The sequence below is a fragment of the Lepidochelys olivacea genome (genome assembly GCF_965140295.1).
Source record: "Lepidochelys olivacea isolate rLepOli2 genome assembly, chromosome: 7".
In the NCBI taxonomy this organism is placed as follows: Eukaryota; Metazoa; Chordata; order Testudines; family Cheloniidae; genus Lepidochelys; species Lepidochelys olivacea.
Window position 1 is genome coordinate 65,399,464 of NC_140417.1, and position 288,358 is coordinate 65,687,821.

The 288,358-nt window shown below is 41.2% G+C and overlaps 3 protein-coding genes across 6 annotated transcripts; 1 reads left to right on the plus strand and 2 right to left on the minus strand.

Annotated features, from left to right (window-relative positions):
• Positions 1-853: 853 nt before the first annotated feature.
• Positions 854-180,577, minus strand: DLG5 (discs large MAGUK scaffold protein 5). 3 transcript variants are annotated; one of them, XM_084633105.1, is made up of 33 exons: positions 179,621-180,577; positions 107,820-107,888; positions 83,168-83,333; positions 70,667-70,810; positions 66,797-66,980; positions 59,893-60,152; positions 54,413-54,725; positions 49,455-49,685; positions 45,960-46,144; positions 45,242-45,367; positions 44,031-44,163; positions 43,227-43,354; positions 41,583-41,758; positions 41,017-41,120; positions 39,927-40,019; positions 37,914-38,933; positions 34,097-34,235; positions 31,621-31,765; positions 30,096-30,217; positions 28,833-28,922; positions 27,228-27,396; positions 23,299-23,461; positions 22,255-22,388; positions 20,602-20,766; positions 20,063-20,246; positions 17,217-17,365; positions 16,647-16,817; positions 15,202-15,398; positions 14,712-14,855; positions 14,350-14,477; positions 13,298-13,407; positions 4,451-4,560; positions 854-1,629 (listed from the first exon to the last, which is right to left on the minus strand). In XM_084633105.1, the coding sequence occupies exons 1-33, from the start codon at positions 179,934-179,936 to the stop codon at positions 1,526-1,528; spliced, it is 6,072 nt and encodes a 2,023-aa protein (XP_084489231.1). In that variant the 5' UTR covers positions 179,937-180,577; the 3' UTR covers positions 854-1,525. The 3 variants fall into 3 exon arrangements, with proteins under 3 accessions (XP_084489231.1, XP_084489232.1, XP_084489233.1); XM_084633106.1 differs by having other exon boundaries at positions 180,274-180,572; XM_084633107.1 differs by lacking the exons at positions 107,820-107,888; positions 179,621-180,577 and adding an exon at positions 94,273-94,290.
• A 37,748-nt stretch (positions 180,578-218,325) lies between these two features.
• Positions 218,326-268,360, minus strand: POLR3A (RNA polymerase III subunit A). Its single transcript, XM_084633400.1, has 31 exons — positions 268,201-268,360; positions 266,623-266,758; positions 265,558-265,695; positions 260,662-260,833; positions 258,017-258,171; positions 256,542-256,781; positions 254,881-255,043; positions 254,500-254,636; positions 251,851-251,954; positions 251,031-251,172; positions 250,317-250,457; positions 248,558-248,627; positions 247,811-247,938; positions 245,764-245,902; positions 243,062-243,226; positions 242,593-242,765; positions 241,088-241,199; positions 239,807-239,925; positions 238,156-238,293; positions 235,212-235,382; positions 234,434-234,547; positions 229,687-229,773; positions 229,510-229,592; positions 227,263-227,433; positions 226,511-226,604; positions 226,285-226,377; positions 224,406-224,570; positions 223,504-223,668; positions 222,985-223,116; positions 221,413-221,545; positions 218,326-218,863 (listed from the first exon to the last, which is right to left on the minus strand). The coding sequence occupies exons 1-31, from the start codon at positions 268,242-268,244 to the stop codon at positions 218,718-218,720; spliced, it is 4,170 nt and encodes a 1,389-aa protein (XP_084489526.1). The 5' UTR covers positions 268,245-268,360; the 3' UTR covers positions 218,326-218,717.
• Positions 268,361-269,777: 1,417 nt separating this feature from the next.
• Positions 269,778-280,212, plus strand: RPS24 (ribosomal protein S24). 2 transcript variants are annotated; one of them, XM_084633584.1, is made up of 7 exons: positions 269,778-269,892; positions 271,343-271,408; positions 272,077-272,286; positions 272,818-272,928; positions 274,183-274,200; positions 279,062-279,085; positions 280,127-280,212. In XM_084633584.1, the coding sequence occupies exons 1-5, from the start codon at positions 269,890-269,892 to the stop codon at positions 274,186-274,188; spliced, it is 396 nt and encodes a 131-aa protein (XP_084489710.1). In that variant the 5' UTR covers positions 269,778-269,889; the 3' UTR covers positions 274,189-274,200; positions 279,062-279,085; positions 280,127-280,212. The 2 variants fall into 2 exon arrangements, with proteins under 2 accessions (XP_084489710.1, XP_084489711.1); XM_084633585.1 differs by lacking the exon at positions 274,183-274,200.
• The last annotated feature ends 8,146 nt before the right edge of the window (positions 280,213-288,358 follow it).

Sequence of the window (288,358 nt, forward strand, 5' to 3'; positions counted from 1 at the left end):
CTTTTTTTATACAAATTGACATTTTTATTTTTAGTACAGAAAATCCAAGTCAGAACTGTACCTGTGTCTCAACTGTACCATTGGAGTCCAACTCTGACCTCAACTTAAAAAAAATATAATTGCTGTCCCACAACATGTAAAATATTTTTACCAGTAATTCATCAATACATTTCCTATATTTTTTTAAGTATTTTGAACGATAAAACAGTATCTGGAAAACAGAAGTTAAAATTTAGGACCAAATTTTTCTTTAAAGAGCTGTACAAGAAGAATCCCTTTTTTAATTAAAAAAACTGCAAATAAAAGCAAAACTACACACTGTTGGGTAAAACTAAAAAATACTTCTTGCTACATAATGAAATGTTAGGAACAGTCACCGAGAAACAGTTCTTCTTCAAAAGAACAACTGAAGTACAGTATCTACAAACATGACATACAGTTAGAGAGAGACAAAAACAAACTTGTTAGGAACACAGACTCAGAAGTGCAAAAACAAAAAAGGAATTGATGCAATGGAGTTTGGTACAATGGGTACATAAGTCTTGAACCAAAACTAAATGATTGCTTATTTGTTGACAGTGACAACACTAGCAATTATAGTACCTCCCTACAGGCTTTTAATCAAAGCCCTAAAACTGTGACTGTTCTTATATTAAATAAAAATCTATGTGAATGCTACACACTGAAGTACAATGCTTAAGAATTACCCTGCAAAATTGCACCAACATAAGCTTTCAATATTTACAGTCTCTAAAAGTGACAAACACAGCATGCTAGGCCTAGCTATGGACTCTCCCCATCTCTACTTAATCTAGGCCCAACAACCAAAAATTATTTCTCAACACACACTAAGTTCAGATTGATCAGATATATTATGATGTTTAAATATTTGCTCCATGCATAAAAACAAAAAACAGTATCTTTGACAGACAAGCATTTGTATTTTATCAACAGTGGTCTGCCCTGTAGAGGAGTGCACTTCCTTCTGAGCTCACTCCCAAAATGTACCGTTCACAAAACCCATGTGATTACCCGGTAGTCATGTCAACAGCGTGCTCGGAAATGGTTAGAATTGCAAGGTAGAATCACACTGCCCACAACCATTCATTCATATGTAAAAACATCACTCCATTTTGGAGATATGCCTCATTTGGGGAAAGGAAAAACTTAAAAAAAGACATTCAAGTAAACAACAACCAAATACTTGGAAAAGGATTTTGTAAACTTGTCATTCTAAAGGGTTTTTGTTTCGCAGCATCACTAAATTAATCTCCTATGAAAAAGTACACCTACGTTATATCCCATCCTGTTTTGTATAAAAGCACACCATAAAATACAAGTTTTTCTGATAAAGTGATCTCTCTCTTCCAGCCCACCTTGTGGATGTTTTTTTATTCAGTGTATCCATCCCCTTCATGAAAATCAATCTTTACATCTCTAGAGAGATATAATGGACAGTGTCCATTGGACAAAAAGAAAAGCCCACTGTTTAGTTACAGCCGCAGAAGAGTTTCACAGCAAGTATCTATAGCGGGCCAGCTGGAATCCACAGGACTTTATTTTGTTCTTGATCAACAGTTGTCATAATCTGAGTGCAAATGCTTGAAAGGGCTCCTCCCTGGACAATACCTACAAAAATAAAAACAAACACCACAATCACACACATCAGGCACCAGGAAAAGCAATTCATAGCCAGGTATTTTCCTACATAGTATTTATCAACAGACCATGAATAAATTAACCACTTGGATATCTGGCAGATACAAGAATGTGAGTAAAACAATAACAAGGATAAATAGAGCAGAGAGGTTAAGTATTTAATATCAGACTCTCCTGCGAACCCTTAAAATGACAAAAGAAGGCAGTCAGAGCCCTGGCTATAATCAACTAAGACAACTGTTTTGTTACTGAGTCCTTTGCTTGCTATTTTCAGAAGCATGTGGCAGAATTTGTTCATTACCCCTAAAAATGGCCAGAACCCCAGAATATCATAATAAACCCACACTGTTGAGCAAGGGGTGTTCAAGGTTTAATATTTATATAGTAATACACACAGACTATAGCTGTAGCAACTAGGTGCTGTTTACAAATATTTAAAACTAATTGTATAGGGATGAGCTAAATAAAACCACCATTGCTGTTACCACAAATTTATTGAGACAACTATGTTGGGGAGGGGTGGGGGGGGGAAGAGAAGCAAATAGCCATACATACACCTTGCATAGTGTTCGTAGGCATGCCAAACTCAGATGACGGTGGAATGCCAAGCAGAACAAGTTCAAAAGGCAAGGGCCTTTTGTTGAGAAATCCCTGATATATCTGTCCTGGAGTGCTCAGTTTGAAGAATTAACAGCGAGAGTTTTGCATCACGGTGTTACCCACTAAAATAAACTTTGCCCAGGACCCTCAAGCCATTCAAAATAACTAGTGCAGGCAGTTAGGAACAGGTAATGGGACTTAACCAAAATAATAATAATCATCCCCAAAGCTTGGGCCTTGCCTGTACTGACACTTCTTAATGTCTGCCTGCTATTCCTTGCTCTAGCAGTTGTTCAGCTGCAACAGCACTCATGTAGGAAAAAAAATCCGTGTAGACAAGGGAGAGCAGACCATAGGAGCTTTAAAACATAAGAGTGCCTTGCATATCTTAACAGCCGTGCCTGAAAGAGCCTGTGACCACAGCTAACAATTCTCTCGAGTAATAGGAAAAAATAGCAAGAGGCAGACTTTTCCTCGTCTGAACCGAGACACTTGAATACCACTTCAACAGAAAGGTATTCTAATGCACACAGCGCCGCACCAACACCATGAGAATTTGGAAGCAGAATGCACGGACTCAAAAAAGGACAAAAAGGGGCATTTAAAAGGCAATACAGATCAAACGAAGTGTGCAGTCTCTGAACTGAAGATGGCCTAAATGGGCTATTAGCCAAAAAAGGTTGGTTACTGAAGCAGCCCCAGGGTTCAGATCTGTAGGTCTGCTGCACACCAGGGAGAAAAAGCTATTGCGTGCAAGATTACATATCACTCTATGCTTAAACTACACACTTTTTTCTCAGAATCCTGCTATGTCAGTTAAGCACTGAATCTTAGCTTGGAATTTTTAGTATGTCAAAAGTATAATTCAGTTTCAACACAGCTGTTTTGGTTCTGTCTGTCTCAGTAGCATCCAGGAGCATCAAATTGGGGCCTGCAAACTGCTAGGCACCGTACAGACAGTCCATGCCTCAAAGAACTTACACTTTAAGGCCCCTCATCATGCAATGAGTCTCTGGTCACACATGGTTTGTTGCAGGATTGGCCTCAATTAAGACAACATGCAACAAAGGGGTGCAACATCCATACACAAGAAGCAGAGGATAGCATGTGGTTATATAAAAACTAGTTATGTGCACATTTACAAGGTTCATGGTCACTTCTTTGAAAATGGAGTACTTCTCTTATTTAAGCTGGAAAACTGCCATTGTTAATGATTTGTGACTTTTCTCAACATGTAATAGTAATACCTTCTTATGGAGAGACAGACCTGTCCCTAAAGATAGAGAGAGAGAGAGAGAGAGAGAGAGAGTGTGTGTGTGTGTAAAACCACTTCTGTAAAAATCACAGCAGAATTTCTTCTAAATTAAAAGCAACGTTAAGGACTATAGCTCTATATAAGGGCTAGGAATTATTAATATTGTTATAAGGACTTCATGCTGTGTTCCTAGGCACCGTTTGTGTAATGTTGGGGCCATTTGCTTCTATAGTACAGAGATTTCAGCCTGAATGTTATGAGCTTATGCAGAAGAGTTTGGTGCTGAAATGAACTGAAGTATCCTTTAAGTACTGCAGCACTGTCTCGGGTAAAATATGTTCAAAAACATTCCTCAAACGTTCAGTGGCTCATATTATGAACTATGCCATCAAAACAGACCTCTGATATGATTATGTATAATGGTTCCATTCCAATAGCTGTGTACTCGCCTTCTTAAAAACCCCTATAACATGTCATATCAATATGTATTATTCCAAATCCATTAAATCCCAGTATAGCTTTCTTACATTAGAACTCCGAAATACACCACACTCTAGAGGAATAATAATAATAAAAAAATCAATGCATGTTGTAATGTTATGACAACAGTCACATCAATAACACTTACACTTTATATAGTTTCATCATAATGCTCCCAATACTGGGTCATTTGTGCCAAGCCATTTTGAGAGGTGTCATTATACTATATATAGAAGATACTCTAAATACTAAAACTAAAACTCCATGTTATAGATTAAGCAGTTGTGACTTTTTTTTTAAAAGATTATATTCTCTTTAAGAGCACAAACATGACCAGAACCAAAGGAGAGAAAAAACACAAAAAAACCTGCTATGTACGAAAGGCTCTTTTGAAACATAGTTTAGGTGGAACAACCTGAAACTGTGTTCTTACTGAAATGATTATTAAATACTAACCTGTGAAGTACTTGCTATATTCCTGTTCTATTTTTTGAGCTGTCTCAAATTGTTCTTTGGAATGTTTTTGTGTAACTTTGTCCCTCAGAAAGATTGGGTCTTTTTGCTCTCTGTAAGAAAAGAAATAAAATGTCTGCTTAGCAGTTATTCTTTCAACAGACTGTAGATGAACTACATACAGTTATGGTAATGTCCAAGCCTCTGATTAATATTCAGGCACACAGAGAGCGCCGTCTGGTGATTCAGTGTAATATTACCAGTAATATCAGGTTTAAGTGATAGCCAAGGCATATGAATTGCTGTAATAGGAAACACAGCAGAACATTAGCAGAAATTCACTCAGTGAAAGCAAAGAAAAAAACCTCCAACTTCTCCAGTTTTAAAGTTCAGTTCAGAAGTCTCAGATCATCCTACACTTTGAAAAAAAACACTTCTTTATCAAAACAACACTAAAGAAACTGCTCTATCAAAGGACTTAAAATGTAAATGCATTTATTAAACTTTACAAATAAACAGAGAATCTTATGATATAAATTGGGGTGGAGGGGCAGCTAGGGACAAGCTGTAAAGTCCTCCTCCAGATCAACATTTCTCCAGCACTCAGAAGCATTTAGATCCATGGATTTGGTTCAAGCCCATCTCTACAAAATACTCTCATAAGTATGAAACCAAGATCCGATGTTTAGCTATCACACTTTGGATACCGTAGCAATTGGGCGAGGTAGGTACAGAGCCCTAACGTAAACAGAGGCTCTCCTAGGGGTTAGTGAGTAAAGGCAAGTTTCTGTCTGAAAGGGTGAAAAGCAGATAGCCTGCCTTTGCAATGCTGAGCTAATACATCAAGCTGGGCCAGTGTTGGTGTTATTGTAGATACTGTCCTAGTATTAAGGTGGTTTTCAAAAGCATCTAATTGACCTAGGAGCACAGATCCCTCTGAAAATTAATGACACCTGTGCTAAATTACTTAGGTGCTTTTGAAAATCCTACTATTAAACTTTTGATGTCCAGGACAGGTATTCCCAATGCTAATATGCTAATACACCTAATTTTGATGACAGGTTTCAGAGTGGTAGCTGTGTTAGTCTGTATCAGCAAAAAGAACGAGGAGTACTTGTTGCACCGTAGAGACTAACAAATTTATTTGGGCATAAACTTTCGTAGGCTAAAACCCACTTCAGTGGATGTATGCGGTGGAAAATACAGTAGGAAGACAGACAGACACATACATACAGAGAACGTGAAAAAATGGGTGTTGCCGTACCAACTCTAACTAGACTAATCAATTAAGGTGGGCTATTATCAGCAGGAGAAAAAAAACTTTTGTAGTGATAATTAAACTTTGAAATGGGCCATCCTGATTATCACTACAAAAGTTTTTTTTCTCCTGCTGATAATAGCCCACCTTAATTGATTAGTCTCATTAAAGTTGGTATGGCAACACCCATTTTTTCCATGTTCTCTGTATATCTATATATCTTCCTACTGCATTTTCCACTGCATGCATCTGATGAAGTGAGTTTCAGCCCACGAAAGCTTATGCCCAAATAAATTTGTTAGTCTCTAAAGTGCCACAAGTACTCCTCCTAATTTTGATGAGCACTGAGAAATCAGGACTTGTGTCAACAGTTCAATCTTTCACAATATTATATTTAAGTTGGTTTTCAAAAACAGTAGCTGTAAGAGTGCTCAACAGCAGCAGTTGCTTTATATTTTGAAAATCTAGCCAATAGCTAGTACAGCTTTACAGAGAATATGAAGCATACAGTGCTCACTTTGTTTATTTTTAATTACAAATATTTGCATTGTAAACAATGAAAAATAGTTTTTCAATTCATCTCATACAAGTAGTGAAAGTTATCATGAAAGTTGAACTTAGAAATGTAGAATTATGTAAAAAAAACTGCATTCAAAAATAAAACAATGTAAAACTTTAGAGCCTAGAAAGTCCGCTCAGTCCTACTTCTTGTACAGCCAATTGCTCAGACAAACAAGTTTGTTTACATTTGCAGGAGATAATGCTGCCCTCTTCTTGTTTACAAAGTCATCTGAAAGTGAGAACAGGCATTCGTATGGCATTGTTATAGCCGGCGTTGCAAGATATTTATGCGCTAAATACGCTAAAGATTAGTATGTCCTGACGCACGTTCATTTCCATCATTTGAGTCAGATGCCACCAGCAGAAGGCTGATTTTCCTTTTTGGTGGTTTGGGTTCTGTAATTTCTGCATTAGAGTGTTGTGCTTTTAAGACTTCTGAAATGCATGCTCCACAGATTTTGGAAAGCACTTCAGATTCTTAAACCTTGGGATGAGTGCTGGAGCTATCTTTAGAAATTTCATATTAGTACCTTCTTTGCATTTTGTCAAAGCTGCAGTGAAAGTGTTCTTAAAATGAACATATGCTGAGTCATCATCGGAGACTGCTATAACATGAAATATATGGCAGAATGCAGGTAAAACGCTAAGAAATATACAATTCTCCCCCCAAGGAGTTTAGCCATAAATTTAATTAATGCATTATTTTTTTAACGAGAGTCATCAGCGTAAAAGCATGTCCTCTGGACTGGTGGCCGAAGCATGAAGGGGCATACAAATAGTTAGCATATCTGGCATGTAAATGCCTTGCAATGCCAGCGACAAAAGTGCCGTGCAAAAGCCTGTTCTCACTTTCAGGCCTTGTCTACACTACGAAATTAGGTCGAATTTATAGAAGTCGGTTTTGTAGAAAGCGTTTTTATACAGTCGATTGTGTGTGTCCCCACACAAATGCTCTAAGTGCATGTAGTCAGCGGAGTGTGTCCACAGTACTGAGGCAACTGTCGACTTCTGGAGTGTTTCACTGTGGGTAGCTATCCCACAGTTCCCGGAGTCTCTGCCGCCCACTGGAATTCTGGGTAGAAATCCAAGTGCCTGATGGGGCTAAAACATTGTCGCAGGTGGTTCTGGGTACATATCATCAGGCTCCCCCTTCCCTCCCTCCCTCCAGGGACAGACTATTGTTTTGCGCCTTTTTTCTTCAGTTACCTGTGCAGACGCCATACCACGGCAAGCATGGAGCCCACTCAGCTAACCGTCACCGTATGTCTCCTGAGTGCTGGCAGACGTGGTACTGCATTGCTACACTGCAGCAGTTTATTGCCTTTTGGCAGCGGACAGTACAGTATGACTGGTAGCCATCGTCGACGTAGTCCAAGGTGCTCTTTTAACTGACCTCGATGAGGTCAGGGGCGCCTGGGCAAACAAGGGAGTGACTCAGCCAGGTCATTTCCCTTTTAAGTTTCGTCTCATGGCGATTCAGTCCTACCGGCAGTGCACTGTCTTTTAATCTGCAGCCAACAGAAGACGATGGCCAGCAGTCATACTGCACGTCTTCTGCCGAGCACCCAGGAGATGACGATGGCTAGTGGTCGTACTGCAGTGTCTGCTGCCACCAGGATGTATGAAGATAGATGAAGTGAATCAAAACAAGAAATAGATCAGATTTGTTTTGTATTCATTTTCTCCTCCCCCCCTCCGTGAAATCAACGGCCTGCTAAACCCAGTTTTGAGTTCTATCCTTGAAGGGGCCATTCCGTTTCTTGCAAAGCCACCCCCTTTGTTGATTTTAATTCCCTGTAAGCCAACCCTGTAAACCATGTTGTCAGTCGCCCCTCCCTCCGCCAGAGCAACGGCAAACAATCGTTTCACGCCCTTTTCCCTGGATTGCCCGAGCAGGAGCAGATGCCATAGCACAGCAAGCACGGAGCCCGTTTAGCTCACCATAGCAGTTATGACCATTGTAAACACCTCACGCATTATCGTGCAGTGTATGCAGAACCAGCACCTGAAAAACCAGGTGAGGAATACATGAACACAGATTTCTCTAAAACTGCGTTCTCCCACAATTTGGAGATCATGGTGTTAATGGGGCAGGCTCATGCCATGGAACGCCGATTCTGGGCCCGGGAAACAAGCACAGCGTGGTGGGACCGCATAGTGTTGTGGGTCTGGGATGATTCCCAGTGGCTCCGAAACTTTTGCACGTGTAAGGGCACTTTCATGGAACTTTGTGACTTGCTTTCCCCTGCCCTGAAGCGCAAGAATACCAAGATTAGAGCAGCCCTCACAGTTCACAAGCGAGTGGCAATAGCCCTGTGGAAGCTTGCAACGCCAGACAGCTACCGGTCAGTCGGTAATCAATTTGGAGTGGGAAAATCTACTGTGGGGGTTGCTGTGATGCAAGTAGCCAGCACAATAATTGAGCTGCTGCTATCAAAGGTAGTGACTCTGGGAAATGTGCAAGTCATACTAGATGGCTTTGCTGCAATGGGATTCCCTAACTATGGTGGGGCTATAGACGGAACGCATATCTCTATCTTGGGACCGGACCACCAGGGCAGCCAGTATATAAACTGCAAGGGGTACTTTTCAATGGTGCTGCAAGCACTGGTGGATCACAAGGGACATTTCATCAACATCAGTGTGGGATGGCCGGGAAAGGTACATGATGCTCGCACCTTCAGGAACTCTGGTCTGTTTCAACAGCTGCAGCAAGGAACTTACTTTCCAGACCAGAAAATAATCGTTGGGGATGTTGAAATGCCTATAGTTATCCTTGGAGACTCAGCCTACCCCTTAATGCCATGGCTCATGAAGGCGTACACCGGCACCCTGGACAGTAGTCAGGAGCTGTTCAGCTACTGACTGAGCAAGTGCAGAATGGTGGTAGAATGTGCATTTGGACATTTAAAGGGTCACTGGCGCAGTTTACTGACTCGCTCAGACCTCAGCGAAATCAATATTCCCATTGTTATTGCTGCTTGCTGTGTGCTCCACAATCTCTGAGTGAGTAAGGGGGAGACTTTTATGATGGGGTGGGAAGTTGATGCAAATCACCTGGCCGCTGAATACGAGCAGCCAGACACCGGGGCAGTTAGAAGAGCACAGAAGGAAGCGGTGAGCATCAGAGAAGCTTTGAAAACCAGTTTCATGACTGGCCAGGGTACTGTGTGACACTTCTGTTTGTTCTCCTTGATGAAAACCTGCCCCCTTGGTTAACTCTAATTCCCTGTAAGCCACCCGCCCTCCCGCCTTCGATCACAGCTTGCTTGCAAAGGAAAAAGTCACTGTCATTTAAAAAACATGTATCTTTATTAATTGATTATAAAAATAGGGAGAAAGAAAAGGAGTACTTGTGGCACCTTAGAGACTAACAAATTTATTTGAGCATCAGCTTTCGTGAGTTACAGCTTATGCTCAAATAAATTTGTTAGTCTCTAAGGTGCCACAAGTACTCCTTTTCTTTTTTGAGGATACAGACGAACACGGCTGCTACTCTGAAAAATAGAGAGATAACTCAAAAGGTAGCCTGGGTGCGGTGTGGGAGGAGGGTAGGAGGGAAGGAAAAGGCCACTTTAAAACTTGTTGAATGCCAGCCTTCTCTTGCTTGGGCTGTCCACTGGGGTGGAGTGGTTGGGTGCCCAGAGCCTCCCCCTCCGCGTTCTTGGGCATCTGGGTGAGGAGGCTATGGAACTTGGGGAGGAGGGAGGGCGGTTAAGCAGGGGCTGCAGCGGCAGTCTGTGATCCTGCTGCCGTTCATGGACCTCCACCAGACGCCGGAGCATGTCCGTTTGCTCCTGCAGTAGGCCCAGTGTTTCCTCATGCCTCCTCTGATCTTCCTGACGCCACCTCTCCTCACGTTCATCGGCCACCATCCTGTACTCTGCTATTGTGTCCCGCTGCACAGCTCTGTCAGTGCCAGACGACTGCATGAACTCTGAGAACATTTCCTCGCGCATGCGTTTTTTTCGCCGCCTTATCTGAGATAGGCTTTGGGACAGAGGAGGGAGGCTTGAAACATTTGCAGCTGCTGGAGGAAAAAAGGGAGTGAAGTATTAAAAAAAAGATACATTTTACAGAACAATGGCTATACTCTTTCACAGCGAACAACACTATTCACATTACATAGCATAGCACATGTGATTTTGGTACAAGGTCGCATTTTGCATCTTATATTGAGTGCCTGCGGCTTTGGTGTTAGAGATCACACATGCAGGGCCGGGCAACAGAATTGGGCTTGCAGGCAGCCATGGTAAGCCATAGTCTTTTGGCTTCTGCAACCTTCATAACAGCAGCCCCCTCCTTCCCCATACCAAGCAAAGCCCATTGAGTTGGCCATTTAGTGTTGCGGTTTTCCTGTTAACGTGCAGCAGCAGAAACCAAACAAACCCCCTCGCCCCATCCAGTTCTCTGGGATGATCGCTCTCCCTCTCCCCCAACCGCCTGGCTGGTATCAGGGAAGATCCCTGCTAGCCTAATGTGAACAGCTCAGCATCAATGACCCTCCCCCGGGTGGCTAACTGTGGGGAGGATTTCTTTTCAGCCACAGGCAAACAGCCCAGCGGGAGTGGCCATCTCTGAATGCCCCCTTAATTAAATTCCCCTATTTCAACCAGGTTACCATGAACGATATTACTCTCCTGAGGATAACACAGAGAGATAAAGAACAGATGTTGCTTGAATGCCAGCGAACACCAGGACCATACGCCGCCAGGCTTTGTCATGCAATGATACCAGATTACTTGCTACTAGCATGGTGTAGTAAAGTGTCCTACCATGGAGGACGGAATAAGGCTGCTCTCCCCAGGAACCTTCGGCAAAGGCTTTTAGAGTACCTCCAGGAGAGCGCCATGGAGATGACCCTGGAGGATTTCCGCTCCATCCCCAGACACGTTAACAGACTTTTCCAGTAGCTGTACTGGCCACAAATGCATCCCAAGTCCTCAGGGCTACTTAATCATTAAAAAACGCTTCCTTTTATAACATGTATTATATTTAAAAAGGTACACTCACCAGAGGTCCCTTTTCTAGCTTTGTTGGGTTGGGAGGGTATTTCAGGCAAAGTGATAAAGATCCTGGCTGTCGGGGAGAACCGTGTGCTGTGTGCTCTCCTTAAGCTCGTCCTCCTCATCTTCCCCATCTGCAAAATCCTCAGCCATGGCGGAGAGTACCCCATCATCAGAGTCCATGGACAGGGGTGGGGTAGTGGTGGCGGCCCCCCCCAGAATCGCATGCAGCTCAGCGAAGAAGCGGCATCTCTGGGGCTCTGTCCCATAGCATCCGTTTGATTCTTTGGTTTTCTAGTACGCTTGTCTGAGCTCCTTAAGTTTCACGCAGCACTGTGTTGAGCCCCTGCTGTAGCCTCTGTCCTGCATGGCCTCAGAGATTTTTTCAAATGTTTTGGCATTTTGTCTTTTGGAACGTAGTTCTGATAGCACGGATTCCTCTACCCACACAGCAATCAGATCCAGTACCTCCCGTTCGGTCCATGCTGGAGCTCTTTTTCGATTCTGGGACTGCATGGTCACCTGTGCTGATGAGCTCGCCTGGCCAAACAGGAAATGAGATTCAAAAGTCCCCGGGGCTTTTCCTGTACACCTGGCCAGTGCATCTGAGTTCAGAGTGCTGTCCAGAGCAGTCACAATGGTGCACTGTGGGATAGCTTCCGGAGGCCAATACCTTCGAATTGCGTCCACACTAACCCTAATTCGAAATGGCGATGTCTATTTCAACGCTAATCCCCTCGTTGGGGAGGAGTACAGATATCAGTTTTCAGAGTCCTTTATGTCGAAAAAATGGCTTCGTTGTGTGGACGGGTGCAGGGTTAATTCGGATTTAATGCTGCTAAATCAGACAAACTTGTAGTGTAGACCAGGCCTTAGGTGATGTAAATAAGAAGTGGGCAGCATTATCTCCCGTAAATGTAAACAAACTTATTTCTCTTATATCAGAGGGGTAGCCGTGTTAGTCTGGATCTGTAAAAGTGTCCTGTGGCACCTTATAGACTAACAGATGTATTGGAGCAAAAAAACTTCAGGACCAGACTTCAAAGAGAAATTGCTGAGCTTCAGTTCATTTGCAAATTTGACACCATCAGCTCAGGATTAAACAAAGACTGTGAACGGCTAGCCAACTACAAAAACAGTTTCTCCTCCCTTGGTGATCACATCTCAACTGCTGAAGAGGGCCTCATCCTCCCTGATGGAACTAACCTCGTTATCCCTAGCCTGATTCTTACTTGTATATTTATACCTGCCTCTGGAAATTTCTACTACATGCATCTGACAAAGTGGGTATTGACCCACGAAAGCTTATGCTCCAATACGTCTGTTAGTCTATAAGGTGCCACAGGACTCTTTGCCGCTTTTATTTCTCTTAGCGATTGGCAGAACAAGAAGTCGGACTGAGTAGACTTGTAGGCTCTAAAGTTTTACATTGTTTTTTAATGCAGTTGTGTAACAAAAAAGAAATCTACATTTGTAAGTTACAATTTTGCGCTAAAGAGATCGCACTACGGTACTTGTATGTGGTGAACAGAAAAATACTATTTCTTTTGTTTACAAATATTTGCAGTGTAAAATGATAATAAAAATAATATAAAGTGAGCACAGTACACTTCGTATTCTGTGTTGTAATTGAAATCAATATATTTGAAAACATAGAAAAACCATCCAGAAATATTTTAATAAATGGAAATTGGTATTCTATTGTTTAACAGTGTGATTAAAACTGCAATTAATCACAATTAATTTTCAAAACTGCAATTAATTTTTGAGTTAATCACATGAGTTAACTGCGATTAATAAACAGCACTACTTAATATACTTCCTATCAAAACATGGTAAGTTACAGACGTCCCTTCATTTTATCCCTCTGTTGCATGGTGATAAGTCTTCCTACCACACAAGAGAGTTGCAAGGCTTAATTGATTCACATTTAAAAAGGTTTTCTGAGATACTACAATGAAACTGGCTATACAAACTATTATTGTATAACAAAACAAGTGGCTGTAAGCTATATTTCTCACTTACTTGATTTGCTTAGCATTTTTGTACCGAATAAAGATGACAATAGGGTAGATATGAACACTGTGAAGCCGTTCAATGGCATGAGGAGCAATGTCCAACAGACAATGACAGTCCTAAAAACAAACATTGGGGTAGAAAGCATAAGCAAAGTTACAAAGCCCCTATTAATTCCCCAGTGAAACCCCAGTAACTCAACAGAATTTCTGTTTTACATTTATATAACAGGCCATTAAGCATATTTTCAACACCTTTTACACATAAAATATGTTGTGGCAGTAACTACAACGTGCATTGTATGTAAAGGATTTATCAATCCTCAGGATGACAAAAATACCTGAAACAATAAACCCCATTTAGAGTACAAAAAAATCTATTAATAAAAAAGACACTTATTTGAGGATATTGATATTAAATTGAAAATTTAGCTTAAAACAGATGGAATCAACTAATCTCAAACCTATTGCAAAAAAGGATTTAGGTATTCATTTATTTTCATCTTTAAGAACAGATTAATAGTCTTTCATATCTCCTAATGAGACCAAATATGCAGCTCTACTCCTTTAGCGGTAAGAGTATATATCCGGTTTGACAGAACACATTTTAATTCTGTTAATGTCAGTTTAGAGGTTTCTTTCTTGCAGTGTTTATGCACTGGCAAATTTCATGCTCTGAGCAATGTCAAGAAACAAAGTACTTAACTTTTTATTTTTCAAAATATTTTTAATTCAAACTATGCAATGCACAGAATTTCTATTTTTAACTAATATTAAGATGACTTAAAAAAGAACCACTAACACAACCAATTTCTCTACATCTAGGATTATAAGAGAGTCTTTAAATAGTGACATGATAAAACAAGGTAACAGCATTTATATTAAATTACCTTGTTTTTCTCAATAAGAAAATGCCCTGGGAACAATTCTTTGGTAATCTTTTGAAACAGAACAATATCAGTACTAGTACAATTTTTTTCAGGAAACACAGTATATAATAATTATCTGTAAATTTTACAGTGAACTGGAGAGCTGGAGAAGATACCATAGAGAGACAATCACCTTCTCTGTTATCTCCTTTATTGAAGCTACTGTTGTCACATCAAAATGTCCACTCCTTCGTTTGTAATCTATAAACAAACAGTCTTTCACTCCCCGTTCGATGGCTTGTTGGGAAGCTTTCATCACTTCTATTTCAAAGAACAAAAATTGATACTTCGTTCATTTATATTTCTTAACCACAGAACAAGATTTACAGGATATTATATAGAATTTCACGGTCCTGCTTTTTCCTACCCCTTCCAGAATCTTTGTGCTACCCTTTAATCCAGTTGTTAGGTCAGATGATTGTGTTATTTCTACAAGTACAAATAAACATGACATGGCAAAACACACAAAGTTGCTCTCAATCCTTGTACACTTACCAAGGGGACATCTACAAAATTTTCCAGGAGATTCTTTGACTAGCATGTCCTTCACAGCATCAGGTAATGGTCCTAGAATGAGTACGGGCCTGGGAGAGGTACAATCCACCTTCTGTACACGCTGATAAGCCAGACTCACAGAATCTAAAAAGAGAAACAAAAAAGTCACTTATGCACAATTTAAAATGTTTTTGCAGTATCGTTCAGATAATTAAAGGGGCGGGGGGTGAGGGAGGCAACCCTGCTCAAAAGGTTAAATTTTACTATTCATACATCGGGAAATGGACTTTTTAAGTTAATAAATTACAAGCACTAATTTGAGATGATGATCTGGTTTGTTATTTAATGCCTATGTTGGTGCCTGAGGACAATGAGTGTCACAGTACACAGATGATTCTCCAGTGTTTATATGCAGACCAACCAGAAAACCACACTTCTCTCAGGTGTTTTTCATAGCCTTAAGAAAACTAAAACTAACAAAGGCACTTGCCATCCAAGAAAGGAATGGAGTCTGTACTGATTGTATCGAGAGCCAGTAAATCTTTTCCATCTTTGGAACCACTACGCTTGTGTTTATGCTTTCTTCTAAAGAATGATCTTCGAGCTGCTGCTGACAAAGTCTTAGTGGAGCTGTTTTCATCTTTAGTCTCAGACATACTGTGTCTCCTATAGAACTCCTGGTCCATCCTAGAGTGAAATGGATTGAGTAATTGTATTCAGGTTAGTACCAACACATAGGGATTTTAAGAGCCATTCTTCACAAAAGAAAAGAAAAAAATCTAACATCACTAAGGAAAACTTGTATAGGACAATTGCCAAATGATCTCAAGCAGCATCAACAGAATATCCATAACCTGAAAAGATAGCTGAAACTACTATTGATCAACATTGGAAGAATATATCCCATGTATTATATCTCTTAAGTCTGACTTTCTGGGCCTTTCTTCAGGAACACTAGAATGTGGGTAAACATAATAGCACTGGAAAGAGCTTGACAAGTTCTGGCTGAGAATTTTGGGGAAGATTTTTAAAGGTAATTAGGCCCCTAATTCCCAATGAAAGCCCACCTCCCCCTACATAGACATATAGCCACACTTTTGGTTATAAGATGCTGCACGTTGTATTGCCATTATTGTTTCTGCAAACTAGGTGATTAGTTTTGTTTAACAGTCTAACACAAAATTACTATCATGCAGTTGTATTAAAAATGGAAGCAAACTTACTGTACACATAGCAGGTATCTTTATGTCTGCAAAATAGGGTCAGTTCCTTCTTACTTAGCTCACAGGAACAGTGTGAGGATAATTATGTCTATACTGTGTTTTCAAAATGTTATGTAACAGCTAGCCTACGTATTAGCATAGCTTCTATGGTCAAGAATTGCTTACAAGTTCTTATGAGGAAAGGAGAGAACGGAAGTGCAGAAATAGCAGTGGTCTTAAAAAGGTGAGACTATTTGCCTACTGAATGATACTGAATGCGACTTCACTAAACAGCTAAAAATGTAATGGCTGAATAAAGGTTATATTCTGCCCTTGATCTTGGTGAATATTTCCCTTTGGTAATAGGGGATTGTTTTGGGTACACAGTCCTCAATCTACACATATCATAATTCAAAAGGGAATGGCTGTCTAAAAATGGGTCTTACACCCCCAATTTAAATGATATTTCTGGTTACTGTCTGAATCTTCTTTCACAGCACAGCACTGTGTGTCATTTCTACTTTTAGGAGGTTACTATTAGCAGCACTAAAATGACTTGACAGAACGTCTTATTTAATTAGATGTTATTAAAACATGCCACCCCTAAAACACTTCTAGGAAACTAATACCTCACGGGAATCACACAGCTTTGAAGACTGAAACCCGATTCTTTTTTGTTTATAGCTCATCATTCAGGAACTTTAAGAAACAATTTTTCACTAAGGTCACTTACATATATTTGCTGGGAATCTGTCCTCTCTCTAGCTTTTGAGCATTCTCATCCAGCTGCCAAGCCATCCAGCAACCAAAGTTCCCCTGTGGTAGAGTATCATCAACATACAAAATGTCATCCTTCTTAAAGTTTAAATCCTGCTCCACCTCTGCCAGCCGATCATAAAGTGCTCTGCAAAGAGAGACATAAATAGACTCTATAACTGAAGCTCCACCATCTCAAGTGAAGCAAGTGGTGTAGATATTTAGGAAAATAAATGACACTCCGCTGGAGTTGGTCTCTAACATTCCAAATGCCCATGTACTCACAGTACAGTATGCAGTTAAACTTGGGATACAGGTTGCACACTTCCAGCAATTGCAAAGAATCAAGGGCTAACTGAGATACGGCATTGTGCTTTGAATTTCCAAAATACGCCAAAAGACTGATTTGCTGCCTCTCTGATCCCTTGCATACAATGGTCAGCATACTATTCTAGCAGCCTTGTATGGTCCTTTACCTTGAAACTATTTGCAACTACATGTGATTCTTACTGGAAAAATCTAAGCTATATAATGGACATGTGAATACCTGATATAGAATCCATCTCCAGGTAACTCTTTAATCTTGTTGAATTCTTCTATTCTGTACTGAGCCTTCACTCTGATATTTTCTCCTGGCTTCAGCATTTCAAGGTAGGCTTCCTCAGCTGTTTTATTTCGCATATCAACAGATCCATACTGTAAAATACAGAAAAACCCAAAACTCATGAGGTCTCAGAGCTGACGCTGTGTCTTAATACATTGTAGGATTAGAGTGGAGCCTGAGGAAGCATTTGAAGTGGGAGTTTGGTTCTCCCAAAGGCAGGTACGTGTGTAAAAGGAAAACTCACCACAGCATGATACAACATTAGTGTAGGCACCAGTTAAAATGTCCAGCACTGAGAGAGAGAGGAGGATTTAAAAAAAATCCCTAAAGAAAATGCAGTGGATATACACAAGAAGAGAAAAAGCCACCATATTCCCTTAGCTATTCTGGACACAAAAGCAGGAAATCACAAGATTCCAAGGAGAACTTATTTAGGATTCCTAGAGAGAAAAAGTGGGTGAGGGGTTAGGTGCACCTTACATCGACCTAGCTATGGAAACATCTTCGCTTAAATTTGGCTCCCGCTGACACCAGTGCATCTCTACGCTGATTGTAACACCTCCTCGAACAGCATAGAGTCATGGTTGATGTAATTAGGTCGACGCAGTGTCAGTGTAGACAGTGTGTTCCTTATGTCGACTGTTATCGCTTTCAGGAGCCATCCCACAATGCGCTGGCTGATTGTGTACAGGTTGACATAATCTTGTAGACAAGGCAGTAATCTCTTTTATTGCACCAACTTTGGTTGGTGAGAGAGACAAGCTTTCGAACCACACAGAGCTCTTCAGGTCTGGGAAAGGTACTCCCAGAGTCACAGCAAAATGCAGGGTGGAACAGATTGTTAGCGTAAGTACAGGTTTCAGAGTGGCAGCCGTGTTAGTCTGTATCCGCAAAAAGAAAAGGAGGACTTGTGGCACCTTAGAGACTAACAAATTTATTTGAGCATATGTTTTCGTGAGCTATAGCTCACTGCATCGGATGCATGCATTTCTTTTAGCACATATTGTAAGGTACTATTCAAGGTTGAGTGGCCTGTTAACACCTCTGCAGTCAGAGGACAAAAAGAGGGGGTTAATGGGGTACAGATTGTTGTAATAAACCACAAATTCAGTGTCTCTGTTCAGTCCATGATTTTTATTTTAGGATTCATAGGCAGATCAAGTGGTCTGAATCAAGGCGTAAACTTAAAAACAAACCCTGCACATCTCCTACGTGTGGACCAGTATCAAGGAGTAAGCAGGTACAATGGGAACATCTACCAAAGTACTCACCTGCACTCCATCACATTAGTATCTAGGCATCTCACAAACAATGTATTTATCCTCCCAATACCCCTGTCAAGTAGGGAAATATCCCCATTTCACAGATGGAAAAACAAGGCACAGAAAGATTAAGGGGTTGCCCAAGGTCACCAGGGAAATCTGTGATACAAGACCAAACTTCTCTGTAACATGGAACCTCCCTTCTTCTTGCTTCCACCACACGGGGAGAGGGCTTGCGGTCCATAGGGGCTATTGTATCCTATCTACAGAGTCAGGGCTCAAGGTTTCTCATCTAGAGCCTACTACCCTCTAGAGCACTAATTCTCAACTCCTAGTACATGTACACCAACACTGGTACTTCAAGCTTGTGTGTAGTTTGTACTCTAAACTCCCTGTCTTTAGCAAAGATAAGCCTCCGTGTAGTGTCAGTTATTGTCAACTATTTAACTGTGAGAGTTAAAACCAAGGCCCTGAGTCCCCAGTGGTATATTAGGCCCAACCTATGGGGCAGGGACTCCAGAATCATGGCGTACTCCCTCCCCTCCTCAACAGTCTGTTCCAATCAGCACAGAGTTCTTTGTGCAATTTAGGGTTTTCATACTAATCCAATTTTTCGTATGCTGCTGCAGTTGTTACTCTTGCAGCGTGCTGCAGATTTTTGTACTGACAAGGAGTAAGTGCAGAGTAGGTCATGGGACAGTTTTCGTTCTGGGAAGTGGATGACTCTCCTCAGAGCAGTCTAAGGTCTTCTCTGCACTGAGAGTTTGTCCTAATTACAGCCATCTGTGTGGCTGAACCACTGCAAACCCCTACTGCAGACAGATGAAACTGTGCTAACTGTGGCTCATAGCAGTTTACCACGTCTACACTAGGAATTATACATATGGCTGACAAAGAGATTAATTTCTGATAATGGTAATTTCACATTTCCCAGCAAGTAGTTGCCCCACGACACCTGTCCCAGTTGCCACTCCAGCCAACAATGAAAAATAGGCACATTTCTGCTAAAACGATCACCTGTGAAATAGTTCCTGTTGGCATTTAAACACTTAAGAGACTTGCAACGTAACACACCATCGAAATGATGGGGACAGTTCACAGATCTCAGAGCTCTTGTTTCAGACAGACTCAGAGTTCTCATAGCATCACTTAGACATTTTTCACACTTGGAAGGGCCATCAGTCTGCACTAGGTTTTCCAGGGTTACTAACACTGGTGAAAATGAACTGGTCTTAGTGGGGGGGGGGGGTGACTTTTGCTGAGTGCCCCTAGTGTAAGCAAGGCCTAACATGAAGCAGAGAAAAGAATGCTTCAGAACAGAAACATAAAAGCGAACAACGTAGTTCCTACGGGCAACTGCATGTAGCTGTCAAACCTGCCAGAAAGTGCCCTGCTGTAAGGAATCTAGTAGCAACAACTAATTTGTTGGACTACCATCAGGCATGCTCTCAAGCTACATGCTTTTTTTTAAAATTTGAAAGGTTAGAAGGGAATATGTCTTCTATATTTTGTATCTTCACAGTTTACCTCAAGTATTATGTCTCCTGTTACTAGTCCATCAGGTCCTTTTGCTGGGCTGTCCTCTTCTATATCAGACACAAATATTCCATGCAGGTTTCCACCACATATCTGGATTCCAAGCTCCACTTGGGATTTTTTAATGACAACATTTCTTGGTTCAGGGGTCCTCTTGTTTGTGTCCACAGGGACCCTTTTGATAGCAATTTGAAAAAAGTGTATTAGCTGCTCTCATTTACAATTCAAGTGCAACAAGAAGAAAAGCAGTCTATTTCCCTCCTTATTACATCTCTAGAGCATAAGCATCCCATTTTTAACTTCAACTTCATGCTTCCTATATGGTTCTTAATTAAACTAATCTTGTTGCTCCATTTGTATTTGAAGTGCTTCTCAAATAGGTCTGCAAGAAACAAGGAAATTGTTTTATTTCAAGCCATGTGCTCCTGTCTATTGAAACATGTCAGTGCACTTCAAGAAGCACGTTTCATTTCATGTCTTGTCCTCCGCCAATTTTGGAAAACAGAAAATGACATGGTCAGACTACTTACCTCATGGAATTCCGGGGACTAGTTGTCGGTGTGGTTTGTTTGGATGGAGGTGTCATTGTTCCTTCATCCTGTTCACTCACAGTATCAATTATGGAATGATTGTCGGGGGTTGCAGCTCCACTGCCTTGAGGAGTGGAATGATTGCTCACTGGTTCTAAACGAGAACTAAACAGAGAGCGAGAGAGGGTGTAAAATACACTGATAAATGTTAACAGTCCAACAAATACCAAACTAACTTCAGATATCAAGGAACATTCATAATTCAGATACTGGTTTTCCCTGGAATCTCAATCTGGGCTAAAATCAAGTTGAAATCAGATGAGAAATCTCAAAATAGTGCAACAGTATAAGCCTTCTAAATTTCTTTCTAGGCAACTTTGCACTACCGTTATAGCTAATGTCTTTGGGTTCTGTTTTGCAAGACTTCTCTGTGCAGATCTCCCAGTTAGGTCCTTGGTTTCTGTAGGGAACTATACGCCTCACTAGTATATTTTTGCTTTTTATTGCTATTTCTGAATAAATGCCGTATATACTTGTTCATTAGCCCGTTTGTTTATAAGCCGGCCCCCCAAGATAGATAGATAAAAACTGTATGACCCTTTCATAAGCTGACCCTATATTTCAGGGGTTGGCAAACTTTGGCTCCCGGCTTGTCAGGGTAAGCTGCTGGCAGGTTGGGATGTTTTATTTACCTGCAGTGTCTGCAGGCATGGAGTTACCTAGCTAGCATTTATACTGAGGTTTGTCTACACTTACCAGGGAATCGATGTGTGGCAATCGATGCATTGGTGGTCGGTCAATTTAGCGGGTCTAGTGAAGAGTGTAGTGTGGACCCCACAGTAAGTAGATCTAAGCTACATCGATTTGAGTTACGCTATTCATGTAACACAAATTGCACGGCTTAGATCGACTTTTCCCTGTAGCGTAGACAAGGCCTGAGCTTATCACAGTATGAGCCTACTACAAGCAGAGGACATCAGTAACAACTAAAGCTGACCAAGGAATGTGGCTGCTTAAATATTGATGGTGTCATTAACTTGTTTTTTTCCCTCTTAAGAGCACTACAGTTCACCTTTGTGAATGTCCAGGTAGTCTCTCCGGAGCATAGATTTTTTTGCTTGAACCAGCCTGTTTCTAAAGATCCAAGTGGATTCTTACAGAAACAGTCCCTTATTTTTTGATATGTAGTCAGGTATATTTTAGATAAAAGTCCCCTCTTGAAAGGCCAGTAGGCTCTTCTTTCACCCCCCCCCCAACTCTGAGAAAATTCCTAAAAAAGCCTATATATAATTGCACAGACTTTGCAAAAACAAAAAAAAAACCAAAACCAACTTCAGTACTCTTTTGACAAAGTGTCACTGCTACTAGCGCTCCTAAAGCAAACCAATGTGTGATTACTGTGGTAGAAAAGAACACATTTTTTGTTTTTAGTTTCATGTTTCTGAAAAGTAACTTTTTCCTTGTTTAGTCTTAAACAAAATAAAACAAATGCCTTGGTTTTAAAATGGATGCTATTCACCTTGTTTTGTTTTTTCTAAGCACTCATATTTTTTAATCAAAACATCTTTAATAGTGTCAGTTTAGAATGTTTTTAATATCTTGATAAATGACACAGACCAGACAATAGCATTTTCAAGGTCTAGCTACTTTTACCTCGATCGTGAGTGATTGCCAAGTTGATACATATGTGGGTTGTACTGAGCCAGAATAGTTATGGTGTCACATTGCTGTCCAATGATCAGTCGAGCCTGCTGCTCTGTAGCATTTCTCAGATTTATTCCATTAAACTAGAATGAATAAATAAAACATCAGACATCCAATTTTCAAAGGAAAACCAGCAAAATCATTATAAGACTTGCAGCATCCTGATTTGTGGATGCTGTTTTTTGAAACACGAGTCTCTCAATCTGTGGGATTGCTGCGAGACGGTTGTCTGAAGAAGGGGAAGAAAGAACAGCTATAGAATTATTGATTTTTCTTTTATTATTTAATTACTCCTTTGGAGGAATCAATACAACTTTAAAATTTGACAACTTGATGACAATCCTGAAATGCTTTTCTTTTTGGATGACAGATAGCATTCTACTGAAGTACTGCAAAGATTGCGAAATAGCACCTAAAGTTGTTTTTTGTTTGAATATTTGCTAGTTCACATTACACCATGATAAATCGGGTTGCCAACCCACCAGAATTGGCCTGGAGTCTCCAGGAATTAAAGATTAATATTTAATTAAGATTATGTCATGTGATGACATCTCCAGGAATATATCCAACCAAAATTGGCAACCCTAATGAGAAATGATTTTAAGTACAGATGGGTTCAAGACACAAACTTTGGATCCAGCTACAAATTTCAAACACCAGGTTTATGGTTGTTTGGCTCCATGGTTTTGCTTCAGGTACTCTATCTTCCACTAACACTGCAGCAGAAGACTTGTCCGTTCTACACAGCCACCTTCAAAGCAGCATTATCCTTTATACAAAACACACTTAGTAAAGTAAAAACTGATGAATAATGTGTGATGAAACTTCATATAGAATTAAAAAATTGTAATTATGATCTGGAATATCCCTGTTATTGTATCATTTATATTTTGAGAGACAGATTCTCATTCACAAGATATTTCATATTATTTTTATATTCACACAACTGCATTAGTTTACTAAGTAGTAGAAATGTTAAGCAAACAAAATTACCTCCAGTAACTGATCACCATATTCAAGGCCAGCTTGATGGGCAATGCTCCCACCAGTTACTTTAGACACAAATATCCCACCATTTTCTCCGCTCACAATGGAAATCCCTAGTGGCTCAGAACCCTTTTGCACTTTAACATGGCGTGGTTCTTCCATGTACGGCCTTTAAGAGGAAATTATCAAAAATTGATTTGGACAAAATGGCACTTGAAGCATAATATTGAAAAGCGACATGCACTATGTATCTGAAGTGGAATATTAAGACTGGTTTAAAAAGCTACTAAAAATACTGTAAACGGCCTATGCATTCCTTAAACACCATGCAATGTATAGTGGTGGAACTAAATGTATATCAGACACACAATTCTAGATACATGACTGCGCAAAAAAAGTTATGGAAAACGTGAATTATAAATACTAAGATGGTGAAATAGGTAGGAAATAAACCTGCACATTCATATTATATAAAAGTAAACCACTATATATAATATGCAATTTACAAACCATATTCCAGAAAGGTGCCTTACAGTTTATAAATGCTAGAAATCTTAATATCCAGTAAAAATAAACATTGTAAATAATAAGGTGGTGAATCAAGAGAAGCCAATACACAATATCAGTTTTATACTTGTACACAGGGAAACGCAAATTAGTAATGAAAATTAAGCAGTTGCAAACTCAAGCTTGAAGACAGCAGTTTGCATGGTAGCATTACAATTACCATGCAAATTCTCCTTGAGGGAAATTATCCAAACATGTAAAATAGCACAAGGTGCGCAATGCTGCTTGAGAAGGACAACCTTATATCAGGCCAACCTCAAACTCCTTAGTGATGAGAACCTAGGCCTAGGAGCCAGAGGGATTCTCAGAAAAGACCTATTACGGAACAGATATCTGAAAGATGCAGAAGATTTGAGAAGAAAAGAAGACTTAGACACACAATAGTAACAGACACTAATACGTATAATGAGAGAATAGTCTATACACATTATTTTAGAAGGAAAGCCTGGTGAAGTTTTCTCCCCATCATTTCCTCCATTTACAGTACTGTTATCTGATTTATATGTCTGTTTCTTGTTGAATAGCGGTGTTATAAAATGTTAGGTAAGGTAAGTCTGTGAGTTTCCTAGCAGAAGGTGCAATTTCTACTCCTTGCTCCAAAAGGCAGAACAAATCACAACTGCCTGGGACCTATAATTTTTAATGTGGTGCCCAATTCTAACCCCTTCAAAATGGCAGATCAAGACACACTCTCCTGTACCACTGGGGGCTTTCAAGGTACATGCAAATAGAAACATTAACCTTCTAGAGCAGCGGTTCTCAACCTGCGGCCTGCTTACAGCCCAATCAGCAGTGTGTGGATGCGGCCCCCATAACACAGAGAGCTGCATTTGTGGTCCACAGTGGTAAATAGGTTGAGAACCACTGTGCTAGAGGGTGGTTATAAAATGGTGCTGCCAGCTCCCTGGGTAAAATTTCCAAAAGCACCCAAGTGACTGACAGATACCTTTGGAAAGGGGGAGGTGGGAGAACAAGGTGGACCTCTTTCCCCTTTATTACTGTAAAAACAACATTTATGGTTGTATTCTCTCTTTCAACATGTATTACTACAAGCACACTTAATCTACTTTAAACCAAAAACTAAATGTTCTTTTATATGCTGTTATAGTAATTGAGATGTGCTAAGTGCCAGAAACCTGAAAATTGTTCAAAGACAGCATTTAAATGTCCACTTCTTTAGGACACTTAATCCATTCTGTAGACAGATGCAGCTTATCTCATATCACATTCTTAGGAATAGGATGCAATCACATATAATACGGCAATGCAAAATTTAGTAAATTGGATTCTCCCCCTAAAGCTCCAGTCATATCTTTGGCACCTTTGTTTACTACCCCTTAACCTGTTCTCTAACCTGTTACTGCATGTCTATTTGAATTTCTCCATTGTGTGGGGGAAGGAGTGTTGCTGAAAACATATGGTTTTGCCCAAATTCCATGTTTTAAAATATATTTGGAGTGCATTTTCTTGGAAATCAAATCTAAACACCTCTATTCCTGCATACTATTTTCAAACAGATAGAACTAGCATTATCTTGGGATTCTACTAAAAGCAGATGGAAATTAATTAGTAATGCACAGCTAGCAGAGCATCTATAATAATAATGGAAAAATTATAATGTTTAAAAGGTATCTAACTTGATTAGTAATGTTATTAATCAAATGTAACACTTATTTCTGCTGTAACGTTCACTTTATGAGGTTAAAAGAATGTTTTAAACTGATCCCTTCTTTTTGGTCTGCTTTTAGAAGTTAAATTGTTTTTCGTTAACATCATCGTAAATAATGTTGATATTTTTGATTCGTATTATCTCACCTTGAAAAAGTTACAGCGAGTTAAAATTTTTGGGAGATTGGGGGGATGACTAAGTCTTCTAAAGCACATAAAACTTTTAGAAAAGTCCCATTTATTCAGGACATCAGCTGTCCTCAGTAGGGATGCTTTCATGAACTGGGATCATACTGTGAAAAGTAAAAACTGCACCTTCTTACTCAGCAGATCCTTACCCTATGTGTCTGCTTTTTCCACACAAGCCCAGCAAAGTCAAAATGGCTAAAAGCGAGCAGGATTTTACTTTTGCTTGTACATCAACAGAATTCTTTAAATTCCAAGCACTTGTACCTGTGTAGCCCCATTAACAGGAATATGAGATCACACAGGTGTCACTGAACACATCATTTGTGCTGCCAAACCACTCTCTCCATTAGTTATGTGCAAGAAGGGGAAAAACCCAGCTTGATCTTCAGCCCTACAGGCTTACCATTGAATCTGACCATTAGCAGAAAGCATCTTTTTACTTGAAAACTGAATACAGTTGCGCTAATCAGCGTGAATTAATAAATAAAGCTCCACAATGTGCTTTTTACAGTCACTTTCAAAACAGCAATGTACAGTACAATATATACATAGTGGAATAAAAATAGCTGAAATATCTTCAGTTACCCCGTGATGAAACCTGATAAAATTTTGTGCAAGATTTAAGCATTATTTTAGTATTTTATGTAGAATGCCCCTGTTATTGGATTATTTACATTTTGAGCGCCAGGTTGCTATTTATACAGTCAGGGGTCTTAAAGTGCATACAAATGTAATTTACTCCCACATCAAGGTTTCTTTATTCTGCCAAAAATGGTGTAAAGAGGACTCAGTATAAATAAAAATCTGGCCCTTAGAGTCAACGGTTTTTTGTTTGATATTTTGAGTTGATGTAAACTCTGACAAATGCAGAGGTAGCAACTTTTACAATAAAAGTAAAACCGGAAGTCCAAATTTAATTAACACAAGCTGAATGTGCATTATAAGATACAGGGATGTGACATCAAAGAAAACCTATATAATATTAAAAACCCAACATCACACTTAGGCTCCAAACCTGCAAACACTCAGCAGCACTTAATCTTACTACTGTGAATAATCCCATTAAAATCACTGGAACTACTCATGGTAGTAAAGTTAAGTGTGTACAAACATGTTTGCAGGATCAGGGCCAGCGTCCTGAATTTTAACCTTGTTGAAGAGATCTGCTTGGATTGAATCCTGCCAAATCACAGCAAATACAAATGAGAGTTAGGCCTGGTGGCCAGTCACATTAAAAAGTTTACTATTAACCACAAACTTCTTTTAGGGTCTTCATTTTGTTTCTGGAAGCTGTACCGCTACCCTAAAACTTCTGAAGGAAGAGTATGTTACACAAGCTTTTCACAACACATACATAATAATAATAAAAAAAAGTAACAGTACTTAAAGTACACCTCAACACGTATAATATACTCCTGATTTTTGCACAGCCAATTGTTTACATTTCTTCACTCTATCAAACAAGATGATCTCAGGTATATTTGTATGAAAGATGACAACTATCACCTTACCTATCTTTTCTACGCTCTCCAGTTGATACTGGGCTAACAGAAATCCTAGGTAACGTAGAAAGGGAGTTCTGTGACTGGCTGCTGGCAAAAGATGATGTTTCCAGGTTCAGTGGTGACTGTGGAGGGGTTATCAGGCTAGGACTGCTACATTCAGAATGTGACAGTGAACCTGTAATAATACAAGAAAGGGATTCACTTTTTGTATGTAGTGCTTATTGTAAACGTCTTGCAATGGAGGAATCTGAAGAGACATTAAAAGACATACACACCCACAATACAAATGTGATACATAGTTTACATAAACATGAGAAGATATTTACACATGCAATATCCTTTCAAATGTGAGTTGATTTTCCTGCTCTAGAACTTGAGAGCACTGGCTTGAAACTATAACAGTGAGAACCTGTCACAGGCAAGCTCCTTCAACTGAATATATAAATGCACTTGAGTAATGGAAAGTCCTGACATCATAATGAAATAAAGAAAATCGAGGTAAAAATGAAATAAAGATCTGAATGTTAGGGATAGTCTCAAAGGATCTTTATCCACTCTCCTGGGTTCTGGCTACAGAATGCCTTATGAAACGTTTCAAAACAACAACAGAGCGTAAGCAGCACAAGTCCATGCACATAACCTACAGGTCAAATAGTGAAAAAAATTATTTGTGAACATCTACAGTTTTAAATAAAATTTGCTTTGACTATTTTTTCTCCCCAGGAATATTTGACTGAACAAGCTGACCAGCAGGAAAGTTCAAATCAATCGTTTGCTGCACCATGGAATGTTGCAGAAAGTAAATTTGAAGTTAGTAATCACAAAAGAAACTTGTTTATAAGACTTATGTTCCTTCAGTCAGGGTACAGTAACATAACACATGACCTATATATGTCCAATTAAAGCATCTTTAATATTTAATTATAGATACAAAATACTCAAAGCAATAATGGCAGTCAAGAACTTTCAAGCAATTTACAGGCTGAGTTCTACTTGTGTAAAATATTCTCTGAAGAATTAAAATCTGTTCTGCTGTACAGTTCATTAACAGAAAAAAAGGGCTAAATGAAAAGAATAAATTGTTTCCTGAAAATAATTTGAACAGTTCTATATATTTCTAATAATTCAATAAATTTGTAAAATGTTTAAGTCCTCTGATGAAGAATGCTTTATGTAAGCAAAATATTAATATGTAAAATCCTTTAAATTGTAAATTCATGTCTCGTTTAGAAAGACTTCAATTTGCCAAAGAATACAGTGTTTTAGAGCGAACAAAATTATGCATACACCTTTTATGGAGTCATTTCACCGCTATTATAAAATTAGGAAATGACTTCATATGGGACTAGAACTCTTACAGAGTGCTGTGTTGACACACACTATTTTATCAGGAGACTTGTGATAATTGATGTTTTCCAAGAAGCTCCAGCTCCTGGAATCAAGTGCTTTCATTTGGAAAAGTTAAAAGGAACTTTCTACTCCTTGTAGTTATGAGAAAATCCTTGAAAAAATAATTTTAAAATCCGATAATTTTTAAAACTCTCTTTTGGGGACCTGTCTCATGAATTTTGGGTTGGCAACAAATAAAAAGTTAAGAATAGAAGACTTTACCCCTGTCAGAGCCCAGGATGGATCTCGGATACCTTGGGGTTAAAGGGATCTTAATTCTTTCCGTCCTGTACTGCAAGTTGCTGGAAGAACCTATTTTATAACAAGAAAATGTCACAATTTATGACATATGTAAATGCAAACGGATAAAACATATTTAGGTTCTCATTCTTCAAAGACAAGCTAAATGGTCTCTATGTAGGGGCAAGAGTCCAGTTCTCCTATCAGAATCAAGGCATTACCAAAAAAAAAAAAAAACCCTTTATAATACCATTTTCATGGCTGGCAAACTTCCTAGTTCAAACAGCTAGTACAGCTATGGCATTGCTTAAAATGCACCATTACTGGGTACTACAAAATGACTGACCTATCTAATACTTATTTGGGCACCAAAGAACTCTTTAAAATATTTTTTGGCCAATTTACATGACTGAGATGTAAGACAGGTCCTGATCATCTGTGGTCATTGAACTTCCACTGGCACATTTTGAAAGAATTCAGGTGTATTCCAATTACCTACACTAGTTTCAATGGATAAGAGATTTCACTTCCTGTCCTAAACGGACATGTAGTTTTTTGTTGTACTGCTAAACAGCTGCCATGTTCTGCCAGAGAAGTAGTTGTATTTCAGTGATGGATCATGAGATTCTTGTTTATACAGTTTAAAATATTTCAGAATTAAAAGGTCTATGTAATGTTAAAGACTATTGCCATGAAGTATGCATATATTTTATTTTTGCTGGAATAGATACAGACACAAATGTAAATATCAGAACTGTCTAAGGTGGACATAAAACAATTTAATACACTCTGTTGTCTTTCCACAATGTAATACTTTGTTAGGTAAGCCCTACACAAGTATTTGATCAGTGGTAATATCTATGCCTTCCTTCTGGAGCTACCTCCTTTCTCTCTTCCCATCTCACCTCCGAATCTCAAAATTATATTTGTGAAATCCTTCTAGCTGCTGACAACAGTCACCACACAATTGCCTTCCATACAGCAACAGCTGAAAGAAGTGTCTTGCACCACTGTGACATACTGAGGAGAGGCAGACAGGTTGTAAAAGGAGTTTCACTGAAATCTTCTCAGTGAGGAGAATGGAAGCTTAAATTGTAAGAGCTAGAAACTTGAAACAAGGAAAAACAATGGACCCTTAAGGTTCTGACAGCTATGACGGACGCTTTGAGTGGGGTGGAATTTTCTCTGCTTTGTCTTAGATGTAAACAGAGTACTTTGCATGAACAAATTTGAAATGCTAATTACCAAGTCTTGCACTGGATGGTAATGAATTTGAACCATGTGATGCTCTCGTCCGTGAGTTTTCAGAATAATCACTGGAGTGTTTGTGACTTAGGTCCAAACTCAGGCGACCTTGGTGCTGAGCACTGCATCAAAAACAAAGTAGGTTATAGTGTCTTCAAAAAACACACCCTTCAAAACGAACATTACCCCAGCCAACCAGAGGAACAGGAAGAAACCCAACCCCGCCGAGCAGTGAAAGACTACCTGAAAAGTGTATCTACAGCCGTACATTGTAGCTCAGTGCCATTGCTACTTTGCTTTAATTCTCTCATACTTATTTGGACAGCAATTTAATCCATTAACTTCACTGCAATACATCCTTAAAATCGCTGAGTCATAGACAGCTATATTCTACAAAGTATTCCATAAGAAGCATATTGAAGCACAATAAAGATACTTTATTATTCAGTCCCAGAGAAAACATTTTGTTTTGAGAAGACATTTGTACAAGCCAGTCCCAGACAATACATACCTAGGACTTCCTGACATAACACTGAATAAATGTTTGCCAATGTGAGTATCAGCTACCTAGCATATTACTGTACACCACATAGACTGCAATCTCCAAAAATTGTTCTTGAGACTGAGTTATGTATATTATGAGAAACATATCTCCTCTTCATGAAATATGCTAATAGATTATTACTGAGTTGAAAGTCAGAGTTCAGTGTTCATATATCAGATTCTTATACAGACAGTGCACTGACTCTCAGTTCAACAGAAGTAATTTCTGTGGGCTTTAATTCAGCTCCCTATGCTTTCTACAGAATATGTACTTCATGATAAATTCACTCTTCTTCTAGTAAGCTTAAGGGTACAATTTTAAATATTTGCAAAATATATACTAATATAACCTAACCATGAATAAGGTGTTGGTTTAATAATTAAAGTAGAGAAACAGGAATTGGGTTTGATCTCTGACTTTGCCAACGAGAGCAGAGTTGGGCCCAAAAAATCCACAATAACGGTTAATAACTTTGCTCAATTATAATTTGTTGTCTTCAAACATAGGTAGGGTTCAAATTTACAAAGCCATTTAACTATGGAAATTCCAAATGGATCAAAGAGTTGAGCCAGTGGGAGACAACAAAACATCAGTAAACGTTTCTGATCAGGGTAAGTTTTTAATTACCTTTAACTTGAAGAGCCAGCTGAATTTTCTACAGTCTTTGCAGTCACTTCCTCCTTTACTTTCAAAGTAAATCATTTTCAGGCAAAAATGTTCAAGCCAAAGTTGCAGGGCTCTCTCAGGGAAGCCCATAGTAACATTACATAGGAAGAAGTCACTGCCTTTACATAATGTTTGTAAAGTGCTTTGAGATTTTCAGATAAAAGGTGCAACAGAACTATTATTTTACATTATGCTGCACTAGTATAGTGTTCTCCTCTGTGGGGACCAAAGTGCACAGCAGGAAGCAGCTTTCTCTGATTGATTTTATTTATAAATAAATTAAAGATCTAAGGTTGTGAAGTTCTGAATATATACCTGGGATGCAGGTGCTGATGGCAGATTTGGCTGGCAACAGATGGGCAATTGTTGGTGTGAACTCTGTGGCTCCAAGCAGTATAAACTGGATTTCTCAGGACAGCAGTTACTGCAGGACATGGTGCTAAACTTCTTGGTACAGTACCTATTTTAAAGTGGACAAAAATATATGGTATGAGTTTTTCCTAGTTAAATTCACAAAAATATTCTAGGCATACTCAAGATGCTGGGATAAAGTCATTTGCCTGTAACATTTATGCAAATCCGTAGTAAAGTGGGAAGCTGAATACCTAGCTCCAAGGCTCAAACCATTATTCAGACTGTTTTATTGAACAAAATCTACTTGCCCACTAAAAAGATGTCCTCTCCCTTCTCAAAGTCATGATAGTGTCAAACATGTAACTGAAATAATTCTATACTTTTAGCTGAATAATAATTAGCTAGAGGTCCAATTTTAGTGTGGCACACAAAAAATTGATCGCAGCTACAATTGTTCTTTTTCCTCTTCGGTCGGCTTGTGCACTTCCAACTTCTATAGTGTCCTATGACCTTAGACGATAACAATTCACAACTCTGTGAAACTGATATTTATATGTGAATCTCAATATTTAGGATTTTTATTGAAAGTAAACTCATACTTTACTATCAGACAAAATGTTGTTCAACAGAAGTTTTGGTATCGTATTTCACAGTTGCAGAAACATTTTGCAAGACAAAGAATGAATATTTACCGTCAGATATACTTTGATGAGCTTTGTTATAAAATTAAGGGCACTATTATATAAAAATAAGGAAAGGGCTTTTTTAGTGAAAATACTTTCCAATAAAGTCACAGTTATTAATTAATAATAGTTTTATCATTACATTTTATAATACTTTGCATGAGAGATGCAATAGGGATAAAGAACTCTGTTTTACTAATATTGATTAAATAATATCCTCATTTACAGGTGGGTAACTTGAGGCACAGAGATTGAATGAGTTTTCTGCTATCAGCCAGTAATTCAGTGACCATCAGGATGATAACCAAAGAGGCACTAACAAGAACTGTAAACAATATTCAAATTAAACTTCACACCTATTTGAGCTGGACCTTGGCTTTGAGAATTGCTGAATGGACATACCTCAGACCCTGGCTCACTAAACTCAGGCAAATACATATTGATACATTTTTTTCTCAGAGATCCTCTATGCCAGTTCAAATGCAAACCATACTAAACCAGTATTTTGAAAGACACTGGGGAGATATTTCTAACTACCAATGGCCAGCGAGATGCTCCTGCTGGTCACCACATCAGCCAGTACCTCTACATCAATTCTACAGTGTGGTTTTTGTTATTGTTGTTTGTTAAAAAGGTAGGCAATGAAACTCAAATAGCTGCTTTCTAACATTTCCTGCAAGAAAACGCTCATTTTTGCCATTGATTTCACACAGTCATCTCACACTGCTTTTTTCGTAATTAAAGTAAACCTCTCGGATGAGCAGTTTCCATCTGATTGGAGAAGGCAGACAGTATTTATATTAAAATTGCACCCAGAGGCCCCCATGGGCTAGGCAAATAAGAGCCTTGAAGACCTTACAGTATAATTTGTCAGAACAAAGGGTGGGAGGTGAAAGGGGCACAGAAAGTGACTTGCTCAAAGCTATACAGCAAGTTAGTGGCAGTGACAGGATTAGAATCCAGTTCTATTAAATGCCCACTCCAGCGCCGTATCCATGAGACTACGCTGCCTCTCCACTTAGCATGAAGACCTTTTCCGAGATCCTTGTGAAGCATGAATAACCTTTCTGAGTCTCTAAATTCATGAGTTCTCTTAAAATAAACCCCCAGGTCTCTGGTTAGGTCTGAACAGTGCAACTTGAATCTTTTGTGATATTTGGTGTATAGCACCCACCACAATGAAGTGCAGCTTAACGGAATGGCAAGACAGACAGGAATGCCCAAGAGATTGTCTGTGACTCCATGGTAAGACTGTTATAGTGCTTTAGGCGTTCACATTTGTTACTGGACTGGTGAAATCTAATTAAAGAACATACCACTAATTTAGACACCAAAGTGTCTAACCTGCTTTTTAGGCCCTCACTGATTGAGCTAACCTCGTTATCCCTAACGTGATTCTTGCTCGCATATTTATACCTGCCTCTGGAAATTTCCACTGCATGCATCCGACGAAGTGGGTATTCACCCACGAAAGTTTATGCTCCAATATGTCTGTTAGTCTATAAGGTGCCACAGGACTCTTTGCCGCTTTAACCTGCTTTTCGACAGTCTGCCCTGAGGTTGGCACTCATGGTCATGAACCACTCCAGACAGCGTGACAATCATAATGGTCACTTTTGGCCTTCACATCTACAAACAGAATTCTGCTTTGAGCACAAAACAAGTACGTCTAGCTTGTTGTCAGAACATTAAAAATGAGGAAAAATTATCACCATGACATTACCGACATTACCATCCAGGTCATCATCACTAACCTGCCGACATGGCTCCAGTGTACAAGGAGGAAGACACAAAACCATCGCTGTGCCTAGTGGAACGTTTTGGTGAATATGGGGCCCACTCCTGGAGCTCCGGAGAGAGATGCTCTTCACTGGCTGGAGTGTATTTCTGTACCTGTAAGCAAAGTGCAGAATTCAATCTGCAACTAATCCAGAAAGCTTTGTATAAACTAGTACAAAAATAACTTGCTGGTTGATTATTATGCTTTGATCCCACCACTTCGCTGATATCACCCCCCTCCTTCATTATTCTTCACTGTTCTTTCATGTTGTCTTCATCTTCAAGCTCCTCTCTGCCTACATCTCAGCTCTCATTCTCTCCCATAGGACTCTCCCAATCCATTACCTATGGCCCTCCAGTCCCTCTTGTGGACTCTCTGTCCTCCTCATGCCTTCTTCCCCCTTTACGGCCCTGATTCAGCAAGGTATTTCGGCATGTGTGTAACTCCGAGCATGTCAACAGGCCCAGTGACTTCAAGGGGCTTGCTCAGACGCTTAAAAGTTATGCACCTGGCAAATTACCTTGCTTAATCGAGGCCTACATTGGAACTCACTCCCTCTTCAGGCGTGCAAAACATCTGCCCCCCTATTCAAATTCTTTCTTAAAATCTGTTGGTCCCACACGGTTTCAACAATAAACCCCTCCAAAAACAGATGTTTAAAAACAAATTCTACACTTGTTTCTTTTCCCCAGCCATCAGAGCACATGGCTGCCTAAAGCAAGACTGGCTGCTGGGCCTGAAGGTGTAGCGCTCAGTCTCAGCTTTCCGGTGCAGATGGAGCAACTTCTTTCCTGGCTGCTTTAACAGGCCAGCTGAAAGAGCCGGTTTGGGCTGTAGATACACATTTCTACATTGTCTGCTTTAACAAAGAGTGAACAGGCGTGGGTGAGTGAGGAAATCGGATGTGCACTGAGATTTCATTAGCCAAGAATGCCAGTAACTTTAGACAGCTGCAAGCCCTCACAATACTATTTTCAAGATAAAAAACAGTACAGCATAAAAGCCACCACATTAAAAACATAAGATACAGAATATGAATCACTAAAGGCTACTCATATTTCTTCATGTGACAGGAAAGTTGTGTTACATAGTGAGAGAGATGTAACCACACACACAGGCACACATTCCTACTGCCATGCCCTCCTTGCTGCATCAGCAGCAGACATGATTGTTACCCAACCATGAGAAAAGCCATTTGTTCATCTCTCTCTCTCTTTTTTTTTTCTTCTCTGTCTTATTAAATTCTCTGTTACACTCAATCACCTTGATACCTGGGCACATTCCACAATAAAAAGCATGACAAATAAATATACCCATAAACTGTGCCACATTGCACACCCTGTATATTTTTTACACAAATTTAACATTAATAGATTCACATTTACATGTAGGGCAAGACTCTGTCTTTCAACCAGAGTAAGGGGTAGTTCATAGCCTGCACCAGCCTCAACCTAAGAGTAGCTCCAGAAGACATTGTTCTTGGTGGCACTCCTTTGCTCACAATGCCTCCCTTGCTCCTTGGCGTTTACCAGCTGATGGGTTCCAAGGCTCTGCCCACTTGTGGGGAGGTAGCAGGCACACAGCATCTGCACAGCTACCTAGTTCAATTTCCAATCTAGCCATCAGAACAGAAAAACATCCTCTACAATACCGCTATTATTAGCATTACTATGAAAACCAGAACATTTTCATTTCTTATGTTAAGTGTATAAATTTGTAACTTCAATGTAATTTTTTGTATTTTAAATATCTTCATTTTCCACCACTAACCCTCCTCAAACAGCCCAATTTTAGCTTAAGTACAGCCCCTGCAATTATTTTAGCTATGACAGTGCATAAAAGGCACTGGTGTGAATGCCATTCTTTTTAAAAGACACTACACAAACCCTATTTTAAACCCTGCTCTGAACCTCACAGCTCAATTTACAAAACATTCCAGAGAGAAATGTGTGCACTCTTGCATCTCCAAGCCTGAAACTCTCTGACATGGGCATTACTCATTCAACATGTTCTTTAAGGTTGCAAATGAGTAAGTTGCAAAATTATGCGGTGTTTTCATTATCTGAAAAATATTTGTTGGGGGTGCAGAAACTATAGATCTATATCTATATTGTAACTCCAAGACCCATTGGAAAGTATTAATGACCAACCCTGACATATCCTGATAAGGTTCACCTGTTCCTATCTTAATTGGTAACAAAGATATTGGCTTTCTATCCAGAAAATGCCCATGTCACAAATGAGAGCCCTTCAAATTTCTTGTATTAGCATAAAGATGACAGGCAACATTTGTCTAGACGTTAAGGACAATATAAATGTGCTGCGCTTATGGTGACTGATGACTACCGTTCAAAGAATAAGCATACGAGTAACAGTGCACATGGATCAACTTGACATTCTATTCAAAGCAAATTCTTTGCACTCAAATGTGGAATGGTTTGCTTATATTTTGTTGGGTATGTGCCAAAAGGCAGCAGGAGCCTATATATTAGTCTCTTACACTGCAATTCTGTTTTGAAAATGGCACATTCTTATAGGCCACATATGCTTCCTGTGCTTATTCAGTAATGATCTGCTGACTTCAGTTACAACAGTAAGCTGTTATTACTTTTTTAATGCTGTCAGCACTGCAGAGTTAGCTGGATTCTATTCTGGTTCAGATAGAATGTTTAATTAAAGGCCCAATACCGAACTCCCACTGAAGTCAAAGTAGGAGCAGAGGGAAGCAAAACTGGCAGAAATTGCTAAATTTTCATTGAGAAAAATTTTAATGAAAGTTTTCCCACCAGCTCTCATACCGATCACCTTGCAGAATCAGGCCCCAAATCCTGTTCTCACTTATACCTTCTACTCCATTGCCTGCTCTCAGTTACATCTTTGCAAACCCACTGAAGACAGTGGGGCTGTTCATATGTAACGGAGGGAAAATGTGACCCACTGATATGTAGGCCTTGGGAACACTAACTCTGCAGCCATTTTTACTTTATCTCCCAGTTAACATTCTATCGACCTTAATCAACCACCTGCAATCCTTCTTTTGTCTACTTTGGTAACAAATTTCCCAGTATCTCCATGGAGGGATTTTTCATTCATGCCTTCTGCCACAGCAAAACCAAGTGTTTTCAGGTCCATATCCTCCTAATAAATACTGTCAACATTTACAGAGTACAACTGCACTTTAACCACTATCAACTTCAGACCATGTTTACAAAGGTATTTGGGCACCTAAAGATGTAGATAGGCACCTAGTGAGATTCACAAAACACCAACGTAATTCAAGAGCCCAACTCACATTGACTTTCAATTGCTTTTGTGAATCCCACTAGTCGCTTATCTGCATCTTTGGTCACCTAAATACCTTTATAAACTTGACCTTCATCATAATTCAATTTTTCAGTCAACATACACTAGAAAACCTAGAATTATTACTGAGAACATCTGGCACTAAAGAGCGTAAACACCACGCAACGTTCATCAAGCGAGACACCGTTATCCCTCTTCGTAACCATCAGTGCCTTTTTGATACTGTAACTCTGAGAATTACTTTTGTAATTCAAGACACAAAAGAATTTTAATGAAGGTGTCAGGGGCCGATATTTTCATTACTATCAATTTTGGGCACCCAATCTGAGACACCCTGAAGGGCCCTGATTTTCAGAATGTGCTGAGTATCCATCCTCTGAAAATCATGCCCCTCTGAAGTTAGTCAAGTTGGGCACCCAAACTTGAGTCACTTCTGAAAATAATGGCCAGCATCCCTGCTTTGGTGCTTCCGTATATTTAATTTCTACCTGAAGTGAAGGATTAGGAATGGGCACAGGGGTCAGTTTATGTCTCAAAGCAGGTGCTGATTTTGGTCTTGGTCTTTTTATCTCTGGCTCTTCAACTCTTTGAAAGCCAATGTCATCTTCACAAGATTTTCTTGAAGATAGATGAGTGCAGTCGATCCCCTCCTCCCTGTAATAATGCCCAGCGTTCCTGCTGCGCCCCTTGTGAGTATCTGAGTCCTGCTTAAGTGCTAAGGACACTGGGGGCTGGGCAGTAGCTGGGCTGGTAGGCGGGGATCCAGTCATTACAGTAGAGTCTGATGCAGAACTCGTCTGCTGTTTATGTTTAAATTTAATAGAGTCACTTCTCTTGGGAGGGGTTGGAGGAGTTGAAGCCACTTCAGCTTTTGAGGGCTGAGGTGAATGCGCTGACAACTGATTAGGGGAGAGATAGTCCATTTTGGGAGGAGTCTGTGGTCTTTTGAAAGTGTCAGGGTCGAAGATGGACTTCCTTTGTTTTGGCTTTTTGTACACAGAGAACTTCTCAGTTTCTGCTGTTGAAATATTGACCATCACTTTAGGCCACGTACCACCACTATGCTTAGCTCCATGACCTTTGTCTAGCGTGGTCTCAACCATGATGCAGTCGGCTACCGTGGGCTCAAACGGCAGCCTCCTGCGGTCCAAGTCAAGCAGTCCATAGCCTCGTTCCCCATATGTGTCTGGACTGAAGGAGCTAAGACTGTGTTCTGAATTACTGTGGTAGCTGTGCACAGCATTCCTGCGAGAGTCTGCCCGTAAAGCACGGCTGGAAAGGGGCTTGTGATCACAGAACGAACCACTCCCCTGGTCGCTCTGGTCCTTCTTGCCATCCAGGATGTCTGGACTGAAAATGTCTGTCTGTGTTGAACTGTTGTGTTTCAAGTTTCTTTTATTCTGAACTTGTATCTCTGATGTATGAACCCTGCAGTTCGATATTTTCTCTGAATCCTTCAGGTTTTCAAATATGTTCTGACCACTCCATGATGAGCTCTGAGGAAAAACCTAGGAGGAGAAAAATATTTAATCAACTCAAGACTGTGGCAAACTTGGGTTTTGCACATGACAGCCTCACCTCCCTCTCCTCCCCCCCAAGCTCCCAATTTACACAGAGACTGTAACATGAAGATGAACATAAAGGAATAAGCCCATATTCTGGGGAAAACGACGGACAGCATGTGGGTGGGTGGGGAGACCATGGGGCAGTTTAACAAAATTTCACAGATTGCTGGTACAGAAAATCAGATTGAATGACGATCGATAAAACAAACCTTCTCATTCTTTTAAAAATACTTTCACAGAGGCAGCATGGTGTAGTGGATAAGTCCAGAGATCTGGATTCTGGTTCTGATTCTACCACCATGCTGAATGACACCAGGCAAGTCACCTTTATTGTCTCTGTTTTCCCCTCCCACCTTTTGTCTGTCCTGTCTATTTAGCCTGTCAGCTCTCTGGGGCAGGGACTCTTACAGTGTGTATGTGGCACACCTAGCATAATCGGCCCCTAACCTCATTTGGGGTTTCTAGGAACAACCACAGTATGAAATATAAATGTTTCTCTACTGACAGCCCTTCAGAATGAAGGCTTCTGTTTATTCATTATCAGGGGCAGAGTCTGCTTTCCCACCAGTGACCCTCAGTCCTGACCCAGAGGGGACCCTTTCTGGGGGCAAGAGGACAGTTCAGTTTCCATGTGCATGCAAACTTCCTGCAGCTGATGCTAATGCGGGGGCTATATTACCAGTTCGGTTGATAGGTTTATTTTTTTTTATGTGAACAGCAATCTGCTGGGAACTGAACTGAGAGCAACCACTGAATTTCACAGGGACCAACCACTACTACCTAGGGCAAAGTCATTTCATTTAGCTGAGTTTCCACATTACAGTATTCATTTTATGAATGTGCTCTTCTGCCCTTTACAATTACAAAAATATGTATCAACTGAAAAAAAACTCGCAGCTTTTTCTTCACTTCCTCCTTTCCTGTCCCCACACTCACCTTCATCAATGAGAGGGTAAGGGAATCCCTACAGTTTCGTAGCAAAGCTTCACATTCAGTCAGTGATTTATTATCTAGTGCAATGCCATTAATCTGCATAAAAACAAGGGGAAATTAGCAAAACAAACCTAGCAGCATTCAATTGTCTTAGTTTACCTTCTATGAGACAGGCGAATGGTGGTTACACCAACAAAAAAAACAAAAAAACTGAAGCAGAAAGGAAAATGTCAGTATCCTGGTAAATTGGATTATTTTTTGCATATCAGGGGAATGTGTCTTTTTCAGACACGAGAGATTTGCTCTAACCAGAACTATAATTACAGACTTCCTAATTCACTAGAGCTGACATTTAATGTACGATTTCTCCACTGCATACACCTCTATTTATCTTTATATATTTGCATGAATCTACCCTCCCTGAGATCTGTTCCTCTGAATAAAATAGGTAACTATTTTTAAAGATATTATTCAGCAGATCACAGACCGCCAGCAGTTCCCAGAAGAGATAAGTAGCATCCTGGAGGAGACAAGAATCTAACCAGTTTCTTTAACTTGGTTCTGGAAGAGCAGGTATATCAGAGGGAGAGTCTTCTTAAGTTCAGAGGAAGTCTGAAGGTAAAGACAGGCCTTCATGGGATTTTGCAAATTGCAGGAGCACTTGTAGTTTAATCAACACATCCAGAAATGGAATGGAGACATAGGTCCACTTTTAAAGGAAGAATAGGCATAAGGTCATCCCAGATCATTTCTATTTCTAAACTCTAATGGAGGTCTAAAGAAGATTCCTTGAACTGCAGTCCTTGTATTAAGTCGTCTTACCTATCGTTTACTGTGAAAAGGGAAGGCAGTGAGATTGTCCACAATAGGTCTGAAGGATGAGTTACTGCAACCATACTTTCAAAACTTCACCAATGAAACTACTAAACGTGGACCGTATTTTCTATTACTCACCCAACCTACAAACACCAACATGTTTATTCATTAGATCATTAAATTTAAAACAGAGGAAAACGTGGTAAAATGAGTCAAATAAAAAGGTTTTAAAGAAAAGGAAATTTATTTTTTCATACTATTTGTTCTTTAGACTTACGGCAATTATTCTATCTCCCACAGCAAGGGACCCATCTTTGGCAGCAGGGCTACCGGGCACAACAGCAGCAGCAAATACTCCATTCTCTAAACTAATTCCACTATCTGAAATCCATAAAGATAAAACAAGTTCATTCCTGCAGTTCAAATAATTTAGCACGTATCTGACTTACCTGCATGAAAAAGAAGCACATGTAATAAAAATGCAGTTGGAAATAAATTAGCTTAACTTGTAATAACGTTTAAAAAAAACACACACAAATACAATGGGAAAAGGGTTACAGATAACCCAAAATTTAATATAGACTTACAAGCACTTTCTAGTGGAGAAAAAGATTGTAGGGATTTGCAAGCTTATTCAGCTGAACTCCTATAAACTTCCTTATAGAGGACAAACTAGAGGTGAGAAATGATACATTAGCAGTATTCATGCAAGAAATCTATCCTTAAGTCACTACTACTTGTTCAGTTAAAAAACAGCTAATGAGAACCCTTATCTAGGAAGTCATAACAATTCAAGCGAGTGGACTAATAGCTTGCCCTGAGCATTCAAATGTAAATAATTACCTTTATGCCCAGCAAGATTGATGTGCAGAGGTGTTATCACTTTCCCGCCTAAGGACTTCCTTCTTCGAACCACCATATTAATAACTCCTCCTCCATTAAGTACAGCTTTTATAACTTGCTTCTTATCCTTATTAGCGAGATCCACATCATTTATTTTCAGCAACCAATCATTCACTCTGGCAGTTAAAACAAAGGCAAGGAAGTCCATGTTATAACAATACTTTGCTGCACATTGCAAATATGCAATAATTAATTAAAAGGACCATAATACCACTAGCACAACCTTGATATGTCACCCTCAATTGTCTAACAGTCTCAAATTCTGAAAAAGGATGATGTTTCCCAGCATCTCTTACTGACATTGAGTAAGACCCAGGTCTTCCTGTTCCACCGCCATTGCTTACTCCACTAGCCCTCAGCGTCTCCTAGTCAAGTTACTGATCCTTGGACACCTCGTATCTAAAAATGTGCTGAGTGGAACTGCTGCGCAGGTACATTAAGCATTATTAGCTCCATGTTAGAGCTGGCCTAACTAAACACAGATATTTCAAGCAATATTCATAAGAGGTAGGTACTCTTGTAAAGTGAGTAACTCATGGTTATTATCTCAATAGTCAGGGCTCTACCACAGATTTTGGCAAGCCACTTAAATTTGCCTTTCCTCTGTTACCGCAAATATTTCATTGTTCTTGAAAACTGTCTTGTGCATGAGCCAATCTCAAAATCTACCTATCTTTCAAGTATTCTGATGTAATTTTGTTGGGCAGACATAGCATTTCATTAGACACTTGCAAAAAATTTCAAATGGGAGCCCTTTAATATCAGAGAGTATTCCCTTAAGTTAAACAAAAACGTCACAGTACGTTCCAGCTTTTATTGAGACCTCAACTATAAAAATCTGAAAACATGAGTTACAAGGCAGGTGAAACCAGCCTTATAATAGGTCTGGTGCTGCAACTTTAACTATGGAGAGGCTTCTTTCCATAATAAACCCTACACACATCTGCAGAGCCTGGACAATAGCTCTGGTTCTACTGCTTCAAAACACAAGCCTCTACCACTTATGCAAAAGGAAGGTCTCTTCTAGCTTTGTGTTACAGACAACACAATTTTCCGTGAGCTTAACCAACCAAGAGAGAGCCAGATGCTTGCATAATCCATGATTCTACTTCCACTTAAGTAAGAGGCAAAAAACTTGAATTGACACTTTGGCATCAGGACTGGGTCACAAACTATCCATAATCTTTCCCCCCCTCCCCAACTATAGCTTACCCACAAATTCTCAAGAAGATCTAAGTATATGGAAAGTTTGAAGCGACAGAAACAGGTTAAGTGTTGGAGGCAGACAAAGCAGCAACAGACAAATGTCAACATTGCAAATTGGGATTTTTTTTTTAAATGACCTGTAAATCAAGAATAGCTAGATTTCCATAATGCTTTGCAGACACCTTATGGCAATTTTCAGATCAAACCAAATTTTCCAAGCCTAAGTTATTAGGGAGCTAAAACAGAACCCATTTAAAGTATGAAGAGGTGACCAACCATCCATAATATTTTGATTTTTTTTCCCTTTTATAACCAAAGCAAATTAAAATAAAAGTGTTTCCACATGGCATGCAAATGATTTACCAGTTAACACTGTACCTTAATCGACCATCTGCAATACTTCCTTTGTCTACTTTGGTGACAAAAATCCCACAGTCTCCAGGGAGGTATGGTTCATTCACACCTTCTGCCACATCAAAACCAAGTGCTTTCAAGTCCATGTCCTCCTAATAAACATTGTTAATGATACAAGTGATTCAACTGGAATTCAAACTAATTTGCATTTGTACGTACATAGAAATTGTAAACTGAGTGCTTTTACTATGCCCTTATTTTATATCTTTGATGCTTTAATATCTCAGATGTATAAATTAATATACACAGATTTCAGTTCCTCCCCCAGGTATTAAATGTATTAATACAACCTTGTTCATGGTCTTATTTACCATTAGTGTTAGGAATTAATCTCCTTGTTTTAAAAAATATTACATATATTTTTTGTTTATTTATTTAGATATTTACAAGCAAACACACACCCACACCCCCCATTTTTATATAAAGGTTATTTTTATATAACAGTTGTGTGGTTTACAACATAAGATGGCAAAGTTATCTATGGTTTGTACTCCACAAGAGGGATAGATTTCCTGGAACAATGGTCTATTTTGATAATGGTCTATCGTGCCTTAAATGTGTTAGCTTTTCATATCTGACTGGTATGATATTTGTTGTAGATACTGCACTTTATGGTATGTAACCACGATTAAAATTAATAAGGTTTAAAAATACATATTCAACAAACAGCATTATTTTTATAACCCATTGTACAAGGGATGTAATGATGAAACATGAAGCAATTCATTCATATAAAACACTAAAGTCTTCAATCTATCTTGGGCTTACTCTGTCTTTTTCAAACTCCACCACTTCTGTTTCCCATTCCAGAGAATCAGTGTCTATGGCTGAATCATGAGAACTGTGGGCTATCAACTGCCGAAACCTGGCTTCCTTTTCCAACTGGTTCTCCATCTTCTCTCTATGGAATGAAAGACATGTGTTTATAGGTGATTCAGCAGCTCTCTTGTAAAGAAATGAATGAATGAGATTATGTTCTTCACAGTTCCTTCTCTAATTTATCAATGCAATCTCTACTCAGTAAGTAGAAACCTGAACTCAGTTTTAAAAACTTCATTTCCTTCATATTGTAATTATCTTCTCTTACATTAACTGAAGGAAACTTACAAACAAGTTCCATACATGAACATATAGAAAATGCCTCTCAAGAAATATAGCAGTAGATTTCTCCCCCCAGATAAGCTGCTCCTAATACCAGGGGAGAAGTGGATGTGATTTCGTACTGAAGATAAGATCTCCTACACCACTCTGAAAAATGTGATGCATGTTTTCTCCTCTCATTTATAATTCAGTGAGAATCTGGATGTAATGAACGAAGCTTCTGTGAAAGCCTGACTGCAGTGAAAGAGTCGCTTCAGTGAATTTCAACAGACACATTTAGTATGTAGACATGCTCAGAACATATTACACTTCTGACTGAACAGTCTAATCAGAATGGAGATTTTCTATTTTCTTATTTCCTGGAGGGTAACATGACGAACCAACCAGCTCCTTTTGCCCTTTGTCAATCTATAAATTCATCTACACATGAATCCTGTTGTGTACAATAGGTGTTTAAGATCCATTTTAATCTTAACGGAAATGATGGGTATATTGCAGGCAAAGGGTTATGATAAGGGGGGGCACATAGTAATAATTTTGAAATCTATCTCACCAGTAGATGTTCACTTGAAATTTTCTCTTTTTCTAACTGAATAGCTTTTTTAAAAGCATTAGAACTAATATAGTTTCTTAAACCTCAAACTGCAATAGAGCTTTTGATTACGGTTTAAGCTGAGTAAGTTACCGAAGTTAGCTGAACCAGAACGAGCCCTGTTTTGTGTTGGGGCAGTGCATCTACACTAAGGGGTTTGTGTACTAGTGTTATCTTAGTAACACGGATGCAGACTTCGCTTAAGTAGACAGGCCTGAAGAGTCTGTTAATTAAAGGTTTCTAGTATAAAAAGCATTCTATGCAATGAAATCATTTTATAACATACTTTAGTTCCTTCAGTTCACGCACAGCATCATTTTTTTGCTTTCTCATGTCATCGAGATTGCGAAGAGCCTCTGCCAAGTCACTCACAGCTCTGTCTCGCTCTCTCCTCAAGTTGTCACACAAAGTCCTTTGAAAATAACAGATGTTCACGTAAAACTTTAAAGCTGCAATTTACATTTACTAACTTAAAGAACCCTGAATCCTTATACCCAGTCTTGTCCTTTAACCACTACAAAATCCTTCCGTTAGAAATTCCACTTTTGTACTTCGTGTTTATCTAGAACAAAAGAGGTATTAGGTGTTTTAAAGACAGTAAGACGATGACTAGATCCTCTGAAATCAGGCTTCAGGTCCCTTGCTTTTTTAGACCATGGGTACTACAGAGTTGGCTACTATGTGTGGAGAAAGAGGTATCTTGTTACCACTCCAACTGCTGTGCTGATGGGCTCTGGAGGGAGGTTTACCAGAGAGAAGTTAGTATGGTGATGAAGGGGTAGGTAGTTAAGAGGGATGTCTTGGAAGACCCTACCAAGTTAAAACGGGGTATCCCTCCTATTACTTAAGTACACTGTGATAAAATCATGCATTGCCTCAAATAAGTTAAGATGTGCTATTAAAAACCGTCAAACTCTGAAAGAGTCAGCTGCACAACAAGAACACCATTGCCATTTAGCCATTGAGATTATGAAGAGCACTAGCATGTCATCTAACATATTTACCGTATGCTCTCTCTTTCCGCAACTATCTTGTCCCGTTCTTGAAAGGCCCAATCTCTCCGACATTTGGCTACTTCTGCTTCCTGGACGGATTCCTTTAGCTCCTGTGACATGGCCTCATATTGCTTCCGAAGCATTTCAATTTCTTTGTTAGCTCTTTCTATGTCCAATGTAGCAGAATCTTGTATCTATGAGTTCAAATATATAGAAATATTTATTTTATGTACAATTCATAGAATAAGTATGCACACTAGGTTTTGTAACCCGAACTGCAGGTTTGTTATATGAAGGGCTCGGTCCTGAAATCCTTCCACAAACTAAACTAGCATTCAGTGGGAATCCCAAAATCTGTGGGAACTTTGCCTGTGTAAAGGGTTCAGGGTTGGCTCCAAGTATTTTAGTCAATAGGAACAGAGACCAGTCAAAAACTCATAGGACTGTGATCTATGGTAGAAGATTCTTCATCTTAGAGCAAAATCAATATACACTTCATATTTCAGTGACACCTTGCTGATTCATTGACCTGTTTTAGCACACAGACGGAAGATATCTAAGGACAGCTAGAAACAAGATAAACACAGTGAACAATCATGGCACAGACTGGCTGTTTTAGTGTCTACGACTGATCCTGTGACAGGCAGTAAAAACATCAGTCGTACTGATTTACAGTACACCTACCCTTATGATTCACAATCCCCAATCTCCAAAGGAGAATAATGGATCGCCAAGCAGTTTTTGTTTTAATTCAACATTTCAGAAAAGATTTTATTTCTCCTTTAAAAAAAAAAAATCCGCACCTCTCCACTATTGCAGAACACCGAAGAAAATAATGACAAAGACAATGCTGACTTTGAGAGAACACTTCCATGTGTGCACAGAAGAGAAACAAGCTTATTTTAACACAACCACATTCAAGCCCTAATCTTGCAGATAGTTACAAGTGAGCTTAACTTGACATATGTGAGTAGTCCTGATGAACTCAAAGGGACCACTCTCTTGAGTAAAGTTAAGCAACTGTGTGTTTGCAGGAACAGGGTCTAAATACATGTAGAGGGGTCCTACCAATGCTAGGAGAGTCAATATACCCAGGACACCATACTTTTAGGGTTGTATGCCTCCCCAAATGGTTTTAATTGTAGCCATTCATGCTTAAAACCCCCAGCCACATTCCAACCCACCACTCCAAAAAGTGTAATACTAATTCATGACAACTAACAGAAGCCACAAAAATTCACATCTTTCCTTTCATTGTGCTGTCCCACACATTGTCATTGTGCTGTCCTTTCCCGCTCTTCTACCCCACCCCCCACCTCATCCCTCAAAACCCTCAAATCAACCCACAACAAGTGAGATTTGACCCTATGTACCATGTATCCATCAGTGATTATATCACAGAGATCTCCACTCTGCTTGTTCAGGATCCTCCACTCCCCTTCATAAAACAAAGGTAGATCCTAAGAAGTCACATTTCACTACTCTTGAGGATCTTGTGTTGGAGCCCTACAGTTCCTTCTCTGTGTCCTGGTATACACTTGGAGGGTGGGGGGGGAATCAATCTACATTGACTTCAGCTATGTGAATACCGTAGCTAAAGTCAACGTACTTAGATCGACTTACCGTGGTGTCTTCACTGCGGTGAGTCAACTGCTGCTGCTCCCCCATCGACTCTGCCTGCGCCTCTCACAGCGCTGGAGTACAGGAGTTGACGGGAGAGCACTCAGGGGTCGATTTATTGTGTCTAGACTAGATGCGATAAACCAGTTCATGCTGGATCGATCACTGCCCGCCGATCTGGCGGGTAGTGAAGACATACCCTAAAACTCCCCTGCTGTACAGATTCTTAAAATCCGTTGTCACAGCCATCTCTCATTCAGCAGAGGATTTTGTAGGGCTCCTCCTTTGGAGTCCATCAAATGCATCTCTTTACCTATCTGGGACGTGGGGGCACAGTGCTGAGTGACGGGTACTGCAGGTCCTGCCTACATGAGGTACTCCCAAACTCATGCTGATTCTTTGAAGAAGGCTGCAAGTCAAACCAAGGTCTCCCCATATCAGTGGCTTTTGATGTGGGGAGATGGAGGAAAGCTTTCTGCACAACCAGAGTTGGAGATATGATAGCCAAATGAAAATAAAATGGTTCTGCACAGTCCAGTTGAATTCCGAGTTTTATTGCTCACTCGGATGCTACTTCAAGATTGACAAATATACATGGCATAGAAAGCTGAAGATGGGGGAGTTTTTGTGGTGAAAAAAAAAGTCTGTTATGATCAAGGATTGATACTATAATGAAATTAGATAAATGAAAATATGCCTCTCTCACACACAGAAAAACCCTTCTGAAGGATCTTCTCTAATATAAATATTACTGTAAATCCTATAGCTCTTTCTCAAGAATGAGAAGCAGGGATAATGTAGGATTTTACATATTACTACATTACAGTATAATTATGTATGTAATATATTACATACAATAGATCTACAAACATGCAACACTGCAAGAATATTTTAGCTCTTCTGTATAATCATTACTAACAGCCACAGCTTGATGTGCTCCATCTATCCCCTTTAATGATATGTATATCTTAGTGTGATTGAATGTAAAGAATTTATGCAGAACAATCTTTTTCGTCACACTTCATATTGTTTCATTTATAAATTGCTTTATAAAGGTTTAAATTGTTGGCACACATAATAAGCATGTTACAGACATAAGGTAGCTATGTAACTGATATATACGAGCACGCCAGCAGAAGGTATTACAGATTGTTTTAAGTGACTGAGATGATCCATATCAGCAAAGAAGGGGTTAAGGAGTGCCTTTGGATCCACCTAGCCCTACCCTGCTACAGACAATGCCAAGACAGGAGGGAGAATAAAAGACGACCACCTGGCTCAGTTCAGGGCTGACAGGCAAACAGCCAGACCCCAAGGAGTGAACAACACTCAAATAAGACACTAGTGGAGGAACCAAGCCCAAAGGAAAGGGCAGGGATGCGCCTCTCTACCCCTCTTCCCACCAGAAGATTGTGGGACAGCCTAGTGTTTGGGGACTTTTTTTTTTTTTTTTTGTTATTGAACATTTTGGGGTTTGAGCCGCTCAATCCTACCCAGAAATGGAATAAGACTGATGGGAAAACTAGCTGATGGAGCCTGCCTCAAATGGTGTCCTGGAACATCCACAAGGGGGCGATGTTCCAGCCACACTACTACTGTAACCTGCTGAAATATTGGGCTATAACAATCTGTTAACCATATATTAAAACCATCTATTAACCCTTTATAAATGAAAACTTAAACACTGTGACTGATTGATTTATTTTAAAGAAGTAGCTAGTCACTCCCCCTCTTAAGGAGTGCATGCACGCATGCATATGAAGCATTCTTCATTGAAATTAAAAAAAAATAATAACTTTATACCACGTCTTTTACAAGCATGCCGAATGGCATTTACGCTCTTTGACCTAAAAAGAAAAAGCCATCTACAAAGACAGCCAGTACCTGACGAGCTTGGTAATATTCCCTTAGCAGATGGTCTCTCTGGATGATAGCTTCTGTTCTCTCTTTCCTGGCAACATCTCTTTCTTCCTTCACTGTCTCTATATCCTTGCAAGCTTGATCAAGTTCCTTCTGGGCCTCAGCCTTGTCCTTCACTTCATGACAGTACTTTTCCAGCAACTCATTCCTCTCACAAATTGCTCGATCTCTTTCCACTAGAGCTGAGTTTAGCTCCTACAACGAGACCCATTGTTTGCAAGGTGTTAGGTACAGAGCAATATTTCTTCTTTCCAGTTGAATACACATTGACACCTTAAAAACTGGGGGTATATAACGAACATTCTGCAAAATGGAGAATTGTACAGCTCTGTCCCCATATTAAATACAGAGAAAGAATAGCTAACAACATTCAGCAAAGTGTTAAAACTGCCATGCCACCACCTTTAAACACCCTGCTGTCTGAATAATGAAACACATAATCTAAGAACACTCATGGCTCTGAGAAACCTGGAGAGAGTACATTTGTTGCAAGTCCTCAGGAGTCCTGGACAGCCACTCAGATTTAACACAAAACAATCATATTACATATTTTAAACATATTTTTTCAATGTTGTAATTACATAGTACTATACAGCTCTCCTTTGCACAATGTGAGCACAAACCTTTCCCTTTCGTGTTATTTCAAAGCAATTTCCTTCATTATTGCATGGCTGAGAGAATATTTTCCAACCTAAGTGAATGAGTGCCCTGAAGCTTCACAGACGTTTTAAAGGGACTTGAGAATCTTACAGCGTGAGGCACCAATTGTGTGTACATGTGAAATGTTACAATTGTAAGATAAGAATATGACGCGCCATAATACTGTGAACAATACATTATGTCGAGTGTAGCATACCAGTCACCTGCGAGGTGTGAACATACTATTTCATGGGCCTGTGCAACACCATGAAGACAAAGTTATTCTTAGGAGACTTTAAATAGAACTGTTAAGGTCTTAAAAACAATTCTGCTGTTATATTATACCAGAGATTTCTGTCTTGTAGTTGGAGCAGGAGACTTGCACAGGGCTCCTGGGTTCTATTCCCAGCACTCATGCAGTCTGTGTGACCCCGAACAAACCACTTGTCCTGATTTTCTGAGGAGCTGACTTCAGTGGGAGCTGGGGTTGTTTAGAACCTCGGGGAAAAAAATCAGGCCCACCACATCAGTTTGTCGCCTGGCTTGAATAATTCCTCTGCAGAAAGTGTTTTGAGATCCTTGGATAAAGGTGATATAGAAGTAATAAAGCTTCATCGGTGTTCAGCAGAGCCAAAAGGCCAACAAAGCACTGTGGCAGAGGAATAATTCCTGACAAGGCTTTTAAATATTAGAAAATCATACTTTAAAAACCTTTGGAAAAATTAGGCATTGCCATAGTTTTCTCAGAGGTGCTCAAGCGGACATAAAATAAAGCAACTGGCTGATTTAGAACAGACATCTCCTCTCTCTAACCAAGAGTACGGCCTTCTCTCCGCTTTATTTGTTTTATGTGGTTTAGATGGAACAGCAACCTGACAGTACAAGACCAAATATCATCTGATGCCCATCAAAACAATTCCCGATAGAAAATGCAGCACTCTGGTCTGAAGAATCATTCTGCATGGCACCAGCATGATGGCTGAATACGGTGGAAGTGTTAAATTCCACACAATGCTGGGAAAGCAAGACTTCTGGATATAAGTAGGTGAAAACAGAGACTACAGTGTGGCAGGGAAGATTGCTAACATGGATCACCAGAGAATTCTCTTCTCTTTAGCAAACAGAAATGGATGCTGTAAATACCAAAAAAAAAAAAAAAAAAAAACTGTGGGACTTCAGTCCCAAATCCCAGCTGAAGAGTTTATACTATTCTCTTGGTAAACAAGAACTGCCATATTGCAGCTATTATTTACAAAAGGTACTGCTACAACTTTTAGCGTGGGACAGTGCTAATAATGATTAGGCAAGTATTGCTCTTTCTTGCTCAATTTGCTTCTGCCTACAGGTATGTAAAACTCAAATTACACTGTTTCATTGTTATATATCAGATGGAGAATGTAGATAGTTCCCAGGCAGAAAGTGAACTGCTCTTTGCATCTGTGATAAAAATTCTCTCTGTTGTAGGAAGTTTTCAAATGTGAATACATTTGTGATGAAGAGCCCTGTAAGATACAAGAGTGAATACAACTTGTTCGCCAAAGGAAAGAGCCAACTGAATTGCTGAGATAAAATATTATATACCCAGGTAGTTGCTTGTGCACCCCCATCCTAAAAGTAAAATGGTATGGCAGGCTACCTGAGCCTGCAATAACAGACAAAAATCCCTTATCGAAAGCTCTGTGTATAGCTTAAATCATTGGACTCTTGCCTGAAATTGTCCGCAGTAAGAAAGCTTAATTCCATTTTCCTACTTTTGATTTGTTCTATCACCTGTGTGCGCCATAGATTTCAGAAGTGTCTGGATATGGTTTAATCCATTTGTGTTTGAGCAAGCAGGACCCCATGAAGATTTAGAAACTAGGGAGTAGCACTAGGTCTGAGAGTTCATGGCTCATTAATCTTTAAAAGCTAAAATTATTTAAAAAAACCCTAGCTTTGATAGCTTTTACATTTTAGAATAGCACAAAAACTGCATCACTATACACAGATGTACTAGGATGAACATTTAAAACAGCTTAAATTGATGCAGTGCTGTTTTAGACAAATAGCTATGACCATAATAACATGACCGTCATAACAGCAACATATCACTAGGTGGAGCTACACACAATAGGAAGCAATTATAGTACGAGATATAGTCAAACTCGTTGAAAGGATAATCCCGTTTACGTGGGATTCTCATGCATGGTACTCCAAGCGGAAGTGTCACTTGATCAATAAACCACCTGTATATCCCTCTCAAATTCCTGCCTAGGTACTAGATCCAGTCAGAACTAGATAAATACAAGTTCAGATGGTCAGCATTACATAACAAAGGAACACCCTGCTCAGAGGCAGAATATCCCCATAATTATAAAGAAAAACTGAAGTGCCAGCACAGTAATGTTAATTTATATTAGTGGTTCTGAAACTTTTTTTTTACTGGTGACTCCTTTCACATAGCAAGACTCTGAGTGCAATCCCCCTCCCCCATATATAAAAAATAGTTTTTAATTTATTTAACATTATAATAAATGCTGGAGACAAAGCGGGGTTTGGGGTGGAGGTTGACAGCTCACGGCCTCCCATGTAATATCCTCGTGACCCCGAGGGGTCCAGACCCCCAGTTTGAGAACCCCTGATTTATATAATTAAAAGAGTTGTTCAAGCAAAAGCTACGGCAGCAGCCTCACTATACAGACACAGGAATTCTATCTGACCTTAAAAAAAAATTCATAACATTTTATTTTAAAAAAATATGTCAGCAACTAGCATCTTGTTCATCAGGATTATGTCCTTCTTCCTGTCCCTATTCAACTACTCATCCAAGTGCTTTCAAGATTGTGAGCTAACTCTCCGGGAATGCTTATTTGTTTTATTTTTTAATCTTATGCTTAATAAGCACCCATGCAAATTGCTGTAGGAACTGTGTGGATTGTTAAAACAAATTATGAGTGTTCAGTCAACTTTGGGTGAGATTTACAGAAGTTACCTTTACCCTGCTATCACTGAAGTTAATGGTAAAACTACGATTGTCTTCAATGGGATCGGAGTTAGGCCAACACTGAGAGCTTCTGAAAACCCCACCTTTTAGCTATGTCTATGGCGCTGCAGCTCTGCCTCTGTAGAGCCATAATACGGACCCTTCCCATATCAATGGAAGGGGTTTTTCTATCAATGTAGTTAATCCACCTCTCTGAGTGGCAGTGGTCAACGGAAGAATCCTTCTATTTACCTCACCATATCCACACTGGGGTTAGGTTGACCTAACTATGGTGCTCAGGGTGCAAACATTTTCATAGCTGAGTGACATAGCTAGGTCAATTATTTATTTTATTTGTTTTTAAGTGTAGACCAGGCCTTATTGATTTAGGTTCCAGACAGCTAGCACCTACCAAGTTCAACTGTTAGGCCAAAGTTTTTTTAACTTGGTTGTTTGAGTGTTGGCTACATAGCCTAACCCATATTTATGTACCTAAATAAGAGAGATCTGGTATTCAGAACTGCAGTTGGATAATTTTATGTAAAGGATTATTTGTGATCAATGACAAGCATGTGAAAGAAAAGCCAAAAAAAAAAAAAAAAGGATTTATGGGCACTAGAAAAGTATTTGGTCATATGTGAATCACCTAAGCAAAATATTTGAAAATTGAATGACCAACTGAATACTATTTTACTATTTAGCACCACGCTGCATTTGTAAATCCTACTAACAGCACTCGTGTTTTAAACATTAAGAATATATTGCTGAAGTAATACTGCTTTGGGATTAATATGATTTATAAAGCAGTGCCTGCATTTTTGTAAATCACAGTGCCAAATATCTCCTATTTTGAGAGGCTAAACGGCAAAGAACAGGGGGGCATAATTGTAGTCTTTGAGTAGATGTTAAAATGAGGCTGAGAGTCTATTTTATAATGCTAGGCCTTTTTTCTTAATAGATAATGCCCAGATGTGTGTCTCTTAGCTACAAGTTAAAAATGAAAGAAAAAAATTATATATCTGAGTTCTATCTATTGTTATACAGTGCATCATTTGCTGGATACAAAAGGTTGGCTTGTTAAAATGAGGAATTTGAAGTGAACTGAACAGAACAAGTCAAGTGCATAGCAGATTGCAGCCGACAGGTACTCGACTGTATTCAATAAAGAGTGCCGCCAGGAGAACATCAGCCAGGACTTTCCTTTTCACAATGAAGCCATGTTTCCCATCTATCGGGCACACATTTTTTTTTGCACAGCTGCAAGAAGGCACTGGTAAAACCGCTTTATCCTCCCACCCACAACAAAATGGTCCCTTGGTACCTGTCTTAAAGCTTCCATCTCTTCACTAGCCACTCTTTTCTCTGAGGAAGTGTTTTTCAGTTTGGACTCTGCAAGCTCTAGCTCAGTTTGAAGCTTATCCACCTCTTTGATCACTTGGTCTCTCTCACTCATTATGAGGCGATACTCATTGAAAACAGAGTCTCTCTCTTCCTTGTACTTCTCTGCATCCTTCACTGCCTTCAGCTGCATTGTTTTGAACCGCGTCACTTCTGACTGTAACCGCTCCATCTCTCTCTGCAACTCCTTGTTCTGCGCAGTTGCTTTGCTTAGCTCTTGCTGAATTGACTCAAACCTAAACAAAAAAAAAGAAACAAAGACGCTTCCATCATTCTGCATTTTCCTTTTATAGAGCTGGTGAAATGTAGGGCTGGAAGGGACTCAATCAAGTCCAGCTCCTGGCACTGAGGCAGGGCCAAGTAAACCTAGATCATCCTTGACAGGTGTTTGTTCAACCTGTTCTTAAAAACTTCCAATGATGGGGACTCCACAACCTCCCTCGAAAGGTTATTCCAGAGTTTAACTACCTTATCATTAAAAAGCTTTTTCTAATGTCTAGCTTACATCTCTCTTGCTGCAGATTAAACCTATTACTTCTTGTCCCACTTTTAGCAGACATGGGGAACAATTAATTATTATCCGCTTTGTAATAGCCCTTAACTTATGTGAAAACTTACCAGCTTCTCTCTCTCAGGACTAAACATGCCCTTTTTTTTTTTTTTTAAACCTTTCTTCATAGGTCAGGTTTTCTAAACCTTTTATCATTTTTGCTTCTCTCCTCCGGATAATCTTATTGTAGTGCACATCTATACAACTAAATGCTTCCTACATGTTCAAGAGTATCCATTAAACAGCAAAACTTTGCAGAACACCTTTTTTTAAAGGGCATCCATCCACACTACAAACTTACAGCGGTATAACTACATTACTCAGGGTGTGAGAAATCCACACCCATGAGTGACAGAGTTATATCAATCTCACCCTGGCGTAAACTGCGAACATTGAAGGGAGAGCTTCTCCCATCAGCCTAGCCACTGCCTCTCATGGAGATAGATTAACTGCGCCAATGAGAGAAGCTCTCCCGTCAGCATAGTAGCATCTTCACTAAAGTGCTATAGCAGTGCTGTACGTGCAGACAAGCCCTTAGTGTACGAGTGCAGTCCTTTTCAACCATTTCTGTCCCAGAAGCCCCCCCACCCCCATCTCCAGAACTCCTGCCCCACCTGGCCAGAACCCATTTAGAGATATGAGAAGGCTGGGTGGTTGCAACTGAAGATTTGTAATTAAAATAGGAAAAACATGCACTTGATGCACAGAAGCAGTAAAAATAAAGCAAATAATTTTTTTATAATGTATATAAAATGTGATCAATAATAATTCTGAAAATACACCATTACAGAAATTGATGATCTGTTTTTGCCTGAAATAATGTGTTCTGTTCTGGGCACTCCATCCTGGAAAGGATATAGCAAAGGCGGGGGTGGGGGGAGAAATGGGCATCGGAAATTACCAGTGCCATTGTTTAGAAAGGAGATAAATTAGAGGTGTGGAAAATGTGGGGGATAAGGACAGTAAATTGGATGCTCCCATTTGCCTTATTCTGATAAGAGAACAAAGGGTCATCAGCTAACTTAAGGGCAACAAATTTAATTTTGATTTAAAAAAGTATTTCTTTTTAACACAACATGTAGTTAATATGTGAAGTTTATTGCCACAAGGTGTAAGAGGCCAAGAGCTTAGTGAGATTCAGAAAAGACTTAGATATCCATATGAATAATAAGAGCATCCACAGTTATGTTGATAGAATTTAAAAAATAATGAAGGATATAAATCCTCATGCTTCAGAGCATAAGCCAACCACTAACTGATGGGAGTTCGGAAGAAACTTCTCCTAGGAGCATATTCTTCCATAATTTTACACAAAGGGATTTCTTTGCACCTTTTTTCCTGAAGCATCTGGTTATTACCAATGGCAGAAACAGTGTACCTGCCTTAACAGATCTAGTCTGATTCAGCATGGCAATTCCTATAGGCCTCTAGCATATTTTGTGTTCTCACACAAACACTTAGCATGATCGAGACATGGTTCTTGTGCAAGCCAGTATATGATGCTTTGACCCTGGAAACCAGAGCTGTAAGCCTGATTGTCAGGCTGTGCCAGGCTCTGGGCCTATCAGGTAAGCAGGGAACGCTACCTAAGATATTTAGTTGAGGGCACCTGCAAATTTAAAGCATCTCCATGCCATTAGACATCTGTCAGTAATTTGCAAGTGTCTCCTCTGCCATTAGTGCAGATTAAAGAATCTCCTTACAGATCCCCAGTCTGTAGACAACAGAAAAATCTACTGTTAAGTACTTTATTTTATTTTTCTTTTGGAGTTGTGGGCAAACCTGAGGATGAGACTGCACCTTACCGGGCATAGATAACACATTAAAAGCCTGTGAGAGACACATACGTGATATATAACCTTGTGGCCGTGTGCATTCCAAGCATCATTATGGTCACAGAGAAGGGAATGGGGGGAAAAAATTAAATCAGTATCTGCCGAACGGAAACGGGGCATCAGCTATAAAGAGGCTACATGATATAAAGATTGTTTTTTTAAGCAGAAGAAAAAACACTTAAGCCATCAGGGAGTATTTAAATGGGGGAGGAAAATCATATCTTCTGTAGAGGATTCTTCTATCTGTTAAACTATCATAATACGGATAGCTGAGTAGATATACAATGAAGTTTTACGTGGAAAACCTGGCTTCAGAACTGACCTTGAGCCGACTGCTCTCTGCCTCCAAGGAGGAAAGAGCAAGAGACAGCTGGCATCACACTTTCACAGCTCAGAGGCTTCCTATTCTATCCACAGGGTCAGTACTACCAAGCCATGTTTTGTTAAACAAAAACAAAATGCAATTTAGACTCTGCTTAAATATGTTTTTAAACCAAATTGCAGTTAAAAAGTGCTGAAGTTTTCAAGTTTTGTAGCGAGTTAGTCCTTAACCTAAACTGCAGATTTGGTATATTTGATACTCTGAAAAATGAATTTTGAAAAGAGCAATATTTCATGCTTAAAAACAATATACTGACCATGCACAAGGATTATTTTCAAGCTGTTTTTAATTATAAATTTACCATTCAGTTAAATATATTTTTGATTGAATGGTTATGAAGAGGGAAAAAGAAGTCACAAGCAAAGAGCTAACAGGTTAAAACCCCATAACTATGCACTCACAAAAAAAACAAAAATACCACCCAACAACAACAAACCACCCATACAAAATGAATAAAACTCAATGAAATAAGTTCCTCAGTTCAATTAACTTGATTTCTCATATGCTACTGAGAAACAGGACTGCAGTTCCTCAAATTCCCCAGACTTCACATTCCAGTGCTACACTATTATACCACACAACACAATAGATTTTCTAACAGACTTCGTTTCTTCATGAGGACTCTTTCAGTGACTATACAGTACTAACCTTGAGCGGAGTATTCCATATACCTCGTTAAGAGCCAGTATATTATGCAAATCCCCAAGCAAGTAGATTCTAGAATTTAAATAGAAGTCTGCGTATAAAATTTACTTCCTCTCTATAGAACAGGACTATAACATTGGTCACCAAGGCTTTGTCAATATAGCCAGAGTTCCCGCACTGCTCACGACCGCACATTAAGCTTTTGCACATGTCCAGAAGTCAACAAAGCAGGTACAAAACGTTGCCAGTTTAACCTTCTGATGCATCACAGATACATAAATGGCAATGCAAATGTGTCCATGCTGCAGCCCTCATCCCAGCTAACAGAGTTCTGTGTTCACGGGATGATGGGAGGAAACCAGAAAACAGTGAGAGAGAATTTTAGACTTTCAGCTCTGACCCTCATAAGGTTATCCCTAACTTATGGCAGAAAAAACCCATGGCACCCCCAGTGGCGGATTTAGAGTTAGTGTGGCCCTGTGCTCAGCTTCATTTTTGGGGCCCCTCCTTGGGACTCAGCCAAGAAAAAGAACATTCTCTCTTATCTCCCTTCCACCCCTGTTTTTCATTCTTTTTTTCTTCATCCTCCTCCTATAAGTAATAGGAAGTAAATGAAAATAAAGTGAGGTACCTTGATTGTTTTTGTAGTCTAACTTATTTTTCCACAGACCACTTGAAAATCACTGACGGTCTCGGCAAACCACTTAATGATCTTTCCAAATACTGTTTGTACCATTAGCTAACTATTGTAACGGGGGGAGAAATATGTGCCGTGGAGGTGCAGGAGCCCCGCCTTTGCTCTGCCCTGCCCCAATTCTACCCCCTTCCCCAAGGCCCCGCCCCCGCCTCTTCTCTGCCTCCTCCCCTGAGCGCTTTGCAGCCCCGCTCCTCCCCTTCCCTCCAGGAGCGACCTGAGCGCTAGCAAACAGCTGTTTGGCAGCAGGGAAAGTGTTGGGAGGGGCGGGAACATGGCACGCTCCGTGGGTGCCGGTGGGGGTGGAGCCTGCAGCAGGAGCCCCAGAAGCTGGCAGGACCAAGCTTCTGCCCTCACTGAGTCGGGCCCCGTGCCAGGGCACCCTGTGTTTCACTGTAAATCCACCTCTGGGCACCCCCAACCCACCTACACACATCCTTTTCAGGTCTTCTCTACACTTGTACTTTTCTTACCCCCTTTTAAGCAGTGGTGTAAGCCATTCAAGATCTAGCGTAAGCCACGTGCAGGGTCGAGTTAGATGACATGATGCTAAAAATGCCTGTGCCCACTCTGTGCCGGCATTTACCCAGCTGGTAGCCCTGCTAAAGAACAGGTCAGAAGTTTCCTAGTGAAGACACACCCTCACTGACTTCTGTTCAGCAGACTCTAACCCATGATGCCGTCAGGCTGCAGCATCACTGGAGATCAGCACACAGTCTGAGATACCATTACAGCACCATGAAGGTTTTCTCTAGGCCTGGGGCCCTCTTCATTAGCTAAAACTCCACTCCAGGAACAAGAACTCTACCTGGCAGCCTATGTTTATGCTACAATGGATTCATCATCTATTGAGTCGAGTTCATTAAACCTGGCAAACAAAGCCCCAAACCTTTCAGGTTTGACAACAACTAATGTACCCCTGAATGGACATTTGACTCCCCTTAGATAGGAGTCAAGTACAGCTGAGAAGAAAGAATAAACCCCTATGAACCACAAGTTTTCTTAGATGAACTGAAGGACAGTTTTTACAGGATTTTACATACATAAAAACATAATCCTGGGAAAGGTTGGGCAGGACAATAATTTCCTCTCAATGATTTTTAGTCCCTGAAGTTGGGGGGGGGGGGTGGAGTTCTTTTTGTTTTTTTTACATACTGACTAAGGTGCCTTCCACTGTAGATACACAAATGTTTAGAAAAATACTGGTTTATGTTACCATCTCTTTAAAATGCCACTCAGCAGCAGAATTGGTATCGCCTACACAATGTACATGCAAGTCACCAAAAGCTGCCTATACCTTCTAAGAGAGGAGGAATACTGCTGCTGGACATGTATTGCTGTGTCCCTCTGTTTCATTAACATGTCAATCTGCTTCTGAAGACGCCTGTTCTCCTCCTCAGTCTGTTCTAGCCGACTAAGGTCTGTATTGTGGCTTGCTATCTTCTCATTGTACCGTTTCCTTAACGCATCATAATCCTTTTTCACACCTTCTAGCTTGTCCATTGCTGTATCATAGAGTTTATTTAGTATCTCTGAGGATCCATTCTGTTTCATAACCTAACAAACAAACAAAAGGATAATTTCAGTAAGAGGTACACGTAAAAGAGACTTTTCACTTGTTTTTAAATAGTATGAATATCTTAGGAGACCTGTTAAATATGAAAACTACTTAACGTTTTTTGCTTACTACTTAGCTACTTTTCTCCTCAAACTCAATGTCCATGAAAAAACATTTAAGTTGAATTAGGCCATTTTGAAAAGGAAACCTCTACATACAAGATTCTTAGCTTCAGGCTGGTAATACTCACATTCAATACATTTAGATGGAAAAACATGACAGTATCAATAGTCCTATAAAAATTGCTTTGCTATAGACAAGCAATCTAAATAAAAAGGGCAAAAAAGGTACCAGTAGTTAGTCTTAACACATGGGTCTTAAAAAAAAATAAAAAACCACAACATTAGACAAGGAGATATCTAACTTAGTTTACTATTACTAGTTGAACAAATACTGATAATAACTTTTCCACATTTCAGCTGCCAAATTATAAAGCACTACCCCAAAACATAACTTTGGAAGCTGTAATAATAGTGATTAATACCTCATTTTACCAGTCTCACTCACAACAACAATTCAAACTCATATAACTTAAATTTCAAAAGATGAAAGGCTAGTCTGGGTAAGATTTACATGCAGTCATGCATTTCAGTATACATAGTTATTTCATCTTAAAAACATCTAGTAAAGAAGCATTTGTTCAGAAAGCTACCCATAGCTAGATTATTTTGCTCCCAAAAATATTGTGAGTTTTATGTTTAAAAGGGTCAAATCTAGCCTAAAGTTTAGATGCATTTGAGGAGGGTACTAGAGAAACTTAAAAGGAATACTTTCATAAAATACTTCCCGCAGCTCCCATTGGCTAGGAACAGCGAACCGTGGGCACTAGGAGCTGCGGGCAGCCGTGTAAACGTAAACAAACTGCCTGGCGGCCTGCCAGCGGATTACCCTGACGGGCTGTGTGCAACCCGTGGGCCGCAGGTTGCCCACCACTGCTCTGAGAGATTGCTGACAGTTTCGTTGCAAGGACCACAAATACAGAGAGAAACCTTGTGGATCACTTCCCCTCCTGTTCATGATCACACAGACTACTAGTATACCATTTGCAATTGCCCAACACTCCCTTGGCAATTATAGTTAAGGCTATGATTTAGTCATGGGTATTTTTAGTAAAAGTCACGGACAGGTTGTATGCAATACACAAAAATTCACAGCCCTTGACCTGTCCTTTACTTTTACTAAAAATACCCATGACTAAATCTTGGGGTGGGGGGTGTCGCTGCCCAGGGGTGGGCAGTGGCACCAGCTGCCAGGGCTGACGAGCAGTGGCTATTCCAGCTTCCCCTGGGACCACTGCTTAAGCGGTCCCCAGAGCCAGCTGCCCAGGGCCACCTAAGCAGCGACCGGAGCAGTTGGCTATGGGCAAGCCTGAGCAAGTGGCTGCAGAGCCGCTCCAGCAGCAGCTGGTGTGGCTGTCCCTGGGGCCAGCTGCTTGGGAGGCCCTGGGGTCAGCCACACTGGCCGCTGCAGAAGTCACGAAGGCTGCGGAAAGTCACGGAATCCGTGACCTCTGTGACAGACACGGAGCCCTAATTATAGTCATTGCTGACTCCTTAATTCCTGCTGCTTCTACACACACTCAGGCTCTTCTTTACACTGAAAAGCCTAGATGCTTGGAGAAGAAGCTGGAAATGAGTAGCAGCTACCAACTTTATATGACTGCCAGTTCTCTATAGATCACCAGTAACCCAGACTGCAACTTGATAAAGCTGATCTTATACATCACAACCACACAGGTCGGAAAGTGAGGCTCCTAACAGTATGATTTTTATCCTGACACTGTCCCCTTTAACAAACCTAGAGGTACAAAAACCCAACTGACAAGAACTCTGAGCTGTTTGGTTCCAAGTCAACTTGACAATTTGGACATAACAGAGCCCCAATTTAGCAATGACTTAATCAGGTGCCAAACTTCAAGCTTGTGTGTTGTCCCATTCACTTCTGGGGCACTACTCATGCTTGAAGTAGGCACATGATTCAGTGCCTTGCTGAACTGAGACCTTAGGATGTGATTCAGGAAATAACATCAGCACGTTCTTTTGTCCACCCACATTTAGGGGAGCACACTTTTTAAATAGCAGACTTCAGCATGTGTTTAAAATTAAGCATGTGCTTAAGCGCCGTTACTGGGTAGGGATGGGGCCTTGACCATCACTGAACCGTCTAAGAAAAACAAAGTTTACTGAAAAAGAAAAAGAAATGGTACTGAAACCAAACTTAGGAGCTGAATATCTGAAACTCTCAGACAGAAGCAAACATCTTCTCACAGCCTAAAATGTATGGGGCCCCTTCTCATTGACAATAATCTTAAACAACTATCAGATTAAGTAAGCAGAAAGAGAAAAGACTAATCCAAAGATAGCAGGAGTTTGACTAAGTTTAAAATAAAGACTCTAAAATGCAAATGGGGTTTGGAGGGAGGAAGGGAAGAAAAGTGAAAATGCCACAAACAGGAATCATAGTAATAAGGAAAATCTCCCATCCAAAGCCCCAATATGAGGAAGAGAAAATAGTCCAAGCTGGACCCAAGGATACAGCCATGGCAACGAAAACCTCATACGCGAACAATAGAAACTTAAAGGCCAGTCAGCTGCTGTTCAGGAAATCAAGGACAGTCCCACACAGTAGTAGTCATTTGATTAACAGTTTTGTTTCTCAAGCAGTTGGGCTACTGTGTTTTGCTACAGTCTGGTGATGGCACGACACATCAGAGAGACCAACAAAAATAGATTTAGATTAATCCAGATTCAAAATGACAAAGACTAAGATAAGACTGATGGCATTCCTTCAGGACAACATGATTCACACTGACATACCAAGAAAAGGAGCCATGCATGTTCCTCATTGTCTGAATTTAACAAAATTTCCTTGAAAAGGGTAATGATGAAGTTTGCACAATATTAAATTATTTTGAAAAAACAGATAATAGTAATAACACTGACTTTATGCTGTGCTTCCAATCAAAGAATCTCCAATTGCTGGACAAACATTAAAGCTGAATAGCACTTTGTGGTAGAAAGAAAAGGAGTACTTGTGGCACCTTAGGTTTCACATTACCATTTTACAGAGTGAGAAACTAAGGCACAGAAAGGGTAAGTGACTTGACCAAACTCGCATAGCGAATCTGTAGTGTAGCAGAGCAGGGAATAAAAATCCAAACTTCTGCAGTCCTAGTTGTTTCACATATACAGATATATAGGAGCACCCCTTCAAGTTAACCTGATATCAGAGGAAACGAGCAAGACAAAATACAAAGTTAATAAAACAAAAACAAAAAACCCCACAAAGAAACAAAAACAAAACAAAAACTAAAAACACTGTTAACACCTCAGTCTCTATAGCTTATTTTGACTTTTACCCTTCAAGTCTGGCAAGTAATTATTTTTGTTTGTATCGATTTTGCTTCTGAAGCTTAACCATTTAAATTTAAAGTTTGTCTCGTGAATCAGCCCACAGAGTTAGGCAAAGCCATCTATTTGGCCATTCCACAAGTTACCGTAACTGTTCCAACTGAATGATCCCTTTTCTGTAAATGAACGGTGGACTCACTGCCACTTCCAGGTTGTTTTTTTCTGCCAGCCCTCTTGCCTATTTTTATCCCTAGCATGTGAGCTTTACTACGATTAAAACACCAACCAACTTGGTGTTGAGACTGCTTAATTCATTCTTCCATTCTTTCATCCTTGAAAAGCTCTCTTTTTTTTTTAAGTTTGAAGTTTAAAAGCATTAATCAATCTGTAGCATTGTTCTAACTGAATAGTGTCTGTGAACCTAAATAACCAAACTTTGTTCAATCATTCCCCTAACCTTTAAAGGTGTTACTGGGAGAAAGAAAAACTGCCACTCATTTTTTGTGATACTTTCCAAATATAAACACAGGCTGGACTTTTGCATGCCCACAGCTATTCCTGTCCCAAGAAATACCTAAAGATCAAGGGACAAAAGCCATTCTTTTTTCATTATCATAAGCCTTTAAATTAGATTTAGCATGACTAAAGCTTATAATTATCCAGAGTTCTTTCTTCATATTAGGAAAGGGTCAATTCTTAACAGTTTTATTTAAAAAAGCACTCAACTTTGTTACTATGAGTATGATGTGATGTTCAAGAACGATGAATAAACAATCAACAGTTAACTATTAACAATGTGCCCAAAATTATCAAGTCAGTGCAGATATGCTTTGATTCATTGTTATTCTGGCAAAAACTTGTGTTACGTTTTCATTGTAAACCCTTAAAGTAAGAGGCATGTAATTCAATAATAAGTCTCTTAAGGCTGAAATTTTGTCTAAGGGTTGAAATGAGGTTACGGTAACATTTATATATAAATTCCTATTTCCAAAAAAAAAAACCAAAACAGACCAAACCAAAACACCTCCACCCGAAGTACTCATGAAGCCAAAAGTAGTCATATCCATTGTCTTTTCAGGATAGGCTGCAATCAGTATTTCCACTGACTCAAAGGGCTTTGGAACAGATGCACAGAGCTGAGCGCTCAGCAATTCTGAGAATTGGGCCTCGTATTTAGGGGCTTAAATACGAATTTAAGAGCCTAAGTTTAGGCACCCATTTTTAAAATATAGAAGTTTTAAAATGACCATGTCCCTTCAATGTATAAATCAGTGTTAAACTCAGACATTTGGGTCTGTTGATGTCAAACTTCCTCCTTATTTAACAGTTTATGTAATCCCAATTCCTCTTTACGATTAATTGACGCTTCAAAAAAATTTCCTACTAGTACAGATAAATTAACAGCCAGTGGTTTTTTACCAAGATCCTAAGGGACAACTCCCTTTTATTTTACTGGCAAACAAGGAGGGGAGCATAGAGAGCAATTATAAACAAGGTAATCCACAACTCACTGGTAAACAGATTTTACACTGGATTCTAAGGTTACACAAAGAAAGGTACCTGTGAGGGGCAACCAATCTGTAAGAGCAAGGCTGGGCTGGTAGGTGCAGACAAACACAGGCACTTTGAGTAATGTCTCAAAGGTATATTTAATATCTGCCTCTGGCTGACTGAGGGGAGTTTAAAAGAATGTGGACTTTTTTTAACTGATAATAATCCATATATTCTATGTCTAGATCATCTGTGCATATGAGAGAAAATATCTATTAAATGAAAAGAATGTCTTGGCAAGTCTTTTCATATGTTCCTTAAGTTGTCCCTGAATCTAACTTGTCTGTAATGTCTAATAATGGATTCCCTTGCTTTCCTACTCTCCCTGTTTCTCCCTTTGCACAGTGTTTTCTCCTTCCTATCCTCACAGTCTCTCCATTACAGAATAAATACCAGGGAGGGAGAGGAGTTGTTTAAGTTAAGCGCCAGTGTGGACACAGGAACAAATGGATATAAATTGGCCATCAACGAGTTTAGGCTGGAAATAAGATTAAGGTTTCTAACCATCAGAGTGAAGTTCTGGAACAGCCTCCAAAGGGGAGCACTAGGGGCAAAAAACCTAACTGGCTTCAAGACTGAGCTTGATAAGTTTATGGAGGGGATGGCACGAGGAGACTGCCTACAATGGCATGTACCAGTCTGCAACTGCTAACAGCAAATATCTTCAATGGCCCGTAATGGAACACTAGATGGGGAGGCTCGGAGTTACTACAGAGAATTCTTTCCCAGGTGTCCGGCTGGTGGGTCTTGCCCACATGCTCAGGATCTAACTCATCTCCCGATTTGGGGTCAGGAAGGAATTTCCCCTGTGGTCAGATTGGCAGAGATCCTGGGGTTTTGTTTTCTTTTTTTTTTTTTTTACCTCTGCAGCATGGAGCACAGATCACTTACAGGTTTAAAAACTGGTGTAAGTCTTTAAATCATGATTTGAGGACTTCAGTAGTTCCACCGGAGGCTAGGGGTCTAGTTCAGAAGTGAGTGGGTGAGGTTCTGTGGCCTGCAATTTGCAGGTGGTCAGGCTATATGATCATGATTGTCCCTTCTGACTTTAAAGTCTATGAGCCTATTCATCTCTTCCAGTCCTTATTCCCCCTCTCACACACACCGTTCTCTCCTTCCCCCCAAATCCACCCACATATAACCTCAATCCACACCGATCCATACCCTTTCTCCCCCTTGCATGTCCCCCTGCCAAAATTCCCCCCCACACTGTCAGTCCCAGCTGATGCTGCTAAACTACTGGAGAATAAGTAGTCTCCTTTTTGTTTTTTTGGGAGAGGTAAGTAGTACAACTCCTCATCCTACTAGATGCTGAAAGACATTTCATATTGCAGATCCAAGTTTGCAGGGCTAGCAGGTTTTAAAAGTAAAAAGATTTTTCCAACTAAAAGACACGAGATCCAGAGTCACTAAAACACAAGGAAGAAGGAACCCCACACAAGGTCAATTTTAGAGAGTCACTTATCAGAGAACAACGACAATTAAATGCACACACTATCATTGTGTTTTAAATGGCAGTTTTGCGACTTGCACTGTCAGATATATGGTGTATAGGGAACATTACTCCAATTGGTGCAAAGGTAAAAAGAAAGGTAAGTGGTAGGCCAGCCATGCAATGCTTTACATTCCATGAAAACATTAAACAGTTGCTCACAGTATTCGTGCCAAGAGCTACAGCCTACCTGCTGTTGCTGACTGCGTAGGTCTGTTATCTCTTTCTGATCCTCATCATGAAGCCTCTTCATTTCCTCACATGATTGTTGGAGATGGTTATGCTCTCGCACCAGTTGTGTATTCTTCCTCTTCAAGGTATCCATGTCCTCCTTCAGCTGTGATTGGTCACTCAGCAGTCGACTATGCAAGGTACTAGAATGCCACAAAGAAAGAGCACTTAGATGCAAACTTTCCAGGAAGCCCTCTTCATGCCGATGCACTAATCCATATCAAACCAAATCAAAGTTTCAAATTAAAAAAGGCAGATGAAATTAACTGACTCATTTCTTCAGATCTGAATATTCCAAATGCCATGTGCCAGCTAAATCCTACTGAAGAAAGATAGGCAGCACAACCAGAGACCTTCTGGAGTTAAGTGATTTGAAAGCCCTGTGCAGCATTAAAACAGATATATTATAGATTTATGCAGAACAAGCAGCCCCCGACCCTGTAGACCATTTCAACAAGCAAACTGCTCAAGAGGCACAGAAATTGTGTCACTGGGCATACAAGATCTTCTAGGCAAAATAAATTAGCAGCATATTTGAACAACGCTTGAACAACACAATACAATATGATAGAACAAAACATCAATAGAGTAGAAAAAGCTTTCTGCTTGTTTGCTTTTGTTTTTTGTTGTAAAGCTACCAGTTGTTATACCAAATTGGGTATATTGCTTGTAATAGTTGACAAGTGTATATTCACGCTTAAAATCACAACTAAGTCACATTATTGAGGATATAATTCAAACTCTAATTCAGTGCAGCAGCCCAACTTTAGAGCAGATTGCTGTTGGAGCAGACCAAGAGATATAATTAAATGGTATTAAGTTGCAGTTTAGAGAAAAGAAGGACAATAGGATGTGGCCAGGTTTTATTGTTGAAACAAAGTGATTCAGACCTAACTCTCCCACCTACCAGGAAACTGTTCAAAGTCCCTGTAATAAAACTGCTGCTGTCTGTCGTTTCTCTTTTAAAAAAAAAAAAAGTGATTGGAATCAAATTTACAATTTTAAAAAAAATCTGTACACTTTTCTATATTATAAGCACACCTTATACTCCCACTCCTTTCTTAAGAAGTGAGCTACATTTCCTGTACAAAATAACCCAATGGAGAGCTTATAGAAATCATCAAATTAAAAAAATTTGAAAATAACTTGGGCAAAAAATTAAGCCTTTGGTAAATTATTTTTACAAGACTAAATATATGCAATCCTTACACCTGGGACTGACTGATCTCAGCATCTGCTATTCAGATTTTACTTGGATAATAAGTTATTTGGGGCAGGCTTGGTTTTTTTCTGTATTTGTTCTCCATCTAGCACAATGGGGTCCTGGACCATGACTGCGGCTCTGAGACGCTACCACAATTATTACAATGTTAAAATCAACCCCGACTAGAGAGCTCCACCTACTCTCTTCCAAAATAGCTTCAAGAATAATTCATAGGACAAACATGATTTTATGAATCGGCTTAAAATTGTGTGTCTCGGATTAGACATCCAAAATTACTGGTCACTTGAAAACACAAGTCAACTTGGATAAATGTTTTGTTGAAACCAGGGTAGTGCCAAACTTTCAAGGTTTTGGTTCAGCATCCAAAACTTGCTAAACCTCAGAGTTTGCAGGACACATACTAAGATAAATTCATAGAGCAGGTGTATCTATACTTGAGTAAGGCTTGGTTCGAAACTTAGTAAATTCCTTGGCAAGCCGTCGTTCCCTGAAACACCTATCCCTAACACCCTAATAATAGGCCTCAAACTCCCCACTAGTCTTCATTCAACTTAGAGGAACCAGTCAAAAAGTGCTTAACAGACATGGCAGACAAGATTCCTGCTGGGCCTTAGCTGCCATTGCACCCAAGATGTCTCACATTCCCCACTTGGGAAACACTGCTGAGCATACTCTATCCTGAAATGTGAGATTTTTAAATGCAAAGAAACCAGGACGCAAAAAGACCGCAGGATTTGGTGGATCCCACAATTCTTATTTCAGTATTAATATCTTCAAAGGAAGGAGACGTGCAAGACGCTGAATGGAGCGGGAGGAAAAGAAGAGATGACATTGCAGGAAACATGCCCAAGGATGTGTTTTTAATTTGAGCTTCTATGGGGGGAGGGAGGGGAAACTCACAGGTCTATCTGAAGTGGCAAGTAAGGAGTCTACTTATCCAAATCTTAATAAAAGTTCATTTTGGGGAAAAGTGGGCTTACCTCTGAGACAATAAAAAATGCTTTTTTTTTTACTGGCCAGATAGTCTCACAGAGTACCTAGTCTTATAGAGTACTTAGTGCAAGCATAAAAGTTTGCTATTGCCTTGTATTTGTCTTATGTAAAAACCAAAATTGCTGTTCCTCAGAGAAAATAATATTCTTAGTTACTTGTGTATGTGTGTGCAATTACAACAGAATAATCACTCTCAACAGCCTTTTGCCCCCAACAAGTAAAATTTAAATCCTTAAAATCCCTTCATACAGATATAAAACAAAAACAACACAACATTATAATCACACAGATTATAGAACTGTGGTTTGCAAATAAGGGAAATAAAACCCTACTATCAATTCAAGGAGTGCAAACATTTTACATTAGCCTTTCACATGCACAGAAAAAGTAGCTACAGGAATCTGACTAAAAATAAAGACATCTGTAGCTTCGTCTAGAATTTATTAGCAGGCAGAACAACTTGGAAAGAGCACTAAGGACAGAGTGTCTCAGGCTTGTGATCTCGTGGAACTGACATCTAATAAATAAGAAACAAACCACCTCTGAAGGATCCTTAGATAACGACAAAGGTATAAAGGGGTAAAATAGTGTGTTGCAAGGATCTTCTATTGCTCCTCCATAGCAAAATCAAGTGGACAGACAGGATCAACAAATCTCCTCGGCAAATAGCCATGCAGCTCACTTAGTTTGCACATGGTGAATTTTCTTACTAACATTTTTTTCAAATTTTGCCTGCTGATGGTGTAAGAGCGACAGTACTAAGCCAGCCAAATCAGACGTTGTTCCCAGATTGTTACACACTTATCAATTGTGCATTGTGTGCCATTAGAGAACAGTAGCCTTAAAGCTACTTCCAATATTATATTTGCCTCATTTTTTTCTGCTAAGCTGAATACCTTTCCAATTAATAAAAATTAGAGTGGTCTAAGATCACGTACATGTCACGTTCATTGTTGCACCAGTACCCGGTTTCAAGCCCAATATCTTGATCATCCTCAGTGCTAGAAGCAAATGCTGGCATCTTCTCCCCACAACTTCACCACATTTTCACATGTACTCATTGATGGTCTAACTCTGCTCTCAAAGTGTTAAAACACCCACTGATGTCAATGGAAGCGGAGTCAGGCCAATGCAGAACCTATTTTAAAATCCCACCTTTTATTTCTAGACTGGCCAGGTCATGAAATATCCAATCTCAATCACACTTTAGTAACTAGTTTGCCTTGCTCCACACCACTAAACCACAATTCCATCATGGCTTTAGAAGTTGCTACTAAAAGATCCCTAAAGATCAAAACCAATGCTTTTCCCCTTCTGAAATCACGGGAACTTTACCTTTCAACATAGGTGAAATAAAATAATAAAAACCTTTGACTGTAGATGTTCACAAAATGTTGCCATTAAAAAAATAAGAAAAGCAAGATGGTAACAAGAATGATGTAATTTAAAACTGCCATATTTTAAAAGAGCAAATATCTCACGATCAGCCAGAATGAAACACTTTTGGCAGACCAGCACTAATACTTACAGCACTAGTAAACTTGTCTAAGCACTGCTCCTGAACCAGTGAAGAGAAAAAGTTTTCACCCCTACCTTTTGTGCGTTACTTACTGATAAAAATCTGCCTCTTTGGCTGCTTCTTCACATCTTTTTAGTGTCTTGGTATGTTGATTCTGTAGAGACTGTAGGTCCGACATGGCTTTCATACACTGGATCTTCAATCGTTCATAATCATGACTTGGTTTTGGACTAGGCCTGCCATGGAAGGGAAAAATAAAACCAGACTTCAATTATTACATCAGCAGAAATATTGTGAAGTGACTGTCCAGTTACTATTAGCAAGCAATCACTCCAAATCTTGAGATATTGCTTTAAGAAGTTACACTATTTAGAATCTATTACAGTGACAAATCAATTATTCAAGACTGACCCTGGGTCAATATGCTGCAACTGAAAAAAAGGCAATTCTCCTTCTGCACCATTAATTTCTGCATACAGAATACCATTACACGTTTAGATTTTGAAAGTGTGCTATCAGAAGTCCCTTCGGACATGCATAAAGTTTGTTTTTTTTTTTAATTGAACACAATTACAAATTCATTCAATGCTTCTTGCAGCAGGTCACTTCTAAAACCCCACCCAGCCAAGCCCCTGCCCTTGAAAAAAAATAGGATAGCAACTTACCCTGAAAGCCACCACCTCTAGGGTTTGGTGCACTAGAGGGTGAGGTGTACATTTGGGACTGGAGCGCCCCTCAGTTAAAACACGCTCTAGCAGCCCCATGTAAACCAGAGTTCAAATATCTCAAATACTGTGGAAACGTGAGGAAAGAGGCAGCCTCAAGAACATAGGAAAGAATTAAAACAACTTAGACTTTCTAAGCTACAATGTTAACATGGTTAAAATTTTGCCCAGAAAGCAAGTGGTAGTCAGTATGGATCACAGAGGACAGGTTTAGTGAGCTTGTTATGGAATATCCCACTTAGAAAGCCAACAATCACATTTGGCACAAGCTGTATTTTTGGGAGGGTTTATGGTTTTGAGGTCCTATGAAGAACCGCAGCAAGATCTACACCCTAGAAGAAAGGAGGCTCTTAAGTACTTATAATGGCACTTTTACTATAATATTTAAACACCTCTCAGTCTTGAATTTATTTATCCTCAATACCCCTGCGAGGTAGAAATACTTATCTCGGTTTTACAGATAGGAAATGGAAACAAAGAGATACCAAGGGCTTATGTACACTTACAGGGCTGCAGCTCCCTAAGAGGTGGTAGCTATGGCGACGGGAGAAGTCCTTCTATCAACACTGTAGCAATATCTACACTGGGAGTTGGGTCGGTATAATTGCATTGCTCGGGGCGTGCATTTTCCACACCCTATAGCGACATAGTTATACGAACGTAAGTTCATAGTGTAGACCAGGGCCAAGTGACTTGCCCAAAGTCTCACAGGCTCTGTGGCAGAACAGGGACCTGAACTTGGCTCTGTAGACTCTCAGACTGGCACCCTAACTACTACACAATCTTTCCTCTCTATAAAACAGTGTGAGTGTGCACGCATGTGCACGCATACACACACACACACACACACACACACAGAGAGAGTAAAAAGATGTAACTATTACAAACAGATTATTTTCTTTAACAAGGACTCAAAAGTTATATTAACAACCCAGATACCTCTCCCAGAGACAACATCATTATTTTACAGAATAAAAAAAACAAAAAAAACTTTCCTGCTACATAATTCAGTCAGTCTCAGTTGACTCTGCTTTCCTGGGTTAGCCTGCCAGCCCTGATCTCCTCAGTGAATTTCAAATGGGTAACAAGTGCATGCATCTGTGAAAGCATAATTTATCCACTTCATGCTGCTAAATTCAACATCTGTCGAAGTGCTATGATCATATTTTATGATATTACAAATGAAGGATATAAAGATGTCAAAGTGTGTACATCAGACATGCTTCTACTAAATACTCCAGGAGTTTTATTTTATTCACATAAAATATCCACGATCATTTTTAAGAAAAAGACAGTTACCTTCTCCGTAACTGGTGTTCTACGAGATGCTCATGTCTATTCCACAATAGGTATGCGTGCTCACCACGTGCACCAGTGCCGGAAATTTTTCCCCTAGCAGTACCCGTAGGGGGAGCACCCTAGCGATCCCTGGAATGGCGCCTCCATGGCATGGTATAAGGGGAACTGTGTGCTCCCCCCACCCTCAGTTCCTTCTTGCCAGACAACTCCAACAGAGGGGAAGGAGGACGGGATATGGAATAAACATGAGAAACATCTCGAAGAACACCAGTTATGGAAAAGGTAACTGTCTTTTCTTCTTCGAGTGATTGCTCATGGGTATTCCACAATAGGCGATTCCAAACTATATCTGTTGGAGGTGGGATGAGTTCACAGATCCCCGGGACGAAGTATGGCTCTGCTGAACCCGGCGTCATCCCTGGTTTGGGAGACAATCGCATAGCGTGAGGTAAACGTGTGAATCAAAGACCAAATATCCTGGATAGGGACGTGGGCCACAAAGGCAGCCAACGAAGCCTGGGCCAGAGTCGAGTGTGCCTTTACAGTTGGTGGCGGGGGAACACCCGCCAGATCATAACCGGTGCAAATGCACGAGGTGATTCAGTGGGAGAGGCGCTGGGTGGAAATCAACCGACCCCGCACGCATTCAGCTGAGGCAACAAACAGTTGAGAGGACTTCCTGAACAGCTTAGTTCATTCCAGATAGAAGGCCAGTGCCCTACGCACATCAAGCACTGGACGCATGTGGCTTGGTGCAGAGGACAGGTAGGAAAATGTCCTGGCCCAAGTGACAGGCAGAGACCACATTAGGGAGGAACGTGGGGTGTGGGCGGAGCTGAACCTTATCCTTATGAAAACCTGTGTACGGGGGTTAGGAGGTCAGGGCCCTGAGTTCCGAGACCTGCCTGGCCGACGTGATAGCAACCAGGAAGGCCACCAGGAAGGCCACGAGAGGTGAGACCAGGAGCACGTGACCAGAGTTTCAAACGAGGGCTTCGTGAGACCCCCCGTGAGACACCCCCATAATACCAAGTTCAGGTCCCACGGTGGGACAGAGGCCTAGCATATGGAAAAAGATGGTCCAATCCCTCAAGGAATACCATGGGAGAACATCGTGTGTCCCTGCACTGGCGGATGGAAGGCTAATATGGCCGCCAGGTGCACCCTGACCGACGAGGGCGCCAGGCCCTGGGCTCTAAAGTGAAGGAGGAAGTCCAGGATAAGCTGGATCAGGGCGGCCACTGGGGAAACCTGCTTGGCAGCCCATCTGGAGACCTGGGACCACTTCACCAAGTAGGCGCGGCATGTGAAGGACCGCCTACTTTCCAGAAGGATGTGCTGGACCCCCTCCGAACACATCCACTCCTCCCCGCCTAGCCATTGAGCAGCCACACCGTGAGGCGGAGAGCTGCTAGGTTGGGATGGAGGAGGCAGCCCTGGTCCTGGGAGAACAGGTCCAGGCGGAGCAGCAAAGGCTGCGGTGAAGCCACTGCCAGGCCCATGAGGATCCCGTACCAATGCTGCTGGGGCAATCAGAAGAACCCGTGCTTTGTCCATTTTTACTTTCTCCAGGACCCTGCTGATGAGAGGGAAGGGGGGAAGGCTCAATATGCCTCTGCCAATATTCCAGGCAGGACTGAATCTCCATTAGACAAAACTTAAAGAAGAGAATGACCTGAGTCACTCCCATTTATGTCCAGGTGCCCCAACAGACCTCACCAAGATTTGCCAGGAGCACCCATGTCTGCCCAGGCGCCCTGACTGACTTCACCGAGGCTGGCCAAGAGCACTCAGGAGACAAGGACGGCTACTAGCCTTAATGCACCATCTGCTGCCACAAGGCAATAAGTTGCTGCTGTGTAGCAATGCAGTCCCGCATCTGCCAACACCCAGGAGACATACGGTGAGCTGAGTGGGCTCCATGCTTGCCGTGGTATGGCGTCTGCATGGGTAACCCAGGAAAAAAGGCACGAAACAATTGTCTGCTGTTGCTTTCACGGAGGCCTGACATGTACCCAGAACCACCCGCGACAATGTTTTTTGCCCCATCAGGTATTGGGATCTCAACCCAGAATTCTAATGGGTGGCGGAGATTGTGGGATAGCTACCCACAGTGCAATGCTCCGGAAGTTGACGCTATCCTTGGTACTGTGGACGCACTCCACTGACTTAATGGTCTTAAGTGGGGACACACACAATCGACTGTATAAAATCGCTTTCTAAAAAAATCGACTTCAAAAATGCAACATAATTTCGAAGTGTAGACATACTCTTATAGTCTCTCGACTTTTTGTAGACGGCCTCGTACTTAGGCAGGGCAGCCGGAGCAGTGGCCTGCTGTGGCTTAAACTTAGTTTTGGCCGGAGCTGGAACACAAAGATCCAGAGTCTGCAGAGTCATGTGGGAGTCCTTCATGCCATGCAGCTGTGTACCCATTTGTTCAGCAAACAGAGCCTTGCCGTCAAACGGGAGCTGCTGCATGGCCGACTGCGCCTCACTGGACAGCCCGGAGAGCAGAAGCCACCACCGAGGCCATGGATCGAACTGCCGTGTCTGCCACATTTGACGCCGACTACAGGGAGGCCCTGGCAGCAGCTGCACCCTCCTCCACCAGCTCCTTGATCTCTTTCTTATTGTGCTCCTGGAGGGAGTCCTCGAATTTGGGCAGCGAACCCCACAAGTTGAATTTGTACCTGCCCAGGAGAGCCTGATGGTTTGCCACCCGCAACTAGAAACTCCAGGATGAATAAACCTTTCTGCCAAAAGAGTCCAGCCTCCCTGAGTCTTCATTTTTCAGAATGGGGGCTGGTTGGCCCTGCCACTCCCTGTGGTTGACCGACTTGACCACCAGGCAGTTGGGTGTTGGGTGGGTGTAGAGGTACTCGTGCCCCTTGGTGGGTACAAAGTACTTGCATTCTGCCTTCTTTGAGATGGGGGCCAGGGCAGACAGCGTTTGCCACAGGGCATTTGAAATCCTTGCCACCCCCTCATGGAGGGGCAAAGCCACTCTGCCTGGTGCCGAAGATGACAGTACACTGAACAGGGAGTCCAAGGACTCCTCCAGCTCCTCTGCCTGGAGGTGAAGGCTCGATGCCATCCATTTTAAAAGTTCTTGAAGTCCTCCTGCGGGATGGAGCGGGGCAGGGCTGCTATCGCCTCATCCGGGGAGGGAGAGGAAGCCAGTATGGTGCTCTGGATATCCACCGGCAATGGAGGGTCCACCACTTGGTTGGTCTCCGGGCATGGTGCCGAGGACATACGTCCCACCAACCCTCTCCTTGGGGGCCTGGAGAGAGAGACCAACGGCGCCTCTGAGGCTCTGGCTACCAAGCAGGCCCTCACCGGCCTGTGCCGGCCATTGGGCCCGGTGCCTCTGCATCTGCTGTGGCACCGACGGCCCCAGGTGCTCGGCCTGGCTGGCCTGCCTCATGGAAGGGCAACTACGAGCGGAGCCCGGGCAAATGAATGACCTACCACTGTCACGGGACCGGGAGGAACAGCGGTGCCGGGAGGGGCGTCGCCCACAGGACCGCGATCTCGATGTGGAGGACCAGTACTGCCTGTATCTGCTGCTCTGCGAACTGCTCCAACGGGCGGACCCATGACAGCGCGGTGCTGGCGATCTACGCCCTGGGCTGCGGCACTGTGCCTTGGCGGAGACTTGGAGTGGGATTCCAAGCAGGAACGGCGAAGACATCCATGCCGCGACCGGTTGCAGTGACCCCTGTGAGACGAGGGCCTCTGGCGATGTCTGCCTCGGTCCCGACGGTAATCGCTCCATGGCGTGGAGCGGTGCCAGGAGTCCCAGTCAGACGGTACCCAACCAGACAGTCTGGTGGGAGTCAAGGACGAGCCACGTGGACTGCATCCCAAACGGTCGCTGGGTGGAGAACGAGTCGGGAACATTCCCATGACCGAGACAGGTGCTGCGCCGGGGGCGACTGTTGAGAACCCAGAGGTGGCTTACCTCTGGAGTGGGGACCGACACCGGCGGTGCTCCTGGTACCAGCATGGTCATGCCGTCTTTGGCCACCTGCAGGGCCTCCAGCGTGGATGGCATCCAGACATCCGGGGAGGCCTGGTCCTATGTGGCTGGGTTACTCCACTCAACGTGAGTTGGAGATCTAGAGGCCAAAGGGGATCGAGGACTGCCTGACATGGGTCTAGTCTCTGCCCCCGGTTACCTCAGTGCCGCTGCGAAGAAGGCACTTTTTTAGCCTTCTTATGCCCCATAGACGGTGCGCGGTGCCGACTAGTCGAAGGCACTGGAAGGTCGCCACGTACCAATGCTGCGGTGCTTCATACCGACTCGGAGCAGCACACCGGAGCCGAGACCAGCACCGACTCCATGAGAATGGCCCGGAGCCTAATGTCTCTCTCTCTCTTAGTCCGAGGTTTAAACGACTTTCAAATTTTCCAACAATCACTGATATGGGTCTCACCCAAACAGTGTAGACAGTCCGCGTGTGGATCACTCCTTGGCATAGATTGCCTACAAGTGTTGCACGCCTTAAAACCCGGGGCACGTGGCATGCCCCAGCCCAGGTACTCTAACTAAATGAACTAACTGTAACAGCTAACTAACTATAGGTACTAGCACTGAACAAACTAAAAAGTTCTGGGGATGAGCTACAGCAAAGCTGGAGCAGCACAGTTCCGATGCACCTTCACTCGGCAGCAAGAAGGAACTGAGGGTGGGGGGAGCAGGCAGCTCCCCTTATACCGCGCCATGGAGGCACCACTCCAGAGGTCGCTGGGGTGCTCCCCCTACAGGTACTGCTGGGGGAAAAACTTCCAGCACCGGTGCATGTGGCAAGCACACATACCTATTGTGGAATACATATGGGTAATCACTCGAAGAACACCACACCCCTAATAGCCTTTAATGAGATGTGCAAATTACAAGCCACTCTAAATCAAGGATTACTTCAGAGACCGGAATTTAAAATATCAGAATGATTAGATGAAAACAACTAAAAACATCTACCTTGGCTGGCTGTTGGACTAATTTATCATGAACTCTCACACAACTCATTTACTGAGCTAAGGGGCAATGGGAAGTTTTTGTTAGGAAACCCTCTAGTTGTGTGAAACTACTAATTTTAGTGTTGGTAACAAACCAAACTAGCAGTATTTTGTCCTAACGTGTTTTTGGCCCATTAAACTTCCGTAGAAACTCTAAATTAAACTCTTTGCTATCTCTGGATAGTCACAATGTTTTTCCAAGACTGAGTTTTCTGGTTTCACAATGAAACATTTGATAGTCACATGACCTGTCTCCTGGGTCCCCTAAAAATGAAACTAACAAGTAGGCCAGCGTTTCCCAAACTGTGTTCCGCAGAACACTGGTGTTCCACACGATGTGAATAGGTGTTCCGTGAAAGAATCTAGAATTTAATTTTGACTCTTGCACTTGATTTTTGTACTACTTTATACGCGCTTTCCAGTTAGAAATTGTTAGTTCAAATTATTTTAAATTTGTATTTTTGCTTTGTTTTATAAAATAAAATATATTTGAGCATAAATAACACAATTTTTAATTTGAAAACCAAATGACTACAAAATAATATTATAAACGTTCCGTGGCCAAAAAAGTTTGGGAAACGCTGCAGTAGGCAATGAAGAGAGCTGAGTGAAACTCACTGATTCTTTTGAACCCATTTAGTTTCCTATCAAATTTGTTCAGTTGCCAGTTTAGATCACGTTTCCCCACCCCCGAAATGGCAGCACTGCAAGCTCAGCCTGAAAAGTAATCAGGATTCTTTCTGCTTCAGATATAAACAGCAGTAAGAATTCTGGAACTGAAATCTAGCTGGCAGTTCAATTGATGAGGAAGAACGGAAGTGGTCTTTGCACAGCTGCAGTGGTGAGAGTAGTAAAAATAAAATACTGATCACATAAGATTCACAGACTAACAAGGAGTATGTGAGCAATACTAACGTGCCTTTTTATTTTATTTGTTTACTTTAGGAATAGAGCTATATTTTGACTGAAGAACTCAAAGGGAGCAATTGTGTCTCAGCATTTAACTCCCCTCTCCCAACATGAAACTGGTCTTGGGAACAACCGTCTTGCCTGACAAATCAGAACAGCATTTAAAACTGAACTTCACATTACAGATGAACTTCCAGTAACGAAGCCAGACTTTCATGTACACTATTTTTACATGTTCTCCCATCAAGAATGCCAAGCAGCAGAATACCCCTATATTAATAGTGCTGTATGAGTTATCAGCATTATCAACTGTTAGAGAGTATTTCCTTTTCAAAATGTTAATCCAAGTTACCAAAAATAAATGTCATTCTACATTTATCCATGCCCCTGACAGAAGCACTCAGAACCCAAGTATGACTTAAATGAGGCTTTAGGGTGAAATTATTGAAAGCAGACACCATCTGTCCAACAGAGTAATTAAAATGATGTTAACTGAACCACAGTTTAAATCCCAGTGAATACACTATGCTTATTGAGTCTAATAAACACATGCTCATATTAAGCTTGTAATCAGAAATGTACATTCGGCAAAATATTTCAGTGTGAGAGATTCAACAAAAAGGCAACTGATAAGCTTGTCTCAAAGGCAAACAACATTTTTTTTTCTGTAAAGTGAAGAAAGAATGTCCAATGTCTCCAACTCCGCTGAAGTTAATATTTAGAATCCTTACCTTACAAAGACTCAGCTGGAAATAAACACACAGAAATACTGCAGGTGTACACAATCTAACCTACCTACCCAAAGGTGGCGCTAACCGCAATAAGAAAAGGAGGAATTGTGGCAAATTTGTTAGTCTCTAAGGTGCCACAAGTCCTCCTTTTCTTTTTGCGGACACAGACTAACACGGCTGCTACTCTGCTAACTGCAATGATGCTGGTACTTGTATCCTAGATAGCTGGACCAGATGTAAACAGAAGAATGTTCTATATTGCCATTTTAGAGGTTTAAGCCCCACCAACCAAAGGCAATGTGGAAATGCAGATGGAATTATATTATAGATCAAAAAATCAAAGATCAAACTGTTACAGCAATACACATCCTTTTAAAACTATACAGCAGTCAGATCAGAGTTCAGATCTGGGCAATTTTACTTTGCCCCAAGTTGCAGAACTATGTTCCCTAGAGCAAGGAGATTATTTTAATTAAAGAGATGTGTTATATTTTATAGAAATGTCAGTTTCAAAGCATATAAACAAATCTATAAATCCAAAGTGTAAGAATTACAGGTCAAATCCTGCTTTGACTCATATACAGTAGAACCTCAGAGTTACAAACTGACCGGTCAACCACACACTTCATTTGGAACCGGAAGTACACAATCAGGCAGCTGCAGAGACGGGGTGGAAAGCAAGTACAGTACAGTAGTGTTACAAGTAAAATACTAAAAAAAATAAAGTGAAAGTTTAAAAAAAGATTTGACAAGGTAAGGAAACTGTTTCTGTGCTTGTTCCATTTAAATTAAGATGGTTAAAAGTAGCATTTTTCTTCTGCACAAGTATCAAAGCTGTATTAAATCGATGTCCCGTTGTAAACCTTAGAAAGAACAGCCATAACATTTTGTTGAGAGTTACGAACATTTTAGAGTTACAAACAACCTCCATTCCCGAGGTGTTCATAACTTTGAGGTTCTACTAAATAACTCCCACTGAAACTCCCTTTGGATTCCAATTGGATTGCCTTCAGTATACATCAGGGCAAGACTGGAATCTGGTCACATTAGCAAGGAAATACAAACTAAGTTCGGCTAGCACTCGCTGGCATAGCAGCATGTACCCTACTTTGGAAACAAACCACTCCTCTTTCCCAGCATACTCCACTCTGATAGAAGTGTTTTTAATCCCCCGCATCATGACAGGCCAGGATCTCAGTTTGCCAATACTACCTGTGTACACCCACAAACAGAAGGAAAAGCACAAGCCTTTAGGTAGAACAAAAAGCTAACAAAAAAAGCTTACATTTAGAGCTGGGGGAAAGTTGAAGTACAAAACATTTTTTCATCAAACACACACAGATTTGGGTTGACCAAAACATTTAAAGAATTTGACAAATTGTTTCTGTAAAAAAAAAAAATCTGAAAAATAAAATGTTTTGTTTCAACATTTTTAAAACAAAATGTTTTAACTTTTTCATTTGAAACAACTGTTCATATGAATTGTACTTCAAATTTTTTAACAAAATCGAAAAGAGGCAAAACCACAAAAACAAAACAAAAATATGTCCTTCTGGGTCAAACAAAATGTTATAATTTTTTACTTTTTCTTTTTGGTTTGGGCACTGAAGCCCGGGGGGGGGGAAGAGGAGAGATATGTATATACACACAGCTCTACTTACAATACCTGGGCCCAACCCTATGGTCCTACAGAGATCAATGGGGAAGGACTGCAAAATGGAAATTAAAAGCAATATGAAAAAGTACTATAAAGGAGATTTATTTATTTTTTAAAGAATGAAAGTGAAGTCAACTCAATCTATTCATTTTCTATTTCTGAAATCTCTCTAATTGTTTGGAAACTAGTACCTATCCCTCTTTAATATAGGCTGTTTAAACATTGGTCAACCACAATATTTATTTTTAAAAAGTTGTTCTTAAAACTGTAAAAAGCTTATAAATATATTTTCCATTGCACACATTTCCTGCAGCTATAGCAGTGGATTGATCTCTTGTTCAAAAAAAAAAAACAAACAAAACTTGGCACCCTAAAAGCAGAACCTTATAATAATATCCTGACTTATGTTACAAGAAATTATTATTATAAAATACTGGTAGTCAGGCAGCCAAATCCTTAAGTCAGGCAAACTCCGTCTGCTTCAAATGGGAGTTCTGCCTAAGTGAAAACTTAACAACAGCTTCAGGATTGGGTCAAATGATACACAAAAATGCTTTGGAGATCCTTTGATAGAATATGTGACAGAAGTTCAAAGGGTTTAATGCTCGTTAAGTAAGTCTCACAGCACCCCTGTGAGGTAGGTAGAATGGCTGGCTCAGGGATTGATAATGGCAAACACAGTCTTTCAACTCCAGTTCACGGGTTCAAATCCTGAAAATGTTCAGAAGGTCTGAAAGTTCATAGTTAACAGTCTTGCTTCTAATACTCAGGTTAGCAGAGACCCCATTACAAAAGGCACAACTGACAAATGGGGAAACTGAGGTGCAGACCAAGATTTGCCTCAGGCCTCCCCAAGAAGTCTGTGTTTTGTAAATGCATTTCAGCATCCAGTGGCCGTGGGACTAATTTACTCCAGGGCTCAACATATTTCCCTGACAAGTTCTATGCCAACGACTGAGTCTACTAGCATTAGTAGAAAATACCTGTACTAGCATAGCCCCTCAAACCCATGTTTCTATAGGATCACATTCTCATTCCTCCAAAATAAACCAACCCTTTCCCCATCTCCCTCACCTACCTTGGAGGCCCCCGCACTCTGAATGAATGCTTCCCACCTAACAGCAGATTGCAAGGCAGCCCCCTCTTCCAATTAAAACAATGAATATTGGGGTCGCCCAGGCTTAGTTTATTGGGGGCGGCACTAATTTTTTAAATTTGTGGGTGCCCAGCATTGCTCAGTGGAGAGTTGCACATTAACAGTGTGCAGCCCCCACAATCAGTATATGCTGTATCCCCAGTAAGTTAGTGCTGGGGAGCCCCCTTTTCCTACAAGACATTTTATGCCGGGCCATCTCTCTATGCAGGGCTCTATTGCTGCTGCTAGTCCATTTGCCCTGCTCTCACACAGAAAGCTGCTGGCCTCCTCTCTTACTCCCAAAGAGAAGTAGTTCGGAGCTTGCTCTGCTCCTTAGCTTCCTCTCCTTTGTAAAGAGAAGCAGCTCTATCCATTCTGCTCACTGCCTTTCCTTTCCCCTCCCCTCCTCAATAACACTAGCCATGACTTCTCCACCCGTCCTCTCCAAGGAAGAAGGCAGTAACTTTCCAGCCCTAAGTTGCCCATTCACTGTGGACAAGTGGGTTTTGCAAGTGTTTTATATACTCTCGCACCAGAACTCTTGGAGTGGAAGAGCTGTTCACCCCTCTCTTGCTAATCATTAGCTCAGAAGCAATGGGCAGTAATAAGTGGCTCTTAATCCTACATGTGGTTACCCAGTTTCCCCTGCGGATCCCAGGAAGAAGTTAGGAGAACACTGTTACCCAGAAGACATAGGACCCTGTGGTAGGTCTCAGTCCCTCCAAAAACTCTAAAGGTAAGAGGAGACTCAGGTCTGTGGAGAATGGACTCATACCCAATGACAAATGAATTTCCATGGACTGGAGCGCTGCCAACCCTCATTTGAGCCCAACAGCAAAGTGGGTTTGAAAAATGCCCTACTATAGGAGACATTTGTCTTCTGTTGAGGTAACACCCAGGAACTACAAAGCTATATCTTTTCATCATCCACATGAGTCAGCAACAAATATTAGTGCCAGGTGTATACATTCTGGGAGTGGTATAAACACATTTTGCAATCTATTTGCTAACTGCTTTAGCTATGAGTGGCAGTCCATGTAACTCATGAAAACCAAAATACATACAACACCCCTTAAAGACATATTCAAATATAATATATATTTTTTTTTTACCTGCAGTCATCGAAGGTTGATCCAGGAGATGAAAGTGCAAGGCGCTTGCGTAACTCATCCCTCTCACGTGTAACCTGGCGGAGCTGGAATAAAATAGTCTCTAGTTTCTCATTCATCTGCCTTGTGTCTAAGACAGGTGGTGGGGATGATGCTTTGCCTGTCGTACCTAATAAGAATATAAATTAGATTGTCAGATAACTTCTCAAGACTTGAACAAATAATATATGTTCATTGTAATTAGCCAGGCTAAATGGATAAAAACCATGCATAAGAATTTTGTTTAAAAAAAAAAACAAAAACACCCAAGCTGCAGTCCTGCATGCTGCCTCATGAGGCTCCAATGAATTCACTCAGACTGACAGGGTGCAGGGATCTGACAATGCAGACTGGTTTGTAAGATCGAGGCCCTTACATACTTGTCAACAGAGTCACCAACAAGTCAAGGTGCTAGAAGTGGAAGACATTTTATGGGAAATAAGTAGCAGCAGATAGAGAGGCCTTTGTCTACACTGGATATTTGTCCCAATTACAGACACTGGTTGCCAGCTCCTAGTGTGGCTTCAGTGTTGCAAATCCCTACTATGGGCAAAGCTGTTATTGACAATGGTGGAGCTTATTGCATGGATGAAACTGGAATAAGATCCATCAGTGCACGTAGCAGCTTTGCTAGTCTACACCGGGAACAACAATGCAGCTGCTTCAGAATTCCGCCCCGCTTTCCCCAACACACACACACACACACACACACCCTAACTATATACATTCACTGTTTTGCAAAGTATTACAATTGACTCTCTTTTTAAAATAACTTGACCTTTAGTTAACTATTTGCCACCACTGATGATGCAGGATAAGCCCAAAATAAAACATGGAAAGCCTGAGACATTTTGAGACAGTCTCTCAAGCTTCACTAAATCAGCTGCCAGGATAGAATCCATGCCCAAACATTGTGGATCAAGATGGTACAAAAATTCATGAAGACATTAAACATCATGTAACAGCTTTGACATTCAAAAAGAATCTGGAATGTAATACCTGTACTGAGTGACAAAACAATTCAATACCCCTTGATACATCACAACAGATCAATCCAATACATTTGAAATATGCCTTTTAAAAAAAAAATCAAAGGTACATATGAAAAGTATCTTGCATTACATTTTGAATATTATTTTCTAAAATGAGTTAATCACATTTATCGAGCTGAATTACACGACAGTCTCCCGAATGGGTTGTCACACATGAGGTTTACGTGACTGAATCACTGTTGTTGTTTTTTAAATTTCAGCAGTGACTAATGGTGCACATTCCCTCAGACAGCTATAAACATCCATTCATCAGGTCACTGTAAGAAGAGGTTAACTTCCAGCCAAGACTTGTTAATTTGAAGTATTTTGTTTCAAAACATCCTGGCATTAAATCCAGTTGTAATTTTAGTTCTGCCAGCTAACTGTCAGATTCTAATCTTAGATGCAGGTCACAGAACAGAAGTTATAATCTAGATCTATGCTGAGATTTGTAATTCTGTAATTTTCTAATGCAGTTTTCCACAAGAAAAAAAAAACTGACAATTTGCCTGAGGTATAATTTTTTAAAAAAAACAACATAAAGATGAAGGATTTTAAAGTGAAGCCTTGTTAAGATGTAATTTTATTATAATCACACCTGCTTTCATCTGAGGCCCTCAAAGCACACTACCAAGGTCGGTAGTTATCTCTATTTTAGGACAGGCAACCTGAGGCACAAGGATAGGTAACCTGAGGTTCAAAAATTTCAAAAATGTTACTGATTTTGGGTGCATTACTTGAGACATTAGATTTCCAAATTTTCAGAAGAGCTAACCACACATAATTTCAAATGAATCAACGGACTCCCAGTACTTCTTAAAATTATACACAACGTCTCTCAGATAAGGCGCACAAAAACTGAGGTAACCAAAATCAACGGCAATTTGAAAATGTTGGTTTAGGGCAGTGGTTTTCAAACTGTGGTTCGCAGTGGGTTGTGGTGGATCTAGTCAGCAGTAAGTCATGGCAGATCTGGTCAGCACCACCAACTGTGCCATTTAAAGTCCCGTCGGCAGTGCTGCCTGGCTAAGGCAGGTTAATCCAGCAGCAGGTCCAGCTCCTAGGTGAGGGCAGCTCCACATGCTGTCCCTGCCCAGAGAACCGGCTCCGCACTCCCACTGGCCAGGAACCAGCCAATGGGAGCTCGGGGGGCAGTGCCTGTGGGCAAGAGGTGTGTGGAGATGCTTGCGCGCCTCCACCTAAGAGCCAGACCCGCTGCTGGCCGCTTCCGGGATGCAGCGCAGTCCACAGCGCCAGGACAGGCAGGAAGCCTGCCTTAGCACCCCCACTGCACTGCTGATGGGGAGCTGTCTGAGGTAAGCTCACACCCCAAATCCCTGCCCCAGCCCTGAGCACCCCCCCAAACACAGAGCCCCCGCCTCCATCCCAAACCCCTCATCACCAGCCCCACCCCAGAACCTGCACCCCCAGAGACCTGACTCCCTCTTGCACCCCAACCCCCTGCCCCCTCCTGCACCCCAAGCCCCTCATCCCCAGCCCCACCACAGAGCCTGCACCTCCTGCCCAGAGCCCTAACCCCCTCCCGCAACCCAACCCCCTGCCCAGCCCAGAGCCCCCTCCCATACCCTGAACCCCTCATTCCGTCCCCACCCCGCAGCCCTCACCCCCACATCCTAACCCTCGACCCTGACCTCCTCCCACACCCCAAACCCCGCATCCTCAGCTCTGTTGGGTCGCAGGCATCAACCAATTTTCTTCAACTGTGGCGCCAGAAAAAAAAAGTTTGAAAACCACTGGCTTAGGTGACTTACCCAACACAACATAAGAAACAGTTGAGAGCAGAATCAATACAGGCTTATACATAAAGAACAGTCCCTTTTGGTGTTCAGTAAGAAAGCCTGTACCTACCACAAGATAAACCATTAATTTAAAAAAAAAAAAGTGTAAGAAGAAATCCAATGCACTGTACAGTTTTGCTAGGTTAGAGATAATAAAAGGCAGATGTGTTTGGCTCGACATGAACCCACTGTGTCTTCTTTCTCTGATATTTTTAGGTTGGAGATTCAGAACCACATTATTTCCTAAGGTACACTCCCAACTCCTATTGATTTCAAGGCATTGAACAATCTAGATACCGAAGATAGCTGTGGCAGCATCTCTGCTGTCCCATAGTTTTACTTTATAAACTTTCCGAAGTTCTCCATGGTTTGCCTGTGGTACAGAGGCTACATATTCTAGGCCAGGCGTTCTCAAATTTCGTTGCACTGCGATCCCCTTCTGAAAACAAAAATTACTACACGACCCCAAAAAGGGGGACTGAAGCCTAAGCCCGCCTGAGCCCTACCACCCTGAGTTGGGGAGAGCCAAAGCCAAAGCCCGAACCCCACTGCCTTGGGCAGGGGGACCAAAGCCAAAACCAATGGCTTCAGTCCCAGGCAGGGGGTCTGTAACTTGAGCACCGCTACCCAGTGCTAAAGTCCTCAGGCTTCAGCTTTGGCCCTAGAAGGTGGGGCTCGGGCTTCTGCCTCGGGCCCCAACAAATCTAACCCAGCCTTGGCAACCCCTTTAAAACATGGTCATGTCCCACTTTGGAGTTCCAGCCCACAGTTTGAGAACTGCTGCCCTAGGCAAATCGACTGAACTGAATGCATGTCATTGTGGCCCATATTCCTATACTGCTAGGACTTCACCCATTGTCCCTGTATATTGAGTATCTGATCCCTTGTTCTTTGACTACCAGACAGCTACATCATGGGGAGTGGCAACACAAGTAATATGCAAGTACCCGCTTCATGGGTCATTCCAACTAGGTTTTTAAAATATTGTAATAAACCAGTCAACTAATTTCATTGGACTGTGAACTCTCTGAGGCAGAGATCACCCTTCTATTCTGTGGCCCAGATAGAGAAAGGTACCTAAATACATGTGTGACTTTACTACAGTGTGACAACTTACGCTTTGAATTATGCATAGAGAAGGAACTTCCTGGATCAGGGCCTACGTTTGTACAGCACCTTGCTCAATTGGGTTCCTGTTATTACTGGAGTGTCTAGATGTTAATGCCACTGCATGTTTATTAATATACAGCTAGTTTTTCGGTCTAAATATTTCAGGTAACGATTTAGTATTATCACAACAAAAATGGAAGAACTAGTAACCACGAGAACTGTTCTGAAGTCAATCTAGGGCAGAAACAGACAATCTAATGAGCATTCAGTTTAGGGGTATCTTCAACCTGATTTGCAAATGAGCCTGCTTCATGTCCCTACCTCAACCCATAAGGTTCCCCCAATTCCTCTTCGATAAATTCACAGATGTCACCACTAAGTAAAAGTAAGGCCCATCTCCTTGAGATGGTTTTTCCAATCCGATGAAAAGTTCATCATTTTGGTGAAGATAACTACTCATACACAATATTTTTTTACTGGACCAACTTCTGTGATGGAAGGTGCAAGCGTCCAAGCTAAACAGAGCTCTACCTAAAAAGCTTGTACTGTCCACCAGCAAAAGTTGGTCCAATAAAAGATATCTCACCAACCTTCTCTCTCATATCCTGGGACCAACATGGCTACAACAATACTGCAAACACATATAAAATAACAGTTGTAAACTACATGCATACTGATGGTTTGTAATACAAAGAAACGGTGGGGAACAGTATTTCAGGTTGGTGGTTTGCTTTAACTAGCAGCGGATACACACAATGATCTAGATGGGATAAATAGAGATAAGGAGGAAAGGAGGAAAAAAAAAGATCAGGACCTATTTCTTCTTTGTAATTATGTGGACCTATGCTGAGAAGCAGCACTGTTTAATGGATAAGCACAGACCTAGAACAAACCTGCTCTGCTACTGACTTGCTGCATGGTTTTTAGGCAACTCACTCTTTCTACAGCAGCCTACATATCTGTCTCCACACTTGCACTGGAATATTAGAAGATCTATCTATCTACTATAATAATGTGATGGTCCTTGAACTGCTTGGTGACAAATGCTTACTCCAGAGGCGAAAAAAGGGAAAACCTGAGAGCTTGATGTTGATGAAAAGCCTGTTGGTCAAGAACAGTCCATCGTTAAGTTAACATTAACCCCTCTCCTACTTCCACAGCCAATTTTTGCTTTGGATATCAACTGTGTAATCTCTGAGCAAGCCCAGGAAGACTGCTCTGGGGACTTAAGCTTATGAAATGTTGAGTTCTCCATTTCTTCACCTCATTTTTCTTGCCCCCTTTGTGACACAGCAATCAATGTCCCTGTGCCAGTCTCCTTTGACTAGAAGAATGTCCTTATGCAGAGTCAAAAATCTAAGCCAAGGAACACAAGTTTCATCTAAGTAATGTGGTATGGTAGCTAGCCTTATATGACAAGTTCTCATGATATGCAGCCTCAAAATTGGAAAGCAATTACTATTTTCAATTTAGTAATTGGCCACTTCTACAAATACCTTCAGAATAAGAGTTTTGATCTTAGTGTTTTAAAATTAAATATACAGAATAAAAACTATTATGGTTTTCAACATTTATGGCTCAAGTAACATCATTAATTTTGTCACAAGTATTGATAAAATAAAGGAAAAATGATCATTACTGAAAGTCTAGATCAAAAAAATGTATGCCCTTTGCCTTGGGTAAATGCATATTTATAATGCATACATCCCCCTCCCATCTGTACAAAGTAGTAAAAACCAATCAAATTAGCCAATCAAATTGGTTTTAACATACACAAGTTTAAAGACTAAAGCTCTATTATCTAAATAATAAGAAAAGGAGTACTTGTGGCACCTTAGAAACTAACCAATTTATTTGAGCATAAGCTTTCGTGAGCTCTAGCTCACAAAAGCTTATGCTCAAATAAATTGGTTAGTCTCTAAGGTGCCACAAGTACTCCTTTTCTTTTTGCGAATACAGACTAACATGGCTATTACTCTGAAACCTATCTAAATAATGTTGCCTTTCAGTAACTTACCTGCTTTTTCAGACTAACCAGATTTGTCAAAAAATATTTATACAATTGCAGCCAAGTGCAACTTGTTTGTCTGCTTACATAAGCCTCACATCTGGCCTCAAGAACCAATGAATATCCTGGTCACCTTTTTTGGCCTATCTCCAGGTAAACCGTGTTCCATTCTTACCAGTGAAATAGCCATATTGTTCTACTAGGGAATAGTTCGTAAGCAAAATTAATTTTGCTTACGTTATACTACATACATAAAATCTACATGACATATTAAACACTAACACCATCAACATTACATTTTCACAAAACGATCACTCCATATCTCACCTCTCAGTCCTCATCCTCAAAGGAAACCTGCACAACACATTCAAAAGATGAGCCCGGGAGCTTACATGCATAAGCTTGTTAGACACTAAAAATCATGGACTCAGTAAAGACACTGCTGTAACGAGCCGTAAATCCAGTCTATAACCCACTTCATCCTACAACTGCGAACATAGCAACTGCACACTTCACATGTTAACATGTGAACTCCTTATGCTAAACAAACTGTTCCACCTTTTATTTAGTTGTGACACCCAAAGAACTCGGTGAATGAGACAAGCCCGTTCGAGCTTACAAACAGAAGTCGGTCCAATAAAAGATATTACCTCACCCACCTTTTAACATTAGTATTTGAGCAGGAAAAACAAAAATCAGATTTTGCAGGGTATCCTTCATAAATTGTTTTACAAAAAGAGTTGAAGTACTCATACTGTAAGTAATCAGACGTCAAATGTTTGAGTTTACAAAAATCTGCAAAAATCCTTTCCTTTTACATGCAGAACATACAATCCCCAATGATTGATCAAATGAGAGTAGTGCATGCTGACCCTCAAAACTATTGCTCAAAGTTGCTCCATAGATTGCATACTTTGATATTTCCTAAAATGACAGTCTCTGATCACAGTTTTTAAATCAAAAGGAGGCCAATTGCATGAGTGAAGGATTGGAAAACAAACTGGCCAAGAAACACCATAGTACTGGATCATTTTGCTGTGCAATTCTGAATGTAATTGATGGGTGAGGAAGAGTAAACCTAAGTGTTCCTGCAAATATATCATCAACTTATTACAAAATAGGACAAACCAGTCATTCACTCGATGGAGGTTACATATCTGTATTGCACATTTGTGATATCACGAGGACTGTGTGATCTAGCTAAAATATAATCTGAGGTCTTCTAACAGAATGCACACTTCAGGGTTTACCACAAAATTATTATAAACAAGTGCCAGCTGTTACATGCAGATACCAAAACAAAAAGCCTATTCAGCAAGTTTTACACATGCTGTGCATCCTCTACTACCTGAATAACCACCAGGGGAACTCAGAATATCAAAATATTTTTATGGTCCTATGAATTATGACTCAGAACATTTCAAAGATTCTTGCCAAATGAAGACAAAAGACAACAGTCAGAAGTTATTAGTAGCCATTTATTTGTATAGCATTTGTTTTAAGAAAATGTTAACAACAAAACAGCAGCTCACTTCAGCAAGAGCAAAAGGAAACTGACCATATCCAAAAGACAAAGGACCATTTGGATGCATATATTAGTAGTAGTATAACAAGATGACAGCAGGCAAGCTGTGAGAAATATTCCAATAGAAAACTACTATGTAGGTAAAGTAAAACATTATCAGTGGCAAGCAACAGTCCATTAAAAAAGTGAAAGGTACAATATTGAACTGTAGAGGCCTTTTACTGTGACAGGCAGACCATAATGAGCTGTGAAAGCGAGGAGGATCACCTAGTTTATGCACAAGACAAAAGAATGTGTGGTACCTCCGTGCTTGTAATGCACAGTGCAATGAACCAACAATACCAATGTGTAAAAAATTCCTTTACACTCAACTGAAAATAACTAAACTTAACATTTCTGAAAGACTAAAAGGAGGGAGGGGAGGGGAGGGGCTTTGGAAAGATCCATGCAAAGATAAACACTGTCTCAGCTCACTGACCTCATGCCCACAAAGGCCAGAATAAGGAAGAAATAGATCTGTCTGTCAGTCCAGAAATAATTCCTGGAACCTTGCTAGCTATAATAAACAGAGTAGAGGCAGGCTGTTTTGGAATGTGTGCAGCTGAAACTGCTGCTTCTGATTCTGTGGGATCTGACCGAACGGGAAGACAATGCGTGGCATTTTCCTGACCCTACAGCCCCGCACATGGGAAACAAGCAGAGCACATACATAGGTATCCCATAGGAATTCAAGACCAAAGAGAATCAGTGATTCCTTTTGTAAAGTCTTTGGAACAGGGAGCCATAAAGCAAGAAAGCCCTGGGCACTAAGATAGATTGATCTACAAGAAAACAGCTGACAGCAAGAACGGTCACTAGGCATGAGAATAGTCAAGCTGACGGAGAAGTCTGGGGGAAAGAAGCCTTCCAGAAATAACACTAAAAGTGAAAAAGATGGACACACAAAGACCTTGGTTCACTTGCCTTTATTCAAACCAAGGTACAGAAGTTCTGCCTAGACCTGCAGATTGGACTTTCAGGGACACCAATGATGAGCTGCCAGAGAACACCAAGATACTAAATACGAGAAAGGAAAATGGAGGAACCAGAAAGCAATGAGCAGGGATCCTAGTTCTCCAGGATAAAAAACCAAAATTCTCGGATACAAAAACAAAAATCTACATTTTTCTGTAAATAAAACAAAACGCTGTTTCCCGCAGCTCCCATTGGCCTGGAACGGCGAACTGCAGCCACAGGGAGCTACGGGGGGCCATGCCTGCCAACAGTCAACATCAGCAAAATGTCTCGCAGCCCACAATCAGATTACCCTGATGGGCCGCATGCAGCCCACGGGCCGCAGGTTGCCCACCACTGCTCTATATGCTGGAAGCAGGTTATTGAAGTGTGTTTTGCAATGTAAATTTAAAGCGCATTCAAAAAAATCAGTCACAAGAGGGAAAGGTTGCGTGCACTGAGTAAGTGACACTGGTATTTTCAGTAACATTTAGTTAATAGTTAATATGGTTTTTATTTTTTCACAAAATATAAAAATTAAAGATTATCTGTAAAAACTAAATTCTGCATTTTTCCGTGGCAAATGAATTTCTAGGATCCCTGATGATGAGACATCAATACTGATTGGAGTATGTTCTGAGATATACACTACAGACATAGATCTGAAATTAATAGGACTATACAAGGGGATAATTGGCACTCAAGGTACTACTTATGTGACAGGCCAAGGCAGCTGAATCTGGCCTTTAAGGAACACAGTGAGAACGAGGCCAAGAAATAGAGAACCCATCCCAGGGAGGTCACAATTGTCTGTGACACAGCAGAGACCAAAACACTCCTTGGAGGCTGGGGAAACAGTGTTACTATACAAGTTAAAAAACTCTTTTCTAGTAAATTAGTCAAGTACCAGAGTGAAAGGCCAACAACCTGATGTTATTGTATTTGGCTATATAAAAAGTATTCTGATGTGGTATACTGTTAGCTTTCTTAATGACTAAATGGTTTCCCCATTCATTTGTGGGCTTTCAACAAGTAATGTAAATCTTAACATATGTTGACAAAGAAGCAAGTGACAAATGTGAGACAGCTTTACCAAATGTACATTTTGTGCTTGTGTTGCCATAAAGGAAAAAGATTCCCAGGGGCTGACCTGGAGAAAGAACAAGGATAGTTATTCTAAAAGCCAGAAACAAAGAACGTTTGCCCTCGACTGAAAGCATGTTTATGGATCTGTTAACATCAAATGTTCCAATGGATATACACTGGACCCTCGCTAGAACGCGCATCTATATACCACGAATTCACATGTAATGCGGTCACGGCCATGGATCCCAAATTTAATTACTTTAATTGCAATGCATTTTAATGCAGTCCCCATGTTAATGCAGTACCGCGCATGGATCCCAAATCCCGCGTTCTAGCGCGGGTCCAGTGTAGAAACAAGTCACTCTACTATGCACAGATATAGAAACACTGAGGAAACAAAGTGAAATGAAATTGATTAAAAGATCATTGTTAAAAATAATGCATATAAGAACATAAATAAGTTGGACACTGATAAATGTAGACTAAGATTGTGAAAAACAAATTATCTGATCTTTATTGGAAATAAAGTATTTATTGCTTTGGAGTAACTAAGATTTAAGGGCCCAAAATTAAGCAGCCTCAATGAAAGACTATCTCAAAGCACATTCTGTGGCAGGCTGGTTAAGTCCACAAAATGGTGGGCAGGGTAGCACTCACGATGGAAGTCATGTAGTTTGGAAAAGCCTGGCACCAGAAGGGAAAAGTCTTAAAATCACAGTGCCAGTCGTGGTGGTGGTTGTTACAGAGTGGAATGACAATCGTGCTGAGAAAAGCCAGTACAATAAAGAGTGAGGAGGGAGGCACCTGTGGCTAAGGGAAATGGAGCCAGTTGTGAAGGAATTAGAGAATGTGAGCAATATAATGGGATGTAATTAATTGATAGATAAGGATGACCACACAACAGGAAGTGGAATGAAGGAACTGTGACACTATAGACAAGTCAGCATTCAAGATAAAGGAAGGAAGCAAAGATTTAAAAATTTTATTAAAGCTAATGTTAAAAAAATTATATAATACATAGGTTGAGAAAAGAGTGTCTGTACATCTGGGTATAGTGCTCAGATTATCCACAAATATAGAGTTTGTTTTTAAAAGTCAGATGATACATAATCAGCAATAACCCAAATTTAGGTCAATAGATTAACAATACAGTTTAGATATTACAATCTGAATACTCAGGTACATCACTCATGAAAAGCTGTATAGAGCAAAATATATGTGGAAAGCAAAATATATCAATGAGTGGAGACTGTCCATCAGTAATTGAGAATTAGGTAGGTTGTCCATTTAGAAAATACAATCCATGAGGAAAGTATTTGCTACTTTCCTGACTGCTACTACATCAAGAAGGAACGACAAGGGACCCAGTGGAAGAGTGACAAGGTCAAAGTTGGCATATCATGTAAAGAAAGAATCTGAAAATAGGAAGAAATGGAGTTAAAAGCATGGGAGAATGTGTTTAATACCATCATGTTAACAGAGTCTATTTTTATTCAGAAATCTCTTAAAATGCTTACCAGCAGATTATCCTCAGAGTCAGTCACTGCCCTCTCTCTGCACATGAAATGCTGACTTATGTTAACTGGAGTTTCCATACAATGCTGAGGGGAGGAGGAAACCAATCTCTCTATACCCTGAAATACAGCCAAGATAACAGAGCTAGAGGCAGGTTCTGTAGCTATAGCAGGGTGGAATAGAGGAGAAATAATAATCTGGGCAGAGGGAAAGAGCGCCGGGCAAGTAAGTTATTGAAGAGTGCAAGGAGTCATAAGCCAGTGACCAGATAAGTCTTGAGACATAATGTGAACTGTCAGAGTTAATTAAGAATTACTATTTCAGAGGGTGTGGGGAGGGCAAAAGATCTACTCTCTATTTTGGAGAGACAGAAAGACATCTGATTTTGGAAAAAGACTGAGAACAAAGTGGAGACTAAAAAGAGGAAAGGTGGGAGGAGAGAGAGTCTGTGATTCTCAGAAGACAAGAAGCCAGTGAGAAATGAAAAACAGAGACACCGTGCTTCTGTTTCCAGAACAGAGAAATAAGATACAACACTGTTGGTTTAAAAGTAATACATCTTAGAACAGAGTAATATTTTGACAATGCAGATAGCACAATATAATATCTGAGAAGGAGACACGCATATCATAGCATTCCAGGGAGCTACTACAAAGACAGGTTCTGGAATTCCATCTTAAAAAAAAAAAACCACAATAACTTTGTTAAACCCCACAATTATGTGAGTTATCAAGGCTAGTGGGGGTGGAGGGAGTCCCTTTTGGCCACAGATGTGGTTGCTTCACGTTCTTTTGAATGCACCCCTTTCCTCCTACTTCCAGATCCAGAATGGTAGCTACTGGGAGAGGAAATGCTTTATCCACAGCACTTGTTAATGAGTGAGAATTATAGTATCACATGATCCCAGCTAGCTCCAGAGGAAAAACATTTATCTGCAAGAGTGCTGCCCTGGTTCTTCCCCAGCAGCTTATTCCAGTTGTCCAGCAGAGGAGGCTAGCAATGCGGGGAGGAAACGTGGGAGAATAGATAGTACCCCATTAAGGAGCATTCCACGTATGGTAAAGGGGGAAGGGGAGAAACAACACGAAATAACTATTTTTAATCCTCTGGATAAGGAGGAAAGCACACAAATGCTGATTTATACCCTGATCCTGTAAACACAACTGTGTATAACTTTATGCACAGGAGTAGTCCCAGTGAACTCTGTGAAACTGTGATTCTATGTAAAGTTCCTCAAGTGCACGTGTTTACAGGATTGGGCCCATGGATGAGTTACAATCCATAAGAGGAGCACCATTCACAAACCTAGTTAATGGTCTCAACATTTAGGACAGACACCAGGGGTCACATGGATTTGAATGGGTCCAGGATTTCACCCCTAGATTTTAGCCTGGCTACACAGATTCACTCCAAGATGATCTTAATTTTGAAACTTTCAGATCAAGTTAAAGAAAATTTCCTTTCACTTTACTGAAGTAAGTATTAAAACGTAAAAAAATTCTTAAGTGGATCTCTCAATAGGGTCACTTTTTTTTTTAAACTTGACCTTTAAAAATAGCTTTTAAAAATCTTCAGAGGGGTAGCCGTGTTAGTCTGGATCTGTAAAAGCAGCAAAGAGTTCTGTGGCACCTTATAGACTAAGACATATTAGCGCATGAGCTTCCACTTCGTTGGATGCATCCCACAAAAGTTCATGCTCCAATACATCCGTTAGTCTATAAGGTGCCATAGGACTCTGTGCTGCTTTTAAAAATCTGTATTTTAAAATACGTTCTCTCCCCCACCACCACCACCACATTTCATTCCTCGAACCAGCATTTTTAAGTCCTTTTCCAAGTCATTTTTCTGGTCACTGTATCCCTTCCCTTTGGCGTACCTGCACGGGACATCCACCCCACACTTACAGAATGAGCTGCAACCTCTAGACTAACTGCCTTCTCATCTCAATTAAAGCCCTCCCTGAACCCACTGTGGGAAAGGAAAAAAAAAAAAAAGCAGCACCACTCTACCGAGGCCAACCTGGTGGTGAGAGAAAAATTCCTTCCCAGCCCCCTTAGAAAGGGGTGGCTATCACAAAGCTCATCGCAGGTCCTGAACAAATCTGGCATTTTGCCACCTCAAAGGTAGGGAGGGTGGAAAAAGGACTTCTCATGCCCAAGCGTGCCCCTTTTCAACCCTTCTGTTCCCAGACAATGAGTCAGTGTCACAACACAGACCCACACCTCCATTTTTCCAGCAGCTTCTGACCTCTCTGCCTCCCTCCCTGCATCAGCAAAACACTGTTACCTTTCCTTCTGCAAGTCAGACAACGTTCTTCCACTCCCGGCTTAAAAGGTCATTATCTGGACATTAATAAAAAGCATTTCAGAAAAATTATGCTCTAGGAATTATTCTTTTAAGAGAAGTTCTGTGGCCTGTGTTATTCAAGAAATGAGACTACATGAGTGGCTCTCAACCTTTCCAGACTATTGTACCCCTTTCAGGAGTCTGACACATCTTGTGTCCCCCCAAGTTTCACCTCACTTAAAAACTACTTGCTTACAGAATCAGACCTAAAAATATACGTGTCACAAAACACTATGACCGAAAAATACATACTTTCTCAGTATTACCTATAATTATAAAAATCAATCAATTGGAATAAAAATATTGTACTTACATTTCAGAGTATACTATATAAAACAGCATAAACAAGTCATTGTATGAAATTTTAGTTTGTACAACTTCGCTAGTGCTTTTTATGTAGCCTGTTGAAAAACTAGGCAAATATCTAGGTGAGTTGATGTACCCCCTGGGAGACCTCTGTGTACCCCGAGGGGGAAGCGTACCCCTGGTTGAGAACCACTGGAGTACGTGATCACAAAGATCCCTTTTGGCCTTGGAATCTATGATCCTCAGATTAAACACACATTGTAACTACCCAGAATTATATAGAGCTGTAATTACTTCTTGAAAAGTTACCATTAAAATACAGTATTTCTATGAGCTCTCAATTTACTGCTAATCTGAACCAAAAGTTTACAGGTATTTCCTTTTTTCTGGGTTCACGACAATACAACTTAATGTATCACGTCAGTGGGTTTCACTCTTCATGGAAGACTTCCTTGCCTTCTCATTAAGGATCATATATGATTTGCTATATTGCTATTTTAAAATATTCATTAACACATGTAAATGTATAAATAATGCTTAATTGGCATAATCCGCATCAACACCCAATATAGCAAAATATTCAAAACATTTCAAAATTACATGTAAGAAAAAAACATGCTTAATCTTTATTTAGTCTTTTATTCAGCTTTCTATGCCACACCAGGTCAGCTAAATGTTAACAGAACTTTTTCTTCAAGCATAGAAAGAATCAATTCCAGTAAAAACAACCAATACACATATGTATATGCGAGAGAGAGAGACAGACAGACAGACACACACGCATACCCCAGCAGTTTTCATGTGCAAACATCTGCAAACTACTCCTGTAGTTGAAAAATAATCTGATTTGCATGACAAAGTGCTCAAAGCAATTAAATTGTCTAAACAAAATTATTTTAATAATCTGGAGAAACTGCTGCCTATAAATTTCTAAAATCTTTCATCTGGAGCCTAAAAAAATATGCAGAAAATAGCATTCACTGTGAATACTAAACAATTCCCTCTGAAGTTGCTGGGTAAACTTGCTGTTCTTAGAATCAACAACTCCTTCTCCAAACCATGTATTAGCTTTTTGGATTTACTTATTTTCAGGCACTACTACAAACCATGTACCCACACAGTACAGTATGTAAAACCTCCTGCTGCAAATCAGTAAAGGGAAAAAAAATATTTAGACTAACATGTTCAAAATGTAATAATGAGAACAAATTTAGGGCTAGCTTTTAATTTTACAACCTGCTCTGAGTAAGCGGAAGCATACAGCTGCACCACCTCAGAAACACACATTCCCTTATTAGTTTTCCCTCCACCCCCTTCGCTCTAGGGTGAAAATCTGCTGCGGCTTTCCAAAAGGAGTAGATTACTCACCCTTTTGTGCAGACTCAACTCTGCTAGCTGGCGTAGCGGATGATGGGTGTGGAGCCAAGACTCCAACCATTTCTCACCTCTGCATGCCCACCAGTGCAGCGGTAGGGGCATCACAGAGCCTGCTCTGGCTCACTGCTCTGGTATCCACTTAATGGTAGTTCCACTGAGCCCGCATTTCTCCAGCTTACTTATCAGAATGCCACGTGGGACTGTGTCAAAAGCCTTGCTGACGTCCAAGTACATTATGGCCACCACACACCCCCTATCCACCAAACCAGTTACTCTGTCAAAGAAGGAAATCAAGCTGATTTGGCATTATTTATTCTTAGTAAATCTGTGCTGGCTGCTAGTGATTAACCCTTCATTCTCCAGGTATTCGCAAACTGAATGTTTTGTACATTGCTCTAGTAGCTTCCCAAGTATCTAGATCAGGCTGACTGGTCTATAGTTCCCCAGCTCCTCCTTTCCCCCCTTTTTAAAGATTGGCACTACATTAGCCCTTCTCCGGTCTTCCGGGATCTCTTCTGTCATCCATGAGTTTGCAAATATTATTGCCAGAGGCTCTGAGATTTCTTCAGCACCCTGAGGTGAATAGCATCAGAATTCATTCAAATTGGTCAGAAGATCTCTGATGCGTTCATTACTTATCCTGATCTGCATCCCTTCTCCTTCATTGTCTATGGTAACTTTGTTAGTTGTACAGTCACATTTTTTGTGAGAAGACTGAAGCAAGTAGTCATTGAGGAGCTCTGCCTTCCTATCATCTTCCGTAACCACCTCACCTTCTCCACTGAGCAACAGACCCCACCATCCCTGGTATTTCTTTTTTGTCTGACATATTTGAAGAACCCCTTCTTGTTGTCCTCCTTTGCCTTGGCTTTCCTGATTTTCTCCCTACATGCTTGGGCTATTCCCGTATATAACATGACCTTCCTTCCATTCCCTGTGTGTGTCCCTTCTAGTTTTTAGATAGCTAAAAAGTTCCTTGCGCAGCCACAGTAGCTTCCTGTGGCTCTTATCTTTCCTCCGCATCGGAATAATTTGATGCTGAGCCTCTAGTATTACATCTTTTACGAACTGCCATCCCCCTTTGACTCCTGTTCTTCCTAATTGACCTTTCCATGGGACCTTGCCTACTATTTCTCTGAGTTGGTTGAAATCTGCTTTTCTGAAGTCCAGTGTCCTTGTTTTGCTGTTCTCATGTCCTCCTTTCCTTAGGATCTTTAATTATGTCAGTTCATGATCACTTCCTCCCAACTTCCCGACCATCTTCACGCTCGCAACTAATTCACCCTTGTTATAGTGAAAACCTGATCCAAAAATGGATAACTTCCTAGTTCAGTGGTCCCCAAACTTTTCATGGTTGTACTGCCCGTTACCCCTGTCTGCCCCCGCCGCCCCCGGGAACGGACCACAACTCCTGGGGGTGGGGGAGAGCAGGCAGTGGTGGTAATGGAGGCTGAGGCTGGGGCCAGGAGCAGAGCTGTGGCCAAGAACAGGGAACATGGCTGGGGACAGGGGCTGCCAAGGTCGAAGCAGAGCTTGGGACGGAATGAGGCTGGGTGGTGCTCCCGCCCCACCTCCTGTGGGGGCTGGCCCAGGCTGCACAGCACCCCCTCCCCTGCAAAGGTTCCTTCACTTCACCCTAGGGGTTTTCAAAAGGAGGTTAGATGGTTTAGACCCAACAAATCCTGCATCTTGACAGGGGGTTAGACGACACCCTTACAGTCCCTTCTAACCCTGTGGTTCCATGATTACTATAGTAAAAACTCTGAACATTCAAAATGATATGAGCAAACAGAATTACAGGGCACAATCCAAGAACCATTCCAGAAGGATGCATAGCTTCTACCCGCAACAGAAATGCTAGAGCAAACAGAAAAATATTTACATCAATACTCCCTTAAAAATTAGTTGTGGCTACTCTGTTTACTTCCCCCATCACTACTACCTGCGAACGGGAGACCGTGACCAGAAACGGTTACCTACATGTTCTGACACTTTTTTCTACCCAGTTCTTCAGTGACAGTGCTGCTCAGTGCTTGGTGCATAAGCACTTATCTCCGTAAAAATTACTCTGATGTCACAGAAGCTGGATTGTGGCTCCGTTGATTGATTCTGCCTGGCATGAATGAACGAAGCTTCTATTCACACACAAATATCTTTGCGATTAGCAGAGACTACTGAGAAAGGAAATACAGCAGGAGTATGACAGTTTAATGAGGAGTTGTTCTTTGGGGGGGAGGGGGGACAGGTTTGAAGCACAGTGGTGAGGTGCAGGGAAAAGAACTATTGCAGATTGTATCACACCTATTCTGTGGGTAACAGAGGATTTCTGCCACAGATATTGTCAAAACAGCACCTTTCATGTGCACAGCACGAGCTTTATCACAAAAAACCAAAAAAGAAACAAAGAAGAAATAAAATCATTTGCACAGGTTTGGCGCTATAATGAGCACTTATAGGGTAAAACGTCCAAGGGATTAGTGACAGTAGCAGAACTGCACAAGTAAATTTTGTATATATTTTATTCGCACACACGCACAGCCAGACTGTGACCCTTGCTGCACACAGGGAAAGGAAAGGGGCAATAAAGAGCACCTATTCCTCCCCTAAGTGTGCTACCCATATTGCTGGTAGCAGCGCAGATGGGAGAAAAGCAGCTGCCCCTTTGCTAATTCCCACTCTGCACAGCTTGGCAGGAGAACATGCAGGCAAGGTGGGGAAGTACACCGCTATAACGCGTGTCTGTATAGCGCCAATTCGCATATAACGCGGTCGCGGCCATGGATCCCAAATTTAATTACTTTAATTGCAATTCATTTTAACGTGGTACAGCGCATGGATCCCGAATCCCACATTCTAGCAAGAGTCCGAGCAAGTAGTTGGAGCCTTGGCTCCTGCCCCATTCCTAAGGCACCACCAGCACAGGCAAGCCGGCATGGAAGGAAAGGTAATCTGTGCCAGGAAAAGGGCTGAAGCAGCTAATCATGGAGCTAGAGATAGGCAGGCCCTGAATTATTATGAGTCACAATTCAGTCCATGCTCTGCTCCAGGGACAGCAGAATGATGTGCTGCCCTTCACTCAAGGCAAACTGTAAAACTGCAATTTAACTCAATATATAAACATAAGCAAGGGGGGAAACAATTCTTGAACTATTTCCCAGAAATATTATACATAAACTGGCTCTTTCCAAAGCCCCAGCTATTTATGTGCTGCAGTGGAGAAGCAGAAACCCCGGTACCCATTGACCAAGCTGCTCAGATAAAAGCTAATGTTCTTTGCATTTTATCCTGAAGGCCAGTGATGTCAAAGGTCTATTGCCAAAGGGTAGCAGTTATCAAGCATTTGTCTAATCTGGATTACAGAATTAACATGGAAAAGATCAAGGCAATTTTGACAAATTCCAGAAAATAGTCCAAACCTTGTAAAAAATCAAAATAGGAGTACTCAGGTTCCTAGCTTTCTGAACAAGCTAATGTGTAACTTACAAGCCAGGCCTACCATTCCCAAACTACAACAGCTACATTGCCTGATTTCATGGTTCACTGATTTTTTCATGGTCAGGAGAGTCAGTTTAATTGTCCTGGGCTCCATAGCACTGATGTGCATGGCTTTTTCTCGCAGGAAGCACCTTGTTTGTACTGTTCTGTGCCCTACAGGCATGCCATTGGTGTAAATGGCCACATTAAGGGCCATGAAATCCCTGGCCAGCATCACCAAAACCTCCCAATGCCTAGAAGAAACCAACAGTTGTGCGAAGAGCAACTGGCTCAAGCACAATGTAGGGAAGGAAAAGGTTATGTAGTAGGAAGGGAGGGGTGGGGAAATAAGCCCATTTGCTAATGCTCTGTTCCTCACCAATGCTTGTGTCATAAATATAAAGGGAAGGGCAAACACCTTTAAAATCCCTCCTGGCCAGAGGAAAAACTTTTTCACTTGTAAAGGGTTAAGAAGCTAGGATAACCTCGCTGGCACCTGACCACAATGACCAATGAGGAGACAAAATACTTTCAAAGCTGGAGGGGGGAGAAACAAAGCTTCTCTCTTTCTGTGTGAGGCTTTTGCCGGGAACAGAAAAGGAATGGAGTCTTAGAACTTAGTAAGTAATCTAGCTAGATATGAGTTAGATTCTGTTTTGTTTAAATGGCTGATAAAATAAGTTGTGCTGAATGGAATGTATATTCCTGTTTTTGTGTGTCTTTGTAATTTAAGGTTTTGCCTAGAGGGATTCTCTCTATTTTGAATCTGATTACCCTGGAAGGTATTTACCGTCCTGATTTTACAGAGGTGATGCTTTTACTTTTTCTTCAATTAAAATTCTTCTTTTAAGAACCTGATTGCTTTTTCATTGTTCTTAAGATCCAAGGGTTTGGGTCTGTGTTCACCTATGCAAATTGGTGAGGATTTTTATCAAGCCTTCCCCAGGAAAGGGGGTGTAGGGCTTGGAAGGATTTTTGGGGGAAAGACGTTTCCAAGCGGGCTCTTTCCTTGTTATATATTTGTCAGACGCTTGGTGGTGGCAGCAATAAAGTCCAAGGGCAAAAGGTAAAATAGTTTGTACCTTGGGGAAATTTTAACCTAAGCTGGTAAAAATAAGCTTACGGGGGTTTTCATGCAGGTCCCCACATCTGTACCCTAGAGTTCAGAGTGGGGAAGGAACCTTGACAGCCTGAGAACATCAGACCCCAGATCGTCAAAGAGTTGTCGAGCTTTAGGATCATGCTAGACTCATTGCTACTTCTAGACATGCAGACCCCCATAGTGCCAATGACCTAGCCACAGCCATCCCTGCTTTCATCTCCTCCAGATTAGCTTACTGCAGCTCACTCTACTTGGGGCTGAATGCAACCAAAGCAGCTCAAGTTGATAAAGCATGTCATATTGTGTTCACATTATGAGACACATCATACCTGTGCATCCTAAACTCCCCTGCCTCCAATTCATTCAATTGTGGAATTAAAAATCCTGGTCCCTATCTCCAAAGCGCTTAACAGACTGGGATCTAGCTGCCTCATCCTTCATAACCTTGCAATATAGCTATTCTCTTCGCAGACGACACAGCAGGAGACACCCTGGGTAAGTCTACCAGCAACTGAAGGCAGAGCATTCAAGGCAGCAGGACCCAGGCTTTTGGACTCCTTCTCAAAATAGATCAGTTTAAGTCTATGCTCAGATCAAAGTTCTTTTTCAGTAGACTTTTCCCCAGGAACAATGCCCATAAATAAAAACTAATTAAAAAAAGGCTTGTACATATAAATGCACACATCCCTGTAACACCGGAGGAATGGATATTTTTTTCTCCTTCAAACTTAGTTCTGCACTTAGATATCAAGGTGACAGGCATCTTATAAATATAGATAATTCTCCTTCTCCTCCAGGTTCTGCTGTTCCTCTGAAAAATCTCACTGAAGGCCTCTCCTCTGCTGAGGATTCCCAGTGCCTGACAGGCTGCTCATGGCCTCGATACAAAGTGACATTGCATGCATCATTATGGAATGGAAAATCGTTTAGGGCACCAGGTTGAGCAGAAATAGCCTGTTCTGAAACCCTATGGATTGCTGCTTCACAGAGCACCAAATGTCTTCCCCCTCCCCTCAGTTACTGTCCATCCAGAATGCCCATTGTCCTTCCCCAAGTCTCCTGGAAGAAATAAACACTATTCTCCTCCCTTAAGTAAATTTTAAAAAAATAACCAAAACCCAGCTAAACAACAAACCTGAAATAAAACAGAAATCTGTGGTAGAGGAAAGACATGTTCTCAGTGAAGGGACATCTGCCATGGGCAGGAGAGAGCCACCAGGCAGCAACTGCAGATAAATAACTGAGAAGAAAGAGGCGGCAGCTCTTTCAGGAGACATAAAATTGATTTGTAGAGCTTTGCTACCATATTCCTGACAAAAAGGAGGAAGGGTTGAAATTTTCAGTCAGTACTGGTGACCAAGATTGCAGAGTATACACATTTATATACCAAGTTATTTTTGGTTCTCTCCCTTCTCCCCACCAGGTACTTCCGGACAATCTGTTCATGCAGTCTGCAGAGAGATACAGCAGGACTCAGCAATTACCAGCTCAGTTCCATTTGCACACAGATTGGTGCTACTGCAATGCACATAATTAATATTACAATAAACCCCAGCCATCAACCAGGACCATATGCAAGGCACTGTATGAACTCTCACCAAAAAAAAGACAATCCCTGCCGCAAAGTGCTCAAGCAGAATATTTATACTATCATCATGACTTGTAAAAAAATTAAAATTTTGTAAAACATTGATAGAAACAGGTGTGTCACCTGAGATTATCCACAGGTGAACAAATGAGATGGATCCTAGGTGAACCTCTCTTTCCCATCATGAAACAGAAATAGGTGGATTGAAGAAACATACACACAGAGAAAGAGAGAGAGAGAGAGAGACAGACAGACAGACACACACACCCCCAAATGGATGCCAAAGTGGATCTGTTTGAATATTTACATTTCATCCAGAGGACCTTTCTAACAGATTACTTTTCCCTTTCTTCCATATTGTGTGCATTTCACATGCAAAAATTGTCAGTTTCATTGCACAGAATGTTCTATTACAGAAAATCTATTTCAGTATACATTTTTACATGTAATTTCTGAAACATTGTGGCAACTTAGTAACCGCTAAGATTCCATTCAAGGAAGCCATATGAAGCCTTCAGGGTGCTGGCATGCAAACAGTTTCAGTTGTGATGGCTTGACACTCAACAAATCAAACAGTGCTTTTTCCCCCCTATATGCTGGTTAATAAGAGGCAAAAATATCCAGTTACTGGGTTCCATAAAAATACAATGAAAATATTAGAAATATTTTTTCCTGCTTAGAGTGGGAAAAGTGACTGGATACAAATTACAGTTACATAAATGAACAGAATGTTGTGCCCTACAGTCTGGCTGTAGAATTAACAAATGTGAGCTTCAAACAAAAAAGTGAGTTCATTTACCTGTGCAGGCGCTATATACACTATTACTAAATTATTTCAAGGGAGCTGAACTCTGAACAATCCTAAAACTACAAATATTGATCATTCAACATCCTTAATAGACCGCCTTCAGTCCATGTTAAGAGATGTTCCATCACTGCCAATTCTTAACAGGATCGAGGCATCCCCTGAAGAGGTTTGTATCCTTTAACTAAATACACAAGTAAAATTGTCACAGAACAAAATGGACTTTAGTGTCATAATGAAAGTAGTTTGCAAGAACTCTGCATCAAGACCCTGGATCATATCTTGGACCACTGGATAGGTAAGGAAGATCTTGTCACATTCTGAAGAATTTTCCTCTGGATTTTGCAGAATTTAGGAACAATCCACTGTATTTTTAAAAGTAAGGCTCTGTTCCAAAGTACATTGAATTCAAAAGAAAAACTCCCATTGAGTTTGACAGACTTTGGATTGGGTCCTTAATTATTTATGCTGCTGAGCTGTTTTACATATTAGCTTTATTTACCTATCCTTTTTTTAAATTCTTCCACCTAATGACCTCTTTCACTCCCCTTTCCCCCCAAGATTTACCAGTTCCTACCTAATTCATTACAGTTCTACTCCCCCCACTGTGGGAGGGTGAGCACACAAAATATTTAACAGACAATATGAGTATTTGTATCTAACATTTGCAGCCTCATTCTTGTGAAACTTCCTGTGAAATGTCTTGCAAATGAATCCAACCACATTGGATAAAACAAAACAGCTGCTTATTTCTGTTAAAAGCAAGCAAGCAACAGTGAAATAATTAATATATTGGCATATGAGATGCCACTATTAAGTTTCAGTGTTAACAACAATTGAAATGTGGCAGTTCATGACTCAGGACTATTGTTTGTGGTTAATTACAGACTCTAGATGACAGGACTACATTGGTCCATATCTTTCTATCCAGAAGAGCTAGAAAACAAAATATTTGTGAACATAAGCCTGAGTTCTGCAAAAAATATTGGAAAGACCTGAAATCTACAGACATTCCCTAAATCTGCACTAAAGCCTGGAATTTCTGAAATGCATTTTAAAAGTGACATTAGTCAAATCCAAATAAAATTCGTGTTGAGTTACAACAAGATCACAGAGATCTCTTTACTGTTATTCTTATTGTAGGCCCTGAGCTAGTGGCTGGAACAACAGTAATTCCAAAGGAAAATAGCTGTATTTCACAAAACACTTTCATATGATAGCCTGGTTTGGATGACAGTATAAATCACAAGATGACAAAATTATTTAAAACAGAAATGAAAAAAGGAAAAGAAAAAAAAAAAAAGGCCAGTCACACAAGTCTCCCCCCTGCATTTTCAGAAAATACGCACCTGACAGACAGGTTGTAGGAAAATGGAACGCACATTATCTATAGCTTGCAGGGGTGTACTACTGGAGAAGGAGTAATGTAAAATGTTTTTTTATGAAAAGACAACATTTAATCCACTTATCTCTTCTCTATCAATGATCAAAATTGCAAAATTTAAATAACTCTATTCCAACCATTTAGTATGTTCATCTACAGTACTAAAAAGTCTTTTTTTGCCAAGAAACAGGTTGAATATATGTTTTTCTTTTTCAATATAAACATGTATGCATCCTCCATATGCTGGCAGCCACCATACAAGTTTAGTCTTGAAAAAAATCTGCAGTGTCACATCTTTCCATTATTTCAGCAAATAGTTTTAGTCAAGACTGAAATCTTGTTCTTGCGTGTTGGAGTTAAAGTTCAACCCGATGTCTAAAGACATCCTTTAACAGGCAACTGACTTGTCTTGTGCTGTCAGAGAAATCTACAGATGTCTGAAGCAACACTGGAACTTTAAAACGCAGGAGTCCATGACCTCTATTTAAGATTAATCACTTTTATGCAATTTTCACAAAAATGTTATTTGTATACGTGGAAAGTTGAATAAACTGGTAGCCAAGCTTGCTATTTCAGCTCATTTTTAACCACACCTCACTCCCTCCAACTTCCTAAATATCATTTTCACCCCCATTCTCTTAAAAACATACGAGAAAGTAAAGTAACCAATCTTATTAAGAACAAAAGGAATATTACAAGTCACTCCTGAAGTTCTGCAGCAACTGGACAAAGTTTAAAGAGTTGGATAAATTTGACGAAAACTATTTTTCATTCTCTTTTTCAGGGTTTTTGTATCTGATTATGACCTACAAGTTAAGATATACAGGTATCATTGTAACAATATTGCTGTTATTATGGTCATTTAATATATATAAACTTAGTTATGTCACGTAACTCAGCTCACTTTAAGCACAGATTTTATTGGCTGCTCATTGCTAAGCAATTACATTTAGCTATAAAAACGTTTAGCCCTGCAATACGAACGAAGCATATACTTTATCACTGTGCAGACATATGCATTTCACTCTCATAGTTCAACCTACATTTACATTTGTTACTATGCAAAACCCAGACGGATCCATTCATCCTTCCAACAGTGACTATTTAAAATGTATACCCCACTGAAAAGTGTACATATTAAACTCTTCAATATAATACTTTACTCACCAATGCTACTGAGAGAACTGCTACTTTCGGAATCAGATGGCATTATGGACAGCACACTGTAAGTGGACCCTGGAATAAAAAAAAAAACAAAAAGTTAGTTTTCTTGCTTCACTCCCCACCCCACAGCTTCCCTTCAATTTCTCAAGAAAGCATCTGTTCCAGTCTCTTAACAGGTCAAAACAGGTCAAAGAGGTACAGAACAGAGGCATCTCTGCTGAGATCTGGGAGACAGTTTGTTATTTACCGAGGCACTTCTACAGCACATCACTAGAATGGTATCACAGTAATCGGAATACCTGTGGTCACTGGCTTCCTTTTTCATTAACCATTCTTATTCAGCTGCATTACCGCTAATCAAACAATTACTTCTCCCAGAACTTAAGAGACAGTAATGTCCAGCATAGTTCAAGACTTCCAGAAGGAGGCCTACACTACAGGCGCTTTCCTGTTTTTGAGACACACCAGATCTTCTATCTGGTCATGGCACCTAATTAGGATATGCTGACCCTCAAGAAGCCATTCCCAAGCTTAAAGGGCTAATTTCACTGCCTGGGCTTCAATAAATCCAGGCTGCTTCCATTTGCTTCTTTCAAGTAGCCACTCTTACAAGAGGAGAGCCTCAACACTATTTTGCTAATATTGGAAGATACTGAAGGCTGGGATCTTTTATTATTATTATTATGAAGAAAGTAAGCTAAAATTTATTTACAAGAACAGAAAGACAGGTCTTAATTGAAGAGCTGGCTATCAAACAGAAATCCATCTCCTCCCCACTCACCCCCACAAAAAAATCCACCACAGAAAAAAGAGTGAGGGAAGGGGGTTATCAACTATAAGATAAGTGGCACAACAAGGGAATTTCCACTGGGATATGAAGTCCGTCCTCCAGGAACCTGCCCTTAGGCTGAACGTGGCTGTGAAAGCCTCTTCTCCTCTTTTATTCTCCTAATTCTTTCCTCTCATGCTTTAAAGTTTGTTTCTTCCAGGTTCCTTGGGATTAACAGCTGAAACACTGGAGTCTATGTTTCCAGTACCGGAAGCAAAAAAAGGACTAGGAAATAATGGAAGTCTCTCTTGCTTTCCATCCTTTCAGATAGGTCTCATCCTACTCCCCACTCCCCAAAAAAAGACCAATTGGTTATTTGAAGGAGGAAAGAGAAGACATATGACAAATAACAGAAGCTTCCTCTGTCACGTCTCTGCGCCCCCACCCCCACCTCACAGTACAAAATAAAATTACTATCAAAAACGGAGGCCCAGATCTTCAGCTGGAATAAATTGGTGTGGCTTCATGGATTTCAATGAAGCTGTTCCAATTTACACTAGCTGAGGATCTGGCCCTGGATTTGATAAAACAGGAGCAAATGCTACAAAGATGAGAGCAATGTCAGAAAAGTATGGTGTTGCCACAATCAATCCTTTGAAGCAGACTCTCTAGCTTCACTAACAAAAAAAATACACACAAAAGGAATTGGGTTATTTTACCTGACAACTTTTAGCAAAGAAAGTTTCAAAATGCACTGGTTATTGAATAATTCTAATTGATTATATAAGTTGTATATTATAAAGCACATGACAAGTATGTCACTTTGATACAATGGTTTCAGAGGACACTAAATTAGTTACCTTTCCCCCCCCACACACACACACTTCCGAAGTTTAAGATTTGGAAAAACGAGTTTTCTTTGTTACTGCTCATTAAAAGTAAGATACTCTGAACACCCACTAGAATCAATCAATCAGCGTGTCTCGGCATTAACTTCTTCCACACCTCCATAATGACCCTTAGCGTGTCTTGTAGCTAAGACCTGGGGGGTTTGAACAAAAATTGGCCAACGCCTTATTAAATTAAGTGGGACCTTTTACAACCGACAATGTATACTAGGGTGAGATCAAACTAACATAGTACTTGAGCAGAATCTGAATGCATGTCTTTAAAAATGAAAGCTAATCAATCACCTTACAAAATCACCTACCCTCATCACCTGTTTCCTTTTAGGAGTACAAGAAAAAAACCTTTTGTCACAGGCATTGAAAATGGCTTCTGGCCCTTTCCAAGAGCTCCTGATAAATTATAATCCAGGAGTGCTCCAACTCCTAAAATTCAGATTTTTCTCTAGAAACCGTTTCATTGTGGATTTGTAGATAGCTAAATTTACTACTCTGCAAGGTGTCACAGTGACACAAGGGACTGACTGATAAGTGGAGAGAAAAGATGTTCTTGTGATTAAGGCTGCTGACTTGGACTCACAAGATCAGGGTTCTGTTCCCACCTCTAACAATGGCAATCTTTTATTTTCTGTAGCTCAATTTCCCAATCTATAAATATTTCCCCGGGAAAGTTAATAGGATAAGTTAATAGATGATCATGAGGCACTCAGATATTACAATCATGAGCACTGTAGAGAAGTTGAAAGATAGAATAAAAATTAGCACAGACTTTTCTCCTTGTCACCTCAGCAAGACATCCTATCAACACTCACACTTAATACTCAGCCTGAAATAGACAATAATAGACACCATGATTGTCCAGAATGTCACTTGTCTTGAGCTTTAAAAAAAAAAAAAAAAAAGCTGACCCCTTTAGGTTTTGGCTGAGATTCAAACACTCCATCTTTCCTAGCTAAGGATGGCTGACAGATTCGCATACAATGGATATGCTGTGGGAACATACCTTCAAGCAGCAGTCAAAAAATGGATTATAGGTATAGCATTTATCACCACTTAGATAGTGCTAAAAGCATGTTAGGGAATTTATGACACGTGATGAGACAGGCTCCTTCCTTAACCAGTTGATAATGTAAGGCCCCAAGCCTGCAAATGCACCATGGTACTGCACGAGCATGAGATTCTGCTTATGCACATGTAGTACCAGGGCTTAAGTAAAGAAAAAAAACCATACATGGGAAAAATGTTTGTACCCTGGTATCCTATCAAGGTGATGTTTGGTACATATCTTGCGGGTCCAAGATCATCATCAATCTCCCCATCCCCACATGCCCAGTTGGCCCAACCAATATTTTTTCAGCAATAGAAATTTTGTTCTGCATCCCATCCATCTGCTGCAATCTCTCTCTCTCGCTCTCTCTCTCTCAAAGTGCAATCTTTAAAAGATGGGCATTTTTCAAGAGGTCCCCCTTGGTAGCTGTGACAGTGCCCCCCATAAGGCTTTATGGAGATATGCTTATGAACGTATATATGACATAACTAGAATATGTTTTATGCTACATATGCCATGTGACATATCTCTGTAGAGGTTATGATCTACCAAATCTATTAATCCTATTAGTATGCATGTGTCATTTTTGTATTCGATGTTCTGAATATTGGCTGTGTACTGGCTTGATTTTCAAGTAACCTTTGTAAAGCATTTGGTCAGCTTCTTGAGAAAGGAATGTGCAAATCAAGAAGCACTTAAAGTACAATGGATCTTGGAATGCTCCAATCCACATAAGAAGTCGACTTGAAGACGTTCAAGGTAGCATGGAGCTGGACTTTGCATAGGAGAGAGGACGGGTCTCCACCCACAAGAGCAAGTCTATGGAGACCCCCTCCATTTTGTCTTCAGCTGGCTAAGGAGATGGCCTCTCCACCCCCAGGGATACCAGTAAGAAACTAGAACAAAAGGCAGTAACTACAGGGGGCGAGAGTGATTGCTGGACCCAGACTAGATGGAGATTAGTCTAAAGGAAAATTACTGGAACTGCTGAGGTTTTGTCTGTATTCAGTTTTATTAGACATAGGCTTGCAGGTTTTATTTTATTTTGCTTGGTAATTCATTTTGTTCTGTCTGTTACTACTTGGAACTACTTAAATCCTACTTTCTGTATTTAATAAAATCACTTTTTACTTATTAACCCAGAGTATGTATGAACACTTTGGGGGGGGGGGGGGGAGAGGCAGCAAACAGCTGTGCATATTTCTCTATCACTGTTATAGAGGGCGAACAATTTATGAGTTTACCCTGTATAAGCTTTATACAGGGTAAACCGGATTTATTCAGGGTTTGGACCCCATTGGGAGTTGGGCATCTGAGTGTCAAGGATAGGAACACTTCTGTAAGCTACTTTTAATTGAGCCTACAGCTGTTAGGGGACGTGGTTCAGACCTGGGTCTGGGTTTACAGCAGGCTAGCGGGTCTGGCTCAAACCAAGCAGGGTGCTGGAGTCCTAAGATGGCAGGGCAGGAAAGCAGGAGCAGTAGTAGTCTTGGCACATCAGGTGGCAGCTCCCCAGGGGGTTTCTGGGATCCAACCCGTCACAGTAGGTTTTATAGGAATGTACAACTAACACAGAAGTAAAGCTCTTACTTTTGGTATTGTAAGAAGAATGTGACCAAAAAGAGTGAAAAATTTGGTCTGCTCTTGTTGACCTGATTTTAAACGTTTTCAATAACACAGTACAGGTTGTCTCTCAAAATCCACAGTAGATTCTTCAAGAATGGATAAAATCTCATTTTGTTAGATCACTGTTTTTATTCATCTTCAAAAGGGTTGAATTTGCTCAAAACAAGCCCAGTATTTAAAAAGGAGACAAACTCTCTGTAATAGAATTAGAATTTCATTTTGTGAAATACACCAAGATGGTCTAGATAAGAAAAGCATAACTTCTTCCTAGAGACAGTGAGAAGGTGCAGTATAGCTGCTGGTGAAAATTATAGGGGCAAAAATCTGACAGACGGCATACTGCCACCTGAACACCTACATCCAAGAGGAAGGGATAAGTATCTATCCATTCATAGCTCTCATCACACACACCCTTGCTTTTCCGGTTCTTCATGACAATACCTATGGAAAAGTTAGGCTTAGTCTACACTACAAACTTGGGTTGACATAAGTCACATTAAGTCTATCTAATAATGTTTGTGCACAACCGAGTCCCTTCCGCCGACCTAAGTGGCCTGTGAAGTGGACTTCTATACTCCACCTCCGCAAGCGGCGTAGTGCTTGATTTCACATCCACGGGTTGACATGGGGATAATGTAGACACTGTGTTGTGTAATTCGAATGAATTGGCCTCCAGGAGGTGTCCCACAGTGCTCTGCTATGACCACTCTAGAGAACACTTTCAACTCCACTGCACATCAGCCAAGTACACAGGAAATAGCCGCTCCTCTGTTAAAGCCCCTGAGAACTTTTGAATTTTTATTTGCTGTTTGATCAGCACAGAGAGCTCACCAGCACAGCTGATCATGGAGACTCAAAGCCGCAAACATGCTCCAGCACGGAGTACATAGGACGTGGTGGACTGGATTGCTGTGTGGGGAGAAAAGTCTGTCCAGACAGAGCTCCGATCCAGCAGCATCTGGCATCTATCCCAAGATCGTGCAGGGCATGGGGGAGAAGGGCTACTCCAGGGACACCCAGCAGCGCCACGTGAAAATAAAAGAGCTTCGGCAAGCATACCAGAAGACAAGGGGGGCGAACAGTCATTCTGGTTCTGTCCCACAGACATGCCGCTTTTATGAGGAGAAGCATGCAATTTTCAGTGGTGACCTCACCATTATCCCTAAATGCTCTGTGGGTACCTGCCAGAAGCCCCCGGTGACCTCAAGCAACAACCAGGAGGACATTGTTGATGAGGAAGAGGAAAAGAATATGAGGCAGGCAAGCAGAGGATCCATTATCCCTGACAGCCAAGAACTATTTTTAACCCTGGAGCCCACCCCTTCAAAGGCAGCGAAGCATGATGCCAGGGAAGGCACCTCTGGTGAGTACACATTTGCAATCAAACTGTAGGGGTTACATGCTGTTATTTTCTTATGTTTAATCTGAACAAAAAAGTAGGGGTAGTGGGTGCCGGTGGCCACTCCAGCTACACAGAGGGTGCTCACCAAGAAAGAAAGACTGTTTATGTGCATGGGGATGGCCCTGGAATCCTCCATGGAGATCTGTAAGAAGCTTTCATGAAAGTACTCTGCAATCCTTTGCAAATAGTTTCTGGGGAGGGCTGCCTTATTTCGTCCACCACGGTAGGACACTTTCCCGCGCCCCTCCAGTATTAACTCTGCATAGCAGCATAAGGACCAGGTCTGTACCCAGATGCTTGCAGCATCTGCTACCTTGCTGCCTCTGTTACCCTCAGGAAAGTGATATAGCATAGGGTCACCTAGGGGAAATGGGGGGGAAGTTTTGAAAGCTAGCCCTTAAACTGCAAACAATTCAACAAGTAATCCGCCCCCCATTTGGGAATTTCTGGGTCACACAACCATGCTTTCCCAAAAGTGCTGTGGTTGGAAGAGATCACAGTGTATTACAAGCAGCATTGAAAAAAGGGGGGGTGGCAGCTTCCTGTTGGTCTCCACACACACACACACAACTTGGTGCCGCGGAGCTTTGAACACTGGTGCCTGTCCTCAAGCACCACCCAGGTTGCTGGGGGAAAAGAAGGCTTTTCTCAAGTTCCAACCTGCAATCCCATGTATGTCTTTCACAAAAGCAGCAACAGCACAAGACCTCTCGTCCATGCCTTGTGGCCTTACCATGGCTTGAGCAGCAAACCGACTCTTGCAATAGCCAATGGTTGTGATTATGTTGTGGCTTGCAGTGAAGTGTATTGAGGGGTGGGGAGAGGGAGGGTTATAAAAAAATTAACCTTGCACCAGAAACAACGTATGCACTGTCAATGCTACCCTTGTGCTTTGCATTCCTTGCAGCTGAGACCTTGTCCATCAGCACATTCTCTACACCGGGACAGAGACTTTCACAGAGTAGAAGGTGGAAAAAGAAGACTCGAGAGCACATGTTCAGTGAGTTGATGCATGCCTCCGAGAGTGACAAGACTGAGATCACAGCATGGAGTATTACACTGTCTGAGAACCTGGACTGGGAGGACAGGAGAGCATGCAAGGAACAAGAACATGCCATGCAGGAAGAGATGCTGCAGATTATGAAGGAGCAACCAGATATGTTGAGGCGTCTGGTTCAGGTTCAAGAAAGGAAGCTGGATGCCAGAGTCCCTCCACAGCCTATGCTGAACCTGCTGCCATCACCGCCCAGTTCTACATCTGCCTCCCCAAAACATCCTATAAGGTGGGGCGGGAAAGTTCAGTATCCCTTGCACTCAACACCAGGGGAGGGTACAAGGACCAGAAGGCACCCATTCCCATTGTTATTTGATTGTTATTGCAGTGCATCTGTAAGCAAGCTTTCTTAGTTTCTCCTCCCCCCGCCCCCCAAGAGTGTTATCAGCCCTTTTGCCCCAGGTTATTTTACTTTTCTTTGCCCTCTCTATTTGTGTGCATAATAAAACTTAACGGATTGAGGAGAAAAGGCTCTTTATTCATTCACCACACAATGGTTGATGAGGGTGGAGTTTACAGGGGAGAAAATGCAAAGGAGGGGACAGTTTAGTAAGGAACAACATAGATAAGTGTCACATTACTCTGGCTCATTGCTGAAACTGGTTTTCAAAGCCTCATGGAGACACAGAGCTCCTTGATGTGCTCTTATTGCCCTGGTGTCTGGCTGTTCAAAATTGGCTGCCAGGCAATCTGCCTAAACTCCTCATCCCTGCCGGAAATTTTTCTCCCTTTATTTCGCAGATATTATGGAGCACACAGCAGGCAGCAACAACAATGGGGTTATTGCTTTCACTGAGGTCTAACGTAGAAAGCAAACACCACCAGCGACCTTTAAAACATGCAAAGGCATGTTCCACCACCATTCTGCACTTGGTCAGCCTATGGTTGAACCGGTCTTTACTGCTGTCCAGGCTGCCGTGTACGGCTTCATGAGCCATGGCAGCAAGGGATATGCTGGATCTCCCAGGATCACGATTGGCATTTCAACATCACCAATGGTTATTTTGCAATCTGGAAAGAAAGTTTCTGCTTGCAGCTTTCTGAACAGACCTGTGTTCCTAAGGATGCATGCTTCATGCACTTTTCCCAACAATCCCATGTTGATGTCGGTGAAACAGCCCCTGTGATCCACCAGCGCTTGCAACATTATTGAGAAGTACCCCTTTTGGTTTATGTACTCTTTTGGTATGATGCCAAGGTAGGGATATGTGTTCCATCTATTGCCCCACCTCAGTTAGGGAACCCCATCGTAGCAAAATCATCCACTGTGTCATGCACATTGTGCAGAGTCACTACTCTTCTTAGCAGAAGTCTGTTAATGGCCCTGCAAACTTGGATCACAACAGATCCCCTGGTAGATTCACCCACTCCAAACTGATGCCCCACTGACCGGTAGCAGACTGGTCAGAGCAGCTTTCATTTTAGTTTTGCTGCGCTTCAGGGTAGGGAAAACTCTTTACACAGTTCCTGGGAAGTGGCCCTATGCATATGAAAGTTCTGCATCCACTGCTTGTCATCCCATAGCTACATAACAATGCCGTCCCACCAATCAGTGCTTGTTCCCAGACCCAGAAATGACGCTCAACTGTGTCAAGGTGATGCATGACAGTCATCAGCAACTCCTAACTGCTCCGCTCTATATGTTTTCCAGCTGGGCTGTTTGCATGGCATTACATTGTTCCATGTGGTGGCTCCTGTATCGGCTGTGTAAATATTGCAGGATAAGGTGCGAGGTGTTCGTAATGCTCAAGACGACAGTGTACAGTTGAGCGGGGTCCATGCTTATGGTGCTATGACATCCGTGCAGGTAACCCAGGCTTACAAAAAAAGGCACACAAAAAAGCTTGGCTTGTTTGCTGTTGATTTCAGGGAGGGAGGTAATTGCATCATGGAAAGCTAACTCCATGTTCCCATAACCACCCATGCCAATATTTTGGTCCCATAAGGCATTGCAAGCCCAACCCAAAATTCTACTCGGCTATGTGCACTGTGGGATAACTACCCACAGTGCAGTACTCTGTGCATCGATGCAAGCCCTGCTAGTGAGGACTGCCAACACAAGGAGCATAGTGTGGACACGCATGATCGACTTGCTGAAATGGGAGGCTCAACGTTGACTTACATGAAGTTAACTTAACTTTGTAGTGGAGACATGGCCTTAGTGTCTGCTCACCTGCAGCATGCATACCTGATGGGTTTGGTTTTGTTTTAATGTACTGGAGGGGAAATTAGGCCACTGTCTGGAACTTATGTCATCTTAATATTATCAATAATTGCTTGTTTGATAAGTGCTTCATGGTGTTGGAATTATCCCATACCAGTGTTTACATATTGGCAAAATAGTGTCTTATGTGAAAGACTGCACTCCTGCCAGCTACCACTGCCTGAGACTAGTCAAAGTGATCCAGCGTTTAAACTATTGTTCTAACCTGTTCCTATTTAATTAGCCTGGGAATTGAGTTGTACTGGAAAGGGGTGGGAAATATAACAAAAGGCAAAACTACACAGACGCTGAATTTTTTGGCATTTTATCACTACCTCTAATAGATGTTTTGTAAAGTATTTGACAAAAGTGGTTCGTTTTCCATAGCAATTTCAAAATTACAATTTTTAGATTTTAAAAAATGGAAATGGCCACTTCATCAAATTTCACAGAAAATCTTAAATTAGAGGAACACAAAAGTCACCCAACTGGGAACAGGGAACATTTAATTAAAAAGATCACTATATTTTTCAACAGGTTGGCTCGTGCAGTTCCATTTTCACACAGACAGATCAGGTGGATGCAAATACTGTTCTGATTCCTATGCGAATATTTGTTTTGTTTTTTCAATAAAGATGGGAAGCATTATACTAACAAAATTGAAACAGGCACTTCAATTTTTCAAAACAAAATTTTAATTGACATTTGCACTTCTGGAGTCATCAACATGGCAAAAAGGTGGATTATTACCCAAAGCAACTCTGTGGCGTTAAGAGTTAAGTATATAATGTAAAAAAATTAATGAAATAAAGTGGTGATTAAAGAAGTTTATGCTATAATAAAGAAGTACTGTACTCCACACTCTGCTACTTGTCTTTCAACAGGTCATTTTGTTTCCTTGTATTCCAAGATACAGTCCCTTAGTACAAAACTTTGTTACACTTCATTTCAAGCCACTGACTCAGAACAATAACCCTCCCTTTCAACAAATTTCAAGATTACAATATGAAATAATCAGATTTTGATAAACACACAGTGCATTACAGTCACAGTTCGAAACGAACAGTGACTTTTATATGCACACTCTCTCATGCATCCGATGAAGTGAGCTGTAGCTCACGAAACCTTATGTTCAAATAAATTTATTGGTCTCTAAGGCACCACAAGTACTCCTTTTCTTTTTGCAGATACAGACTAACATGGCTGCTACTCTGAAATCTCTCACTTGTAGTTTTCGTAGCTGTATAAAGAAAAACACAAAGACGAAGACAAAACATCAGCCATTTTTTCCTCTGTTGCACAGCAGAATGATATATGGGGCAATTCTTATTTGCTATTTCATGATTTAGGTCCTAATCCTGCAATGTCAGCCTGTACCAACATTCACTGCACTTCCTATTTTATTAAGAATTTTAAAATGTTCATTTACAACTTGCTCTCATCATCAGATTTCCTTGAACAACTCTTGTATTTATTGGCCTGGCAATAAAGCAGCCACTTAAGTACCTCAAATGCAGCTCTGGATTTAGTCCCAGAACTCTGAGCCAACACAGAACAGGATTATACCATGATTTATTATCCTCAGAGAGCAAACCTGAGAGGTAGTGGACTCCCATTTCCTTCCTTCCCCTCCATAGACCTACAACATTGAGCCATTCATTTCCATTTGAGTTTAGTATGACTCATTCTCCCAGTTTAGGAAAGATAATGGGGGCGGAGGGGAGAAGAGTAAAACATCCAAAGAGAATGCCAACTGTCAAATGCTGCTAATTCCTCATTAACAATGCCAAGTCACAGACCTAGCCACCAGGCAATGCAGTTCTGGCATGCAAGTACTTAGTACAAGCAGCTGATGCCACAAAACTCCATATGGGAGATCAATGGAGGCAGTTGAAGGGGGTGGGGGGAAGGACAGGGATGAGATTAAAAGATGGATCCCACAGTAATTAAATGAAAACATTTCTCTTCTTCTGTCTCTCTAACCACAAATCATCAAGCACAACACAATACTGGGCATCAGCTGCATTTGGAATAGACATTAAAATAAAATTTAAAAAAAAAAAAAAAAAAGACAAACCAACATTTTGCTATGCCCAAACAGACATGATTAGCTCCTTCTGCAAGAAAGTGAGCGCACAGAGCCCAACCAGGGTACCCCTGCAACTGACTGCTGACTTGCTGCCAAGTAGCCAGTTGACCAAAAGTCTATCCATATTACACAATTTTGAAATAAGGAGGATTTCAGGGCTACTAGCCCCCTCACCCCCCCACACACACCAGGCCACCTGTCATAACTACAACTCAAACTACCATCTTCTCGCACACATACCAATGTCATATTGAACTGGGCCACGCTCACAAGTAGGTATCTCCATTATACAGACTTGTAACTTAAGATACAGAGAGCTTAAGTAAACTGCCCAAACTCTGTCAATTCTACGTATGCTGCTAATGTCATTCCTGTTGAAGGAATTTATTGCCACATGCTTTTTTAGTCTTAAACATTCGTTCACAAAAGCACATTAAAACTCAAATTAAAATAGGTTTAAACCTGTAATTCAATTCAGAACCTCCAAATTAAATTCAAACCACCTATTAACTCTCACCCTCTCCAATTTCCTAAAATCTGCTGTAGCATCTGACAGTTATTTAGAACGTAAGAGGGCAAGCATTCTCAATTAGTAAACTTTGCTTGATGAAATGAACATTTACTGTGGCATGCTCCTTTAACAATGAGAAGAGATTCTGTTTGAATGAATCTGTTTGCTTCAGATGTAGGAATTTTGAACAACCAGATACGCACAAACATCTTCAGAGCTCTAGTTTAACTTCAGAGATTCTAGGAGGTCAATCCTGCAAGGTACTGAGCACTCTGGGCCCAGTCCTCCAATCCTTAGGCACACACCTAACTTTAAGCACATAAGTAGTCTCAGGTTTAAAGTTAAGCATGTGATTAACTGCTTTACTGAACTGAAACCAGAGAACTTAACACTTTACAGGACTGAGCCCAAAATGAGCTGTAGCTCACGAAAGCTTATGCTCTAATAAATTGGTTAGTCTCTAAGGTGCCACAAGTCCTCCTTTACTTTTCATATACTCCTTTCACTACACCTCCGAACTACAGTGACATCAAGCAACTCTCTCTTCCTACCCTTCTACTGCGAATTTCCATGATTAAACTCCACTTTTCCCTGCACTTTGTCTGCTGCCCAATTCCCCGCAGGCACCAGCTAATTCAACTTCTTGTCAGCAAACACTTTCTGACGGAGGCCCAATATGCAGGATGAGAAGGCAGTGTGACAAACATTTGTTTATCCACATCTCAGTGCACAAAACTAAACTGACTTTGGCAGGACTCCCACTTGCTGTGGGGGAGTTAAAAAGTTTGACTGAAACTGGAAATGACCCAGATTACCACGTTCCCTTTGCCTTTCACATCACAGGAAAAACTGACCAAGGAGCTGAAGAATCACATGGATCTGCCATGCTTTATCTCTGAGGCTATTCTTTTCTTAGAAGCCTGTGTGGTAAGGTTTGTCAGAAGCCGTAAAATACATAGTCATTCAAGTGCTAAGTTCTTCTTGTAAGTCATGTGATGCTTACACAAAGCTCTGAATGTACTGCACTAGTTCAACAGGAAGTTGGCTTCTGTCTGTGCCATCTTTATTTCAGGTGTTTCACAATCACTTCACTTTAAGGCTGACTGGGATTCCTAATACAAAGGCTAGAACTTGCCAATGAAGGAAAGAAAAATCAGGTTTAATTATGCAAGTGAACCTAACTTTCCTCCTCCCCTACCCCTCACACTTTTAAAAACACTTTTACCCAAAATTTTAGTATGTAAAACAATTTTAGATTCTTAGAATTTTAGATTTTAAATTTAGATTCTTAATATTTTACCCCACAGTCTAAAATTCTAATGCAAAATAGAACACTAAATTACTTTATAAAGCACCAAATGACTAGAATTACCTTTCAAGTGCTTTATAGACTTTAACCCTCAGTGTTTCTGCGAGGTTGTTAAGAACATGATTTCCCTTTTACAAGTTACATTATAATACTGTAAAAATATAGGCTAGCTGCTTTAGGGCCGACAACATTCTTTAATTATTGGAGGTTAAAAAGTAAACTTTTCCTGGGGTCAGGAATTTCCGTAACTCCAAGGTTTCTTGCACCTTCCTCAGAAACAGTTAGTAGAGATTGCTACTGGTGACTTCTGGTCTGATTCGATATCGCAATTCCTATGTAACCTAGGACACAGAAGGGTTAAGGAACTTGCACAAGGCCAGAGAGATTAGTGCAAGAGCCAGGATTCAGATTCTGGAGTTCCTAGCACCCCATCGTGTACACAGACACAGCATCTGATTGTGAGATAGTAAGTGGTAAAACACTCAACATTTATATCCGGGAAAGTGTTAATTTCCTAGTCACTTTTCATTGATGTAGTGGGGTGGAGGATGGGAAGCAATCAATTGCAGATTGAATCAGGCAGGTACAAGGAAAAAAAACCCAGGAACCTCTCACCTCTCCATAGCAACAACTGTGCTAGTTCTATGGACTTTTCAGAAAGATTAGTTGCTGGTAGTGAGTTATATTGAAAAGATTTTACAAAAAAGCTTTTCAGAGGATCTGGGTCACTGGAATATTCTTGAGAATCATCTGAAGACCAGAAGGCAATAAAAAGCAAGAAGAGAGAATAGGAGAGAAAAAAAAGCGGGGGGAAGGGGGGAATAAGGAGGAAAGATTGCTTCCTTTGCCTTTTGTGTAACATGAACTCTGTCATTAGGATATGCTTGCTATTACCCACATATTTTCTTATTATTTGTCCTTGTTTGTTGCATTCAGAACACTGGGCCAAACCATCCCCTTTTCATACAAAAGATGCATGGAGAAATTATGTAAAAAGGTCCACAAGTTAAAATTTACCAAGTTTCTGGCACCTCCTGTCCACAGGGTAGGAGGTTGGTGCCATTGCTTAGATTGAGAGCATACAAGCAGTCCGATGAAGTGAGCTGTAGCTCACGAAAGCTCATGCTCAAATAAATTGGTTAGTCGCTAAGGTGCCACAAGTACTCCTTTTCTTTTTGCGAATACAGACTAACACGGCTGCTACTCTGAAACCTGCCATAGTCTTGTTACTTTGTAGTCTGGCTTAGACGGGTGGGTGGGGAAATTTTTTGTAAAAAGCTTAAGTTACTATAAATTTTGTAGACATGCCACCGTTTTACCTGCATTCATTTCAAGCACCGTTCATGCCAGGGGACGGAGTATCTTACATTTATGATCACTAGACAAACATACATCAAGGCCTCCACACATCAATGAAGTCCACAGTTGCCATGGTTCTCCACCACTTTTCTTTCCATTCCCTGGACAATTGATAGAATGACTCAGTGATCAGCCTTGTTCTCTGACTGTGTCAGTACTCAGTGCTCCTCGTGATGGGGCTTCACAAAGGGAAAGGGAGAAGTTAGTATTTCAAGCAACAATAACCTACGTAGTTATTACTTGTGCGAGAAGAAAAAATCCTGCAACATTCCAGGTTTAGAATGGAGTACAACACTGAAAAGCAACTGCTTTTACCTTTGCCTACTTGCTCTTGGTTTGTGACCTTTTATTGTCTACTTTACTCAGTTTATTTTCTACTTGACAAGCCGTAGAACTTTACACTACCGTAACATTTCAACAGATGAGATCCTACCTTTATGACAAGACAGCTTTCCATCAGGAGTCTGATTTCCCAAGTGTGGGTGAGCTGACCTTTCTGAAAATCCTTTAAGGCTGATTCCCAACATGAAAATATTGGCGTACATGCTGTGCTGTAATCTACCTCATGTATGGTTATATAACTAATTCCCGTACGATTTACAGAATGTGCTGCCTTAACTGGATAATTTCTTATATTAAGAAACCATATTTTATAGGTATAAACTCAAAAGGGAAGAAATTAAGTAAAATTTTCAACCATACCCTAGCCTTTGAATGTTGATTCTTTAACCTTAATGATTGATTAACGGGGCGGGGGGGAGGGGGGTTCCACTGAAAGCTACATGTATAGATGTAACATGTGTTATGATATACAAATGCCATGAACTACGAATTGACACAGAATGCAATTTATGTAAATGCATATGGAAGTTAAGTGTGGTCCTTGGAAAATCACTACTGCCCTTCTGTGCCGCAAAATATTGCAACATTGGAAGTTAATATATCAGAAAAATATCCAATCATTCTCCCTGGTGATTCCCTAGTGATTTTGAAGAATAAATTAAGTTTTAAATACTACTAGTCATCTTATTATGGGAAATCTTAATCTCCTGCCTGCTTGTAAAGTGTCTGGCAGGATTTCAGTCCTACATACACTTATCATAATTTTCATCACAGCACCCTTGATTTTCAATGTTCATTACCACAACCTAAAATGTTTAATTAAGATAATCAATTTTAAGTTTGGCAGCCACCATATTACCAAAAACAGAACATTTGCAATACTGGTAATTATGGAGGTGGTCCAACGTCACATCAAATGCACTCCCAACTCATTCATGCTTTTAAATTGCTGTAAGGAGCAAGGATCTGACTAAATCAGTGTTTAAATAAATGCTAAAATGTCTCAACGATTACCATATTCTAACTTCTTGGCATTAAACTGTAGACATAGAGAGGTACATTACAAAGCATGATATTTTAAAACAGTATCAGGTCACTCAGACATATGGGGGGATGCTGATTTAAATGTTGTCTTTATTTTCAAATACAACTCAGTTTATTCAGGGCAAGAATGTGTTTCACCATGTGAGCTTACAGAACATTACAATGACAAAAAAAAACAAGTGAGGATTTCTTTGAAAGCTTTCCAGTATTCTTAACGGGAAAGCCTCCTTAGCTCCCACAGGAGGCTGGGAAGACTAATCCTCCTAGCATGCTGCAAGAACTGCTCTTAACATGAATCATATTGCATTCAATTTACCAGAGTAGCAAACACTGCTTGCCTGGTACATACAAGTAGCAATCATTTTCTGGAAAGCTTAAGAAATGAGGTCTTGTACAATACAACCTATAAAGAACCATTATGTTTATTTGCTGGATAACGCATGATAAGCCAAAGCAAAGAAAGTAAAACTTTTTTTTTTAAACCAGCTTCATGAACCTTAGCTTCAGAGCTTCTATGATCTGTTCCAAAAATGCCCTCTTAATCTAGGCAATAAAAATCTAGGATATAAAATGGCGTTAAAGTAACTTCTCATGCATTAAGGACCAAAGTAACAGTGATCCCCCCAGGCTTTCAACAAGATGAAAAGTAAAAAAAGATATTTGCAAGTCTGTTTCTTAGCTACACAGATGAGATAACATTCACTGTCAACTCTCCGGGGCAGGGTCTGACCGAAGATCCCTCTAAACTGCGTAGCAGGCTATTAAGGCCAGTGCAGGTGCGCAGCAGGGAGAGACTCCTCTCGCCAGGCGCAGGCTCCGGCTCCACCAGAGCTGCTGCGGCTGGGGGAGATGCTCCTCTTCCCCAGCCCCAGGCTACTGTGGTGAGAGATGGCTAGAGGAGTCCTCTCTCCCCGCCGCAGCCCCAGGACAGCCTGCACCCCAAACTCTTCATCCCTGGCCCCACCCCAGAGCCCGCACTCCCAGCCAGAGCCCTCACCCCCTTGCATCCCAGCCCTGAGCCCCCCCCACCCCCACACTCCAAACCCCTCATCCCTGATCCAACCCCAGAGCCCACACCCCCTCTGCATTCCAACCCTCTGCCCTAGCCCTGAGCCCCCTCCCACACTTTGAACCTCTCAGCCCCCCACCGCCTCACATCACCTCCATATTGGTGCACATAACAAAATTCATTCCACATATGGATGTAAAATATTAGAAGGAACATTGGGTCTGACCCGGTCTGTTATTTGTTTGTGCAGCATTAGACACAATGGGGCCCTAATCCTTGACTAAGCTTCCCAGGTACTACTGTTATAATAAATGTAATCCCTGGGGGGTGGAGGAGGGGATCCTTCCTCTCAATATATTATAAGCAGCTGAAATCCTGGGGCAATGGAGAGCCAACCCTTCAACACCCCATTGTGTTTGTTCCAAACTGGTGGAGCTGGAGACTTAACCCATGTCCTTTAACTTAATGCTGCTAAGTAAAAAGGGACTTCCTCCAAACAGACTCCTGGAGCACCCCTTTCTCTCAAGGTTAGAGGGGGCAAGACTGTAGCTCGACCTGGCTGGGTCCATGCCCCACCACCACATCTTTGCCACGCTCCAGGAGTTCGGGATGCCAGAGAACCTCCTTCATGTGATCCGAGAGGTGTATGAGGGATGCAGCACCACCATTCGCTCAGTCGAAGGGGAGACCGCCGAGATCCCAATCCGGAGCGGAGTTAAGCAGGGCTGTCCCCTCAGCCCCATCATCTTTAACCTTGCCATGGAGCCGTTGCTGCGAGCGATCTCCAATGGCACAGATGGCTTCAACCTCCACGGTGAGAGGGTGAGCATCCTGGCTTACGCGGACGACCTGGTCCTGACCACAGATGACCCAGAGAACCTCCAACATATGCTAGATGCCACCAGTCGAGCTGCTGATTGGATGGGGCTCCGCTTCAAGGCAAAGTGTGCGCGCAACTCTCCACATTGACAGTAGCAAAAGGGAGATCCAGATCCAATGCGAGTCCGTCATCCCCTGGCAGAGAGGCAGGCATACCAGCACCTCAGCACGCTGACGGGTTTCCGTGTCCGGCAGACACCCGAGGACACCATCCAGGAGATCTTGCAGGATGCCACCAAGATCGACACCGCCAAGATGGACGCCTCCCTGCTAGCACCGTGGCAGAAGATAAAGCCCTGAACACCTTCCTGATCCCCCGCATCTCGTTCGTCCTAAGGGGATCCACCGTGGCGAAGGTACCCCTCAACAAAGGCGGACAAGATCGTCCGGCAGCTGGTGAAGAAGTGGCTGTTCCTTCCCCAGAGAGCCAGCAAGGAGCTGATCTATACTGCCCACAGGCATGGCAGTGCCAATGTCCCCCGCATGGGTGACCTGTGTGACATCGCGGTGATCACCCACGCCTTCCGCCGGCTGACATGTCCCGACGCCATGGTAAGGAACATCGCAGCAAACACCCTCCATGACGCAACAAGGAAGTGGACCGGCTGAGCCCCCTCCAACTAAGACACCGCCAGCTTCCTGAGCAGTTCCCTGGATGGCAAATTCGGACGGGACGGGCGCGACATCACTTCACTGTGGTCCCACGCTCGCAATGCCACGCGTCACCTGGAGAAGCGCATCGGCTGCCGCTGGGAGTGGTGCGAGGAGCGCCAGGAGTTGGGCGTCCTGGTGCCACAGATCAGATCCGACGACAACACCATCGTCACCCTGAGCGCCAGGGGCATGCTGGAGAGGACCCTGAAGGCAGCCATCCACTGGAAACCCTGGTACATGGAAACCCTGAAGCGTAAGCCAGACCAAGGTAAAGCCTTTGAACAGACCAGCAAGTGGGACGCCAGCAACCGCTTCCTCGCTGGGGGTGGCTTCACCCGTCTTGCCGACTGGCGGTTCATCCACCGCCCCCAGCTCAACTGTGTCCCACTCAGCGGAGCCGTCCGCCACGGGAACCGAGACAAGCATTGCAGGACGTGCGGCTACTCCAATGAGACCCTGCCCCACGTCCTGTGCAGCTGCAAGCCCCACTCCAGAGCCTGGCAGCTGCGCCACAACGCCATCCAGAACCGCCTGGTGAAAGCCATCGCACCACGCCTGGGGGAGCTCGCTCGCCGTGAACTGTGCCATCCCCGGTACTGACAGCCAGTTACGACCTGACGTGGTAGTCACCAACGAGGCCCAGAAAAAGATATCCTCGTCGACATCACGGTCTCCTTCGAGAACAGGACCCCGGACTTCCGCAAAGCCCGAGCTCGTAAGCTGGAAAAATACGCCCCCCTGGCCAACACCCTGAGAACGAAGGGCTACAAGGTGCAGATGGATACCCTGATGGTCAGAGCCCTGGGCGCTTGGGACCCCTGCAACAAGCATGTGCTGCAGACCTGTGGGATCGGTCGATGCTACGCACGGCTCATGCGGCACCTCATGGTCTCGGACACCATCCGATGGTCCAGGGACATCTACATCGAACACATCACCGGCCACCTACAGTACCAGGAGGTGTGAGCCAGTACAACATCATGCATCAACTATGGGAAAGGGATGGAGAGACTTTTTCCATTAGACCATATGAACTGGAACCATAAACTCACTGAACATTAAATCCCACCAAATGAGGGTAGATCCATCCTCATCACCGTATCCACTCATACTCCACACCTGAACATAGCCATTATATGGACAACACACCCCCATATCTCAATGTCTGTACTTTGACCCGTTAAACTTTTACCCCCAAATTGGGGAGATTGCAGATTATGTATTCCTTACACCACCAGTTCCTAAACCAGATTTCGCACCCCTTGATAATCTGTACCTTATTCCTGGATAACCAGAAACTTCTATGCTTAAACTCTGTACCGTTTTCTTTTTACTTCAACATTATCTTAATAAAATTATTAAAACCAGTGTTCTAGGTCTTAACATAAAACCACCCTGGCCAAATGGTCCACAGAAGACCTAAGCAAGAGATACTTTCTGTTGAGGACTTGAATTATAGCCTACAACCTTCTCACACCATTGTCAAAGGGAAATCTCTTTTTCCAGTTGAACGCTGAGTCGGGGGAAAGAGTTTTCAATTAGCTCTTTTTGAGACTAAATGACCAAACCAGCATGCCGAACAGCATGCTCACAGACTTTTCTGCTTAGAGTGACTAGGCCCTGGTCAATCAATGAAACCAAACATCACACCAAGAGTGCCTTTCTTGAGGCAACTACTTGTCACCTTGATGACTTGGGTATATGTCATCAGGCCAAAGTGCCTGAACTTGGGTTCTGTCACCAGGCCAAAGCGTAGTGTGGAACAGGAAGTTAAGGGACCCACAGTGAACCTTAGAAGCCTCTGGTGTCTTGAATATGTAGATGAACATCCTTGAAAGACAAGTTAGTAAGAAAATTGCCCAAGAAAAATGGCTGCTATCATTACAAGAATGATCTCTATTTCCAACAGTAAGCACTTCTAACCCACCAAGGTTCAGCACCAGACTGTATTACAAAGAGGCAGCATCGAATTTCTTCGAGACCTGAATGGGAGGACTTGGGCAGCAGACCCTAAGGAATCACAGATGCAGCTTCTGAACACAGCTTCCTCCTGGGTCATAAGTGAAGGACTGCAGTGCTCACTACTTTTGGAGCAGGAACGTGGAAATGAAAATTTGACAAGCAGCCTAGCAGTACCAACGAGACAGCATGCTTGTGTACTAATGTTGCCTCATTCCACCTGACCCAAGCAAGTCTCCTCATCTTCCTTTCTCCCCACCCAGTAGCAGAAGCCACCAAAGGAACCTGAATCTAACCACTCCTTTGATTTCTGTTGCCAGGCAAGTAATTTATGAGCAAGGGTGCTTTGTCAAGTTGATATGGGTCTAAGAAGTCACTATGCAGGAAACAAGGATGTTCCCATTGGTTGCCAATGACACATTTTTGATCACTAAAAGCTATCACCAACCAGAAGACAACACAACCTTACCACTTGGGCTGCATCTGTCTTTATGTAACATGCATTACATACAGCTTCTGCAGAAGCTAAGCTTTCATGTAAAAGAAAAATTAAGTTTCTAGCCCTCATAGTGGTACCAACACACACAAAAAAAACCTGCCAAATGTGAACCAATGCAATAGTTTCTTCCTTAGTCTGTAAGCAGCAGCTCCGAGAGGTGTAAACTCTCCCCATTCATCTCACTGGGATGTTAAATTTAATGTCTAATAATTTAAGTTTAAATGTCCGCTTGTGATATTAAGGAGCAACAATATTTTGGCCTTATACATGTGTTTTCAATCCACTGACATGAGGTTTAGAAAACATGCAGGTGTAAAAAATTCATAAACCAATATATCTAGATTCACCTACTTAGTTTAATATATGTTCACACCAACAGTGTTTCATAGTATGTTGCTTCACTGAGAAACTACATTGAGTTAATGAGAATTTCAAATCAAATAACAAGTTTGCTCTTAATTTCACTTCGTGCTAACTATAAAAATAAAAACATTTAGTTTTAAATCTTAATACAAAAATTAGACTAAAATTAAGTCATAATAGCAGTTTATCCTGTTTGTTGGGTTGCCATGCTACAACGTATAAACTAGATAGATGAACAAATGAAAGAGGCGACCCTGGCATTGAAACTGCAGACACTGACATTCAGGTGCTCAGAACTCTACTACGTTAGCAGAGAGAGCGAGCATTAATTCCATGAGATTAGCCTTTTAAGGCATCCCATCCTTTCATTAACTCACTAATGCTTGGAACGGGGCATTTCCCACTGCAAAACACATAAAGGGCATGCTGTAACTGCTGGCAACAGGAGATTTATCACACATCTAACCAGATATTTTCTAGCAAATCGAAGTCCCTACTGAAGGAAGGAACGTTACAATTCAAACCTTGCCAGGTCACTCACTCAGATGTACATATCAACCAAGCAAGTTTCTACATCCACATGTTCTTAGTCACCGTCTACACATACAAGCTATGCTGCTTTAACTATATTGGCACAGTTAAAGCAGTACAATCGCCTTTTGTAGGGACAGTTATACACCAGTTTCAAGGTGCTTAATATCGGTACAGTTTATTCCCATACAGGAATGGGAATAAGCAGTACTGGTATAAGGCACATTTATACCAGTATAACTGCATCAACACTAAGGGTTGTATTGGTATAACTTTTTTTTTTTGACTGAAACTAATTACACACGTGCCCAATTTAGCCATACCAGTAATGACCAGACCTGAGTGATCAGAAGTAGAGTAGAAACTATTGGTTAACATCCTGAAGTCCAAGTCCTTGTTAGGATGGCCTAGCATGACTGCATGCAAGGAATTTTGGATATATGTTAAGACATATGTCAATCGCCATGACCACGCCTTGGATGGACATTCATAGATCCAGTAACTTGATAGACCTATCAGACTTCTATTAATAGCATAAAAAACTCATTTGAACAAATAAATTACAGAGAAAACTACCTTAATTACACAACAAATAAAGAACAGCTTCCGTTTGAAAAATAGGATTAATTCCCTTGCACGGCTGTTCTCCATATGAAACAAGGTGGATAAAAATCAATGATTTAAAAAAAAATAAAATAAAAAATGCTTCTTTTTTTATTTAAATCAGATTTTTATGATAAAATGCTTTTTGAGGGAAAACCCTATCCAAAGATAGTTTTAATTAAGATACATTATAGCTCAAAGATATCTCATCATGGAATAGGGATTATAAATCCCAGTTCTATAGTATGAGACAATATATTCATGTTTAAGAATGTAATGTTTAAGAAAAGTTTTGTAAATGAGATGCAATAGTTCATGGATTAGGGACCCAATCTTATGGGGTTCCAGAGGCTTCTGTATAGATTATTTAAATTTATCTTTCTATCTACGCAATGGGATTCCGTGCTCAGTCTAGAAGATACCATCAGAGATGCTTAGTTTTGCAATTCTCAAACTGTGGATGTGTGTCTCCAGAGGTAACATGCTTGTTAACAGCAAAAATGTTTTTAAATAAATAAATAAATATACAGAGGTGAGAAACAACAGACCTCAACCCTATTGTCCCTCTGCAAATCTGTATACACAGAGTTAATCCCTTACCTCTCTCTAAAAGTGCAAAGTTTCAGAAAGTTCAATAAATAGAAGATTGTTGGGGCAGAATAGATGTGGACAAGGAAAAAAAGTCTGGAGATAAATGTGAGAAGGGAGGGACAGGCAGTAGAAACAAAAGTGAAACTGTTTGATCAGCATATTCCGGAAGTCTTGAGGTCTTTCTGAGTGTAGCCTTCATTGATTTGAGATCTACCATACCATTCTCTCACTAGAAGGGAAAACCTATAATGGCAGCAGGCTGTAAGAGACACCCAGTTTGGCAATATTTTAATGACATTCCTCTACCTGTGGGTAAGACAGGCATGTGTGCAAAATACAAAAAGTGCAACAAAGAAATGCAAGGCCTGGTTGCCCAAATGAAACAACATCATGAGAAGTGTTCCTTCTCATAAGGAAGCTGCATTGACGATGATTAAAGGAACATAGCTGAACATGCAGGATCTTCAGGTTGGTAAACTTTTTTATTTCATACTTTTCTTAAGGACTGCCCATCTTCCTCGGACTATTCTTGAATTCTCATGTTTGAGCAAAAAAATATAGTTGTTACTCTATGGTACTATCACTTTAGTTGCAGTTGTGATAAAAAATAAATAGCTGAAATAGGCAGATCTTCCTTTTACAATTTCACCTTTAAAGTAGTACTGAGTGTCAGTGAACGCAATGAGTAATATTAAATGAACAGTTTGGTAATAATAATTAAATAACTGCATTGACTTATTTTGTTTAGAAGAATCCATTCTCAATATACAAGAGTCTGAAGACTATCCACCTTCAAGATCACCATCATTTTCTATAGTTTCAGAGTTACCTGCCAGTGATAGTGTTTCAGTCACATCATGTACCGTCACATAACCACAGTATATCACCCGTGGCAAAAACAAAACAAAAAAAACTCCATCATCCAGAAACAACCCTAGATAAGTTTAGAGACTAACATATTTGAGCATAAGCTTTCGTGAGCATCCAATGAAGTGAGCTGTAGCTCACGAAAGTTTATGCTCAAATAAATTTGTTAGTCTCTAAGGTGACACAAGTACTCTTTGTCTGTATCCACAAAAAGAAAAGCACAGCTGCTACTCTGAAACTATAGATAAGTTTGTGATAAGAACCAGCAGATTACAAAAAGAGGTAATTGATGGGAAAATTGCCTGGTTTGTTTATGCAACAAACTCTTTCTGTATGATTGAGAACCCACACTTCATTAACATGGTTCAGTCATTAAGACCAGAATACAGTCCACCCAACAGAGCAGATGTTGCAAGGGGGGCAGCGGGTGAGGGGAGCTTGGCAGGCCACAGGAAGTAACTCCGTGGGTCGCATGCCGCATGTTTGAGACCCCTGGTCTAGAAGGTGAAATTGTTAACCTGAGTCTTGATGGGTGGAGCAATGTCCACAATGATCCTGTTGTACATGCTTGTGTGACAACAGAAGATAGGAATGTCTTCCTTACAGAAACAATTGATACATCAGGAAATGCACACACAGCAGAATACTTACAAGAAGTAGTAGCAAAGCTATTACAAATGGTGAAAAAAAACTCAAATGTCTAGTACGCAGCTTGGTCACAGTCAATGCTGCAAATGTATCTAAGATGAGAAGAAATTTAGAAGAGAGTCCCAAGCTAATAGCATACAGTTGCAGTGCTCATTTGAAGCATCTCCTAGCCAAAGACTTCACTGTTCCAGAAATAAAGGCTAATGTTGTTGAAATTGCAAAATACTTCCTTAACAACCGCTTTGCAGCAGCTGCTCTGAAAAAAGTGGGAGGAACCAAGCTAACTCTCCCACAAGACGTGCGATGGAACTCACTAGTGGACTGTTTTGAGCACTGTATCAAGAACTGGCCTCTAACTGATCACAGTTGTGAACAAAATCATGAAAAAAAATCAATAGATGGCGCCGTCACAGCCAAAGTTCTCAACATTGGGCTTAAGAGAAATGTTGAACACATGCTGAGTACCCTGAAGCCTATTTCTGTAGCCTTGAACAAAAGGCAGGGAAATAGCTGTTTTATTGCTGACACTGTTGAAATTTGGAAGGAACTGAGAGATCTTAAAAAGAGAAATATGCAATGACAGAGTTAAATTACAAGCATTTAAAAAAACAAATGGAACAAGCACTATCTCCAGCTCATTTTCTTGCAAATATTCTCAATATTCGGTATCAGGTTCAAATCTTAGCTGCTGAAGAGGAGGAGTTGGCTAGGACATGGACATCCAGCAATCATCCCTCCATAATGCCAACTATAATAAACTTCAGAGCTAAGGGCGAACCATTCAAGAAATATGTTTGCTGATGAGGTTTTAAAGAAAATCACACCAGTGAACTGGTGGAAGTCACTTAAGCATTTGGATTCAGAGACTGTTGAAGTGATCATCTCACTTTTAACAGCAGTAGCTTCTTCTACCGGTGTAGAAAGAATATTTCAAATTGAGAAATCGTTTGGGACCTGAAAAAGCAGGAAAGCTTGTTTTTCTTTTCCAGATTTCCTAAACCAACAGGAAAATGAAGGCGAAGACGACTGAGTTAGCTGCAGAAGCCAGTATTTTAAGTTTCTCATGTTGACCTGGCTGACACAGTAGATTTAATTTGTTTTTTTAAAATATTTCATTTAACTATTTTAGTTAAACACAATCTGAAAAAAACAAACAAACCTGATTTTAAAAAACTTGAATGTTTATCTAAATTCAAAAATTCATATGGTTGTTCTGTTAAAATAGTCTGTTTGCTGTTGAAGAAAAAAATCCAGAATATAACACACTGTTGTTCTTGTTAAATAAAACAATTTAAATGTCTGTCTTGTGATGTTCTCCTCCTAATACAGCATGGGAAGAAAATCCTCCAAATATTAATGATTAACCTGTTGAACTGGAGATAGTTCACCTCCCATCCACTTCATGATTATCTGCTTCAATTACCTTTGGTAAATTACCAAACAATCATTCATTTTGTGATACAGCTGTAAAATTAATCTGAAAAGTTTTCAAAATATATAATTTTTAAAATGTATAGTGTGTACCTTCTAAAAATGAAATCTACATCTATCTCTGAGTTGTGAAGAATATGTATTAAGGTCATAACCAACAACACCACGCTTTTATGTAGAAATCCATGATTAAACTGAGTCTTCCTGACTAGTGATTTAAATCAATTCCACACTAATATGAAATCCTACAAATATCAAAAGATCTCATAGGGCTCTCTTTTTATGAGCTGGGAGCATTATACATTCAACTTTTCTAATCATTTCCTATACGACTTACAAATAAATTTCAGTCCCACTGCTCATAAAGACCACTTCAGAAGAGGTACCAATAAAGTCACCCAAGTTCAAATTAAGTGGGAGTTAACATACCAGATACCTCTTTTGAAATTTAAGTGACATGACCAGACTGTACTCTTCTTAAAAACCTACTCTTTCCATCAAAGTCGGCACTTCTGAAAGAAAGTGATTCACATTTCCTGGCATAAAACTGAAGTAATTTCTTTCAACCTTAAAATGACCTGCAGATGCCATCAACTAAGACCCGATAAAAGAATTCCCTATAGCGTAACATTCAGCCCACTGCACGCTTAAACAGGGAACTATTCCCAGGAATGATCACCTTCATTTAAATACATAAAAGTTGGCCTTTACATTTTATTTTTGTCTACTGGTGGTGAGGAAATCTACAGACACATTAAAATAGAGAATATGTTCTCTTCCACCTACTAATCCAAATTAATTGAACTAGTATTTTTTTGAACTAGTAGTATTTAAATTGAACTAGTAGCATTATAAAGATTTTGATATAATCCATACCACAGAATTAGTATTTTCCCCCTCTTACTTCTTTTCCCATCACCACCTGAGATTTTTTGCAGGCTCCCCAGGGCCTGTCCTAGGATTTCAGGGCTGGAAAGAGCAGTAGTTGAATGTGTGAGTGGGGACTGGAACTGAGGCCTCTGGTTAGATGCTCCTGCGGTGAGTAGAGGCATGTTTGGATTTGAGTCCATTTTCCCCAGTGCCTCCCTCCCCCACAACTTCAGCAATGACAGCAAGGATGAGTTTTGCTGAGCAGGGGCTTGAGCCCTACCCCCGCATTTCTCCCTTTTCTAGTTAGAACTGCAGGGGAAGGAGGGTGGGCCACAGGAGTTGGGGGTGGGGCGGGAAGCTAGAGCCCAGCTGACCCGCTTTCTTGTCAACTTCATGACACTGCATGGCCCTAACTACACCAGCATAAGCCCTACGTGGAGTTATGTTGGTGTAGTAGGGCAGTGGTTCTCAGCCATGGGTACACAGAGGTCTTCCACGGAGTGCATCAATTCATCAAGTACAAACTAGTTTTACAACAGGCTACATAAAACGCATGAGCAAAGTCAGTACAAATGAAAATTTCATATAGACAGTAACTTCATACCACTCTATATACTAGACACTGAAATGTAACTACAATATTTATATTCCAATTGATTTATTTTATATGGTAAACAATGAGAAACTAAGCAATTTTTCAGTAACAGTGTGCTAAACAGTTGAATTTTTAGGTCTGATTTTGTAAGCAACTTGTTTTTAAGTGAGGTGAAACTTGTGGGTACACAAGACAAATCAGACTCCAGAAAGGGGTACAGTAGTCTGGAAAGGTTGAGAGCCACTAAAGTAGGGCACTTACATCTCGGGGACAAGACTGTAATATAGCCACTGACGTAACAGTGTACTGTAGACCAGGCCTAAGTAACACCAGGCTCTGTCATAAAAACAACTGAGACACTTCTTTAAAATTAGACAATTTGGAACCAATTTTTTAAAAAAAATGTTAAGTTTTAAGAAACTTTCCAAAAATAGATACAAACTTTTCATAAAAATGACACTTTTAACCAAACAAGTAAAATCGCCAAACTCAGAGGTAAAGGTAGTAACAGTCATCAACTAGGAACATACTGAAATGTCTGGTATCATGGACCAGAATTTTTCAATCTTGACAGTCAAATGGAGGATGAGACATGGCAGTCATATCTCAAGTTTAAAGGTCTGAAAAGAATATACCTAAGCCCTGATTTAGAAAAGTAGTTAAATGTGTGCCTATGTGCTTTACAGAATAGGGGTCTTACTGCAGAAATCAATCTGTTCATGAAAATTCTACAAGAATTTGTGGAAAAGTGTTAAGGTTGAAAGAGAGAAAATTGACAAAATCACTGAATCAAGTGAACTCATTGTCTTCCACCACAGCGGAGAAAGTAACATGAATCACTATGTACCAAAACACCCCAACACACTCAGCAGTGGGGCATTTACCAGGAACACAAAAATGATTTTCTACACAAACGCTCACTCTACTCCCTGAGGAGTGACTTTGACAGGGCCTGGGGCAGAGGAGATTCCTTCTAGGGTATGGGAGAAATTTCAACTGAGAGCAGCAAAGGCAATGCATCATATGCTCCCGTCTCTTCTCCCTCCCCTTGCCTTCAGCATGTGGGGGCTGATTCTTCCCTTCTTCCTTCCCTCCCCTTCCTTCTGTATTCTCAGGGCCTATACAGGTGTTGGCAGAGAAGGGGAGGGAGGAGCACAGGGAAGCGGGTAAGGCTCTGGAGCTTGTCCCTCCCTCTGCCACCGGGCAGCACTGGGACTAGGTAACTTGCTCCTGTTTGGTGATGGCGGAACGTGAGCGGGGCTGACACCATTTGCTGCCTAGCCATTGTGAGATGCAGAAAGGACAGACTTCACTTCCAGGTTTACAGTACACTGGGGCAACTGGCTCCCATTGAGATTTGGGCAGTAATTCTCCTGGGGGTTACCCCAGTTAGGTGATAGTTTTTAATAAAGTTGCAGCCACTTCTTTTAACCATAATATGGTATCTGTCTCGGTTGTCAACCCGAAAACAATGGTACAAATTTCACTTCCAAGAATAAATGGATTTCAATTTTGGTTACATTTTTAGTTTTAAATAGGTTTTGGAGATATACAGTTTTTTCTCCTACTGAAGGTGATGTCACTGGGAGCAGCGATCTGTTCTTGTATGCATCCCCTTTCACTAGTAGTTGCAACAATGAGGGCGAGGAGGGACAGAGAGAGAGAGATGCAGCAAACAGCACGAGCAGAATGCCAGTGCATTAAAAAAAAAATAAAGACATCCATTGTTCCATTCAGGTTCATATTACTGGCAACACAGTGCAAAATGCTTTAACGCAGAATTAAGAACTGATCAAGTTATGTCAAAGCTACGAATCTTCAAATATATGGAGAGAAGTACTTCTCCCCCAGAGATGTGGCTGCAGCACCAATGAGTCACAGTACTTCAGTTACAAAGTGTGTGAAGTGAGTTTTAATGGAAGACAGAGTTCATCTAGTCAATTATACAGGAAAGGATTTTAAAATGTGCTTGTGTAACTATGACGTAGCTTAAGATGGATCAGAGTTTAGAAGTGAAAAGTCAAATATACTCCTTGGCTGTCGCGATTTATTTCAATCTCATGTAGTGCTGATCCTTCCTGCATGAGAATTTTACTCTTCATTTACCTCAATGTAGCACTGTATTGATTCCTGTTAATGCCAAAACAAATCTTTTTAAACATGCATCATCGAGTCTTAAATTTAGTGAAAAATAAATGTTAAAACCTTAAAATTTACCCAATAACCTTAGCCCCCATCCTACAATATTTAGATATGCACCATGGTAGTCTCATTGGAAGCAATGGGATTATTCACGTATGTAAAGTTATGCATGTGCAAAAGTGTTCGTAGGATCAGGGCCAAAGTCAGAGTGGATCCTACATCTCTGGTTCTTTGAGTTTAGCCTGTGCTGCTTTAACAGAAACCTCCTGGGACAAAATGCACCTTCTCTCTGCTTTCAGAGTGCCTATCACACAGAGTGCTATCAAAAATTTAAATAATAATAATATAATAATTTGAGTCAGTTGGCTTAGTCAGGAAAAGATTAATGTGGATCCATTTGAAAATTGTGCATATTGCAGGACAATCTTACTGCTGCGTTATGAATTTTATAAAAAATGTGGTAAATGTGAACATGCATCACTTCTTAAAGAGTTTTTTGAAAATTATCTATTATATTGGTAGGATGCTTCGGAGGCTGAAAGACCTCAGAGGAAACAGCCAAAACCTTTGGAAAAGTTTTGGTCGAGAACAGGCTATGTTGAAAAGGGAGCTGGCACAAGGTAGGTCTTCTGAATTTTTGCTTCCCTCATGTGTACTGCTTTTTACCCTGCAGGAAAAAAATAAAAAGATTCCCGCTCTTCACCACTAACACTTTAAAACAACATCTTACAAACCACAGAAACAAGAGTTGATGTGAAACTAGTAAAATATGCACCAAAGCTATTAAAATTTAGAATAAATTTTGGGGAATTTTTGAGAGAGATTTATTAAATCAGTGCTCGATATGATTCTGTGGAAGTAAAAACTGTTAGTACACTGTTAAACTGTAAAAACTGTTAGTACATGGATGGCTTCTCTTCATCCATGATTATTCCACAACAAGCTGGCATGCGAATCCACCCCACACTTGTCTGCTGTGGACTAACTGTCTACATGGAACCTGCTGACGTGCTGTCATAAATATAAAGGGAAGGGTAAACCCCTTTGAAATCCCTCCTGGCCAGGGGAAAGCTCCTCTCACCTGTAAAGGGTTAAGAAGCTAAAGGTAGCCTCGCTGGCACCTGACCAAAATGACCAATGAGGAGACAAGATACTTTCAAAAGCTGGGAGGAGGGAGAGAAACAAAGGGTCTGTGTGTCTGTCTATATGCTGGTCTTTACCGGGGATAGACCAGGAATGGAGTCTTAGAACTTTTAGTAAGTAATCTAGCTCGGTATGTGTTAGATTATGATTTCTTTAAATGGCTGAGAAAAGAATTGTGCTGAATAGAATAACTATTTCTGTCTGTGTATCTTTTTTGTAACTTAAGGTTTTGCCTAGAGGGGTTCTCTATGTTTTTGAATCTAATTACCCTGTAAGATATCTACCATCCTGATTTTACAGGGGGGATTTCTTCATTTCTATTTACTTCTATTTAACAACTCATTAACATGCTCTGATCTAGTCCCAGAAAGGAAGACAATGTAGCTTTACAGCACAGAATGGAAATAAATGTAAAATCAAGGAAGCAAAACCCAGATACTGGAAGTAAAAGATGAACCCTCACTTCAACAGCAGAAATATTCCTAATAAGCTTTCAGGTTTCAAAGTAACATCCAAGGAACATAGTCTTGTAAGAACAGCAGCTGAATATGAATGCAGACCTGAATAATCTGAGGATGTTCAAAGATGTTCAACAAGAGGCTCTCTGGTTCAAGCAATCAGGCCACCATATTCTATATAAAACACACAGAACCGCCAGAATTTGCTCTTGTGCTTTGGGAAGCCCTGCAGGTCTGCAATTCAGCAACATCCCACTAGACACTCTGAGCAACTACTTACCTACCTAGCTAGAAAGAAACGGCTATAGACTGCCCATGAAAATGTACACTGGTATCACACAAGTGACCCCTGGCCCAATAGGGAAATGGATCTCACCTTTGAGGAGAGGGCACCAGACTCTCATCCTCATCAGCCACTGACAAAATTCATTTACCTTCCTCGGAGCAAAGTTACCAACCACGCTCAGAAGAGAAGTGAAAGGCTCAGTGAGCCTAACAGCCCTCTATTGTCCAAGACAAATTTGATGCCACAACCATCTGACATCAGGCATAGAGTCTGGTTACAGCTCACTGCACAGAACCAAGTCTACTCCTAAATCAACTTTGCCCTGATTCTCCTGCCCTCCAGGTATTTTATTTTGGAATCTGTTTACCTTCCCTACTGCACACAGCTTTTTTTTTTTTTTCCCCCGCTCTCTCTCCTCCTCCCTTTCTAGGGCATCTCAAGAGATGTTAGCATCCAAGAGTAATAATGTGTCGACTGGGTGTCTTTCAAAACAAAATCCCTTTAACTGGTGTTCTCTGAAAACACACACCTCAAATTTTGAGGCAAGGAGTCCCAGACAAGCCCATATTTGAACCAAAGCATGGTAATCTGTTAAATATGTGCATCTGCAGAAAACAATTATCTTTCATGCAAGAAAGAAATGCTCCATTGTCCAATGCTGTAGTTATGGGTAATACCTTTTACTTTTGGATAAAAGTAATATTACCTGTTCTTGGAAGACACTAATTAAGAAGAACTTTACAACCAGCATTCAGACTGAAACACCAGTTTCAGCTAATAAAGACAAGAAACCCTTGCCAACCACCTTAAAATATTCAATTGATCACATCAACTTTCTGGGAAATAACCCATCTAGCAACAGCCCTTCGACTCTCTGCTTAGCTCTTTTGATTTATTTAATAATATCACTCAAGGGCATACAACTCCAGAGAAATAATGGAATTCTTAAAAGATAGTGAGTACTTAAATAACTCAATTAAGAGACAGGAGGGTTCTTATTTGATTCAACTTCTGAGAGTGCACTCGGTGTCATGAATTAAAAGATTCTATTTAGTTCCACATACCTTCATTTTTCTCTAGTAAGGCTCACGGCAAAACTGCAAAAGTGGCTGAATTAATTTCTTAGTCCCAAAGGTAACACACCTCGGTGTCACTGTTGATTAAACTAAATAGCTCATGTGCGCTTGTTTTCACCGTACCATAGAACAGCCAAATATGATCACTGTCCCCATTCTACAATCTTCTATACACAAAGCCAACACTAAGTAAAAACAGTAGCTTATATTATATAAAGCACATGTGTGAGAGTGTTGGAGGTGGTGGGAGCTGGAAGCATTATTTCATTTTTCTCAACTCATGGGAAGATTTCTGTGAGCACCCAGTACTGTCCATTCACTGTGTACCAAGTCTGTTGCCCTTTCCATAAATGAACAATGGAATTTAAGAGGATAGAGTAAACTGTAATTTTAACTATCAGAAAGTTGCATTAAGTAGAAATAGGCTGTTTGGTTATCTGTGCATTTTCCTTTAATATAGTAGTCAATTTGAAATAATGTTCTGGAGAAGGAAGAATACTGGCTGAACAGCAAATAGAAAGCATTCTGCAGCCTATGCCGAACGTGGTACCACTGCCATACATGGATGGCATTTCCCTATAGATGATTCTAAGTCTCAAAATCTTCCAGAGACTACCCTTTGCATGTAGAAAATCCTAGAGTGGCCGAGAACGTTTTCTGTCACTACAGGCAGTAGCATAAGAGGTTTTACTCTATCCTTAAAGATGTGAACCTGGCAGCAGCGGGAAATGCTTGAAGAACTCTCCAAGGAAGGAACTACCTGCAACACAGTATACTTAGTGAGAACTCAAAGGACCTTGAAGGAACTCCAGCTCATAAAGACCGTCTATTAAGTGGTACCAGTTGAGATGAATGCATCCCCCCTGCCAGTGCTCTGCTCTCCATACTTGCTTCCCAAATCGGTGTCAAGGCCTTGATTTTCATCTTCTAGGACTAGAATGGGATTGACTCCAGTTACCTCAGAGACCACTTATCTCCAGAATCAGGATGTACCACCACAGCTGTGCTCATCACAAAGAGCAGAAGGACACATTGTCATGAAAGCTCAGAGCTCTAGAACACCCTTTGGAACACAGATCTAGCCACCATACAATCTTCACATAAAACCCAGCGCTTTGACTTGGCATTTCCACCACAGTGAACAACAAACAAGTGTAACATGTAATTACCTGTCCATGAGGCGCATAGCTTTCATGTGCAGGAGGTGCAAGCAAATCACGCCCCGCAGAGTGAATACAGGCTCTTGAGGCAAGAGTGGCTGAACTGGAGGAGAAAAGGGAATACTGAGGAGGCTTTCAGGGACACAGTGGTGTGGTCCCACCTCCTATCTGAGAGCCTCTGTGCTGTTGAGGAGAATGAATGCCTCAGGGCAGGAGAGCATCAAGATGGCACAAAGGGCAATGATCCCATAGTTCGGACCCACCTTCCAGGAGAGGTTATGGTATCTTCTCACACTGAGGATATCCCTCTGAGGCAGGCACCTCAGTTATTAGGATAACATAGGCAATAGTAGTGGGAGATAGTTCGGCTTGTGATGATGGGGAGCACTGCATGGTGAATTGCCTGCTGGGTGCAAAGGCAGCAGATCTCACATGATATTTAGACAGCCTTACAGGTACTGCTGTGGAAGAGCCAGTGATCATAGTATATGTACATACCAATGACATAGGGAAAGACAGGAGAGGTCCTGGAAGCCAAATTTAGGCTGCAGGATAAGAGATTGAAGACCAGAACCTCCTTGGTAGCATTCTCACATGCAGAACCAGTAAGAAAGGCAGAACTGCAAGATTTCAATGTATGGATGAGATGATGTAGGAAAGAGGGATTTAAGTTTATTAGGAACTGGGCAACCTTTTGTGGGAAGGAATGACCTATAGAGGATGGATGGGCTCCACCTAAACCAACTAGAACCAGACTGCTGGCACGTAAAATTTAAAAGGTCATAGAAGATTTTTTAAACCTAGGGCTAGGGGAGAGCAGACAGGTGCAGAGGAACATGCGGTTAGAGAAGTGACATCCTTTAAGGATGAATTTATTAAAAGGAGGAACTCTAACCTAGTAAAGAGGACAGGAAAGAAGTTGGTAAAGTACAACCAGGAGATCGTGACGACCAGTCAAATGCATTAGTGTCCAATTTAAATAGAACACAGGATGGCAAGCCACTGAATACACTAATAGAGTGTCTGGCATTAAATGAGGATATTGATATAATAGGCATCGGGAACACTTGGTGGAATGAGGATAATCAATGGGACACCATAATACCAGGGTACAAAATATATAGGAATGACGGGACAGGTCGTGCTGGTCCGGGAGCGTCATATGTTAAAGAAAGAATAAAACTCAAATAATGTAAAAATCTGACATGAAACACACTACCATAGAAACTTTATGGATAGAAATTCCATGCTCAAATAAAAGGCGTATAGCAGTAGGTTTATACTACTGACCATCTGACCAGGATGGTGACAGTGACTGCAAAATGCTAGGGGAGTTTAAAGAAGCTACAAAGCAGAAAGCACAATAATGATGGGGGGATTTTAACTATCCTCATATTGGCTGGGTAAACGTCATCTCAGGGAATAATGCAGAGATAAAAGATCTAGACACCATGACTACTTGGAGAAGCTATTCCTGGAACCCACAAGGGGAGAGGCAATTCTTGTTTTAATCCTTGGTGGAGCACAGGATCTGGTCCAAAAGGTAACTACAGTTGAACCGCTCAGAAATAGTACTCCTCAGAATTCTACACCAAAAAATTTAACATTCTGTGCACAATATTTTAAAATTCTGCCAATTTCATTGGTCAATAAATAGATGTGGAGGCTCCAGCATGGCAGTGGGGAGCATAGGCCACTGGCTGCACGGAGGTGGAAGACTACCCCCCCACACACACACCCCCTCTGGACAGGGTCTCAGCAGTGAGACTGCACCCAATCCTGACACAGCTCAAGGGCTGAACCTGCCCCCGGGTCTGCCCCTCCGCACATGGAGCACCAGGTGTAGGCAGGCAGGCTCAGAGCAGCAGGATCCAAGTGTGGAGGGATTTAGTGTGGGGTGATCCAGATGTGAGGGTTCTGTGTGGGGCAATCTGGATGCGGGCAGCTCAGGGGGAGTCTGGGTATGGGGGGGGATCTGGATGTACAGCGACTGGTTGGAGGCTTCTGGGTGCAGGGGCAAAGGCCTCTGCAGGGGAAGATCTATTCTAGGTGAAGGTGGCTGGAGCTCGACAGAGAGGGTTTGGGTGCGAGGGGCCTGGCAGCAGGGTCCAGGTGCTGTGAGAGTGGGACTCAGTGGGGTGGGGGTCCAGGTGCATGGGAGGGGATTTGAGTGCTGGAGGCTCAGCAGGGAGTGGTCTCACCGAGGGTGGGGGGCGCGGTGATCCATGTGCAGGGCTGGTAATCTGGGTGCAAGTGGGTGGGGCTCAGCAGGGGTCCAGAGGCAGGGGGTGGGGCTCAGCAGGTTGGGGGTTTGGGTGCAGGGAGGTCCAGGTGCACAGGGATTGGGCAGACAGGGGAGCAGCTTCCTGTACAGTGACCCCTCCCCCCACAGCTGAGGAGCAATGGGGGCAGGAAGTGGGGGAGGGGGTGTAGAGCTGGGGGAGGTTTCTGGGGGTGGGTCTGATCCAGCCCAGCCACTCCATGCAGGAGAAGTGCACTTTACCACCACCCCCAGCCCAGCCAGGACTAGCTGTGTGGGAAAAAAAAAAAAAAAAAAATCATTAGACTAATGGCATTTCCATTAGAAAAAGGAAGGGAATTTCTAAAATAAAAAACCCCCCTCCAAAGTAGAAGGGATGAAAGTCTTTATATTTGGAGAATGTTTGCAGATGTGTTTAGGTGACATTGCAGCTGTCAAGTAGAGAGAACATTTTAAAAGAGGAATAAACCTCTGGACTAGAAGAAATCCTAAACAACCACCAGAAGCAAAATTTTAAAAGGCCTGCCGCTTCAGCTTGTAGCTATAATAGTCAGAAAAGCTGCCTGACTTCCCCATTGTTACTTAAAGGCAAATAGCGAAAACAAAATTAGAACGAGCAAACCTGCATATCCATGGCATGCACTATACCTAGGGAGACAGCTAGTTCGATGTGACACCCTCTTGGTAATTAAAGAAATGGGTCTGGGACAGCCTGCTATCATTGCTTTCTTCTTTAAAATAGGACAAAGACAGAGGGGATGAAAGAGACAGGAGCTTTGCTAGCAAGAGGAACGAGCACTGGGTTGGGGGAGAAAAGAATGCATATAAGAAACTGGAGATTCTCATACCTCCTCCAAATTTAAGTAAAACCAGGGCTGCCTAATGGGACCAGTAACAACGCAAACTGTAGCTCTACAACTAAACATATCTATGTTAAATGTCTGCACACATAGCATGTGCTTGGCAACAGCACTGATGTTTCAATCATAGTTCAGCAGTAATGGAAAAAATCATTTTTAAAAATTATATATACCCACATATATTCATATACCTGCACACACACCCCTATGCTACTGCACTCCACAAATGCAATTAATTTGGTACACATCAAGGATGAAATCTACTTCACTCATAAAACACAGATCCTGAATAATTAAATACTGTGAGTGGTGAACACCATCCCATTCCCAGCACCAACCCGCTCCCCTGTCTGACATTATTCCAACCTATGGACTGAAGCAGAGGCTGCAGACCCTCCAAGCCACTAGCTCTACGTAAGTGTTGCTATCGTTGCCCCTCCACTGTCCTCTTCAGTGCCCTCTGCAGGGCTGGCGTAGGCACCCCGTTCATGACATGCAAGCGACACACAGGCATTACTGTCTGCCTGCTTCTCATCCCATTGAACTTCCTCCCCTCTTCATGCAATACTTAAGCATAGATTATCTTGCAATCTCGCACTCCACACTACTGGTGAATTTCATCCTAAATCATTTTTCCCTTTGTGGACAGAGAAATGGATATGCAGGGTGAGATTAAGCATTTTTTTTTAAATGTTGAATAATATTTACTGTAATATTGTGATGTGGCACTTATGGAATCTGTTCTCACGACTTGTACAGTGAATTTCAGCTACAGACTGGATTGCTGATTAATAACTATTAATTAAATTTAAAAAAAATTAAAATGATTTAAAAGAACTTTTCTCTACCTAAATGCCTGGTGATGCTAATATAGATGCATAACTCAAGGAATTTGGAAATAAATCACTGAAATTTGTTTTTGTATCAAGTTATGTATTTTGTTTATTTTATTTTTTAATATTTTCCAAGATAAGCTCTGCAACGGTATTATGAGCAGCATGTATTCTAAGCACACCAACATATGCTTTAAAAAATACAACTTTGGCAGCTGCAGCTTTTAATTCCACCTCTGGCTTCATTAATGAGCAAGACAAGGGCCAAAAACAACAATTTCAAGAATGCCCCACTTAAACATTCAATTCCGAATTCTAAAAGGGAAGGGTTTCTTCTGAGCATGTGAATTTACAGACCAATACACATGCGAAAATAGGTTTTAGAGTTAATATCCCTGTCAAGGTTCCTTCCCCACTCTGAACTCTAGGGTATAGATGTGGGGACCTGCATGAAAAACCCCCTAAGCTTATTTTTACCAGCTTAGGTTAAAACTTCCCCAAAGTACAAACTATTTTACCTTTTGCCCTTGGACTTTATTCCTGCCACCACCACGCATCTAACAAATATATAACAAGGAAAGAGCCCGCTTGGAAACGTCTTTCCCCCCAAAATCCTCCCAAACCCTACATCCCCTTTCCTGGGGAAGGCTTGATAAAAATCTTCACCAATTTGCACAGGTGAACACAGACCCAAACCCTTGGATCTTAAGAACAATGAAAAAGCAATCAGGTTCTTAAAAGAAGAATTTTAATTGAAAAAAAGTAAAAGCATCACCTCTGTAAAAATCAGGATGGTAAATACCTTACAGGGTAATCGGATTCAAACCAGAGAGAATCCCTCTAGGCAAAACCTTAAAATTACAAAGACACACAAAAACAGGAATATACATTCCAATCAGCACAACTTATTTTATCAGCCATTTAAACTAAACAGCATCTAACGCATATCTAGCTAGATTATTTACTAAGTTCTAAGACTCCATTCCTTTTCTGTTCCCGGCAAAAGCCTCACACAGAAAGAGAGAAGCTTTGTTTCTCCCCCCTCCAGCTTTGAAAGTATTTTGTCTCCTCATTGGTCATTTTAGTCAGGTGCCAGCAAGGTTATCCTAGCTTCTTAACCCTTTACAGATGAAAGGGTTTTTCCTCTGGCCAGGAGGGATTTTAAAGGTTTTTACCCTTCCCTTTATATTTATGACAATCCCACTAAGAAGAACCAGGAACAGCTCACATCTCAAGGACATTGTATTGAGCCTGCAGAACAGAAACAACTGTGCATCTGTTTAGAACAGGAAGGTTAGACAGACAGAGGATAGGAAAACCAACGCAGAACAAGTTTCACTTGGCTCTGTGTTTGGTCCAAATGATTCCAAGGCCGCAAGCTCAAGACCTCAATCACTCACCTATGAAGTTAGCTGAATACGATATTACAAAAACAAAACGTTCATGGGTATTTCAAAAATGAAAGTGAAAATTTTTTTTCTTCATGTCGTTAAAGTTCTCATCCATTAGCAAACTTCCCTAACCAGAAAACTCATTCCTGACTGTGAAGTACATAGGAGGTCAAAATTCAGATTGGTAACAGGTACTCACAGTCTCAGTCCCAACTAGGGAAAGACTACAGTCTCTGTATGAAAAAGCAAGAAAAGGCTATCACCACAAGAAAAAACAAAAAATCAATACCATGAAAAATTCAACATCAGATCCATGAAGGCCTCATTTATATGTGATTAGCATCACCGGCAGGTGGTTAAAAATTCATAACATGTCTTCTCAATGAGACTTTTTTTTATTTATTAGCAAATTGTCACTGGAAATCATTTGTAAATTACATGTGATTAATGTAGGATCTAACTATCACCTGCAATATAACAGACTACAGAAAACAGACTCATATATTAAGTCTGGTAAATGGCCCATTGAAGACAAGATACTCCATAAAAGTATACAGGAAAAGTCATTTACTTTATCCTCATACAATAACTTCCTCCCGCAAACAAAAACACCTATCCAACTAAATCAACTCTGTTTCTCTTTGCAAAGCTCTTAAGTAGTCTCTAACCAACCACAGGAAGTCCTTGTGGTTGGGACTTTCACTGAAAGACTTCATGTGCCACAGAGCACTATCAAAGGGAAGTAGGTTAGCACACACATACAATCAAGCCACAGAAAAGCCTAGTTTTAGCCTTAAAAGGTTTCCACTTCCTCACAATGAAGAAGTCTTGCAACTGAACTGGAATATGTCAGCTAGAAAACAGTTAAGTCGGGGTGGGCAAACTTTTTGGCCCAAGGGCCACATCAGGGCTGCAAAACTGTGTGGAGGATCGGGTACGAAAGACTGTGCTTAGCCAAACAGCCTGGGCCCCGCCCCCTCCCACTCCCTACCTCTGACCGCCCCCCTCAGAATCCCGCGCCCGTAACCACCCCCCAGGAGCCCACCCCGCATCCAACCCCACCTGCTCCCTGCCCCATGACTGCCCCAACCCCTATTCACACATCCCATCCCCTGACAGGCCCCCCCCGGAACTCCCACACCGATCCAACCCCCCCTTCCCTGTCCCCTGACTGCCCTCCCCCCCAGAACCTCCGCCCCGTGCAACCGCTCCCTGTTCCCTGACTACCCCCTGGGACCCCCCGCCCCTTATCTAATCCCCCCCGCTCCCTGCCCCCTTACCATGCTGGAGCCAACCACGCCGCTGCACCACCCGGCAGGAGCAGCGGGCCAGAGTGCTGGCGGCACAGCAAGCTGAGGCTGTGGGGGAGGGGGAAACAGCAGGGAAGGATGGGGGCTCGCCTCCCCGGTTGGGAGCTCAAGGGCCAGGCAGGATGGGCCCGCGGGCCACAGTTTGCCCACCTCTGAGTTAAATGATTTGCCCATAAAAATAAATATCTTCTCAGTACATCAGCATTTGTCTGTGCATCTGACATTATATCTAACTGTATACACAGTTTTATTGCAAAGTGGCTACAATACTAAAAATATTGGACATTAAAACAGCTAAGTTTTACTCATGTGATTAGCCCTTATTAGGGCTGTCAAGCAACTAAAAACTAATCGTGATTAATCGCACGAATAAAAATTAATTGCATTGTTAAATAATATAATACCATTTATTTAAATATTTTTGGATGTTTTCTACATTTTCAAATATACTGATTTCAGTAACAACAAATACAAAATTTACAGTGCTCACCTTATATTTATTTTTATGACAAATATTTGTGCTGTAAAAAACAAAAGAAATAGTATTTTTCGATTCACCTCATAAAGTACTGTAATGCAATCTCCATCATAAAAGTTGAATGTACAGATGTAGAATTTTGTATTAAAAAATAACTGCATTCAAAAACATAATGTAAAACTTTAGAGCCTACAAGTCCACTCAGTCCTATTTCTTGTTCAGCCAATCACTAAGACAAACAAGTTTGTTTACATTTACAGGAGATACTGCTGCCCACTTCCTATTTACAGCGTCACCTGAAAGTGAGAACAGGTGTTCGCATGGCACTATTGTAGCTGGCATCGCAACATATTTACATGCCAGATGCGCTCAAGATTCATACATCCCTTCATGCTTCAACCACCATTCCAGTGGACATGCATCCATGCTGATGGTTCTCCTCAATAACAATCCAAAGCAGGGCAGACTAAAGCATGTTCACTTTCATCATCATGAGTCAGATGCCACCGGCAGAAGGTTGATTTTCTTTTTTGGTGGTTTGGGTTCTGTAGTTTCCACATCTGAGTGTTGCTCTTTTAAGGATTTCTGAAAGCATGCTCCACACCTCGGCCCTCTCAGATTTTGGAAGGCACTTCAGAGTCTTAAACCTTGGGTCAAGTGCTGTAGCAATCCTTAGAAATCTTACACTGGTACATTTTTTGCCTTTTGTCAAGTCTGCATGAAAGTGTTCTTAAAACGAAGATGTGCTGGGCCATCATCTGAGACTGCTATAAACATGAAATACATGGCAGAACGTGCATAAAACAGCAGGAGACATACTATTCTCCCCCAAGGAGTTCAGTCAAAATTTAATTAATGTTTTGTTTTGTTTTTTAATAAACAAGTGTCATCAGCGTGCATCATGTCCTCTGGAATGGGGGCCGAAGCACGAAGGGGTATATGAATGTTTAGCCTATCTGGCATGTAAATACCTTGCAATACCAGCTACAAAAGTACCATGCAAACGCCTGTTCTCACTTTCAGGGGACATTGTAAATAAGAAGTGGGCAGCATTATCTCCCGTAAATGTAAACAAACTTGTTTGTCTTAGTGATTGGCTGAATAAGAAGTAGTATATTATTTGTAATAAAAATAATATAAAGTGAGCACTGTACACTTTTATTCTGTGTTGTAATTTAAATCAATATATTTGAAAAAGTAGAAAAACATCCAAAATTATTTAATTTCACTTGATAGTCTATTGTTTAACAGCACGATTAAAATTGTGATTAATATTTTTAATCACAATTTTTGAGTTAATCACATGAATTAACTGCGATTGACAGCCCTAGTCCTTATACAAGTAGTCTTATCTGAAATAAGAAAAAGTCAGTGCAGACTGCACAAATGAATGCCTGCTTGGTACTACCTCTTGCAAGAAATATTCTTACAAAAAGGCACTCAAACATTGGTTTTACACACACACACACACACACACACACACACAGAGAAATAGTATACAGAACAATTATTCACTGTTTAAAATCCTCACAATGGATTCTATATATCGACTGTATTTTGTGCTACTAGCGCAGCGTAATACAAACAGCATGATTTATTGAAGCCTAAGTCACTGGGACACTAACTGACAGGTTCTACAATCAGACACAGCAACCTGCTGACAATGCACTTTGGACAGCCAAGCACACAACAAAAGGCTATTGTTCTAAGCTAGCACCAGCACAGTGGCTGAACCAGTTGGCCCACTACTGTATGCTGGTCTAAGTTACAACAAAGACTTGCTGTGACCTTACCAGACAATTAGTACGTTAGTGTAGAATTACAAAGTTCTAAGAGGTCATTCACAGATGAATTTTAGTCCTGCAATGCAACTAGTTGTTCTGTTTTTGTTTGTTTTAAAGACTTATGATTAGTTCCTTTACAAAGTAACTTTCAGGAAAAGAAAATTCTGAGGAACTAGTTATGCTACATTTGTAGGAGCATAAATTATACTTCCTATACCATGTGAAAGTCTGATTGATTTTTTAACGTTATATAGTAAACATAGTTTACAATAGAGACATAATGGTCTGCACATGACAGCATGCATGTACAATGACAATGAAAAACAACATGTCCATCTCCCACAAATGTCTACCTTAAAGCTGGCGTTAAATTTGTTGGCCAAGCCAATATTAGCAAGAAAGAGTGGGGACAGCGCAGGATGAGAGAAGCAAAGAAAATAAACCTTTAGTTGTCAAAGCTGCTGGGACCACTGGCAATAAAATATCTCTTTAAACAGGAAGAAGATAGGAAGGGTGAGAACGGTAAACTCATGGGAAGGGGAAGGCGCAACAGCCATAGGGCTGAGAGAGGAGAGATTGAAATAAAAAGAAGAACCTGTAAAAAGATTCTTGAACGTCCTCAAAAAACACCTAAGACTCACACCTCACCTAAGCAGAGCTACTGTGTGATCTCACACACAGATTCACCTGCATCAGATGCACCAACAGAAGATTTTTAGGCATTATCATGCTATCTAGCAGATGCTTTACTCTACAATACTGATCCTCCCCAAATGATATACTGTCTCCCGAAGACATCCGATGAAGTGAGTTGTAGCTCACGAAAGCTTATGCTCAAATACATTTGTTAGTCTCTAAGGTGCCACAAGTCCTCCTCTTCTTTTTGCGGATACAGACTAACACGGCTGCTACTCTGAAACCTGTCTCAGTAATGTTATATTTAAATAGAGAGAAGGTAGGTGAGGTAATATATTTTATTGGACCAACATCTGTTGGTGAGAGACACAAGCTTTTGGGCTACACAGAGTTTTTCTTCAGATCTGGTAACAGTACTAAGAATATCACAGCTAAATATAAGATCAAACAGATACTTTAGTATAAATAGTTATTACATAGTAAGGTACACTGGCCTTGAATGGTCCCTTAGAATATGTGCTAACTACTTATGCTAAAGTATCTGTTCCATCTTGTATTTAGCTGTGACTCTCTTAGGCCATTTCCACACTAGAGTTATGTCGACGATCTAAGTCACTTTAATAACATCGATTCTGCATGTCCACACAATCTCCTTGTGTCGGTGAAGCACGTCCACAGCTGTCACTCTTGCATTGACAGAGAGCACCGCATTGTGGGTAGCTATCCCACTGCATAATTCACCACCTGCTGTCACACTCTGCCACTGGGAACGGATCGCAATGCATCATGGGGATGTGCCATCCCATCACTCCATGGGCTCCCTACTTCGATTCACAGGGTTTTTCAACTGCCCTTGTTAACTGTGCGCCTGCCATCTCTGCCTGACAGCATGGATCCTGAGCTGCTGACCAGTCTGGGGATGAGCCATAGGAACACAACTCAGTTGGCCCTCCAGTATTTTATGAGTTGCGAAACAGAGCATGAATCAGTGATGCCTGCCCTGCTGTCTGCCAGACAAATAATTCAAGACTGCTGCTGGCATTCACGGACCAGCTGGCCACAGTAGAGCATCAGTACTGGACTAAGGAAACAAGCACTGAGTGGTGGGATCGCATCGTGAGGCATGTATGGGATGATGAGCAGCGGCCACAGAACTTTTGGATGCAAAGATCCACCTTCATGGAATTGTGTGCAGAGCTCACACCAGCATTTTGGTGCAAGGACACCAGAATGAGACCTGCCTTTATTATGGAAAAGCAACTGGCAGTCACTGCCAGGAAACTGGCAACTCCACATGGCTACCAGCAAGTTGCGAATCAGTTTGGAGTTGGAAAGTGGAGACTGCAGTGATGCAAATGTGTAGGGCCATTAATCACCTCCTGCTACAAAGGACTGTGACTTTTGCTAATGTGCAGGAAATAATTGATGGCTTTGAGGCAATGGGATTCCCTAACTGCAGCAGGTAACAATTTTAGCCCCAGACCATCTTACAACAGCGTACATCAACCAAAAGGGTTACTTCTCCCTGGTCTTGCAAACACTGGTGGATCACCAGGGCCATTTCACTGACATCAATGCGGGGTAGTCAGGGAAGGTGCATGATGCACGCATCTTTTGGAATATTGGACTGTACAGAAAGCTGCACACTGGGACTTTCTTTCCAGACCAGAAGATTGCAATGGCAGATGTGCAAATGACCATCGTGATCCTTGGAGACCCCACCTACCTCTTTTTCCCTTGGCTCATGAAGCCGTACACCGGGAACCAAGACAGCAGCAAAGAGGACTTCAACAGTAGGCTCAGCACGTGCTGAATGACCACTGAATGTGCCTTTGGCCAATTAAAAGGCTGACGACACTGTCTTTTTGGCCAGTTAGACCACAATGAGGAAAGTAATCCAATGATCACTGGGGCCTGCTGTACTCTGAAAAATATTTGCAAAGCGAAGGGGGAAAAGTTTCCCCAGGGGTGGACCGCTGACACTGATTGGCTGGCTACTGATTTTGAGCAGCCAGATACAAGGGCAATTATAGGGGCACAGCAGGGGGCTCTTCAAAATCAGGAAGGCTTTGAAGGAGCATTCTGACAATGATTCCCAGTAATGTGTCTTTATGTGATACATTCGGCCAGGCAATGATTACTTCCTGCCCTGAATTACCCCGTAGAGTTTGTTTCTTGAGCGTTAATTGTAGTAAGCAAACATTCCTACCTACAGCCACTGTTTCTCAATGTTAGCACTAACCACAAATAAAGACTCATTTTATTTCAAAGACTCAAGTTTAACAACAGGACAAAAACACAAAGTTTTGTTCAAACGGGACATAATGAGGAACAGTCTCACAGCTGTGTGTAACTCCAGCTTTCTTTGGGAAACCAGTCCCTGGGCATGGAGTGCACAGCATACTGAGCAGGACCGGGAACACACAAGGACTGCAGTAGGGGAATTTGGGGAGGGCATGGACCGGAGTTCTGTAGTGGCTATAGGGGGAGCCATGCATGGATGTGCTCAGATTGCAGAATAATCTCATCTCTGTCTGGCCCTCCAGGAGCTTTATCATCCCACTCCTTCCCCCGAGTCATTTCCAGGCTACCCAGCCTCAGTCTTTCATTTATTGTCTCCCTCCATGCTTGTTTTGCTATGTGCTGCACCTGTTGACTGCAGCACTTCATGAAACAAATCCTCCTTACTCCTACTGGTTTGCTGCCTTATCTGACAGAGGCATTCTGCCAGTGTGAAGGTGTGGGTCCTCCAGGAGACATCTGCAGAAGCCAAAGGAACAATGAATAGAGACAGTATTGTGTGAGTACACTCACAGCCATCAATCACAAAAGTTACGCACACCGTTTTCTCACTATCCCTGGGCTAGCACATAGGGTCTGCGCGAGTCCCAAATATGGTGACTTAAGGGGGGGGAGGGGGGGTTGAGGGCTGCCAAGGGGGAATGGGCAAGAAGGGACAAAGGGCAGTTTGTGAAGGGATTACAGGTGGCTAGGGAGACTTCTGAACATTGGTACTCTTTTTCACAGGTGGGGTAATCGAACCAAAAATCTCACTCCGAACGGTAACCCAGGATGGAAGGGTACATCTCCTGCATCCATGTGGCTTCCAGACCAGTTCTGTATGCTCCTCACGTGTGCCACTCTGGTTCCTGCAGAAATAATTGCTGGGCGGTACAGCAAAGTTTCCTATAGCAGGGGCGAGAAACAAAGCCACTCTGCCAAGGAAACTTCAGCAGAGGATTACAGAATACCTACAGAAAAGTTTCCTAGAGATCACTATGGAGGATTCTCAGGATCTCCCGTGTACATTAACAAACTTATTTGCCATGGACTCACTGCATAGATGGACAGGCTCCATGGTTAACTTCTGTCCCTTATCCCTCCTCTACCATATAACAAAGCATATGAGAGCTCAATTTCTTCTCACTGTGCAGTATCAAAGCAAAATGAGGACTTACCAGAGCTTCCCTCTCCTGCTTCCTGCCAGAGAGTCAGAATGCTGAGATTGGCTAGACCCCTCCAGAGTGGAAAAGAGGTCATGACTCACCACATCACCAGATGACCCTGCCGTTTGCTCCAAATCATCCTCCAGCTCCACTTCCTCATCAAGTTTGAGTCCGCTGCTTCCAGTCCCCCTATGGCTCTTGGCAGCGGAGGTGGAGTCGCCACCGAGGATGATGTGCAGGTCCTCATAGAAGCAGCATGACTTCGGCGCCGCATCAAAGCAACTGTTGGCATCTCTTGCCTTCTGGTATGCCTGCCTCCCTCAACTCCTTGATCTTGACGCAGCAGTGCTGTGTGTTCCTCTCCTACCCTTTCTCCTAGGAATCAGCCCGTAGATATCAAAGTTGCTATCGCTAGAGCCAAGCTGCGACTACACAGCCTCCTCGCCCCATAGACTCAGAAGATCCAACAGCACGTGGAGAGCGTCTGGTGCGAAAAGCCGGTATAGTCAGCTGGGAAGAGGTTGTGTGAACTATGCATGCCAAGCAAATAGGAAAAGGAATTTCAAAAATTCCCAGGCCTTAAAATGGCAGAGGAGTGCATATCTGTTTACCTTTAGGAGAGCAGAGTTCAAACTGCTGACCAGAGCAGACAGGATGGGCATTGTGGGAACCTTCCTGGAGGCCAATTACAGCAACATAGCCAAGCACAGCATCTAGACTGACACTGCATTGCTCTAACCAAGTCGCTAAAAGCTCTATGTTGCTTGTTGAGGTGGTTTTATGATGTCAGGATAGCAGGGGAGTTACATCAGCAGGAGGAGCACTTCAGTGTGTACATCTCCAATGTTCGGTCGAAGAGAGTTCGCTCTTGTCGACAGAACTGTGTAGTGTAGATAAGGCCTTAGTACCCTTCCTAGTCCTGAAGTAGAGCTCTGTGTAGCTCAAAAGCTTGTCTCTCTCACCAACAGAAGTTGGTCCAATAAAAGTTATTACCTCATGCACCTTGTCTCATCTCCTGAGACCAACACAACAACATCACCACTGCCTATTTAAACCAGCTGAGTTTCCTCATTCAACCATCATTTATTAAGGCAGCTTTGGAAGCATACTCAATAGTAGGACAAGACATGAAGCAAAGAAATTGGACGGAACCAAACACTAAGATTTTCAAAAGTGTGACAGTCTTTTAATTGCAAGAGGGGGAAAGTTCCTGATTCATAGGTGATGAGGGTGCACAGCTCATTTTAGATGCCCTAGTTCTCAATTTGCTGCTAGACACCTGCAACGAGTTATTAGAAGCATTCACCATATAGTGACTAGGCAAACCAAGTGTCAATCAATTAGAGCTTCTATACACCAGTCACACTATCCTGACAGATAACATTAGGAACAGAAGATCTGCCTTCATGAAACAAATCACTGATCTATCTAATCTGATAGTAGGATTCCATACAGGAGGACAGAGTACCAAATGCTTCATAGAACAGGTGACCTGTGGCCAGTTGTGTAATACCGAAACACAGAAGTAATTTGTTTTTGCCCAGCTAGTAATCAGTTTAAAGCCTGAAGCAAGAAGAGGAATTGGAGAAAGGCTCCCTAATTTTGCCTAATAGAATGGTGGGGGGGGGAGGAAGGAGGGTGTTATTCTATGCATACTAAATCTTTGTGGATTCTGCCTCCACATGGCAGTGATTGCCACAGATGTGTTACACTGCATTAAAAAAATAAGACGTATGTTAAAGGTTAGAAGTTAAGGATGTTTGCATGTTTTACCACATAAAATTCTAAAATCTAAATATTGTGCTATTTTAATACATTAGAAAATGTAATATATTCCAGTTCTCAGGTGCGAAGAATGACCCTACTCTTTCCTATTTTCCTCTCATCAAGATTTACAGTAGCTTTCAACCACACCATTTATATAGGAATTTTTAAAAGAATAAATTACAGCAGTATTCCCTCTGACATCTGACTTTTTAAAAACTCTGTTATAAATATTACGGGCTTATGCATGTACATAATGCTTTTTTTTTTTTTCAATAACTTAAAATGAAGTGAGGGTGGCCTATATAATAATATCAACCTTATCATAAGGTTTTGTATGCATTTAAGTTTATATTATTTATTTTGAAATAAATTATAGTTTTACCCATTTCCTTTCAGTGAGAGCATTTAACTATAGTTTACCTACAATCAAGAATATTTTCAGGCCTGTGATAACTTTACATGCTTTAATAAATTTGAAATATTATATATATATATATTTATTTTCCCCCTAATTAGTGTGTAAGAGTTGAAGTGGGCTTCCCTCCCCCCCCCCCCATTCACTGAAGTTCTCAATGTGCAGAGAAAAAATAGCCAAGTTGATTATACAGAAGAAATTTAAAATATAAACTGTCATTTGTCAGCTATAACTCCAGTATTACAAACGTCTTGCTGCTATACAGCTGTAATATTTACATATTAAACTCAAGATGAGAAGAAAAGAGTTAAGCACTGATCAGATATTCTAATTTTAATGAGCAAGCATCTGCATTTTTAAAAATTTAATAGATCACAACAACATGCTTTTAAATATTTCACACATTTTTTAATTATAGGTGGAGCCCATAGCTCTGCCTAAAGTTAAGGTTGCCCTACACTTCTCATAATAAGATCCTGTTTTCAGTTAGTTATAACAACTTAGCCAAACTTTAACTGTTTGGGATGAAGTTTTTCCATACCATGTCTGCCTGTGGCTGAAATTTTTGGAATGTAGCAGCAAAAATGGTTCAGCCATTTCGGAGAATGAGGTCATGGAAAAAAAATTTTAACATGGGCAAAATAATGTATTTCAACCATTTCACCAAGAATCTCTAGGACTTCCCTGCTTTGAAAGAGGGAACTGAAAATTGGCCCAGGAGTCACATTAATGTCTGGGATTTGTTTTTCATCATCCCCCTAAGAATTCGCTCAAAATCTGGACTATTTATAAACCCCTGAAAAAAAAAAATCTTATTTTGTAAATGGTCAGGAACTTGAGTTTGGCAGCTAATTTCCCCCAAAGATTTAATCTGAATTGGCTATGCTCCATCCCTACACAGCTCCTCCATGCCAACTGGACTGCTCATGAACTATGTCCACACAGTGACTGCGCATGTTCCATCCCACAGCTCTAGGGGCTAAGCAGAACTTCTCCTGCAATTGCTCTTCCCAAGTAGCTAATACCTGGGTAACCTTAATTTGGCTCCCTTGTATGTGCGCATCATGATTCAGTCTTCACATGCAAATTTTCCACAGGTCTGCTACTTCAAACGTAGAAAAGTGTTCATTTTATCAACAAAAATCAATGTAGTGAAACTCATCTGCACTAATTTAAGGAAAACAAGCATCTTTTCTAACTTTCAAGCAGTGCTTTTCAAAAGGGGAAAAGGGTTCAACGATTGAGGCCCAAAACGTTGGGGTTTTGTTTAACTAAACTTTTCACAAAACCTGTAATTGGAGAAATATGTTTTCAGAACTTTCTTAATGCAATGAAAACGTTTGAATTTAAAACCATTTGCCTGTAGCGCTTACCATCCAAACATCAGGCCATAAAACTCGAAGGGTCTATTTTCAACGTGCAAGGTAAAGTGAAAAGACATAGCAAAAATGGTGTAAAGTTAAATCAGTTGTTAAAATTGACAACTGAAAAAAAAATTAACAAGGTGCTTAGGCATATGCCCAATTTTAAGCACATGAGCAGTCCTACTGAAGTCAAAAGAACTACTTATGCCTTTAAAGTTGGGCACATACTTAAGTACTTTGCTGAATTGGAGCTTTAAAAGGGTTCATTACATAGTAAGGAATTCTCTTTGCAGGTGAAGGTATTTTTCAGGGGTGAGGGTATATTATTTAAACACATCAGCGTTCTACAAAGTTTGACTTAGTACTTCACTGTACTAAGAACTAAAACCATGTCTGCATTTCGCCCAAAGCATTTGACTTAAGGGACTAAAAATGCTGGTCAGTTCTGCAAACAGCAATTTTTAAAGATAAATGAACTAAGATACGAAGTACCCATGTCCTTCTTCCACACCCGACCACTACCACACTTACATTAGATGGAATTTGTGCAAGTTCCAAAAAATTAAAAAATAGCAGGCAATCATTCCCAAGTACACTATATATCCTGAATTTCTTAAATAGGGAAGGAATGATCCCTTTATACATCAATAATCAAGTTATCATGCCACTGCTTCTAAAAACACTATCTAATCACAGCCAGATTAACACATGCATATGCAGATTCAGGACTTTTGAAGCTTTTTGGTAAAAATGAAAGATACTTTTTAAAAGAATATCTGCAGTTTAATAATATTAAGTAAAACACTATGAGCCCAATTCTATCGGCTTTACTCAGGCAGTTTCACCAACATCAGAGTTTTGCCTAGTTAAGAACTCAGAACCAAAACTCAACAGCACAGTATTTTCCCCAACATTCAAACCTTTGAAATTTAACTGCGATCACAGAAATGTAACTTTAATTATCAGAAAGGAGAAAATGGAATGACAATGATAGGTTTGCAAGATGACAGAAGCTGCTAGCAAGATGAAAAGGGAAATAAGATGCGATGTCAAGTGCATTTTTTTAATAAAATTCATTTCTAACTTCTGAAAAATGAAGATCAAAATGTTTTGTTTTGCCCTGTAATCACTGAACTAGGACCCAGATTTTTCAGACATAAAACTTTCTCTGTAAAGTAGATTTTACTTTCTAATTAAGATATTGCTATAAGCACCACCTCTGTTTCATACAGTTAATTTTAACTCATCTCTTTCGCAGCATAGGATACAGAAGGAGTTCGACAAAGAAGTTTATAATGACCAAGTCCGACAGCAGTATCCCACTAGCAGTGGCTAAAGACTTTCGTGATTAATATTTGCTCTGGATTGTTTTTGGAGAAATTCATTAGGAAGGTTCAGATTATTTGGCAACAGCCCTTCAAAACTTTCTGATTTTAGCTTATTTTCTGTATATCTTTAAAATCCTTTCACATTAGACCCCTTTTTAAACAAAAACACTTATTGAATTTAAAAACAATGACACAAAACTATACATCAGAATAAAGAAATGGAACATGCTAACCCATACATGCTTTACAAAGGTAAATTCTGGCCTGTTTCACACCCACAACATTTGCTTCATCATCTCATGTGCACATGCTTTTTACTCTAGATAAATGCATTTTAGAAGAGTTGTTGTTATCTTACAATTTTGACAATCTCTGGAAAGTGGGACAGGAAACTTTTCCACCTAATGATAGCTTTTGGTTGTGCAAAGAAATGATCACCGTTGATATATGTACACATACATTTTTAAGAAAACCTTTTCATTCCCATGTCTGAATAAAAATAATGCAGCACATTTAATTCTGACTCAGCCAGAGTCACAACCTCTTAAGACTGTTAAAGTAGTAATAACATTTAAACAAGGACACTCGATATATTACTTGTGATAAATGATAATATTGGGTATTGTCAATAGTTGGTATGCATACATAGATATATACATATAATGTTATCCGTGTGTGTATACATGTTTGTACCTGGACCAATTTTTATAGGACGTATTTAGTTCAACACACCTTACACTCCAAATATAATGAAACGCTTGAGGATGCACGAATGAGTTGAAAACCTCAGGATAACCACCAGATAGACTACATTGGCACTGTGGTGTAATTTCTGGCCAGAAATGGGAAGGTGTACTGGTACAAGGTGAACACACCTGTATAAAATTTCAGAACATGAAAAATTTTATTCTTTAAGCACCACTCCTGACATGAGCAAATGTTTAGGAACAATTTTGTTATTTTGGCCAAGGCAGTTCACCCATACTTAATGAAATCCCCCCGAAAGAAGTTGTCAAGTTTCTCAGTATTTGTGCTGGTTTCTCCCAAATTTTGTTATCAGAGTTTAAGATAAAAATCTTGTTTTTAAAATGAGAGTTTAAGTAAGTTGGGAAAATTTCTAAAACCACTATTAAACAGTTAGTAATTTCAATAAACAGCTCAGACAATTTTATCTTCAAAAAAGATACAAGTATGTATTTCCCATGATTCTAGCCCCATATACTTATGTCAAGCTTTTTGAGATCCCTAATAAAAAAAAGCTGGGGGAGACAGGGTTAATCCGCCTATATCAGTCATGTTCCTTACATGCTCAAAAACTGAGAATTTCTTTTGCCACAATCAGAAACCTCGTCAAAAGAGTGATGCTAAAGATATTTAAGCATTCAACCATTACTTGGCTGGATAATCCTAGTTAGAAAAATGTTTTGTTACAATTTCACAATACATGTGTGACAATCAGCAAGTGAAATTACATCCATTGCTGGTTCAAAGACATTTTACACATAGCCCACAGCTCAATAACTCTATCCCATGACCCGTAAACAACCTTGGCATTAGTGTTTCTTAATACATGCTCTATTTCCTTAGGCATCTCTGAATGTTCAAAACAAATAAATGCCTTTTAAAAAAAGGTTACAGATGCATGCAGACCTATTTATCCAAAATAATGCAAGAACAGCTACAACTTTCACACTTGTATCATGTTCTATACCTTCGATCCCACAAGTCATTAGACTTTTGAAAGTAAACGTCTACTACGCATTCACCTGAACTATTAATATGTTTCATGACCTAAACTAGGAGCTTTACACATATTGTTAACTAAATATCGTAAAGATATTGAGTGAAACAATGACCTGCCCTACAAATGTTTCCTCATGTACCTTTTAATTTCTCTGCTCCCCGCTTTGCAAGATTACTTATCAAGTACAGAAGTGCAGGTTCTGTAGTTTTTAAATTGAAGTCAATTTTTTACGTTTAATTCAGTTTTTCCTCTGTACTTATTTTACTGTTATTGTAAAGCACTCTGGGGTGCTTATATAAAGGATGCCATATAAAGTAAGTGCCTAGTAAATACTTTAATCTACTAAGCAACATAAGACTTAGGTACCTGGAGACTCTGCTTTGGTCCTTAATGCTAAGTTTTGGGAGGATAAAGGGAAGAGGGTGATTTTTTATTGAAACCCTGTAGTTTTGTCCAGAACAAACAAGAAATTTTAAATCACATTTTTGGGTTACAAACCCAAAACTCCATTCCATATTCTTTTTAAATTAATGCAAGAAGCTACAAAAGAAGTCTCCTGCCACCAAAGACCCTGAGAGTTCACCTAAGGAAGAACTCTTACAAGTCTGAAGCACTATACCTTTATGGAAATTTAAATCAGGGAAGCTAAGATGACATCTGCACAACAAGCTCACTGTTACTTGAAAAAGTCATCTTGACATTGTGAAAATAGAGAGAAAAGCAGAACAAAGTGATGGAGAACCCTTTCAGAAAAAGAGTGCTTAATTTAAGAACGTAATTAAATCCTATTGAGTTCAAATCAGACTTAGAAACACACAGTACTTAAAGTTAGGTATGCATTAAAATGCTTTCCTGAATCGAATCCTGGAAAGGGAATACCAGAAATCTTTAATACTAAAATAAGATTCCTACTTAGAAATATTGGAATCACCCAACGCCTGGTATTAGATAGGATTAAAACAACTGACAAGATTTCATCACTGACTTCCAAGGTCAAAATGGCTGAAGCATCCGTTCTAAAAGGCATTTGTGACTACAGCTGAGTGAATAATTTATTTTTTTGGTTCAGTGGCTGAACAAAAGATCCAATCAAAAACTCAATTTTTGTGTTTTTTCTCAACAAAATGAAACAAAAAAATTCAGCCAGGTCAATTCAACATTTTCAAAATTAAGTGTCAATTTGAATCAACATTTCATTTTTAAATGAAACGTTTTCTATTGATTTAATTTAGAAAATGTTCAACCCCACCATTTTGACATTTTTGAAAAAATAATTCCTAATATTTTATTTGGCCAAAGCTATTTGCAGAATTTGACTCAAATTCAATCGTTTTGGTCACCATAAAACTGAATAGTAAATTTGCCAAAAATGCAACCAAAAAATGTTGCCTTGACTCTATTTGTGACCCAGTCTCATAATAATACAGGAAAGTAAACTACTAAGGAGTTATTCATGTAAGTTATTTACATGCTTGTAGCAGGTCGAAAATGTTATAATACATTTTAGTAGGGGAGCACTCCCCTATAGTGTGGAATACACATACTTTTCTCCTAACCCCTCCCTGTCCCTGGCTTTCTTTACCATCTCTCCACTGGCCAAGCTGACAATCTTAAGGTTGGATCTAGATGTATGATACAAAACTTGAGTTCAGTACATTAGACCATCATGCAGTTTTCAGGCTGCGGGAAGCACTCAAATGCATAAGTCGACAAAACATGACATCCTGGACTAGAGGGAGGCCAACAGTGCAACTTTGGCTTTCTTTGATCACCTTGGGTTTTGAGTAAATACAGAAGCTGAGTGAAGAAAACCCTAATACACAAAACTATATGAGGCTGGGCTTTGTGAACTCCTAGGCTCTTTTTCATATCTAGCTACTGAACTCTAGTCACTGCAACAAGTACCCAGTTGTCTCATTCTCCTCTGAGATCAACAAACTTGCAGTGGATTGATGCCAAATGGCCGTCATCAAATGGCCATCTTCTGGCGTTGATCCCATTCCCATGTAGCTCTCTCGCTAGATACACTCATTCAAACAGACTCTGTTAAGGTTCAAAATTAACCTTCCTTTACGCACTATACCTGCTTGCACAGTTCATATTATTCATTTGTGGGAGTTTTCCCCATTGACCCCTCAAAAACAAAAGCCACCACACAACAAAACCTTCACATTTTTTTCAACTGCTCTGAAACCTGTTTAAAACTGTAATTTCAGCTACCCATTGCCCACAGAGAGATGTGCATGAAAGATGGAAAAAAGACTTTTTTGTGAGCAAACAAATGTTTCTATGCAGTTCTGAAAGCTACCTCAATGATGACTTTGCAGCTACTTTGCCAGAAGCTTGCTAGCTGAGGATGTGGCATAACCTCAGCAATGCTAGGAGAATCAAAAACTTTTGCTGCAGGGTCCTCCTTGCAGCCACATCAATCAAGATTATTTTTTTTAAATTTGCCAAAATCAAAAGGTCATTTCTTCTGCAAAACAAGATATCGCTGCTAGCATTGGAGAGCTTGCATGGAGATATCCTCTCTGCACAGCTTATGTGCTAGTCACACCAGCAAGGGACACTGAACCTTAAAAAGTCAGATTTTGGCTGGTGAACTGAAAGAGAAACTAAGTAATCCCAAAAAGAAAATGAGTACTTGTGGCACCTTAGAGACTAACCAATTCATTTGAGCATAAGCTTTCATGGGCTAAAACCCACTTCATCAGATGTTACATGTTACATTAATTCATCTCATGTAGACTGCTGCTTTTCCATTGTCATCCTTAATTAGGACAGAATGATTAAAATGCCATTTCCTGAATGAGAAGATCTAGTCTTACCGCTCTTATGAAGCGGATTCATGCCCAAGTCAGGTGTTTGCACTTTTGGAAATTTGGGCCATAAACTCCCACTACATAAGCACAAGATGAGAATGTGCATCTACTAGAGCTAGCTGGAAAATGGAGTGTTGTCTCCATCCCCCTCTCCCCACAAAAATTTGATTACAAATAAATTTTCATTGAAATTCCCCAGAAGAAAAAAAATTGGCTTTCCAGTTTTCTGATTCACAGAACATTACTGCTTTTCCAAAAATACTTATAAATGTTTTTCAAGTTAAGTAGTCAAAAGCCCAATTTTCTGATGAAAGTAAATGTCAGAAAATTTTTGACTAGCCCTACTATGTGCTCAGACACCAGAGAAGCATATGCACTCTCAAAACACTGTGCCAACTTGACTACTGTTTTAAAGAGATGTAAATTGCAGTAAATGCATATCAGTGGCCAAAAAAGAGAACATAAAAACAGCAATATCTGAGGGTTCTCCACTTATTGTTCTAGATTTGTGAATTATACTAATTTTTCTACTCAAACTAAAACACTGAATAATCTTGAGCGACGACACTATTTCATTTCATGAGTTATCAAATATGATCTTAAATCACACTGTACTATATTATGAAGGCTAGCTAGGTATTAGACATCATAGATAACATGACAGCTCTTTTTTCAGTGATCCTCAGGTTTCTATTGCTCTGCTACTCTCATGCAGAATGGGGAATTGGCTATTTGTTCCCATGCAACATTTGGCTTTTCTTTTTTAATTCTCTCTCGTGTGTACCTGTGTAAGTAAACTTCATGAGATATTTTTCAATGATTTGATTAAAGTTGTTTCTACAGTGTATAAAAATAATCTATTTCCCCCCAAAAAAGAAGGAATAAGTAAATTAAAATCTCACTTTCAGTGTAAGGACACCTTACTTTGAGTCTCTTACTGCCAAACTTTTTTTTTTTTTTAAATATATAAAACCACACATTTAATGAGGTGGATTCAGAGATCCACTACATCAGCTACTTCAAGCCTCAGATGTGATCTCACATGCCCATGAGAAATCCAAACATATTCAGTTTTAAAAAAAAAAATGTAAACACCGTAGCCTTGTGTTACAGACTTCCAGGAAAATGAAGAGAATTTAACTCTCCCACGCACTGAATGATACACCCATTCCTATATAATGAATCTCCTTATGAAATAGCACACAGTGCGCTCAAGATAGCCAGGTAACATTTAAATAATGGTCTTCACAACTCTGCCTTACTGGAATCCTAGTAAACAAGTAAATAAGGATCCTTATATGAGTTGAAACCAATTTTATGCTATAATCTTATTTTTCAACATCCTTGCTCTTTTCACAATATCTGGGGAGTGTACTTCTGGATCTATGCTAAACTGGCACTTAACACCTGGGAAAAGAAGATAAGGAGAGAGCCACCTGGCAAGTGGAACATTGCATAAGTCATTTGCACAAAGCTTTCTCACTTAAATTTACAGGAGGAAAGAGCCACCACAGAAAGATGGATTCATATTTTAAATTTCATCCTAACAATACTCAATACAAAAGAACTGCTGATAAACTTGTTTGCCTAATGATAGTTTCTCAATATGTAATTACTGAGTTTCATATTAAGTACATATCAGTACCTTCAATACCCTGCTATGCTCTAAAGAATACAGAAGGCCAATGAAGGGCCGCAGTTGAACAAAAAACAAAAAAACAAAAGGAGCAAAGCATTTTAAGCCACATGGATTTAGGGGAAAATTATCTTTAACGTGAAAATGAGACACTGCTTCCTACTATTATCAACCAACATTCTCCCTCTCAGTCAAAACACTGTTGTGTCTGTGTCATTTTAATCTATACCGCAGAACAAAGTACTCCAGACTGCTGTAGAGATCCCAAAAAGTCAAGTGAGGTTCGTGAAACAATAGAAGAATAAGCTTGGATTGTGAGATAATGCCATACATCTTTAAAACATTGGCCTAGATATTTTCAAGACCAGAAATTTGGAAAATAAACCTCAGCACATAACTTGGGGCTCACTCCTATAGTACAAACTCAAGCCAACTTCTCATGGATATTATTGTGATTTTTGCCGAATTAAGGGCTGAAGGAACAGTCCCAGACCCTTAATTTCTGGAATTCTGTTTCTTTGCCCCAAAAAAAAAAAAAAAAAAAAAAAAAAAAGTGAATACCCAAATCCCCAAAACAGCAATAATTTTGGCCAGACATACTTTATTTTGGGTATCCATCCCTGCTCTGCCACAAACACTCGTCTCAGAAATATGTACGTCCCAGCCAACATCAAGGATGCTTGTGCACAGACAGAGCAACAAAGAAATTGTAGCACAATAGTAAAGGAACAAAAACAGGTAGGGAATGCTATCTTCAGTCATTGCCAAAAGTATTTTCTTATTTATACACACACACACGCATAATGACACACACACGTATATAAAACGCGCACACACACAAAATCAAGACTATGTCTTTAAAAATAAAAGATCATAGCTCTTAAAAAGAATCAGTAAAGGTAAAAGACAAGTCTAAAGGTGTTTTCCTTTGTATGTGTCTCTCTCCTCCCAAAGAGGAGAGCAATTCAAAAAACAAAAACAAAACAAAAAAATCAACGAAACACACAAAATTCTTGTCTTGTCTACCCTGTTTACTCTAGTGATTGGAGAACTGGACTGTGACCCAGTCAGTATCAAGCAGTTGATCAATTGAGAGTGAAATTGTTTTTCCTTTTTCATTCAGACAATAAAAAGCTTTGGGTTTGTTTTTGTATTTCAACCCACTCCTATCTAAATCAAATGCCCTATAAGCAGTTGGAAGAGTTAATCTGTTTGTTAAAAATGAAACGCCCTGCTTCTTCAATTAAGAGTTGAGCAAGCTCCCAAACCACATCATCGTCCTCCCTGAAAATGCCCAGGAGGGAAGACCAGCCTGGACATTCCTGATATTTTAAGGTAAACAAGTGGCTTTACAACAATAAAAACTTCAGGCCTTCTTTAACTCCCAAAGTAAGCAGCAAGAAAGAAAAAAATAAAAAAGGATATACAACTCCATTTTCCACACCACCACACACAGACTTTTGCACATCACCTCTGTCATAAACATAAAGGGAAGGCTAACCACCTTTAAATACCTCCTGGCCAGAGGAAAAAACCCTTTCACCTGTAAAGGGTTAAGAAGCTAGGATAACCTCGCTGGCACCTGACCAAAATGACCAATGAGGAGACAAGATACTTTCAAAGCTGGAGGGGCGGAGAAACAAAGGTTCTCTGTCTGTGTGTTGCTTTTGCCGGGACCAGAGCAGGAATGCAGGTCAGGACTCCTGTAAAGGGCTAATAAGCAATCTAGTTAGATATACATTAGATTCTGTTTTGTTTAAATGGCTGATAAAATAAGCTGTGCTGAATGGAATGTATTCCAGTTTTTGTGTCTTTTTGTAACTTAAGGTTTTGCCTAGAGGGATTCTCTCTGGTTTGAATCTGATTACCCTGGAAGGTATTTACCATCCTGATTTTACAGAGGTGATGCTTTTACTTTTTCTTCAATTAAAATTCTTCTTTTAAGAACCTGATTGCTTTTTCATTGTTCTTAAGATCCAAGGGTTTGGGTCTGTGTTCACCTGTGCAAATTGGTGAAGATTTTTATCAAGCCTTCCCCAGGAAAGGGGGTGAAGGGTTTGGGAGGATTTTGGGGGGAAAGACGTTTCCAAGCGGGCTCTTTCCCTTTTATATATTTGTTAGACGCTTTGTGTTGGCAGCAATAAAGTCCAGGGGCAAAAGGTAAAATAGTTTGTACCTTGGGGAAGTTTTAACCTAAGCTGGTAAAAATAAGCTTAAGGGGGTTTTCATGCAGGTCCCCACATCTCTACCCTAGAGTTCAGAGTGGGGAAGGAACTTTGACAACCTCTAAGACACAGCATTCCACTCTGTAGGATCTTCGGGCGTGTCTACACTTACCTCCAGAGTGATCGATCCAGCGGGGATCGATTTAGATAAATCAACCGCTCTCCCGTCGACTCTGGTGGAGTACCAGACCGAGAAGAGTCGACATGGGAGTGTCAGCAGTCCACCTACCGCAGTGAAAACACAGCGGTAAGTAGATCTAAGTACGTCGACTTCAGCTACATTGTTCACGTCGCTGATGTTACATAACTTAGATTGATTCCCCCCACTCAGTATAGACCAGGCCTAACTGTTCATTAGTCTTTCTCGAAGAGTCACTGAAAAATACAAAGCGATTCAAACAAAAAGGTTAACAGGTCAAAAACAACGTAGAAGAGAGGCTTTTACCTGACTAGGGGAGAAAGGAGGAAAAACAAAACTAACGAAAGAAAATCTGTGAGCATCCCAATAAGCTCCATTTAGAGAAGTCACTGACATATGACCATGCCCCTCTTTCTGTGAGAAGATGCAAGAGGCAAAGGGGACCTGGAATCACAAAAATAAGGCCAAAAGACCAGAACCCCAAGAGAGTGCAAAGGCAGATGGTGCATTCAGGTTTTTCATAACTACTTGTTCTTAAGGACTTTCATTTTTATTTCACCAAGAGGAAAACTGAAAGATTTAGAGAAAATGGGAGAAAGAAAGCTGTACATAGGAAAACAGACACAGGTAAGTGATAGGCAGACATGGAAGGAAAGTTGACTTAAGAGAACAGAAGCAGCAAGGGAATAGTAATTTTCAGTTTGGATTGTTAAAGTGTGGTGATCACATATATAGTAAGCAAACATTTGTATATGTTAGCGTTTATGAGCAGTGACAACATCTTTACTGACAAAAACAAAACCGTAAGTGGAAAACATCGACATTGAAGGGCTCTGGGATTTTAGTGCATTGATATTTTAATAGAACAGTTTACCAATGATTCTAGAATTCCAACTAAATTTTTACTACTATTTAGATTGTACACCCTTTTGGGTAGGGCCTGGGTCTTCCGCTGTGTTCAAAAAGTGCCTAGCATATTTTGAGAACTACAGTAGAACTTCACAGTTATATGAAGCGACCCACCAACCACACACCTCATATGGAATGGGAAGTATGCAATCAGGCAGCATCAGAGACAAAAAAAAGAAAAAGAAAAAAAAGCAGCAGCAAATACAGTACAGTATGGTGTTAAACGTAAACTACTAAAAAAAAAATAAAGGGAAAGTTTTAAAAAATTGACAAATTAAGGAAACTGCGTCTGTGCTTGGTTCATTTAAATTAAGATGGTTAAAAGCAGCAACCTGATCCTGAAAACACTTGTGCACATGAATAAATTGGAACTACTGACATGAGTGAGGTTAAGTGCATGCATTAGTGTCTGCAGGATAAGGGGTTAAGTTTATATGAGCCAATAAGCCAGGCTGGTGAACAGGAGAGAGTGGACAGACAGGAGGGGTTAGAGTATCCAATTCATATTGCTGTTCAGATTAACAACTCATGGTGGTTCAGTTAAGGTTTTTATATTAAGTTTGTATAAAAAAATAGACTAATAAATATGGTGAACATTCTCAACTGGCTAACTATGAAAGAGCCAGTTAGAATATGGCTTCAGAAGGCCCATTTGGGGATTTTCAATTTTTGTCATCTTACCTACAAAAGAAATCTCTTTCTATAAATCTAACAAATAGGAATTTACAGCAGGTATGTCAAAATTTACCAGAGTAGGACCCCGGAACCTCTCCCTCTGCTGCCCTGCCAACAAAAATCTGTATTGTCTTTACATTCTCCCCTGCTTTGTTTCCCTAGCTACAGGCCTAGTTACATGCATGGAAAGCCTGCTGAATTAGACCATAATGTCTCATTTCAAATTCAGCTCCTTATCAGCTGACTTTTTAAAAACAAGTCAAGATTTTCTAAAACAATCATAATTATCTAGAGGAAGCCAATTATGCTACACATGAGTGAGTTACAGCAGAAGTCAAGCCTGGGTCCATTTCATTAACTTCTTAAAATACTTATATAATTTAAATGTATAGGGTCTGTTCTTGCCCTCACTCATCAACTGGAAATGGAAAGGGCCTTTCAGATGTAATACTTTATCCTTTGCCTACTGTATCAAACATTCATTTACAAGAGACAAAGCCTGCAAGAACTTCCACCCCAATTATTGGCCCTCCACTCGATAGGCCCCTCTGCAAAAAGCAGCACATCTGTATGGGAGAAGGGTTGCAGGAATAAGAGATGCTGCTGGCTCTGCAGCCTATTGCCAACTTCTTTCCAATTCTGAAAATGTTTTCCTTTTCTCCCAGCACAGGGTATGACCATGGCCACAATATTGTAAACCATCCCTAGCTTGTAGTAATTCCCATCATGAAGTTGATGCTGAGAAGGGTTAGCAGTAACTAATACCACCCGAGGGTGGGACCTGGGATCAGTGTATAGCTGTCTTTAGGCTTAGGAACAGTTTAGATACACCAGGCCTTTGCACAAATAGCTCTAGCTTCCAAAAAGCTGTGGTTTTCAGGAGCCAAACCCCCACTTGCAGTTACATGAGAGGGCTTGGGAGGAGGCAGGTGGGAAGGAAGAAAAGTGAGAGAGGGAGAGGAAGAGCATTGTACTACCTCAGATGGAGAAGCTCAATCAGCACAAACTTGCTGACTTCTTCTCCCCTGCATCAGAAAGATTCAGGCCTATTATCAAGGGCATTTACCAAAACATCCGCCCCCCCACCCTGCCAGCTGTATTTTGATTTTGAAAAGTGGGTCACAGCTCGTGCTTCCAAATGATTACGATTAGTCATCATGGAAAATCCCAGAGCAGCCTAAAATAATGCTCCATCTTAATTTATTACTGAAGCTTTCACAACTATTTTTAACATGAGTAATCCCCATAGGTTTTATCATCAATGCTGCAGAAAATCTGTACAAGGAGAAGATTCATAATAAAGCATGCACAGTAATTATCAAGAGAGCATTTAGAGAAAAGCTTGGCAACAGATTACTATTTTACTTTAGCGGCCAAAATGCGATAGGCACTGTGTGAACATATAGGAAGAGACAAAATCCACGTCCCCAAGCGCTTACAGTATAACAGGTGTAAGAAGGAAGGGGAAAGAGGGATACAACATACAAGCAAATGCTCAGGATTACTGCCACGTCTAGTTAGCTTTTGGGTAAGTTGGGGATTTTTTAAGTATGTCATAACAACATCAAGAAGCAAAAATAGAGTGAGGGGAAAGATGAAAATAGGAGCAAGGGAGTAGGAAGATTAATGGCTGTAAAGGGAAGAAAGAAACTGGAGGGGAAGGGAGCTTTAGGCTGGATAGTAGCTGGAAGAGGTCAGAGCAGACAGCGGAGAGAAAAGAATACTCAGAGTTCAAACTGCAGAACCCAGTCTGCTGACATCCCTTGTATAGCCACTACTCCCAGGGGCTTGTTCTGACCCCATACTGTTCTCCATTAAGTCCAGAAGACCGGGAAAGAGGCTAGAACTATAGTCTGATACCTCTGGAATGAGAGTCGCCTGCCAGAGTCTAGGTCGGTCTGCAGGAGGGGTCACTGCAGCCTTTAATAAGTTCACATGAAAACACAATGTAACCCAGAGGAGCGAAGACATTCTAATATCTACATTACTGACTGAAAACCGAGGAAGGCAATCCTTACTTGCAACAGAACCACCACAAATGGTTCCACGGGTGATTAATTTCCCTTACTGATTTGGAGCATTCTTTTTAGAAACAGTGAATTTTCACTATGCATTCTAGGATGGTCACTGCTGGATAAGCATCACAGCAAATGCCCAGCTGAAAAGAAGCTTTCAACAATCTTATTAAACTTATTAACTGTACTTTTACTTAGTAGTTCCCTAGGTATTTGTAAGCTACTAAGTAGCAAATTTCCTTCTTTGAGCTTGGGAGACCACTTCCAAGCAGCTACAACTTTATATTTCTTTGGGGATACCCCTTTGGACATACTTCTTGCTTCTCTCAAAATATCTGTGTAATCTGAGCAGGCATTCAGAATTTGAGAACAGCAAGAAACCAGAAGGTTGCTACCAAGCTGGCTGGGAAATACCTGGCCAGTCTCACTCACCACCCCCCAAAAGAGCAAAGGCTCTCAGTGCCCACCACAAAGCAGTCTTTTCTGAATGCTGCCTAAGCAACTGTAGGAGTAACTGCATGACTTCTGAGCTACGTAGTTTAAAGAATTCTGCAATAGGGTTTGTGAAGTTTATCTGATACCTACTAACTAGATGGAAAAATACCTGTGCTGCCCCACATATCCCACTCCTTCCATTTCCAGGGAATAAAAACATTATGCACTGTCTATTGTTACACTCAACTGTATTTATTTGCAACATATTCTTCTCAAATTTATCTCTTCACTTCTCCACCTCTCTTCATTGTCACAGTGCATGTTTTCATCATCTGATGCGTCTTTCCTTCTCTCTCAGTCCACCCATCTTATCTCTTCCTCCTCCTTCCCCTACAGTATGTCCTCCACCACTTCTTTTGCCTATCCTCCCAAATCTCTCTCTCAGTCACTTCCTCTCAAATCTTCCATCCACATATTTACTTACTCATTCACTGGTTCCTCTGGCTCTCTGCTCCCCACTCTGCTTCTGGATAAAGAACGCTGACTTGGGGGTCTATCTCCAGCATCCCTTTGGAGAAGGAGTCAATCACTTCAGAGCTACTCTGTCCTCTCGTTTACCACTACCCTCTGGAGAAGTGGCTCACAGCCCCTCTGCTCACTAACTCTATTCACAAAGCAGCAAGAGAGTGGAAAGACATTAAAAAAATAAATTACAGTAATCCACAAAAAGATCACTGGGTGGCTCACGGTGAGAAGTTATTTACTCATTTTTTTAAATTGACTGCATTAAGTTGACAATGTCCCTCTAAAGCTAAAACAAGAAGTTTCCATTTTACCTCCATTTTTTGTACACTTATAGATTTCTAAATTTTACCTGTTGGATTGGAGGTAACACTTGGTCTCTGCCCAAAGATGGTTAAAAAAATTTAATAATTCAACATTCAACTCTCTTCAGTTGTTTTTTGAATTAGGTTTACAAAATTATCCCCTATCACCTCAGAGAAACTCACAAATGAGTGAATGGTTGAATTTCACCCCAGTCCTGAAAACACTTAAGCACATCCTTTCATTAAGCACATGTGTAACTTTACTTACACAACTAGTCCCACTGGCTTTCAGTGCTTGCTGGTCTCAAGACTTGTTACGTACAGGCCTTAATCAGTAGTATGAAACACAGTACTGAAAGTGTGTACTAAAAACTTCCATATGTTATTAGCTGCAAAGGTAAAGATAGATGCATACACACTTCACCACCTAAAGCAGTTGTTTGGTTACAAGAATTTACCAGTCCAGCTGCTAAAGGAAAAGGAAACTGTGAACGTGGCAAGCTTAACAGCTTTAAAGCCAGGTGTACTGGGGCTTTTAAGTTCAGCAAGCTGTTTTAGCTCTGTAATATGGAGATTAGGGCACCTTTTAACTCTACAAGCCCATTAACTCAGCAGCAAAGAACTTACAAGCTGAGCAACCTAAATAGATCCGGACTGTTTCCTTTTCCCCCCTAGAAAACCATGGAAATGAAGCACAAAAAACTGGCATTTATATATCAAGCACTCCAAAGCCAAGAAGTTTCACAAGGTATCCTTTCTCCCTCAGTGCTAACTTAGCAGCTACATTATTTGTAGTGTTTTTATTTCTGTTTTGCTTGTTAGACTCAAACTTTCATATACTGTTTGCTAATAACATAAAATACATATGGATGTGTAACATATCCAAGAATATTGTTAAATAAACTTCTTGAAGTTTATCTGATTTCACAACATTAATGTTGCAACATTAATATTGCCCCAATTCACTAAGATACTTAAGCATGCAAGTAGTCTTGCACTTATTAAGCCATTTAATACACCATTAAAAGGGAGAAATCTATACTATTAAGATATGCAACTACTAAATGATTAAAAGTACCTTGCCAAGTCAGCTACTTAATTAAAACTCATAAGTTCATAGAGGCAGATAAAAATGTGCAAAAATATAGGCAGAACAACTGATAAATAGCTTAAAAGAAAGAATTAGCACTCAAAGTTCAGTTTGATTTTAAAATGAAAAAAAATTGATTTTCAAATGGACATTTTCAAAAAGTTAATGTAAATAATTTGTATAGCAAGGATCCATCTGCCCAGATCTTTTAATTATCCTCTCCAGTCTTGGGAGGTACATTAAAATTTATAATATAATGTAGAAGTATTAATTGAAATAATTTATTAGCATATCTTAATACTGTAATTTTCTTCCTTTATTATCTTAAATGAATTTCTAAAGGGAGATACCATAAGAACTATATGGTGCCTGTATTATCACTAAGCAAAATAAAACATGTAGCACTGAGTTTGTGTTGATTTTGCTTTGTCAGAATATTATTTCTTGTCAGTTTGCAGTCAGTTTATTAACGTTGTCATGCACAATGCTCTAAAATTAAAACCATGTCCTAATATAACACAATATCACAATATTAAATTTAAAAGAATATGCACAGGGAACTTTTAAAAAAATTAGAATGACCCATCATCATTCACAATGTAAGATATACATGTGCAACATGTATTCAAATCTTAACAACTGCTGAGCTAGGAAAAATGCTATAAAGAAAAGCAAGCTCCCTGTAAAGCAAATACATCATGATCCATGTTAAAAGTCCTTTAGCAATTACTAGAACTCCCAATCTCTCCCTGAAGCATTCAGAACAGCTGTTTACTGGTCTGCAGTCTATATCTAAGGGGACCACAAAAGGCCGTCGTTACCATAGAATGGTGGTTTTCCATCTGTGGACCTCTGGAGGTCCACAGACCATGCCTAAGATTTCCAAAGGTGTCCACACCTCCATTTGAAATATTTTAGGGTTTCACAAATGAAAACATGTTGAAAGCCACTGCAATACACCAATAGATTGGTAATCTCACTGACACCGGGCAAGTGGGACCAGTGCCAGGTTTACAATGGTGCCATTGGCACCATGGTACTGGGCCCATGCTCAGAAGTGGCCCCAGCCTGCTCCACTTGCACTGCGCCCTAAGATCCCACCAGCCTGCTGGCTCCCCCCAGCCCACCCACAGGCAGGTCAAGGGCTCTTCTCCACCCCCGGCCCCACCCGCCAGCTCCTCTCTGGCCCTGGCTGGACCCAGTGCACCTCCCGCTCCAGGCAGTCTCTGCTTCCCACCACCTGTGGGGCCCCACCGGTCTCCCCGGAGCTGAGCTGTCTGGGACTGGTGCAGAAGCCTGGACAGTCATGGCCAGTTGGGGGGATGGACAGTGTGGGGGCCTCAGTTGGGCCCCTTCAGGCAAGTGGGTCCTGAGGGAACCTGGCTGGGGCAGACCCTGGCCTGGCAGATCGCGCCACTCCCGAGGGGCTGGAGCAATTCCCCCCCGCCCCGCCCCCGGGACCAGCCCTGGCTGCACTGCTAGCTCAGGCTGGAAGACACAGTCACCTCCCAGCAGGGCTGGTGAGTGTGGCCAGGAGGCATGGCATGGGGGAGTGGGCTGTGAAGGGGCAGGGAAGATGTATGTGTTGGGGCACCAGGGAGTGGGGGTTCTGTGTGGGGTGCTGGGCTGTTGTGGTGCAGTTGTGGGCAGGGGGGCGCTGGGCAGGGGTAGTGCAGTGTGGGGTGCTGTGCATTTGTGGAGAGGGTCTCACGGGGGGCACTTCACATAGCAGGTCCAGAGGGCTATGGACATAGGGTGTTGGGGAGGGGCGTTCGTGTTGGGTGGGGGGGCGGGCTGCTGTGTGGTGTGGCATGGGACCTCCATCCCCAAGGGGAAGGGGCATGCTGGCAGCACAGGGCCAGATGGGCCGCAATGCATCTGTCAACGTTCTGTTTGTAAACAATACCCTTGTACTGGGTGGATGGAGCAGGGCCGCCCCTGCCATGCCATGCCCCATTGTCCCTGGCTAGCCCCTCACTCTGGGGACTGACCTCCCCATGCCATGCTCCACTGCCTTCATGGGGGCCCACAAAAGGTTAATCTGGCCCTGAGTAGGACAGATATGTCTAGAACTTCTATCAATATTGATATGCCTTACTTGCTTTAGACACTCTCCTCACAAAGAAAAATAGACCCCCCCAAATTTGATAATGTAAGCAGTCTGCTGCATATTACTTTAACCTCCAACAAGCATTCAAGATATATACTGCAGATAAATCTTGCCTCTGCCAAACAAGCCTATAATTTAATTGTGCTTGTCCTAAATTCCTTCATTAACCAAATTCTAAATAGTAACTTCAAAAACTAATTCAGGCCTTAGATTAAAATTAAATGAACACTTAGCTTAGGCCCAGTAATTAGTTTTTACCTCACTTTTAAATATTAGCATTTTACAAAATGGATTAATAGAACTGTTTAAACTAATTACTTCTTAAATTTTGTACACTTTTGTTCAGATATAAACCATGCCTCCTTCAGTATTTGCTACCCAAACAGTGCAGCAACTCAACCTACATAAGAACAAGAAAATGAAACTGACTAGACTATTTTCATTGTCCACAGCAGCAGAAGTGCAAAAAGGTGGCCAGGTGGCCGCTATTAAAGATTAAGTCCTTTTCTGTAATATATTCAGTATGCAAGTGAAAATTTAGGTCCTGATCCTGCAAAAATGTTTCTAAGCGCTTAACTTTATGCATGAGTTAGTCCCACTGACTCCAATAAAACTCTTCAGGCATGCGCAGTTAAGCACACTCCAGGATCAGGACCTTAATCTTTTAACACACACTACAACTGTCTCTGTTAAAGTTACTTTAATAATCTCTTCTGTACTAACTTGTAAAAACATGTCAGTTTCAATTAGATGAAAATTTTAATTCAAAAACTAAAATGTTTTGAAATGTATCTGTCAACCTGAAAATCTAATTTTACATACTAGGTGTACCAGGGGTATATTCTTACTAATATTAGCCTCATGAGTTCACGTAGAAAGAAACTAATTAATTTTGCCCATTAATTTCAAATGCCTCCTCCCTTGGGATCTCAGTATTGACACTTCCTAGATCTTACTTTCAGTTTATTAAACACAGTATCATCACACAGAGTGGATACATCCACTCCATTTTAAAATTTTGTTCTTAAGTCTAAGGAATTCCAATAGTCCAGTACCATCAGTTCAGTAAATGGAGCTGCCAAACAAGACCATATTGAGCATTAATCATATAAAATATTATGGGTCCTTTTCTGCAAAGCACTGCGTGCCCTCAACTCCCACTGATGTCAGACCACACAATATTATAAGTCCTGAGGTCCATTGTTCCTGTGAACAATGATATACATTTATTAGAGGAGACATAATATATAGTGATGTTAAAAAAAGAAATCACATTTTCTATGTTTATTATAAACTCTTATGGCTGACGGAATTAAAATAAAAGTGCGGTGCATATTATAAAGTATGACTGTGTATATTATAAAAGCACATCCATAAATATTTTCCAGGTGAAACAGGCAAGTTTAAAAGTCTGATTTGAAGACAGTTTGCTTCAATTTTCCTAAGAAAATCATATGGTTTACATGAGCCAGGAAGCACCTCCCACGGCTAGTTTCCTCACTGTAAACAGGTAAGTCACCCTGGCAAAATCCACCTCTGATATAAAACAGCCCCAGCACATTACTCTAACACATGCATATTCTTTAAAGCCAATCTACAATACAGCCTTGAAATTTAGATAAACTGTAGTAGTGTTAATTTGGAGGAATAGCTGCATTCATAAGGCCTCAATAGTGCCAACTTCATCTTTTTTTTTCTCCTTTTCTTTCTTTTTTTTTTTTTAAAAAAGAATCTCTGATATAGTCCTAATTGGGTTTTGTTGGTGGCTTTGATAACAGCTCCCCAACCTGAAGCAAATACTCACCAGCAACCACATACCACACAACAGAACCACTAACCCAGGAACCTATCCTTGCAACAAAGCCCGTTGCCAACTGTGCCCACATATCTATTCAGGGGACACCATCACAGGGCCTAATAACATCAGCCACACTATCAGAGGCTCGTTCACCTGCACATCCACCAATGTGATATATGCCATCATGTGCCAGCAATGCCTCTCTGCCATGTACATTGGTCAAACTGGACAGTCTCTACGTAAAAGAATAAATGGACACAAATCAGATGTCAAGAATTATAACATTCATAAACCAGTCGGAGAACACTTCAATCTCTCTGGTCATGCGATTACAGACATGAAAGTTGCGATATTACAACAAAAAACTTCAAAACCAGACTCCAGTGAGAGACTGTTGAATTGGAATTCATTTGCAAATTGGATACAATTAACTTAGGCTTGAATAGAGACTGGGAGTGGCTAAGTCATTATGCAAGGTAACCTATTTCCCCTTGTTCCCCCCCCCCCCCCAAGACATTCTTGTTAAACCCTGGATTTGTGCTGGAAATGGCCCGCCTTGATTATCATACACATTGTAAGGAGAGTGGGGTGGGGGGAGAGAAAACCTTTTGAAGTGGTAAACACCCATTTTTTCATGCTTTGTGTGTATAAAAAGATCTTCTACACTTTCCACAGTATGCATCCGATGAAGTGAGCTGTAGCTCACGAAAGCTTATGCTCAAATAAATTGGTTAGTCTCTAAGGTGCCACAAGTACTCCTTTTCTTTTTGATAAACTAGGAAGTTTACTCTCAAAATTCTCATCTCCACCTGGCTGAACAATAAAACAAGTTCTCTCTCTCCTCTCTCCCAACAAATACAAGTTACTATAATATAGACCCAAACTAATCTGTATTCAAATAGGACCACTAGTTAAAACATTTGCCATTCTCTTCAAACAGGTAAATACAAAAAAATCTCCATGTTTTTATTAGGCCAACACAGTTCAATCAATCTGCAACAGAAACAATTTCACAGCTGCAACTAGTCACAAAACTTTAACTGTTTAACAACATTAACTTCAGTGGAGTTTACAAACAACATACAGTGTACAAAACAACACTATGGAAACAGTTTAGTCTTCACTGATCCCAGGTTTCCAGAGACTGGAATAGTAATAATGAAAGCATGAATGAAATAATTATATAACTGCTTTGGGAAGGTAATGCAAGGTACTGTAAATGCTAACGCTGTTACTGTTACTTGGGAACAAGCAGCAGCACATCTTCCTAAAGATGGGGAAAAAGGTTGGGAGCAAAAAGGCAGACCAAAATAAACCCTAAAACCTAAAGCCTGAAGAAAATATAAGCAATAAAAGGCTAGGACCCAGACACTCAAAGGTATTTAGGCACTTAGCTCCCATTGATCCTAACTACCTTTAAGTATCCAGGCTTAGGTGTTTTCACCGTTTAATTTAGAGTGGTCTCTCCAAAAGTGCTCCTTGCAGACCTCCTTCTTCTCCCATTTCTTAATATTAGCAGTGTGGCCTTGTGGCCAAGAATTGGGCTGGGCTTCAGGAGACTTGGGTTTGATTTCCTGCTCTGCCACTGACCTGCTGGGCAAGTCACTCGATCTCCCTATTTCCCTATCTGTAAAACGGGGATAAGAACTCCGAGGTCTCCGGATGAACAGCACCACAGGATTATTACTATTGACTTAAAGGGGTGGTAAAACTAAGCCAATACTGGGCATCTGCCTACATCTCATCCCGAATGTTCTTCCTCCTGCCTTAAGAAAGTCAGGATGGTGAAAGACAGAGACTGGTTTCCACTCAAACCATTCGCCTATCCCCAGCCAAAAAAAACAATTGTCATCTTGGTAGCAACCCCCCCCCCCAGCCCTAAGAGGGCATCCAGAAAACACCCCCACCCCAAAAGGCACCTAGGCAGCGAGTCCCTTACCCCCTGGCCCCGAAGAGTACACCTGGGCACCGTCCGGCACACAGGCGGGAAGCTCCGCTCCCTCGCCCCGCGGAAGTGCAGCGAGGCAGCAACCGCTCCCCGGTGCCAATGCCGGTCCCTCGCCCCTACCACCGGACACTCACCGGCAGTCTCCCCGGGCGGCGCCCCCGCCACCCCGTTCAGGTAGAGGATCGAGAGCAGGTGAGGCTGCGTTTTCTCCAGGGCCACCCGCAGGTCTTGGAAATGATCCCGATCCTTGGCCAGCAACAGCTGGATGAGCAGGTCGGCCTTGCTGGCGACCCCCGTTCCCCCTCCGGCGGCTTCCTGCAGCTCGAGCAGGTCGCGGGGGCTCAAGGTGCCAGCAGCCTCCAGCAGCTCGATTACTTTGTCCACCTCGGTCATGGAGTGGGCCAGGCTCTGGCGGCACTGAGCGAGCAGCTCCTTGTGCTTGGGCTCCATGGCCGCTGCGGGCGAGGCAGGGCAGCCAGCCGCCAAACTTTGTCCTCCCCCCGGGGAGCACCGGGCTGCCCTCCCCCGCACTGCAGGCGGGCAAAGCCACCCGCGGCTCGGTGCGCCCGGGGAGATGCTGCGGCGGCGCCTCCCCCTTCCTGCCCCAGCGGGCACCCCCCGGGCAGCTCCGCGTCTCCCCCGCCTCTGACTGCTCCGGGGGCTGAGCGCCGGACAGAGGCTGCAGGCTCCTCTCCCCCGGGACAGAGCCGGGCTCAGGCAGGGGCTGTGGCTCTTCTTCCCCCCGCTACAGCTGACACCCGCAGCGCCGCCCGGCCGCCCAACTTACCCGCGGCCGCCTCCCCGCTCTCCGCCGGGCAGACGCCGCCTGGGGCAGGCGCTGGGGATAAAGGCGGCCGCTCCCCTTGCAGTTGCCACCCCCTAGTCCCGAGCCGCGGCTCGAACCACTTCCCCTCCCCTTGGCTACAGGCTGGGGGCCGTGGGGCAAGGAGGGGACTGCCGGGGGCCAGGCGGCTTCAGCGCCGAGCGCCTCCTCGCACCCGCAGCCATGTTGGTTGCGCGGGGCCGCTGGCCGCCCCACGGCAAGGCTGCAGCCATGCCTCTCCCCGCTCCCCCCAGCTCATGCTCCTCGCCGCCCCCGCCGCCGCAGGAGAACGCGCCCCCGGGGCCCGCCCAGCGCCAGGGGGCCTGAGGCCGGCCAGGCCAGCGCCCGCTCCTCAGCGGCGGCTGCTCCCTGCTGCGCTCCTCCCAGCCCTATGCTGGGCTCCCCGGCTAAGTTTCCCCCCCTCTGCTCCCCGCAGCCTCCTCCGCCATAGCCCGGCGGCAGCGGCTGCGCTCGCCTCCGCTCCGCGGCCTCCACCCGGCTGTCAATCAGGGGCTCCCCGCCAGGCCATGTACGGGCAGAGGAGGCGGGGCTCCGGCGGCAGCTTCTGCCTCTCCCCGGGGCGGGGCACGTAGCGCCGGGGAAAGGGAGGAGTCGTGCTCCTAACTCCTCTCCTTCCCCACCGCCAGGAGCCCAGATGCTGGGGAGCCTCGCTCCCCCCTGCTGAGAGAGTGCCCCAGCCTCGGGGACGGGAGACATTGAGCTCTTCCCCCCTTTCCTCCTCTCTGGCTGGGACATCGGTTCTAGAGGAAGGGGAACTAGACACCTCCCCTCTGGCTGGGAGACCAGTTCCTGAGAGATAGGAGACCACCTCACCAGGGAGATTCAAGCCTATTTTCCACTGATTGCATCCGATGAAGTGAGCTGTAGCTCACGAATACTTATGCTCAGATAAATTTGTTAGTCGCTAAAGTGCCACAAGTCCTCCTTTTCTATTTGCGGCTACAGAGTAACAGAGCTGCTACTCTGAAATCTATCACCAGGGAAAGAGGATCTGCTCCACAGACCCACAATGCACCCCCCACACCGCTGGGATCTCCTCTCATGGGCGGAGAGGGGAAAAGCAGTCAGCTGAAGGGATGGTGGGTTCTCTCTTCATCCCCTTGCCCAGGGATCGGATAGCAGGCATGGCTTACATAAGCAGGAAGTATCAGGAAGTAGCCGTGTTAGTCTGTATCCACAAAAACAACAAGGAGCCTGGTGGCACCTTAAAGACTAACAGATTTCTTTGGGCATAAGCTTTTGTGGGTAAAAGACCCACTTCTTCAGAAGCAGGGAATTCTGTCTCCCTGCCTGAGAGATTGGGGTGGGAGGGCCCTCATATTTTATTGTTTTTCCCCATGCTGGAGCTAAATACAAACAGATAAATAATTTTTTTTGTAATGTGTATTAGTTAATATCATCTGGACAGATCCACATGGCCAGCTGGTATATTACAGTATGCCTTGGCCACTCAGAACTTCACAGTGACAGAGCAAACTGCTCCAACAGGCTAAGCTCCACCTTACAGTAAAGAAGAAACTCCATTAGCAACTGACCAGTTCTTACTCTACATAGTAGAGAGTCATGGTGTGCACATGCCCACCCCTTCATTACAGTATAATTCTTGCTTTTTGTTTGGTCCTTCATCGAGAAGGAATCAGAAAGATTACATTTGGGTGGAGAAAAAATTCTTCCAATTCATTTCCTCCTCTTCCCCCCCCCCACACCCTACAAAAAAAAAGGATGCATAGAGAAGATGGGGGACAATACCAAAGTAAAACGATACAGTGAAATGAACTGTCCATATACTTGAGCCAAAGATGAAAGAAAGGATTTGATTTGAAAAAGAAAAAGGAGTGTAGTCCTACATCCTGCAGTGAATACATTTCAAAAACGAATGACAGAGCAAAGCTGATTGAGGCACTCACAGGACAATGTATGAGATTGTGTGGATATGCCACTGCCATCTACTGGAAAGGCTATGTCACACCTGGTCATAGGCATAACTGACCCGATTTATTAGCCTATTTGGTGACACTATTAATACTGAGAAGTGCAGGAACTGGAATGTCTATTGTGAAAGAAATACTGTGATTACAGGATTTGTTGTTGCTCCAAGTCAGAATAAAACCAAAGATTGTTGACGTTTCCTTGTAAGACAGCATACTCATCACCCATCGCGCCCCCTTCTGTCAGCGTGCAATGGTACAAGGGGCCCTTGCCTCTGGCACCTCCTGCAGGCCATCTCCCTCCATCATGTCTTCTGGCCTTCTGGCCAAGTGATATAAAGTTCCCAGGTAAGAAAAGTTCCCAGCGAAACTTCCAAATAACTCTTCCACCCTCCTCAGGCTCTACTGCAGTGTTCTTACCGGCCTTCCCTCAGGGGCTCCCCACAGGAGCCTTGTCTGCTCCTGCAGTTGGGCTTGCATTCTCCTTCCTCAGGGGCTGATATGGGAACCCAGCTCCACCAGCTGCTCTGAGTTCTATCCCAGGGTCCCTGATTAAGCAGCTAGGTCTGCTTCTTCAGATGTGGTGCTGTTTCCCTAGGCCACTTCCTATCTCTAAGCTCACTTTTACTGCTTACGTGCAGCCTGTACTTAACACAGCCTCCTTTTGGTTCTCAGGCCTCTGGCTTCCCCCTTCATCTCTGAACTAAGTCGTCTTCCACCCTCTCAGGCTCCACAAAAGTGCTTTTATTGGCCCTACCTCAAGGCCTTCCCCACAGGACTCTGACCCTGGTCTTTGTGAGTATACCAACCGGCAAAAGAGTCCTTCCTTCTCTGCAATTTCTTTTCCTCCAGATTGAATTCTCCACTTTACTATATAAGTAGTCCTTCCTGATTCCCAGTGGTTGGATTACTGTTCATCATTAAGTTGCCATATCACTAGGGCCAGCGATGAGCCGCCAAAATCTTAACAAGTGGTTCCCTCCTCGCCCCACGAGTGGGTCATTGTCCACCCCCGCCCCCCGGGACTCCTGCCCCATCCAACCCACTGCGTTCCTTGACGCCTCCCCCAGGACCCGTGCTCCATCCACCCCACTCCCCTGTCCCCTGACTGCCCCAGAACTGGGCAGGAGGGTCTCGTGGCCCACCCCACCCCAAGAGCCAGAGGGACCTGCCGGGGGGCAAAGTGGGGAGTCCCGGCTGTGCTTACCTGGTGCAGCTCCCAGGAAGCATCCGGCAGGGCCCTCTGGCTCCTAGGGGTGGGGGAGCGTAGCAGGGGGGGAGTAGGGGGAGCCGCTGCTCCCCCCACTGATCACATCAAAAAAGTGGCACCTTAGGCGCCGACTCCATGGGTGCTCGTGGAACAACCGGTTCTAAAAGGGCTTCTAAATTTAACAACCGGTTCCAGCAAACAGGTGCGAACCAGCTCCAGCTCACCACTGACTAGGGCCCTACCCAATTCAGGATCCATTTTAGTAAATTTCACGGTCACAGGATTTTAAAAATTGTAAATTTCATGATTTCATCTATTTAAATCTGAAATTTCACAGTGTTGTAATTGTAGGGGTCTGGACCCAAAAAGGAGTGGGGGGGGTCGCAAAGTTATTGTAGGGGTGGCTGCAGTACTGTTCCTTCAGAGCTGTGCAGCAACGGTGCAGCAGTAAGGCTGTCATGGTATGGTATTGCCACCCTTACTTCTGTGCTGCTGCTGGCAGAGTGCTGCCTTCAGAGCTGGGCACCCAGCCACCAGCTGCCGTTCTCCAGCTACCCAGCTCTGAAGGCAACGCAGAAGTAAGGGTGACAATATCTCAAATCCCTAAAATAACCTTGCGACCCTCCCCCCTGCAATTCCCTTTTGGGTCAGGACCCCCAATTTGAGAAACACTAATCTCCCCCGTGAAATCTGTATAGTATAGGGTAAAAGCACACAAAAGACCAGATTTCATGGTGGGGGACCAGATTTCACAGTGCATGACGCATTTTTCATGGCCGTGAATTTGGTAGGGCCCTACATATTGCCATCAGCTGGGGGCTAGCTGGTAAGCTGAGCCTGGCTTCTCTTAAAGGGCCAGGCTTCCTGTGACCTTCCTGCAAACCAAAATTTTCTATAAAAAGTTAATGTTTGGTCAATCAAAACATTCTGTTTTGATAACATTGTTCAATCATTTTATTTTTATTTTATTTTATTAATTTTATATTATACCTTATCATGTAAAATAATTAAAACAAAAAGTTGTTTCAAACTGAAGCTCTAAAGGTCTTGTTCTGACCTCACCGATATATTTTTTTCCCCAAAATGAAATTTCATTGCATTTATGACATTCCTGGGGAGCATTTAGATGTAGATGAATCTGTATTTTCAAAGGGAAAAGCTTTCCATCACAAAATTTTCAACCAGCTCTAATTAATACCTTACATTTACATATTATCTTTCAACCCAATGTTGTTATCAGTAACATCCACACTGCAGGAAAAAAAAAACCAACCTGTGGCAGCAAGTCTCAGAGCCCAGGTCAACAGACTTGGAATCGGGCTACAGGGCTAAAAATAGAAGTGTAAATATTGCTGCTTGGGCTCTGAAACCTGGAGAGGGAGGTGAGTCTCACAGCCCGAGCAGGAACACCTACACTGCTATTTTAAGTCCTGTAATATGAGCCCAGTTGATCTGGACTTTGAGATTCACTGCTGGGGGAGGGGTTTGCACTGTAGATGTATCCATAGGGATCACTTCAGTCTTCCATAAAATGCTGCTTGCTGTCGGATGAAACATAGCAGCTGTGTAACAGCAATAGTACACAATACTTTAGCCCAAAAGGTGAAGAAATAATAACATTTCCAGTGGAAGTCAGGCAGAATATTATTAGTTATTTAGGACTAGATTCTGATACCATCACTTGAACTAATAGTACCTTACTTTGCAAAAGCAGCCAAGAGTCCTGTGGCACATAAAAGACTAACAGACGTATTGGAGCATAAGCTTTTGTGGGTAATACCCGCTGCATCTGATGAAGTGGGTATTCACCCACGAAAACTTATGCTCAATATGTCTGTTAGTCTATAAGGTGCCACAGGACTCTTTGCCGCTTTTACAGATCCAGACTAACACGGCTACCTCTCTGATACTTACTTTGCAAAAACCTGGTAAAACATGTCATGGGAACTCGAATGACCGTGAGTGGTCACAACCTCAGATTTATATTTTATCTGAAAGACAGCACCTTCCCCAGTGTAGTGCCCCTGACAGCATGCCATGACATTTTATGTAGTTTAGCAAATGGGAGTATTGTCTTGTTATATAAAAATGGTATAACTTGTACTGCCCTTTCCTATACTTGAATTAGTGCAGATAGAAATGGAATCAGAGATTGTGACATTTGTCTTGACTTAAAAGTGACAATGTAATCTTGCAGTATTTAAAAGGACATCCATGTGCTTTTAAATAGTTTCCATTCATGTTTGCGCCATTGTTTGTAATCTACATTTAGGAGTTTGAAAATAAAATGTTTTTCTTTTCTGATTTAGTTTTCATTCTTAGCAAACATATCTATGCTTAGCAAATGGAAATGCACATGGTTGATTTTGTTTACTTCCTTGTTTATACTTCAACATCTTGAATCATCCCTGATAACGGTGTTAATCCCCAAATAAAAATCTTTGTTTGCTAACAATTAAGGTTGTTAAGTGCTACTCCAAACATGTACAATTACACATATTATTTAAAAGAAAACAAAATTAAAAGCTATGGGAAGTTGCCCAATAAGGTTAAACATGCAATTCTGACACCAAACCTAATAACTTCATTCATTAAACACACAAACTGCAAATTTCCATCCGTATAAAAACAAAAAACAACAAGGAGTCTGGTGGTACCCTAAAGAATAACAGATTTATTTGGGCGTAAGCTTTCGTGGGTAAAAACCCGACTTCTTCAGAGGAAGTGGGTTTTTTACCCACGAAAGCTTATGCCCAAATAAATCTGTTAGTCTTTAAGATGCCACTGGACTCCTTGTTGTTTTCGTAGATACAGACTAACACGGCTACCCCCTGCTATAAAAGCAAAACAACCTTAACTCTGTCCCAGTAATGATGCCAGCCTACAAAATATATCCTTCCTTAATCCTTGGCATTTTAAAAAGGTTTTACCACTCCCATGCTTCTATCTCCCTTTCATTAGGAACAATAGATGGAGCTAAGACATTATCTGTGATGGTTTCGTCTTAAATTTGTTACTCAAATTCTTTAAGTGATATTCATACAGTAAAAAGTTACTTGATCCATTTGTATAAAAGTTGGACTTTGACCATGGCTAACATGTCTGCTCTTATGAACACACCATAGAATCTCTAATTGCCAAAGGAGGTCAGGTTTCAGAGTAGCAGCTGTGTTAGTCTGTATTCGCAAAAAGAAAAAGAGTACTTGTGGCACCTTAGAGACTAACCAATTTATTTGAGCATAAGCTTTCACTTCATCGGATGCAAAGGAGGTCATGATCTCAGATTTATATCTTATCTAAATCGCTTTAGATAAGCTATTACCAATAGGAGAGTGGGTTTATGGGGGGGGGGGAGAAAACCTGGATTTGTGCTGGAAATGGCCCAACTTGATTATCATATACATTGTAAGGAGAGTGATCCCTTTAGATAAGCTATTACCAGCAGGAGAGTGGGGTGGGGGGATAGAAAACCTTTTGTAGTGGTAAACACCCATTTTTTCATGGTTTGTGTGTATAAAAAGATCTTCTGTACTTTCCACAGTATGCATCCGATGAAGTGAGCTGTAGCTCACGAAAGCTTATGCTCAAATAAATTGGTTAGTCTCTAAGGTGCCACAAGTACTCCTTTTCTTTTTGCAAATACAGACTAACACGGCTGTTATTCTGAAACCTTTTGTGAATGTCAATCAGACCTTTAACATTACTCTGTCAATATTTGTAGGTGATTAATTTCCTGATGTTTTTCTTTTTGCAATTTATAGAATCTGCCATACTTAGGGTTACTGGAAGACCAAATTTGCCAGGCTTGTTTCACCTTAGAAGGGGAATGCCAGTGTCTTGGCCCACCAATCTGGGTGGCACTTAATCTGCAAGGAGGCTACATACCTTTGAGATTTGCCATGATGATGATGCTGTTGTTGAAGATGGAGGGTTCCCAGCCCATTGGATTGAATCTGGTATTCTGTCCACATTTAAGTGAACTCCATGGTGTCTTGTCATTCCAAGGATCACCCACTTGTCTCTTCAATTAGTGCTTGTGTGCATGCCTTACATAATGGCCATCTATAAAACCAGGGACAGGAGGTTGGCCGATGGAGACTCCTGTGACTGTGAGGCCTATTTCCGATCCTCCATCCGTTCACGCATCTGGGCAGCGTTCCTCTGGGCAGCATCCACTGACTCCCGTGACGCCTTTGAGGGTCACTGTCTGGGGTTCTCTGTTCGGTGTCCCCAACAGGTTCCCTTCGTTTGACCCTTTGACCACACTCCTGTTCCTGTTATTTTATTTGTTGCCCCCCGGAATCATTTGGTTTCCAGGTCCTGTGGATCCTCCCCTTAGGCTGAGGGGGTGGGGGCCACGGGGAACCCAATAGGATAAGCCTCCAGGCTGCTCATTTACATTGATTACCAGTCACCACTAACTGCACGGAAATCACACCTACTCCTGGCTACAGCAGAAAGGCATAAGGACTGCAGTTAAACCTAGGGTGAAATCCTGGAGCTATTGAAGTCAATGGGAGTTTTGCCATTGACTTCTGTGAGGCCAAGATTTCAGGAACAGATTCTTCAACTTTGTGATGTGGCAAGGGAAGTAAGAAGGGGATGGGTGTGAGATCTGGGATAGGAAGAGAGAAAAAAGGACAGAAAGCACAAGAGTACAGGAGATATAGGGTCTGATCCAAAGTCCACTGAAATCAGTGGGTCTTTCCACTGACTTCATAGGAGTTTAGATCAGGGCTATAGACAGAAGGAGAGGAGCAGGAAATCAGGTAGTTTGTACCTGGGGCTGTGGGGAAAGGGAGAAAGATAAATGGCTAAAATGGAAAGGCCTGTTGGAGACAGGGGAAGCATTTACCGGAAAGGGTGGGAGAATCTGCCTGGCAGTGGAAGGGATGGAGATAATTAGGGGGAGGGAGAGATTAAAGGGTGGATCTGGGATAGAAGAAAACAATAATAGGGTGCTTTGATTTTCAGTTTGGGTACATTGGTTCAAGAAAGTTCGAACCAAAAGGCACCAAATATGCCATTATGGAGTATTAGAATTAGGATTTAACTGGAGCCTGTAGTTATTCCACTTGTGTTACCTGAGTGACGTCAGTAGGAATTTGGGATGTTAAATTGCTTCTGGTTCTGGCATATACACAGCTGTGCCGTTGTAAGGTGTGCTGTGTAGACATAGCCTTAATCTCTTCTGTGAATGTACAGTGATAGAGGCTGTGCATTCTACAGAAACATCTCTGAGGAGCTCAGGGGCTCGGAGTTCACTGATTGCTACCTGCTAGGCTAGGTTTTGGCAGAAGGAGCCTTGAGGAGTTTGCTGGGGGAGGAAGACAGACTGGTGTGGAGGGAGCGGATACACAGTCTAATTGCCAGCAAAACTCAGGGCTTGGCTACACTTGCGAGTTAAAGCACATTAAAGTAGCCCCGGGCGCCCTAGCTCACTACCCATCCACACAGTCAAGGCACATAGAGTGTTTGGATTCCACCTTGGCAAGAAGATTAACGCTTGTTGCATAGTGGCTGAAATGCCCAGGCATCAGTGTGAACGAGGTGCTGCATTATTGCGCTCTGATCAGCCTCCAGAAACGTCCCATAATCCCCTTAAGTCAAGTGGCCACACTTCTCATTGTTTTGGAATCACTGCAGGACAGTGGATATGCCCTTTGAAAGCTCCGTGTCTGACAGCCGGCATGCTTATCTGCTCCAAGACAAAGCAACCATTACTGTTGAATGCTGTGTGAGCAAGAGAGAGGCGGGGGCGAGGGGGGAGTCTGCTGCTGTCTGAACTTACAAGACTGCTTGCTGACATGCTCTCAGCCCCCCCAAAAACCCACTCTCTCTCCCCCCCCACACACAACACACTCCCTGTCACACTCCACCCCACCCCCACATTTGAAAAGCATGTTGCAGCCACTTGCATGCTGGTATAGCTACCACAATGCACTGCTCTCTGTGGCTGTGGCAAGAGCTGCTAATGTGGCCACACCAGTGCACTTGTAGTTGTCAGTGTGAACAGACTGCAGCGCTTTCCCTACTGCCCTCTGCAAAGGCTGGTTTAATTCAAAGCGCTCTACATCTGCAAGTGTAGCCATGCCCTCAGTCTTGCTGAGGCTGAGAGGTAACACAGTGGCTCAGAACTCTGTTTGTCCCCAGCAGCATGTTACAGGGGGAAAACCAGGATTTAGCCTGATCAGATTAGCATGTTGAGAAGTACAATTGCTTTGTCTTGCTTAGAAGGTGTTAATTAGACAGGGCTATCTCACACCTTTAAATCCTACCCCACACCACTCCTTCTCTGTTAGCTGATTGCCCCGAGCCAGAAGCAACCCCTTCTCTCTTGTCCCAGTCTGGGGTTTATCAACAAGGGAGGAGAGGGTTAATCCACAGCTTTTGGCTGTGCATCAGATAACACTCATTATGAAAGCGGCAATAAGAGCATTCACACAGGATGGGGTGCCGGCCATCAACGTGCATCTCTGTGTACACACGGCTGTAATTTGCTGTGAACTGAGGGCATGGCGTTCTTGGCAGTATCCCATACTCCTTTGCTTGACTGCTGAGCAGTGTGCATTCTGGGATTTTCTTGCTGTGCACTGTGGATAGTAGAAGACAGACTAGTTCAAATTTTTTTTAAAAATCCCATGATTCATCTATCTCCATGCTGTATATCCTGTATGGGCAAGCGAGCACCATTTTCAAATTGCTGTTGGCCAGCCTGGACCCAGCAATGCTCTGCACCACTGTGCTGACAACCTCAGATACCCATAGGCTACTTGGGTTGTGTTTTTGTACTCGAAGCCAGATGAATTTGGGTTGAGACTTCACCTGCAGCACCACCAAGCAGATGACATGGCGGCGGCAGCAGTTCCTCCCGCAGCAGGAGGGACTTCGGTGGAACTAGGACATAGGCAAGGAAGAAGAGGAACAAACTGAGCAACTGGTAGTGAAAGACCAGGTCCTGAAGCAGTGTCACAGCATGCAGAGCTGTTTCTGGGCTTGGGAAACCAGCACCGACTGGTGGGAAAGGCTTGTTCTGCAGTCCTGGAATGACCAGCAGTGGCAAGAGAATTTCAGGATGGGGAAGATAACCTTTTTGGAGACTGTGCTGAACTGACCCCTGAGCCACAGTGGCAGAGTACCAACATGTGGTGTCCCATACCCATGGACAAGTGGGTTGCAGTTGCCATCTGGAAGCTAGCCACCCCGAATGCTGCCATCTGTAGCAAATCAACTTGGCATAGGGAAATTGACTATTGGGACCATTGTCATGCAGATGTGTGCTACCATGGAAAAGGTACTGTTGCACTGGGTAATAAAGCTGGATAATGCTCAGGAGATTACTGATGGCTTTGCATACATGGGGTTCCCAAACTGTATTGGGGCAACTGATAAGACCATGTGCCTCTTATTTGCTTCCCGCATCAGGGCTCAGAATTCATAAAGAGAAAGGGGTATTTCTCTACAGCGCTCCAAGGCTTTGTCATCCACTGTAGCAGACTTACAGACATAAATGCTGGATGGTTTGGAAGGGTCCATGCAATTCAGCTCTATTTAATTAGCAGAGAAAGGACTGTTTGCCCCTGGGAACACCAGAGACATTAATAGTGTGGAGATTGCTGGAGTCTGGGAGGAGAATGACTTCTGGGAGCAGGGGTTACCACAGGGAGGAGTTGCTGTTGTTTGCAGTAGTCTATATTGCCCAGGGACTGCGTAACATTGCTGGGGACTGGTTTGCAGTACTGCATTGCCTATAGCCCTAATAGCACCATCTGTTGCAACAAGGCATTTTGGCTTTGTACTGGCTCCAGGAGTTGCCTGTGCATTTCCCTGTCTTTTTCCAAACTGTCTTTGGCCATGGCAATGCTTTCCCAGGCAATGGCCATGCTGTCCTTTGCCATTGCAAGCATCTCCATGGAAAGCTCCTTCTCAAATTCCCTCTGTCAGATATTGCCTCCACTTCTCTATATTTTGAGTTGTTGGGTTTTTTTTGTTTGTTTTTGTTTTTTTGAGGGGGCAGGCTAGACTTTAATGATTTCCATGAACATTTCGTCCAAGTTTTCCATTTTCTACCCCTCAGGATAGCCAGCCACTCCACCATTGAAGGGCCCTGTCCTTGAGGGTCTGGCCAGTGCAGATGGTGTAGCTGTAGGGGGGGTATTAAAAAAAATTACAAACAGATATTGTTTATGTTCTAGGAAGGCTGTGACAGCATTTTTGTACATACATTTCTGTCTTTACCTTCCTGAGATTCTTCCCAGTCTTGGGGTACTCTCGCAGATGGTAAGTGGTGGATACACTGGGGTTTTTGTCTGTGCAGTCTGTGTTGTGTGGCTTTGCCATCATACCTTGGAAGCCAGGGGGGATGGTGCTGGGAATTATGTTCCCGGTCTGGTTTTGCAGTTTTACTGTGCCTTGGAGGTGCTCATAAGGTGTCAGAGGGGTTTGTGGGGTGAATCTGCGGACAAGGTGGATAGTAATCCCCTCTGCATCCCTGTTAGACTGTTCTGTTATACTGAGGCTGGTGACCGGGAGGCAAAGAAGGGCCTTATTCAACAAGGAAAAGCATGGACCAGCAAGATACACTGTCAAATTATCCCTCAAGATAGTCCTTCCATAAGTTCAGCAGGAGTGGAAGGGAGTTACTAGCTACACTGGTGCCAAAAGCCATACAGCTTGTCCTCATAACCTCCAAACAAAAACTGAGCCACTTCTCAACCTTATATTTTGCTTTATCTCCCCCTCAGCCATGTTGAAAGTGCAAAGAGAAATAGATAAGGGTCTGTAATGATAGCCTGGAGCATTCCCTGTTACCAGTTTTTAAGTGTGCATACTACAGGACATTTACAGGGAAGCTGTATTCGTTTACAATCATGCAATTTCCATGTCCGCATGTGTGCAGTGAGAACACCAACCACACTTTTCTCATAACCGCTGTCTCACTAACCTTTTGTACAAAAGAATGTTTTCCTTATTTGAATCTACTGAGGGAAGGGGAGGGTAGAGGCTGTGGCTACACCATGCTGCTAACCACCATTCTGAGGTGGTGAACCAGGATTTGGAGTGGGGTCAGGGTGGTGGTGTTTACTGGGCAGGAACGGTGAGGGAAGGGGAAAGGAAAGCATGCAGGCACATGGGCCTGTGCCTGAAAGCAGTTGGCAGCAAGGAATTTAGTCCTTGATTGCCCTGCCAGAGCAGCCACCATTTTGGAAAGGTGTACGGGGAAGAGAGGGGACGCAAACAGACAGCATGCATCAATGGAAGGAGAAAGGCAGGGACCATGGACTCTGACAGGTGTCTAGTTCACATCCATCTACAATGTCTGCAGCATTGGGGCAACTGGAACAGAAGGCAGTACAGCATGAGAACAACAAACAGCCTATATTAAGCAAATAATAAAATTTACATGTGCAGGGCTGGTTGCTACAGGGCAGGAATTGGGCTTGCCTTCTACCTGGCCAGCATAAGGGTGCTCAGTCCCAAAGAGATCCAAGCTTTCTAGGGATATTTCTTCAGTGGCCTCCTTGTGTTCATCCCCATGATTAGTTTTACAGGTCATCATTTGGATGTGAGGAATTGGAGGGGAGGGGGAAGAAGGGCTCCCAGCCCGTCTCCACATACCTGACTCAATCCCCTCGCCCAACCAGTCCCAATCTCTTCTGCCACCAACTCCCAATCCTTCTCTCCCTGTGCCAGTCTCCCCTGTCTTGGCTCTTATCCCCTCTGCTTCCTCCTCCATGCTGCCTGGACCAGCAGGGGATCATTAAGAGCACAGGAAAGACAGGCTCATTGCTCTCAGTTCTGGTGCCCAGTCTGACCTGGACCCAGCACAGCCTGGAATAGTAAATGCAGGGGAAATCCTGCTAAGCCCCGGGCTGGAACAGGCCCAATGTGAATTGACACTCTGCAGAATTAAACCGCAAAGCTCTAGCAAGTCCCAACTGAGCACGTGCAAACTACAATGTGGTTGTATTTTCACAGGGACAACTGAAGCGTGTCCCTGACAGAAAGGCCATTCCACATCTGCCAAATTCAGGTCCCTGCTTCAAAGCATCGGGGCACTAGAGCTTCTCAAAGAAAAAGATCAGCAGAATTCTTTTAACATGGACAGAAGAACATACTCGTTCTTGGAAACAGCTGGATCATTTTGGCTGAAATCCCCCGTCCTCCTCCCCCCGACCAAAAAAGGAAAGAGCTGATGCAGATACCCAGTATGTAAAATTTCAGCCCAAATGGTTAGAATTTGACAGTCATAAGCATCTGAAAACAAGATCTTATAATAGGAAGTGTCAGGCTCCCTTAATAAAAAGGGGATAATAATCATGGTTTTCTTGTCTCTCTAACAACCTGGAGCAATTTGTGGTGCTCTGGAACAATGATTTTCTTGGGTTGGCTTTTTTCGTGTTTTCCTTTTTCCGAAGAAAAAATAAAAGGTTACACTAATGTTTCTATCTAGATATTTATGAAGCTCCTCAAACTGTGGTCGCTGGATGTGAAATAAAGGGTTAAGGGATCACAATTAAAAAGAAATTGTGAAGGGCTTTGGGAGAGATTTTCAAAGACACAATTTACAGTTTGAAAATTATTGCAAGACCCTTAATTACCATTTGTGCCTTTGAAAATACAAGGGGGGGGGGGATTTAACAGAGATTATTGTAGCCTGATTATTAATTATGCGATTATTTATTGGAGTACAACATGCATTTGTCACAAATGACAGGTTCTTTTACAGGCTGCTACTTAGAGTAAATTGAGAAGACGGAGTCTGGTGAAGCACACACAGAAACTTTATGATCTTTAGTTAATATAGGCAAATATGTTTATTCTAGGATTTCAATTATAATATACCTAAGTATAAGATCAGTACAGTAAAGTGTTTTCCTGCATTATGCATACACACAACCTTGCATTGTGCATACTTACAACTTTCTGGAGACCACTGGAAACAAAGGTGAAAGGAAAAGTAATTGGAGTGTATCAGAAGCAAGGTCCTAATTCAGTTTACACCATCTCAGGGACTCAACAAACCTCATCTTTTACATCCCCAGCTTTATGTAACCAGTTAGCTACACAACCATATTTAATCATCTTCCGTGACCATAACAGATAATACCTGCCCATCATCCATAATTGACATTCTGGGGTCCACAGCCATGCCTCTAATAATTAATATCAGTTATTTCTTAATCATTCCGATGTTTAAGTGCCTAGTAACCAGATTCCTAAAGCCGACTCCAAAAAAACCACACCCTGTTTTTGGTTTTTTTTGAAGAGTTCTGCGGTGTACTGTACTGTTTGTAGTTGTTTGTCTGTCCAAGTGAGAGTGCAGAATTTATTATCTGCGGTTATTTTCTTGGGCCTGCAAGTTTTAGCTAAAATTCAACCTTTTAGCACGACCACTCCCACAAGTCCTCATACTGATAAAACAGCCTGTCTCCTATCTGCTGTTACAACTTTATAACTTTCATTAATATTCCTATACGCATGTTTAGCGAATAAATTATAATTTTACCCAAAATTATAAATGCTCTATGATTAGGTTGGGGGGGGTCAATGGTCAACATTATTGTAAAGTAGTTTTTAAGCTTTTGTCCTGCAAAATGCTCTGGGATGACGCATTAAACACCATATTAAAAATTGGTAGTTTGCAGGATAGAAGTGTCAGGCTCTGATCTTACAAAGTCTTAGGTATGTCATGTATGTGCTTAACTAGACGCACTACCAGCAGTCCCTTGACTTCAATGAGACTAATAATAGTTTGCAAAGTTAAGTATATAAAGCTTTGCAGAAATTTGAATCTAATGATTCAAGGCCCAATCTTGCTCCTATTGAAATTACTGGGAGCAAAATCAGTCCTCAAGGTAATTGCTGATATGCAAACTTTGCTCTGCAACCACTACTTTTCCTGTGTGTGCCTGCTCAGCGACAAATGTTCTGAAATAAGATTCTGTCTCCCATGTTTAATAGATTCTGCTTAAATGCTAGAGATCAGATGGAAGATTTAAATCTACAAGGCAGATGAAAATGTATAGCCTAACAGTCTACTGATAAAAAAATTTAGCTGATGTGCAAACCAAGTCCCTTGGCAGTATGTTTTCCTCTTAGTAATTTATATGCTCAAGTGAATATACCAGCATAATTAATTAATTATGATGCTGAAAGATATCCATATATCTAGGGAAGAACAGAACCCAATACATGTATGGAGCACCCACAGGTCATATTCAGAACAGGACATACTGTTTCTTTGAGGCTAGATCTTAGGAAGGTTCAAAACGTGGGCAGCAAGTAAAAATAAAAGCATTTGAACTTCATTTTTTAATTGCATTAACATCCTAGTATATATTTATTGCCAAAACACAAGATAATTAAGTCTATACTATAAACTAGTGACTAAGGACATGGCCTACTTGAATTTTTTTATATATATATATTGACATTTTTCTTACAGGGAACTCTTTAAATAGCATGCCCTGACATTTAAAAAAAAATTATATTTGTTGACCTGCCATGCTTCATTTTATTTTATGAAAAGGCTTTTTTTTTGGTTGCCATAGCAATATGTGTATTCAAATTAGATTTAAGTCTAAGGAGTGCTGAAGACAGAGATAGTTTATTATTTTTTCCTCAATTCCTTTTCACATTTGAAGTATCGCTCCTGCAAAGACTTAGCCACGTGCTTTCAATTTTACGCACTGTGACTAGTCCCCCTGCTCTCCCGCGTAGCAGCACAATTTATCCCCCTGACTCCAAGTCACTGAACATGTGGGACAATGGAAGGATGTTGGGCTAGATCCAAAGCCCCTTGAAGTCAATGGCAGTCCTGTCAGTGGTTCTGATAGACTTTGAACCAAGCCTGTAGCACATTATCTATCAGCTTATGAATTTTATTCTACCATTTTAAAAAAATGGATGGAGCATATGTTTTAAAAGAAATATACAGCGAGAGATAGGGAGGCTGCTTTGATAGAGCATATAATCTTTACTGTTGAGTATTAAGACACTTAGGTGTGGGGAAAAATTAGGGATGAAATATATGCAGATCTACAGAAGCACTTGTTTCATGAAATGTGGATGCCAACTCATGAATTTTAAGGCAGCAATTACTTTGCTGTATATTGAGTTGTTTCAGGATTCTGAAATCATACTTTTGTTTTGCTCTTTGTATTTATAAAATAGTACCTTGATTTTGTATGATTTTTACAAATGATGGTAAAAGCCAGATAAATAAATTAGTACTGATGTTACCAATTCTCCCCAATCCTTCACCTCCCGCAAGTCAGTGAGAGCCCTTTCATTGACACCGGGCTTTAGATCAAACCCCAACTTTGTAATAAAAATGATGCACAACACAACTGAATGATGAAGTCTCCAAGAGTCCTAGGGATAGGTCTATAAAAGAATCAATCCATCTCAGTAGCAAAGCCATACACTCACAAACCATTCATACAAGCAGAGATTTTTTTCTGTCACATCCTCCATGACACCTTTTCTCTAATACATGATTATAGCAAAGCACTCCACTGCCAGCTTTGGCCCTGACCTAGTCCCCCTGACATTGATGGAGTCTTGCAAATGACTTCAACAGGAGCAGGATCAGGCCCTATGCCTCTTTCTTGGGGAGGGGTAAAAAGAAGAACTGCACAGGACAAATGTTAGTCGCACCGTTTATGCACTTCTGGAAGCTGCTCAGCCCATGATGATGGACATGATAAGAATCTAAATAAAAAAGGATATGCTCCTATCAATCCTACATCTCATTTATCTTACGTACTCACTTGATGCCAATCGCAAAATATGTGATCACTCCATAATCTTTACACTAACCCTATGAAGAAGTACTATGATCACCGTTTGACAGATGGGGAACTGAGGCACAAAGAGGCTAAGTGACTTTCTCAGGCTCATACAGGAAGTCTCTGGCAAGAGCAGGGACCTCAAGCTTGGTCTCTCAAGTCCTAGGCTAGTGCCCTAACCACCAGACTACTCTTCCTTCCTATTGTGCTTAGCTCCTATTGACATCAGAGTTCAGTATGTGAAAGAACTGTAGAATCAGTTAAAGGGGAAGAACACTGACAAGTAGGGAAGAAAATGTGTGCATTTTGGTAAGAATGAGATACAATCATCAATGAAGAGAAAAGCAACACAAAAAGTTGACGCACAAAGTACAAACTCACTTCTCTATGTAATCGTTATTTCTCCAGAAGTCACTGAAGTCCAGAGTTGTAATTTTGATGGCAATAAATTTCCACATCTAGATGTGCCAGTGAAGTGTTTTTTCCTTCAGTGGTTTAGTTGCCCCCAGGGGAAGGGTTCAGAGTAACCTTGCATAGCTGAGTTAAAGCAAGTCAGTGGCACAATATGGTTTACGCAGCCTGTTACAGGGAAGCATTCTGACCACCAGTGACGGTCACTGCAGGCCCAGAGGGTGGAATGTCTATATGAGGAATGAGGACAGGGAGAAGAAACTAAATATAAAAAAATCACACAAGATGAGTAGCAGCAGATTCAGACAGAAGGATTAGAACAAATATATCCCCCTCCTTAAAATGAAAGCATTAAGGGCAACATTTGTTTAAGCAGCAAATCTCTTTAAGTATGGCTAATGGAAGCAGCGGGGGGGGGGGGGGGGGGAGGGGAGGGAAGGAGAAAACAACCCTAAAGGATGTCCAGATAAAAAACACACAAGCCAAAAGCGTTTGCACTGGAAAGTGTGGGGGAGGATGCAAGGTAGGGTGCCTTTTTCTCCACCCCAGTGCACCTTTGCGTGACAAGGGCACCATACCGAGTACTCCCTTTAGAGACAAGCCATCTTACCTGAACTCTAGTGTTCTATGGATCCAAAGAGAGAACATCAGCCTGCACGACTAGACTTGCCTTAATGCATTCGACTGTAAAAGGCCAGAGAACACTGAAGAGTACAATAGAAATGCTGCTAAATTTACCTAGGTAAGAGGTTGTTAATCCAAGTTCATGAACTACCAGTGGTTGCACAGCTTTTCAAACTGGCCTGCAGGATGAACTACTTTGAGAAATGAAGAAATTACTATTACAGATGTAACAATAGTTTAAAAATATAGGTCAGTTCATGCTGCTACACCATGTTTCTCAGACAGCAGCTAGCAAAAGAATGAGAATATCAAAGCAGGACACTAGCATTTTTTAAACTCATTTCTGCTTATTTTTTGTGTTTTCTGGCATTCAGTGAGTTTAACTGTGCAATCCTGAAGTTGAATTTATAAAGCTTTTAGCATTTCATTTCCTTGTCTTTATTTACAGCTTGGTGAAAACTATACAATCAGTATGACTTTTTAAAAGCATGTACATGGATAAACTAGCCATCACTAATAAAAGATGCAACAATTAATAGAAACACCTCCACAAAAAAAGAGGAAGGCACAGTTAACAAAAGATCCTTATATTTTGTAAAAAGAGAATAAAATACCTGTATCTAATCAGGTGAGCACCTGAAGGTTGCTTAACAGTTTCCTACTTTTACAACCACTGCTGGGGTAGAAGAGATTAGCTGAAAAAGCAACACTGCCCAACCAGACTCCTAGAGGTTGTCACAGCCAGCAACAGCATCCATTCAAGGCCCCTTGACATTTTTTGCCTCATCATCTTGACATCACTGCTTCCATTCCAGGACCTGACTGAGTACCACCACCAATCTGCAATTGTCTCTAATGCCAACTGTTTTTAGACACACACACACACACTCCCACCTCGCCATGTCATCATCTTTGTTCTTCTGGTCCTAAGCAATTTTATTTCTGTCCCCCTCCACCTTGCCTCCTCTCTCCACTTACCATAACCTCACCTCCTTGCATCCTCTCTGCTCTCACTTTCACTCCCTCCTCCAATCTCATCAGTTCTTTATTGCTGACCAAATATATTGGTGTAGAAACAAACCAGGTCAAAGTGTGTTTTAAAATGCAAAAATATTTTTGCAAGATTGTGAAATACGCACCCTTAACCTTCAAGGCATGAGCATGACTTACCTAAGCTTCTGTACGGCCTAGATCTCTCCTCACTTCGTTTGCTCCCCACTGTTTCATTGTGTTTTGTTTAAACTTTAGAATGTAAGTTCTCTCAAGGCAGGGACCACGCATTTATATTATTCTGCATGGTACCTAGCACATTTTTGGACACTCAGAGAATAAGCAACAGTACTGTGTTAAAAAAATCATGGATCAGCACCTCAAATCACAAGAAGCTTAAAAATCATTTTGGTAAGTAATATGTATGGATGTATTTTTTTTTTTAACCTTCTTCTTTCTGAGTCTTTACAGGGCACTCTGTTCATGTTTCAAGCTTTTCTCTGCAACCATGAAAACCATTAAATGGATTCTTGATCTAATCCTAATATGAAATGTTCCAGTTAGGCCTTTTTATTTAATGGGAGATAAATTCCAGCTTACCTTGTTCTAATTCATTTCTATATGCTGCCCCAGCAGCAAGATTTACATTAAGATAAAGATTCCTTGCAGTAAGGATTTTCCAAGATTGCTCATCATTTGTCTGTGTGCGTCAACACTACCAGGCTGCTTCTGATTCACCCTCACAGTTGTCTACATTATCCCCCAGCCTCTCATTTAGCAGATGGAAATGTGGACTATGCTAAAATCCAACAGAAGCAGCAGTTTTTGCCCTGCACTAGACCGTCAAACATAGCAAATCATTTTTTGTTTTGGTTTTCGTACAGCTGGTTGAATAAAGATTACCGACAAATCGTTTATTTGATGACCGACGCAAACAATTCAACTCTGTTATTCACCAATATTGTTGCATCGCCACCAGAGGCATTTGTTAGGATATAGATATTCAGGCCTGTCTGCAAAGGCCTGTACTTTAAGAATTTAGGTGTATTCTTATCACTTGGCTAGTTCTAGAGGTATAAGAATCAAAATCACTGTCTGCTGGTGTAAGGGCCTTCTCTTATTGTGACAGTTTGAGGCCCTGTTCTTAGGCTAAGGCCTTTGGCTAAGCAGCAGAGGCAGCCATAAGCTAGGAAGCGAACAGTCACAGCCTCACATTCCAAACTAGTCACATTGAAATAAGGTGCTATTGGGCTGTTAGGCACTATCAGGACAGGATTGTATTCTTATCACCTCCAGAGAAAGGGAAGTGCCTAGAAAATGTAAAAGGAAACTTAGTTTGATAGCATCCTGTCTGGCAAGAACTCACTTATCAATAGCAGGGATGTGAAATCCTCACTTCTGTATTGTCTTGTCATTATAGTTCCCACTTTGCTATTGTTTGTCTGTATAATTTCTGTCTGGTTCTGTGATTGTTCCTGTCTGCTGTATAATTAATTTTGCTGGGTGTAAACTAATTAAGGTGGTGGGATATAATTGGTTACATAATCATGTTACAATATGTTAGGATTGGTTAGTTAAATTTAATAAGCCGAATCCGAGTCACGGCACCAAGATGTTAGGGGGCTTATTCCTTCACCCACTTACTTCCCTGGTCCTTCTTGCATGAACAGAGAGCAACAATACCTGAAGTCCAAAGGTGCAAACAATTCGATGTTTATTGGGGTGAACTTCCAGCAACCATGATTCCAGTTTCCTTCCTTAGTATCCTCCTTCCCAGCTCTGAAACCACAGAGCCTTACACTTGTGTCCCTGTTCCCATTCCTGCCCTTAGCCAAACATTATTCTAATTTCCTTACCCCCATTCCCATCTCACCCACCACCTCCCACTAACTTCCTTATTGACTACAGATTATATAGTAAAACTTAGAGACTAACCAATTTATTAGAGCATAAGCTGTAGCTCACGAAAGCTTATGCTCTAATAAATTGGTTAGTCTCTAAGGTGCCACAAGTACTCCTTTTCTTTTTGCGAATACAGACTAACACGGCTGTTACTCTGAAACCTATAGTAAAACTTGAGTTCTGCTTAGCTATACCTTAACCAATCATTTTCCTGAAATTTAACTAACCAATCCTAACATATTGTAACATGATTATGTTACCAATTATATCCCACCACCTTAATTAGTTTACACCCAGCAAAATTAATTATACAGCAGACAGGAACAATCACAGAACCAGACAGAGATTATACAGACAAACAATAGCAAAGTGGGAACTATAACGACAAGACAATACAGAAGTGAGGATTTCACATCCTTGCTATTGATAAGTGAGTTCTTGCCAGACAGGATGCTATCAAACTAAGTTTCCTTTTACATTTTTCTAGGCACTTCCCTTTCTCTGGAGGTGATAGGAATACAATCCTGTCCTGATAGTGCCTAACAGCCCAATAGCACCTTATTTCAATGTGACTAGTTTGGAATGTGAGGATGTGACTGTTCGCTTCCTAGCTTATGGCTGCCTCTGCTGCTTAGCCAAAGGCCTTAGCCCAAGAACAGGGCCTCAGACTGTCACAGTAAGAGAAGGTCCTTACACCAGCAGACAGTGATTTTGATTCTTTCTTTCTTTTATACCTCTAGAACTAGCCAAGTAATAAGAATACACCTAAATTCTTAAAGTACAGGCCTTTGCAGACAGGCCTGAATATCTATATCCTAACAGCATTGTTTCAGAAAAATTCTGGGGGTGGCCCAGTTGTGTCAGCACATAGAACGTTCTCTGACCCCAACAGCATCACCAATGATAAGAACTAGGCAATTATTGCTTTCCTATTGACTGCGTCCAAAAATCTGGGTTGGGGGCAAAAAGTGGAAGCTATAATGGAGCATGTTGACCTATGACAAGTCGGGGGGGGGGTATGGACAGCTGACCCCCTTGCCCTATAGCAAATGATATTGATTGCCACCTTGTCACAGCATTTGTGTTTTTAAGAACCAGTGATCAGACCATAGTCTCAGAATATTAAGTACCAGTGAGAGAGTGGTCAAATGATAAGAGCAGGGTCCTAGGTATCAGATGCCTGTGTTCCATTCCCAGCTATGCCACTGTGTCACTGGGACTCTGTAATGGTCCTCACTCGGGGTTTGGTTGGGGAGCATGGCCGAGTGGAATAGCTGCAACCCCTGACTGCCAAGGGGGTTGTGGGGAGGGGAGTCCGGGCCCTCTCACTCTACTGGGCTCTGACCCAGGGCCCTTTGGGCTACCAGTAGTCTGGTAACCAAGGCTGCTTAAGGCTGCCCTCCCCGGGCCAATGCTTAATCCAAGGCCTTCCCCGGTGGGAAAATCCAAACCACAATAAGTAAGAGGAAGTTATCAATGTTCAAGGTCCACAGGATACTTCCCTCTCTGGTTGTCTTTGGGGTGTGTCTCTGAGGGCCTTTAGGCTTCCCTCTGCTCTGCTCGAGCTGCAAAGGTCTGCTCACCTCCAGCTCTGCCACCCAAATGAGCTAATTCCCTGTCTTTTAATTCCTCCAGCAGATGGAGCATTTGCTGCAGGTGTGTGTGTGGTGGTGGGGAGCTGGCTGAGCCCAAAATAATCCCTTGTGTTATAATTGAAATCAATATATTTGAAAATGTAGAAAAACATCAAAAAATATTTACAATAAATTTAAATTGGTATTCTATTAACAACAGAGTGATTAAAACTGTGAGTAATCTTGACTTTTTAATTGTTAATTTGTTTTGCATTAACTGCAATTAATTGACAGCCCTACTTTTCACTTTACTACTTCTTTTCTACCCTCACAACGTAGTTCCCTCAGCAACCCTGCCCCCTCCACCTAGAAAAAACATCTTATTCTTGTGCAAACCCTCCCCTTTATTCTCCCCCACATCTCACTTCTCACGATCAGTTTTATCTTAATAATCTCTCCATCTCTCTGCTGCTAGCCTGTCATCTAGTGTCTCCTTGTATTTGTCTGGTTGAGTTTGGAGGCCAGTCCTGGGATGTGGCGCACCCTCAGCTGCCATTGAGTGCAGTGGGAATAGTGGATGCTCAACACCTTGCAGGCTTGGGCCCATAGACTGTAAACTCTTTGGGGTGGGAAACATCTCTTACCCTGTTTGTTAAGCATTGTGTAAATTTAGTGCATTACATATGGGGATTTCAACATCTTAAACAGTTCCAGTTTATGAAAAGCCTTTATCTCGAGCTGCTTTTCCTATCACCTCATCACATTTCTCTACTTCAAACTATACAGACTCTGTTCAAAATCTCCATTTACAAGTTTGACAAGTTGTGTTCATGAGGTAATGGCCTAACACTGTTAAGTCTATTCTCAAAAAGAGGTCAGACATAACACAGGCATCTGAACAGCTTGTGGTGTTTAACATGAGATGAGATCTGAATCATTCTGAGGTTAAGGTCAATAGTATCCCTGGCCATGATCAGTCAACATGGATCCTTCTTCAAAAGAGCACTGTGAAATAAGTGCTTGAAAGGAATTAACTGACTTGCGAGTTCAACTTCATTGAACTTGTGCTAGCTTTAAGGCAATCAAGCAGAATTAATCTCTTATTTACTTCTCTGTGTTTTCAGTTGTCTGCACTCACAGAAGACTACCTGCTTCATATTATTTTCAGTCCAAACAGTCAGTCACAGCAACATGGTCTTTAAACATCCATGGCTCTTCTAATAATTACCTTTATGTTACGGAAGCAGCTCAAATATCATGATGGTTACTCGGCTGGGTGGCAAAACCTCATGCTTTGGCAAAGTTCTTGGAGCAATTATTTAAGTGCTTGCTACTAAGAATAAGCAAGTTTGTTACTTTCGATTAGCTGGGGGTTGGGGGGCAAGCAGGGGTACCCTAAACACAGTCTCTTATTTCCTTGGAAATTGGTCTCCCCCTTGCAAAGTATAATCCACTATGGATCCTGGGGAATGACCACATCCCTTCAGTCTTGGAGCCATCTCTTTGCTCACCCTTGCTCCCACCCAGTCGGCCGTAAAATCAGTGCCGATTTTCTGGCCAGAAGGAACAAGCATATTGTTTCTTCAAGACTCACTGGAGCTGGAGACTCTACACTTCGTGATTTGGGTTTTCACCAAAGTGCTCCCATCATCTTAATATTCTTTGTAATGTGAATAATTTTACCTTGTTATTTTTCTTCTCATGGATATGCTTCTGCTTCGACATTGCAAATGCAATCAAAGCATCATACACACGACAATTCCTTCTATATAACACCTGATAACTATCTCAATCTCTTTCTTCTAAAAACTGAATGCTGCCCTCTAGTGGTAATTGAGTATCTAACCTACTTGTTGTACTAAATGGAGAGCAATCATTGGAGGAATGCTTTCCTTGGGTTCATGAGGATATATGGCAAAACTTTCTTTCGATCAGTTTGTATTACCGTACAAGGTCAATCAGGTGCAGCAGACCTTTGCTTATTTTCATGAGCACTCCCACAATGGAGTACCGCAGTTCTTTAAAACTGAAGGACAATGCCTTATTCTTTCAATTTACCCCTCTAATTTTAAATGTGTATTCTTCAAGATTAATCCCTAAAGTGGCAAAATCAATGCTGTGGTCACAGCTGAAGAACACGCCTATATATTTGTAGGTTATATAATAGCTTTCTGGATATTTGCTCAGACGGCTAATGGTTCTAATTGATTCTATTCATGCATTGAACAAATGCAAAGTAGCCCACTTAGGAAAGAACAATCAGATGCACACATACAAAATGGGAAATGACTGCTTAGGAAGGAGTACTGTGGAAAGAGATCTGGGCCGACGGGGAGGGGGTCATCGTGGATCACAAGCTAAATATGAGTCAACAGTGTAACTGTTGCAAAAAAAACCAAATGTCATTCTGGGATGAATTAGTAGGAGTGTTGTAAGCAAGACATGAAATAATTCTTCCACTCTACTCCGCGCTGATTAGGCCTCATCTGGAATATTGTGTCCAGTTCTGGGTGCACATTTCAGGAAAGATGTGGACAATTTGGAGAAAGTCCAGAGAAGAGCAACAAAAATGATTAAAGGTCTAGAAAACATGACCTATGAGGGATGATTGAAAATATTGGGTTTGTTTAGTCTGGAAAAGAGAAGACGGAGAGGAACATGATAACAGTTTTCAAGTTCATAAAAGCAGGAGGGAGAAAAATGGTTCACCTTAACCTCTGAGGATAGGACAAGAAGCAATGGGCTTAAATTGCAGCAAGGATGGTTTAGGTTGGACATTAGGAAAAACTTCCTGTCAGGGTGGTTAAGCACGGGAATAAATTGCCTAGGGAGGCTGTGGAAACTCCATCACTGAAGATTTTTAAGAGCAGGTTAGACAAACATCTGTCAGGGATGGTCTAGATCAGAGGTGGGCAAACTTCGGCCCGTGGGCCACATCTGGCCCACGGGATCGTCCTGGCTGGCCCTTGAGCTCCTGGCCGGGGAGGCTAGCCCCCAGTCCCTCCCCTGCTGTCCCCCTTTCCCCGCAGCCTTAGCTCGCCGTGTTGCTAGCGCTCTGGGCGGTGGGACTGCAAGCTCCTGCTGGGCAGCGCAGCAGCCAGTCCTGGTGCTCTGAGCAGCATGGTAGGGGAGGGGGGGGGGCAGAGGGGGAGGGGGAATGGGTCCCGGAGGGCAGTCAGGGGACAGGGGACGATTGTGAGACCTCATCTGGAATATTGTGTGCAGTTCTGGTCTCCCATGTTTAAGGATGAACTCAAACTGGAACAGGTACAGAGAAGGGCTACTAGGATGATCCGAGGAATGGAAAACCTGTCTTATGAAAAGAGACTCAAAGAGCTTGGCTTGTATAGCCTAACCAAAAGAAGGTTGAGGGGAGATAGGATTACTCTCTATAAATGTATCAGAGGGATAAATACCAGGGGAGGGAGAGCAATTATTTAAGCTCAGTACCAAAGTGGACACAAGAACAAATGAATATAAACTGCCCACCAGGAAGTTTAGACTTGAAATTAGATTAAGGTTTCTAACCATCAGAGAAGTGAAGTTCTGGAACAGCCTTCCAAGGGGAGCAGTGCGGGCAAAAGACATAGCTAGCTTCAAAACTAAGCTTGATAAGTTTATGGAGGGGATGGTATGATGGGATAGCCTAATTTTGGCAATTAATTGATCTTTGACTATTAGCAGTAAATATGTCCAATGGCCTGTGATGGGATGTTAGATGGGGTGGGATCTGAGTTACTACAGAGAATTCTTTCCTGGGTGTTTGGCTGGTGAGTCATGCCCACATACTCAGGCTTTAGCTGATCGCCATATTTGGGGTTAGGAAGGAATTTTCCTCCAGGGCAGATTGGCAGAGGCCCTGGCGGTTTTTTGCCTTCCTCTGCAGTGTGGGGCACGGGTCACTTGCTGGAGGATTCTCTGCACCTTGAAGTCTTTAAACCATGATTTGAGGACTTTAATAGCTCAGACATAGGTTAGGGGTTTGTTACAGGAGTGGGTGGGTGAGATTCTGTGGCCTGCGTTGTGCAGGAGGTCGGACTAGACAATCATAATGGTCCCTTCTGACCTTAAAGTCTATGATTCTATGATGGGGCGGAAGTTCGGGGGGGGCAGTCAGGGGACAGGGAATGGTGTGGGGGGGTGGATAGGCGTGGGAGTTCCGGGGAGCCTATCAGGAGGTGGGGGTGTGGATAGGGGGCAGGGCAGTCAGGGGACAGGGCAGTCAGGGGACAGGATAGGGGGTGGGGTCCCAGGGCGGCTGTTAGGGGCAGGGGGTCCTGGGAGGAGGCGGTCAGGGGACAAAGAGAAGGGGGGGTTGGATGAGTCAGGAGTTCTGAGGGGGCAGTTAGGGGGTAGGAAGTGGGAGGGGGCGGATGGGGGCAAGGCCCAGGCTGTTTGGGGAGGCACAGCCTTCCCTATCCAGCCCTCCATACAGTTTCAGAACCCTGATGTGGCCCTCAGTCCTAAAAGTTTGTCCACCCTTGGTCTCGATAATACTTAGTCCTGCCTTGAGTGCAGAGGACTGCCTTAAAGACATCTCAAGGTTGCTTCCCATGGGAGGCGCTGTGTGGGTGGGTGAGGGGCATATGGGGTCATGTTCCCCCCCCCCCCCATTTGCTGTTCGCTTGTAATGAGCATGCTCACACAGACTGAGCATATTCAACGACATTGCTAAAGCCGGCTGCGCTCACTCTGAACCCCCTCCCCCACCGTCAAGCACAGCTCATCTCTGCTTCCAGTCCTTTGATTCAGATTGTACTGCAGGAATTGAGCAGGTTGGGTTTTCTCTCTACAACTTTACCTACTGGCTACACTGACTAGGAGTTGAATATATAAGACTGTTAGCTAAGTGCTTTGAAGATGGAAATTATTATTTATCAAGTACATGTCAGGTCATTTCATTACAACTTACATGCAAATCCTATACAGAACTGTAGCTCACCTGCTGTAGGTTCTGAGGATGTCCCTGATCATAAGTACATTGCTTCACAATCAGCTATTAAACTCATGGAAAAAGCATACAGTCTTGTTCCCTTAACTTAGTCTAAAAGGTTGATGGGTGCTTGGGAATTGTAAGTAATACCTGGAAAAAATCAGGAAATACTTTGCTGTATTTTAATTTGCAGTTGCACATTATAATACAGTATCTGTTTGTTAAATTGATTTTGTATTAATTATGAGGAAGATCGTATCATATTACATTAGTTTTCTTTAACTTAATGTAGGCAAGATGACTTAGCTCTAGGTTTATTCCAAGCTTTGCCAACTCACTGACATCTCAGAAAAGTCTCTTATGTGCTTTGGTTTTTCCATCTGCAAAATGTGAATGATACATTTGTGAAACAATTTCCAGAAAAAAAGTGTAATGTTTTAAAGATTATACTTATTACATAGCACCTTCCCCAGAAAGTTTGGCTCTCTCTTCAGTAGTCTATTGTGGCACACAAGTTCTTTTTTCTTTGCACAATATTTTCACCCTAAATATTTTTTGTATTAAAAGCACAACTCAGGGAACAGACAGTTAAGGCGTATTTGTCAAGAATAAAGATTATGAAGTCTTATTCCACTGGTTTAAGTTATGAGCCTCTTCTGTAACCGTGATAATCTTATCAGGTTTATATACACATCTGTCAGAACTATCTGGGGTACATACATTATTAAAGAGAGTAACGTAATACAGGCTTGCAAGACTGTCAGGAACACTCACCAGGCCAACCCTTAACACCAAACACCTGCAACCCTGCACACTCCACCCATACAACCACACACACAGGAGATTTAGTCACATCCCTCTGCATATTCTTAGTCCACTCCTTCAACCCATTTGCACAGATGTCATAGCAGCACACCTCACAGCAAGCCCTCAACTCTCCATGCCTACACCATTCTGCTCAGCTCCTCCACTTTACTTGTGCCATCACCCCCTCCACTCAGTCACCCTGCAGCCCCTGCAAGTGAGGCCTGAGCACCTTCACATCTCTTTAGACCCCAATCTTCTCATCAGCTGCCTTATCTCTCTGCTGTGTGAAGCCCACTTTTCCAGCCACAGAGGGCCCAGTGATTCTGCTCTACCTAAAGCCCTATCTAAGGAAGGGTCCCTGGAGCAGCTGGGGTCTTTGTCCCCAACTGTGTAGGTGATAAAGAAAGCAGGTTTCTTTCCCTAGGGAGGCAGATGGGTGGGGACAGTCTGGGATTGGCTGTGGGAGAACGGGGCAGGACGGCAGAGGAGAGGTACTCCGGGACAGGCCTCTACAGTAGAGCAGGTTGGGAAATGTTTTCCATCCCCGCCTCCCCAAACTTTAAATTAAAATGAATATTATCTTTGTCTAATTTTTCAATGAAACATTGATTTGGAAATTACAGTGCTTCATGCTCCCATTCTCCTCTTTAGGTCAGGCTGCCTGGTCAGATTACATCTCCCACTTGCAGCACAGAGGGCACGGATTTGGGAAAGACTGGAAGTGACAGGCTTCATAGAAGATGTAGTCTGGATGGGGAGCCCAACCCACAAGGCAATATGGACATGAAATAACTCAGCTACAGTCTCCATGAAGCAGAGTAGCAGGGTTTCCAAAATGAACAATTTAGTTTGACCAAAATGTTTTACGATAAAAAAATAAAGAACATTTTTGCAGAACAGACACTTGGTGCAGAAACTTTTCGTCAAAAAACCCAGTTTTCGGCCAAAGGTAAATGATGGGAGAGAAACCTGACCCAGAAAACGTGCAGCCCAGGGCAACTGCTCGTCTTCAGTACCCCTGTAAACTGGCCCAGAGTTCGGAAGAGTCCAGAAGTGGACCATTGCAGCTGCTTCTCCATTTACTCAGTTGCAAGGCATTGGCCCACATGGGTCCAAAGTGTCACAGTTTTACTACAGGTCTTGCAATATTTGGTGTTTTCCTTAATGTCCCAACTCCTGGAGACCGGTCATTACGTGGGACTCCACTTTCAAAAACCCACCAAGGAAATATTCTAGTTATAGTTGTGGAGAATTTTTTTTTTTTTTTAAACATGAATCCTAAAGGCTAAAAACTAGAAGGCAAACGTAAGAAACCCATTTAAAAAAAACAACAGATTTTAAAGACAGTCTCATGCTTTTTCATGCTTGAGGTTGGCAATACTGAGGGAGGAGAGTTCCCTCTTCAGCCTGACAGAACAACAGCTGCAGTTGCTCTCAATGGCAGCATTGGTTACTTGTATCATATTTGAGATTCTTTTGTAATCATCGACCTTAAGTGCTTGTACTCTGCAGAAGCTGGATGCATTAGTCATATACACACAGGAAAGCTTCCTATGCATCTCTGGTGAACAAGATTCTGCAAGGCTGTATATCTAATGAGCCCCCTGGCTCTGGGCTGGAAGCTATAGCATTGGAGCACTGTTTTCGCAGGTGTCCTTACTTAATCTGCACATAACCAATTCCTGGGTATCACAAATACCATCAATTGCAACGATACTTCTGCAATCTAAAATGTTATGTTCTGGATTATTTGTTAACCAGGAACTCCTAAAACCATATCACAAAAGGAAATAATTTTTGAACATTTAACAATGATCAGATGGGTCCCATTGTTGGGACTTTCACTGGACAATTAAGTCAGCATTTGAAACAATTCCTTATTAGCTGCAACCAGATGGGTCTGATGTAAGTTGAGAAGAAAGATCCTGCAACATCAACTTGGTTTAAAAAAATGAAGTGAGAAATATGATTGAGTTGAATCAGAATCTCATGAAGTATTTTGAAACTTAGTTTGGTTTTATTGAATTGACCATTAAAAAACCCCCCAAGTAACTGCCTAGGAGCAAAGCCAATACCATTAGCTTTATTTTGTTTACTTGACAAGCTAGAAATATATAGTATAAGATTGATTAGCAAGTTTAATATTTTGGATTTCCCTTTGCTATTTTTATTTATATCAATATTAAATATTTTTTGGTTGAACAGATTGTCAAGTACACAGTCTGGTTAGGAGGAGCAGTCAACACAAATTTGTGTTTTAACTCAGTTTGTATCTGCTTTACAGAGCAGGAAACATCTGGATCTTGCACGACAGATCCACTTGGATCACTGTCTAAAGCCAGATTACTTGAGGCGGCTTTTGCAGGGTTAGTTTCTCTTTAGTATTCAGGAACTGACTTACAAGTTTTGCGTTGCAGACATGAATTCCCACGGAGTGTGCTTGCAAGGTATCACAGAGAGAGCTTTGTTCAGGGGCACCGTGCAAAAATGCGATACGATTGGACAAGGAAGAGGAGCTGCGGAAATGCCTGCAGCGCCAACACATTTTTTCCAGCCATGAATCAATTGCAAGGAGTCATAAGAACAGAAGAGCGGCCACACTGGGCCAGACCAAAGGTCCCTCCAGCCCAGTGTCCTGTTTGCCGACAGTGGCCAATGCCATAGGGAGTGAACCTAACAGGTACTGATCAAGTGATCTCTCTCCTGCCATCCATCTCCACCCTCTGACAAACAGAGGCTAGGGACACCATTCCTTACCCATCCTGGCTAATAGCCATTAATGGACGTAACCTCCATGAATTTATCCAGCTCTCTTTTAAACCCTGTTGTAGTCCTAGCCTTCACAACCTCCTCAGGCAAGGAGTTCCCCAGGTTGACTGTGCACTGTGTAAAGAACTTAGTTTTGTTTTAAACCTGCTGCCCATTAAGTTCATTTGGTGGCCCCTAGTTCTTATATGATGGAAACAAGTAAATAACTTTTCCTTATTCACTTTCTCCACAACACTCATGATTTTATAGACCTCTATCATATACCCCCTTAGTCTCCTCTTTTCCAAGCTGAAAAGTCCTAGCCTCTCCTCATATGGGACCCTTCCAAACCCCTAATCACTTTAGTTGTTCTTCTCTGAACCTTTTCTAATGCCAGTATATCTTTTCTGAGATGAGGAGGCCACATCTGTATGCAGTATTCAAGATGTGGGCGTACCATGGATTTATATAAGGGCAATAAGATATTGTCCATCTTATTCTCTATCCCTTTTTTAATGATTCCTAACATCCTGTTTGCTTTTTTGACTGCCGCTGCACCCCATGTGGTCATCTTCAGAGAACTTTCCACGATGACTCCAAGATCTTTTTCCTGATTAGCTGTAGCTAAATTAGCCCCCATCATACTGTATGTATAGTACAGTGAGTTGAATGAGTCCATTCATGTTTTAATGTATGGAGCACTACATATTCAACATCAACTAATTTTTTGTCGATGCAAGTATTTTTCTAGTATTGAAACATTGTGTTAAGTCTTCAAAATGATCTGTTTCCAGTTATTGGAAACTGATTAAAAAAATATGAGATAATTGTAAGGATATGTCTACACTACAAAATTAGGTCAATTTTATAGAAGTCGATCTTTAGAAAGTGATTTTATACAGTCAGTTGTGTATGTCCCCACTAAGTGCATTAAATCGGTGGAGTGCGTCCTCAGTACTGTGGCTTGCATTGACTCACGGAGTGGTGCACTGTAGGTAGCTATCCCCCAGTCCCTGCAGTCTCCACTGCCCCTTGGAATTCTGGGTTAAGCTCCCAATGCCTGATAGGGCAAAAACATTGCCATGGGTGGTTTTGGGTACATGTCCTCAGTCTCCCCTCCCTCCGTGAAAGCAATGGCAGACAATTTCAGGCCTTTCATCCTGGGTTACCCATGCAGACGCCAGCTCAGCACTGCTGTTGTGAGCATTGTAAACACCTGCTGCATTATCCGGCAGAACCTGGCTAGGAGATGCCAGCACGGGGATGATTGTGAAGAGGACATGGAGACTGACGTTCCTGAATGCATGAGATGTGGCAATTGGGACATCCTGGCAGCAGTAGGGCAGGTTGATACAGTGGAACGCCAATTCTGGGCCTGGCAAACAAGCACAGAGACTGGTGGGATTGCATAGTGTTGTGGATATGGGATGATTCCCAGTGACTACAGAACTTTTGCATGCGTAAGGCCACTTTCCTGGAACTTTGTGAGTTGCTTTCCCCGCCCTGAAGCACATGAATACCAAGTTGCTTTCCCCGCCCTGTTTTGAATGCACGCATTTTTTTTTTTTTTTTTAAATAAAGGGAGATCACCGACAAGGCTGTCCAGGTGGGTGGGGGAGGAGGGAAGGACAAGGCCACATTGCTTATTGTGGCCACACTAAAATCAAAGCTGTTTTAATGACAGCCTTCTGTTGCTTGGGCCATCTTCTGGAGTGGAATGGCTAGCTGGGTCCTGGAGCCTCCCCCCCTTACGTTCTTGGGCATCTGGGTGAGGAGGATATGGAACTTGGCGAGGAGGGTAGGCGGTTACACAGTGGATGCAGCGGCACTCTGTGCTCTTGTTGCCTTTCCTGCAGCTCCACCAGACGCCTGATCATGTCCGTTTGCTCCCCCATTAACCGCAGCATCACCTCCTGCATATTCTGATCACGCTCACTGAATGCTTTCCTGGCCTCTGCCCCTGAACGCCTCCATGCATTCAGCTGTACCCTATCAGTGGGGGAGGACTGCATGAGCTCGGAAAACATGTCATCGTGAGTGCATTTTTTTCACCTTCTAATCTGCGATCACCTCAGGGACGGAGATGACACAGGGAGCATAGAAACATTTGCACCTGCAGGGGGGATAAAAAGGGAGAGTAAAATTTAAGAAGATACATTTCTGAGAACAAAAGACTTTTTCACAGTGAATCAAGCAATTCACAGCAGACAGCACATGTGCTTTAGGGACAAGGTCGCATTTTGCCTTTTATATTGAGCGCCTGCTGGTATGGTGACACATCACAAACGGCTGGGCAACAGAATTCAGTTTCCTGGCAGCCATAGTAAGCCAAAGGGTCTGCGGGGTTAGCTTCTTATGCCTTCATAACATGTGGGAATGGTTTCAAACTGCAGCACCCTCCTTTCCCACAGCAAGCAGTGCCGGTTGGGTTTGCCATTTAAAAGGAGGGACTGCTCTTTTGGGGTCGATGTGCAGCACACACCTCCCCCAACCCCACTGCGTGGCTATTCTCCGGGGTGATCTCTTTTAGCCAAGCACAAACAGCCCAGCATGAACAGGATCCTTTTACTGTTCCCTTTCAAAAATTCCCCTATTTCAACCAGGTGACCATGAATGATATCACTCTCCTGAGGCTAACACAGAAATATTGCATGAATGTGACCAAAACCCAGGACCATTAGCTGCCATGCTTTGTGCTGCAATGATTCCAGACTTCTTGCTACTGGGCTTGGCGTGGTAAAGTATCCTACTGTGGAGCACAAAATAAGGCAGCCCTCCCCAGAAACCTTCTGCAAAGGCTTCTGGAGCCTCCAGAAGCGCTTCTTGGAGATGTCCCTGGAGGATTCCCGCTCCATCCCCAGACACGTTAACAGACTTTTCCAGTAGCTGTGCTGGCCACAAATGCATCCCAATTCTTCAGGGCAAATCAAACATTAAACACAATTGCTTTTAACCCCTGTACTGTAGTTACAAATGTGCACTCACCAGAGGTGCCTTCTCTGGCTTCAGGATCCGGGAACCCGCCTTGGGATGGTATTGGCTCCAGGGTGATGAAAAGGTCCTAGCTGCCAGGGAGAATGGATTCACCGCTTGTCTGCTGCTCATGCTCCTCCTCTTCCTCATCCACAAAATCCTCCTTCGTGTTGCGTGAGACTCCCCCCTTGCAGATGTCCATGGACAGTGGTGGGGTAGTGGTAGGGTCCCCCGCTGGAATGCCATGAGCTGATCATAGAAGCAGCATGTATGGGGCTCTGACCCGGAGTGACTGTTCGTCTTTTGGTAGGCTTGCCTGAGCTCCTTAACTTTCACACAGCACTGCTGTGTTCCCCTGGTGTAGCCTCTCTCCACCGTGCCCTGTGCTATTTTGGCATAATATATATATTAGCATTTCTTCTTTTTGATCGGAGTTCTGCCTGCACAGATTCTTCTCCCCATACAGCAATCAGATCCAGTGTCTCCCGTTCGGTCCATGCTGGAGCTCATTTGCGACTCTGGGGGGACTGCATGGTCACCTGTGCTGCTGAGCTTGCCATGCTGACTAAACAAGAAATGAAATTCACAAGTTCCCGGGGATTTTCCTGTGTACCTGGCTAGTGCAAAGGAAGTGCTGTCGAGAGTGGTCACATTGAAGCACTCTGGGATAGCTCCCGGAGGCCAATTCCGTCGAATTGCACAATGCTGTGTCTGCACTACCCCAAATTGGACCCAGCAAGGTCAATTTTGGCACTACTCCCCTCGTCGGGGAGGAGTACAGCAGTCAATTTTAAGAGTCCTTTATGTCGACGGAACAGGGTTGGTTGCGTAGACGCACTGCTTATAAAATGACCTAAAGCGGCTAAATTTGACCTAACCTTGTAGTGTAGACCAGGGCTAAGATGCCTGAATTACTTTAAATAAATGAAGGAGAAAGAGGCCAGGTCATCATCAGTAATTTGCTCCCAAATTCATTTGAACGTAACAACCAATGCATCAGCAAGCAGACCTAAAATTTCTACTTTTCCTTTGTTCCTTTTTCCTCTTGTCAGGATAAGCAACTAATAGATTTAATTTAGTGAAGACCATTAAAGCATGCTTAGAACAGAGCAGAACAGAGAAAAGTTTTTGTTAAATGTTTTATTATGTATATTTACAAAAAATTGAAGCAGTCACTTGCTCCAATACAAGGCCCACCAAAATTACATCTTTAGAAAAAACTTTATACATAGCAACACAGTACAGTACTAAAAGAATCTTCCATGCTACACTCAAGTATTTATCTGTAGCAAGGAGAAGTTTATTATCCCTCAATTTGTGTCTTAATCACATCCTTAAAATAATACCCCTCCCCCCCAAATAATTTGATATAGATCTACTGGTCTGCAAGAGGGCCATCCAACTGAAGTATGTAAGTTTACTCTGCAGGTTGCATTTTGCTACTGCTTCCCAAAAATATTTAAGAGTGGCTTGTAATGAGTTTAGTACCAATTTCCACACTAGTGATTTGTAGGCCTCCAAATCTGTCCTCTTTTTACCTTGCCTGAACCTACATAAGATATGTCTCAGTAGCTCACTCAAAAACCACAGATTCATATTTTAGGGTAGCAATATATAACATTTCATCTAGGTCTTCTCTTTTTTTAATACATCCTCCTCCAAATACAGAAATCACTGCTTCATCTCAGACTCTACAGACAAAAGGGCTTATCTTCTCTTAACACAGCACTGTATCTTTCTATTGGCCATGAAATGTAATAAAAATCCAAGTGCACATGCACCCCGTCCCAGAGACCAAGTCACATTTGGATGCACCCAGGCACGCAGCAGGTTAGACATTGAGCTGGCTTCAGTTCATGATTGTACAATCTTAACCTTAGAAGTTAAGGAGACTGCTCTGAAGGCTATCCTGTTCCTTTCCATTCTGACCCAAGTTATGAAGCTATTTGAAGCAAATTTGCTGTGCTTGCTTCCAGGCAATATTGCTTACCAAACAAACAAAAACCAAACGCAAAAAACAGTTCTTAAAAGTTAATTTTTCCCCGCGTATCACCGGTGTACATTCAGGAATATTGTATTTATATTGAACGGTTTTCGTGTATTTTCAGACTGAAGATTACTCCAATGAGTTAAAGGGAGAGTAAGGCATTGTTCTAACAATAAACAATAATATTTAAATATTAAACAATAATATTTCAGTTTTCATTATCAAACATGAAAGATGACTTTTCTACTTCACTCATTAAAAAAAAAGTTCAAAGAACCTTGGGTGACTTATGAGACATTTACAAAAATAAGGCTGCCACATGCTTACAGTTTCAGCACTATAACTGTAACTGTATAACTGGGGGGGAGGGATAGCTCAGTGGTTTGAGCATTGGCCTGCTAAACCCAGGGTTGTGAGTTCAATCCTTGAGGGGGCCATTTAGGGATCTGGGGCAAAAATTGGGGATTGGTCCTGCTTTGAGCAGGGGGTTGGACTAGATGACCTCCTGAGGTCCCTTCCAACCCTGATATTCTATGATTCTATGATAACACTTGCTATACCATGAAAAAAGTTAGCTGTGTACCATCCTTGTACACAAAAGCCTTCTCTCAAACTTTAATGCCAGCTTTGCTTCACATTTTGTAACCTCCATTAAATCTCACTGGAACAGAATCTTTAGGAGGAAAGTACAGCACCAAATAATAATATAGTAGAAGGAGAGTTTATGGAAATGATAATACAAAAGGCACAGTTTTGCGCAGAAATCTGACAGCATTGTTTTCTATTAACAATGGCAATATTCAGTCACTGACATTACACAAGCAAAATATAAGTGAGTTGGTCTTCTGGTATATGCCTCCCAAAGTCTGGTCCTCTTATACTTTTACTAATATGTATCTGTGCGTTTGGGTGAGGAACAAGGTGGTGTGAATTGGGCATTCAATGCAACCTTGGAGTGCTCATTCCTCATCTTTAGGAACTGCAGATGTGACTTCTGCAGCTCCCATTAAAAGGCCATTTCCACATACACCCTGCCCATATTCAGAGATCAGTGTGTTGAACAAATCTTTGTCAAATCTGAACAGAGTAAACAGCTCAGTCGTACTGATAAAAGCAAACTAAAACCTTAGACAGCACTGTGAGAACATTCAAGGTACAATAGCCTGCCACACTGCAAGAATCCAAATGGTTATTCATATACTACAAAGCATCAGATTTTTAAGATGCACACTGTATAAACTTATCTTCTAGATCTAGTACTACAACCTCACACACAGTGCATGTGTTTTATACACCCCTCTCTCATGTTCAGCTGCCCCCACTTTCGAAAGTTTAGTTAGTGTAAACCCAGAGAAGTTATTCAGTTTATATTCATTTTTCTGACTACTCAGTGGTGTTACCAGGATTTTGCTTACAGGAAGTCTTCATGTCTACAGACCAGCAGACCATGGATATACAGCAATAATCACCCGCTTTTTGGGGGGCAAAAAATCCCTGATAAAAGTAGTACCTTCTACTATCCTGCACTGCAATCAACATCTACTGACAAACCATCACACGCTACTTGGCTTTTCTTTAGCCTTGTCATGAGAACACCTGAAACAAGGTTACATCTCTTGTCAAGCTCCGTAATGCAGCAATAAACCTTAAGGGAAAGAGACTGCGGAGATGATTTTCAGGCAAAAAGGCAGTATATTTCTGCCACTATTTAATAATGTCTTACTTCAACATTTTGCCAATCTCAATTAGTAGGTTCAGCACAAAGGACATATTGTCTCCTTGAGCAAAAAGCTCTTTTCTTGTAAATCGCTTACACTGCTTTTTCATGTTGCATGGACCAACACATCTTGTAAAACCTAATAGCAATTATATTTCTTTTGTAAAGAAATTATTAGATTGAAAGCTTGCCTTCCTCTGGTATCCTAATGTTTTAACATCTAATTCTTAGCTGTAACCGCCTTATATGCATCTTTTGTAGTCATTTAACCAGTTCTACTAGTGACCCTCTAGTGGTAGCAGTCCAAAATCTTCCAGTTCTAAAGGCACCAATGTCACTGCACCTGTGCTTTGTATTCAAAACACCTTAACTCCCAACACCAAGAAATTGAGTGTATCTGTCAGAAAATAGATGTTTTTATTTGAGATGACATAGGAAATAGAAAGTCAATTCCTACTACACCACATCCACCAAGCTTTGGGAGTATTTATTTTAAGTAATGTAACAATTCCTCCAGTTGTCTTCCAGCCAGTGTGTTGCATCTTTTCATATTTGTAGCATGGAAAATCCTTGCATATTAGCAACTAAGCATAGTCAACCGACATTCATTTTAGACCAATTTCTACTTCAATGTATAGACGAGTATCTCCTTTAAAAGTCTGTATCAGCAACTAGTGAACAACTGCCCAACTCCTGTGACAATATTTCACTTACCAAGTCACAGCTCACACTTATTTTGAGATGAGTGTAGTAAAAACACTAAGCTTTATACCATTGGTGCCCCTAGCTCCTATGTGATAAGTGGAATATGAAATTCGTTATCAAAAATAAGGGGCCTCCGAGGAGGGGTCGACTCCTTGTCTGCTTTGTGCAGCAGTTTGAAGAGTCCTGTTCCAATGTTCATCGGAATTCCCATGATGATACACTCAGAAACACCTAGAAGAGAAAAAAAAACAGGGTTAAGTGATTAAAAGGTTTCCAAAATTACTTGTTCTGCTGATTCCCCTCTGTGGACGTCCCCACAGCAAAACCTTGTTCGAACCTTACATATAAACCCAAACATGTCAAAAGCTCTCTCCACCAGACACAGTTAAGCAAGATACTCATCACAACCAATGCATTTTTTTCCCCCTTGCTAAACACGTTTGCCAACCATCAGCAGTGAAGGAGCTTCAGTTATAAAATGGATTTATAGCTTTCTGTCTGACACTGGAATTTACAGCAGACAAGGCACTGCCTATTGTTAGGTATGAACCAAACTCTGCTGGGAATATATCCTGCATGTTGACTCGTCACAGCGGCAAGGCTTTTGTGCAGTCTGGTAAAGTTCTCTTTGGCTGACAGATTTTCAAATGAAATGAAGTCTGGAGTTTCTCACCACTTTAGCTGTTTTGATTCATTTTTTTTGCATTTCGATGACTCAGAAGTGCATGTGTTGAAAGTTATCAATCTTGCCATGGATTTAGCCCTCAAGTGAGCCCCAGTGCCTTTGATGTGTCAGTTAATATATGGTTTGGAAGTCCATGCAATGCATGCAATAGATGTATACATGCAAAAGGTTATTTCCTACCTTTTCAGCAATGTGCTGTATTACTGTGTTTTAGATATGTACCCCTAGAACACTGCTCTTCAATTACTATATGTTCAAAGATTTCAGCTACTACACATGAAAATAAAAAGTGTTTTGTCTCTACTTGGATTGTTGGCTCCTTGGAGCAGGGACTGTATTTTTGTTCTGAGTTTCTACAGCCTAACACTATGGGATCCTGGCTTATGACTGGAGACCCAACAACTACAATAATTCAAGTAAGTAATAATGAAGAGCAATAACATGTGCCCTTCGAACCAAAATGACGATGTATCTATATTTCCTACTCTTATGGACATGTGATTGTGCACACCCTGCCTGTAAGAAAAAATGACAACACTACCTCTTTACATTTGGAAATAAGACAATTCTATGTTTGTCCATCCCATTTCCTTATTTGAACTAAACTGTTACATGAAGAGGGTAGCGTGAAAAGGACCTTAGTACAGTCTTGACTGAGGGAGAGGGCAACCAACTCAGTCACAGAGGGGACTTGGAGCAAACATTTCCTTTTCCATATCATTCAGGACGGAGCAAGTTCATCTTAAGACCTTTCCTTTAACCACAATCAAAGCAAAGACAAACAAACATTAATAAAAGTCAATCACAAGGGAGGCACAGATGGCTAGAAAGAGACACAGATCTTAAAATATGGACGACCCATGCCAAGCTTTCCAAACGATCTCTATCTATTCACAAGCATTTCTATCCACAAAGCAATGGATTCAGCTCTATATTTTCAACACATCCCAAATGAATGTTATATTAGTATTTTTATATTTCAGTAGCACCCAGAAACCCCAATGAAGGATAACAGCTCCACTATGCTAGGCTCTGAACTAACATGTAGTCAAGATAACTAGAGTTGTAATGAAATCCGCCTGCCTCCCCAACTCCTCAGCTTAACTGAGTAGATAACTGTCCATTAAAAAAAAAATTTTTTTTTTTTTTAATGTGAACTAAAATTGGATGGGGAAAACAAATGGGAATAAACAGATTTCTAATCATGTACAGAGTATGCATGAGAATTTAAAATGTAGGGATGAAAAGGATATACAATCAAATGACAAAACTCAAATATTTAACTACCAAGATACAGTTGATCTAGAAAACTGCATCAGCTTTTTTACATTTTAGTTTTAGTCAGTTTGTGCCTTTCATCTGTTCAGTGGAATAAGAGAAAGCTGCAACTGATATTAGTTCAGTAATTTATAAGCCTAGAAATATGCATGTACATTTTGAAGGTGAACTAAAAAGCTTTTATCAGTTTGAACAACAGCTCTCGCTAGAATTTTATACCTTGTTTATCCCCATGGCCTAAGAGTTCAAGCCCCTTGGCCTTCTGGGTTTTCTTGTTGCAGTTGATAAAACCCATCATAATTATTCATTATTCTAAGTACCACAGATATGTTCAGCACTTTAAAGTACAAACAAAAAGCGAGCCTAAAAACAAAACAGGGAACTATTTCCCTTAATCTGCTTTAGGTCTTAGTAATAGTGAACAAAACTTGTAGAGTGAATACAAAAAACACTGCTCTTGATAGGTAATTAAGGAGAGGGACTAATTTCCTGCTATTTCATTTAGTTAAGGGGAAAAAATCCCAAGGGACAAATTTAGTCCCCAGCAACACAGGCAGGGCTCCAACTGATTAACACCTTTGGATGGGAACTGGATGTGGTCCCCAGGGTAGTGTCTGTCAGACTTCTGGGAACAAGTTGTTTTATCCAGCCCCATTTCTGAAGCATCTAGCATATGACCTAGATTCATTTTAGTATTTTCGGAGGCACACTGAAAGCTTTGGCAGGCAGGCAACACACACACACACACACACACACTTTAAGGGTGTGTTGCAGATAAGCGAATATTGCATGCTTCAGTCTAACCGACAATACCTACCACACACAGAATCCTTCTGCCCAAAGTAGGCAGCATCAAACAGATGGTCTGCAGTCTTTTCAAAAGAAGCCAGCATTAACACACTTTCCTTCATTTTTGCCAGCCCAAACCTAGTAATGCCCAGGACTTCACCCTACATCAATGCAGAAACATAAAAAGACAGTAATGGTTCCAGGGGTTCAGTTAAATTTACTGAAGAATCAAAGTAAGTGGATACGACAAAATATATAGTTTATTTTAACAGTATTGAACAAAAGTCTACAGTCTGAAGTGAAGCCTCTGTTCTGCTGCTTCATGCTTAAGTCTTTTGAAGGTTAAAGCTTTGGTAGTAATGAAAGTTTAAATAAAACCAAAAAACATTTATTCACAGGCTGTAGGATCAGCTATAAATCGCTTGAAACTTTATGTTGTCAATGAAACTGGAAAAGATGTGAATCAAAAAAGGCATATGGATGACAGAAAAATGTTCAACTATTAATCAACCACTTCAAAGCAAAACAAACCCCATCTTTGTGGAGGCTATTAGAAGGCTGCTATAAAGAACTTAGTGGAGACTGTCAATTATTGTTGGCCGATAAATCTGACTCCAAGTGTAAAATGACTGGATAATGCAAATCCTCGATTTTAGTCACTTTAGAAAAATCCACCTGAGGGTAAACATATTAGATCTAATCCTGTTTCTAACTCATGTTGCTACAACACACCTTGATGTAATGGAGCTAGTACAGTTCTGATACATGGGACAGAAGGGTAAGGGAAAGAAGTGGATGTTGGAAACCTGACAAGCTTACCAACACTGTAGTCTGTGCCCCTTCTCCAAAGAAGTGGAAAGTGGGGCTGTGAGCTTGCTGCAGACAAAATTTTGGAAAGGTGCCACAATCAGCACAGAAGTTATTGCAGTCCCAAAGATGCAACAGTAACTGCCCTGCAGCTTCGGGAAACAAGGAAAAGCTACAATTCCTTAGCTGCTTTCCCTAAGGGCAAAGTTCCCCTGCGTTAAACTCCTGTCCTCTAGCTTGACACATGGGAAAGGATTTGCTCCATTATGTACATTAACAGAAATACAGCTCGGTTATAGTCAATATACATTATCATGGAGGTGAATAGCTATTTTCCTTCCCTGAGGAGTACTGACATTGCATCAAAATGGCAAGTGCTAGAACCCTAGTCCATTATGTAATCTGCTTCCATTTGCAAGGACTCTACCCTGCCCTCTGCTATGAAGCACAGCTGCTGTGCTTTCAAATATATGAACAGATATACACAGCGGTGTACATGCTTGGGTGCCCACACGAACCCTAGGCTCTTTATTGTAAAGTGCCAATGAGTTGACCTCCAGGGTGAAATAAAGACACCCACAACCTCTAAATGAAGCTCTTCAAACATGCTGTTCTCCAATTATGGATTAAGTCACCATTTAAATTTTAGGTATCAACTCAGTCATGGGGCTTAATTAGTGTGATTAGCAGTTACTTCAGTATATAGCCTATTAATACTCCTCAGCTGAAAGCTCTTCTATTGACTCTATAAAGTTAGTTTGGGTAAAGAGACCAAAAAGAACGCAGCACAAACCTTGTATGTCATCAGATCTGATAGCAGCATAACATGCCTCCTGTCAATGCTCATACCATGGTTTACCATAGTGTACTGAATCTCATTGATAATGGTTGTTCGAGCAGCTTCAATCCCTAGTGTTTTCTCTACCTAGGAGAGAGATCACGGATAAAATGAAGAGGTGAAGTGCTTGGACCGCTGAAACATTTCTTTGCTTGCACATGGGACCGAAGATTTTCTTAGTGATCTAACTAGAAAAATCTGAAGTGATTTTCCTGGGATGCACATTCTACCAACCCACCACTTTTTTTTTTTTTTTTTTTTTTTTTAAAAGATCCTGAATTAATAAAAACATTTGCTCATTAAAAGTAATTGCAGTTGGCAGCTGAATTAGCCTTTTATGATAATACACACACTGACAGGTTACTTGTGAAAGTAGAAGTGATCAGTTGTAAATTGCATTAACTGTCTGTAAATGAGCATAAGTAGGAATCAAGATGCAGCCAGAAGTAGTGATAACACACACTTGAGCATTACCTCATAAGTGTTGTTAGAAGTGGTCTTAGTTCCTTTGACTCCATGGGTGGCCATGACAGCTCGTAGGTTATCTCCTTCCACCAGAAGTTTGTATTTCTCCTTGCCACTCTGCTCATCAATGTGAATGACAGCTCGAGATACCTCTGGGATACCTTGCACTACAATCTTTTCAAAATAAGAAGTTGTATAAACTCAACTTGTCCTGTCCATGCAGCTTTAAATAGACAACGTGAGAACACTTACATCTAAGGCTTTAAATCAAGTCCTCAAAGCTATCTAAAAACTCCACTTTCATTCAGTGGTCTGAACATTCAAAAATAAATATTAGTGTCTGATTTCTATTATGTGTTGAATGCTCCAGAGAGACATGTAAGAGGGGCATTCACCACATTACTGTTTTATAACTAGTCTTCTCTGCCCCCACATCTAGGGGGTCCAGAAAATCAGACGTACCACAGATCTCTGCCTCTTCCTCTATATGACACTCAGCATGCACCCTGTCAATTACAGGTTTTTGTTTGCAATTACATTTAAACCTAAACTAGACTTGATCCTCACACATAAGCTTGACAATGCATTTGACAGATTTTATTATGGGCTCCTTTCAAAACCTGCCCTATTTTTAAGTGGTAGGAAATTTGGTACTCAAATAGCACTTTCCAGCTTCTAAATGTCTTATGATCAAACATACTTTGTAAGAATGTTGTAAGAAAAATATTACAATCTCCATTTTATATAGGGGGAGAGAGACAGGAAATGTTAAGCATTGCTGGCATTAAAACCGAGGAGTTCTGGACTCAGACAGCTAGACCATATTGACACTCAATACAATCTAGAACACAAGTATTTCCCTCATACAAATTGAAGCAGTTACCAATTGCAAAAGGAAGAGATTTACTTACCTTTGGTAGCTCTTCTTTCAGGGATTGCAAGACATAATACATTGAACTCTTACTATTCTCACGAGGGGTCACACAAACAACTGCCTCTCCATGAACGGCAACATCCCCAGGCTTCACTCTTAGCTTAGAAGTGCAGATAGAATATCGCACAGTCTCTGCATTCACCTGTGGCAAAATGATTCCTTGAATATTAAAATATGCCCTTTAACTATTTTAAATCTTTCAGCCATGCAGAAATCAGATTTCTGCTCCACTAATCAATCAGGATACTATCACAGCTGCATGGGGCTAACAAACGGAATGCTTGCAGATTATCACAAAATGGCTCTCAGAGTGACATGTGCCCCTGTGCAGATGGTCCACACAGGCTCAGATGCCACTTCAGTCTTACTGAAGTGTTGTATAAGGGTGAACTTTTATTGAATAGGACACAGAACTAAACTATTTGCCGTGTTACTGCAGTTGTGTCGGTCCCAGGATATTAGACACACAAGGTGGGTGAATAATGAAGATATTACTGTGATGCTGGTAAACCACCTGCCAGCTCTGGCCAAGGCTGTAGGCATTAGCTAAGAACTGACAAACTCATAGCTGGAAACCAAACCAGCTCACCTGTATGTTAGTTTTGTTCAAAACAGGTCTTAGTCTTACCAGAATATATTTAGTGTTTAGACTCGAATGCATGCAGCAACTTGCAAGCATTTCATAGTCTCACTTGTAATGTCTGTACCCCATGCTGTAAAGAAATATGTACATATTGCTTTATAACTTTGAAAATGTTTGCTCTGAACTTGTGAACCCACGCACGGGAATCATCTCCCACACACAGTAAGGAGGCCTATCAAGATTAAACGGGCCATTAAGAATCATCATAGTACAAAGGATTGGTCAATGGCTCTATGGCCTTGGAAATGCTATGTACAAGGGGGTTCGTCTCATGGACTGGAAGGCCAAATGTAAGAGATAAAACATGTTCACATGAAAATTTGTCATCTCTTTGCTGTTTTAACCACAGGGGCAGAAACATTATACAGAGGCAGAGATCCCCAGGGTCCACCCTGAAAGACATTTTGAAATGACAGATTATCACATCTGTATCATCTTTAGGAATCATGTTTAGGAACTCATTTGTGTAGGTTTGCTTGCTTTAACTTGTAAACAACTTTTATTTCTTTTTCTAGTTAATAAACCTTTAGATAGTTTGTTACAGGACTGGCTACATATGCTGTCTTTTGTGTAAGATCTGGGGTAAGTGACTGGTCTCTTGCAGTTGGAAGCAACCTGAACAGTGTGTGATTTTTGGTGTACGTGACCATTTAATCACTAAGTCCAGCTTGTAAAATCTAATTATAGAGCATACCACCAGTTTGGGTTGTCCGCCCTGTTTTCGATCGTCTGCCCTGAGATAGACTCTCACAGACAGCATGACAACTACCTCACGCACCTTGTCTCACAAAATTAAACTTGCATTCTGAAGGCCACATAGCACAACAGCCATTCACCTCAGAAGATTTGTTCCTAGCGAAAAGCTCAAGAGAAAATAATTTTAGCAATGGTCTACTTACAAGATGACCATAAATCTGTGAAAAACTTAGTTGGTCTATTGAATAAATCCTGAAGTTAAATAGGTCAGGAAACCTCAACACTGCTTGCCTGTGCTATTCCCAGCTCTAGGCAATGTTCTGAAATGTCAACTTTGAGTACTAAATGGAGTTGTAAACCTTATATGGACGTCCTGTGGATGGCACTTTCCATTTGCTCTTTAACTACCTTGTTTCATTGACATCTCTGAAAAGGGCATCAACTGGTGTGGAGGAAGGGACCACTGCTTGTTCTGGGTTTTCCAAGTAGTACAGTCAGCAAGATCTGAAAAACTCACCTCTAGTCTCAGCAGTCTAATCCGCTCCAGAGAGAGTTTGACCAGTATAAAGCAATCATCAGGAAGAAACACTTCTTCAATGTACTCGGAAATCTGTAAGTTACAGATCAATATGGAATAGTTAGAATCTCCCTCAGAATGGTTACTGTCCACTACAAAGAGTCTGCAATAATACAGACTAGAGTTTTTAAATTTAATCTAGTACCAACAGTGAAGATTTTCCTACCTCTCCTAATAGGGTTTTCTCAATTCTTCCCTTAACCAGACGGGCAAAATCAGAATCATCATCCTTGTCCAAGTGTGCTGTGATAATAGGTGTGCTACGCAGAATAAGACACAGCTATAAAATTTACTAGCTAGATTATAAAATAGCAGCTTTCTGTACATCCTAGCTTCTGTGGACTGTCTCAACTACCATTCACTACAGGGACAAATAGGACAGGCTGTAAAAGACTGCTGCTTGCTAGGAAATAATAGTACCCCAAAATTGACAATCTCTAAGAAAATTATTCTTTAAATAACTCAAGCTTGAAGGAATAAGACAGTTATTGGAATTCAAACTCCAACGTACACATACTCCAAGAGGTTATAGTAAGTTTTTATGGCTTAGTTTACTGAGCAGTGCTTAAATATGGCTCCAGTTGCACATCAGAAATATTCAAGTGCTTTAACTACTGCTTGAGCTAGACTCATCTGATGTAGACTAATCTCTTGACAGTCTGTAGTCTTTAAGTGAATGTTTCAAAGGAAATGAACACCTAACCTTGTGTTTTGGCCACTAGAAAAGTCATTATTTGGATGGAATGAAATATGTGATTTTCTGCCAATTAAGATATAAATTTGATGAGTAACCTAGTTCATCTTGTTTGGCTATCTGACAGTGTAAGCCTCTCATATTCCTGTAAGACAGATCCTACTTTGGGCTGCAGGTTAATCACTTCTCACTAAAGGAGAGAAATAAAAAAAAGGTTTCAGTACCTGATTGCTTTGGAGGCATTAATAATTTCTTTGATTCTAGGAACACCCAGAGTGATGTTCATTGAGGCAACACCAGCAAAGTGGAAGGTTTTCAGAGTCATCTGTGTGCCAGGCTCACCAATACTCTGAGCACACAGAGCTCCTACTGCAGAGCCAGGCTCCATCTGTGCCCTAAGAAGAAAGCCAGGGGTTAAAAAAAACCAAACAAACTTCTGATCAAAAACACGTATAAAACAAATTGCTCATTAAGACACTAAATCTAGGCTGAGCAAAGTTAAGCATTATTCCAGGAGTGCTAATAAGAGTTTTTAAACTGTATTTTCTTTGCCAGCACTGGGGCTGGCAGGAAAAGAGACAAACACCAATCTCATGCAATCTGAACGACTGCCAGGGGCATAGAGAAATTCCTCTGCCCCAGGTGTAAAACATTCCACAACTGGTCAGGTCAACTAAAAAAGTTCATCTTCTTCTGAAGTATTAGGTACTGGTCATTGCTCAGAATTTGTCATCAGATGGACTATTGTGAACCAACACACTGGCAATTCTCATATTCCAAATACAAATTCTCCATACTGGATTTCAGTACATTATAGCAGCTCTTTTTTTGGCTTTTCAAGAGAAAAAGTTCTGTATCATGGGTCACCTTAGAGAAGTCTAATTTTTGAGAGAGGGAGAGCCTCTAATGAGAATAAAATCAGATCATGTTATTGCTTTATTATAGCATCAATAAATCAGCTAATCAAACAGATAACAGCAACAGCACAGGAAGTGAAGTATCCCACCATATGCAACATGAAGCTACAAAGAAGAAGAGAGGTTCTGATCAGAAGTTACATTTTAAACTGCAGTTTTGTCAGGACATTGGAATTAACACTTCTATTTTTGCAAAGAGTGAAATGGGATCAGCACTCCAGGAACACATCTTCCCCTAACACCAAAGTCAAGGGAGAATGCCACCTGCTAAATCAGCAGTGCAACCTTCAGCATAACCCTGGGTTTTCCTTGGAGAACATCCTTTCCAATACAAACCAGGCCTTACAGACGTTAGCCTGTGAGATCTGATGCAATCAACAACTAGGTTGTATGGCAGCAAACAACAGTTGTTTAAATTAGGGCTGGTCTACACTCAAAACTTACACTGGTATAGCTACGTCTCTCTCTGACAGAGAGAGTACCTCAGTCTTGGTAGGAGTTCTCGGTGGTGCCACTCCTGCTCAAACTACAATGTAACTAAGCAAAGAAATGTTTCACAGCAAGTAAGTCCCTTCCAAAAATCACAAGGAGAAGATTACTACATCAAAACCTTAATTAAAACCAGAATTTACCAGTGTATCTCGAACACCATCCAAGGCTATACAAACATGTTAACACCAAAAAGGAAGCTGTGGAACAGGTAACAGGTAATATGCTTTGCACTGAAAAATATTACCCATGTGAGTGTAAGCAAAGAAAACCAACAAGTCAGTTAATTTACAGCAGACTTGTTAATTATCTTCAACATAAATCTAGTGCTTTTAGAACAGTGGTTTTCAACTGGGGGTCCACAGACTATATCTAAGATTTCCAAAGAGGTCTGCACCTCCATTTGAAATTTTTTAGGGGTCAGCAAATGAAAAAAGGTTGAAAACCACTGTTCTAGAAGCATTAAGCGACAGCAGCAATAAGCTTAGCAAATAACCAATGCAGTGAGTGCACGTAGGAGACCAGAGGATAGCTATCACCCTCATTTATATCCCAATGAACCAATCCCAAGGCATTATGAACCTTTTCTGTATATATGAATCAACTCACAATGAATAACAGAGAGAGAAGAGCCTCCAGACTATCAGCGTTTTCTTACAGCACAGAAGCGGTCTCCCAGAAATGAGGGTCAGACTGTGGACCAATGTTGTGCGAAACTAAAGATAATGATTGTCTACAGTCTGTTTATAGATCAAGAGTAACAGTCAAGGTTGTAATGGCCTTCAAATTGACCTAACTTGAACAGTATCCCAACACTAAGGCCATGTCCACACTAACGCTTTTGTCAGTATAACTTATGTTGCTCAGAGGTTTGGAAAAACCCCCCACACCCCAGAGCGACATAAGTCACACCAACAGAAGCGACAGAAAGCACTATTGTAGCAACAATTACATTCTCAGATTTAAGTCAATCAGTTACAAGCCCTACCCCTAGTTTGTATAATAAATGGTGAACACTAGATTGATATAAGCCAATTAGAAGAAAACAAGACCTGAAACTTGTACCTCATGTATTTGTCCCTACAGGTCTCTAGAAACTTCTCTAGCTGCGTTGGGGTAATTCGATCCAATTGGTACAAGACACGTGGCTGAAGAGACAATGAGACAGAAATGTTAGATATCCAATGGGCTATGGAGCTTTACTGTAAGTGCATTTGTTGTTACCCCTCTGAAGGCAGTTACCTCTGTTGTGCCATTGTCATTAATGCCATACTTGTCCCTGGTTTTTTTGATCTTTTCAGAAACGCTTTTGATGAACTTTTTAATCTCCTGAAATTAAAAAAATAAATGTAATTATGCAATATCTGAGTCTCATACTCCAGCCTTACTATGGTAAATGCTATTTGGTTACAGATCTGGAAGAACTTTTTTACAATACTAAATCAGAAATGCACACTATGAGAAGGAAGACAGCAAAACCTAGACACACAGTATGTGGGTACCACAAACCAAATTCACCCTTGGCGTAACTGAAAAAAACCCAACCACAGTACATCAGGAATTTGTACCAATACATATAAAGTATCCTTCCTCAGCATTCTCCTAGAAACTGACAAAAATAGTTTTGACTTTGCTGACCTAAGATTTTCCACTTTGGAGGATCCCTCTGCTTCCCACTTACCCTCTTTTTCCTGCTCCCCAGCTGTTGCGTTTTAGTTATGCAATGCCAATATTAGTGACAGGCTCGCCTGGTTATATTTTAAAAGTTAATGGTTCCTGCAGAGTTAAGTCCTCCATTTGCACACAGACAGGATCAGCATAAGCAGCAACAAAGAAACCTTCTCCAAACTCTGCTACTATGTCAATGTACCTCAACAGTGACTTGGGAGAACTATTTCTACAGCAGAGGACAATTCAGATTTCAGAGTCCATTCAAATCCATGGCCTCTTTGCTGAGGCAGCCAATTGTTGTGGTGACTGTGTGATGTGGACACTTATCCACTAGGTATAGCACTAATCCCACCAACTCTCTGAGGTGATCAAAATCTGCAGAGCCATCCAATGTCCTCAGTAACTGGGCATTTAAAAGTTACTCCATCCACTACATAAATATCAGGATAAATAAATTCCTAGCCATTTCATAACCACAGCACTCACCATTAATAAAACACTGTCAACAGAGTATATTTGTCACAGCAGACTCTGCAGGTTGAATCCTAGATGTGGATGTTTTGCTCAACATTCAAGACATTTTTAGTTTAACAACAGTCCACTACTGTAAATCAGAATTTGCAGACAAGGTCAAAACGGAAGACTTAGATAATAAAAGTATGCCACAGGAATTGGTGCTTCAGTTTATCCCCATTTACAAGATTACAAATGTAATAAGTTATTTCTGCCTAGTTTCACCTTGCAATATACTTTTCTCCCTTTAATCAGGTTCACTGAAAAGTATTCTTTTCACTTTTACAGATTCTTCCACCAGACCATCTCAAACCTCAAGCATATGTTACTCCTTAACAGCTAAGTATTAAATAACCACATGATAAGTAAGCATCATCTCCCTACTACAGATGAGCAAATGGAAAGGGAGGTTAAATGATTTGGTAAGGTTACACAGGAAACAGTACTTCCAACCCTAAGGTACCAAAAATCATGAGATGGTTTTTAACTATACAACTTTGTGAACTTTTTGAGCCACATTTCAATTGCTACTCTAACCAGGAGGGCTAGAAATTTACTTATTAAAAAATGAAAGCCTAGATTTTTACCTAAGCACATGCCTCCCAGAGCTGGGCTATTTGAAAATAAATCAAGCATTCTAAGACTTGCAATGAAATGGCAAGAGTTAGCAACAGTGAGAGTTTTTGACAGAGACAGGATTAGGACCCAGACAAGCAAACTCATTTACTGACAATCCGTTTGCTTTAACTGTTCCTGAATACCTAAACAGCTTTCAAAACAGGAATTGGAATGCTTCTGTATACAGGCATCTGAGCTGCAAATCCTAGGTGATTCAACTGGAGAATTAGTCTGAACTCAACAAGATGAAATTCAGTATGAGAAGTGCAAAGTACTTCACTTAGGAAGGAAAAAAAAAAATCAAATGCACAACCACAAAACTGATGAATGAATAACTGATTTGGAGGTAATAATACCGTAAAGGATCTGGCTGCTGCCATGGATCATCAACTGAATACCAACAATATGATGCAGTTGTGAAAAATGCTAATATCACTCTGGGGTGTATTAACAGGAACATTGTATGTCAGACATGGGAGGTAACTGTTCTACTCTATTCATCACTGGGGAGGCCTCAGTTGGATACTATGTCCAGTTTTAGGTGCCACAATTTAGGACAGACATGGACAAACTGGAGAGAGAGTCCAAAGGAGAGCAACAAAAATGATAAAAGGCTTAGAAAACCCGACCTTTGAGGAAAGGTTAAAAGAACGAGGCATATGTAGTTTTGAGAAAAAACAACCGGGGGAAGGGGGGGAGAGGAAGAAGAGAAGGGGGAGGAAGAGAACCTGATAACAGTCTTCAAAAATGTTAAGTATCATTATAAAGAGGACTGTGATGAACTGTTCCCCACGTCTACTGAAGGTAGGAGAAGTAGTTATGGGCATAATCAGCAGCAAGAACAATTAGGTTAGATACTAGGAAAAATGTTCTAACTAGAAGGCTAATCATGCACTGGAATAGGCTTCCGAGGGAGATTGTAAAATCCCCATCACTGGAAGTTTTTAACATGTTGGACAAATCTGACAAGAATGGTCTAGGTTTACTTGGTCTAGCCTCAGTGCAGGAAGCTAGACTTGGTGACCTCTTGAGGTCCCTTCCATACCTACATTTCTAATATTCTCAATTAAAAGCTAGTTTTAACTATCATAACAAAGAAATGATGGTACAGAATGCAAAGTGAAGCACTGGAGAGAGATTTATTCTTTTCAAGGGTCTTCCACATGCATGAGAAGGGAAAATGACAACCAAAGTTCCCAAGACCTTTCCAAGTGTCAATGGGAAATGATGCTAAGTTACTTCCAATTGCCATATACTAGTACTTCTGAAACAAGCTGGTGTTTCAAGCTATTAGACTGAGTTAATAACCTTAGTGGTTAAGATGACCGATATGAGAGAGGAGAGAAAAAAGCGGTGTGCCGAAATAAAACCTTAGGTGACTAATTCTTGGAATTTAGTTAGCAGGAACCTTCTCATCGCATCTGAGCTTTGTTTTCATCCAAAAATTAAAAAAGATGCAGTGGATTAAGGCAGGAGAAATCTTAATTATAATTTGCCAGACAGTAGTATATTGTCCCATTTGTTACTGTAAGATCTTGCACAAGTATCTTAAGTTAAATAGCACTAACATTAATGCTCATACAGTGCACACGCATGCTATAATTACCTCATTATACTTTTCATAACCTGTCTCAGTTAATGCCTTCAAGAATGAATGGGGGGGAGGGAAGGTAAAAGGACAGAAGAAAAAGTAACAATGTTTGCAATTTACTGGTCAGAAAGAAATCTTTCAAAAAAGTTAATGCTAAGATGATGTAGCTATATCTATACATCTTAGTTTGACTTCTGAAAGGAGCATTAAAATTTAGCGCAGTTATAAAATAAAGAAAATTAACTTTGAACTTTATGACGCTATCAGATCAGAATTTATTTCTGGGAGCTGTGAAGAAACTGTTTACCAGCCCATGAAGTTAAGATTTGTATACATTTCTATTTGTATCCACAGTAGTCTACTGACTCAGCACTGGCATTTGGATAGCAAGTCATGTATATAAAGAACTGTTTACAAATCTTGTCACCTTCTGCTCTGGGGCATAGTGATCCATCATAAATAGCAAAGAGCCACTAGAGCCAGTCACTGAAATTCATAGTCTCATCACTGATAACCCAGAGGCCATTTCAAGCTTATCAGTCCAGGTTAATTCTTCATTTTCTTAGGACTCATCTATATTGCCCTGCAGTTTGGTCTAAGGGGGTGTGAACAGCAGCACGCACCAAAGTGCTGTGCTGTCACTCCCCTTTGCGAATGTCGCAGGCGTGAACTAAAAGGTCTCTCTTCAGGATTATGTTAATATGAACTAAGAACCTTTTAGTTCATGCCTGCAGCATCCACATGGGGGGAGTGACAATGCAGTACTTCGGTGTGCACTGCTCTATACACCCGAATAGTCCAAACTGCAGGGAAGTGTAGACATTGGCATTTGTCACCGAAGGATAAAACTCAAATTAGGAGACAGTGTATATCTACTCATCTCTCTCAATATTTAAGTTACCTAGTACTTTCGTAAAACTTGTACATTATATTTTGTGAAATCCTATTGCAAGCAGTCACACCATTTTTTTAGGAGTGTGGATAAGCCTCAGGAAACAGGCCCCAATATAGCAAAGCATGTATTTGAAGTGCTTTGTTGGATTGGGAACCATAAGAAAATGAGTGTTTACGAAGGGAGCAGGGAAAATGATAAAAGATAGTTACACAAAAGATGGATAAAAGGGAAGAGCTCTTGATATTAGTACTTTCACAGTTATATGTCAAATATCACATTATTCCTTAACACTCCTCAGAGATAGCGAATTACTAGAACTATTTTGCAGATGGTTGCTCTAGACCTCATTTTTACTAAGAGATTTGATGAAGGTGTCTCAGCAGGCCTATGGTTGGCCCCTGCTCAAACCAGTAGACTTTCTTTCCTTTATAAAGTGATTGTAGCAAACACAGATTTACACAAGACAACAAAGGAAGAAATTAATTATCCACACTGAAGTGCTAGTATCACCCCACTGTGAACGCAATAATCAGAAATATCTTAAAGACAGTAGTACAGTAGGTGTCGCTGCTCATAGTGGATAAAACTTTCCTTTGGAAAAGCTCTGCATCAGTTTTTAAATAAAAGCTCTCTCAATGTGTTTAGTATCCTTGATTTATGAGGGAAGTGATATTTCATGATTATTAAGATTAAAAAGTTACCTGTAGGAAACTGTCTTGACAGCAAAGGAATTCAACTTTCTTCATGATGGACTCAGCAGTTAACACCAATTCATTTTTACTAAGAGCTGGTTCACTTTGACATGGATATACCGCCTTAAGCAACAACATAAAGAGTTATACTTCTACATATATAGAGACCACAGGGCCATGACATTAAACACTTTAGAGATTAGTTCTGTGTTCCACATGGACAACAGAGTCCCTTAACACTTCACTGAATAGTGTCCCAAATATATGTACTTGGAAAATCAATCCATATGTTTTTGATTATACAAATCAAATCATCAGAGCCAGTCACTTAAGTCCAAATTGCCACTTCCACAGAAAACCTTTAGTCTTAGGCAAGATAACATATGAACATTCTGAAAAGAGATGTTCAGCATGTTTAGCATTCAAGTGTTTCACAATACCATGCTAGGCTTAGAGACAGCAAACCAGGCTCTCTTCCTGAGCTGAGAAATCCAGCAGAAGAATAATTTTCAAAACATTACTGTGTGCAATAAGGGCCCAGTCAATCATCCAATTAAATCAACAGTAGTCCAGCCACTGACTTCAATGGGCTCTGGATCAGGCATGAACATCTTAAAAAACCCCAAATGATAAACTAGTCACTCAATTTCAAATAAATCCTTACATTAGAATGATGCTCCATGTTGTATCATGACACTTTTCTTCATGTCCCAAATAGTATTTCATGCCTCTGACAACTAGAGAGCCTAAATGTATTTCAAAACAGATGATTTCAGAAAAATCTTACCCTGATGTTGTCCAGGACTCGCTTGAATTCTAAAGGTTCATCTTTCCCTTCCATCGCAGCAGGATCTAAGCCATCTCCCCCATAAATGAACTGTATAATGTCACCAGTAGAACTTCTGACAGTGAGATCATATTGAGAGCAAAGATCTTCAAGAGATTTCACCAGCCGTCTCTGAAACAAAGGAGGGGAAAGTAAAGACAACTGGTTTTTAGGAATATCCATGCATTTGAGTTACAAAAACCTATGGAATGTGGACTGAGAAAATAAAACTTTTTAATTCATACACCATCCATAAGATTTCATTTTATATTCCCCTGAGAGGACCAAAAAAAAAAAAAAAAAAAAAAATCAACCTCAGCAGCAATAAAAAATTCAAAGCAACATGAAGGTCTGCAAGCTTTCCTTCCTGCACCTCATATCATTTAATTTTGGCTCGTGCACACACACACACAAATTTACCACCCTTAGAACCTGATACAGCCCAATTTATCTGGATTTTAAAAATACAAACATGTTTTCAAGGAAATGCCTTTTCAATCATGTGGTTTCTCTAACCAGCTTTGCTTTCTGGTATTTTTTTTTTAAAAAAGCAAGAACACAGGAGACACATTACCACGTATACTGTCTTGTAGGGAGGAGAAGAAAAGAGCAGAGACAGTTAAAAATATCACCACTGATCATCAGCCTCTGAAGCTGACCTTTTAAAAAAAAATATAGTTTTCTAAATTTATGAGTTAGCTTTCAAGGTGTGTGGGGCACATGTTCAACCCACATAGCTGCGATTAGGCAGGACTGGACAAACAGGTCTCAAAGGAACATGTGTTTACTTCAATTTAGAAATAGTAACAAGGTCCTTGAAAACACAAATCGGCATTTTAAGCAAACAGCAGCAGACTAGGGACCGAGTGGCTAGGCAGCAGTTCTGCAGAAAAGGACCTAAGGGTTACAGTGGACGAGAAGCTGGATATGAGTTAACAGTGTGCCCTTGCTGCCAAGAAGGCTAATGGCATTTTGGGCTGTGTAAGTAGGAGCATTGCCAGCAGATCGAGGGACGTGATCGTTCCCCTCTATTCGACATTGGTGAAGCGTCATCTGGAATACTGTGTCCAGTTTTGGGCCTCACACCACAAGGAGGATGTGGACAAATTGGAAAGAGTCCAGCGGAAGGCAACAAAAATGATTAGGGGGCTGGAGCACATGACTTATGAGGAGAGGCTGAGGGAACTGGGTTTATTTAGTCTGCAGAAGAGAAGAAAGAGGGGGATTTGATAGCTGCTTTCAATTACCTGGAAGGGGGTTCCAAAGAGGATGGCTCTAGACTGTTCTCAGTGGTAGCAGATGACAGAACAAGGAGTAATGGTCTCAAGTTGCAGTGGGGGTGGTTTAGGTTGGATATTAGAAATAACTTTTTCACTAGGAGGGTGGTGAAGCACTGGAATGGGTTACCTAGGGAGGTGGTGGAATCTCCTTTCTTAGAGGTTTTTAAGGTCAGGCTTGACAAAGCCCTGGCTGGGATGATTTAGTTGGGGACTGGTCCTGCTTTGAGCAGGGGGTTGGACTGGAAGGGACCTCAGGAGGTCATCTAACCCTGATATTCTAGGATTCTAAGTTTAGAAAGCGTTTTATCTTTATTTCTCTTGTAACCATTTCTAACTTTAATGCCTTACATTTGTACTGACTTAAAAATCTCTTTTTGTAGTTTTACAATCAAGTGTTGTCTTGAAACTGAACTGTGTGGGTAATTCCATTTATGGTAGCAAACTGTTGTATACTAAGCCCCTGGACGGGCAATGGACCTAATGTAGCTTGACTGTCCAGGAGAGGGCTGGACAGTGCAGAACATGCTTAATCTGGGACTGGAAGTGTGTTGGGGGTCACACCGCAAGTAGTTACCAAGGCTGCTGGAAGCCAGAGTGTGGCTGGTTTGCTGCCAGGCTTCCGGGGTCAGAGTTGCTGGACTTGGGCTATGGCAAGACACAGACATTCAGAGGGTAACCTGCATGCTGTTTGTGAGTGGCCTAGGTGGGAGCTACAGCAGCAAAGCATTGTGAGGCACCCAAGGTTAGAGGGCCAGTGGTGACACAGCCCCTCACTGGTCTGGACTGCACCCCAGAATGTTAAAACATCTAAATGGGGTCAGAGATTGCACCCAAATATATTAAATAAAGCCTCTACATAAGAACATCAATACGATATTAAGTATTTAAGTATGTGAATTTCAAGAGCACTCACATTGGGCCTGCCCTCTGATTAAAATCAATGGGAAAATTCCTGTTTACCTAAATAGAGCAAAAAGTTAGGCCAGCCTTAAGCTACTTTTGAATAAGATCACACACCTTAAAATACGTTTTCATTCTTGAAGAAGGGGCAAAATTCTGCTTGCCTTACTTGAGTAGTCCCACTGAAGACCCTGAGATTGCTCACACAAGTAGGGCAAGCAGGTTTGCCCCAGGACAGTCCATGCTTACATATGGGTAATGGAGACAAAGTCCCTTTTGTTTTGATGGTTCAAACCAAGTGTTTAAAGTTTCACCGGTATCGTCTTTGTTTTTTACTGGAATGAAGGTTAAGTGACCAAAGCATCATCACAGGCGTGTGATTAAAAGACACTGTCAGCCGGATCCACTCAGATGTTCCATGCCCTCAGACCTTCATTAACTTCAAGAGAAATTGAAGGCACTTGCCACATTGCAGGAGGTGCTCAGCAAATTGGGACACGTATGAACAAGGATTGGTCACTGTACTCAGAAGATACAAAGACAGTTACACTCCTGTGTCACTTAATGAAAGCCCACTTTAGAAGATGAATGATTATACTTTTCAACATCCAGCACTAGATCGATGAGGTCTAACAGCATCTCACATTAAACGATATGACTGACAACCATAACCCTCTTGCAACAGCAAGATTGTTATACATCTTTATACTCCTGTTGAGCATTACCTGCATATATCCAGTTTCGGCTGTTTTTACAGCTGTATCCACTAGACCTTCCCGACCAGCCATTGTATGGAAGAAGAACTCAGTTGGAGTCAAGCCAGAATAGAAGCTATTGGCAACAAAACCTTTTGCAGCTGGAAGCTAGAGGGAAGGGAAAAAATTCTAAAGATATACTACACATTCTGTAAGTCTGCAATAGAAAAACATTTACATACAGAAAAACATTCAGTCTATGCACACTCTTCTGAGTTGCAACCTGGTTGGAGGACAATGAATACTCATTTCTGAGTGGGGAGGAGGAAGAACGACAGAGACATTACTTCTACTGGAATCTTCCAAACCTGGGCCTATGGAACATGGAGTATGGTACATGGCTGGAGCTTCTAAGTTCTTTTGAATAGCTTGTTTTGGCCATTGATGAGTGTCTGCTCAATAGACTTTAAACAAACTGCTCAAAGCCAATTTACAAGTTTATTAAGCCAACTGAGTAACTAGAGGATTGACTGAAGCCTTCTCTATACTATTCCTAATCCCGTCACTAGCATCCAACTGAAAAGTCATTCCCATGTTCGGTGAAGCAGAACAGTGGATGGAGAGGGTAAAAGGCACTGACCCTTAAAGCAGGCTACTTTGTACCATCATTTAACTAGTAACAGACAAGATGGACAAGGTTGGGGAATTAAAGTTAGGACATCTTCTCTTGGTAAAGTTCATGGAATTCATATCATCGTGTGTATTTCTCCCATAAACAAAAATTACCTGGAGCATTTTCTTAATAAAAAGGGAAGTGCAGGTTCAGGCTACTGAACAGCAGTAAGCAACTTTCTCCATTAGTTCAGAAATTGCAGCGGAGTCCTGGCAGGTAGTGATTGAGAATTACCACTAGACAGGTCTTCAGTGACCTGAATGACATGATCTGGTGAGCTTAGGGCGGTGTTTGAGGGTGGCTATATTGACACTTTTTTTACTAGGAAATGAATACCATTTTTTAACAGATAGGACTGTATTAACATGGAGACAGTTATAGTCTATTGACCCTGGAAACTTGTCCCTCCACAACAGAATTGAGAAACATTGATATGAAGTTAGCAATACTATTTGTCATTCTGTATCTGTTCCATAGAGAATTTCAGACTCCAGAGTGACCCAGCGGATATATTTTACAAGCACTAAAATTCTTGAAATCCATCATAAAAACAAAACCAGCAGCACAGCACCCATGAGACACCTTAGTGCAGTGAATGAGTATTCAAAAGAAAGGAAAAAAGGCGAAGATTAAGAAAATCTTATTGTTTATAAGCAATATAAGAACTATGAATGTATCCTCAGTGTTATCTTAATGTTATTTCAACAAATATTAACATATTAAAATATTGTTTAAATAAAGGAAGGGACTATTTGGCAGAAAAGGGCAACCAGAAGTTAAAAGTTTAGCGGTTAAGGTTCAGGCTAATGAAGATTACTAAAAACAAATGAAGGCAAAGAGAATCAGCTCCTTGTCCCTACTTCCCCATTCAAAATGTTGTACTTGAACTTTATGGTGTTACCCTGATCCTTAGATCCATTAGTGAAGGACCTAGTAGTGACTCATCTGAACTTATTCCCAGTTCATGGATTGATTTCATTAAATCCTGTTGAGTGCAAGGCTACTGACCTTACAGTGCTTCTCGAAGTGAGGCAGAGACCTATTTTCAAATCCATCAGGCACGCGTGACCCACTGATAGCCTGCTGTCCTACACAGGCAATCATCTGGGATATGTTAATGAAGGAACCTGGAGAAACAGGAGACATTAAAATTAGTAATCCTCTGTGAAGGATGCTTGTTCAAACTGGAGATGAATGGTGCACCACTTACTAAGTCACAAAAAAATTAGTCAATTAATTAAACTCTTTAGTTATTTCTCCTATTCAGTCAAACTTACATTCACAGGCTGGAGATACCAATCAAAATTAAGTAAATAATCCCTGCAAGGAACTCCCCCTCTGTCAATCAATCAGTCTAGTTTTCTGTGGATCATGGATCTTTGTGACATTATTATTTGATTACAGACCTTAAGTTAACTTGTTTGGTATTTTTATTATATTATCTACAGCACATAATCCATGTCTGTTAATGCCATTTGTTATTATTTCATTGCTCAATATGTCTTTTGCTGTTGACAGATGCAATATCAACTGCTTTAAAAACCCATCTTGAATTTAGAATCTTTAGTTTCTCAACAGACATAGCATCATTTGATTAACTCCTTCTGAAAACAAGCAGAACACCACACACTTGCTATAGCTTTCACTTCAGGATCCCAAAGTGTTTTACAAATATTAAAAAAAACTTCACCTCTGTGAAGTATTACCCCTATCCAGTACAGATGGAGAAATGTAAGCAGAGAGTGCAATTGACTTGCCCAAGGTCACACAGGAAATTAATGACAAAGATCAGACAACCTCCAAATAAAAAAAGAAAAACAATTATTCAATTGATCTTGTAGAAGTAGAGACCAGGAACACAGAACATGACATGGAATGACTTGATAATGGAAGTGGAAAGTCTTCCCAATTATTACTTTTTCTGACATACTTATATTTTTGCTGGGTTATTTGACCTTGGGGTAATTAACATGTCTTTATTTGTGTATTTCTACAAGATTCCCCAGGACACCTGGAGTGCTGGATGGATGCTCTTATTGTAGAGCAATAAACATCTAAATAAATAAAACAAAGTGTGATTATTTACAAAGTCAATTTAAAAAGAAGCTAGCTTTACCCTCTCAAAAGGAATTGATAGCCATGATACATGCTATAAATCCAATGCTTACACAACAGCATGTTTTACACAAAACAGACTACATAATGATTAGCACAAAGGCAGAACAAGTAATTAAGAGCAAATGATGTAGGCAGCAACTTCACACAATTCCAAAACTTGACTAATCTTACCTTTAGAACCACAGAGAGCCATGATAAGTGGACTGTTACTCTTATCTAGTTCTCTGAGACAGGCACTGCCAGCATGGTCTCTGATCACAGAGAGTTCTTTAAGGATTAAGGCCTAGAACCAGAGAGTTTAGATATTTAGCATTAGTAACAGATAATATGCACACAGCAATATACTAAGGCTAGCCACCAAAAACCTTCAGTAATATGAAGTCTAAAATAGCATCAGGAAGGCCAACAAGAACATAGTTAAGAGTAAAAAAGAAAATCTGCTTTTTGAAATGCATGAGAATCTTCGTGAAATGAACTAAGAATGGGAGACCCACTATAGACTGGCAAATTGTCAAGACAGTAAGCAAATGTATTTAAAAGATATTGCACCACAAAATGTACTTTGTTCATGTGTCAAGTCTATTTATGTATGTTCTATAAACGTATTTGGTGCAAGCATTAGATGTAGTAACAAGAGATCTTACTACTACTCTCTACTTTGAGAAGTATGGCGAAACTACTGCTTTTTGTGACCAGCATCAGACTTGATGACTACCAAAGTGAGATCTTATTTTAGTTTTATAGATCTTAAGAAAAACAGTGATTGAGCATTTCTAGAAATATACTAGATAAGAGGATAAAGGCTTGAAACTGTTAAAGAGATGATGTCTACACGACTATCCAGGTTCTTCATGTTAGGCACATATTTAAGTACAATGATTCATTCCCCATAGTTTTCAGACACAGTCATATTTAGAATCCACTGCATATTTTACAATCTTTTAATCAAATATCACTGATAACTACCTTGTAATAGGCTAGTATTTGACTTATTTTTAGCAGTTCTGTCTGTAAGTAAGGCTGCCTTTGGCCTAGTTTGCAGCTTGTCTGACATGAGCGAAATGTTGCTTTAAATGATCTTGTCATCAAGTAAACTTGTTTCCAACAACTATATAGGACAGAGGATGACATTTTTAAAACAGGATGTGCTTAAATTGAAGAATAATGTATCTATAAATTCTGTTGTCAAAAGCCGTTAGAAAAATGGACTGGAAGGTCGCAAAAAACCCCTATGCAGAGAAACAGGTCAAAGTAACCTGGCCAAAATATGCACAATAGCGCACAATCAACCAGAGAAGAGACCACCACAAAAATGACAGCAGAAAGTTACATGCCAATGAAAGTTCACACGAGTATTGTATGAGTTACATAAGATACTTAACATTCAGGACACAACGGTGATTGGAAATAAGTAATGAATATGTAATATGGATGTGTAATAAAATGTGATAGGCTGTAAGGGGCAGCCAGAGCTTCACAGAAAAAATCCACTATGACATCCTAAGCCCCAGGAGAAGGCAACTATCCATGGCGTTCTTCTGTATGTCTGCTGTTTTGTACTTGAATAATATTTGTAACAGCAAGGTATGCTTTTAGTTAAAATAAAGATTTAATAAACCTGAGTGTCTTGGCCTGAGTGAATGGCACTCATATTCAACACGCGAAGCACCGCTCACCTCTAATGTCTCTTCTGCAGTACAGCCAGGCTGCTGCTGCAGCTTACCAGTGTTCAAAGCTTCAATGTACTCATCACATTTCTTATAGCCATCATTCAGAAGTTCATATTTAGCCTTTAGCAGCCCCTGTCCCGGAGTTACATCACCAATCCCAATTGAGAACCCACGGTTAGCTACAGTAAAATTACAAAAAATATATTGACATATAAAGAAGTTCAGTTCATTGAGTTCTATTCAGGTAACCATCACAGAATTTCTTTCCATTATATGGCATTTGCAAATGCATCTCTGAAATTCAAGACAAAGTTGTGAACAGATGCACTTTTCTCCATTTCCATCAATTTTGTATCTTATTGATTTTTCCTTGTCTAAATAGGCTACATTTTTAATAGAAACATTCCTGGATTTAGGTTACATTTTTACATTAAAATATCATTCTACAACAAAAGGCACCTCCCTGGTTACTTACAGAGGTAAACAGGAGCAAGTCTGGCTAGCCGCGACATAGCATCCGCAGCCTCTACCTGCCCCCAGTCTCTCAGCAGAATGTAAAAGATATTGTTCTTGGATCCAGATCCTAAGGTTCCTTTGTCCATACTGCCACTCATCAACTGGCTATTCTGGATTGTAACATCTGGAGGCACAAAGAAAAATACTGAAAGCCTGATACCCGAAGAGACCAAGAGCTTAACTTAAACTCTATTAAATTACTAGTAACCTAAGAGTGCGGACTGTCAAAACAAAAAAGCTCCAAAACACACACATTATGCCTGTAGAAGCGGAACACTGAATAAAGAGGATGCAGTGAAAGTGTCTCCAAAACAATCCTCCCCCACAACTCCATTTCCCAAACACTTTTAAGTCTATTTCCCATCCTTTGCCCAGGCAAATGCTTCAATTGCCAGATTTTCTTTTAAGAAACAGCTGTAGCCCATAACTCAAAGCAACCTTAACACTGCAAATTTTAATTTTCTAACTCCCACGGAAGAATTAAATGTGATAAAAAGCAATTTTAGGTCTTCTGAATATCTTAAATTAGTCCATTTTTGTTCACATAGTTTAAAACACAGTAGGGCAAATCAGTGCAAGCAGTTTCCCAGCCAAAAGCCACACTTAACTTTGATAAAAATGTTAAGTGACTATAGTAAGCAAAGAATCATTGATGAGTTATTTTATTTAGGAACAAGTCAGTAATTGGGCATAATAGCACTAGAAAGTAAGCAACTTAATGTGTGAGCACTCAAACTCCAATATGCTCCATTCAAGGAAGGCTTGGGTATATAGATGGACTTAAATCACTGCACTGTCTTTGCTCCCTAAAGGTACACCATAGTTACATGTACAGTAGGAATTGGTAAGCTGGTCTATTAAGTGCTCCTAGTGTGGACACAGCTATATCTGCAAAGCTGTGCTCTGTACTGATATAGTAACCCCCTATAGTAACTGTCTTCCCCCCCATCAAACAAGCTATACCAGTGAAAGCAGTTTTGCTGGCATAACTACATCTTTACTAGGGCTTAAGCCAGCGCAACTTTGTGGGTCAGGTACCACACTTCTCTTTCCCCAACTGACATAGCTCTACCAGCAGACCTGACTTAATGTTTTATTTATTTTTTAAAAGAATGCAAAAACCTACTTGCTGAACAGTAGGTAATAACCATTGATATTCATTAAATGGCTGAATACACTGTAAAAGCCATGTTGGGATTTCATGAGATCTTGCAGAAGACCTTTTCCAGTTGAGACTGTTATTGCTTCACAAAAGAGCAGGTATGCCAGAGACTGCAACACTAATTTCAGAGAAACTCAGAGGAATTGTCACTTCCACTGAGGCTGCCGACACCGAGAAACTGGGGTTTCCACCAGCACCTTCTGAGACCTGTCACATCCCTCTGCAATGTCTTCATATTTCTTGGGTTTACACTGCTCTGCTCCCCTGCAGCTAGTTCATGCTGAAGAAAAAGGTGGCAGGGGCAAGGGATAAAAACCTCACTAAAACTGAGGAAGGATTTTTCTGGTTACAGAAATGGTTAGCTATGGACTGCTGGTTTAATAGCACCCCCTTGCAGCTAGACAGATATACTAGGTCCTGAGGAGGATAAAGAATTGATCCCCCACTCACCCGAGTCCCAAGCTTTTACAGAAGCCAAAGAGGATAAGGATGGAGAGTTTCTGTACCTCTAAGGACCATAGCGAGCTGATTACTCCTTCCAAAAACTCACAATGCTTATACCTAGTCACCCAGTGTTGCAATCTTGAATCTAATCTTTGACTCCTCTCTTGCCTTCTCACTACCATGGTTTCATCAAGTTTTGTCAGTGTCCCTACACATCCAATAGATCTCAGTCCCCACTGCCGAAGCCCTTTCACACCAAGATCCTCTCTGCCTGGGCTCCTACAGCCATCTCCTCCTTTCTAGCTTCCATGACTCTCCCTTTTGGGTAAGATGAGCAGCCAAACCCATCTTCCCTTTCTGCTAAAGCCCCTTTGCCAGCTCTGTGTGTTCCCACAAGGTATTCAATTCCCTCTCCGCAATTTCAAGGCTCCTCAAGCCCTGCTCCTATCTCCCACCAGCCCCTTCACCTTGGTGCTTTGTCATTCTCCACCCACACTTGCTGTGCCTTCCACCCCACTGCTCTCTATCAATGCACTGTCACTTCAAAGACCACTTTTCTCCACTGCCTTGTACCTTGATCCCAATTTTAAAAATATCAGAGAATGTGTAATATGCTCCCTGTATAGCAACTCTGTTTTTGCACCATCACCTTCCTTTGTCTAGCTTCAAGTTCTACATTTGTCAAATTTAAAATGCTAAGTTTTTTGGGGCAGAGACTGTTTTTTTAAAATCTCTGTAAGGTGTCATGACAAGTTAAGTGTTATATAAATGTTTTACTAATAAAAATCATGATTTTTCTGTCGTGTTTATGTCTGAGAAAACACCAATTTTTGAGAAATTGCCTATTTTGTATGTGAATCAAATATTCATCACATTCTTGCATTTTTTACTCGCATTTTCATGTTTAACAGTGAAAAATAGCATTTAACAGCATTTTCTTCAGTCACATTTCCCTGCTGTGAACTCAATTACGGACTAGGAATAGAAACAGTCACTGGCGCAGATTTGTTATGAACTCATAATTGAGGAGCAGTTGAGCAGGCAAGGTCACTCACAAGAATCATTGACACACAGATCCTCTCCTCTGCCACAGTATTGTTTTCCTTTGGTTCGGAGATTGGCTTTCACAGCACAGTCATCACTAGGTTTGAGAATGATGCTGAAGACCTGCTTTCCTGTCCACAGGGTTACAGGCTGAAGGCAACAAAGGGAAAGAATCAGAAACAATCAGAATGTTTTCGATAGGATTATAGTACCAAAACAGCCAACTTCAATATGCTGCTCTAAAACTGTGGTTAATATCTTGGTGGAACCACCTGTGACAGTCAGCTTGCTGAGATGGCTGCCATTATTCACTTAAGTGAGACCAGAAACCCCATTACCCGAGGAATCAGAACTTCAGTATTTTTGGATGAAGGATAGAGGGCAGACGTCCCTCCACGCTGCCACTTCTCTCAGACACTGGTTGAAATAAAAGTAAAAAAGTTAAAATGTAGATGACTGCTATCTCCACTTCATTCCCCACATTTACATTGCTATGAATCTAGTTTCTCTTGTTCAATATACAGTGCTTTTGTAAATAAGTGTGCATTTGGCTTAGAGATCACATTATTGTGTACTTCAGCCACATGAAAAACACAGCTAGCCAATATAAGCAGTTGACACAAACTACTAAATCTACTGTCATTTGGCAAAATGAAAACTGTTATTGTCATACTCAGTTTCTTGTTACAAAGGAAAGTTTTGAGGTGAGGTAAAGGTTGACTGCCCATAAATGCTTTGGCCTTTGCTTTAGATGACTATTATCCTTTGATGCTCCAATTCCACTATCCTCTGAACACATTAATAATTACACTCTCCAGCACATGGATATTTATCAGTTTTAAGATCACTCTAGGTATCAGTACACATGTTCATTTGCAAGTCATTTACTTAATATTTGATTCAGCAGATAACCACAATGCATACATCAAATTCCTCTACATCACAATAAAAAGTGCACAACTATTTTCTCCGGACACATGTACACTGGTTATGTATAAACACCATGTTATAAATTTAAATTATGTCATCAGAATGAAGATTGTGCAGCAGAATATGAAATAGGACTATAGGCAGCTATGGAGCAGAGCTCTTCCCTGCTCCATTTCTTCCATCCCAGATCCTGCTCCCCAAGCTCAAGCTCCACTACCCTCAATAATCCCCCATGATCCCTAGGACATTTTCTCGGCTTTAAATGCTCTAGACTCCCCATGGTACTTCTGTGTATTGTGGTGTAGGAGCTGAGGACAAGTCAGTAGAAATGTGAGGAGGGAGGCAGGAGATTAAATGGGAAAGTTGAGAATAAAGTTCCTTTTCACTAAACCATCTGTGTTGAACCCACAGGACTCCTCAATGCACAGAGGTGGCAGCAACTAAAGCATCAGTACTAGATGCCCATTCAAGTTCTGATGCACCAATATGCAGCCCCCACCAACTCCTGCGTCAAATCCCATCAGGACTGCGGTCAGTGAATATTGGAAAGTACAGGCTCTGAGGTGACAATCACCTGCATTCCAACCCCTCATATCTGTGGAGAACTTCACCAGCATCTATATTACTGGTTTAAGAAGATTGCTCAGGTATATCAGATTAGGTTTCCCCTCTTCCAAACCACAGTAGATATGTGGAGGCAGCAGAACCATAAGGAACCTTCATCATGCCAATATGCATAGCTGACTCAGCGTAGTGGAGAGCCAAAGCACTGATGGTTTGGGGCAGATGGACTGCACACTGTGCTATGACAGGTCGTCTGCAGTGCTCTAGTTACCCTCCCTAGATTCCACTACTTTTCTCTCCCCATGGCCCTGACTTATGACCCTCACACAGCACTGCTGTCTGATCCATTGCGAAGTTAAAGCAGCATCAGCATCAAGCCCGGCTTCTGTCTCCATCCCCATGCACAATAGGTTTACAGCACAAGTAACCACTCTAAGAACAAATGTCGCTAAAATTCTGTCTTTTGGTGGCTATGAGAATGGGTCAAGTATGCATGACATCCAAGAGAAATCACGGCCAAAAATCTTTACAACAGTTAAAAAAAAACTAAATAGGACCACACACCTTTAGGATTGCTGGGGGTGGAAGGCGAACTTTAATCTTCTCATCCTTGCCAACCAGGATAGAAGCAATAATCTGACAGGCCTTGGCTCGGTCAAAAAAGGTGTCTTTTAGTGTGAGAAGATAGGCACCTGGAACGTGAAAAAAGGTTAACCTGACAGTAAACCTGAAGTAAAATTTAAAAATGATTGCATGTTAAGTATTACTCTGAAAACGTGCTATCCACTTGATACAGATGACAGCAATGCAGATGTAATATTAGCTTTAAGTTCTTTCCCTGCACTTATGATTTTTTAAATGAAGGCCTGTACCAGCAATTTATAAAAAGAGAAAAATTATTTTTTCTCCTATTAGATTTAAAGTCTAAAAGACCATCTGAGAATTGCTATCAAACATCCTCTTCCTTATGAAGTCTCTGGCCACTGATATACTCACTGAACATTTCCTATAACATTAAATAACCTTACAGTCACAAATGACACCATCAATTTAAAGATAATATATTTTTAACCCTACTATTATTACAATTAACCCCTTTAGGCCAAATCATAACTGAAAAGCACTGTGTAGCATCAATTTAATTGCTTCATAGTCAGGGAATCCATTTTGATATGTATTGCAACAGAGCAAAAGAAAAACAAAAACACAAAGTTCATTTATATATTAGCATGGGATATTATCGATTTAAAAAAAAGGAAATAATTTTTAAGTCAAACACACACATCTCTAAAATGAGCTTTACATACAGACCTGTAAGAAAATCTTGAATAGCAGCAATCAAAGGCTCTCCATTTCTTGGTGTTACCAAGTTCGCTTTGGTCTGTAAAACGTAAGAATGAAAAATGAATATTACTTGAAATATTCTGTAGAGAAGATTAACTTAACATACCTTACTATTGCAATACATTTGAAAGAACAAACCTTTTAAGACAGAGCTTGTAACACAGACATTAAGGGCCCAATCCCATAGTTTACGTGTTAGGATTTACTCTCGTATGTAGGACAAATCCTGTAAACTGGAGGAAACCCTAGTTCTAGACCCTATCCTATCCCTACAGCTAATGCACCTACACATCTAAGCTATGGATTAGGTAAGGAAAAGATGTGGGGAGATACGTACTCCCTTGCAAGCTGTGTGTTCAGCACCAGCCACCAGATCTGGGGAACCCGAGGGATGGCATATATACAAACAAGTTTTACTCGTAAAAGAAAAATGGTAACTGAACCTGGCACGTTTGGGAGATTACTTTCCAATCATTTGTGGGACAGGGGGAAAACCAACAGATGCTGGAAAGGTAGATTCCAAAACACACAAGTAAAACCTCAGAGAGAGAGTAACATTAATAACAAACCTATATCACAAGGCTGTTTAGCAAAACTGTTGAGTCTAACCGTAATACATCTTTGGTCAGAGGGGGAGGAGGAGTTTCTACTGATGTAGTAGTTGAATTGATTGGTCAAGTTGTTAGTCATGTTACAAGTACAAGGGATAGGATTGCTGGTGGCTCTTGTGAAGTTGTGAGTTTGGTGATCCGCCATTGATCTGACTTTCATCAAGTGCTTATATTGGTTACCTCCTCACTTCTTAAATCTGATCTGGGTCCTGTCTGACTGTAGTCTTGGCAGCCTGGAGATACTGGACACCTATACCTTCAATCCCCTAGTATGAGTAACTGCTAGCCTGGAGGTGAAGTAGATGCCAGTGGTCTCCCATATATCTGGAGCCAGTGTCAGGGTACAGCGTGAATCCTCCCAGTAGGGTCTTATCAGATGACCTACCACTGCTTTACATAAAACTCAATCAGCTCCTGAGGTCTGGTCTACACTCAAAATTTGGTGGAGATACCAACAGCCCTTGGGGTGAAAAATCCACACCTGAGCACCACAGCTATGCCAAGCTAATCCCCAGTGTAGACATAGATAGTAGATGGAAGAATACATCCATCAACAGTCACTCAGAGATATGGAGTTCCGAGTGACTGAAAACCCTCCCACACTGCTATAGTCTGCATCTACACTGGGGGTTACAGCAGCAAAGCAATGGTGCTGTAGGCCATGTCTACACTATGGGTGTGAAGTCCCAACTTACTTTTGAAAAGGGAACTCACTGCCCCACTGTTGCCTTATGAGTTGGGAGGGGAGATTATGTGTGGCGGCATAAGATAAAATACCCTACGTTGCACAGCAAAAGCCCCTCATTTCTGCAGCATGTCACTACAGGAAGACATGTACCCAGAACAAACCACATTTTCACAGAATATTAAGTAGGTATCACTGTGATGCCTCTAATTCTGTTAAAAACAAAACAAAACCTTGTTTTCTGAACATGCCATAACACTAGCACCAAACATTCAGCTGGATGCAGCATTTAGCATTGGTCTCTTGAAACAGTCAAGCGGCCTATCTGAAGGATGCAGATCTCACCAGCAACTGAAAAATACAGGGTGCTGTTCATACAGAAATGCAATATCACATTACCACAAGCCGGACAGTAAGATACTCCATTTACCCCCATGAGAATCAGTGCTTCTGCTTTGGCCTCCTCTGTTTGAGGAAGATGAAGGTTCATTTCATCTCCATCGAAATCAGCATTGTATGGTGTACAGACACATTCATTAAACCTGAAGGTCCTGTGGGGCTTTACTCTCGCCTGCAAAAGAGATAAGAAGTGATGCCGCGGACACAAAGTATCACATCGAATTTACGAGGTTCCAGAATCTACAAGTTTTGAGAGTGGTTTCCTTGCAAACTGTGCTTTTACATTTTTAAAAAATAAAAAGACACTTGAGACGCTACATCTAAATTACTTATTTTAATTTACACAGAATTGTATAATTGGTGGAGGCTCACCAAGTCACTCAACCAAAGTTGAGTGAATTTATTTACTAACCCCTTAACCTTGCAACATTACTTGCACAGTACAAGATGCAGCATATTCTTAGGCATCCAGGTTCTTACTAACACTGCGATTTTTTTTATTTTTACATCTATCGATATGCATATATACATGCACAAATGTAAAATAGGTGGAATTTGAACAAAAGACTGCTCAGTTTCCACCTTGATTTCTATGCACAAGCGTAGAACTATTTTGTTTGGATCATTTCCATGTAGTGTTGTTTTAAGACGCAAAAAAGATCAACACAGTGAGTGAGAGATTAACAAACAAAACTAAAGGTTAAAGTTGCATGATAGCCAGATGTTAGGCTATGTGTATACTCACTATGTGAGCCATGATGCTCAGCTTGTGCAGAGAGGGCTGTCGGTTGAACAGAACTATATCCCCATCTATGAGATGCCTCTCTACAATGTCACCATACTTGAGCTCCTGAGCCATCTTCTCACGGTTTCCATATTTCAAAAACCTTGAAATAAAACACGTCAATAGAGTCAAAATTTCATGGAAAATAAAAACAGAAAAATAGACAACTAAAGAGCATCCTCTTATTTGTACTCTGATTTCTTAAAGAGCCTCCAGTGACAGCCACTTCGAACGAGACATGCATTCTGCAAATTTATTAAATATTAACAGAGTGTCTCTGTCACTGAGTGGAACTGAGGGACAATGTTTTTCACAAAAGTTTTAGATAAGGACTGAGGTCAGTTTAATATCAAAAGATAGAGTTATGTTAACCAAACAATTAGCAAATAGCTACATCATTCTCCACAGCAAATGTAGAGCAGTCAGCAAACACCGCACATTCGTGAAAATCAAGGTTCTTAAAGAAAAAATGTGAATTAGTTTTAAGTTATCAGGAAATATGGGTATGTCATCCACATGTAGCAATCCAACTGTAGCTTACTAGCAATGACATTGCATCTATACCTACCAAAATGTTCTAACAGAAGGATTTATCTATGTTCATGTTTGCTTCCACAAGCTACCTTTAGGTCATGGAATATTGTTTTTATCCTTTATTGAAGATTACATAAAACAAAAAACCCCAGAGGAGTCCCTATGATGAATAATCTGCTGGATTTCACTTCAGCAATAAGACCAGGTAGTGGTGGTAGGTGGAAAGTGAACCTTTACAGATAAGTACCTTTTCATTTGTGTGTGCCTCTGTTGAATGAAATTGGCTCCAGGGTGAACTTCGGGACCATTCCGTACAAGTTTCCTCATAAAATTTAGGTTAGCTTTATTCACCTGCAACATGACTGTATCAGTTAGAAAAAAGTGAGACATTTTAACACCACTCACTATTCCTTGGGTTTGTGCTTTGGGATTTTCAGGCTCAATTTCAATGGTGGTTATCCCCTCTTATTTTAAGCTGCTGGAGAAAGGGGAAGAGAAGAAAAATACAAGCCAATCTTGACCTTATGGAGGTAAGACTGTTGACAGAACTGGAATGAATAGCTTGCTGGCCAAATTCACATATAGAGGGAAGCTTGAGAAGCTCTCTAAAAATACTGGGATCCCCCATGATAAAATTAGGGCCGTCAAGCGATTAAAAAAATTAACCACGATTAATCGCACTGTTAAACAGTAACAGAATACCATTTAATTTTTTGGATGTTTTCTACATTTTCAAATATATTGATTTCAGTTACAACACAGGATACGAAGTGTACAGTGCTCACGTTATTTTTTTTAATTACAAATATTTGGACTGAAAAAAAAGTATTTTTCAATTCACCTAATAGAAGTACTGTAGTGCAATCTCTATCATGAACATTGAACTTACAAATGTAGAATTATGTACAAAAAAATAACCGCATTCAAAAATAAATGTAAAATTGTAAAGCCTACAAGTCCATTCAGTCCTACTTCTTATTCTGCCAATCACGTAAACAAATTTGTTTACATTTGCAGGAGATAATGCTGCCCGCTTCTTGTTTACGTCACCTGAAAATGAACACAGGCGTTCGCCTGTCACCTCGTACCCAGCATCGCAAGATATTTATGTGCCAGATGCACTAAAGATTCATATGTCCATTCATGTTTCAACCACCATTCCAGAGGACAGGCGTCCACGCTGATGATCGGTTCTGCTCAATAACGATCCAAAGCAGAGCAGACTGACGCATGTTCATTTTCATCGTCTGAGTCAGATGCCACCAGCAGATGGCTGATTTTCTTTTTTGGTGGTTTGGGTTCTGCAGTTTCCACATCTGAGTGTTGCTCTTTTAAGACTTCTGAAAGCATGCTCCACACCTTGTCCTTCTCAGATTTTGGGACAGCACTTCAGATTCTTAAACCTTGGGTCGAGCACTGTAGCTATTTTTAGAAATGTCACCTTGGTACCTTCTTTGTGTTTTGTCAAATCTTTTGTGAAAGAAAAGTTTTTATAGTGAAAGTGTTCTTAAAACGAACATGTGCTGGGTCATCCTCCGAAACTGCTATAACATGAAATATATGGCAGAATGTGGGTAAAACAGAACAAGAGACACAATTATCCCCCAAGGAGTTAAGTCACAAATTTAATTAACGCACTTTTTTAACGAGCATCAACAGCATGGAAGCATGTCCTCTGGAATGGTGGCCGAAGTATGAAGGGGCATACGAGTGTTTAGCATATCTGGCACGTAAATACCTTGCAATGCCAGCTACAAAAGTGCCATGTGAACACTTATTCTCACTTTCAAGTGACACTGTAAATAAGAAGCAGGCAACAGTATCTCACGTAAATGTGAACAAACTTGTTTGTTTTTAGCGACTGGCAGAATAAAAAGGAGGACTGAGTGGACTTGTAGGCTCTAAAGTTAGATATTGTTTTGTTTTTGAGTACAGTTATGTAACAAAAAAATTTACATTTGTAAGTTACACTTTTACAATAAAGAGATTGCACTACAGTACTTGTATGAGGTGAATTGAAAAATAGTATTTCTTGTTTATTATTTTTATAGTGAAAATATTTGTAATAAAAATATAAAGTGAGCCCTGTACACTTTGTATTCTGTGTTGCACTAGAAATCAATATATTTGAAAATGTAGGAAAACCATCCAAAATATTTAATACATTTCAATTGGTAGTCTATTGTTTAACAGTGCAATTAATCGTGATTAATTTTTTAAATTGAGATTAATTCTTTTGAATTAATAGCGTGAGTTAACTGTGATTAATCAACACAGCCCTAGTTAAAATGCAAAAGTCTATGTTAAACACAAAAGTAAAGTAATAAAATTAGAATTTTAAAGAAGAAACGAAGAGTTTTCTTTAGCAAAGCTGACTCAACCTCATTACACAGCTGGTCTATTTTGTGGTACACAAGGAACCAGAGCAATGAGAAAAGAAAGTACAGACAGGATCACAGAAAGAGTAAGATGTGAAAGGCGTGATTTTTTAGAAATACATTATAAATCCAGTTTTCACTGTGACACACAGTAACATATATGAAATTTATGTCATTTAAAATGGGTTGGGCAAAACTAACTGTTTTTCATGATTGTCCCTTCAGGCCTCCCCCCTCACAGTCTACATCAAGCATTCCTATTGTCTTGCTCTGTGAAACAAGTCAGCTTTACAATGGACAATGAACCTATGCCACTATGACCTTCTGGTGCTGACTGAGGGCACTGAGCACCTCAAGCTGCATGCCATTCTTCCCTTGTATGTACGTACATACGTACGCCCACGTGCACACACACACACACACACTATTGACGCCCTTTTTCTCCAGTGATTTGAACACCACAATGCAGGTGTCTGGAGAAAAATGCATGTAAAGAATTTCAGTCTTACACTACTTACTTTTTCAGGGAATGTTAATATTTTGGCAACATGAACAGGCACAGCCACTTCATCTATTCGTAAGTTGGGATCAGGTGAAATGACTGTTCTGCCCGAGAAGTCCACTCGCTTTCCAGACAGATTGCCTCTAAACCGACCTAACAAATAAAGCAAGTTAAAACTATTTGGGAAAAGGATACCATTATACAAAATGGTACTTCAGAAAATGGTAAAGTGTTAATATAGCATAGTATGCACATCATACAGGGAAAGCCTTGCTAGCTTGATCTACAAACACTGATCTGGTCACTATGCAATGGCAAACATGGCTAAAAAAGCCAAACAAATGAAAAAAAACAACACACACTTTGGGGAGGTGGAAAAGGAAGAGTTTAGACATACCCTGCTTCCCTTTGAGTCTTTGAACAAAACCTCTGGTCCATTTCTTGGGTGCCATGTTAAGAGGAATTCCAGAGAGCTCACTGTTAATGTAGAGGGCACACTGTAGCTGTAGGAAGTCCCAGTCTTCCATAATCATCTGTGTTTTGGCTCCCGATATCCTATGCTAAACAAGACAATTACCGATTTCAGAAAACAAATGCAGTGACACACAAAATTGGCACGGAGCAATTTTTTCAGAAAGCTGTGCACCACACTAAATCGCAAAGGCAACAAGAGATTGGCACCTTCACCATAAGTAACAGCCATAAGGGAGGCACATTCTGTTCATGCATGGATGTAACCGAGCAGAACCTAGCAAAACACATTTTCCTTCTGGAAGATCAGTTTCTGATTAATGACAAACTACAGGATGTGTGCTTGTTTGATTTTCTGACCATTTTAATACCTGAATGTATAATACAATGACCATGCTGTGGAGACACATTATGATTCATTAAACATGATTAACTTATCAGAGTGGTGGCATACAAAATTCCATTGTGTTTAGCCTTCTCCTGGACAAAGACCATCACTCAAGGTTTCACTCCTGCATCTCTGTGGCAGGAACTAAAACGGAACAGGTTAAGCCAAGCTGAGGATATAGTTCTGTTGCACAACATCTTGCAGAGAAGCAGGTTATAACCCAGTGCTAGTTTCTCTGCTTCCCAGGAGACAGCACACACAACCTAGAGCAGCATTTCCCAATGTGGAAGAAAAATAGGAGATACAAAGGACTAGCTTTTGGGGTGGCGAACAAGCCTTCTCAATTGTTCTTCAGTTTCAGTTTTTGTTTAAAAAAAAGTTTCTAGTGGTTACTGTTGCAAATACAACCTTGAAAGCATGACCTGAATGTAACTAGTGTCTGAGTTTGCAGAGAGCTGAAATAGCTCTGAGCTGGGAAGTGCCCCATTGATTTCAATGGGTGCTAACTCCCTTTATCTATGCAGTTTTCTTAACAGATATAGTTGCATTGGGTTAAATCACTTCTTCCCATTTAACTTAAACCTGTTCCTAATCAATTTAAGCTAAACCCAAGTAAATCTGGTTTAACCCAAAAAAGAATGTGCGCACAATCTTTTGCAGCGGTTTAAAAAAAAAAAAAAAAATTGGTGAAACTCTACATGCAGACAAGCCCAATAAGCTGCTCATTTTGGGTAGGCTTTTAAGACTACATGGAAGAGTTGGAAGGGCCTCTTGGCAGAGACAGACAGAGAGATAAAATAAGAAACCAGATGGGTAAAGAGGGGTGTGTGAATTTCTGGGCCCATGAACTATTATGTTCTTGTGCTTCCATCAAGTGCAACAGTCATCCCAAAACATGCTAAATGTAGCATAATATGAACTGAAATTGAGAAATACTTCAGGAAAAGCAGTTAGTCCAGTCCACGTTTAGCAGGTCGCTAACACACTGGTGTAACACCAAGAGCCAAATAGAGAGCTCAAGCTGAGTCCACCATTCCTATGCCATTTCACGTAAGGCCAAATATTGCAGCTGAAGTCAGAATGAATGCAACATCAGGCCTTGCAGCAATAAGTAAAACCAATTACCCCCCCAAAGTTTAATCCAGCCTTTTATTTATTTATTTTTAAATAGAGCAGCAGTTTCAGACAGGCAGGCTCACCTTTTTGATTACATCATTGAGGAAAATTATCTCTGTAAGCTTCATCGTCAAGTCATCTTCGTTGGTGCCAGACTTCAAGTCGCTCACAACAGAGGGTCTGATGCACAATGGAGGTACCAGGAGTCGTGTCAGGATCAAGTCTGAAGGCTTTCCTGCTTCTGGATTCATCAGAAGCAGAGGTATATCTTCCGCTGGGATCCTTTTAAAGAGGTTCAACACCATTAAAGGAGTCAAGTTCTCCTAAAAAATTAAATGAAGAAAGTCATACTGCAACCTTCAAGGGCATAACAGCTCATTTTTGGCTACATCTTAATACTGTTTACTTCATTTGCCACCCTTCTCTGCCAATTGTTCAAGTAAAAAGACGGATTTAAAACAAAAAAGCATATGTAGAGGAAGTTATTCTTAAGGCAAACAAAAACAAATGTGTCTTTTGGTTTATTTATTTAGAATAACAGTCCCCGTAAACTCTGGCTCATTGATGCTTTCCCCCAAGCTTCTCCTCTTACACTATTTTCAGTTTAGATTGGTCTCTTTAGATTAGCTGTTACAGTAGTCTGTTTTTTATAGCAATATGGATATTTCATAATTACTTGCCAAAGCAACGTAAACAGCTTATAAGGTGCTTGCAGTAAGGTATAATTACCACCAATTTCATTTACAAGAGCTCACATAGATTACAGCATTATATCCTACATAATTTCATTAGGTTTAGCAAGTTGTTTTAAAATTTAACCTTTTTTTCCTGAATGATGAATATATTGCTGACATATCATGATTCATCAATAAATCCAAAGTTTGCAAGAAGTGCCTGTCTTTATAAAGCTGATCTAACGCAATTGAAGAGAGACAAAATCTGCATCAAATGTTTTCTATTGCATTTTCCAAACATCTATACTAAGAACTGACTGATCTGTTAAAATCCAAGGAAAAATCTCCATACAAAAATGCAAAGCTCAGCAAAACCACGAAAACTATATATATTCTTGTACTACACTTTGGTCACTCCTTCCTGTCCAGTTCTCAGCTCTTCCAATCATAGGTGGGGTTTATGAGTATTACAAATATTCAAGACAGTGACTGAAGGTAACTGTCCCCAGAGATAGCCTCCAGTAGCCTAAATTTCTTCTCTGCTTCCTGTCCCCATGATTTCACCACTAAGCTTTCTTCACTGACCACCACTGATCCTATACTAGGGGTATCCCTATCCTTTGCATGCAGAAAACTGTGTACCACAATTACTTGACTGGTTAGAGTAAAGATGCTGCTTTTTGCAGAAACCATTAACATCTCCCTCAGCCAGGTAGTATAATTGTTCTTCAAATTCTCCTCTCCACATATTCAAAGGCTGGACCAGCACCCACCCTTTACCCCTATACTAAATACTTCAGCTCATCATTCAGGAATTTATGCATCAAAATTAGCAGAAAATTCAAGCACTGGCAAAACAAGCACTGGTAGACACACTAATTCACCTGAGCTCTCCCCAGCAAGGATTCTACTTCTTTGTTATGTTCTATGGCAGTTTCAAAGGACTGAAGAAAACTTGATACTATTGGATCCACCACTTTCTTATTGGTCTTGTACTTCTCATGGATTATCTTCAATAAGCCACACTTCTTTACAGTACCTACAAGATGACAAATTTTGTTAAATAAACCTCAACTCTTGGGCTATTCTTCTAAATTTTTAAAGAACACTTTTTCGTGAATGTAGTAGTAGGGAAAGGTGCTGGCTCTGGTCACCTTTAGATACCAGATGCCTCTGTTCACAGAACAGGAGGAGCAGCAGCCACAGCAATGAAAGTTTGCCCATGTTGCCTGTTCAGTGCACCTCAGCTGTGACCTGGACTACTTCTAAGGATGAGAGGGTGGCTCATTCTACGTGTCCATTCAATCTCTTCTCAACAGTGGTACAGGATTTTTGCAACGTAGATGCTCTTGCACTAGGAACTGGACCAGAGTGCACCAACTCATTTCACTCATAAGTCATTCAGATAGTAACTTTTGATCATTACTAACCCAGAGTGGATTTTAGCCAGTGACCTAACTGTGCAGGACATTATAACCATTATTTGTCCTTGAACCAGCTAGTCCTCTCAAACTGTGTTCTACCGCGCTCATCGAAAATGTGGATAAACTGATTTAGAAAACAAAACAGAAAAATACCAAAAATAACTACCAAATCAGTTAGATGCTGCATTAGCTGGAATAAGTTCAAAGAACAAGAAATCCCCCCAAAAGCCAATTTCTACTTCTGACTCATGAGCATTTGATCCCACAAGGGAAAGGACATCATATTAACCTATTTCCCCAACACTTCAATTAACCTCTCCAAACCTTCACAATGCAGATACGGTTTTTCTTTTCTTTTTAAAATGTTTTTGCATGTCCAGCAGATTGAGATGCTCATTTGATGACCATTTCATCTTTTCAGAACCTGTTACTGTGTATGTGTTAAAGGAAATAGGTGGTTCTGCAAGATGAGTAGCAATGTATTGTGTCTCTGGATGATAGAATACACAACACAAAGAAATTTAAAAGATTTCCTCAAGTTTTTGAGGGTTTTTTTAGGGCCATATCTAGCTTCAAAAACTGTAACAGACTCTACATATTGACTTATATAGGAAACCCCACATATACACACCTGAAACCAGAATATGGCCTGATGTTTTTGAAATGTTATAAAAACATTCCTTACAACACCCTTGAGGCAAATATTACCTTCTTTTTAGAGATGGGAAAATAGAGGCTCTAGAGTTTAAGTACAATTTCAGGGACTGATTTTTACTTGCACAAGGTGTGGGACTTAAATACTGCTAAAATGAGGGACTAGTAATAACATTAAGTCTGACATTGCATAAACTGCTATGGCTGAAATTGAATGCTTTATACTGCTGGAAAGCAAATATTTTGTTTTTCCAATAGCACAGGGTATTCATTTCTACCCTAGAAAGCTGAGACACACTAGACCTTAAAGAAATAAAAATCACATTCTGATTACTACCTTGCTCCCTCCCTTCCCAAGTTATTTCCAAAACAACTTTTAAAAGCCTTGGTTTTAGCAGGTCCTCAGAGAGCTTTGTATCATCTGAAAGCTTGGCTTAGAGACATAGCTTTTAATTCATGTAAGTAACTTCTAACTTTAGACAGTCATGAAATATTAGCTTCCAAAAACCATACTGGATCTGAAGTGAAATTTAAAAAAAAAAGATAGTCACAAAAACATGATTTTAATGTCTTGTAGCTGCCACTACTGGTAACACATTCACAAACATGAATGCATTCATGACAAAAAAATACAGAACTAAATGCATGGATTGGAGTGCTCTTATTAAATCTCTGCCTTCCTATGCATTTGTACAGTTCCTAGTATTATCAAGCCCAGTCCTCTAAGTGAGACCTTCAGTTATTACCACAATGCAAATAGTGAGGGTTGCTGGACACATTACATTAAAGAGAATATGTACGCTGACTATTCTAATCCAGATTGTCACTATAAAATTGCAAAGCTATAATACTATAGCAATATTAACAAAATAGTTAACAGCAATGTTAACACAAAATAATGAGTAAGAGTAATCACAATTCATTTTTTTCTAAAAGAATCAAAAAGTCTATCACATAAGGTTTTCTGGCCAATAACTGACCAAACAATCAAATATCAGTATGATCCGCAATTATCGCAACTCCATCTGGAACACTTATATGCTAAGTATTACTGATTTGTCTAACTCATGACTGCAGGAAATGGTCAATAGCATATTACTCTTCACAAAGATGATTAAGCACAATTATGAACAACAGGATCTTCAGTTAGTCCCAATTTTGACCTATCAATCCTCATATTTGCAGGAAGAGGATAATCATCAGGTACATTCACGCCACTCCTTGTAACAAAGCTTTGAACAATTGTCTAGTACACTCAAGAGGGTTTTTGATTTTTAGCCTATGTTTATGTGTCAGCTATATGTTAAGATCTAGAAAAAACATCAATGATTGTTGAATGATGAAAAGACAACACAACATTGTGATGCTCTTCACGGGCTGGGCACTAGTGAAAAAAAAAAAAAAAGAGTCATGCTAAATACCAACCACCATCTGCTAATTTCCACACTCACCATTGAAAGCACCACAATAAGGACAGGTGTTTTTCTTTCTGCATTTTTCAGAGACTTTCTTTTTCAATCCCCGTTTCTGCAGGTAGGTCAGACCAGGCCTCTTCAGATAATCCAAAAACTGTTTCCTCTCCTCTGAAGACAACAGGATACGGCAACAGGTCTTGCAGATCATCTTAAACATAAACAATTGATTGTTCTTTTGTTAATGAGAAATAAATGTCATTAGGGACAAATTATGATAAGGGATACCACAGTTCTTCACACACATGGAGTTTCATGAATGAAATACTACTGCCTTAGTGGGGGAACCCAATTATTACACAGTACACTGCCCAACAAATATGAGCAAGTTGGGAAACTCTGGCCAACAGGACAAATCTTTGCTCTTCTTAAGAAAAGTTCAGCAGGAAATTAAATATCCATGCAAAGAGACAACTTAGGTTTACTGGCATCACTAAAGACAAACTTGGAATAAATTTTGCAACTTGGAATGAGGTGACTATTAGCATTGCAAATCTGGTACTTAGATCACTGGTACTTAGAGGTCCTAGAGGCCAAATTTAGGCTGCTAGGTAAGAGAGTGAAGTCTAGGACCTCCAGGGTAGCATTCTGTGGAATGCTTCCAGTTCCATGCACAGGGCTAGTTAGACAGGCAGAACTGCAGGGTCTCAATGCGTGGATGAGAGGTTTAGATTTATTCGGAAGTGGGGAAACTTTTGGGAAAGGGGTAGCCTATACAGGAAGGATGGGCTCCACCGGAATCAAAATGGAACCAGATTGCTGACACTTAAAATTAAAAAGATCGTAGAGCAGTTTTTAAACTAAGGGCTGGGGGAAAGCTGACAGATGTGAAGGAGCACGTGGTTTGGACAGAGATATTCCTTTGGGGAGTATCTATGAAGGGAGATTCTCTATCTCCTAGTAAGGAGGAGAGGATAGAAGATGATAAAATACAGGTAGGATCGGATAAGAAGCAGTCAAATGAAAAAGAGTCCCATTCAATTACATCATGTAATGGCAGATAGCTAAAAAGTGACAAGTTTTTAAAGTGCTTACATACAAATGCTATAAATCTAAATAATAAAATGGGTGAACTAGAGTGCCTCATATTAAATGAGGTTATTGATATAATAGGCATCACAGAAACTTGGTGCAATGAGGATAATCAATGGGACACAGTAATACCAGGGTACAAAATATATCGGAAGGACAGAACAGGTCGTGCTGGTGGGGGAGTAGCACCATATGTGAAAGAAAGCGTAGAATCAAATGAAGTAAAAATCTTAAATGAACCAAACTGTACCATAGAATCTCTATGGATAGTAATTGCTTGCTCTAATAATAAGAATATCAGGGATACATTACTGACCACCTGACCAAGATGGTGACAGTGACCGTGAAATGCTCAGGGAGATTAGGGAGGCTATAAAAATAAAAAAACCCTCAATAATAATGGGGGATTTCAACAACTGGGTACATGTCACCTCCGGACACGATGCAGAGATAAAGTTTCTTGACACACTAAATGACTGCTTCTTGGAGCAGCTAGTCCTGGAACCCATGAGAGGAGAGGCAATTCTTGATTTAATCCTGAATGGTCCAAGAGGTGAACGTAGCTGGACCACTTGGTAATAGTGATCATAATATATTAAAATTTAATATCCCTATGGTGGCAAAACACTACAGCAGTGTAGCATTTAATTTCAGAAAGGGGGACTACACAAAAATGAGGAAGTTAGTTAAACAAAAAATAAAAAGTACAGTACCAAAAGTGAAATCCCTGCAAGCTGCATGGAAACTTTTTAAAGACATCATAATAGAGGCTCAACTTAAACGTATACCCCAAATTAAAAAAACAGCATAAGAGAACGGAAAAAAAAATGCCATCATGGCTAAACAAAGTAAATGAAGCACTGAGAGACAAAAAAGGCATCCTTTAAAAAGTAGAAGTTAAATCCTAATGATGAAAATAGAAAGGAGCATAAATTCTGGCAAATGAAGTGTAAAAATATAATTAGGAAGGCCAAAAGAGAATTTGAAGAACAGCTAACCAAAGTCATCAAAAGCAGAAAGCCTGCTAAACAACCAGTAGGGCCACAAGACGACTGAGATTGTAAAGGAGCACTCAAGGATGATAAGGCCATTGGGAGAAACTAAATGAATTCTTTGCATCGGTCTTCACGGCTGAGGATGTGAGGGAGATTCCCAAACTTGAGCCATTCTTTTTAGGTGACAAGTCTGAGGAACTGTCCCAGATTGAGGTGTCATTCGAGGAGATTTTGGAACGAGTTGCTCAACTAAACAGTAATAAGTCCCCAAGACCAGATGATATTCACCAAAGAGTTCTGAAGGAATTCAAATGTGAAAATGCAGAACTAACAACTGTGGTTTGTAACCTATCATTTAAATCAGCTTCTATACCAAATGACTGGAGAACAGCTAGTGTGATGCCAATTTTTAAAAAGGGCTCCAGAAGTGACGTCGGCAATTACAGGCCACAAAGTGTGACTTCAGTACTGGGCAAACTGGTTGAAACCATAGCAAAGAACAAAATTGTCAGACACACAGATGAATATAATTTGTTGGGGAAGAGTCAACCTGTTTTTTCGAAAGGGAAATCAACCTCACCAATCTACTAGAATTCTTTGAGAGTGTCAACAAGCATTTGGACAACGGGGATCCAGTGGATATAGCGTACTTAGATTTTCAAAAAGCCTTTGACAAGGTCCCTCACCAAAGGCTCTTAAGCAAAGTAAGCTGTCATGGGACACGAGGGAAGGTCCTCTCATGGATTGGTAACTGGTTAAAAGATAGGAAACAAAGGGTGGAAATAAATGGTCAGTTTTCAGAATGGAGAGAGGTAAATAGTGGTGTCCCCCAGGAGTCTGTACTGGGCCCAGTCCTATTCAATATATTCACAAATGATCTGGAAAATGGGATATAACAGTGAGGTGGCAAAATTTGCAGATGATACAAAACTACTCAAGATAGTTAAGCCCAAAGCAGACTGAGAACAGCTACAAAAGGATCTCTCAAAACTGGGTGACTGGGCAACAAAATAGCAGATGAAATTCAATGTTGATAATTGCAAAGTAATGCACATTGGAAAACATAATCCCAACTATACATACAAAATAATGGGGTCTAAATTAGCTGTTACCACTTAAATAAATCTTGGAGTCACTGTGGATAGTTCTCTGAAAACATCCACTCAACGTGCACTGGCAGTCAAAAAAGCAAACAATGTTGGGAATCATTAAGAAAGATAATAAGTAGGGCCCTACCAAATTCACAGTCCATTTGGTCAATTTCATGGTCATGTGATTTTAAAAATCATAAATGTCATGATTTCAGCTATTTAAATCTGAAATTTCGTGGTGTTGTAATTGTAGGGGTCCTGACCCAAAAGGAGTTATGGGGGTGGGGTGGGGTGGGGCAAGGTTATTGTGGAGGTGGTTGCAGTACTGCAACAGGACTATACCATGGCATCTTTACTTCACACTGCTGCTGGCGGCAGCATAGCTTTCAGAGATGGGTGGCTGCTGGTTGGGAGCCCAGCTCTGAAGGCAGAGTTGCCGCCAGCAGGAGCGCAGAAGTAAGGATGCCATGGTATGGTACTGCCACCCTTATGTCTCTGCTGCTGACTGCAGAGCTGGGTCCTCAGTCAGCAGCCACCACTCCCTGGCCACCCAGCTCTGAAGACAGCAGCGCAGAAGTAAGGGTGGCATAGTATGGTATTGTCACCCTTACTTCTACACTACTGCTGGCGGGGCACTGCCTTCACAGCTGGACACCCAGCCAACAGTTGCCACTCTCTGGCCAGCCAGCTCTGAAGGCACTGCAGAAGTGAGGGTAGCAACACCACGAGCCCCCTAAAATAACCTTGTGACCCCCTGCAAGTCTCTTTTGGGTCAGGACCCCAATATGAGAAACGCTGGTGTCCCCCATCAACTCTATATAGTATAGTGTAAAAGCACACAAAAGACTATTTCACAGGGGGAGACGCGCAGGCCGTGATGCATTTTACGTGGCCACGAATAACATATTTCCTCTGTATAAATCCACGGTGCACCCACATCTTCATTACTGCGTGCAGATGTGGTCACCCCATCTCAAAAAAGATATATTGGAATTGGAAAAGATTCAGAAAAGGGCAACAAAAATTATTAGGGATATGGAATGGCTACCATATGAGGAGAGATTAATAAGACTGGGACTTTTCAGCTTGGAAAAAAGATGACTAAGGGGGGATATGACAGAGGTCTATAAAATCATGACTGGTGTGGAGAAAGTAAATAAAGAAGGGTTATTTACTCCTTCTCATAAGACAAGAACTAGGGGTCATCAAATGAAATTAATAGGCAGCAGGTTTCTTCACACACCTCACAGCCAGTTTGTGGAATTCCTTGCCAAAGGATGTTGTGAAGGCCAAGACTATAATAGGGTTCAAAAGGAACAAGAACTATCCTCCATGAACTTGTCTATCAGTGGCTATTAGCCAGGATTGGCAGGGATGGCATCCCTAGCCTCTGTTTGCCAGAAGTTAGGAATGGGCGACAGGAAATGGATCACTTGATCATTACGTGTTCTATTCATTCCCTCTGGGACACCTGGCATTGGCCGCTGTCGGAAGACAGGATACGGAGCTAGATGGACCTTTGGTCCGACCCAGAATGGCCATTCTTATGTTTACTAACCCTTCCCCTTTGATAGAATCCTGATGTAATACATAAAGCCATACAATATAAAGTGTTCTGCATAAACCACCACCATCTCTTTCATGGTCCCAGACGGATAATCCAAATGAAGTGACATTTTAGCTTTTCTGACCTCTTCCCCCTCCTTAGGCTGGGTATAATAATTGCTGTCTCTCGCAATTAAGGAAAATTATTTTACCTGTAAGATGCCTATGACAGCTTTAAAGTACCCAACATGGAAACACGGCAGCTCCAAGTCAATGTAGCCATAATGCCCTAAACAGTCAGCTAGATTCTTCCCACAGGTTTCACATGGACGGTCCTTTTCACTGGTACCCTTTGAAAAGGACACAAAAACATTATAGCAACAATTACCAAATTGTGGGAAACAAAAGAAGCTACCACAGCTGCTCTTAAATTAGTCAGCATGCCTGTGGACAGTACACTGTACACTCGCATGAAAGACTTCTAGATTATTTCAACTCTGAACACTTGTTCTCAGTCAGTAAGAGCTGGTAACACTCTGAAAGCATCATACTCAAAACCCAATCCCCATAGAAACAGAGCATCTTGCATTGCTCCTGCTGATGCAAGTGCTGTTAATTCATTCAGCCCTATTCACCTGGAAAGACTACTATAGTGACGTGGTACTAACTGTATGTCCACACTACAGCTAATGTGATTTGCAGCTTGTGTAGCTGTACCCACACTGGCTTTAATGTAGTTAGCTCGCTAACGGCAGAGTGAGGACACACCAGCATGGGTTTCAATGCAGCTTGCACAACCCCACCTGATCCCCTTGAGTACATACTTGCAGTGACAGCACATGCTGAAACCCATGCTGCTGTCTACACAAGCAACAAATCACGCCCCCGCCCCCAGATACAGGGCAGACATACCCAGCGAGGGTAGCTATTTTATGGTCATGTGAAAAGCATGAGGAGAAATGTGTGTTCAACCTCAAAAGCGAGTCAGACTGATCTGTCCAACAGTGTGAAATGGTTGATGGCACAAGTCACGTTCCAATTAAAGAGCTGCTTGTATCACAAGACACCATTGCAACTGGCAATTTCAGCAGAAGAGCCAAGGACACATAATTACCTTATTTCTCTTCAGCTCATGTAGTTTAAGCTGAACATTCCATAGGCACACCTGTGCTGTGGCTGTATAGTGGAATTCAGTTTTCATTTCAGCATTGTTCATACGCATTAAAAATATTTCCACTAAAAAAAAACCCAACAACAACAGGAAATAGGATCCTTACCATACGATGGTCCAGCACTCCATACTGCAGTGGAGCGTGGTGGTTGTCCTGGCTATACAAGTTCTTACTAACCACCTGAATGTGAGCTTGCTGGCGCATCTCTTCTGGAGATTTCATGCCAAAGCAGATGTGGCTTCTAGCAAAGGGAAAAATTACAAAACTTGATTTTAAAAAAGATACACAAGAAGCCGATCTGAGTTACAATAAAGCCAAAGCAAAATTATACTTCCCTCTCTGGGAAAAAAGCATGAATCTACGTATTAGATTTTTGCATTACAGCTAATAATTATTTAAAAAAACAAAAACAAGAAGTCCGGTGGCACCTTAAAGACCAACAGATTTATTTGGGCATAAGTTTGGGCTCCCGCTCATCCTGTCATGGCTCTGCAACTGCCCCGGCTCCAGGCCCTGCTCCAACCGCAGCCCCAGCCCTGGACTGCAGCTCCTGTGGGGTGGGGGACAGATTCCATTACTGGTGCGGGGGGGACAGAAAAACTTTGGGGACCACTGCTACAGAGTTTATCACATGGATATACTCCAAATGCAGACACTAAATACTAGCTTTTTCCAGCAGTATTAGTGAAAAGGAATTACCAAGTCCATATAAGGTTAGCTTGCAGGAAACATGGGGGGGATTCTAACAGTTAGAAAAGGGAAAGGTTGATTAGATTGAGTCCATCTATTCCATTGCAAAAGCAGCTGAATTCCGCTTCCAAAGAAGGAGGTTTTACATTAAACTGATACTATAGTCAATTTTAGATAAAACCCTTAGCCTTTCCCATTAGCTAACATTATCTGTCACAGAAGGAGTGACAAAAGAAATGTTACGTCAACCAGTGTTTGGTTTCTTTTCTAACTAAAGAAGACCACCTCTATAAACCAGATTAAGTGCAGATACATTATATAAAATAATTTAGAAACCACCATGGTCAACAAGAACCAAAGGGTCAGGAGAGCTGATTCTAACTTTCATGAAGCTGATCCCAATGTCAGACTAGACACGTATACCAATGTACCAACACTGTTAGGTACCCGATATGATCAACTTTTTTTAAAATACAGATATAAAACACAAAAGTTAACGAGATTAACCACGTCTCCATTGTGGGGGCTGGTTTCTTTCAATTATGCATTAATGTTGCTGTATTTCTTAAGCACTGTCAAATGTACTTGGAGCACAAAGACAGGTGCCCTTTAGAGAGCGTCCAGACATAAATCTGTATTTGCAGATTGTATTTGCAGGTGGGCTGACTCCCCTCCGTCACCTAAACACTCCCCCGGAATCGCTGGGGGGGGGGGGGTTGAATCCTTCCATCCCAGCGGGGTCCCCTCCTTGGGTCTGACCCACGTCCCTGGGGCTGAACCCCCTCATTCAGCCTCTCATCCAGCCTCCCCCCCCCAGCCCCAGGGGCACAGGGCCCCGCTCCTATCTGGGTCTGACCCCAAGGCTGGACACCGCCCCCCAATCCAGCATCCCCTCCAGGGGCACAGACCCCCGCCACCAACTCTCCCCCTCAGGGGCACAGGGGCCCCCGGCAGCGGGGCTCTCGCCAAGGCCGCACAGCCCCCGCCACTCACATTTTCTTGGCCACGTCGGTCTCCCTGAACTGCTCCTTCACCATGATGGCGGCGGGGCGCGGGGCGCTGCCCGCACGGAGGGGAGTGGGGAGCCGGGGCCGCGCGCCGCGCCGCACTGCAGAACTCACGGCACCGGCTGCTCAGCGTCCTCCTCCTCCTCGCCCCGCCCACCGCCAGAGCCGCGCGGGGAGCTGGGGACCGGCACAGAGCGAGTCGCAGCGCTGCGGCCGCTCCCTGCAGCGACACCTGCCGGCTAAAAGGGGCAGCCCCGCCCAGGCCGCTCGGGGCGGGCTGCGATGGGGTCAACTACTGTAGACCCCGAAACAATCCCCTCACCTCACCTCAATCCCTAGTGCAGCCCAAGGAAAACCCACAGCACCCCTCGCAGTGCAGGCCCCAGAATAATCCCCAACGGCCCCCTACTGCATTCCCCAAGATAATCCTCAACACACCCCTCTAATGTATCCGCATTCCCCAGGATAACTCCCCAAACCCTCTCTAGTGCATCTCCCAGGATAACCCCCAACATCCCCAGTGCTTTCCCCAATAACTTCCGCATCTCCCTCTAGTGCAGCCCCGAGAATAACCCACAACATTGTTGCTCAAATGGAGCACCCCAGAATAACCCCCATCACCTACCGCCAGTGCACTCCTTCCAAATAACTTATTTACCATTTCTGCTTAGTACAGTCTCTCATAATTCCTCTCTCCCCCTCCCAACTCACATACTTAGTTGCTCTGAGAAGGTCTCATCAATGGTGTTTAAAATGCCACTAATAGCCAATGGTATGCCTACATAATTATATGTAATGGTTAAAGCTAAGATTTTGTCACACATGTTTTTAGTAAAAGTCACGGACAGGGCTATAAAGAAAAATTCACAAAAGCCTGTGACCTGTCCGTGACTTTTACTAAAATATGTGTGACAAAATGGGGAGCTGTGGAGTTTCCACAGTGCCCGCAGCAGCTGCTGGGGCCCGGTTTGAAGCTCCAAGGGCCCCCACCACCCGATGGTGGAATAAGTCAGGACATATGGAACAAAACCAATACCCTAGTTTACACAGTGCCTAACTCTTATTGAATGAAGTAATTTTTTCTACAATAATTATTATTTAACTGAGTAAAGGTTTTCAGGTTGTGCAGAAAATGGATATGTAAACTCAGAGTGTATTATCACGTGTCTTTCAGAGAAAAAACAATACTGCAAGGTTCCATCACCTACCTCCCTGTACTTGACAATCTTTTTGGTGTGTGTTTGTACAGTGCTCTGCACGGTGGGGTCCTGGTCCATGACTGGGGCTTGTTGGTGCTACCATAATACAATTAAATAAGAAATAACTAATACTTTAATGGGGAATGTATAATATAATGCGGGGGGGGCGTGGAAACTCCGAGAATTTCCTGTTTATAATCACCACTGCATCCAACATAAATGAATAAATGATTACGTTTCTTCCCCCTCCAGCCCCCAGGTTGGCAAAGTCCGGCCAAGCAGGATGCCCCAACCGTGTATTTTCAGTCAGGCGCTGGGCAAGTCGCCTCTCTCCTGCACTTTTACTCAGGCTCTGATAGGGCGCCTTCGCGTTCTGCTCCGCCCCCTCACTAAGCCCCCGGGCGCCGGGATATGGTTGGCTGCGGCGGGGTCCTTCTTCCTTTCCTCGCTCCCTTGGAGTAGAGCTAACCGCCGAGATGGTGAGTGTCCGCAGAGCGGCCCGTTTCTATCCGCCTTGCGCCGCTGCCATCCTGCTGCCGCGGGGCTCGCGGGACCCTGTGGCCTCTCCGGGCCCATTGGTTGGGGCGCCTGCGCGGGCATTGGGGAGCCCGGGCGGGAGTCAGGGTAGTGGTGGGGCCTCTTCACCGCGCCCCCTCCCTCCCTTCCCCCCCCCCCCAGGCCTCTGGGATGCGACTCCCTGAGCTCCCCAGGCAGCGCTGGGCTCTGGCTCCCCGCACTGCTCGGCTCTTTCCGGCGCGGCTGCGGGCTTTCCCCAGCCTGGCCGGCGCGGCGTGTGTGTGTGCGTGGGGGGGGCGGGAATGTGACAAGCCGCCCGCTAGCAGCTCGGCTGGAGCCGCCCTGGGCTCTGCGCATCGCCCCTGCACGTGCATTCAGTCCCATTTCGCCTTCCGCTGCGGCTCTGCCCCAAACCCAGCGCTTCCCGGGGGCTGGAACTGGGCACAATTACAGCGGCCGGGTGTGCTCAGGCAAGTGATGGTTTCCCTTTGCACCCTAGCATAGGAGTTAGTAGCCAGCTTCTGCTGCCGAGGCATGTTTGTCCACAGGCTTCACGCCAAGTGTTGCCGTGTAACTGGTGGATGCACTTTCCTTTCATATTTAGGGATTGTATTCGCTTTACACACGAGGTTTAAATTAGACTTTGGTACAAAAAATTCTTGATTTACAGATGGGTCAAATCTGAACTGGTCATGTTACAAACATGACTTGCATCCCAGTTAGTGCCCCATAACCCAGGTCCAGTTTCCCATTTTTTGACAAATAATATTGCATATTGGTGGATGCTCAGTGTTGGACAGCGAGTGGACATAATATCTATGAGAGTAAGGAGGAGACATTTATGGTGGGGTGAGATTGAGGCAAATTGCCTGGTGACCAATTTTGAGCAGCCAGACACCAGGGCAATTAGAAGAGCACACGGAGGTGCACTGTGCATCAGAGAGGCTTTGAAAAACAGTTTCATGATTGACCAGGCCATGGTGTGACAGTTGTGTGTGTTTGTCCTTGATGCAAAGCTTCCCCCTTTGTTGAATGTACTTCCGTGTAAACCAATCCCCACCTCCCACTTTTGACCTCCCACTTTTGACCACAGCTGTAACAGGAAATAAAGTCCCTATTGTTTTGAATCCATTCATTCTTTATTTATATAAAAAATCTTCTATTCTGTGGGCTGCAAACTGCATGAATTCCATAACTATTATCATGACAGTTTTTTTTCTTCATCCTTGGAATAGCTCTCCTAGCACAGGTTGGGGTTGTATTGTAGCAGCATCTTGCCATGAGTTTCAGACCAGGTTTTTAATCAGTTTTTGCAAACCAGCTGATGAGTTATTTGAGGAATTGTGTAGATGGTGTGAAAGCTCATGGAAGAACTTAAATGCATATTAATTGTTTTTCTGAATTATCTTATAGAATGACACGGTGACCATCAGAACCAGGAAGTTCATGACTAATAGACTGCTTCAACGTAAGCAGATGGTAAGATATATTGGGTACTACCTTGGTTTTCTGTATCTGCTTATGTTGGGTTATGTGTTTTATATTACTGTATTTTTCATTTTTAAAGCTTGTAACTTTTACTCTTTAGAATGACCCTAGCTAAAAGACTTCTAGATAGGGTAGATTTTTTTCAAGATACTGCTTCCTAGTGGGTAGGCTGTCTATGGTTGCCATTTAAATTAATTTGTAATGATTTGCTAGACCATTAGATGTGCACGAAGATTCTAGTTAGGGAATAGGACGTAAGTATTCTCTATGATCCTTGTTAAAACTTGAAAATACTAAACTGCCCACTAATTGCTTTGCTTTACTTTACTTCTAAAGATGTAGCCAAAGCTACTGTGAGTGATATGGGGAGAATAATAGGGGCGGAGAGCTTATGAGAACTCTTCAATGATAGTAGCTTTAACTTGATCTTTGACTCTTTAATTTTTGCTTGAGTCTCTATATAGTGAGATGTACATCAAATAGGAACTGCTGGCCTCCGTTGTTGCTGTGATGTGTGTTAATTTAGATGCCAAGTGTGGGTAGTGATATTTTCCTTATTAGCTGTTATAAGGCTGTTTAGATATCATCGTTATGTATGGAATATCTTTATACTATTATAAAGTACGGATATTTCTAACGGGAAAAACTTGCATCTGTAGGTCATTGATGTTCTTCATCCTGGAAAGGCCACAGTTCCCAAAACTGAAATCAGGGAAAAGCTGGCAAAAATGTACAAAACAACGCCAGATGTAATTTTCGTCTTTGGCTTCAGAACCCATTTTGGTGGTGGCAAGACAACAGGCTTTGGCATGATTTATGATTCCCTGGACTATGCAAAGAAGAATGAACCAAAGCACAGACTGGCCAGGGTAAGTTTCTTGCTTGCAGTTTTTACAGTGCTAAGAAGGTTGCTGTTTGTTCTAAAAGGTATCTTGCATATAGTTAGGGTCCAAAACTTAAAACATTGCAGCAAAGTTAAACTATTGGTACAAAAATGAGATCTATAAATAGAAATCCCTTCTCTATATTCATGAATTTACAGCGTGGAAACAAGCTTTTTGTTGTAATGCAGATGAAGGAGGATGAAATGATTTATGATCAGCTGTGGGTTTTAGCAGTACAATGTAATGGTTAATGGAAGGGGCACAAGATCATGGGATGAGCATGCGTAGTATATATGTTCTTAAAAATATACTCCACTTCCTCTCTACACTTTCAGCACATAAAGTTGCCTCACTTTTATATTAGCGGTTGCCTACAGAACTTTTAAATAACTTTTTAGGGCTTACATTAGTAATAATACTTTTAGTTATTAAAGCATTTGAAATATTTAATATAGAAACACTTTTTAGATATTGAGTTTACTTTAATAATTGTGGGCATAATTCTCTTACTACTAGCATGGCTTGTATGAAAAGAAGAAGACTTCGAGAAAACAGCGGAAGGAGCGTAAGAACAGAATGAAGAAAGTCAGGGGCACAGCCAAGGCAAACGTTGGTGCTGGCAAGAAGGTATGATGGAAACCTGCAGGCTAGAGCATAGATGCTGGATTTTAGTTTCTTTGCTAGACAGTTTTCTTCCTCAACAAAATAATATTTTCTTTAATTTTTTTACCTTTCCTACTGGATAACAGAAGTTAACTTATGAGATCCTGTGTAGTTTTAACTCAGTAGTTTACAGTAGAACCTCAGTGTTACAAACTGACCAGTCAACCACACGCATCGTTTTGAACTAGAAGTATGAAATCAGGCAGGAACAGAGACCAAAAAACCCCCACACCAAATACTGTGTTAAATATGAAGTACTTACAAAAAGGAAAGCGCAGGTTTTTTTCTTCTGCATAGTAAAGTTTCAATACTGCATTAAATCAATGTTCAGTTACAAGCTTTTGGAAGAACAGCCCTAATGTTTTGTTTAGAGTTATGAACATTTCAGAGTAATGAACAGCCTCCGTTCCCAAGATGTTTGTAACTCTGAGTTTCTAATGTAGTTTTGCTCTCCTGGTTGCTGTTTGGTAGGTAGCTTAATGTGAAGATTTAAGTGGTATGTATTCTGTTTCTTTTTTAAGTCTTGTAAAAACTGTACTTTGTTCCCATCAACGTATGGATACCTCACTTGAATTACTAGATAACTCTGATGATGGACAATAAAACTTTAAGTTCTCCCCGGACTTGAGTTTTGTTCATTAGATTCCCCCCAACATGATAGAGAACTCCAGCCAGCCTGGTGGGCTGCTGGTATTGTAATATGCTCCCTCCCACAAAGGAACTTTAGAGTTAGGAGTCATGTGTTTGAGGCAGTGCCCTCCACCTCTGCAGGCTATGGGGAGGTAGGATGTTTATCTGGCACTGCTGGTCTCTTCTACCTAGTCAGTTACTGATGCTCGACTTCTGGTGGGAGCTGTGTCATCCCTCAGAGGGGAGGGCAAGCCATCCTGATGTGAAGGTTGGAGGGGGTCTTGGGATGTTCTCAAGCAGAATGAAAAACTGAGGTACAGTGTAGAAATGAAAGCTTAAAGACAGATCAGTGGTACTCAAGGGATTTGAGAGGTGCAAAATATACTAAGCATACTTAAAAACTGTAAAATCTGATTTTTGCACTGTTTTGGAGGTAGAGTGAAGGTGGTGGGTAATAGAAAAAGCTGATTTTTCTGGTAAATAGTTGTAGTTGCTAAAATGCTATAAATAACCAAATATCCTTTCTTGAATCTCTTAGTAACCTTTCTTTACTTTAACCTTTCTTTCTTTCTTGGAATTCTTCAACAGAAGTGAAGTGACTAGCAGGTACTGAGTGAGCATGGATGTGGTGGTGGCTGTATGAATTATGCATCACTTACATGCTTGAGACGTGTTTAATAGAAACACCTTGTGTATTGCTTTGCATGCCTATGCTCTCACTTTGAACCTGAATTCATTTCTGCCCTTCAGTAGACAGTATTCTGCTACAGTCCAAATACTGCTACAGAAACAGAGGGTGGCTAACTTAAAACTAGTGCAGAAGTGAAATCTGGTTTTCTGACACTGCTCATCCAAATACACCCAGTGGATCTTGACAAGCTCTTGTGCATATTGTTATGAAATACCAATAAATGGGGTGAAGGATAATGCCTCAACAGTATGTATTGAGGCATGAAGAGAGAAACATTGGCCCAGTTTTTTTTAAAAACTGCATACAACGAACCCTCTCTAGAACGCGCATCTATAGAGCACAAATTCGCATATAATGCGGTCATGGCCATGGATCCCCAATTTAATTATTTTAATTACAATTCATTTTAACATGGTATTGCGTATGGATACCAAATCCTGTGTTCTAGAAAGGGTCCGGTGTATTGATTAAAAAAATACAGCTGCATGTGTAACTTGTGCTTACCACAAATGCACCATGCTTTTCTGGATTTAAGCCATTCTTTTTGTTTAAACACTGTAATATGCTGGTTAATAAAGATGAAGCCCTGCAAATATTAACTGCATAATAGTAAAGATGAAGGCAATTTAACAAGAGCTCTTAGTGGTTTGTAGTTTGAAAGCATGTCTTTAACCAACAGAAGTTGGTCCAATAAGATATTACCTCACCACTTTGTGTGCAAACTTAGTTTCAAGGGCGGAATGAATTGAATCTGCAAGCTTAATCAGTGTATTTGTTGTATACTCATTGATCAAATTTGCTGACTAAATTCATTCCCTGCAAGCTCTGTGAAAGTCTCTACTTTGCCATTTACCCTCATGAGTTTCCTCAAAACCCCCAAACCTCATGATTTACACAGGGCCCTACTTATAATGCATCTCAGTCTAGGTAGGACAAGTAGAGGATAAAATAGTTTAATGCTACTCTTTTGACAGATATGCTACCTGTCTGAATAGTTCTGTGATGTGGTGTATAATCCTTGAAATGAAGTAATTGTTCTCTTGACTGATTTTGTTCTCATTTGAGGTTGACCAGTGTTAAAAATTGGCTAGGGGGCATCATTTAACAGCAGTGATCAACCTTATTCATAGAATATCAGGGTTGGAGGGGACCTCAAGAGGGCCATCTAGTCCAACCTCCTGCTCAAAGCAGGACCAATCCCCAATTTTTGCCCCAGATCCCTAAATGGCCCCCTCAAGGATTGAACTCGGAACCCTGGATTTAGCAGGCCAATACTCAAAACCACTAAGCTATACAGGAGGGCCACACAAACCTAAGCACCGCCTTGTGAGGGCCAAACAGGTTAGGTACAGTATTTCCTAGTTAAAAACCAAGAGATTAGTGCATAAAATCTATGTCAGAATGATAGAAAATGGGGGGAAAAAGTAAAGAACACATCATTAAATTAAGAATATATAAACATGATGGCAAAATGCTAATGAATCTGCCTTTAGTATATAGTGTTGAAGCAGGCCCTGGGCCTTACAGAATGCTCTAGTGGGCCATAGGTTGGGCACCCCTGACTTAAAGGATCTAGGTCTGACTAATTTAACAGCCTAGTCCACATGGATTAGTCTTTCTAACTTATAAAACACATGGCCAATTTTTATTACTATGGTGTCTCTAGAGGCCATGATCAAGGCCCCACGGTGGTTATGCATACACTCTACTCAAAATAATGTAATGACTTCTCAATTAAGGGATCGGTTTGAAGTGTACTATATTACTTAAAGTTTACATAATTTAAATAGATGGGGGCCCCATCTGGCCCTTCAGACGTTTTAAGCTGGCCCTAGAGCTCCTGCTGGGGAGCAGGGTCCAAGACTTGCCCTGCTTCCACTCATGCTATGGCTCTGCATGGCTCTCAAAGCAGTGGCATGTCCCACTTCCAGCTCCTATGCGTAGGGGGGGCTAAGGGGCACTGCATGCTGCCCCTGCCTCAAGCACTCCCCCCACAGCTCCCATTGGCCAGGAACTGCGCGCCAATGGGAGCTGCAGGGGAGGTGCCTAAGGATGGGGCAGTGTGCAAAACAGCCTGGCTGTGCCTCCATGTAGGAGCTGGGGGGGGGGGAAACATGCCACTGCTACCGGGAGTTACTTGAGGTAAGCGCTGCCTGGAGCCTGCACTCCTGACCTCCTGTCCTAGCCCTGATCCCCCTCCTGCCCTCTGAGCTCTTCAGTCTCAGCCCAGAACACCCTCCTGCATCCCAAACCCCGCATCCCAACCCCAGAGCCCATACCCTCAGCTGGAGCCTTCAAACCCCCCTGTCCCAGTCTGGAGCCCCCTCCCACACCCTGAACTCCCAATTTCGTGAGCATTCATGGCCTGCCATACAATTTCCATACCCAGATGTGGCCCTCGGGCCAAAAAGTTTGCCCACCCCTGAAATAGACAGACATAAATCTTTTAAATTAACTCCTAGAAAAACTGAAGTGTTGTGATATTTCTGTATAACTTCTTTTGAGGAGGCTTATGGATGAAGGAATAACAAGAAATGAAGCATTGGGTAGAGAAGTAGATGTCCACATCTTCATTTGGCTGCAGAGTTCTTAGGAGGAACAAAAAGCAGAGCGGAATAATCACTATAATTGAAACATTAATTACTATAGGTGCATTGGTAACTAAAGGAAACTCTATTTCTGATTAAGTCTCGTCACTTGTAATAGTCTTAACTTGCATGGAAATAGAGTTGTTGCTAAATCCGTTCTTTGCCTTTGTATATACTTTACATTTCCATTTTGAAAATGCATGTCTGAAGTGTGTGAAGTATATCTGAAATATATTATATATGAAGTAAATCATATACACATTGAATTACTTTCGTTAGCCCTTCTTGTTGTGAACGTAGGGTTCATACCATACCACTTTCTCTCACTTTTGATTGTTTGAATTGGGGCGTCTGTGTTTTTTTGGGCTATACCTTTATACATCCATTGTAAGGCCTTGTTTACACTGGGAAATAGTCTAGGTTTCAGACTTTGGTGATCGGACACTGGTGTGGCTGCACGGGGGAAAACTGCCATTTGCAGATATGGAGTTTACCCCTTGAAAATGGGGTAAGTTGCATCCACTATTGTAAACTTACAGCTGATACTGTTGGCTCTGGTGCATCTATATGTGGATGGCAACTGTTGCCTGGAGTTAGGGGAAGGCTGTGCCATCTTCACTTCAAGTCTTTCAGACCATGTCTATACTTACTGCTATAAGCTTGTACAGCTGTACCAATACAGCTGTGCTACTGTAAGATCGCTCGTGTAGCCGTGTTATGCCGATGGGAGAGAGCTCTCCTGTTGACTTCATAAAATCAGCTAAACAAGTGGCGGTAGCTGTGTTGGTGGGAAAGCATCTCCTGCCAACATTGCTTGTGTGCACACAAGCAATTATGCTGCTAAAACTTACGTTACTCAAGGGTGTGAAAAAAGTTTTGCTGACATAAGTGCTAATGTAGACATGGCCGTACTCTTGTTTCTACGTGACTAAGGCAGAAAGCTAAGTAACTGACAACGTAGCCTGCTTTCCCTTGATGGTCACTTAACTCCTCACTTTTCGTGTCTTGACAGTTGTACACATAACCTCTGAACATCTAAAATCTTAATAGCAATGTGCCTTTCCTTGCATTGTCACATGGCTATTTTTACTGCTCCTTACGGCACATAAATCTACCCCATCTCTGGGTACCAAAAAGCTACCCTTATAGTTAAACTGCATTAACCACTCTCTTGTATCTGATTTGAGTGCTTTTTTTACATTGACAGCTTTCATTATGTTTAAAGATATTAGCTTGATTTTTTATAACATATGTAAATTAGCACTCACATTCAAACACATGAATGGCCTAACTAGCCATCTGTGGAAATACTCAGTTTATAATTGTGAAAATTGGTCCCCTGATGTTTGTAACTAATAAAGTGCAGAAGACTCTGGTAAGAAGCCTTATCACCCTGCCTCATCACACCTTTGACTATTTTTTAAGGAGTTGGCATTCAGCCGTAACTCTCCTTTCCCCCTCCAAGAAATTTGTCCCACTCTTTTGCAGCCACTATCCTTCTGCAGAACCCTCCAAGATCCATTTCTTCTATTACAATTTTGAAAGTCTTTTGTGATATTCCTTTTTCTTACACACTCCACCTTTTATTTCTGTTACTTGTATTCTTATTAGCTGTCCATGATAGGAGCTGCTTTTATATATGGACAGCACCTAGCATATTGTTTGCTATTGGAATAAATAAATATTAAACGTTATTTGGGCCGTGGCAATACACAAGTCTTGTAAGTCCTTTATATGTGGCACTCTAGTTGACTGCAGTAGCTCTGAATGTGGAGGGCTTGCAGGATCATGGTTTTAAGCCTGCCGTAACCTTATTTTGCTATACCTAATCCTACCAGGTATGTAAACCCTGGTGTTTGCTTTTAAGTGCAGATGCACTCAAGAAATAAAGCATGTAAAAATGGACACTTTAGTTACCTCCTTTCCCCTTTGATTGTTTGTATTCAAAGTTATATCTGATTGTATCTTTGACAAGTTTGGCTTTGATTAGCTATATGGGCTTTTTAGGAAAGTTACTGAAAATAAGCATGAAACCCAACAGTGCCATTAGCACTCTTTAGGACACACTCACACCAAACAGGTTGGATTTTCTAGCGTAACATGACTATGTGTAATAATGACTGTAATTTGTGGGTGGTGTTTTTGTTTTTTCTTAAGCATTTACTGACTTTCTGTTTTCTTGTTTCAGTGAGCTGGCAAATGGAAATAACAGGTATAACTTCTTAAATGTTTGGCGTTCTGCTATGCTGGTGATTTGGCTTTTCTCTAAGAATTAATCTTAATGAAATGACTTTAACATTTTATCATGCTGTGGCCTTATGTTCAAAGTCAGGACAAGTAAGTTTTAACACAGTTTTTTTTAATTTTAAGGGAACACTCTGTTTTTGCATATGGTATCAACTGCCAGTTTTTGTGGACATGTTCCCTGTGGCCTCACCCACACCTCTGCTGTGTGGAAGACCCAAATAACAAGGAACTCATGTAACCTACCATAAACAAAGACTCTAATGCTTAGAGTAACACTGAAAATGTAGATTTCTTTTAATCTCTCATAATAGAAAAATTGTGACTTCTCAAAAATTGTCCTTTACATTTCATTAATAACTAATATAATGGGATGAGTGTTTTTACTACTGCTTAAATGACAAAAATATTTATCAGAATGTATCTCAAATTACAAAGCAGTATGTTTGTTTCACTGATAGAAGTTACAATTATAAAGCAGTCAATTTCTATCTTAATACCAGCAAGAAGTCTCTCAAGTGGACTGATGAGACTTAACTAAAAGGCCATCAAACATACTTTAAGTCCTGCTGTTTGTTCTCATTTCAGTACCAAGGCTACTTAAATGAATGTGCTTTGTTGTGGTAGCTGGTGCAGAGCAAACCCAACCCTCTGCTATAGCTACTGGAGCAACTTTTTAAAAGCAGCCTGAGCAGTATGTATTTAAAACAAAGCAGAATTTAACTAAAACAAGACATCTGCTATCCTTGGTCTTTATACGGCTTGAATATTCTGATAATCTTACTTAGCTGGCTAACAAAGCAGTTGCTTCTCATCTTATGGTTTAATAATTGTTCATAGCATTTCTAAAGAATAGAGTGTCTGAAGCCCTGATCTTGCTGTGGCCTTTTTCTGCACAGGACTAATTGTTACTTTTCTAAAGGCCCTTATCCTGCAATGTAAAATAAGATGACTACATTCCATTGCAAAGATATTACAGGGCTGACTTTTTTCCACCCTCCTTTTACAGAGACTAAATTATCCTGCAAAGGTAACAAGAGAAGATGATGATGATGGTCTATCAGAAGCTTGTCAAATAAACTATATAAACTGAAATGCTTTGTTCTTTCTTCTCTCCCCCCCCCCCCAGGTTTAAATGTACAATAAAGATTTTATAAACTGAATTTGAAAGATCCAGAATTGTTCAGATCAGGTGCATTGTTTACACTGCATTAATAACCCTTTTGGCATAAGCATTGTTTCAGCATCTCAGTATTTTTACTTCAAGACAGTCGCATCCAAATATTTTATTGATTCATAAACAGTAGGAACTAGATCAACATGCTTAATGAAGTGGTCTTTTATACTTCAAATGTTTTGAAAGCTGGTCTTTTGACAGCTGTGAAACTTACCAAGCTCTCTTTTCAGGTGTTTGATAAGTGGTAAAACTTAATTCCTGGGCTAGAACTTTGCAAGCAAGATTAATCTACTAGCCAGTTGCTGGCCTTTATTAATAGGTGTTTAAGTATTCTTTTGTTTATACTCAGGTCCGAGTTTACTGTGTTTGCATAAATGTATAGATCACTGTATTGACATATAATGACCTATTCTTGCCCCTCATGGAAGTCAGCCATATTTTTAGACTTACCTGTCAAGCAGACTAGAAGTGTGTGTGAGTGCGGGCTATCAATCGGGTCAGATCCAGCTTTTATCAAAACCTTATCCAGACTGTCTTGTAGCTCCTGTATTAATACATAATGGACTTTGAAAATTCAACACTTGAGTATCTATCCCAAGAAACACACAACAAAGCTGAGGAACAAACATGTTGCTGCAGAGAAGACACTTCACTATTTGGAGGGGCTTGAAGAATATTGCAGTAACCCCACTGAGCTCAGACAATATGTACATTGGAATAAAAGCATAAAATTGGGTTCTGGTGTGTAGGAAGAGGTGGCTGTTAAAGGCTAAGTAAAATCTAGAAAGTAAGCAAACGTTTAGGTTAAATTTTGATACATCTCTTTTTGGTAATTGCACTTAGGTGGTGACTGGCTCTCCTGTGCCAAGCATGTTTAGGGCTGATCAAAAGTTGGACTAGGGTTCTCCAAGGAAAACATGAATGCTAAAGTTAGTTGGAAGATGGTACTCTTTTTTTTCTTCTCCCTCACCCACCAGTCCACAGTAGAGAACAAGCCCCCTGGTTTGGGGAAATGAGTGAAAGAACACTTGGAACAAAATTTCCTACAACTTGTAGCGTGGAAAAAGGGTCTGTTTTCATGCTCGCAAGTCTAACCCATATGCTCCCAACTTGCTCTTAAACTTTAATTGCATAGTGAAATAGTCCTACATAGGCTGAGGATGGAGAATGGGAGTAGTCTCCCCAAAGTAGCTGCATGTTAGCAAAATTTCTCTTCTGCTAGCCTGAATTCTGTCTGTAGATACAGTGAGATGTATTCATCCAGCTAGCATTCCTCTGAAGGCTTGGGGTGTGCTGTCACTGCCTTCTCATGCTCCAAAGGTGGGTGGATTTTATTGAGTACAGCAAGTTCCGTGCAGTGAAGTTTAGAAGCTTTGGGTTTCCCCGGAAAAATGAAGTCTTGCTTTCAGTATATTTTGGTAATGATGAAAAATACTCTTCTGTTTAAAAATGCGTCTTGACCTGGTAATACAGAACACATTGCTACACTAGCTGGCACCATTTATTTAATCCAGGGTAACTCCTCTCTGGCTGTTTTTAAAAGAGCTAAATCTATTCATTTCTGAGAACTGGTCATGAAACACTTAAAGCTGCTGCTGGTAGTACGCATCACTTTCTCCACACTGATTGGGATTGCTGTCTCAATGTGGCCATGTCTCTTAAACAGGACTTCATGCTTTTCTGCAATAGCTCCAGCCCGTGCGCTTCATTCAGAGCAAGACAAAAAAAGCTTTATTCTTTGAAAGGCTAGAGATGAAATTTTAAACCCATGTTCCATTCACTATAAGTGTAAGTCAAGCCTAATATTAAATAGCTGTCTTTAAAATCTCTTGCCAGTGCTTTCAAATGGAAAAGCTGATGACTTTACATATTGAAAACACTGCTTTCTGTTCTGTTAGTACTGCTAATAGTCTTTAGTGTGATTTATTAAAATATTGTAGCTGGCTTTTTTTAAAAGGGTCCACTATTGCTTAAAACCTTTGAATGTGAGGGTTATGATTCATTTGGTTCCCTCTCTTCTTCCCCTCCCCCGAAAAACTTGTCATTCTTCAGAAACATTGATAAATATCCCGCCTATAATTATTTGAAAAACCTCTGTATGCTTGATGCAATCTGCACTGACTGCTGCTGTGTAGATTTTGGATGAGGGTGAAGGAATGTCACTAAACTAGTTTATGTAGCAACAGGAGGTGGGCAGCTTCAGTTAGTGGCTGTGGGGTGGGTTGGTTTTTTTGGGCACTATTTTGCTGAAGTCACAGGGACCCTTTGTGCCTCAGTTTCCCCAATTATAAAATAGGGCTTATATGGGCTTTTCTTTATAAAGTACCTTATAAATGCCAGTTTTTCACTTGTAGAGTGCAAAGGAGCAGTAGTCCCATTTTAAAAAGCCATACCCACTACCGTGACTACTGGGGAAGTTTAGCTATAAATGCAAATAGAGCTGCTCTCCCTCAGTTTCCAGTGCTGTGACCTAAGATTCTAGGTCCCAATATCTTTAAAGTTTGGATCCAGATTCATTTTTAAGGGCTTGTTTCCAGATGCAATTCAAAGAGTTTTCAAGGTAATGATGTCCGAGGCTGCACCGTGATCTCCTGTATTTGTCAGCTGACCTCAAATTTGGAGGGGTCTGACAATTTGTCTGGTTTAAATTGAAGATGACAGGAGGTGGGGCTTTCTGGGGGAGATTGACTCCCTCTGTACCTGCATTCTAGAATAACTTGATTAACTCCAGGGGTGGATGCTTGTCACTGGAATAAGGCCCTCCTTCTTCTTGCATGGAGTTAATTGTGAATAGCTATTTGGAAATAGTGCTTGCCTACAGCAGGAGTTAAGATACTTAGGTACAGACTTTCAGACTTCATTTGAGTGCTGAGCGTGTGCGCAGTACGCTGTCCAAATGGAGGTGAAGGCCCTGGCCTTACAGTGTTAAAATCTTGCCGTCTACTACCTAGAATATTAGAATTCAAACACAATGTTATATCCCCGGGTGCTGGGTGACCAGAGGATAGCAGCATCCTCCTGTTTGTTAACTTCTGAAGATTTCTCTAAACCGTCTTAACTGAACAGTGCCTAATACATAAAAGTAGCACTGTGTGGTTTCCTATTCAGTGTCTTGGTGACTTCCCTGTCAAATGTACTCAGTTTACATGTAGAGCTTTTTTTTTTTTTTTTTAACTACCAGTTCTGTAAATTAATGTTGGGGTCCTTGTCAGATTTTTAGGCTCAGGTTCCCAGTTGATCTGAGTTCTTAATTTCCTTGGATTTCAGGCAAAGCTGGGTGCCCAAACACTTCTGTGGAGCTGGGCCTTGTGCTTATCAGCCTCATTGGAAATAAGTAGTAATGCTTCTGTAGTATAAATTAGTTGTATTATCATTCTCTTTTATTCTCTTTGCTACCACCTGTTAAAAAGCCCTTGCCAGCAGGAATAACTGATACTAAACTATGCTGATGCAATGGTGTTTGCAGCAGAGAGAGAGAGAGTGACCCTCTCTACAGGTAGGGTGACCAGATGTCCCGATTTTATAGGGACAGGCCTGATTTTTGGGTCAGTCTTATATAGGCTCCTATTTCTTCTTTCTCCCCTCCTCCCCAAAATCCTGATTTTTCACATTTGATGTCTGGTCACCCTACCTATCAGACTAAGGTGAGTGGAAAGCAGGGAAGACTTAGCTTTTATAAAAAAAAAAAAAAAAAAGTGCACATCAAAGTAAGATGCCATTTTTACTTGGGCACCCCTGCCTAGGTAGATACACAGAAAAGGGTTGTTTAAAAAAAAATGTTTGCTTTAGGCTCATTTATAATATCACACACTAATATAAATGCTGTTAATAAGAAATAAAGCCATTAAGATAATATGAAAAAAATCTATGTAATTGAAGTTAGTGGGCGTTGCCTTTAATCAATCAGTCTGGATGCCTTTTTTTCTATTTCACTGCTTGTCTAAGAATGAACTATTGAATGATGGATGCATCTCACCTGTTAAGCTGTATCCCCTTGTAGGAGACCTCCTGTGTGAGTATTAAGAGTGCCCTACCTCAAGCCGTTGCAAACTTCTGTGAGAGAACCTCTTAAGGAAAGAGGAATGAGCAGGATATGAGGGAGAGGAAAGTTTCATGAGTAGCAATGAAGGAAACATGGATCCATGTGGATGTGGGAGCTACCTCTGTGCCATAAAAGGTGTGGGATTTGCTGTGGGAATGGTATTGCATACACATTTAATTAATTTCCTAGCCCTAGTGAATTTTGTAAGATGAAATATCGGAGAGCAAAGGAATGTAAAGGAGCCTTACCCAAAGCTTGTTCCAGTCATGGAATTACACCCATTAACTTCATTGGGCTTGGATTGGATATTATATTATGTATTGTAAAAGCTGTAAGGCTCCCTTCCTAAGCCTCCTCCCCTGGCCTCTTGTTTAGCACTATGAAGCGCAAAGAGGAGCCTTCCTATCAAATACATTAGAACCATCACGAGAAGGTAGTGTGAACACAGCAATACAAATACCTGAAAGATTTCCTTAAAACAAAAACCTAAGAGAAGCTACATCTGCTGAACAGAAGAGTGCAAACTCTTTATAGAAGCTTTATAGAAGTAAAGGAGAAGGCAGTAGTTGTGGGTGAGGGGTAATAAATCAGCAATCAGCCTTAACCATGTTTCAAGAGAAGTATATAAAAAATGAAATGTACTAGGCAGTCCAAATAGTTAGACACCACTAGAGCACGGATGTAAATCTATATTGCTTATCCTGTTCTGACTCCTCCTTTGTCTCCTTACTTTAGCTGTAAGGAAAAAAAAAAAAAGCTTTTTGATAAAGGTGATTGTACAATTATTAACAAAAAAACAAAACCCTTTTGCAGTAGTGTAGCTGTCATTGTGGCAAAAATTCTCCTGTGACTTTTCTAGAAGAACAGAAGTTGCAGAAGGAATACATCTATAGTTCACAGCAGGATTAAATCCAGAGTTTTAGGATGGCATCTCTCACTGAAAGAGCAGTTTGGTAATTTTTTGTTGTTAAATTCCAGGATTTTTTATGAAATCATTTTTATGAAAAATAAAATTTCAAAGCAGGGCAGTGTGTGTGTATGTGTATATGTGTATATATATATATAAAACCCTGTATAAACATTGCCATTTCTTTGTCTACCGCAAGCTAGGGCCCTACCAAATTCACAGTCCATTTTGGTCAATTTCATGGTCTTAAGCTTTAAAAAATAATAAATTTCATGATTTCAGATATTTAAACCTGAAATTTCACTGTGTCGTAATTGTAGGGGTCCTGACGCAAAAGGAAGCTGGGGGGAGGTGCAGTATTGCCACCTTTATTTCTGCACTGCTCCCTTCAGAGCTGGGCCCTTAGCCAGCAACTGCCACTCTGGCCACTAGCTCTGAAGGGAGCACAGCAGGAATAAGGGTGGCAATACTGTGACCCCTCATAACCTTGTGACCCCCCCCCACAACACCTTTTTGGGTCTGGACCCCCAATTTGAGAAATGTTGGTCTCCCCTGTGAAATCTGTGTAGTTAAGGGTAAAAGTACACAAAAGAGCAGATTTCACTGGGGAGATGAGATTTCATGGTCTGTGATGCATTTTTTTTCACAACCATGAATTTGGTAGGGCTCTATCTATAGCCCAGCACCATTCCTCCAGCATACCTTGTGGTATGTATCTGTGATGTGCCAGTGTGATATATTCTGAGTTGTCACTACAGAGATGAGCTGGCCAGTGAATTAAGGGAGAAATAGATTTTTTCCATCTAAAGGTTTCGTTTATAATCATTATTTGAAAATTATCCATCGGTTTGGGACACTAAGCATTTCCCATGGGCTCACCTTTAGGGAAAATATAGCAGGTCATTTTGAAGTACAGGTAGTTTGAAATGAACTTACCATATCAGACTGATGACCCATCAGACTGTTACTTCAGTTTATCTTCAATTTTTTAGGGTCTTTTTTGAGTTGAAAATATGTGGTCTGTGGGGATGTTCTCTGCCACCCATGGTGGAATATGGCAGGCAACTGATTTGTTAACTGAAAACTTTGCTTTTAAATTCTTCAGAAATAAGCAGCGCTCTCCCATTTTTTTAAAAAATGTGATATTTTATGCTGGCAACATTTTTCCTTCCTGCATCACAATCTTAGCTAGGAGTAGCAGCTGTTCTGTAACTTGAAATTTAACACACATGCGCGCACACACTTTGTGCTGTGATGATACTCTAAGATAACTCCTTTTCCTATGGGAGGTAAAACAATTATATAGAAGGCATAGAGGGAGAGAGGAATCTTTATGCCATCCCTGCTGTGTACTGAAGACACCTTTGTGTGGCTCCAGCTGATCTTAATGTGTCCTGTCCTCTGTAGAAGCCACAGTTTTAGCAATAGCTACCTGCTTTTGGACTCTCCTTTGCCCTGGCTTCAATATAATCTACCTAGTATTTTTTAAAGATAGGGGATTTCCTTAATAGGCCATCTTCAACCATGAGTATCTTTCTTATAACCTTTATGGAGGCCAAATTAAAACCAATGAGAGATTTATGGGGTAGAGACCTCTAAATTAAACTACCAGCTGATCAACAGTCCCAGTTTAGGTAAGATCTTCATTAACCCTTCACCATCATTTCAGACCCAGGAACAGCAGGAAATATGCTTTGGGGGGCAATCCTGTATGGTTGGGAGAGGGATAACATGATGTGACATATCCCTTCTATTTCTAATTTGTAGTATTCTATTAATATACATACAACACATTCAGATCTACTTCAGAGCAAACAGTGAGCAGAAAAAAATCAGTCACTTCTCTAAGTAGCCTGATAGGGTAGTGTACAGCATTCTTCTTAATATAACCAGCGGCTCCTAGAAAAAAGGGTGGGATAAAGAACTTTGCACCAGGGTGGCTGTATATGGAGGATTGATATTTGAGAAGAAGCTGATCTAAAACTCCAAATCTGAACAACCCTGAAGTTTGTGTGATGAGATCCAAGTCGCAGCTTAATGTCCTTATCTTGAGGATGGATATTTTGTTGAGGGAAAAACTCCAGATATTGACAGCCCATCTTCCTTCTACATTTTCATGAACTTCAGTCCCACATGTGAACTTTGCACTGTGGTCCCAATTATTGTTTTACCTATAGTGTGAAATTCTGCCCCAACTAAAAATGCAAATTAGGTGCTGTGGCTATGGTCAGTTTTAAGTAGGCTTTGACTGATGCTAGGACAGGGCATATCCTAGTACACAAAAGCTTTTGGGCTTGCGTTAAGGGCTTAACTGGGAGCACAGTCTTGCATTGGTAACGCTTGGTGAGTCCCACCCAGTGTGTGAACTCCAAAGTTGTCTTTTAAAAATAAAGCTTCAAATTCATATTCCCTGTGAAATTTTACCCTCATTTAGAATTCAGTAAGTTCCCTTTCTATTTTAGCGTTCACTCTCCAGAAGAGCTGTGGCTAATGAAACAGCTGCACAAGTGGCTAAAAGGCATTCTGAGCCCTAGAAGATAATTGTGTTTTTTCCAGGAGTTGGCCATTGGCAACAAGTACTATAATAAGAAGAAAGAACCATCTTCCTTTGCAGATATTGCTATTCATATATATAGAAATCATAAACAGGGTCAAGTAGCAAGCTTAGGCAGAAGTACATTTCTCATATCTCTGTAAGAACGTCTACAGTTGTTGAGAGAAAACAAAATGTACAAGGCACATCTGAGGCAAAATGTACAAATCCATTCCTTGACTGTGGGCAGAGGAAGGTGTTTTATACTTGTGTTTTTTTGGTTAAAATGCTATCTAAGGAGGCCAGAATTTAAACTGACCCAAGTTTCAAGAACCATACTTCGTTTGGTTTCATGATGATCTGATTGTACTGCCCTGACATAATTTTCTGTCAATATTTTGCTTGCCTGATTGTTGACATAGGCATCATGTGCATTGATCTGATAACAGGTTTTTAATCACTGGTAATGTACCTTTTCTACAACAGTCCTGACTGTAGGTAGGTAAAAGACTAGCTCAGCTACTTTCCTGCTCTAACATTTACTCACTAGTTTAAAGGGACACAGACAACTGAAAAGTCACA

Coding starts and splice junctions, on each gene's coding strand:
- DLG5 (XM_084633105.1), bottom strand. CDS start 179,936: ATGGAGCCCAAGCACAAGGAGCTGCTCGCTCAGTGCCGCCAGAGCCTG. Junction 70,811..83,167: donor TCAACCTTCGATGACTGCAG/GTAAAAAAAAAA, acceptor CTTCCATGGCAG/GCCTAGTCCAAAACCAAGTC. Junction 28,923..30,095: donor ACCATCCAGTGCAAGACTTG/GTAATTAGCATT, acceptor GTTATAAAATAG/GTTCTTCCAGCAACTTGCAG.
- POLR3A (XM_084633400.1), bottom strand. CDS start 268,244: ATGGTGAAGGAGCAGTTCAGGGAGACCGACGTGGCCAAGAAAAT. Junction 251,955..254,499: donor TATTAACATTCCCTGAAAAA/GTAAGTAGTGTA, acceptor GTCATGTTGCAG/GTGAATAAAGCTAACCTAAA. Junction 243,227..245,763: donor TCTGTGTGTCAATGATTCTT/GTGAGTGACCTT, acceptor TTGTGCCTCCAG/ATGTTACAATCCAGAATAGC.
- RPS24 (XM_084633584.1), top strand. Junction 271,409..272,076: donor TGCTTCAACGTAAGCAGATG/GTAAGATATATT, acceptor TTGCATCTGTAG/GTCATTGATGTTCTTCATCC. Junction 272,287..272,817: donor CAAAGCACAGACTGGCCAGG/GTAAGTTTCTTG, acceptor TCTTACTACTAG/CATGGCTTGTATGAAAAGAA.